This window comes from Fistularia commersonii, chromosome 6 (genome assembly GCF_037954325.1).
Source record: "Fistularia commersonii isolate RoL2024-O1a breed Wild chromosome 6, RoL_Fcom_v1.0, whole genome shotgun sequence".
Taxonomy (NCBI): Eukaryota; Metazoa; Chordata; class Actinopteri; order Syngnathiformes; family Fistulariidae; genus Fistularia; species Fistularia commersonii.
Genome location: NC_141289.1, coordinates 17,266,898 through 17,502,993, shown reverse-complemented (window position 1 = coordinate 17,502,993; position 236,096 = coordinate 17,266,898). Strand labels below are relative to the sequence as shown.

At 39.5% G+C, this 236,096-nt stretch overlaps 5 protein-coding genes across 10 annotated transcripts; 3 read left to right on the top strand and 2 right to left on the bottom strand.

Annotated features, from left to right (window-relative positions):
* The first annotated feature begins 863 nt into the window (after window positions 1-863).
* On the top strand, window positions 864-11,364 carry LOC147233544 (sodium/hydrogen exchanger 2-like). Its single transcript, XM_086148463.1, has 13 exons — window positions 864-1,430; window positions 2,184-2,509; window positions 3,083-3,220; window positions 5,175-5,425; window positions 6,047-6,264; window positions 6,350-6,549; window positions 7,023-7,112; window positions 7,197-7,267; window positions 7,356-7,523; window positions 9,153-9,258; window positions 9,623-9,739; window positions 9,818-9,902; window positions 9,974-11,364. Exons 1-13 carry the CDS (start codon window positions 1,142-1,144, stop codon window positions 10,354-10,356), a joined length of 2,442 nt encoding a protein of 813 aa, XP_086004589.1. The 5' UTR covers window positions 864-1,141; the 3' UTR covers window positions 10,357-11,364.
* A 7,694-nt stretch (window positions 11,365-19,058) lies between these two features.
* On the top strand, window positions 19,059-163,582 carry LOC147233543 (inactive dipeptidyl peptidase 10-like). 2 transcript variants are annotated; one of them, XM_086148460.1, is made up of 27 exons: window positions 19,059-19,247; window positions 78,480-78,594; window positions 81,396-81,491; window positions 106,479-106,573; window positions 112,757-112,831; window positions 120,222-120,274; window positions 120,394-120,475; window positions 121,696-121,816; window positions 123,304-123,458; window positions 127,437-127,534; window positions 127,666-127,789; window positions 131,997-132,035; window positions 132,222-132,329; window positions 132,429-132,520; window positions 134,599-134,646; window positions 134,745-134,863; window positions 135,512-135,559; window positions 137,370-137,468; window positions 138,013-138,082; window positions 142,647-142,775; window positions 142,894-142,959; window positions 145,938-145,992; window positions 149,014-149,113; window positions 149,660-149,718; window positions 155,356-155,428; window positions 156,182-156,255; window positions 158,830-163,582. In XM_086148460.1, the coding sequence occupies exons 1-27, from the start codon at window positions 19,188-19,190 to the stop codon at window positions 158,959-158,961; spliced, it is 2,385 nt and encodes a 794-aa protein (XP_086004586.1). In that variant the 5' UTR covers window positions 19,059-19,187; the 3' UTR covers window positions 158,962-163,582. The 2 variants fall into 2 exon arrangements, with proteins under 2 accessions (XP_086004586.1, XP_086004587.1); XM_086148461.1 differs by lacking the exon at window positions 19,059-19,247 and adding an exon at window positions 68,752-68,856.
* A 3,949-nt stretch (window positions 163,583-167,531) lies between these two features.
* On the bottom strand, window positions 167,532-179,475 carry LOC147233542 (tubulin alpha chain-like). Its single transcript, XM_086148462.1, has 4 exons — window positions 179,364-179,475; window positions 173,487-173,712; window positions 171,285-171,433; window positions 167,532-169,010 (listed from the first exon to the last, which is right to left on the bottom strand). Exons 1-4 carry the CDS (start codon window positions 179,364-179,366, stop codon window positions 168,036-168,038), a joined length of 1,353 nt encoding a protein of 450 aa, XP_086004588.1. The 5' UTR covers window positions 179,367-179,475; the 3' UTR covers window positions 167,532-168,035.
* Window positions 179,476-189,622: 10,147 nt separating this feature from the next.
* Window positions 189,623-195,859, bottom strand: LOC147233541 (nuclear receptor subfamily 4 group A member 2-like). 2 transcript variants are annotated; one of them, XM_086148458.1, is made up of 7 exons: window positions 195,647-195,859; window positions 194,644-195,479; window positions 192,961-193,090; window positions 192,727-192,884; window positions 192,443-192,642; window positions 192,010-192,188; window positions 189,623-191,053 (listed from the first exon to the last, which is right to left on the bottom strand). In XM_086148458.1, the coding sequence occupies exons 2-7, from the start codon at window positions 195,472-195,474 to the stop codon at window positions 190,797-190,799; spliced, it is 1,755 nt and encodes a 584-aa protein (XP_086004584.1). In that variant the 5' UTR covers window positions 195,475-195,479; window positions 195,647-195,859; the 3' UTR covers window positions 189,623-190,796. The 2 variants fall into 2 exon arrangements, with proteins under 2 accessions (XP_086004584.1, XP_086004583.1); XM_086148457.1 differs by having other exon boundaries at window positions 194,644-195,859.
* A 1,279-nt stretch (window positions 195,860-197,138) lies between these two features.
* On the top strand, window positions 197,139-228,419 carry gpd2 (glycerol-3-phosphate dehydrogenase 2 (mitochondrial)). 4 transcript variants are annotated; one of them, XM_086148454.1, is made up of 18 exons: window positions 197,139-197,253; window positions 202,550-202,656; window positions 206,079-206,250; window positions 206,997-207,121; window positions 207,200-207,297; window positions 207,744-207,907; window positions 211,228-211,392; window positions 211,739-211,883; window positions 213,776-213,969; window positions 215,755-215,889; window positions 215,959-216,134; window positions 219,499-219,630; window positions 219,714-219,872; window positions 221,272-221,384; window positions 222,031-222,109; window positions 222,202-222,300; window positions 223,804-224,009; window positions 225,075-225,209. In XM_086148454.1, exons 2-17 carry the CDS (start codon window positions 202,555-202,557, stop codon window positions 224,002-224,004), a joined length of 2,259 nt encoding a protein of 752 aa, XP_086004580.1. In that variant the 5' UTR covers window positions 197,139-197,253; window positions 202,550-202,554; the 3' UTR covers window positions 224,005-224,009; window positions 225,075-225,209. The 4 variants fall into 4 exon arrangements, with proteins under 4 accessions (XP_086004580.1, XP_086004582.1, XP_086004579.1 ...); XM_086148456.1 differs by lacking the exon at window positions 223,804-224,009 and having other exon boundaries at window positions 225,075-228,419; XM_086148453.1 differs by lacking the exons at window positions 197,139-197,253; window positions 202,550-202,656 and adding an exon at window positions 204,413-205,002.
* The last annotated feature ends 7,677 nt before the right edge of the window (window positions 228,420-236,096 follow it).

Here is a 236,096-nt window from a genome sequence, read left to right as displayed (position 1 = left end):
ATAAAAAGACAAGGAAAAGTAGACAGGAAAACAAGTATGGCTGGAGGGGATGTTGGAATTAAGAGGAAACTGAGTTTTAAAGCAGCATTTTGCTGTATTTCACTGTACAGTGATGCACTTTGTTGAACTGTCCCTCTATAAATCTGTTAGTAACACATGTCACCTGTATAGTTTAGAACGCAGTAAACCTGAAATGCATCCTTACGAGAGAGTTCTGACCAAAAACAGACAGCTTTATTGTCAATTTCTCCGCTTTTATTGGACGTACAGAGGAATCAAGAAGAGGTTTCTCACACTCCCACGATGACATGAAACTAACAATATAATAATAATAATCGAGTGCAAATAAGCAGTAAAGTGCACTGTTACATTAAGCAGAAAACATGAAACTATGAGGTATGTCGTATAAAGTTACAAACTGATATTTGATGGTATGAGAGAGTAGCAGTGTATGTAGTTTAAACCTCAACCAAAACGGTACAAGTTAAACTGAAAAGGGATCTATTCTCCACTTCGGCTGTCAATCTAAATGTATTGGGCGTGAATTCAATGTTCAAATTGCTATCTGTCTCCACCATCTTGTGGAGACATCTTAAACTGCATCTCCTGCTGTCAGCGGTTCCACCTGCAGAGACAGTGACGGCCAATCTCTGGAGTCAGTGTTGTATGTTCAGTGTAGTTTATTCAAAGGTTTGTTCTGGACCGAATATGGATGCGGGTGCAGATTAGATCCAGATTATGAAAACAGTGAAACCAGGTTTGTAATCCTTGGCAAAAATGTAAAGGCCTTCAGTTTTAAGTTGGCTCCACCCAACTGCTCGGGTGCAAGTGTCTAGCAGGTTCCACCAGCACCCAAACCAGTATTTCATTGCACCTCCGAGTGCTGAGGAAGGAATTACTGCCTTTTAGTGAGTGGGCTAAAACGTCAACAGACATATTTTAACATTTAACTTAAGTCCTCAATGTTTTGGATGTAGTTCAAGATGTGGATCTTATTATTTTTGTTTTTTTACCGGGTACAATAAGCTGGAATTCTTTCACTTTTTAATTTTTTTTTTATTTTTTTATTTTCTAGAATAAAATGCTTTGTGTTTTTTCACTCTTGCTGGAAGAAATCTGATATTTGAGTCAATCAGTGGAAATGGGCGCCCTGGAATTGCCCGGTTTCTGGACTAAGAGAGCAGCTTTCTGGCTCCTTCAGCTCCTCGTGCTCTGCTGCATCGGAGGGAAATGTGAGATCCAAGAAAGCAAACCCTCACCTTCGAGCAGCTTCTCCGGAGTTAAACCTTTTGAGAATGAATTCGATGACGCCCAAGCCTTCCCCGAGGAGGAGCAGGAGAGCCTCCCCGTGTTCACGATGGATTACGCCAGGATTCAGGTCCCTTTTGAATTTACTCTGTGGGTGCTGCTGGCCTCCTTTGCCAAAATTGGTACGTTCCAATACAAAGAAATGAAATGCAGATCAGCTTTTTACAAAAAAAAAAGGCTCTTAACCACAGAAACACTTTGACTTTATAGGCCCATAAAGTCTTAAGAGCAAAATTAATGAACCAAACAAAATTCTCAGGAATTCTTTTAGAAAAAGGAGGAACATCTTATTTTCTTTGGTGTTAAATAGATGCTTAGGACCTCTTGTGCAACAACACTTTTTTTTTTTTTTTTTTTTAATTGTTTGCTCCGAGTCAGTGCAAATCAGCAGGTATCACATGGAGCTGCATGGACAGCAGTTTTGAGCCCATATTCCCCGGTAGATTTTTCTCCGGTCATGAGTTTTGCTGCTTTTTACACAAATCCTTTTGCAGTGATGACTGGTGTCATCCATCCATCCATCCATCCATCCATCCATCCATCCATCCATCCATCCATCCATCCATCCATCCATCCATCCATCCATCCATCCAGTGGGAGGAAACTGGAGAACCTGGAGAAAATCCACGCAGACTCGGGGAGAAAACACAAACTTGACTTGTGTTATTTTAGGCCCAAAACAATTCTTTACGTGTTATCATGTTGCATTTTACTGACGAACAAATATTCAGTTAGCTTATCCTTTGTGGACCCTCAAGATGGTGGTCATGAAACTGTTTTATTGAAATACTAAATATCATGGGACCATGTTGAGGTATATGTCATTTTTGGCACTTGCACCAGGATGAATTCATGATTTCTTTTCTTCTCGCCAGGTTTTAACATTTATCACAAAATCACTATCTGGATCCCGGAATCCTGCCTCATGATCTCCATCGGTCTGATCGTCGGTGCCATCATGCACTCGGTGAAGGAAGAGCCCCCGGCTATTCTTTCCTCCTATGTCTTCTTCCTCTACATGCTTCCGCCCATTGTCTTGGAAAACGGCTACTTCATGCCCACCAGGCCGTTCTTTGAGAACGTAGGCACGGTGCTGTGGTACGCCGTGGTGGGGACTCTGTGGAACAGCATCGGCATCGGGCTTTCCCTCTTCGCCATCTGCCAGCTGGAGGTGTTTGGCATCCAGGACATCAACCTGCAGGTCAGGTCAAGATGGCCGTAACCTTTTTATGACTGGAAAAGGTCAAAGGTTACACTTGCACGTGTTAATGCCATGTGATCTTTGAATATATATTTTTTTTTTTCGTATTGTAATTTTCCACATTGCCAAAAACTCTCGATATATTAACTCTCCTATCATGCGGTTTTAAAAATTTTTGTATGAAATGACTTTTTGTTAATTATATCAGTAGGTTGAAAGATGTGGATTTTTAATCATTTATCAAATTCAAACATCACGGGCTTAAATATTTCAGGATATTCGAAAGGGAAACTGAACTTTTGGCACTCTAGAAAATACTGTTAAAGGTAATCATTTGGATTTGAATTAAAGTTTCAGAATTTCACAGCACTTATTTCTAATTAAAATTGAAAAGAATAACAAAGTCACTTTATTTACCGTTTATTCAATTGCGATATGTTATTTGCACTATTGCTTTTAGGAGCGGATTATGTTTGTGTTGTGTACTGCTCCCGAGGCTGACTTGCCTGCAGTTATTTCACAGACAGACCATTTTTTTCCCCTTTCCGTCTCATTTATCCCGCTTCGCCGCAGGAGAACTTGCTGTTTGCATCCATCATCTCAGCGGTGGACCCTGTGGCTGTGCTGAACGTGTTTGACAGCATCGGAGTCAATGAGCAGACACATATAGTCATATTCGGAGAGGGACTCTTTAACGACGCTGTCACTGTCGTGAGTATTTTGTCTGCTCGTTGCAAGTTTGGAAAAAAAAAGGGTATGATAGTGTATGAATAGAAAGGCCTTTATATTTGACCCATCATGGATGTGCCGTTAACAGAAGGCAGACTCTTGGCAGGGGTTCAATGTTTTGCTCAGGAAATCTCAGGAATCGAACGAGGTGTGTAACTCCCAGAGTTACTCCCCTCAGTATCTTAACCTTTGAAAAAAATGTGCGCGGCGAAACTGCTCCAAAAATGAAGATAATTTATTTTACATATAGTACAAAAACGTATTCTCCCGTGACGTTTCAAGCAAACATACCAGTAGCCCCTTCCTGAGATGCTTACCAGAGATAGACATTAACAAATATGGTATTGTGGCGCCATTTTTAAAGAGAATGATCATGTGATTGATTCCCTCCTTTTTTTTTGTCACATTAACATTTTAACGATATAAAATTATAAATAATTTAATAATGTTAAAATGTTGTTTTTTTAAACTTATATAATGATAATTATATCATATTAATAAAAATATAATTATAGCGATGCTATATTGTTAAAATGTTAATATGACATGATATATATATAATAAGAGGTGCAAAAAAATCCCTCCTTTTTTGTCATATATCTTGTCATATTCATATTTATACACCATGAAAAGATAAATAATTCTATAATGTTAAAATGTTATTTATTTTTATCATATTAATTATTATATTATATTAACTATAAATAATTATAATTATATAATATTATAAATGTTAAAATAACATGATATATATAACAAGAGGTGCACAAAAAAGGGACGGAATCAATCACATGATCAGTCCCTTACAAAATGGCACCACAATAACATTTTGTTAACACATCTTTGGTAAGCATCTGAGGAAACGTCATGTGAGAATACAATTTTTTGTATTATATGTAAAAAAAATTTGTGTGCACATTTTTTCGAAAAATTGAAAAAATAAAACATTTGCTTTTTTTATTGTTTTACAAGCAGCAGACAGCATAGACAAGAAAAAAAAAAAAAAAAAAAACCTGATCAAAATGTTCCGTAAATGTTTTCCTCAAACGTTGACATGGTTCGGCATACCTTTAGGCAGTCTCACAGAAAACAATCTGTTTAATTTAGAAGTTCTGAGTTAAATGTGAATGTGAAGTGTTAGAAGGAGGTAAATGTGGAGTCGGTAATGCTAAAAAAGTCATGACTTCAGAATGGAGAATGTATGGATCGACAAAGAATCGCTTTGCAATGCATCCTGATATTGTAGTGGACTAATGTATTTCTTAATATTTATTATCACTTGTAGTTTCACATGAATGAAAACCTGAAACGATTATTTTAAACTATTATAAGGACGGATCCATTTGAGGACACCTGGGCAGATTCACGATCCCAAACGTGAAATAATTGATTTGAATATCATCGTAACGGTCAGATGATCGGAGCTCAATTAGAGGAGAGAAAGAAGAGAGAAAAGATTCGATCAATTATGTAGAGAATAGAAAAATGTTCGATATGTTTGTTAATCAAACGTGACTCAAGGCTGTTTAGAAAAGGAAGCAGTAAAAGATTCAAGCCTGCTGTCTTCCATCTCGTTCGGCCGGTTCCTCGAGGTTTAAGGGAAACGTCATTCGTCGTCAGCCCTCCCTATTTCTCTCTCTAAGTTTCGCTTCAGAAGACGGTTTCGCTCGACGCAAGCCGACACTGATTGTCCTCACCAGTATTCTGTCTCGCCTTGGCCAAACATAACATCGCTGCCGAGCCTGACTTTAAAACAAGAAAACTGTTTCAACAAAGGTGCCGCACAAGCAGACTCCTGGAAGGATTCATGTTGCTGAACCTGCTCCGCCACAGATTTATTTGATCAGGAGTTGTGCCGGTCTCCCCTCGCCTAAGTTTGATGTCGAGAAAATACACCGATTTCACTGCTTGTTTGTCCAACGCTTTGTCTCTGCAGGTACTCTACAGCATGTTTTCCTTCGTGACGGACATGTCGGCCGTCGAATCCACGGACGTGTTCCTGGGCGTGGCGCGTTTCTTTGTGGTGGGGCTCGGGGGCGTCATCTTTGGCCTCCTGTTTGGCTTCGTGGCGGCGTTCACGACACGGTTCACCCACAACGCCCGTCATATTGAGCCCCTCTTCGTCTTCATGTTTAGCTACCTGGCGTATCTGGTGGCTGAGCTGTTTGCCATATCTAGCGTCTTGGCGTAAGTGGACACTTGGACCCGACGAACCTCACTCAACCGTTTACGAACCTCCCGAAAACTGTTATCAACCCACAATCGTCGGCGTTACGCTTCCAACAGTCTTGCGCTCTTGCTTGGGTGTTTGGGAGGCATCGTAGAGCGATAAAAAGATTGGACACTTTCACAAATGAAATAGCACAAAGCGGACTCACGCTAATTCACGCTTGCGCGAATGTGGACCAAGACTTGTATGCTGGGCACAACCTACAAGCAGATCAGATGCTTCTTTCCATGAACCAATCAACATGAGGAACGGAACAACATGCTCAATCAGCCAATAGCGTGCCATGTACGGATCTACTTAGCCAATGTTATTCCGTGTGAGATCTCGCGTTGGTAGTGAGAGTTCGCAATTATCTTTGTTTAGCAATTTTGTAATTTGAGTTTAATTTTAAAATAATTTTAACTGTTTTTTTTTATCTTTTTAGGCTAGAATATCACTATTTCATGACGAAAAAATTATTCAAATAACGCAAAAAAAATAAATAAATAAATTAAAAAAAATCCAAGAAGTAGCGAGGATCCACTGTATATCTATACAGTAAATGACACATAATTAAATTCTCCCTGTTCTCCCTGCAGCATTATAACCTGTGCCATAACCATGAAGTACTACGTGGAGGAGAATGTCTCACAGAGATCCTGCACTACCATCCGCCATGTCGTCAAGCTTCTGGCGACCATCTCCGAAACCCTCATCTTCTTCTTCCTGGGTGTGGTGACGATAACCAGTGAGCACGAGTGGAACTGGGCCTACATCGCGTTCACGCTCATCTTCGCCCTCGTGTGGAGAGGAATAGGTGACACCCCGCAACTCTTTGGTCCTATAAGCCGAATCCCCAGTCTATGCAGCGCTGCTGTATCATTGCACCTTCTCTCCTGCAGGCATCCTGGTTCTGTCCCAGATCATCAACCCTTTTCGCACCATCCATTTCACGTACAAGGACCAGTTTGGCCTGGCCTACGGAGGCGTGAGGGGGGCCATCTGCTTCGCCCTGGTCTTCACCCTCCCAGACAACATCAACAGAAGGAACCTGTTTGTCACTGCATCAATTGCCATTATTATATTCACTGTATTTATCCAGGTCAGTCACACACACACACACAAACACACACATACATACACACACATATATAGAAAAGTAATAATTCCTACAATAATCCAAAATTGTCTGCATAACTAATTTAATCTAGTGATGGATTTCTTATCCCCAGTAATTTCTTATTAATTTTCTTCTATTATTAATTATTTATTTATTTTTTTTTTTTCAACAGTTTCAGTGATGTCTCTGATTATTCTTAAATTTTGGATGAGTTTGGGGAGGATTTGGGCATCATTTTTCTTTGCACTTTTGTTGATTATTTTATTTAATTATTTCTGAGAATGTTTTATTTCTGATTCCTTGGAAATTTCTGATTTCAGTTTAATTTTTTTCAGATTTCAAGTGTGTTTTTTTTAAACTTTTTTTTATTGAATGTTTAGAAGATTTATTTTGAAAAAAAAAAAAAAGTCATCTAGACTGATTTGAATTCATTCTTATTTTGTACTCTCTTCTAGGGTATCAGCATCCGTCCAATAGTGGAATATATAAACATCAGGAGGACCAACAAAGACCTGGACACCATCAATGTGGAGATACACAGTCGGGTGGGAATCATTGGTTTCCACCATTGAAGCTCTTTCAGCAGCTCTCGGGTTCAAATTCGATGTCCTCTCTTTAAATTCTGTCAGGTGATGGAGCACATAGTTTGTGGTATTGAGGATCTTTGTGGACAGTGGAGCCACTACTACTGGAAGGACAAGTAGGTTTTCAAAAAAATCGTCATGACAAAATGGGATATTTTTTGTGGATTAGAATGAACTTGTTTTTTTTTTTTTTTCTTCTGTCAGATTTAAAAAGTTCAATGATCGTGTTTTGAGGCGTATCCTTCTCCGAGACAACCGGGCCGAGTCCAGCATCGTGTCTCTTTATAAAAAACTGGAGCTGCAGACGGCCATCGACCTTCTGGACACACCACTGGGAGATCTCAGTGCGGCCCCGTCCATTGTTTCTCTGAGGTAAGTTCCAACGATGAGAGACAGAAAGCCTTAGACAACCAAAAATAACACTTAGGATAATTATTCCAATCATTCAGCTGAAGGTTGACCCTAATGCTATCTTTCTATGGTGCAAAGATTAACTTATTTGAAATGTGAGTGTAAATTAACACAGTGCTACTTCTTCTTTCTTTGCCCTTACCAGATGTATTTCTGAAAGATTATGAAACAGAGTCTAATTAAAAGAGATAACATGGGTAGAAACAGTAAAGCTGAACTGGATTTCAATTGCAATTTTAGCTTTTTTTTCTAGATTTATTGCCATTTATCTCAAATAAGATAAGATAAGATAAGATACGATACGATACGATACGATAAGATAAGATAAACTTTATTGATCCCCATTGGGGAAATTCTTTTGTCAGAGCAGCGTAACAGTGATAGTGTCAAAAATATGAATATAAATATAAATAGAGAGACACTTATAGGATAGCAAAAGACATCCACAAATAAATAGACAGCAAAGAGAGAACAACAACGACAACATCAAGGATAAGAATGGTCAACAGAATGGAAAAGAAAAAAAAAGACCGTAAAGGTGAAAATGGACAACCAAAACGATAGGGAAAGGAATATAAACAGTGATAATAGTAATGACAAAAATGATCAAAAATAAGCAGGATGCGAATGGGCTGAGACCGACACGGATAAAATAGACAACAGAGTGTTGACTGGCAGAGAGTAGCAAGCTGGAGGGCGTGAGGACCTGAATAGAGCAGTTAAAATGGCCAGGGGATGTTTAAACTTTCTTTGTTTTTAAAGATCTGTTGAAAACAAGGATCCTCCGTCGGCAGTTGTTGTATGAGTTTCCGCTGAAGGCAGCTTTCTTCAATATGTGTTCGAATCTAACCGAGTCTAAAGAAAGTGTGAGATGAACTTGTGTGAATGATTAGAAAAAAAATAATCCAAGTCAGGGAATAATTGCAAAAAGTAAGGAAACGTATATAGACGAGGGGACCGAATCTGTGGTTTCGACCCCCCACAGCCTGTCCAAGTGAGCACAGTGGAGGGATCTTGTCATAGCTAAACTGTTTTTTATCAGACAAAAATCTCTTTAAATAAAATAAACAAAAAGAAATGGGTACAAGAATCAAGAGATTTTTGATTTTCATTGTGCAGACACACTGAAATTTTACAGCGAGAGCACCCAGCTTGGAGTATGTACAGGATAATAAATAGACAGACAAGTCTTTTTTTTTTTTTTTTAAATCAAGATTAGGGAATCACACTTGCAAAATTTCGAGCTTCATAAAACAATTAAATAATAACTGTACATATTAATCTCTGCATTTTTACTCGCCTCAGTCTATTTAACAAACCTTATTTATTTTTCTGCTACATATGACTGCGTCTCAGAAGTTTATCTGTGACTTAAAGGCGTGACACCGAAATAAAATATAATTTCATTTAATGATATATATGTTTTTGGCAAGTCAGCGAAACAATCAAAGAAACATCCATGCAAAAATCAAATTTAGAGCCAGTTGATTGTGCTATTTCCTATTTTATACGAATTTCTGCTCCCTAATTGCGATCCACGGTGATGCTACTGGTAATGAGCAAAACATTCTTTGATATTTCCTTCACCAGCGACGAGAGGAAGGAAGCGTCTCGACCAAAGAAGAAGTTCCTGGCTGCAGACGTGCGGAAAATGCACGACATCCTGTCAAAGAACATGTACAGGATCAGAGAGAAGGTGAGTTCAATGTTAATAAGGAAGAAATGGCATAAATATCGATGGCAGTCGCTGTTTATCACACATTATTTATCATTTTGGTCGGCGGCAATATGGCTGTGAAATGTATGAAACTGAATGGTTTAAAAAATATAATTCTTAATGATTAATGATTCTATTGTAAGTCGCTTTGGATAAAAGCATCTGCCAAATGCAATGTAATGATTAAATATAATATCATATGGATAAAGATCATCCTCCAGCTTTTATTCCCATTACACATGTTTAGAGCCGTATTACAACTCATTTTAAATGTTTTCCACAGTGGTTTTATTAGAGCTTAAAATGCTTCCTTGTTATTTTTTCTTTTCTCCCGGTTGCGCAGACGTTGGCGTACACCAACAGACACAACATGCAGGAAGCCAACCGAGCCAGGGAGATTCTGATCCGCCGTCACGCCAGCGTCCGGCGCAGCATCCGAGCCGAAAGCTTCCGCGAGGCCGTGAGTTTCTGTTTCCCGACGACTTCCGGAAAAATCTTTCCGTTTCACACTCGCGTGACTCTTTATCTCCTCCTCCAGCCCGTGCGCAACATGCCCAAGTCCCAGAAATACTACTCCTTGCAGCCGGGGGACCTGGAGTCGGGGCTCAGAAAGCGTAGCCATGGTATGTTTGCGATCATTTGTTCTGATTTAATGCTTGTTTTCTGAATCTGATTTAACGCGTTGGGTCGGCAGGAAGACGCGAGCTGGAGCGTCCCCTCGCCTCCGGAGCGTCGCCGCGTTCCTCTTCTCGCTCTGCGATACCTTTGAGGAGGCTAAACACCATCAGGGAGCCTCCAGACGCAGGCGGGACGGCTGACCCCGTGCTCCCTCCCGGCGTTCTGGACGGGAGGCGTCCCGGAAGCACACGAAGCGGGAAGGCGCCGGTTCCTACGCCGAGGAGGCGCAGCTCCGAGCGAACGGAGAAAGATAAAGGTGATTCCGAAGAGGAGGGAAGATTGAGCCCCCCCGCGGTCTCGTCGCCTCGGGGCTGGAGGCCCGAGAGCCACGTTTTCGGGGGAAACGAGTCCGAAAACCCTCTGCTGGGACACTCATCCCAGGGGCCCGCAGGGTCCTGACAATAATCGTCTCGGGTGAGATGCAAAAATGCAAAAAAAAATGCAAAAGCACGAGCGAAAATGTGAAAATAGGACTAACACAGATGCTTAAGTTCACAATTAGGTTTGGCAGCAGATGTCGATGGATTTATCTCCATTTTTAATGAACCGAAGACAGCTTATATCATGTATATACACAAATCTGTGTGTATTTGCCTGCGCTCCCACAACGCCCACTCCTGTACTATCTCAAGTCCCAGAACATCTTGATCTTTCCAGAAGTCCAGAAAAAGGGTACGGTAAAAGGGAAAGAAAGTGAAGTGTGTTTGAGATGCACGGTGGCACACGCTCACGCCGAGATGGACCGTTTTTTCGTGTTTCTCTCACAATCCGAAAACACGCAGAAGGCGAATTGGAAAAAATCGGAAAACGAGCGAGCGGTTGTTCGTCTCTATATGAGGCCTTGCGATCAAATGGCGAGGGGAAGGATCCGGCATCCCCGTTACCCTGAGTGCAGCTTGAGATGTAGATAATGGACGGCTGGATGGGGAGTGTATTTACGCTGTGCTGCGTGTTTCTTACGGAAACTCTGAACAAATGAAAGGGATTCTGCACTCCGCCGCCTCCACGCAGTTCCTGTGAGTCAACAGGAAGTTCATTTGTTCCTATGGGAACCTGAGTGACATGAGATTTTATACCAAACTCTGCTTTACCTTTTTGTTACCTTCTGTTTCTTACTTGAATTTTATTGAACATATGAGATGTTTGAACCAGGTTGTAAATTTTAATATGACAATGTTGGACTCTACAAAGATGCATAAAATATTTTTATGTTTTAATGTTAATTTCACCTTTTTTTTTTTTTTTTTTTAATGTTTGGTTTCACAGCCAAATCTGCTTGTACACCAAAATAAATCTATGAATGGCAATATTATCATATTGTTTTCTCTAAACTCATATATTTGCGAGGTGATTTAAATAAAAATGGAAACATAAACTGCCAATTAATGACAAATAAAAATGAGAAAATACTTGTATACTGTATTTTTTTTCCACTGTTACCTTTCTATCGTAATAAAAGCTTCGACACACTTTCAGCTTTCGGATTTGTTTCTTTGAAGGTTGAATTTTTTTTAAAAAGGCTGTAAACACCAGATGGCACGCGCTGGCCGATAAGACAGTCAACGTGAATAAATATATTTTGGGTCATTTAAAATGTGCTAAAATTTTATTCTTTGAACGCAAATATCATTTTCAGCAACAGATTTTTTTTGGACTACTTGAATAGATGGAATAAAGCCCTTTTGCCACCCCGGCCGCGGCGACATTGACTGTATGAAAGGAAGTAAAAATAACAGTTGCGAGCCATCGACTCAAAGGGGATCAATGTGTGATTAGCGAAGCTGCCAGAGCCCACACAACTACTGTGTGACATTTGTGTAACACACTTAATTATGTGGAATCTTCACACATCATTTTCATCATCAGGCGTTGGTGTGACACCCTTGAATGATTATCCAATTGAACAGATGGTGACACTGAGCTCTGACAAAAAGCGGTTGTTGGCTAAAATCAGCTAATAAGAAAGTGAAGTGACAAAGTAAAGTTTTCTTTTCAGAGATGGAAGATGTTTCCGTGCAACACGATTTTCCCCTGGAAGAGAAATGAGGCCTGAACTGCGCTGATGGAGAACGCCGGTTCTGTTGCTCTAATAAATAATAAAAAACCTCTTTATATGCGTCAGAGTTGGAGAGGGAGAACGGCGGCGTAGAGATCATGTTCTCTATTTTATCTGCAAGTCAAATGAGGTCTCACATCACTTTGGAAATAAATGTTTTTTTTTTTCATTTAACCGTATGACACATATTCACGTTTTCATACGAGATACGGGTTTTGAGGAAAATAATAAATATTTACTAAATCACGCCGCATTGCCCGAAAGGCCCCCCCCCCCCCAAAAAAAGAAGGGACGATGTTATTATATAAAATTTGTTTTGTAGAAAGCTAAAACATTTTTTTTTTTTTTTAAATTAATCTTGTCTAAAAACACACGTTACTTATCTTTGAATTTTCTGACAGAAAAACATTTTAAACATTACATTCCGCAGGAACGCCAGAGGACACATTAAACTCAGGAGATAGGAGATGCTGCACTCACGCCTCGCCCTTGTCTGTTTTAATGTTCCCTTTTATTGGTCCATCTGACTCCACGCCGGCCTCCACGGCAGCTGAGATCGCGTCCTCGTATCTGCCAGCGTTGCACGGCTGAGGACATAAAACGTCTTTATCTTCCACCGGTGTGTTGTGATCATCTTGATTTTAAAAGACCAGTTTAGATCCACAATGAATCAAGGAAAGTCTGGAAAAGAACGGTCACAGCAACTTTTCCCCGTAAGGAGAGGAGATGAAGAAACGTGGCGGTCAGCAGTTTTTGTCTGTGTTTTCTGTCCTTCCTGGTTATTAAATGCTCGGTTTTCTTTAGTACCACTAATAATATTTGCTGGAGCTCATCATCTGAGGTCGAGCCGCGAGGCACGATGAAGGACAAAAAAGTGACAGAGGCATGAATAAATGCATAGATTAAACATTCTGTGAAAAAAGCAAATATTGCAAAATAAAATGAGAGCATTTTTTTTGGTTTATTTTGTTGAATGTATCTATTTTTTTAAAGCTCGCGTTTCGCCGTCCTTCCGATGTTATGGATCATGTTGTCGGAAGGTTCAGACTTGGTTTCCCTCGTTTTCTGTCACAAACACGACGGAGCAGCCGAACCTTCTCAAATCCGTCGTTTCTAAGAAAATCCAAGCCTTCCATCGGTCACAGCTGTGCTGATAAACATTTAATAAAATGCATTTTCAGTTCAACACTGAAAACATGTTTGGGAGAATCACTTGGGCTGCAAGACCAAGTACGAGGTGTGAATAAGTTATGACGTAACGATGACGATGTGACATTCCGGGATGGAGAATCAGTGCGATAATGAAAATAAATCTTCGAATTTCGCCGCTTTTCGAAACTTGAAAACCTAAACCGTGTTACTCATTTCTATATTAGCTCCAAATTCAACGGCAACATTGTAAATGAGACCTCATTCATTCTGCAGTAATCCTGTACCGTTCCCTCAAGTGATATTGCACGCCTGCACAGAAAACATCTTGCTCTGAGCCAGGGGGTTGGTTTTAGCTCTGAGCAGTATTTGTATTATTTTATTGAGTCTAATTGCCCAGCAATTAATTTTCATAGCATGAGATGTTATAAGCCAGGAGTCAACAACCTGCGGCAAAGAAAACGTGCAACTCTTTGCTCTCCGTCATTAGAATAATCGGAATGAAATAAAAAATAAATGAGGAAACAAAAAATTGATATACGTTGACTTCAACATCTCAAGTGTATGCAGCAGCTCGTGACGCGAACCCTTTTTCTTTTCTTATTTACATGTTGTGACTTGCCTAATTAAGTGCTTTTTATTGATAATATTACTTTTTATGGCTTAAGGGTTAATTGATTCAGTGTCAGATTAAAAAGGTAATCCACAGAAATCTGCTCTAAACAAAGCTTCTTTTCATTTTTATTATGTTAATAGTGGCTCTATTATTGAGATGGAGTACTTTTTCCTCACATTTTCTTTTTTAATTTGTATAAAATGCAATTATAGGTTCATTGGATAGACCTTGAATTTGACTCCGCTTACGCACAAAGTTATTATTGGTGGTCTTTTCTTAAAGACAAAGAAAACAGCAGTGTTTGTTTTCCATATTCAGTGATAATTAAGTATTTGAAAGAACAGTTTAGACATGGATTATGGGTCAAGTGATGGTGATTTTTGAAAATATACAAATATCATCTGGAAAATGAAGAAAAACACCTTCTTGTAGCTGAAACACAAATTATAAACCTTGAAGCGAACATGCAGTGCACCAAATAATAATTGAAATAAAGCTGAAATAAAGTAACTGTGCACAAATGCATTCAAATTTAAGTTATTTCAGAATCTGAAATGTTCAATCTCCTTGATTCGACACATTTTTTAAACATACTATATCATTAATATCAATATTTAAGGTGAGTTGCACCAAAAAGACTCAAATATAATTTGCAACATCCTGACAGATTATGGTTTTCAATCTATGTGTAAATTTGGAAAATAATACAAGCAATTGTAACAGGCGCTATTGATAATAAACACTTTTTTATTGGAGGAGACGAAATACCTTCTCAGCAGACCACTTCTGAAACTACGGCGTTCTGCCTGTTAGAGAAGGGATTAAATTAATAAAGGGTCAGGATGAGTCAAACTGAATTTATTAAGATGGAAAATTCTGCTCCAGATTCTCTAAAAACAGTCAAAGTCTAATGAAGGAGCATTAAATATAAGGGAGATGCAAAGTGTGTTAGATTGATAAAAAAAAAAACAAAAAAAAAAACAAAGCTAGAAAAGACACACACACACACACACACACACACACACACACACAAACACACACACACACACTTCTCGCACTCATCAGCAGACACTAGGGCGTCATCTACTTGTGCATATGCTGCCAGGAATGGATGGGATTATTTTGGGCTGGGGATTTGCTGGTGCAGTAAATGCACGTTATTCTTCATTAAACAACTCATTAAAGGAATTAAACCGGTGTATCTTTGCAAATTTGACTTTGACCGTCGGAAGTATATACTTACAGGGTGTGTAATTGAAATTAAATCAAGGCAAAAAAAAAAAAAAAAAAAAAAAAAAAAAGAAAAGTGAGCAAATAGCAAGCATTAAAAACAAAATAATTGCTGAAGAAACTGCAAAGACAAAAAAAAACAAAAAACATAGTTTTCATGAACCTGAGGGTTAAATGAAAAATGAAAATTGCAATATTACAGAGATCTTGGCATTTCTTTTCAAGTGGCTGGTAATAGTAAACACGGCGCAAAACACATTTTTCATGTCGATGTAGCTCCTCCCTGCCGGCCATCAGCCTCGGGAAAGTTATTTGTCTTGATTCTGCGCGTCTTCCCCTGTTTCTTTAATTAAAGATGTGCCACTGTGATTAGTAGCATTTCATTATTTACTGGAAATCACCACAGTATGAAATTAATGATTTTTTTTAAACGGGTTAACTAAAGAAAATAACTAACTCATCATGAATGCACAATTTGGGAATATAACAATTAGAGCGACTTATAAATGAAAATGTGATGATAAATATGTTAATTAAAACTACAGGAGTGGGGTGTAACTGATAATGCAGATCTATTAGTTCAGCATGTGGTGCATTTAGATACAATGCTGAAAAGTAAATAACCGACCAAATAAATCATTATTTTTTTGCATGATTCTTATTTGAACCACTAACTACTACCACTGCTCCTTCTAACACTAATAATACTCATTTTGTCACCATCTTTTCATAATTGTTATTCATCGCATGTATCTGATGGCCTTTTTTACGTTACATCTCATGAAATAATCATTAGACGGAAAAATATTACTTTATATGTTAGAATGTAAAAAAGTGAAGAAGACATAGAGGATATTCTTTCCAGTCCACAAACAGCGCCCACAAAGACCGGGAGCGGGAAGCGAACCTCTGTAACCTCTGACATTTGGAAATAAATGGAAATCCAATGGGCGCTGCAATAAATATGATTAGTGGTATTTGACAAATAGCCAGCTCATCAAATATACATCATGTTGTTTCTTATTAATGGAAACCAAAACATTTACTGTAAGGACAAATCTGGAAAGAGCGACGTTCATAAATGTTGTACGCGCTGTCGGGAGCTGATGTACGAGCCGCAAGCCGGGTGTCTTTATTATCAGGCTAAAACGCCCGCGACCCAGCATTTATCTCTCTAATGTTTCACCGAATGACTGATCGCTGGGTTTTTTTTTTAAACAAGTGGGCTCATTTCTACAGGATCAGAATCAAAGTGGCTGCTCTCCTTTTTGTTTTTTGTTTTTTTTTTTCATCAAAAAAAAAAAAAAAAGAGAGGTGCCTCGCTTAATGACGGCTGAAGTCATTAGGAGGCTTCGCTCTGAAGCGAGACAAGGCGAGGCGATGCTGCCTCTGCTGGCTGCCGCCTCACAAACAACCCCCCGGGGGGCTTTAAAACCCCTCCAGCCGTGGCTTCACATCTTCCAAGACTGACAAGAAGCTGAACTTAAGGAGACTGAAAACAATCATGCCGACCTTTAATATGGGTCTTTAATAGAAATACACCTGCAGGAGTCATCCTGTTCATCACTGCATTGTCCGTTTAAGGCTTACTATTTTCTGTTTGCTTGTTTGTTAACGGATTAACAGACGGTTATTTTATTGCGAGACAAAGGCTTAAAAAATAATGATTGGTGTAAAAAAAAAAAAAAAATGAAGAAGGAAGGTACGTGTTGAAAATATGGTTTATATAAATTGCTGCTATTGTGATTTCCGGACTACTGAGCGCACCTCAATATAAGCCGCAACGGCTAGCCCAAGGGTCGGCAACCCGCGGCTCTGGAGCCGCATGAGTATTTAATTAAAATGTATTTTATTTTAGTTTGTTCATTTTTTAAATGGAATTTAAAATGGCAATCTTATAACGTATAAATAAAATTTATTAAAATATTTTTGTCGCTCTTAATGGGCAACTGCACGCCAGCACACAGAAAGGACAGCATTTTCGGTTTGCTGCCGGTGGATAATTTTTTTCATTAATAAAAAAAAAAAAATGGACAATGAGTATTCTGCTTGAAAGTAACTTTTAACCCAACGTCTTTTTTTCTAAGTTCAAAATTTTTTGTTGCATGCAAAAATATAGTTTAGTTTTCTCTGCAGTTGTTCATTGATTTCAAAAAACATGCAACACATTTTTTGTTTATACATAGCATGAAGGCAAAAAAAAAAACCCAAAACATTATATGCTGTGTTTATTTATTTTAAATTTCAAAGGGGTTCTGCGCCTCTCTGTGTTTTCTTTACTGCGGGGAAATGGATCCAAACGGCTCTTTGAGCGGTAAAGGTTGCCGACCCTTAGGCCAGCCGATCGCTATCTTGGGCTTCTTCCTGCGCACTTAAACCGTCAAAGTCGTCTTCTTTGGTGTCGGAGTTGAACGGACTCAGAATTTCCCGGTCATTTCATCGATCCGGTGTGATGAGGATAAATGTTTTAGCAGCGTGAAGCTCACCCTCCCCCCCCCCCCAAAAAAAAAAAAAAATCCATATATTAGCCGCGTTGTTGTTTAAGTGAAAAAAGTCGCAGCTTATCGTCCGGATATTACAGTATTTCTGTTTCTAAAAGTGATCTCGTAACCGTTAATTAATTTCAACTTACAGCTAATTTTCTTACCGATTCTAAGAATATTTTTAAACTTCTCTCCGTGTCAATTATCTTGTCAAAGTTTTTTGCCGAGTGTCGCATGAATTACCCTCTCGTCGGCGTCGGCGATGGGCGACCGTGACCTGAAATCTGAGAGGTTAATATACGTGGCCTTCGGTTTTGCCTTCTACTTATATTTCCTCCTTATTCTCTTTCCTCGAATGCCGTCATTTATCCACGCTTAATTATCCGCGAAGGTGAATTTCTCTTGAACCGACGAAAGAAGACCTTCAACGCGAGTGAAGCACCTGACAGCGCATCAAAAAAAGGTTATTATTTACAGGCAAGGAATGATGATGATGAGTTACCAAGTTTTGATTAGCTTGGTTGTTTTATTGATTTTTTTTGATGAATTGATTAATTTTTGATTTTATATACATGCACTCAGTGCATCAAAAAAGGTTATTATTTAAAGGCAAGGAATGATGATGATGAGTTACCAAGTTTTGATTAGCTTGGTTGTTTTATTGATTTATTTTTTGATGAATTGATTAATTTTGTTTTTATATACACGCACTCAGTGTATGTCTCTCCGCTTGAACTAAAAAAAAAATCAATAAAAGAAAGAGACGTTGGCAGAAATTCAGACAGCTTGAAATACTGCGAGCTCTTCAGGTGAAAACTCAAGACAGCGATTGATTTTAATTTCAAAAATGTTCTTATTTCTTATCATTTATTTACAAGTTGTGCCGTCGGGAAACAGGCATAATATCGAAAACAAATTCCCGCATAAACGGCTTGAGAAACATTTATGATTGTTTTTTTTTTTTTTTTTTTTTGTTAATCTATTTATTTCTTCGGCTCAGAGAGCTCTCGCGCTTCCCCCCGGAAAACAAACTGTCCGATTCCTGAACGTTTCGAGACGCAGATGAATCGATCGGTGTGAGAGTCCTGATAACGCAAACATATCCTGCCGTGATATCGTCGGTCCGTCCAGGCTGTATGAAGCGAAAATAATGGCGTCGAACCAAACGCCCGCGATATATATTCGCCCCGAGCGATTATGCATCCCGATCAAGCAACGTCTTTGCATGTGGGAGGCTTTGGCGAACCTCCTGGTTTATAAACTCGCCGTCAGCTGCTTTCTCTGTCTGCTTTTTTGCTCCATAGGCTGCGCATTCAGGCTATAGTGGTGAGGGAGTGAGAGAGAGAGAGGGAGAGCGATAGCGAAGGAGGGAGGGAGGGAGCACGGCGAGCTCTGCGACCATTTAGAGGGGGAGCAGAAACCAAACAACAACATGTGCTTCGGTTTCTTTGCGTTCGAAGCTTGAAGTGGAGCTGCCGCGACACAAACGGCGCCCTCGGAGGAGCTTTCGCAGCCCCCCCTGCATCGCGGCGGCACTCGGAGTTTGCGCTTCGGTCAGCCGGTAGTTGGAGGAACCGCAGGAAAACTTCCCAGCCGAGTGCCGGGAGCCTGCAGGATCAGTGAGAGCGGATCGTATCCGATCGGCCCGGAAAAACTGTTGGTTTTAGACGCAGGCCGTTCGTGTCGAACCGGAGCGATGAACCAAACCGCCACCGTGTCTCATCAGATTGAGTGTCAACCCACCAAGGATGTCAAGGTAGGAAAACACTTTTTCACTTTTCGTCCTGGAAAGTTTTTTGTCGTCTAAATCGTGTTCCGCCAACTTCCCCAGCCTGCCAGGCGGTGCTGTTTGAGCAGGTATTTACAGAAGAGCGTTACATTTCCAACCTCCTCCTCCAGAGTGCAGGAACCCCCCTGCGGGTCAATTGCTCTCGACCCCACGAGCCTTGATAATAGAGAGGAAAATTTATGGCTCTTGTGAAAATAATGGAAACCATTTTTCAATCCAAGCCGTGTTCAATGCGTGCATATGCAGTGTCATATATACATGCGTGTTTGAAACATGTATACCGTTTACCCGGATTGAACCGAAACTCAATTTTCAGAACACGAACGTTAAAATAAGTAACACCATCACTAACGATGGGTATCTTTTACCCGATACAATATACTGGATAAAATACAGTTTTCATCAATTTATAGACGGGCCGATGGGAGGAAGGAAAAAAAAAAAACGTACAATTAATAACATCAGTGAGCAGCCTGAAGCTACGCAAGGACCCATAAAACTCAGACAATGGCAACACAATGAAAATCACATGACAAGAATTGTGAGGGTGAAAATCACCCGACGTTACTGTTCTGAGGTTAATAAGATGAAGATGAAGTCACGGTTGATGAAGGCAACGCTGCAAATTTAGTGATGCGCTTCCGAGGAAGGGAGCTCGCTGGGAGGGAAGGGAGTTGCAGCTCGAGACGATGGGAAGAAAAAAACAAAACGAAAACGTATTTAAAAACGTCACATATTTTAAGAAAGACAGCAGAGATCTGATGCTTAATATACAGCTGGTATTTGGATAATGTTATCTTTTAGGCATTGAAGAATTCCTAGTCTACACAGACTCACCAGCCTGGATTCATTACCAATATCCTATCAATATTTTAAGGGAAAATAAACTATGAATATATATGTAGTCACAGCACAGATGATCCTGGTTCTTTTCCTTTCTGAGGGGAGTTTTCATGATCTACCCGAGTCTGCGTGGGGTTTCCTCCCACAGTCCAAAAAACATCCAGGGGGGTGAATTGGAAAAAATGTCCAGATGTATAAATGAGATTTTCAGCCCTCGATTGGCGACCCGTCCAGGTTTGGAACCCACCTCTCACCCAAAGACAGCGGGGATCCACCGCCTCCACAACCCTGACTACAGGATATATCTATATATAAATATATGTGCGTGTATGTGTATATGCATGAAGTATAAACCTGTCGTTTGACATTAATAAAATAGGAGAAAAAAAATCTATCGGGAAGCAATGGTAGCTCAATACATGAGAAAAGTACAAAGCAAGGAGCCTTGGAAACAGAAAAAAAAAATAAGTACAAATTGATCAATAAGTCTGAACATGCATTGAATAAATGATTGTGGTAAAGTCAGTCGGATGTAGAACTTATACATCTGATACATCATTAGCAATCTTTTAATAGAAATGTGTGAACGTAGATGTATGGCGATGACCAGACCATCAAGACCGATTTTTAGTTAGCGATAGAAATCGATTTTTAAAGCAGGTTTCAATTCGGTTTAGTTTAAAGCGACAAAGTGCTTCTCCGGCTCATTAACCGCGCTTCAACCCTCAGCATCTCCATGAAACGCATGGATAATTTATCAAAGCTAAATCCCTTTTAAACATTAATCCATATCAGACGTACACTCAAATCCGACTCGGAGGAAGTACCGCCCGGTTACTTTCTGACGCAGCAAGCCCTCTGTTCGGTTAGCATTAGCCTTTTAGCCTGAACCCCTGTCAGCATGAAGAAAACCAGGAGGTTTTTTTTATTTATTTTTTTTAATTTTTGCATCCGGCCCGCCTGCGATCTCTGCAGTGTCACAAACTCCACAGCAAAGTCACACTCAGCCCCATTGTGCGCCTGACAGGGCTTTCCCATTCTGTTCGACGTAAGATTGCACAGGATATTAAGATTCGGGGTGCCTTCATCGCTCCTGACACGATATCCGAGGGTTGCTCGGAGAAGAAACCTGACTTTTTTTTTTTTTTACACCGGGTGGTTTCAACCGAGAGCGGTTCTGGCATCTGACGATGCCTCGCGAGGGCCTCCCGTAGAAGGTGTAATATGCGAGTACATCCAACTGGCAAGGGGTCAGCCCTCTGGGAGGATTACATATCTGATCTGGCCTTTGAGAACGTCCCACACAGACAGCAGAACAAGGATAGAAAAAATAAAAAAAAAGGTTTTCATCCTGCGGCATTCAAACATTTTGAGAGCCTTGTTATTCTTCCAGCAGCTCATTCCCACCTGTCACATTCGCTCCATTCCGCAAGCCGTAGCTCAGCGATTTATAATTTCTGCTAATTCTAAATGGTTGAAACTTTTAACAAGAGTAATGTATTCATTTATTTGCTAATCTTGTCCATCGCGCTCCGCCGGTCAGTCAAGCTGTGAAAGCGAAAGCCGGCAAAATCACCAACGATTGATAAGAAGGATGAAGGGAATCGGCGGATTGGACGAGACAGGACGAAGAGATGGGAAAATAGAGCAAAGCTAAGCGTGAATAACGCAAATCGATGGGAAAACAGAAAGTCACGGGAAGACAATCTGACAAAAAACACAGGGAATAAGTCCAAACAGAAAATCAAGGATAAAAAGAGACGCGGCACCAAATAACACTCTGAATGTCTGCGATGAACATTTCCAGCGCAGCATCAAGAAGCTCTGTTTATCTTTTTTTCGTCAACATATTATGACTTCCTGTCGTACGAAATATCTTAATCTGTCACATCTTATCTATTGTGAGGAAACATCATTCTTGTTTTTTTTTTTTTTTTTTTTTCTCATGAAAGCTCGTTAAACTCACAGTATGCAAGTAATGGAGGTGATTTCCACACGAAATTGATAATTCGAGAATTGTTTGGACAAATACGTCATTTTTATGGGTTTTCCTCATCTTTGCCAAAACAGTAATTCCGAGCAAATGTTTTGAGATTGATAATGTTAATTATCTCTTCATATGACTTTCTTTTTTCGTTTGTTATACAATTGTATCCGCATTATAACAGCTGAAGACACTGACATCCTCTGCCTCAGACGTCAGGATCAACACGGGTTTTTATCACATTAGTGCAGGGGTGTCAAACTTAAATAAAACAAAATTCAAAACTGGGACAAAGTCGTGGGCCAACATTGATATTTATTGAAAAAAATCTTCCTTCAGATATAACAGTGACCCTTTTCAACCAGACAAGTTGTGCTTAAAAACTGTATACGGACCAAGCAGAGCTAAATACTAGGCAATATATAACTTAATATTAAAATTGAAATTCAAATGAAAAAACACATCAATGGCATTTATTATTCAAACAAAAATTACATAAAAATTGTGTGCTACTTTTTATTTGCAACCTTCTGAGTTAAATTTTTAACCTTTTACCACAGGCTGATAATAAATGTAAAAAAATTAAATAATAATAATAATAATAATACGAATAATGATAACAATAATAATAATAATAATAATAATAATAATAGTGCATCAGGAAAACATCAATTATAGCTCAGTTTGTTAAACACTAATCTACTCTGATCATCTGCCTTTCTTTTTGCTATTTTTTGGAGGCTAGTACGTTACCAGTATTAGCATAAGGTTGCTATGATAACTGTCAACAGAGAAGACGTTTATGGGTCCTGTCATGATTTTCGTGCCAAACCACCAGCAGAGCATTCTGGGATTTGTGATATTAGTGGTACGTGCGCAGTAGGCTGTAATACCAGCGGACCGGCACATAGTATTTAGTATGGCTTTGCGGGCCAAAAATAATTACACTGCGGGCCAAAAGTGGCCCGCGGGCCAGAGTTTGACACCTATGCATCAGTGTTATTTGTATGAAAAAGCAAAACGGTCCGAGTTGATTTTCAGTTCTGTTTGTTAGTCTGAGTGACGCCGGTTCGGATCACAGCTTACGCTTGGCACCCGATCGACTTCCCATCATTCGTTCATGAATTTTCATTCATTCATCCATTCTTCATCGTGCAACGGGATGTTTTGAGGTACGCCGATACGTTATTCCGTAAAAACATTTCCAAGCCCAGCAGCAACAGCAGGCCGGCAGTGATACGCAACTAAAATAAAATGTATTCAGAAAACCGCACCGTGGATTTACATGACTCAACACACGCGGGTGAAAAAAGCCTGGAATAATGGAGTCCGTTTTTTAAAGCTTCTGGTCAGCAAGACTTTTCTCAAATACCCCTCCTCTCCAGAACAATTAAGGCAAGTTATAAAATAGTCACTTTAACAAAGCTTATGTAACATTTGACTTTTCTTGTCGCTGCTCACACTTCAGCTCGGCACAGCAAAGATAACGATAATCGCACCTGCTTGATATTATTCGTACGGCGGCACAATGCTGTTTACCATTCCACTACATATGTTCATGTCTACCGGGGGTTCATTTTCGGGGGGACGGTGTTGCCTGAGACCTCGGTGAAAGTGGGTGCACAGCAAATTTACGCTGCATTGATAATGTTTCTGCAGCAATTCTGGGAGTTAATTGGAGAGATGTTGTCTTCTTATAGAGACAAGCTGCAAACTATCACAAAATATTGAATTAACTGCTAAGCAGAATAAAAGTGCAGACATTCAGAGTGCAGTTATTTAAGCCTAAAATGATTCTTTCTGCTTGTTTTAAAGGCTTTGACATTTTCCCTGGATATAATTAGGTGTGCTTTTCAGAGCGTCCTTATAAATTAGCGCAGATGTTTGTTGGCTTCAGATTTGTTCCTAGATTTGAGGGGACATGTTCAGGAAATGAAAAAGAAAATCACAAGGTGTTTCAGCTTGAGGTCGGCGCCATTAAGCAACGCGCTCCCAGAACTCAGTATCCTTTCAGGCCAGGTAGTTCGTTCATAAACTTATGCATTGTATTAAGCGGGCAGGTGTATTTTTTTTTAAAAACTGGAAGTATCACGCTAGTTGGGAAATGAAACATGGAAAAAAAAAAAAAAGCGTTTTGCAGCGGATAATAACGCCCACAAAAAAAAGCAATTGAAACCAATCACGCTGATCTCACACCAAAGATACAGAGCTTCCTTAATAATTGTACACATAAATAGATATGCACATACTTATTTATATGTACATTGTGTTAACACTTCTACCTTGTGGCCATTCAGTCTTTCACAGCCAAGCCGTTGTTTCGAATTCAGTTATAAATTAATAAAGAAATGCCGGGGCTCTCGGCTTGTATATTCTCCTAAATGTGATCAATGCCTTGCCTATTGTCCTCTTCATTATTTTGCAACTGTAACGCGTTCCTGTATCCATGGGTCATCATTTAGAATAACCGCTGAAATTAGCCAATTAAACCGAAACATTACGCAACTCATCTTGTCCCGAAAATATTTTTCACCTTGTAGTGATGTATCACTCCCACCAGAGGGAGGCAGTAATGCACCTTAAACCTGTCTGATACAGCCATAAAAGAAAGGAAATTAAAATTGTTATTATTCTTAATCTAATTCATACCAATGATTCAGGTCTAACAACTCCATACGGGTTCAATACGTCCGATAAACTTCTCCTTTCTATGCAAAAAAGCGGACTGACTTAGCGGAGGAGTAAAGACCGGCTGAGGGTGACGTGTGAAACCCAAGTTAACACTGCCTACATCCGAACTATTTCCGTTCTCGCGGCTCTCCTGTTCATCCCGACAGGAACTATATTTCTAGCATGGCTGATGATGACAAATGAACGTATCAGGACAAAAATGATACTAGTATTTGTTCGGCACGACGGAACGGACCGACGTTCCCAAATGCTAAAACGTCTCGGGACCACTTGCGCTTTTAAAAATACATCATTTTTCATGTACAAAATTGACATTATGCGTCTGAAGTCTGATACACTGATTTTATTCCCTTCAGTTGCATCAACAAAAATAACATCTGTTGCTGTAAACATAAAAAAAAATTGTAATCCAAAAAATATATATATTTATATATATATATATATATAAAATATCTCTCTCTCTCGCTCTCTCTCTCTCTCTCTCTCTCTCTCTATATATATATATATAAAAATTCAAAATACAAAAATGATTTGTTTCCTTACTTAAATTTAGATGGTAATAATAGCAAGTTCATAGAAATTACAGATGCATGAAAAGAAAACTCTGGTCCCTGAAGGGAACCATGTAGAAATATAATCTTCAATGGAGCTTTTTTTTTTTTTTTTCAAAGTCAAGCTGCCTTTCAATGTCTTATTTTGATGTATTTCTATATCTGTGCTATTAAAATAAATGAAATCTGTATTATAATCGTCATAATAGGTTTTACAGTTGTTGAGTCCTTTGGCGTATTAGCTTTTCCCTGGAATTTCAGTGAACATTTCCAATTCTGGTTAATAGAAGCCAAATAGCTCGGAGAGAAAACAGCAATGTATCACAAACAAATGCTGAGGTCTCAAGAGGTTAAACAGTTTTTCAGCCGGGCGAAAACAGCAAATGCAAACGCTGCACTCTCCTTTCGGCAAATACGAGGCGTCTTTTTTTCGCTCAAGCTATGTTTTGCTCTGACTGACAAACACACTGAATTTCCAAACGCAAACATCTTAATAAAATGTTAATTTCTCGGGCATCATCGGCAACACACGTGCATTTTTAACCGGATCTCCAAAACACCAGGGGACCAGAAAAAGTGTTTTTTTTTTGTTTTTTTTTTTTATCACGACTTCTCCGTGCACCCCGTCTCCGAGGAAGACTCTTCGCCGGTGAGGAGCGTCGCTCCCGGCTTCGCTTTATGCAAAGAGGTTCTTCGTAGCGAGCAGGTCCTCGCTGACACGCACACAAGCAGGCAGACCTCGGCATGAGGCTGAGCCGCTGCGGCACCATGTGGATAATCCAGAAAAGGGAGTGAACCTTCCCTGGAATGCATTATTGCCAATGGTTTCGCTTTTGTCATTTCATCACCAAGGCTACCTCGGCCGGTCCGGCGGCTGAGATGTTCAAAGAGTTTCCCCCAAACACATGCCTTAATACAAGTGCAGCATAATGAGCAGGATGCTTTTCATCCTCATTATTTGCTGTGAGTGGTCTTAATGGTGCCATAAATCCCCGCAGCTCAGTAATCCAGCTCATGTGCCACCTGGTTTTAGCTGCTTCATTAATAAGCTCTTGACACGCGGAGCGGTATGAGAGTTCACCCGCTGCAAAGCTCATGCAAATGAGGGAGTTCTTTTTTTTTTTTTTGTTAGAGTCAACGTGAGCCCCTGGGTGATTTTACACGATATTGGATTTGAATGCTTTATTTGAATAAATAAAGCAACCGTGTTTTCAAGTTTGAAGAGGGTCGTTTCGGTACAGGTACTGCATGACTGGAAAACAAAAAAACCCGGCTGACGAACGTGCGATCCGGGGTTTTGAAAACAAACGCGCTCTTTGAGAACAAATGAATAAATACCTCATGGCAGAATATTCTGTTAGCGCAAGGTTGCAGTAATTAACAATCCTAGGAGTCGACAGCGCAGTCAGCAGGGTTAAGAAAAACTCTCTAGAGGTAATATTATGGGTAATCAAATCATCATTTTGCTTACCGAAATGAGGAGTGCTTAAATTTCCCTTACGGAATATTTAGCACTTGTGAAAGTCCTCATTTGATACACAAAAATATATATGTTTCCCCTAACTTTTGCTTATTTTCATCTCCTTTTTGTACTATTTTTGCAAGCATGTTTTTTTTGTATTTTCTTCAACCAAAACTTAAAGTACAGGGAAAAAAACCTCCAAAAATATGAATGGCGGGTAGAAAAGTAAACATTATTGATCTTTGAGAATAAATGAATAAATACTGAATATTAGAATATTCTGTTAACACAACGTCGCAAAATTAACAATCCTAGGAGTCGACAGCGCAGTCAGCAGGGTTAAGAAAAACTCTAGAGGTAATATTATGGGTAATCAAATCATCATTTTGCTAACTAAAATGAGGAGTGCTTAAATTTCCCTTACGGAATATTAAGTACCCGTTTGATACACAAAAAAAATATATGTTTCCCCTAACTTTTGCTTATTTTCATCTCCTTTTTGTACTATTTTTGCTAGCATGTTTTTTTTTTTTCTGTTTTTTTCATATTTTCTTCTACCAAAGCTGAAAGTACAGGGAAAAAAAAAAACTAAAAAAATATGAATGGTGGGTAGAAAAGTAAACATTATTGATCTTTGAGAACAAATGAATAAATACGGAATATTAGAATATTCTGTAAACACGAGGTTGCAGTAATTAAGAATCCTAGGAGTTGACAGTGCAATCAGCAGGGTTAAAAAAAACTCTCTTGAGGTAATATTATGGGTAATCAACTCATAATTTTACTCGCTAAAATGAAGAATACTTGAATTTCTCTTACAATAAATGAAGTACTTATGAAAGTCCTCATTTTACATATTATTAATTATATTATTTCCATTTTATATATTTAAAATATACATTTCTATGCTTATTTTCAACCCCGTTTTTTTACTACTGTTGATAATTTCCTTGAAAAACGAAAAAGCATTTTATGTATTATCCAAGTTGTTTTTGTTTTCATGAAACGCATTTCTAAAGAACTCAATACGGTTTTCAGCATTTTCTTCTGTTAAATTTTTTGTTAAAATACCAAAACTTACAGATCATAGAAAAAAAACAAAACTCCCAAATGCAATAACTCTCCAAGATATAAACGGTGGACAGAATCGAAAACATAAGTGGTTGAATCGTGACACGAAAAGTGCAGGCTGAAGCAAAATGACATGACACTGTCTCTTGTTACACACACTTTCTTACAGCTACCAAGGTTGACTGCAGGTTAATACAAGCAAACACACAGATTTCAAGACAAGCCCTGCTTCCGTATTGTGATGGATGCAAATGTTAACCTTTCCTTTAACTGCAGAATTTTTCAGTTCCCATGAGAGAACCTCAGAAGAAATAATAATATACTGTTAGGGTCCAAGGTCAGAAGAGGTCACTGACTGCAGCTACAGAATAAATGACAGAAATCGGATAAATGAAGAGGTGGTTGAAAGTGAGAGTAAAGTGCTTGTGCGAGATATAAAAGCTGCCGTGGTGGACGTGGCTTATTTATACCCCAACCGGTTTGCAGCGTGCTCTTTTCCGCTATTTGCAAATGAGTATTAATTTGAATATATGCTGTTTTCCACACTTATCACATCCTCCCAGGAGGCCGCGTAATAGCCCACCACTCATATCCCATGACTCTCATTAAGTACACTCCATCTTAATTTCCAGTTTTCTCTTTCCTTTCTGGTTGATGTTTCCAATCCACTCAAAGAAGAAGCTCTTAAAAGTTGCAGTTGCAATCTAATGGTCAGTAATATAATATCGGGCTCTCAAATCCCTAAAAGGCCTCTTCTAATCATCCATCACGACCATAACAAGACCGCTTTTACTCGCATCGCCGCTCCGTGTCCTTGGATTTTGCCCTGTTTTCTTCAAATTCAAAATGTGTCAATCAGTGTTTCTTTTCAGCGTCGGTTTTTCCAACAGGACAGGCTGCCGCAGATGGACGGGCACAGACTGCCCTTCTCCGAGATTAATAACACTTCATGTGAGAAAAAAAAAAAAAAAAAAAAAAAGCCCGTTGACCGGGTCAAGTAGATCTGTGTGAGCCTCGCTTTCAGCCACTCATTTGGATACCCAAAGTACTCGTCGAGTGTAAAATACTGCGGGGAAGGTGAGGAACCCCCCCTCCCGAGGGTTTGGCTTCCAGCTCCCTGCCGTGAAAGATGATAACAGAGTCCGCTGATTGATTCTGTTTCCAGAAGGCCTCCTGCTGCCTCCGTTTCCCTGGTGATCTGATCTGATCATCTGCTGTGGCAGTTACTTGTTTCATTATAAATAAATGTGTATCATTACATCAATCCGCCAGGCCATCTACAGCCGAATTCCCCGCTCTGATAATTTATGTCGGCAACATTGAGAGCGAGCTCCGGATGAAGCTGTGGAATGATATCATCTCAAACTCGATTCTGTGCCTCCATCCACCCCGACACCCACTGCGTTGACCTCTTACGCTTACATCTAAAGGGAAAGGCGTGAAAGACAACAACTCGCGAAATAACCCATTAATTCAAAACCGTCAAACTGTTGTTTGCGTTTTCGACGGAGAGACCGAGGTTTTTTTAAATGACGCGTCTTTAAAACGAAACCGCAAGAAGAAGGAATGACATCGGCGCTCTTACAGAAAAGGGCGAAGGATGATGTTTTCATCCCGCCGGGTCAGAGTTATAAACAATTACCAACAGCATCAGCTGGATTTGCTCCTTTAGGCTCGGTTTCTAATTTATCGGGTCCCTTTCAAGTCGGCGAGCCGTCGTCGCAGCTGTCTTTTGGACTTTTTTTTAAAGGACGAGAGGAAGGGCTGCCCTGGCTTTTGCTGAGTCAGAGCGTTGCTTCAGTATTGGGCATGCTGACTCATTGATGTGGCTCGGAGGGACAAAAACGATGAATAAAATAAGAGAAGTGACAGCAGACACTTCTCATCTTGGAGCTTTTCATCAGCTGCTCCGCCTGCTTGTTACATCGCCTTATCAGTCCACAATAGGGTTTTTTTTTTTTTTTTTTCTGTGCGGCAGCAGTCTGAATGACTTAAGAGCTTTACTGTGTTTAAATTTGTTTGCCAATAGATGCCTTTTTCATCAAAAGGCTTTTCTAAGTGGCATCTACAATAGTGAACATGCACATTCCCTCTGTAATTTTCATATTTCGGGAGCTTTTGACAATGTCATCTTGAAGGAATGGTAAAAAGAGACATGCAGAGGCGGCCCTACATTTTCTCACCCGCAGTTTATTGTATGAAATCAATCCAAGACTTGTGTGTTAAGGTGTTACGCTGCAAATCTAGTTAAGACTAATTTTTGTGGTTTCGGTTTTTATGCCACGTTGTCTAAGGTAGGTACAACATATAATTAATTATTAAATCACCGTTAACTATGTTATAGTTAAACATTGTGTAATTTACAGTTAATCCTAGTTTATGTGCTCCATTTTCAAGCTCCTGTTAGGGTCGTAATTGCAAAATTATTATCTCCCTCTGACACCTAATTTTCTGTTTCCGCAATTATCGGGCCGGTTGTTGCTAAGTAACTCGCTTTTCTGAGAAAATTTGCAGAAATATATTTATTAACCGAATAATGTACTCATTTATTGATTGGACATATCTAATGCAGTGTCATGCAACAGCCCAGTGATAAATCCAGCCTTCAGGAGGATTATAATGTCAAGATTTTTATGGAACGTGTTTTTGGGGATGCGTTAATTTCATTTAATGGCTGTGATTTGTAGGTCTAATGATCTTGACGGGCCTATAATGAGATCTTTTCATTTTTATATGGATCAGGGATGACAAGACATACAAGGTCAGAGGACTAGAGACACTGGAGTGCAGGATGAAGAGTGTTTTACAGTATGTGTGGACAGGAAGGCTTTACAACTTGATAATTTGTTGACATCATAAAATTGATTTCTTTTTCATGCACTCTATCTATCTAGCTGCAGTATCTATCTATTGCTGTTCATACTTGTAACAATTTCAAGCCACCACCAAGAACACCATAATCTAACTATATTCAGTTCCATAATTTAGTTAAATATCATGCATTAGCTCCTCATCTTTGGCCAGTGTAGTTAAACAGTACAAAATACTCTTAATTGTAAATTCATTTCAAATACATCCATCTCAATATATTGTATATGTATATATTCTACTTGTCCAGAGTAAAAAAATCTTGTGAAATAAGCCGATTATTTCATAAACATGCATGTTTTAATCTTAATCAGGAATAAAAAAAAATCATTACCGTGACTGCAATGTACAAAGGGGTATTTTTTTATATGGTTATAAATAATGAATGCCATGCATTAGATATTACCCTGATGATCATTTTAATCACCATGATAATTAACAGATTTTATGACTTAAAGTTTCATTGCAAGGCGCTTTGCATGATGCAACAACATACTAGTCTGGTGATAATAACCAAACTACGTTCACTTGTACCCTTCCAATATTTATATTCCTCTCTAAGCCTTTTCAAATCCCAAATGTGAATGGGTGAACCTGAATGTTTGATGAAAACACCTCTGGGTTCAATTCCCAAACCTAAAAACCTGTGAAATTGCAGAGAAGAGCATCATCCCAGGATTTAGCAGCCTACGCAGGTCTTAACCGCAGAGAAATATTAACACTCTCCTGTTACCGTGGCGATGGACATGCAGCAAAGAAACTCATTAGCATGTGAGCAGCGGAGGAAGACAGTTAATCCTGTCTCACCAGTCATCGCCGTCACCGACTCGGCTGCACAGGGACGCTCATAAACCTCTGATTAGCATGTTAGCCTTTGGGTGCTGATATGCTTCACTAGCTATTTTTAATTCCTCCCACTCACTCGGTAAACTGTGGCTAAACTTCAATTACACTGTACTTATTTAGAGTATTAATGAGGGAAGAATAAAAGCGGCAGCACTTTGGGTTATTGATGTTGAGCTGCTTGCATGTAGCCTGTACCTATTATGCAAGACTACCTAAGATGCATAAACACGTCTGAACACGTTTTCCCGTGCACTCCGAAACCAATTGATGAAGAGGTTGAACCGACTGCTTTGGCAACAAGTGTTGTATCCAACGCAAGTGGGGGAAACTTAAGCGTGGCAGCAAAAAGTGGAGGTCATGCCTTTTTTCTCCCATAATCACATTAATGAGATGTCCTGAAGTCACATTTCAGAGCTTTAAACCGAACCTAACCTCCGTGCCACGGTGCTTGAGTTTTAAGAGGGCTGAGGCAACAGGTGCACATGCCTCTTTCTGCAGATCAAAGGTGCATTTTAAGTGTCATGCTGATTTGCTTACAAAATGAGGATTTCTATTTTTGAAAATAACCTTTATGATTTAATTTCCAAAATGTGAATTTATATTTTGAATGGATAACCTTAAGGATTTCACTTCTTCCTCATGATGTGTTCGATGATACTGACTTTTCTTAACTCTGACACCACTCTGCAAAATCCCTCATCACCATTGGGTATCTCCATTCGTACCTGTGCATTTTCTTGAAAAAAAAAAAAAAAAAAAAAAAAAAATACAATATCAAGCATATCGGATTATGAGATCATATTTTAGAACAGTGTTTCCCAACCACTGTGTAGCAGCACATTAGATCATCAGGTGATCCTCCTGAAAAATGCCAACTTTCACCTGATTGGTCAACACAAATAATGTGTCTTCGTATGTCTATATATGTGGGTAGAATGCAGTGATAGGCACAACAGTTACTGGTTAATTTATGGTTAATTATTGATTTTTATAGGGTAATTACAGTAGGTACCTTTGGTATTGTATGAGGAAGTCTTGAGTGTCTGAGAAGTATGTTAGACTGGTGCAGGACATGTATGCTAGTTGTGAGACAGTGGTGAGGTGTGCTGTAGGGAGGGGCTAACAGAGAAGTTCATCAGGGATCAGCTCTGAGCCCTTTCTTGTTTGCAGTGGTGATGGACAGGCTGACATATGAGGTTAGACAGGAATCCCCATGGACTATGATGTTTGCAGATGACATAATGAACAGTAGTCAGAGCAGAGAGGTGTAGGTATGCTCTGAAAAGGAAAGAAATGAAGATTAGACGCAGAAAGACAGAGTATATGTGTGTGAATGAGAAGATCCCAGGTGGAACGGTGAGGCTACAGGGAGTGGAGATCAAGAAGTCGTAGGATTTCAAATACTCGGGGTCAAGAGTCCAATGGAGCAATGGAGAATGTGGAAGAGAAGCAAAGAAAAACGAGTTCACCAGGTTGGAATGAGTGGAGAAAAAGTGTCAGGGGTTCTATGAGATGGAAGACTATCAACCAGAATGAAAGGAAAGGTGTACAAGACAGTGGTGAGACCAGCGATGCTGTATGGACTGGAAACAGTTACAATGATGAAAAGACAGGAGGCAGAACTTGAGTTTGCGGAGATGAAGAAGCTAAGGTTCTCTTTGGGAGTGACCAGAACGGATAGGATCAGGAATGAGTCTATCAGAGGAACAGCACATGTTAGATGTTTTGGGGAGAAGGTCAGAGAAGCCACACTGAGATGGTTGGGTCATGTACAGAGGAGGGATAGTGATTATATTGGTTGCTGGAATTAGAGCTGCCAGGCAAGAGGTCTAGAGGGAGACCAAAAAGAAGATTTCTGGATGTAGTTAGAAAGGATATGAAGGTTATGCTCGCCGGTGACAGTGGCAGTGATACGCCGTGGATAAATCTTCTAAAAGAAAAACTACTCAGGACCTTCTGGTCCTGAAGAACATTCTGACCCAGATGAAGACCCAAGTATGAGTAATGGTCAGAATAAAGTAAAAAAGGTGAGCCTACGACAATACAAGGAAAGTTGTATCGCATTAGGGTTCACTTTTACTAGGGAACCGACTGAGCCGACTCAGGGAAATGCTGTCCAATGGTACCATAGTTCCAAGCAAACTTAAACCCCATCTCTGAACTAAACACCCTTCACTTCAAGATAAGAACACGGATTATTTTGTTCGTCTGCGTGAACATACTAAGAAACAGGCAGCGTTGTTGAAGAAAACCACCAAATGAGTGAGAAAGCTCTGGAAGCTAGCTACAAAGTTGCTGAAGTCATCTCTAAATCCAAACAGCCACAAAGCATGGCAGATACATTAATAGCCAGCAAAATCATTGTAGAAGAAATGCTCAGCCCTGTCGCTGTTCAAGAAATAGCCCAAATTTTGCTCTCACATATCACCATTTCCAGACGCATTAATGACATGTCTGGAGACATTGAAAAAGGGTTCTAGAAAAAAATTGCACATCAGTGGGAAATCAGCATTGCAATTCAACATATCTATGCATATTAGATATACGGGTATTATATTTTGCACAGAGTAAGTAAATTAAGACTACAGTTACATTCAGACGTATTTATTTGGTGGTGTGCCGTGGGATTTTTCTAATGTGAAATAAGTGCCATGGCTAAAAGAAGGTTGGGAAACACAGCTTTAGAAAACACACCAATGCATATATTATTTGACGACTATTAATGAAGCTTGGCATATGGACTCCACGGACCCCCACTTAATATGCTATGCTAAGTAGCCCTCTTACTCCACACAGCGAAACCTATCAATCTTCTTCTCCTACTTGTTGGGGATCTGTGCAAAGAGGCATGTTTGCCAGTAAGTTTGTAAATGCCCTCTGGGAAATAACTAAAAAGTATATTAAATAATTCAAAATTTCAACTAGAATCATTAAAGTTAATTAATTTACTTCATTAAGTCCTTTCCCATTAGCTCATCAAGCAGCAGTGTTTATAAAAACTAACAGTCCTTTAATATCAGCAGAATATTAATTGTGACGGATATCTGAAAACGCCATAAAGGGCACAAATTCTGACGGTTAACTTTTGGAATTCATTTTAGGGAGTCCAAACCCGTTTAATCAAGGTGATGCTTGACCAGAAGAAAGGTGGGAATTTAAATTTTGTTAGCTTGAGAGCTACTATTTCAATAAAAGTCTAATAGACTGGCCGATGCTGTATCACGAAAATCATTAAAATATAAAATATTCCTCTCAGTAGTTTTAAATAAAAAATATCCATCTATATGGCCATTATAGAGCTAGAATTAAAATATATTTGCACTGGAGATTGTGTCTGATGTCTCTAAAGCTCTCTAGTGCTTTATTGAATTTGAGCAGTTCAGTGTTCGCCTGTATTTTTGAAGTATACATTTACTTCACTTTTCTATTTAATTTTCTTAATCAGACAGCTTGAATCACACGCTGTTTAAATAGTTTATAGGTATTTTAAAAACGAGGCAAAAAAAAAAAATCACATCTACAATTAGTTACATATAAGTCTGAAAAGTAATTGAGTTTAGCTTGCTTATTTATTCATTTTTGTTCGATAAGATCCAAGAACAGTAGATCAAATTGACACCAGGTGTGTCGATTTGTAATTGCGCGGCTAAACCCTACATGTTCGCAGGTTTAAGAGTATTTGCGTCTTCATCGACAAGATAGGACTTGTAAGTGTCTCCGCGGATGCACAAAAAGCCAGCAGTGATTAAAGGATTGGAATAATGTGCTCCACTTTCTTGGGACTTGGACAGCAGGATTCCTGATGCAGGTTATTGATTTTTTACTAAGACCTGCGAAAACTCTATTACAAGGGCCTGAAGTGCGAAGAAAAAAAAAAAAAAAAAAACACAGGCAAGTTTTTTTCTATCTTTTGGACAGTCTTCATGTGACTGATGGATTTTTGATGGTCTCTACCTCGTGTCTGTGAAAGAAATGATTTGCTAGCTTGCAACAGATGGTATATGAAGCATTCTCGCATAGAAACAGCCTCCTACTCCCGAAGAACACAACGCAGGAGCATAAAGAATCTGTAAAATTGTGCAGGTGTGGGTTTGATAAACATCATTGATCTACTACTGATATCCACATTATATATGCATCATTTAAGATGAAAAAAATCTAGCTATTAAAAAAATTCAATGACTAATAACTTATGTACGCATAAAAATAAGACAGATATCTCTTTTCTCATTTTGTTGAGATTTTAGTCTGTTGAAATACACCATCTTTGTGTTTTACCGCTTGCATCAGAAGAGGGCGTCACTGCTCTGCAAGAATACATTAAGTGTCTGATAAATGGTGATTACTGATCATCTGTTAAAATAAACTCTTCTCACAGAAAAAGCAGTATTTAAGACTGCAGGGTGTACTCTGATGGTTCTGGGGACACTCGTTCATGTATAATAACTGCTTTTTGTCAACAAAATTGAGACAGTAACTTTAAAGGGACGGTCAACTTAACCCACCAGATCATAACAAACAACATCTGTAAACGCCGAATTTGTTATTCACTTTGTTTTTGGAAGGCCAGGAAAAGTGGGTTTCCTGCCACCAGAGAGCAGCATTGAACAAGCGTGTTCTGCAAAAGATCCAAGCCTTGCAGGTGGATTTCCTCTGACATCATGATGGAATGTAACATCAGACGCGCTGCCGTCCTCGAGCCATTCTGAAATTGGAAAAGCACGAGTCCGAGGAAAAAAAAATCATAGAGAAGGATCAATATAGGTATTTTAAACTCCTAAACTCTAAATAACTGAAGCTTATTCAGCATAAGCATTGATTTCAGGGCCACTGCCTGACAGACATGCATTTTTTTTATTAATAAGATTGTTTTTTGTTGACATTTCCTTGCCCTTGTTGCACAGGATGCATTTAGACTGATTCATTGTGGGGCCGTTGAGTCAGACTCGCTCTCACCGTGAGGAATCATCTCAGATTAGGCTGCTCCCAAATATAATTGCTCACGCCAAGGTTACTGCTATTAAAGCGGCAGCCTGAAGCCACTGACTGCTTCCATCCTTTCACAAGGAGAAACTACATTCCCTCTCACTCAGCTGCAGCGACTGAGCTCTGGCACGTAGTCAAGTCCAGACATGGAAGGAGAAAAAAAAATCATACACACACACACACACACACACACACACACACACACACACACATACATACATCTATTACTATGTATAAAACACAGGAGCCAGAAGCAGTTTGCATTATGCTGAGGACAGGCAACCTACGGCTCCACAGATGTAAAGGATTAATATAGACATACGGCAAGATTTGAGGTTTGCCGGGGGATTTTAGCACATTTCATAATTATTGAAATGTTTGTTAAATCAAAACCTAGCACTAATTTGGCAAATACTGTAACCTGTACAGCAATATATCTTTAATAATTAAATTCAAAATTGTATTTCCTTGTACATATTTCCTATATTCCCTTATATACCGGTATTGGTATTTTTATCAAGGGATATTCCAAGCAGGCACTGAGAGTAGATACATTATATTGAAATAAAATATACGAAGAAGCAAAAACAAATAAGCATGGTTATCTAAGTGGGTAAACATTATAAAAGGATAAGAACAGTAGCAAAAAAAGACATTGATTTAAACTGTGTCTGTAAGGTTTCTCCAGTCATCCATGTCATAGTCAATCGTCATCACATGTTATTGTGCAAAGCGTCTCTTGTTTTTCCTCCTGAAGATGTTTCATCTGAGAGGCTTCTTTAGTTCTAACAGACTTTGGGGAGTTTCTGGGTATTGGCCTAAATTGAGAACATTTGCTGCGTTAATGATTGAGCTGTTGTGCAGCAAATGGGTTGAATGGGGCTGCGATCTTAACGCGCGTGTTTGTTACGTGTGTCTTTTGGGTAGCAAAGGGAAGAAGTCACCTGAGATGGATTCTGATCGGGCCATTATAAGGCTAAAGTGATCGTGTAGAAGTCGGTTCGTTCACTTGGGAGATCAACAACCACTCCTGCACAAACGAAAGCAAACAAAAAAATCTTTTTTTTTCTTTACAGAATCAACACAAAAACTTCATCTAGTTGCTATGATAAGACTTGAAAACATTTAATTCAGACCTTAACATTGGATTATAGATAATATTACTTGAAAAATAGTTTTTTGAAAGGTATCTGAATACCAACTAAAATGGCTTTAGGTATCGGAGTCAGACTGAGATCTGATCTGGGGGTGCAGAACACGAAGAAGGCCAAGTGCTGCTCTTGTAGAATGTAGCTCAATGGCTAAGTGACATCGTGTTTTGAAATATGATAATACCATTACTTTATGACAGCATTTTGCCTTGTCTAATTAATCTACAGTCAATATTTGAAGATAAACTTATGCCTGTTGATTTCACTTCATTTTTTGATGTCAAATCAAGCAAAGCACCTATCATATATATATGTATATATATATAGAGATATATATACATAAGTATATCCAAAAAACACTCCAAGTCCATCACCCTTCTGTGAAATCAAACTGTCCACTTAGGAAGCAACACTGATTCATTTGGACTTTTTTTGAAGGACATTATATCAGCCTGCAGTGTGCTTTTCCACATTCATTTTGAGCGTGACTCCAAATCCAAACCTCCATGAGTTCATACATTTGCTTTCCATTGATCATATTTGTATGATATTGTTATCAGCACATTCAACTATGTAAAGACCAAAGTATTTAATAAGAATATTTCATTCAATCTAGGATGTGATATTTTAGTGTTCCCTTTATTTTTTGAGCAGTGTATATATCATTCTTATTGAAACTAATTAAAGAGTTATATTACAGGGAGTGTATCGTCATAACTCCTTGAATCTTGTGGGCTGTAAGAGTTTTTGTGCGAAACACAATTTCAAATGATGAAAATAGCTTAATTATGATGTTCAAGTTAACGGGTTTCAACATGATTATCTGAAATTATGAACAAAGTGCCAAAATCGTCAAATTTTTTAAGATGCGTGATTTTTTATTTATTTCTATATTTTCCATCGGAGTGCAAGATGCCAAATCTTAGTTTTTCTTTCAAACATGAAAAGAAAGAAGTTGCATCTTCATTGTTTGAACATTCCCTATTTTCAAGTAAAGTTCAGTATTTGAAAACCTAGAACGTATAGTCTCCTCAAAACTGTGCTTTTCGAGTGTTCTTTCTAGCTCTTGGACACGACAAGCCAGAGTTGCAATTATAGTACTTGACCTCCAGACCCAAACTGAGTCACTGTTGAACACAAAGCCGCGGAAAAATGCAAATATCACCAGAAGGAAACTGAAGGGGGAGCAGGTCTAACGCTGCCCGATGAGCTTTTCGGGCCCCATTGTTAAGATTTTAGGGACAAAAAGGGTCATTAGTGATTTACTAAGCGGCACACTGGTGGTAAATTGGCCACCACAGAAGCCAATTCCACTTTCATTTAATCCTTTTATTAGCCTGCTCAAAATTCTGCTGAATGCACCATCCATTTCTTTGCATTATTTCATTATTTCCTAAAATTATTGTATTAAAAAATAAAACCACAGCTGACATTGAAGGAAACATCTTTTTTGTAGGATACCTCCGATGAAAATTTTTAAAACAACACCATTTTAAGAAAAAGTTAAAAAAAAAAAAAAAGAAGCCTGATTGATATGAGGGTTGAATGCCTAAGGAAAAATGCAATGATGGAATTTCATCCATTGCTAAAGTTATATTAAATATAAATATACATGAAACAGACTATTAACAAGGTACATATGGAATTGAGAACAACTCTACAAAAAAATAACTGACCAATGATTACACAGCATCCATCCATGACAGAACTAGTAAGCAGTGCACTGTTGGAAGACAAGAAGACAAATTTCCACAAATTGACACAGCACAAAGTACCCTGGTTCGATTCACATAGGGAGCCTTTCTGTACGGAGTTAGCATGTCATCCCCGTGTCCGCTGCATTTTCCTCTGGGTTCTCTGGGTCCAAAAACATGCAGGAGGTTAACTGGAATAAAATTGGAAAAACCGCCCAGGTGTGTTGTTACGGCCAGCACCTGCCCCCCCCCCCCCCCCCCCCCCCTCCCTCTGTGTGTGTTTCAAATTGTCATCCAGGTGTTTTGTTGTCAAGAACACCTGAAGTTGAACCACTGTGCCCAATCACCATCTGCAAGCTGGACACAACTACTCGAGGTGGCGGTCGATGTGCAGCACGCCAAGGGGGTGAACCGCCATGTCCCGCTGTCTCGGTTGTTAAGGCTGATACTGTGTGGTTCATGTGCCCAGATACAGTGAGGGTGTTGGAGTTGCTGACTCCGATGTGTTTTTTGCACCAGTTTCAGGTATTGCGGCTTTTGGTTCTGTTTGTGGTTCTACCTGCGGAGACGTCTCTTGTGAAACATTCTCCTGGATTGGACTCTCCTCGTGTTTTATGTCTTTCTTTGATTTGAGCAGCAGCCAACCCGCCTCTTTTTCCTTACAATTGTAACTCTGCACTTTCTTTTAAAGGCTTTCATAATAAATAGTTTTATTTAATACCATTTACCGCTGGTTTTATGTTGCTTCTCCCAGCAGGGACGTAATGTGGGTGTATGGTTGTCTGTCTCTGTAGAGCAGGGGTGTCAAACTCAAAATTCAAAACACACTTAAGGTCGTGGGCCGAACAGGATAAACATTTGTTAAAATATTCCAAAAACTAGATGTTTTTGGAATATAAATATGAATAAAAACAGACAGAAATATTATTCTGAAATAAAGTTAAACTTAAATAACTTGCATTTAATATTTTACTCTCCATAAAAGACATATATATATCTTGTTAAATTATACAAGTTAGAAATATGAACAACAAAACATCAAAGTAACATTCAAATTCCTTTGCATCTATGTCAATGTGTATAGAAAATAAACCTAAATATTCCAAAAGATTTAGCTCTTGATAAAATATCTCATGTCAAAATTATACAAGTTAGAAAGATGAACATGCTATAAAATGTGGAAATATACATAAAATGTGTGCTTTTCAGCAATAACAAATCAAAACATCGGCTTTTCTCTGCTTTTATGTCATCTGATCGCAGCTGGACGCCTGGCATTTTTTTTTTGGAAACAAGTTAGAAAGTAGTTTTTTGTAAACAAGTTATGTTTGGTGTGCGGGCCCCGCAGTGGCGTTCTTTGCCTTCAGTGTCCCATTACACTGCCGCTCAATCAGTTCCATCTGAATCTGCACAGGTGCAGTTTCCACATCGACAGCAAATGGGTTGCAAAGCAACTCAAAATACTTTTTTTTGTGCTTAAAAGTCACTAAAGCGCCGCGCAAACTCAGCGCATAGTGCGCTCAGTTCATCTGCAAAGTGCGTCTTTGGGAACGCCGTTGTGCCGACTTGGTTCAACATTACTTGGCAACGGGGAAAGTGAGGCAAGTTGCACTGTTGCATTTGTGTCTCCCACAAAAGCAGCTTCACTTGAAATGCGCTCACTGCGTCACACAAGTCAGCGATCATGCGGCCACGTCCCTGGAGCTGCAGATTTAGACGTGATGATGAGCCGTTATGTCAGCCAGAAACGCCAACTCGCGCTTCCAATTTTCATCCTAATGGTTGAGTCGTTTCCTTTACTGTCCATGAACTCACAGATTTTGTTACTGAGCTCAAAAACTTTTCCCCGACTTAGCCAATGCACCTCTGTATGATAAGGAATGCCAGCAAACTCTGAGTCTATATCCTGCATAAAACTGCCGTGATTTAACCCTCAGGCTCGGATAGAGTTTATGGTTTGCGTTACAGTGCTCATTACATGATCCGTCTTCAGGGCTTTACCACATAGTGTTTAACTCACCAATACAGTTCTCCTTCATCTTCACTTGCATCCTTCCCACTCGTCTACTTTTTCCACTGCACGTAGCCGATGCTCCATCAGTTGTAAGTCCAATAAGCTTGTTCCAGGGTAGCGTCATGTCGGTTACACTTTGACATACGTTTTTAAAAATGTCTTTTCCAGTCGTTGTCCCGTGCATCAATTTAATGTCCATTATTTCCTCTGTTTTCAGAATCAACTTTTCTCTTCGGCATCGTGAGGGGTTATCTTCGTAATAACTTACAGCAACAAAAGCTAGACTTGACTGACGCGGGAAAAGCGCGGCAAAGTAGCTGAATCGTTGCATTACGGGATCTGTAATATTGTGTTATCAGCACTTCATATCGACGGACCATTAATAACGATAATGTAAAATAATCTTGCGGTCCGGATAAGATTACACGGCGGGCCGGATGTGGCCTGCGGGCCTTGAGTTTGACACATATGCTATAAAAGTATAGAATGTGTCTTTTAATCATCCCACGATGGGGAAAATTTCAATGAATTAAATGTGGACCTGCAGGGCCAGGCCTCTCAACCAATGACAGCTGGGAGAAGCTCCAGCATCCCTGGGCCCCTGAGTGCAGGAAAAGTGGTAGATAATGTATGGAGGGATTGACTTGAGAAACCCGAATTCCACAAAATGTAGTTGAAACTCAATATATACTGTATAAATATTAGTTATATTTTTTTTTTATTAGAAATATGTTATCCTGGGTCCATCGTCATTCACACTGACCCTGCAAGAATTCACATGGCACAGATGGGAACTGTGACTTGGGCTGTTAAAAGGTTGCCATGACAACTGGCTTTTTTTAAACGGTGCATCATTAACTTTCGCTTTCTTTTTCACCTTCCGCTCACTATAGCTTCTTAACAGCAATTGAGTCCAACACCTCTGTGCAGGCACAAATACACAGCATATAATTTGGAGTGAATCATGTAAAATGTCTGTTTTGTTGAAATATTCAACGTACTTTTAACACAAAAAGTATTTGAGAGAATTGGTACTATTTGCCTAACAACCTATAAAGTTATTCTTTCTTTGGAATTAACAAATATTTTAATGCCAAAGCCGTCTTTATCATTACTTGGATTCATTAATGAAAACAGCAATAACTTCATCACAGCACATAATGCAATGCCTTCACTTCCCAGTGGTTCTCCCAGCAGCCACACACTGTTCTCTAATGATAACATCCCCATTATAATTGGGGATGATAATAGATAATTTTGGAAATATACTGGCATAAAACGCAGCAGGAAACTGTTTTTAGATTAGTTTATTAAGTATATGCAGGTTCCCAACTGCTTCTGGGTTTGTGTTCAAAGTTCTACCGGGCTAATGTTTTTGTCGAGGGCAAAGACAAAAAAAAAACAGCAAGAAGATGTTCAATTAGTTTCATCTGGCAGCCAGTTTCAGCTGGTCCTGAACGGAGATAAGAAACAGCTCTGTAACGTCTCTGACTAATAAAAGCTTTTCGCTTAATCAGTAATGAACTCTGTGATCCATGGCTTCTCTCTAGGTGGTAACAAGGGAGATTGGAGAGAGCAGAAAGGGAGAAAAAAAAGAAAAGGACTGAACATGGGGTTGTGGAGGCTGTAAAAATCTCTCACTGTGAAAAAGTCATTTTTAAAGGTTTGTTTTAAATCCTCTACAGTCTCATATAGAAATAAGACTTGTGAATATGATGTCACACCGACCAAGTGAAGCTATGGTTGGACAGTTCTGGCAATAGGGCCTTTCTGCTTTTTAGGCAAAAATTACAATAAAGAGATTTTGTTTCAATCACTATCATCTCAATCCATGTAGTACAATGTGCAGGGTCAACAGACAGATAAATATGCAATCCAATTTGTAGCATGAAAAATCCTTGAAAATGCATTTGAAAGGGGTCCTATTACATGTAAAAAAGGGTTTGAAATAAAAAGGTCACTACCAGGACAACATCCACTTTCCAAAATGATACTAAATGACTAACTGGAATCGGACCATATTCTGAGAAGTAATAAAATGGAAAACAGTGGAAAGAGCCTTAGCAGACATTTGTTTTAGCCCCTCAACTTGAGACATAATCAGATTTATAGAAACCCTAAATAAAACAGACCTGGGTGGATGGCCTTCAGCCTGGACCAGCGTGGATGACAGAACAGGATCAAACATAATGTATTATTGGAGCAGAACGTCTTTCTCCTGGTCTCCTCGTGCTGAGTTTCATGATCAGTGAGTGAGCCACATGCCGCTGATATGAGGATTTGCAGGGTTTATTATTTTTCCTTCACAAAAGAGAAGAAAAAAATAACGGTCACACACACACAAGGTTACAGGCATCTAATTATCACACCTTTGACTGCCTGCACTGAAACTGAGCTGGGGATAGAAACCTTAACACATATGATAAATATGAGTGCAATACTAAGCCCTGAAAATTAAACAAAATAAAAAATAGTTAAGTTTATTAGCTTATTATTTCCCACAAATTCTCATCATCATTAATGTATAATGGAAGACAGCAGCATGCGACTAAAAAAGCTAACCAAGCTAATTTTGTGAAGAAAGCTTCTTTCATCACAAAAGAAACATAATGCGGCTGTCACAACGACAACAACCTCCATCACTGAAAAGATAAAGAAATAACAAAATTGCAAAGTTTATTAGCTTATTATCACCAACGATTTCTCATTATCATTATTGTATAATGAAAGATATCAATATGCTACTAAGAAAGCTAAGAATGCTACCAAGAAAGCTAACCAAGCTACTTTTGCGAAAAATAAACTTCTTCCATCGCAAAAGAAACATAACGCAGGTGTCGCACAGAGAACAACCTCCATTACTAAAAAGATTAAAAAAATAAAAAAATGGTAACGTTTATTAGCTTATTATCGCCCACAAATTCTCATCATCATTAATGCATAATGAAAGACATAAACATGTTACTAAGAAAGCTTATCATGTTACAAAGAAAGCTGACTAAGCTAATTTTGTGCAGAAAGGTTCTATCGTCACAAAAGAAACACAACGCAGGTGGGACAGACAGCAACCCCCCTCACTAAAAAGATACACAAATAAAAAAAAAAAAAAAACTTTATAAAAATCCCCAAAAGTATAAATACAGAAGTGACGGTATTATAACTGTAACGTTGTGCTCAAACTCAGCATGCAATTTTCTAGCACTTAGCAAAAAGTACTAGCAACATGACAGTCAGTGAGGCGATTTAAAATCTATTAGAAGGGCAGTTAACAAACTGTGCTATGGCGTATACATGATTTCGTAAGCAAACAAACAAAAACATAAAATAGCAGAGAGAGAATACATATCTTCTCATCATCTCTAGGTGGTCGTACTTGTTGAGACCGAGGTTTGAGGAGAAACATTGAATTGAATGACCCCTGGGGGACAAACAGCTGAGCTTAAATCGGTGCAGGTGGACCTCCTCAGACCAAACTAATCAAACCATGAGAAGAAATCTGCTCATTTCCAAATAATGTAGGAAACATTTTACCATTTTTTCTATTTTGGTGCTGGCGTGGTGCAGGGGGTTGAGCTGGTCGTCCTTGGAACCGATGTTACTGGTTCACTTCTGCCTGTGGAAGTGTTGCTTAGCAAGACATGCTTGCTAAATATGGTCAAGTTTACCTGATCTTTCTTCTTCTTCTTATTGCAACCAAGATTTTGATTTTGTGAGTAAATAAATAAGCAAAAGAGGCTTCTCATGCCCAATGACCGGTGTCACACGTTTTTTATTTAATGTAAATCAATCACATGATCATTCCAATTAAAAATGCCAGCATAATAACATGTTTGTGAACATCTCGTATCTCAGGCAAGCATCTGAGGAAGAGCCCGTGTTTGCTCGAAACTTCATGTGGGAATATGGTTTTTGTGATATATGCACAATAAATTATCTTTATTATTAGAGCACTTTTGGTGTGTTGATTTTTTTTTCAAATCTCTATTCTTTCTATCACAATAACATCTTTGTCTTCATCTCCTGATTCAAGGCTTCTTAATAGAAAACATCATTGGGCTTTATGTTATGCCTGGAAAGTTGCGAGCATCTGCATGATGGAAAAAAAAAACATGGTTTCAGTCACAGTTGATTCACTTGCAAACATAATGGCATCAATATAGCTTTCTCTTCTGTCAACATTTAGTATTGCAAATACTTCCTATCCAAATGTTTTGGGGTATCAAACTATTTTTCACCAAGGGCCACATCAGCATAATAGTTGCCTTCAAAGGGCCACATGTAATGGTATTAAATGTAACCAAATGTAATGTAAAAAGAAATGTAACTTCTCTGTAATGTAAAATAACTGAATTGATCACTCATTCAAATCCAAAATATTGCATATGCATTCCCATTTTTCTTGAAACAGTCTCCCATTGCATCAACTTTTCTCTTCCTGGACATTTAGAGGTCATTTGTATTTGTCAAATCCACTTGTTGAAAATGGCAGTGATGTGGATACGCTGCGATCTAAAAGCGGGATGTCGTCATTTGGCGGGTAACCTGAATTGTGAGAAATTGTAGTTTATGGTCAATGCACACGTTTGACTTATTTTATATATGACGTAGCGGACCACATATGGCCCGCGGACCTTGAGTTTGATACAGGTTTTAGTATTTGTTAGAGCACAATGGTTGCAAACAGGTTTTAAAAAATAATTTCTCTCTTAAAATACACAATTTTTTGTTTCGTTATTTTATTGTTTCATTCACCGGTAACCCCCCACTTTTATTCCGACGGTGTTTCTCTCTGTGCCGTTGCGGGGAAGTTGTCCTCCAAGCCTCAGCGCTCAAGTTCAGCTTCTCCTCCAGCATTTTCATTTTTATAATCTGTCTGAGCAGGTCGATCCGACTTTGAACTCCAGCTGCGTGGCAGCGATGACGTCGTGTTTTGAATCCCTCCCTATGGAGCGAAGCTGCCTCTAGGCTTCTCCTGCCTGTCAACCTTCCCGCCGCTCGCTGATGCTTTGATTTATTGATGTCAGGAAGTTGCAGCTTCTAATCTTCTTAGACTCACACACTTGCAACTTTAAGGTCTTTGAACAGCATTTAGACTCACTTTGTAGTCTCTCTGAAAGGCGAACGTCACCATGAAATATATTTATAGTTATATGGTAAGTATCCAAACACATCTATCTATCTATCTATCTATCTATCTATCTATCTATCTATCTATCTATCTATCTATCTATCTATCTATCTATCTATCTATCTATCTATCTATAGAACTAACTTGTCTGATTTAGTTTTGTGACTTTAATAGTGAAAATAATTATTCATTTGCAATTCACTTTCACTTTCTTCTCATTTGAGATGACTATACTTTAATTCCTCAGTAGGTTCATTTTGATTCTTTGGTTTTTTTTTTTTTTCTTAGGTTTCTTATGCATTTCATGAACTCCAGGTATTTTTTTTTTTATTGATTTCAATTTTTTTATTATGTAAGTTATTTATTTCTGTTTTAATTAGTGGTACTTTTTTGCTGATAATTATGTAATTCGTCGCTATAGATATTTTGGAGATAATTTATTTCCAATGCATGCATATTTTTCATGACAGAAATCATTACTGAACTCTTTTACTGCACAAAAAATCTTCTTGATCAAATGTGCTTTTTAATACCATCATGCACTCTTTAATATAATAAGTTTTAAATTTACTTTCATCCCCAATTTTTTTTTTTATTCAAATGCTTTTGTGTCAGATTACCTCCCAAACTCACACACTGAGTATATCAGCACAACAGGCCAAAGTCACAACCAGATGAATCCCCTCTGACACAATTAGATTATCAGACTGATGAAGCCCAGTGAAACTGGGTTGACTGATTTTACTTCTGAATGACACCATTTTTTAAGTGGTTGAACAGAACAAGAACTGAGGAGGGTGTTTGTGCGCGTGTGTGCATGCTTATGTGTGTGTGAGTGTGTGTGTGTGTATGTGCCAGACATCTGTTTACTCTGAGGAGAAAAGCCCGACAGACACACTTGTGGCAGCAGCAGGAGAGCACAGTATCATTGACTTGCTGTTTACTTGCGGAACAAATTCATTTTTGCAATTTTCCCAGACCTTGTGAAACAGTGCGACTAACAGGAGGGAGCAGCTGCATGACTTTACCGCTTCAATACTGAGTGTTTTGACGACAGAGCTACGTCAACATGATGGACCCTGAGCTCAGGTTCCTGGAGGTGAGGTATCCCATAGTTATAGATACTTGTGCGTGTTATGGAAGTTTAGTTCTAGATATGAAATTCTTGAAATCTTTTGCCTGTCTGAAGTACCAAGTCTGTCATTTAATGCATAACTGACATTTATAATCAGATTGGATGAAAACAGCGCAGGTGACAGACCTCCGTCCGGAAGAGTGATGAGTGTTTTTGATTGTGAAATCCCAGGAGTGTGATGCCGGCACCTTAGATTAAAAAAAAAAAAAAAAAAGATCCTCTGGGATGAAAAGTGTGTCAGGCCGTTGTGTGAATGTGTGTGTGTGTGTGTGTATTGAAGTCAGGTAAATGGGCTGGGCTGTGTTCCTGAGAGATTTGAAAGCAGGTTAATATGTATGTTGCACACTCCTCTGTGCCAGCTGTTGTCTTCAGTTGAAAGAATGATCGCAGCCAGGGGGACACACTACCACGATATAATGTCTGAAAGAAAATATGTCTATCTGACATTCAAAAGCACTTCAAGGATATTTATACGTGTATTTCCCAAGGAAAAATGTAACAAGAGCAATCCTGAGGAATACCTGAACACTATATCCAATGCAAAATAAGTTGGATACAATTTCACAGCAAAGAACATCACAAAGAGCAAACACAGAGCTGACTGAAAAATAAGGACTGTGTTAAGAAAAATGATAAAGCAGTACGGTAAGATTTTATGGATAAATTAACTTTATAATAAGATTAGAATTTAACTCTTACCTGATGAAAATGCTGCTCAGACGTCTCGGACAATCTGTTAGCGAAGTTAGCAAGGCAGAAAACTGATTATTTCCTTGTCACATTGATTGGAATTAGAGGCGGTGCAGAGGGCTCGCTATTAGTGGACATTCGTGGAGTTTTCCGAGCGGTAATAACGTGCGGCTAAAAAGCCAGCAGAGGAGAATATCTGAAAAATTCATGATTTGATTACTGGAAGAATAAAAGACACCGTATAGAAATGGTGTAGCTTTCACTATTAGAGGTACAGTATGTACGGTGGTAGATTGTTAGATATCTGTGACTTCCTTGAACTAACCCATGAAGTACCCAGACATGCTCTTCCTGGAGCAGAAAAAGCATCCACTCCATTTGTTTGTGATTTTAGAGCCTTTTTGAGTTACGCATTCAGCCTCAAGTGGCTAGTTGTGCAGTTTTTTGAACTTCTACACAACATAACGAAAATACCCTGAATCACTTTTACAGCTGTGTTTTTAAGATGCAACTAAAAGACAACAATACGTAGTAATGTCAACTGAACATTTACTGAATGCAGGCATTTTCCGCTTAATGTCTCCCTGATGAAGGCCCAATGTAAAGTTATAAAGGTTTACTATATACCTTTTACATTATTGAAGACATTTATTTAGACTATTTTTTTGCTTGAAAGGTGTTCATGTTGGTCATACGTGCCCCAATCTAACAACAAGAAGGGTGCAAACATTCCTGTGATCGCCCCAGATGAAAAAACACAAGGGCAACACAGGAGGAAAGCAGATGAAGGCATATTTATTTCAGGAGTGAAGCTATTTGTACGCCGTGATTTAGGTTATCAGGTGTCAAAAAGAGGGCTTATCTTCCTTACAGATTCTGGTTCTGTTGTTTACATAGAGTGATTCAACCAGAATGGCTGATTAATAATGTAAAGAAGGACTGTTGTTTATCACTCACACGTATATTAGTTTGGTCTCAATGTCATCAGTGATCAGTATGTCTGGTGTTTATGATTGTAAAGTTGCCAGAAAAGTTTTCATTCAAGGTAATGGTGAAAGCTGAATTCTTCTTTCACCCAATTTGTCCTCAAAACTAAACTTAACCTTGGATTCTTGAGTGGCTGTCATGCAATGATTTTATTATGTTTATTTTATGGAATGCTATTGGGTTATATGTTGTTGTATTACGGCGGGATTGTGCACCAGCTTCCTAGTCTGCAGTTTTTCCTGTTGTTTTAGACTTCATTCTATCACGGTTTTCGTTTCATTCCCCTGGAAAAGTTTGATAATTCAAAAATTCTTCCTTCTCTTTCATCCATCCATCAAATAATGTGTAAGTCTTAAAAAGGATAAATCAAAAATGGATTCTTGATACCATCCTAATGCAGGCTTAGGGGGGCACAAGCCAGAGTCTCTCTGGGCTGATCCCAAGCCCGGGAAAATGCAGATGGTTTCAACCGGGAAAGACTCATGCCAAAAAAAACTTATACCAAAGCCAAATATGCGAATAAAACCTATGAATCTCATACCTGATCAGTCGAGGCCAGGGTTTACCATGTTCACCATTGGTGCCGTTAACCTACAGGGTACCGGTGGAAATTGGGCTACTTTGGATCAAAGAAGGAGAGTAGGGAGCCGTGTTTGGAAGCAGAGAGAGAGAGAAGGAAAGGCAAGAGTCTGGGACTGAGAGTAGGGACAATGGATATACTGTGTCTCCAGGAGACCAGGTGGAAAGGTAGTAAGCCTAGAAGCTTAGAAGCAGGTATTTACAATCATGGTATTGACAGGAAGGAGGAGTTTGTTTGGAATGTTCTGGAGGTTAAAAAAATGTTATACTGTATAGACTTACAGTATCACTCTGTGTTGTCAGTGGCCATGACCCACAGGTGGGATGTGAGTTTGAGGAGTGGAAAGGCAGTTGGTCCTGATGATGTACCTGTGCAGGTTTGGAAGTTCAGATTTGCAGCAACTATAGAGGAATGACGTTGATGAGCCATACAATGAAGATATGGGAATGAGCAGTGGAAACTACACTTAGATCAGAAGTCAGCATTTGTGAGCAGCAGTATGGCTTCGTGCCTAGAAGAGTACTACAGATGCAGTATTTGCTTTGAGAAAGATGGTAGAGAATTACAGAGAAGGTCAGAACGAACCGCATTGTGCTTTTGTAGACCCAGAAAAAGCATATGACAGGGTGCAAAAGATAAACTATGGTATTGTAAGGGGTAGCAGTCTGGAGTGGCAGAGACGTATGTTAGAAGGGTGCAGGACATGTATGCAAGATTTGAGATAGTGGTGAAATGTGCTGTAGGTGTGACAGAGAAGTTCAAGGTGGAGGTGGAACAACATCGGGGATCAGTTCTGAGCACCCTCTTATTTGCAATGGTGATGGACAGGCTGACAAATAAGGTTAGACAGGAATCTCCACAGACCATGATGTTTGCAGATGACATCTGTAGTGAGAGCATGGAAGTGACAGGAGAAATGTCTGATAAAAGAGTACCTGCCAGAATGAAAGGAGTGGTGTATAAGACAGTTGTGAGACCAGCGATGCTGTATGGTTTGAAGACTGTGACATTGAAGAGAAGATAGAAAGCAGATGGAGGTAGCAAAGATGTGGAAGTTCTATTTGGGAGTAATGAGCATGGCTTGGATCAGGAATGAGTCCATCAGAAGGACGGCACATGTTAGATATCCTGGAGAGAAGGTCAGAGGAGCCGGACTGAGATGGTTTGGTCATGTGCAGACGAGGGATAGTAATTATATTGGTGGAATGATTGTGGGGTTGGAACTGCCTGGCAGGAGGTCTAGAGGAAGACCAAAGAGAAGATTAATGGATGTAGTGAGAGAGGATATGAAGTTAGTTGGTGTGTGAGAGGAGGATACAGAGAATAGGGTTAGATGGAAAAGGTTGAACCGCTCCGGCGACGCCTGAAGGGAAAAGCCCAAAGGCAAAGAAGACGAATTCTTGATACCATACTCTCAAATCTAGATGGAGGTGGAGCGGCGAAAGGACATCACGAGGAAGCAATCGGGTCAATTTTTCTTATTTCATTTGAATATCAAAAGGTTCACTCCCGCCCACACATAACCCAGAGCATCACCATTACCACTCAGGGAAAATAAATATTCCTTCTGATCAGCCCTGAACGCACCGGGCTATTTTAGTTCAGACGATTCCATGAAACATTTCTATTTAGATCGTGAAAGAAATCTGATTAGAACATCAACAAAAAAAAAAAAATTCAAAAAAAAACTCAGGTTAAGTGGGCTTTTACATGACTGGCTGAAAGTGAACAGCCACAAGGCATTGCAGACCTAAATATCAAACAATGTGAACTTACTTCCTCATTAACTGATGTTATATTTAGTATAAAAGGCAGTCCACCTCTACCGTCAGCTGTTAACAAATGCCGGAGGCTGATATACATCCTCCTTACAAACCCCATCCCTCACAATCAATTGTCAGTATTGGGTGTTTGGAGTGGAGGAGGGGCAAAGTGCCGCCCTCTTGGGTCTGCAGCTCCCCTCAATTGCAACAGGCTCGGCCGCAGGACCAAATTTATCGAGATCCTTTCCACCTGCCAGTCATTCAAGCGATCAGTCAGCGACTGCGGCGCTTCTCAGGGAGACCAACTAATGTGGCTGCAGTCATTACAGCATCTCATCAGCTTCCCTGTTCAACCTCACACTAATTTGCTTTCCTGTTTTAATAAGAAGTTGTGTGCCGATCCTTTCGTTCTTCTTCTATTTTCCTAAACGGCTACGAAACAAAACAAAACGAGAGACAACGAAACAAAGCAAAACCAAACGAAACGAAACAAAACAAAACAAAACAAAAAACCTCTCTCCCTCAATCTCTCTTTTTTCCATCTTACAAATATTTTAAATTCTAGCTGACTGTAAGCTGAAGTAGTGGTGGTCTTAAAGGAATGTACGCATTTTTGAATAGCATCACACTATATTTAGACTGCTTTTTAAATTAATGATCGATGAACCGATGGAGTGATTTATTTTTAATTAACGCACGACATTTGCTCCTATTTTTGAAATCAAGCTAATTAACCGATAAAGATATCCAAATAACCAGGTAAGCGAACATTTCCAAATCATTTAATTTATAATACATTTAATGCAACTTGTTTTTTTTTTTATAAAGGTGGTAATTTTCTCTGACTTTCTGTGACGCTTAAAGGCTATTTGACCTATGACCCTTGAGGGATGGGGGGACGGTGAGTCGGATCTATCTTCTAATCACCTCAACATGTTCAGGGACTCCTGAGATTTGTGCTAATTGGAAACATATCGAGCTGACATTTAAAACAACCTCGTCTTTGGACTCATATCTTCCCCTCTTCCATACATATAACCATAAAGCTGTATAAAACAATGAAGAGAGCTACTTCCCTTGATTATACAATACTTTTCGTGTTTCAGAATCCATTGAGCCGTTTCTGATGACTTGTAACTCACGTCCACTCAAAGATCAAGTGGTAAATACTAGCTGTTAAAAGCTGTTTGTTTATTAGCATCCCTTCCTGATAGGCTATCCTCCCTGGGAGTTTGGCGGACCGATGCCGAGTCGGACACAGAGACAGGCATGCAGACGTCTGCCGCTGTGGGCTTTGCACCTCCAGCCTGTTAATGTGAGCTGGTAGGTCAGTAAACCTCAGCGTACTTTTTCTAGGTCACAAGAATGAATCCGTTTTTCTTCCCTCAGCTGCTGGTTCCCCTGCAGATAGAAGCAGATTTTCTGTCATTTTATTTCCCATTGTTAACGTAAGAAATATTTTTTCCGGGTGAGAATGCTGACCGTATCATTTCAAAATATGATTAGAACAGCAGAGTAAAACAGAATCCAATTTAATATCTTAAAATGAAACAATATAAAATGAAAAAAAAAAAAAAAAAGGATAAAGTGGAAAAGGAATTCCGAAAAGCGATGGGTCGGGACACGCGCGATGAGCGGGGAGTTTGTGTGTGCGTGCGTGGAAGGCTGCAGGATATCAAATAAAAATGGTGAATGAATGAAAATATCTATACTGGTCTGAGCTGCTGCAGCTACTTCTGCCATTGTTTAGTCATTTTTTATATAGTCATTGTTTTCATTGACTTAAACCAAATCTATAAAACAAAAAACAAGAAAAAAAAGCAATATTAAAGATGCCTCGATGACAAAAATGCACTGAACCAGCACCTAAATGCTACACAAGGAGTAAATAAACTACCGTCGGTTTGGAAAGGAGGAAAGGCGAAAAAATTGCAAATACAATTCTTATCCTTGGAATTAAATGTAATTCTTTGTCGCAGCCTTGGATTTATGGATTTTATTCGTCCTTGATGAAAGCTTTGCCATGGGAAAACAGTCCCTCCTTATTTATTTTTGATGGAAAACATTGTAATTTGGGCGCTATTAGATTGAAATCCCTGCGTGCAGATTAAAAGATCCACCGGTGTCATTATGAGGTGACTAATATGTTTTGCAGTTTGATGCTTTCATCTGGCTGCAGCATCTCACTCCCTGCTCATTGTAGTCGTTTCTGTCTCCGATTTTTCCATTTGTACAAATGGATCTAAAAGATTTCCATCAACGATCGGGGGGGATCTGAGTTTCTGTTCCTGTTGTGACACAGAAACACAGTATTACTTTAAATGTGGTTACTCCCAGGTGCATTCACAGAGTCCCTGCTTGGACATGTTGGAGTAGAAAAAAAAGACTCGACTGATTCTAAATCAAACACAAAACATCCTGTTTTTTTTCTACGGGAAGTGAAGGGTAATTGGTTTGATCATGAGGTGACTTAATTATTTGAATTAAAAAAAAAATCCCGATATTTTAAGTACTAAATTGCTCCAGCGGCATGAACCTAAAATGAACCTGCGTTTTCTTTCCTTGATCTCGATTTCTCGATATTTGCATTGCCATCAAATCCTTAGAAGTCGAAAATGATGGTTCCCATTAAAAATGACCCCAGTGCTTCATATGTAAATAAACACACACACAGACGCACACACACACACACACACACACACATACAACTGTGGTCACCATTTACAGTGTAGATTTGAAGCAAAAGACAGCATCTTGACTGATGACTTATCATTGGAAATGGTAGACTTGTGGAATAAAGGTCAAATGTACAATGTGTTTATATGTAACTGAGTAGTTTAAATGTTCAAGCCTTGAACCAGTTGATCATGTAAAGGTCCAAGTGCTCAGAAAAAGGGGAAAAACACTGGAAAAATATTAATGATAAGGAAATTTCCCCGCTGTGGAGGGTTTAAACACACATTTTTATTCTATTCTATTATGGGAAATTAGCGTGTGTCAGCTCCTCATATTTAAAAATGGCGCCAGGAAGTCAAGTGACAAACTATTAACAAAAGAAAAAAAAACAAACAAACAGTGTATAATAACTCTTTACACACAGAACTCTCTTTTTTCAGAGAATCAGTACTTTAATCACGTTTTTTTTTTTTTTTAAAGCTTATTTTTGTAGTTTTGCTACTCATGACTCGATCGTCATTCTCAATCACGAGTTGCCGTTTGCCGTGTTTTATCATAATCCTACTTCGGCTAAAGGAACAAAACTTTTTAAGAAAACGCCTACAGCTTTTCTACATGATTTTTCAGTCCAGGACAGTGATGTAATTTGTTTCTTAAGGATGAAGTTCTGGATTCAAGAAACCACAGACCTGCTCTTATCAAACCATTGCGGGTCAATTAGGAGCCTTCCTTATCAAAACAGCTCATTTTGACCAAACCTCAGCGGTTCCCGGCTCGTAGCCCTGCGGGTTTCCATCTCGGCAGCAGGTTAATTACATTCACCTGACATCCCAGGTGGAAATTAGTCCCTGATTAGACAGCGGGTGTGAAACCCTCCGGGGTCGGAGAATCAGAGAGGTGGGCAGGAAGAATCTCAACTGTTTTGGCTTGTGACCCAATAAAACTGCGCTGGCTTTCAGCCACCGGCACAAACTACCAAGTGCGGTACGATGGCGTTTAAAAACTCCTCGTATGTTGACAGCTTTTGTTTTGTTGTTAAATACCGACGATGAAATGCTTTATTTCCACCGGAGGCTGATGCGTTTTTTTTTTTTTTTTTGTGTCGCAAACCCGGTTTCCCGAATAAAATGACATCTTTCGTTATTGCAAATGACGGCTGATACGGGGGTGGGGGGGGGACAGAAAGCTTATGAAGTGATCGTTTTATACTTAGTTATGAGACAGTGGCACGTAATCCGCTATGTCAAATAAACCCGAGATTAATCAGTTTGAATATTTTTTTCTTTGCGCTTCCTGTTTAAATAATATGTTTGGCAGCTGTTTACAAATCTTAAGATGGTCCTCATCAGGAGGCTGGTTGGGATGTTTGTTGATACCTACAGACAATAACAGACTGTGCAGCAGGGAATGGGTGTTTGAATCTCTCTTAGAGCTTAGTGCACCCTGGAGGATTTCAGAAATGCAGGAAACAACAGACAATGTAACTGGTCTGAATAATAAAATCGTCGGAGCACTCGCATTAGGTGAAATGAGGATGCGGGATGATGCGTAATGTTTGGAGCAAATTTCAAAATGGTGATTCTAAAGATCTCACGGAAACACGTGATCGCATGGGGTTTGGGGAGAGAAAATAAATACTCGGGAGCCGAAGGAAAAGTGATTGTTTGCAATTAATCGGGTCTTCACAGGTTTGACTGACCCACGTTGTCTCGTGCTGATGCGAATCGCGATTGCTGCTCCTTTTCGGCGCTTTTTCGGCGAGCTTATTAGTATTATATAGCTGTGGAGCTCTATAGGACGCCATCCAATTACAGAAAATGAATGGAATTGAATTAATGATTTCAAGCGAAACCATCATTAGTTGGAGCACCTGCAGGAAAAAGGGCTCGGGGTTTGGGCCACCTTGAGCTACGGGCATGCTGAGCGCTGGCCTGGCAACCTAAAATTGGATCACGGTGTGGGAGTGCGATCTGTTTATGTCCTTTCAAAGAAGTGTATTATTGGATGTTTCCAGGTATTTTGAAGTTATCCATGGGGAGGATGTCTAGACGCAGTCCGGAACGAGAAAACACCTGCGTCCGATTTTGCCAGATTGGTCGGCGTTGTCACCCGACGACCTTCGCGATTTGTAATTTATGGTGAAAGGACGGCGGCGAGGACCAGAACCTCCATGTCAGAGGTGAAAGTTATCTGCCGGAAAGCCCGTTTGAATAAGAGGGGAAAAATCGGGTCTTGTTCGCGAGGGTCAGATGGAGATGAGCAGGGGCGGATCGGAGCAGGGTCGTCCGTCATGCAGGCGCTGCCCGGATCCGATGCGGTGAAGGAGCAGAGCAAAGTCAACCATTTATAACGCCCGCTCAAGGTCCAATCTTTATCAAATTCATGTGGTGAATACTGAGCATAAGAATGAGGGCGCCGACACCGACAACTCAGATGTGAGCGGCTGAGCTTCCCCTCAGAGAGGGCGAGGAGCGCAGACATCAGCAAGGTGTTGGGAGCAGAGCCATGTCTTCTTCTTCTTTTTTGGATAAGAGTCAGCCGGGCCGGGTCGGATGCATTGTAAGTAACCTCCTGGAAGCCTCCTGCTGCAGGTGACCGTGGCGTGTCCAGATGGCGGGAGCCCCCCCCCCTCCCCCCGTCATGAGCTCCAAACACTGGAAGGATTCTGCGGTTTGTTTGGTCCGGGGCCCCCCTGCGGTCCCCAGGAGGAGCCGGAGTGGTCGGCTGAAGAAATGGGCACCTGGGTTTATTTATCCAGTCTGCCGTCACACAGACTCGGTTCTGAATGACCGGATGAAAGTGAATGGAATGGATAGATTAAAACCTCTCCTCTTCACTTCACCTCACTTTACTTCAGCTAAGCCACTCAAAACCAAACCGCAACTTCACTGCATTCACTCTCCGTGAGCATTCTTGGGTCAAAGTAGTGCGGCCGGTGCATTTTCAAGAATGTCATATGTTTAAAATATGAACGGAGGATTACAGCAGTACATGCACGGATGTACAAAAAGATGTTGATAAAGTGCCCGAGGTCCGGCCGTGACTTACAATAAATGTAATCAGTCAGGTTTGTCGTCGCTTATCCTGCTTGCAAATCGTCATCCTATTTATTTTATGAAGATATTACTTGGTGTGTATCAAGAGTGTCATCATGACATGTCAAAAAATAATTTTCCATCATGTGACAAAGTGTTTTGGAGTACAAAAAAACTCAAAGCCGTTTTGTTTTGAATCCGTCTAACCAGCCCGACCTCGTGGAAACGCTCTTGGGAGACTTACCAATATTCTTATTTTTAATTCGCAAGCGTTTGGATGTAACGTCTTAATGGTTTGTATAAAAATAAATTGCCAGCGCTTCATTATGCAAACCGAAGCCTTAGAAGAGAGCATCTTCTATGGCAGGAAATTGGCATTGCAGAGTCTCAACAAGGCCAGGAAATGAACCTTTTTGTTGTGCGTGATTATTTGAAAGGAAACAGAGAAACGCAAACATAGTATTTGACAGGATAAGACACAAAAAAAAAAAAAAACATGAAAGGGAACCTGGACCGGATGGAATTAAAGCTGTTTTCTTCACAGTTGTAGTTTCGGTTCAATCAGCGGTCGCCGTCTCATTATTAACGTTCAGGCGGACGAGCGTGAATATAAACGAGTGCAAACTTTCAAAATAGCGACACGGTGGACCACTCGTGCAGACGTGAATTCACGTTGGAGGTCAGAGTGAGAGATCACCATGCGGTCTCTGATTTTGCCTATTAAATATTTAATGGCGATGGGAGCGACTCCAACCACAGCTTTGAAGATCTTTTCCCTCTCTGTTCCCGCCTCTTCCCTCTTTTCTTTCTTCCTCTCCCCTCCTTCGTCATCTTTGCCCTCGCCGTGCGTTTGCTCATTAATGCTCGCCCGCCGCTTTCTTCAGAATTTTTGATCCATGTCCATTTTCTTCCCCTTTCGCCCACTCCGGTTGGCCTCTCACCTCTGCCGCCGCGTTCCGCTCGAGCGCCGCTCTTCGTATTTCCATCAAGCTTGCATTACGCTCCGACTCCGGAGTCATCAAAACATCTGCTTTTTATTCACCGCGGCATTTCTTAACCCTTTAAGATGAAATAAGAGAAGATCGCGGAAAGGGAATACATCTTTCGGAGCATCTTTCCATCTCAATTTGTCATATCGCATAAAAAAAAAAAAAAAAACGGTATAAAGAAGAGATGCCGCTCAACGTGCTTGTCTGCTCCAGACATCTCGGAGGGAAATTCAGCAGCATGAGGCCATCAATGAAGACCGCGGATAGCCATTTCCAATTCGAAGATCAGAGCTGGGGAAGATAAAACGGCAAAATATGATCTTACTCATCTTGGAAACAACGGTGTCCACATTTGGTCCCGTGATGAAAGACAGTCATTTAAAAGCTCAAAATTTGTCCTTCTAATACAAATCACACATCAAAGTCTGCGGGTGACAAGTAGTGGCCATGAAAAACTCTCGGCAGACGTTGGAAACTAAAAAAAAAAACAAAAAAAAGGATTCTCATCATTATAAGGAACTGACAAATAAGGGAAACTGAGATCGAGGGAAGCTCTCTGTGAGTGGTTCTTGATTTTTCGAAATAAAATAACACCCCACGCGCCTGTAGGATGCGGGGGGTTTGTAAGCTTTACTCCTTCAGATGATGGAATTGTTTCTGAAGATAATAAATAAAAAAAAAATTAAAAAAAAAAGTCAGATGGATTAATTGGTCGGTATTATTGTTGGCACTATTTTGACATTTTCTGACATTTTTAGCGGCTGCACTGGATGTCGCTTTGCCCTCAGGACGGTGATGAGTCTGAACTTGGACGTCACCTTGAAATAAATGAAATAGAAACATCTCCCGTCCTCGGTATCTAAATCGAAAAATCAATCGGTCGCGTTAGACGACACCGTTGACACAACAGACGTTAACCGAGTTTCACCGTCCAAAGACATCGAAGTTCAGACGGAGGACGTAGGAACAGCGAGCGTACCTGAAAATACAAATCATGGATTGCGCGTGCGTAAAAAGTCAGTTCGGTTAACATTACTCGTGTACCGTGTTGCTTTAATCTCTCTTCTTTTTTGTTGTCATTTAAAACCGCCTCTAATGATAACTCACAGCTGTTCTGTTATTGTGGGAAATTGCTGCATTTTAAAAAAAAAATTGGATTATTTATGGATGATTCTTTTTGAGATACGAGAAGAAAAATAGTTTCTTTGTTGGACAAGTCCACAGGAGCAGAGCCGCCGCTGAGTGGTTCCCGTAATGTGGCTCAGGCTGATCTCCACCTGACTGAACATCCACTGAATCAAAACTCTCCATCGCCATCAGAGAAAAAACACTGAGAGGATGGATTTGTGGTGGAATGGCTTGCGATGTAAGTCGAACCCCAGAGTTTTGGGAGAAGTCCAGATATCAGTAATCGCTAGCTAAAAAAAAATATCATTCGAGCCGGCGCTTCCAGCGAATATCCACCGACACACCGGACCCTCTGTTTATTTTTGATCAAACGGTGAGAATCAGAGGCTGTGACAGTAACCGGTCAGTTTTGAGGCGTTATTAACACCCAGCCCGCATCGTCGCCGACGGGAGCCTCTCGGGTTCTGCTTTGTCCAACCGCTGAAACGTTCGCACAACCGGTGAACCGGCTGACCGCTTTGATCCGGTTTGCTCTCTCTCTTTGCACTCGATGTCTCATTTTAAGATGAGGCCTGGCTCGGCTAAAGGGACGGCCGCATGAAAGGACCAAAAAAACAAAAAAAAAAATCAGGTCTCCAAATACGTTATGACATAATGAAGGAAAGATCGCAATCTAAGGATGTGAGAGCTGTTTTTTTTTTTTTTTTTTCTTCAACTCGCCCGTTAGCATAATCTAATCATTTTATCTAAAACTGTTGATTAGTCGGTAACTCCCGCCCGTGCCCGTGTCTCGGTTGAGAGTGACGCAGATTGCGGAATGATTTTTATCTCGCTTTGCAAATAATGTTGAGTCAATTAAAGATTCTATCACCTTGAGTGCCACTTCCGCTCGTATCCCTCGCCTGTAGCCAGATCTTTCTAACAGACTTTATCTCATTACCTTGCCTGAACTTTTAGAATCAGAATCCCAGGTGAAGGTGTCCTTTTGGCTGAAAAATTGAATTTTCATTTTCAAGAGTAACATTTCATTTTTAATTTAATTTTTTTTCTTAATCCTTGTTGGTGTCACTCCGCTCGCATTATGTTTATTTTTGTTCTCTATTCTCACCCTTGCTGTCTTATTTTTTTTTCATTCTGTTGTCTATTCTCATCCTTGTTGTTTACTGTACTGTCTATTTGTCTTTTGCTATCGCTTAATCGTCTCTTAAAAATAAAGGGAACACTTCAACAACACAATGTAACTCCAATTAGGAAGCAAAACCGATTCATTTTGACATTTTTTTAAGGACATTCTATCAGCCTGTAGTGAGTTTTTCCACTTTCATTTTGAGTGCAAATTTCATTGACTCCAAATCCAGACCTCCATGGGTTCAAACATTTGATTTCATTGAGCACATTCAACTATGTAAAGAACAAAGTATTTAATGTGAATATTTCCTTGATTCGGATCTAGGATGTGTTCTTTTGTACTCATATTTGTTGAATTTCTCATTGTTGCATTGCCGTGACAAAATAATTTCCCTCATGGGGATCAATAAAGTATATCTTATGTTAAAATATCGTGGTCATTGTGGCCGAACCCTGGATCCATCCGTCTATCGAAACTAAACCAAATTAATTATATTGAGAAATTGGAGAAAAGTGACCTTGCTGAGTGTTTACAGTCTGGCCGCCGTGCTACGAGCCAGGGTAGTTGATCGCTTCAAGGTTGTTGTTGAGCCGCAAATGGCTTCTGATGAGTGCACGTCTCCATCCGTCCTTCTGGTCCCGGACATTAGTGCACGTAGAACGCCGTCGGAGACACCGAGACACCGGATAGGGATTTGTGGTGCGGCTTCTTAATGGGTTACTTTCCATTTGAACCTCTCCAAGACATGCTCAAAACCCTATTTGTGAATAATTTCAGTTCATGTTTTCCTGTTGTTTCATCTTTTTACAATTTCTGCATTTTTCTAAAGAAGGATTTGCTTATTACACACCCTTAACCTTTTATGATATTAAGCTTGTTTTTTTTTTTTTCCGAGGGTGGAGTGGGGTGGGGTGGGGGTGTATTTCTGCTGCCTTGTGAAACACTTTTGCTAACTAACTAATTTTTTCTCTTTCTTGGAATTATTATGCCGCAAAAATCTCACCGTGCGTTCGTTTGAGATATTTATCATCGCCGACTACAGGCTGCTTTTCATTTCAAACTTGGTGTGTATCCTGCGAGACTGACTCGAAGGTGTAATACCACACTGGAAGCTGTTTGGATGAGCGGTTCTTGAACTGTATATCAAATAAAAGCAATTTTTTTCTGCCATGCTAACACTGCAGACTGTTACCCTGAGGGGAGGTACTGCACTGGAAATTTCAAGGGCTGCTAGTTTGACTGTTAGTGGCTCAATATCAGCATGAAGGAGCAACCAGAATCGGAGTGTTTTGGAATGCTACAGCACTAGTTAGGAAACAAACCCGCATCGGCCTGATCTAATAAAAGCGGTTTGGAGCGGAGGCGGCATGATGGCGCCGTTATTGGTACTACCACCCCTACGGCGGGAAGGTGTCGGATCCAGCTCGGCGGTCATGTATGCATTCTGTGTGTCGTCTCCTCCCCGGGTTCTATGTCTCCCCGTCAAAGACGTCCCCAAAAACTTCAGCAGGTTATCTTTAAATTTTTCTACTGGCGTGAGTGAGAGTGAGATGCTGAATCTCCGTCTGTGCTTTGTTTACAGAGTAAACGCTCCAGGAACAAAAAACAAAAAACAAAAAAACAAAACATGTCTGCTTCCTGTCTGCCTTCCGTCTGAATACATGTTGGGGGACAGATAATGATATCGCCCCACACCTCGGTGAAACTTTCTGCTGTTGTTTCTTTTTTTCTTTCCTCTCATTCGTCACACTAGATTGTCACACATTTCCAATAAAAGGGGGCGAGTGTGTGAATCAGAGCGGAGATCCAGCAGAAATTGCAAGTGACACACTAATCAATCATGTTGTTGTTGGCTGGAGGAGCAGCATTTTGGCTTAAAACCCAAGCTCTTTAAACCCTTCCAGTATTTACATTACCGTGAAATAAACGTCCTCCTGAGCAAGGCTTTACACTTAATCCATAAAAACTCAAATCCCCATTCTGTGCCTTGTCTGTTCTGGCAAGCTCACGGTCCTCACTAGTGCGGAAAGACGAGAGCGCACACAGCAGATAAATAACCGCAGGCTGTGTGTCTTTTTCCGTCCACTCCTCTGTCTTAATTTGTGTGCTTTCTGTCGTTTCCCCCATTATCTTTTTTTTTTTCGAGGGGTTGGTGTGAAAAGCGCTCGCGTGCACGCGTGCACGTGTGCGCGCGGTGTCTTAAGGGCTTTCTCAGTGACACCTATCGGTTTGCATCCAGTAACACGGCAGCGGGAAAGGCCAGCCGGCTACTGATCTGCTCGATTGTCTCGCCTCATCCTGCTCTGGAGGGATTTCATACGGAGCCTCAGACGACACACGCCGCTATAATCCCATCATTCATTTCTCTGGGATATTCTAATACTATCGCAGAATGGCTTTCCAGTCCCAGAAGTGACACTGCTGTAATCTTAGAGTGGCTCCATCTGAGGTAAAAATACCACAAAGTGCAGACAGAATTGTAAGATACAGTGGTCCCCCGTGGGGATCTCGGAATGTGATTAAATTCTCTGCAAAAAATAAAGATAGTTTTATGATTTGTGGAATAAAAGAAGCATAAACTGAGAAACCTTACATTGGAATTTGATATCGAAGGCATTCAATCACGACGGTGTGATTTAGGGGATCATAATTGAGGCAAAGCGCGCTATTATTAATCCTGGATGCTAACGGAAAGTCGAACACAAAATATTAAATCACACCCTGCCCCCAGTTTTCATGTATTTTTTAATTTAGATCCAAACTTTTCTTTTAGTGACTGAAGCCACTGGCAAAGGTTTGAATCGTCTTAGAGGGCTCACTAAATCCCCTTGTGGCCATGGATAGAGAGAACCGCACACTAACAAACGGTGGGAAAAAGAGGCAGAAATAAATTAATGAATCAAGACACAAGGGATTAAATTAACCACAGACATTAATTAAAATAAAATAAAAAATAATTTAAAATAACCAAGAATATTTTCTAAAAATCATCAAAAGCTGAAGGTGAGTAGAGTAATCACAAAATCATCTAAATAAGAAAGACAATTATCACACAGGAATAATTTGTTTGAGTATCGAAAGGAAACTAATTTTCCTGACAAAAACAATATTTGTCATTTTACTTCCTTTATAGATTTTTTTTTTTTTTTTTTTTTTTTTGTCAGCCTCATGACATTTAAATATCAAACCGAATGGACACGTAGACCAGAAAGGTTGGCGCATCTCCAGCAGCCATGAAGAGGCAGCACCAAGTCTCACGTCCAGCTGGAGGAATTCTTGAATTGCATGCAAATTCAGTAATAACCGCAGAAGCTATGACGGAGTTAAAAAGATCACCAGTCGATTCCCCACATGCAACGCCACAATTACAGCATCGCCAAGGCCAGAAGCTGTAAATGGGAAAGTTGTTAGCTTTCCCATTGTCATCAAATGAACCATCTGCCACACACACACACACACACACACACACACACACACACTTCTGTGTGGAAAAAGAAAGAAATCTAAGCTTAAAATGTGATGTTTGATCTGGTGGTGGTATTAGTAGTTTCCTGGAAAAATCACAAACAAACAAGAAAAGAATGCATTAAATGCTGCAGCTCTTGGTCCATCTGTGAAGTTATGAGTCAGACAATGGCATCAACTGTTTGGCACAAATAAATAAATGAATAGATAAATAATAGAATAAACAAAGAGCCGCGGGTGTCGAATACATGTTGTAAACATGTGAATATATAAACAGAAACATACATATTGACATACTTGCAGGTTTTTTTTTTGCCTCATATGTACGAACACACGGGAACATGCCTGTTTTATTTTTGCGCTGATGACTGCATTCAAATCCTTTAAAAATGCTCTAAAATACAACATTTTTGAGTTCTATATCTGCTCATCATCGCGTTGTCTCAGGCCCAATATAAGTACCTGTACATGTAACTAAGTACGAGCGGAAAAAAACGTCTACACGGTAAAAATTCTCATGCTGGCGGCAGGATTACTCCAAGGCTGCGTGCTGCATAATCAGTTACAGGGTTATATTTTATTTAGTCATTTTTAAAATGACTCAAACTAAAAGTAACAGTTCACCACTGGTTTCAAATTGTTCCAAAAAAATATTGAATTTAAATGATTCAAAATAAATGGCTGCATGTGCATTGTCTGAAATGAGTTATTTACAATGAGCCACACTTAGCAAACACAACAGCAAATATGGTGTGGTTATTTCAACTCACCACGCTGTAATGTTTTACATTTTATAAAGGTTAAATTCACAGAACGACAATTTCTTTCTCAAATAAAAGCATTTCCAAAAATCATTAATCACTGTGAAGCCATCTGAAAAGAACTTATTATATATAAAAAAGCAACTTCAAACCGATACGTATTTGCAGCGTTATCCTGTTTAGTTCTGCTTTTTTACTTTTTTGGTTTTTAATTTTTTTTTAACACAGACTTCTCCCCCGTGCAAAAACAGAAATAACAAAGAAGGCACATTTTCCTTTTAATTTTCCGAAGACTTCGGCGGGCGGCTTCACAAACAACGATAATTAGGCTTCCAAGCGATCGTCAAAAAAAAAAAAAAAAAAAAGGGCTTTCTTTAATAGATTCTGCTTTGGCTTAAAATCTAAGCATTCTTTTTATTGTTGTTTTTTTGGTTTGAAAGTTTAAAAGCTGAATTTTCTCTCTGCCCGGTAAAGATTCGGAGAATCGATTCTATGTCAGCGTGAAGCCTGATGGTTCCCCGGACGGAAACACGTTTCAGCACCATGGACAGCGACGCCCATAAACATGCAGTGATGAGCGGTGCTCCAGTCATCCTGCACACACACACACACACACACACACACACACACAAAACAAAAGACCTTCACTATCAGCAAGTCACACACTGGACTGGAAGTATTCAGTCCTTCAAAATAAAAGCATACTTGATCAAAAGGGATCCACGCTTTGCCTGACTTTCAAGCGAAACATGTCATTAAAGATAAAGATTGTATTTTTTTTTTTTTTACAAAAGTAATTCCCGTGTAAAAGCTGTTGTTTAAACATAATATAGATATATTTCCAGGGACAGATAACATATTTTTATACATATTTATTTTATTTTTTTTATATTTTCACATACATATTTTAGGGTCACATACTCATCTTTTTCTTTTCCTTTCAGCTTTTCCCTTCAAGGGTCGTCACTGCGACTCAACCTTCTCCATCTGTTCTCTGTATCCTCCTCTCTCACACCAACTACCTTCATATCCACTCTCGCTACATCCAGAAATCTTCTCTTTGCTCCTCCAATTACAGCATCCATCTAGCAATATATTCACCATCCCGTCTCTGCATACGACTAAACCATCTCCGCCTGGCTTCTCTGACCTTCTCTCCAAAACATTGAACATGTCCCGTCCCTCTGATGGACTCATTCCTGATCCTATCCATCCCGCTCACTCCCAAAGTGAACCTCGACATCTTCATCTCTGCGACCTCCATCTCTGCCTTCTGCCTTTTCATCGATGTCACTGTTTCCAAACCTAACAGCATCGCTGTCTCGTCCACCTTTCCTTTCGTTCCGGATGATATTCTTCTATCTCATCGCTCCCCCGACACTTTTCTCCACTCGTTCCAACCTGCTTGAACTTGTTTCTTTACCTCCGCCCCCAAACTCATCGATATATCTTATTTCTTTAATACTATGGAGAAGCAGGCGATATAAACTTGCAATCAGAACAAACTTTTTTTTTTTGTATTTTTATAATTTAGTTGTTTTTTTTGGCTAATTTACAAATCTTTGTCTTTTTCTGCGAACGGCTCCACGAAGCAGGTCTTACAAGCATAGTCAAGTCGAAAGTCAGCTTCCTTGTCGATTTCTCCACGTGAACTGAAGTTACGGAGGAATGGAGAAGACGTTTCCCATTTTCCAACAGTGACATGAAATTAACAAAATAATAATAAAGTGCGCCTTAGCAGAAAGATGCACGATAAACAAAAAAATAAACATTAAACTACAAAGTAAACCCGCGCACAGATACAATCTACCGGTACTGAGGTGAAAGGATGTCAGCAATTGAACAGAATGAAAACCTGAAATGTATTAATATATCAATTGAATTTGAATATAGAGAGTAGCAGCAGAAGTTTCTGTACAGTTTAGTGCAAAAACCAGTCAGTATTCAGAAGTGGTCTCCTCTTTCTTAATGAGACCATTAAAGCAAAGGAAATGTACCACCCACTTCACCAAACCTGCTTCAAATGGATTTTAAAACTTCAACTTGCACCGGGATTACTTTGGCAAAGTTTTTTCCGGGATCAAAGAAATTAGCGCTGAGTAAAAATCTGAACAAAACTTTTAAGCATGATTTATTAATTGTTCTCATTTGGGATAACATTTATCTAGAGTTTTTTTTTTTTTGGAGGCTTCTTTAAGAAAGTAGGTGAATAATAATAATAGTCAGAATGGTCGGAACCGTCTTTGGATGTTTTTTTTTTTTTTTAAGGCCCCAAAAGGTGCGAGTCTCACGGAAAACACAGTAATCACAGTATTCAGACAGGGAAGCATAATTTCACACAAAAAAAATATTTTTCCCATCACAACTTCACTTTGTATTTTATTCACTATTATTATTATTATCATTTATATTAGCATTTTTATTTTGAGCGTTGTGTATAATGTATGTGTGAACATACTCGGGCGTTAAAGCTGATTCTGATTTTGATGTATTTCAAACTTTAGCATCAGACGTCTGTTTTTTGTGTGTTCAAGGCATTTCCAGTGTGCAAGATAATTTTTTTTGTGTACCTTAAAAAAAATCGGAATATAGTATAAATTTTACATAATATATCATATAATAATATAAGAAGTAACTCGAGAAAAGTGAATACACAAAAACCCATGTAAAAAATGATTTAGACCAGGGGTGTCAAGCTCATTTTCACCAAACATCACCATAATGGTTGCCGCCAATGGGCCGCATGTAACGGTAACAATATAAATGTATTCAAATGTAATGTTAAATAAATGTAACCACTCCTTAATGTTAAATAACTCAGAATTCATTACTCATTGAAATCCAAAGTGTTGCATATTGATTTGCATAGACGTAAAGACTTTTTTTTTTATAGTTGCTCTGTTCCAAAGCTAGCTTTCTGGGTGTTGCTTATTTTTTTTAGGATCCGGCTAAAAGTCTGACTTTGGCATACTTAGCTCCGTGTTTGGCATCAAGATTTTATTTTTTGACGGCCTCATAACACAATAGACATACTGGCTTTTTCTCCTTGAAGCACAAACATATATTTGCCTTCCCATCTTTCTTGAAACAACCTTCCATCTGCATCTGCATCAGGGATCATTTATATTTCTCAATTCCACTTGTTGAAAATTGCGTTGATGTGGGTTTGCATCAAATGGCGGGTAACTTGATCCCACATGGATTGTAGGAAATGTAGTTTATTGTCAACCTACGTGCTTGACTTATTTATTTTAAGACAATCACACCTTTTATCATGTTCTCACCGGACACATAAAAAGACATTTGGCCACGTGTTGTTTAGACAGTTTATTGATGATTAACAAAACCGATTGTTTTACTTGCGCTGCCAACACGTCCATATTTAAAGTAGTGTTTAAAAAAATCTATTTATTGTCAATCCAACAGCAAAGTAAGTATGTCATTGTACATGGAAATATGTTTCCAAACTGTACATGTGACACTAAACATTTTGAATCTTGATTATCTTTATTAATTTATCAAGCAACAAAAAAAGTCATGAACCAATAAAACAGTCTGACAATTGACCCGGAGGTGCAGGATAAACTATCACGTTGAACAATGAATAAATTGAAGGAATTAATGACAATACTTTTTATCAGGTAAAAAAATGACACATACCAAAGCTTGTTTTCGAATATTAATATGCTTTAACTTGATAAAATAGACTTCCCGCTCCCCATGAAAGGAAAAAAAAAAAAAAAAAAAAAAAAAAAAAGCTTTTATTATGAAAGCAGCAAAAACCGGAAGTGGATTGTGCAGATATTCCCTGCAAATGTTGCAGCTGCAGCTTGTATAGCGACTGGCAGGCAGATTTGGATGTCAGTGCCGGGAGAGGCAGAGAGGAGACAACATGACCGCCTCCAAGGAACCCAACAAGAAGAAACCTAAGGATGCACAGCAGGACGAGGTACACGCAGACACGGAACACGCACACGCCTTCTTCTCCCGTGGATTCTGACCTGTTTGCAGGCGCTTGCATGTGACGTGGAGGGAAACAGTTGTCTTTCAATGGGACGGTTATAAATGAGATTTGAAGTATTGAAAGGATGCTTTGATAGTTTCCTGATTTCCTCCACGTTTCCTCATGTTGTGTGTGTTTTTTTTTTGTTTTTTTTGTACCCCCACGCCACGCTTAAGTTAATCGCATACACGCGCAAAAGTGTGTGCAAGTGTGCACGGAGTTAACAGGCTTTCTGCAAACTTATGATCGTTTTCTGCTGCAAGTCGAAGTTTTTTTTTTTCTTTTTTTTTTTTGTTGGTTTCCGGGGGGAAATGCGTGTTGCGTGTGCGTGTGTGATCAGGTGCGTGGCTCGATGCTCCCACGCTGCGTGATGCGTTGCATCATAGTAAAGTCGTTATCAGAGAGGAGGAGCTGCTCTGAAGCCAGACATCTGAGCGGCTCCTCCGCTTTTGCTCCGCAGGACGCGCCGCGTTAAACTGATCCCAGAGCGGCTTCACGGTGCGATGATGCAGGACTACAGTGTACGACACACACATCCGCGTGCACTGATGTAAGGCTGGAGAAATCGCACACACACATACATACACACACACATGCTGTTTGATTGGCTGCATCTGCAATGTACAGTGTCTCTTGCGTTTGGCTCTGGAGATGAGAGGATAACTCAAGTCACAAAGTATTTACATCGAGGATGTAGCAGAAAAACAGCTCATGGCATTAAATTTAATTCTTGGAAATCAGCTATATTACTTTTTATTGGATATGTAATTCTAGAACTTGGTTGTTATCATTATTAATATTATTGTCAGTTGGTTCACTGGTGTGTCAATGCTAGAAAGAGAGGGAGATTTTCTAAATATCATTTAACTCATTGGCATAAAAGAAGTAAAGAAACTCAAAAATTCCAATTTGATGAGCCATTTGAATTTTAACAAAATACAACTTGGCTCAAAATTTGAATATTTCGCAGTGTTTGCTAATAGCGAACTTATAATGTCTTTTTCTCCATTGCAAGAAAAAAGCAGTTATTAATTTTTCGGCTTTAACTTTTGAGTGGTTTGGATATTCAAAAGTTAGTTTTGTGTGAATTTTTTTTCATTTGTTTACCTTTCCATCGCGGGAAGTTGAATATCTTTGTGTTTTGGGTATTTATGAATTTCCTCTTGCTCGTTGTCAAACCCCCAAAAAATCAGCATTTTTATCATTAGCTGACATTTAAAGATCTATTATCTAATTAATTCCTTCAGAAAACAGTCAAACGATTCGTCAGACATGAAAGAAATATTTTTAAATATTACGAATTTAAATATTATACTATTTAAAAAAAAACCAAACATATATATATATATATATATATATATATTAAAAATATTAGAATAAATATTTTTTTGTGTAACCTCAAATCCAAATGTCCTTTGACGTTCTATCCTATTTTCACATAAACAAACAGGTCTTTCAAATCAAAATGAAATCCTAAGCAAATCAATAAATAAAAATCCCATCTGTGAAGCAAATATTTTACTCCCCCCAGGTAGGAACACATATCTTGCTACTGGAATCTACCAACTTTGGTCTTCCTTTCCGCCGAATGGCAAAAGAACGACAATGATCTGTGTTTGTTCTTTATTATTGTGCTCCGTGCAGGAAATTGTCTTCAGACTGAGGTAAACAATAACAGTGTTCCAGGCTCTTTCAGCCACTGATATCCCAGGTTCACAAAGTGCGTCCGTTCTTGCGAGCTAGCCGGCGTCGGGATGAGGCGTGCGTCGAGGGGTCGCACACGGCGGTCAGCGCTCGGCGAGGGGGTCAACAGCGGCCGGCGGGTTGCATGTCGGGAGGCCGATTATCGCGGAAGTTGTGCGCTTTATTTTCTAGAGCTTGTTTCTATCAGGGAGCGGAGGTTAATACTATATCCCAAAGTATTTTCAGTCAAAATTGAGCGACTTAGCTTTGACTTAGCTAGGAAATTAGCAGGTTCATAACAAAAAAAAAAAAAAAAAAAAGTCGGAAAGAGGGCGAGCATTCGACGGGAATATGATATGTATCATGTTATTTTACTTTTGCATTCGTTTTGTTTATTCATGGATTGGTTGGGAAAAAATTCTGCTCCCTTTCGAGGATCCGTGGCTGCAAACGCACGCTGGCAAAAAGCTCATCGCACCGATCTTGTGAGTGTGATTTCGGTCCACGCCGCGGTCGTCCTGCTGGCTGCGGCAGGAAGAAGGTGTGTCCGTGTCTGGCCGTCGCCGGGTTTGACTCACTCTCTCAGGTCCGGGCTGCCAAATTTGTCTTGTCACCTGTCCACCAGGTTCAGCGACCTGCCATAATGTCTATAATTAGTTCCTGTCGTCCTCCGTCTGTGGCCAGATAATCTGCCTCCATTATCTCTTGTCTGGAGGAGATTCTGGCAGCGGCATTTTGTGCAGGATGGAATTAATCTGTAGCAACTTTAAGACTGATAGTTAGGAAATTCATCCAGAGCATCAATCCTACTGACTTTGGAGACGTCCTTGCAACAAGATGACATTGTCAACTCAATTTCTGAGATGGGGTGACGAAAACTGTCCAAGTAAGACGGGCTGGCAAAATAAGCTCGAGCTTCGGATTCCATCTTTTCGGGCACAGTCAATTTTTTTTTTTTTTTCCCAATACAAATAACTGTTTCTTGTTTATTTCTGTTTAAATCCTCTCAAATATATCGTCATTGTATTTACGTATGGACCGTAATACTGGAATTTCAACAACTACGTGCGTTGAAATGAAGCTTGGATCTAGACAGTGCAGTATGATAGCTGAAAACAGGAAGTTCCTTTGCTGATGTTAAATATAATTACATTGAAATCATAGTAAACGGCAATAGTAGTGTCCAATTCACATGTTCTTGTATTTTCCCATCACGAAAACGGTGCAGGATGCCCATTAGCTCTTGGCATCATGTGACCCTGAGCTGCTGTTATACGTTCACGAGTTCAGTCAGGGAAAAATGTTCAAGATTTCAGAGAAACTCTTTGAATTTTACTTTCCCCAAAGCTACTTGAAAGAATTTCTCTGGCGCTTTTTGAATCTCTTGTGTTTTCATGCTGCAAAAAAAATCTGATACGACAGTTCGCTGCCGGGAAATCACACTTACTTTTTTTTTATATTTAAAATAATAACCAAATCTGTTCTGCCGATCTTTGTTTATAAGACATCAAGCTCTTTTTTTTTTTTTTGTCTGTATTTATAGAACCAAAATATCTACAAACTGCTGGAGCTTAGCCGCCGTTTGCCTATTTTTTTTTTTTTTTTTTTGCCTGTTTGCCTCATTATTATCACCATAAATGGGAGCAAATAACAGCTCACTGCATTGCCACATTAGAAACCCTCCAAAATACTCTCCCCAAAATTGTCATTCATGGTCTTCAGAAACTCTCTCTGCCGTCACGGCTGCACGTGGAGCCGACGTGCGCTCGCGTTCACCCTCAAGTGGAGTTTGACCCGGAATGATTGACAGTTGGTCAGCGAACCGCATTTTCTCTTTTAATCTAAAAATATTGGGTCCCTGACTTTTTATTGCCAATCCAGGATCGGGGGAAGAAATGAATAAAGGGTGTTTGGTCGTTCAGATGTCATAAGGGGGACACTCGGATTTTTTTTTTTCCTCATTTATTTATTTAATCATTCTTTATTCTTTATTGTCTAATGATAGATATTATTTGCCGATGATGGTGTTTGTTGGTCTAACATCGCAAGCTCTGTTTTCTGCTCGAAAGTGGCCAGTAACTTGTTCATATATGTATATTGTCCATTCTTTTCTGGGTGTTGAAGGGTTATTTTAATCAAAAGGGAACCGTAATAGGAGTGATTGGTAAAGGTGAAAGAACTGAGAATGGAGGCTGTTTGTTTATTGAGGCAAATCTCTCTGTAGAAGATTTTCTTTTTGCTTAAATGTTGTGACATTCGGGCGATAATATGGCCGTATATGGGGATGAATTTCATTATATATTCTTGTCCTTTGAGCTTTTCCCTTTGGGGGTCGCCACAGCGAATCAACCTTCTCCATCCAACCCTGTTCTCTGTATCCTCCTCTCTCACGACATCCATAAATCTTCCCTTTGGTCCTCCAATTCCAGCATCCGTCTAGCAATATATTCACTATCCCTTCCTCCGTCCATGACCCAACCATCTCGCTCTGGCTTCTCTGACCTTCTCTCCAAAACATCTAACATGTGCCGTCCCTCTGATGGGCTCATTCCTGATCCCATCCATTTTCGTCACTGCCAAAGAGAACCACAACGTCTTCATCTCTTTTTCTCAAACCAAATATGCGAATCGAACCTGAGATGAATGTTCATTAATAAAGTATATTCATACTTTTGCCTAAAATGCACGTTTACCCAACTACCTCACGGAGCTCGCGGTCAGCGGGCTAATGCAGTTTTCTTGCTTTGCCGCGTTTTGTTGGATTCACTGGTTGATTTTTATTTATTTATTTATCTATTTATTTATTTTCATGAGCGCTTGAAGTTTCATAATTGATGGGAGTTTTTCGGTTCCTCTTTGAATCCCCATTAACAGCGGAAATTGCTTCCGCCGCTCGCTGCGTTAAATTTCAACCTGCACTGTTTCAGATGAGTGTTTGTGCAATTTCTCACAGTTGTGCTTCATCATAGTGATTCTCATGCTATTTGCCCAACTTAATTTAATAATTGATTTCGCTATTTCTGGCTCAGTTTGGGCCAAAAAACTTCTTTTATTTGTCTTAGAGATCATAAAGTCCCTCAGGAAATCTCCAGACTCAAATAATCTGTTTCTCCTGCACAAACACACCCATAAACACTCCTCGAATCTTTGCTTGCTTTGCTCTCAGCTGACATGAGTCTGATCGACAGCCTGTTGCAGTGAAGTGTGTCTGCTTCAGCTTGCTTTCACACACACACTCACACACACACTCACACACACACACAGATTGAGCACTGAGCACACTGAACGTGCAGAGAATTAGCCCAGAGATGTTGAACTAATACTCAGAGAACAGTCGATGGCCCAGTGGTGTGCAAAGAATCCTCTACCCGCTGCTGAGTGTGTGTATGTAAGCATGTGTGTGTGTGTGTGTGTGTGTGTGTATGAATGCCAGTGTGGGTTGTTTGTGTGTGTTTTTTTTCTGCTTCATTAATTAAATAGTTTCCACATCAGCAGCTGATTCAGATGCTTGTGCATATATTTGTGCCTCTCATCTAGTTTTTTTTTTTTAATTACAGTCTAATTTCACTGCAGCCAAAGCCACAGTCAAATAGATTTATTGTAAACATGTAAAGTGCGATAATGACATCATCCAAATATGTAGCTCAAGTGATGTATGAGCTATTAATTGCATTCGTGTCTTTCAAACGGTTCCGTTGCGGGAATCGGTTTCCCGGATAAACTGACGAAGGAAAACAATTATTTTTGATTTTTATGTTTGATGATTCTTATAGACTTGCAGATCCAGATCTATCATTCATAGCGTTAAACCGACACGCAAGGGAGTTCGTCTCCGGCTTCGCGCTGCAGCGCTGAATCAGGGCGTCTATCTTCTGGTCTTATCTTAGGAATCATGTAAATTGGTGAATTACCCTCTTGTCATTTCCCCTTGATGCAAATCTACACGACTGACTCCGATCATGTCAGAATTTGAATAATTCATTGATGCTCAATGACTTTCTGATGTGAGTGTCAAGCATCCTGCATTATACATATGAAATATACACTACACTTTATTTTAGTTTGAAAGCATTAAATGTTAACATCAATGTTAAAGCATTTGAACCTGCAAGATTTTTATTTTTTTTTATTTCTCAAAGTGGAAAAGTGAATATAATATGATGAAATTATGCACATTTTTCCCCCAAATTGTTTCAGAGGAAAGCAGACCTCGACATCCCAATGCAGGGATTAGTGTCTGTTTTCTGGTCGCGCCTGATATAAGGAAGTGCTGGAAGTTTGCAACTTTTGTTTAAAGTCACTCAAGAGCAAAAACTAAATAAGATACATGTTGGAGGGAAAGAATGTGATTTCCTTTGGCTCTGAGAGCACTGTCACTGCTTTTAAAGCTAAAAATGGCAAGGTGGGAACATTATTTCAAAAAACCTTGCTGATCCATTTGTGCCCAAGGACCTGCCATGGCCAATTTTTTTTTTTTTTTTTGAGAAAAGTCAGCATCTCTGATAAAGTGTCGAACTTTTACGTCAAATATCGTATGTAATGGTTACGCGATCTCATGATAGCTGATATTTTAATATTCAAGTATATATATGCATGTATTTAACACAATAAAACAGACTTTAGTATTGTTTAATTTTTGAAGAAACCTGATTATTAGTATACAGGACTGTCTCAGAAAATTAGAATATTGTGATAAAGTTCTTTTATCTTCTGTAATGCAATTACAAAAACAAAAATGTCATACATCCTGGATTCATTACAAATCAAATGAAATATTGCAAGCCTTTTATTATTCTAACATTGCTGATTATGGATTACATCTTTAAAAAGATGCATTACATCTTAAAAAGAGGACTTTTTAATTCCTCTTCCCTCAGCCGCAGGGAATCTTCAAATCTTTGTACTTAAGACCTTAAAACACTTGATAGCCTTAACATTGACAATTTATATTTTATTGTATTTCTTATTCTCCCTCCTTCCTACAATTATCTATTACTGTTATGTTTTTGCTTGAAACTCTGGCACAACAATTTCCTTCGGGATAAATAAAGTTGTTCTCATCTTAAGAAAACTCAAAAATTCCTATCTCAAAATATTAGAATATCACAAAATAGTAATTTTAGTGTTTTTGATTGCACTACAATTTTCTAATTTTCCGAGACAGTCCTGTAAATCTCAACCTTAGAGCAAAGAGAAGAGATGACAACTTTGGCTCCGAATGTAGTTTTATTCGGGAACTTTGATCCAAAAATACAAAAAAAAAAAAAAAAAAAAAAAAAAAAGATGATATTTAGCCTCTTCTCAGTCATTTTCACAATAAAAAAACTGGTCAATCACCAGAAAGCAACATGTGATTTTCCTCCAGGGGCCCAAAGCCAGAGAGGCTTCTGTGTCCCTGACAGCAGCTGAGGGGTTTGGACAGAACGAACTTGGATTTCAGTCAATCTGACACCTCAGAAGTGAGAAAGAGGCTTCACACTATCCTCCTGGCTGCTTCTGTCTCAGCTCTTCCCTCCAGCTCAACAAAGGTGAATTAGATGCCATTTGACAGCCTCCTCGCTGCTTCTCACCCCGCCGTCGCTGCTGGAAACACTTCGGTCAAATCTGAGGATGAAGCGTTGCATCATTTTCTTCTCTTTCCTCTCACTTTTTGAAAGTCTTGTCTACAGGTGACTTTCATCAGAACGGCCTGAAGTCAGGCAGAAAAGTGATGTAACATGATCATGTTCCAGCAGACATGTTTGGGGATGTGGTCACGTAAAAAGAAAAGGGGAAAAAAAAAAAAAAAAAAAAAAGGGTAATAGTCCTCGAGCGAAGCGTTTTCCGTCTTTTTTTTTTTTTCTGCAGCCGAAAGCTCAGATTTCATTTCTTTTGTCTGGTTTTATCTGGATGGTAATTGCCTCTTTGTCTCAGCAGGACGAGTCTAAGCCGCACTTTCGCTGCACTGCTCAGACAAAAACAGCGAACCACAAAACCTCATCATTGTTATTTAAGTCTTTGCTAAATTGTGTCTCGCGTATCGTCCTTTTTTTATATCTTCACCTATATTGAAACAGCCAGAGATCAGCGTGTGGGAAACACATCCGGGATGCTAATGGTAGATTCGGCTTCAGGTGCTCTTCAGTGTATTGTATAATATGTAAATTTAAAAACAAAGTATTTATATAAATGGTGACATGAAATGCAGTGAAAATAGAATTTTTGTATCCAATACTGCTGTTTTGAAACGACGGCAGGGTCGGGAACAAGTGGGATTATAGCTATCTGCACTGTTCTTTTTGTCTCGTAATCCCCATTTCCAGGGCATGAAAGAAAAAAAAAGAAAAAAAAAGATAGTTCTGTCTTGCATAAGCCAATTTTGAGATGCAAATCGCCAGATCGGTCCACGTACTCCCTTCCACATCCTGACCAAGTCGCTGTGAAGGCACAGCGCAAGGTCAGGATTTCTTCGGTATTATCCGGAGTATATTTGTTGTGCAGGGGGAAGAGATTTCATCAATCTGACATTAAAGTGAGACATCGCTGCAGTCAGACTGATAAATAAAGCTCGGTCGCCTCAATGCAGCCTTGATGCAATGTCAAAAACAACACTTGAATACTAAAAGTCTTAATAAAGTCGTGGCAAAAAAGTAAGTTAGAGCAAATCGGGTCCTCCTAGGACTCCGAAGTGCGACGCGTGGATGAAGTTCTGCTCGGTAGCTGCGTCGAAAAAAGTGTCGTTATAGTTTTTGGATTCCACTTAGCCCTGAAGAGAAGCCTCGTCTGAAGTGCAGAGCAGACAGGTTGTGTTGAGACTCGCCTGCAGGGGTTTTTGTTTTGCGGGGACAGGTTACTTCACCGGCGGAGCGACGACAAAAGAAGGTAGTCTTACAGCCGCGTAGAAAAATGAATGTTTTAATATGCGTAAGGACGTTTTTTTTTTTTGCAACCTTGCATTGTTGTACGGTACGTGTTTCAAAATTACTAAAAAATTTTTAGACATTTCCTCATTATTTCGAGAACACGAGAACTAATTCTGTGTACAATACCTTTGACTGATATTAGCGAGGCAGTTTCATCATAGGATGAATAATTTACTGAAGAATATCGATGTCTGAGTCGTGTGGGTTTTTTACCGCGATGATTTTCTAAAGTGGCAAAGCTTGCAAATGTTGCATTTATTTATTTGTTCGTTTATTTATTTATCAAGCAGGATCATCACTGTGTTTTTTATCTTTTTTATTTTATTTTTCTTTTAATAGTTATGAAGAGCTCCTCAAATGTCAAGCCGGAAAAAGCAACGGCGCTGTTCAAGTGTGACATGTCATGTCGCCGAGCTGTAATGTTCTTGTTTTAAAAATATACCTCTGTATAAATAGCATCGCATGGACCTTGAATATTTTTGCACTTTAGTTTCTAGAAATCTTAAAGTTTTGCATACTGACTTTAGATTTTTATTTATTTATAAAACTTGTAAGATTGAAGGAATTATTTCTTTTTCCATTTAATTCCATGGAATTGATTTAATTTATTTATATTTTTGCTCTCTCACTGTACATTCATTTTTACCATGCCCATTTTGTCCTGTCAGAAAACAAGCCGATTCGATTTGTCTGTTTTGTTTTTTAGTAAAGCATTAGCCTCTTTTTTTCCTATATATCTTTTTTATATATAAATAAAATGGCCGAGTGAAACAAAATGAGGATCCATTTATTCAGAAGTTCAAGGTTTCAATGCTGGGAAAGGGCTTACTGAAAAAAATTGAATCACAGTAGAAGGGAAACAAATTCTGGGCCGCACGGACCTCGAAGCCATCCGATGGTCAACCGAAGCGTGATGTTGTTACCGGTCTGGAGCATCGACATATTCGTTTATTTACAAATGTGTGTGTGTTTGTGTGTTTTTAGGAGTTTGTGGATGTTAGCCCCCCGCAGAGGAACTGGAAGGGAATCGCGATCTCCCTGCTGGTGATCGTGGTGGTCTGCTCCCTCATCAGCATGTCTGTGGTCGTTCTCACGCCTGGTACGTGTCCACATCAAGGCACAGAGATGGTCAAATAGGAACATATTAGCATATACTGTATATATTTGTGTGTATATTTATATTTGTATGTAAAAATATTATATTTTCTGTGTTTAAAAAATATATATTTCATTTTAAAATCAAAAGATTGTTGCTTTCAATGTGCACTTTTCGAAGGACGAACAATATGAACCCATAAATAATGTAATTAAATGATGATTATGGATATACGTGTAAATGTATGTGTGTATACATATATATATTTCACTGTGAGAGACAGAATTGAAAAAAAAAAAAATCAGAAATCACATTGTATGATTTTTTTAAAAATGTATTTGTAAATTACAGAGTCAAAATACGTTTTTGGTCCCTTGCTTATCGGCCAGATTTCTGACCCTCAAAGATCTTTTCCTCTGTTTTTAAAGTCCAAATTCACTTTGCTCATCATTTTAACTGAGCAGCACTTATTTGTTTGAGGTTGTTAGCTTTTTTAAAAACACCTGTGCACCCTAGAATCTGTCAACAGTGTAGCAGCCAACATGAGTAAAACTAAAAAGTTGTTAAAAGACACAAGAGACAAAATTGTTGACCTTCACAAAGCTGGAAAGGGCTACAGAGCAACTGACAAGCAGCTTGGAGAAAAAAAAAGAACAACTGTTGGAGCCATTGTCAGAAAACGGATGATTATCAATGTTCCTCGGGAGATCTCGCCTCGTGGGGCATCAATGATGCTAAGAAAGGTGAAGAATCAGCCCAGGAGGTGAAGAATCAGCGACCCGGATCCAGCCGGGACCAGCCTTTCCAAGGCGACTATCAATAACACAACGAGACATAATGGTTTCAAATCATGCATCGCATGTAAGGTTCAGCCCGTGTCGAGGTCTGAAGTTTGCCAGGGACTTTTTGGTTGATCCAGAGGAGTCATGGGAGAAAGTTTTGTGGTCAGATGAGACAGAAATAGAAACTTTTTGGTCTTAATCGCCGTGTTTGAAGGAAGACGAAGGATGAGTGTCATCCCAATAACACCAAACCTACAGTGAAGTGTGGGGGTGGAAGCATCGTGCTCTGGAGGTGTTTTGCAGCACGACTGCACTGTATTGAGGAGAGAACAAACGGGGACGTGGATTGTGAGACATTGGGCAAAAAGCTCCTTCCATCAGTTAGAGAATTGAAGATGGGTCTTCCAACATGACAATGACCCGAAGCACAAGGCCAGGAAAACCAAGGAGTGGCTCTATATTAGCATATCAAGGTTCTGGAGCGGCCCGGCTAGTCTCCAGACCTAAATCAAATAGAAGACCTTTGGAGGGAGCTGAAACTCCATGTTGCTCGGTGACACTCCGAAACCTGAGATCCAGAGAAGATCTCAGGTGGAGTTGGACAAAATCCGGTGTGTACAGTGTGTAAACCTGGTGAAGAACTACAGGAGCTGTTTGACCTCGGTAATTGTTAGCAAAGGCTTCTGTGCCGACTATCATAATTGTTTGACTCAAGGGATCGAATACTCATTTGACCCTGTAATTTACAAAAAAATTGTTAAAAAATATCAAATAATGTGATTTCTCATTTTATTATTATTTTCTTTTTATTCTGCCTCTCACAGTGGAAATGTACCAATGACGAAAATTTTAGACCCGCCATGGTTTTTAAGTGGGAAAACTTAAATCACGGGGGGATCAAATTGTTATTGACCTGACTGTGTGTGTGTGTGTGTGTGTGTGTGTACATATATATGCGCATGTGTATATATATATGTATATATATATATATATATACATATATATATACGTATATATATATAAATATGTATAAGTATATATGTCTGTGTGTGTGTGTGTGTGTGTATGTATATACACACGCACGTGTACACATATATGTATGTATGTATATATATATACTGTGTCTGTGTGTACATATGTACATGTGTTTGTGTACATATATATGTGCACGTGCATATACACGTACAGATATGTGTGTATGTATGTGTGTGTGTATATATATGTGTGTGTGTGTGTCTATATATATATGTATATGTGTATTTATATGTATATATGTCTGTGTGTGTTTATATATATATATATGTATATATGTATATATGCATACATAATACATTTTTGTCCTCTTTTAATATCAGCAATTAGCAACTATCAGCAATATCTTTTAATATCAGGAATTGAATATCAGTGCCAAAGCCGTAAGGGTTTGCAGACTGCCTTATTTTGTGTTTTCAGGGCTCAAGGAGTGCACTTGATTTCCACAATTATACGCCACGTATTCAACAACAGCTGCACCGCAGCAATCCCTGTTCCTTAATGCCTGGATTAAAATGATTCTTGTGTCCTATTTATTTTCTTTCTTCCGGTGTAGAAACGAACATTATTGATCGTTTTAACTTTCACAGTGTTAATAGGAACAGCTGGTGAAATTTAATAACTAATAAAGCCAATAATTCTTTTCAGTAAGTAAAGGAATTATACCAAATCCTTTTCACTTTGCCTATATTGCATGTTATCATGAATTCTTCAGGACTTTTTCAATTCAACTTATTAAAAAGCCCTTCAGCTTTTTAGTAATAACATTAAAATAATGTTGCCTGTGAAATGTATTTAAAAACAAAATATACTGGGATTTGTTCTAGGTTTGTTCGCTTCTGACTGAGCTGCGTATAATCTAGTTAATTCACCTCGCGTTCATTCAGGAAACATTAAATACCTCTTTATTTCGTCACACTTCCACTCGTCATCAGCATTGTGTTATTCGCCGTGGGAATAAACTGGCTTTGGCTTTTCCCGTGTCCACAGCCGAGCTCCCCGGCAACAGCAAATCCGAGCTGACCGTGGCGGATCTGTTCAAGCCGGAGTTCAGCGTTCACGACCCTGAGGCCACGTGGGTCGGCGGTGAGTCCCTTCCTTCTTTGACGCTTCCAACAACTTATGTGCTGAACGTCTTTCCTTAGACGTAAGAAAAACACGGGTTGCCGATTCTGGTGATCGATGTAAGGTCACAGTTTCGGTAGCACTGCCAGTGATGAGCGAGGAAACCTTCGTGACAGAAATTTCCCTCAGAGTTGCTAATAAATGTTCGCTCCGAAATGGAGGTTCTCAGTCATCCAGGTCAATTCTTCTCAAAATCGTATCGTAGCAACCCGACTTGAATTTCTTCACTTGCTCCTTCTGCGATTGGGAAAAGTTGATCGGCAGAAACTAGGTGGAAAAGGGCCGTTATGCTAACGGGGGTGTCGTTCGTTGGGGACATCGGCGGCTTTCAGGGACAAACCGCCAAGGCACTGTTTCGTAGACGAAACAAGGGTCGAGATCAAGAAGGATGAAGTGGAAGCCGCTCGCCTCAACATGACGGACGTCCACAACTCTGAGCAACTCCCCTTCTTGAGACTGTCGCGTTTGCGTCCAACAGAGAAGAAGCGTGGAAGTCAATATTTACAGGAAACCAAAACACCCCAACCAGTAGTTACTTTTCGACTCACGCCACCCCTTTGAGAACAAACCCGGGGGGAATCGGAAGTCGACAGGAACATCCCATCAACCTCTGAAGGCAGCAAGGCCGAGGTACAACCCATTAGGAAAGCCCTGAGATCCTGTGGCTATCGTAATTGGGCTTCCAGTTGCCATGACAAAAGATTTCGACAAGTGTTCACTTGAAGGTTAAAATGAAAAAGCTTAAATCCAAGCAGTATAATTTGTGATAGTTTTCATTAGTTAGCGCTTTTGACTCACAGCGGGAAGGTTCCCGGTTCAATTCTTTCATCGGTTTCCACCCGACGTCCAAAAACAGGCAGTCAGTTCCTTATTTTAAATACTTCTGTCGATGAGAGTGAGTGGTTGCTCGTCTCCGAATGTGGCTCTGTGATCGACTGGCGTCCAGTCCAGGTTGAACCCCTCCGCTCGCCCACCGACCGCCTGGATTGGCCGCCGTCCGACCGGCGGGAGAACGCGATAGATCAGGGGTCGGCGATCTTTGCCACTCAATAGAGCCATTTGGACCCGTTTCCAGTAAAGAAAACACCGGGAGCCACAAAACCCTTTTGAAATTCATCACAGCATATAACGTTTTTGCCTTTATGCTTTGTATAAACATAATATGTGTTGCATTTTTTGAAATCAATGAACGACTGCAGAGAAAACAAAATTACATTCCTGCATTCAACATACCATCTTGAACTCAGTAAAAAAAAATGTTAGGTTGAAGGTTACTTTTAAGCAAAATACTCAATGCCTCTTTGAGTCCTTCCTGTATTTTATGATAAAAAGCCGAACTTAAAGCGATCCAAAAATGCAGTTCTCGCTGTGTGTGGTTTTATCCTTTTGGTACGTGAAGCGACAAAAATATTTTAATACATTTTGTTTAGATGTTACAAGATCGCCATAATCCTCAAATTTAAAATTACATTTTAAGAATGAATGAATTAAATAAATTATAATTAAATACTTAATTATTTTGAAAAGCTACAGGGAGCCGCATCAGAGGGGTGAAGGAGCCCCTGGGATAGATGATGAATAAACGATCTTCGAAAAACACGTTTTTTGCAGAATCCCTTTTTTTGGGACTTCAGTAATTTCTTTATTAAAAGGGATGAACGAGTTGAGTCAATGTCAATCTGACTAGTCATTTGTTTTGGCCAGGTGATTGATGAAGACAACGTCAGGGACACACAAAGATATTGAACCACGCTTGTCAGAAACGGTCAGTTTTTGAACGTTCAGTTGGATAATCTAACGAAAACCCACTGGTTTTTCATAAAACGTCGTAAAATTTCCTCAAATGCCGGTATTCACGTTCAGAGCGGATGAGATGTGTCAGGGTTTGATGCTGGTATGTGAAGGTCAAAGGTCACAGTCAACGTTACATAGCAAACTTTGAGATCATAATTGTCGTTGAAAGGTTTTTAGGGATTTTCTCTTCGTGTTTTTGCCTCAAAAGCGGATTGGGATCCTAACGGAATTTCCTTTTAGTGCTTATTTAAGTATGTCTCCACGATCAGGGCCACTAAGTCCCCGTTCCTCCACTTCTGAGTTAAATTTAGAGATGCTCGTCAGACCTGCGGATTTATGCTCCAGTGTTTTACTTTGAAAATGCTACTATTCTTGTGTTTGCATCTGGCTTCCACCCCTGCTTGATGTGCTTCATCTTATTTCCATCCCAAAAAAAAAAAAAAAAAAGAAAACTCGACAAAAATCCGAGGTTGTCTTTTTGTCAGGACAGGGAGACGTGTCTTGAATGCTTTAAAAATCTGCTCGAAGGACAAAAACGGTCCGGAGGGGACGAAGCGAGCTCCGTCAGCCAGAACTGCAGGCGGAGAAATTTGGCCATGTAGCAAAAATTGACAACATGCTGAAAATCGTGAGAGGCCAAAGGTTAAAATTAATTTTCACATTTTAGTTTTTCAGGACTTCTCTCATAAATCCACATCATCTCCCAGACGCAGGGAAGAAAATCTTGTTAAGTCGGTATTAGTTAAGGAGACACTCCGGATAAACCTTTTCAACAGGTAACATCTCTTGAAAAGTGCTACCCTGTCAAGAGGGTCGCGAATATTTTCATATGGAATAAAGACTGAAATATATCCCGATTTATAATTAAATCCACATCAATCATCAGACTAAAGACACAAAACACTACAAAGAACCTAAACCTTGTTTTCAGCCTCAAAGAAACACCGTCACTCTTTACAAGATGGGAACAAAACTGTCAAACACAAAATAAATATCTTTTGAGATGAAATCAAACATTTGAAAAGGTGTTTTTCAAAAGAAATAAACAAAATGCATATTTACACTCACACCCTTTAATCCAAGGATTCTGAGCAAAAAAGTTTTTTTTTTTTTTTTTTCCCCATAGTTGCTAAAAGAAATTTTCGTTCTACTTTCAAATCATTAATGAGGTTCTGTTGGGAAATAATCAAGTCACCTTAAAAATCACCAACTTACAAAAAAAAGGAAAATAATTTAAAATGTAAAATAATTTTTTTCAGTGCAATTAAATTGACATTTTTCTCTAAAAAACTTAAAAAATGTTTCTGTGAATGACCTGAGATTTCACCCATTTTGCATGAGATCAATCCGATATTCGGGGAGTGACATTGGACGATTTAGTTTTTTTTTATTTTGATTAACCAATACAACATGGAAAAAGGCGTCACATCTTATGATATTCCTGATTTTCATCCCAGCGGGATTGTTACCACAATCCTTTCTATTAAATAAACTTTAGAAAGAGAAGGTGCTTCAACAATAATACCTTCGTTTTCGCCAGTTTGTCCTCACTTTGAGTGAACTTTCTCCGTTTGACTCGCTGTTACACGGGGTGAAGAATCATTTTCTCGCTGAAGAAAAATAAAAAATTCCCGTCCCGTTCTCACAACCCGACCCGTCTTGGGCGCTTTACATTTTGAGTGATTTTTCTCTTTTACTCCGGCTTGAGAAATTTGCCGGCTCCCTGATGGATTTCTTCCTCCACATGATTGCAGAACTTCGATGCAAATTGAAAAAAAAAAGAGAAACACATTAACCCTCCCCCTCCCTCCATTATTCCCATCACCTACAGTAAAATATAAAGCTAGGCTTAATTAGTTTTTTCAAAGAACAAAAACACCGTCAAATTACACGGAAGCAGAGACCCTGACAGGGTTTGAAGTAAAAAGAAGCGACAGTTCCAGAGGACAATAGCGTCTTTCTCTCCGGCTCAGACATCCAGTGCACGAGTCAGGCAGACTTTCACCAAAACCAAGATCGCGCTCTGAGTGAAATCGGAAGGTGGCGACGGGGGGGAGGAGGAAAAAATGTGAGGGCGGCGAATTCAAAAGTAGCGAGACGGCGATGTCGGCGCGCTCTAAGTAGCAGATTGGACGAAATGTATTTTTAAAGTATTTGCTTTACATCCTCCATTTTTCATGTCGCTTTCTCATATGGATTGAACGGTCGGTCATATCGGGTTGCTCAAAAAAAGTCCCTCAAAAAAAAATCAAAATAATAAAAATAGAAATAAACAGCACCCATATTTCATCTCATAACAGCTACACTGTGCAATATTTCATCTCATCTCATAAGAGCTACACTACAATTTTCACTACAATTTTCCCTTCTATCATACTATTGCGCACTCCTTACCTCACTTGTTACTAAGACACTTATAGTTTTATCACTGCTTACTAAGACACTTTATAGTTTCACTGAGACACTTTATAGTTTATAGTTTATTTTTATTTCTAATTCTGCCTTTTCTTTTATTATTTATTACTGTTATATTTTCTGTAACTCTGGCACAGCAATTTCCTTCAGGATTAATAAAGTTGTTCTTATTCTTATTCTTATTCTTATGTGACAGCTGCTTTGAAAATGATGGACGTTCAACATCGTTGCACTTGTTACTCACTGATCAAACACGGTCTTGACACTTTCAGTCTGTTTATGATGATTCTGGCATTTTCCAACCACGGGCTGTACTTCTCTTATACGTGCAGCTGTTAAGGATTCAGTGGGAAATGAGTGAATCGGTACAGTATCTATTGCTTACAGCTGAGAAATGGCTGCAGAGGGTTGGAATAACTCTGCGATTGTAATCTGGACTGAATCTCTTCTTACCCAAAAACTCCCTGTCATATCATTTCAGCTGCGCGCATCTTTGCACATAAGATAAGATTTATTGATCGCCATAGGGGAAATTCCTTTGTCACGGCAGCGTGACAGTTATAATGTCAAAAATAAATATGAATATGAAAATAAGTAGAGAGACGGTTAGAAGATAAGATAGCAAAGACATGCATAAATAAATAGGAGAACAATAACATCGGGGATAAGAATGGACATCTCATTGCACTGGACGCCAATGCATGATTGGAAAAGTTGAACGCAACATATTTGAGGTTTGGGCTTTGAGAAGGTTCCCAGCTAGATTCTCCGCTTGGCGTGGCCTTCCTGCATCTGTTCTGCTTCTCTACGGGTTCTTTGGTTTCCCCCAAAAACTCCAAAACATCCAAAATCATGCACTGGATCAGGAGTGTCAAACTCATTATGGTCCGGGGGCCATATATGGCTTAATTTGATGTCAAGGGCGCTGGACCAGTAAAACCATCACCTAGAAGTAGCACTAAGTCCAAATTTTACCTGTGTTTTAGTGTAAAGGAGGTAAACAGGTAAATTCAAAAAATCTTTATATGTAATGAACTGTTCTTCTAAAAAAATACATGACGAATTAGTATTAAAAATGAAAATTAAAAAAGAATTGATGAAATTACACCCTAAAAATATTGTTGCGTTAAAAGACAAATTCTTGTCACTGTGGGAAAATTTGCATCAAGAATTTATTAGAAAATGGATCGGTAGCATGTATAAGAGGAAGTATAATGTTTATTTATAAGGCTATTCTGGTTATTAAACATGTAGCATGTATAAGAGGAAGTATAATGTTTATTTATAAGGCTACTTATTAAATCAATCTTTTCAATTTGGGCCGTTTTTTTGCCATTGTTTTTGTGTTTTTTATATAAATAAGAAAAGATCATTTTAACAACATCACCAGATGTTTTGTCATCAAAAAAAAAATGTTTTCAAATTTTTTCCTTACCCGTTTTTTTTTTTTTTTTTAAAACCCACTGTATAAAACCCCCAGATGCATGTGAGGAAAAAAACACGCCGGCCACAGTAAAACAAAAATTTGATTTCAGGCAGGTGGCCACAAAATATTGTTCCGAGGGCCGCAATTGGCCCGCGGGCCGCGAGTTTGGGACCCCTGCACTAGACCCTTGTAGGGCCCTAATTCCTATTTCCTAATTATGTGACGGTCCGGCCGCCCCACCTCTTGCCCAGCGACAGCCGGGATGGACTCCAGCCCCCCCCGTGACCGTGAGAATACGATATTCGGTATAGACAATGAAGGAGTGAATAAAACTACAACGTTTGCTCCACTGCCGGAAGACAGCGTTGGCCTTAAACTGAAGGGTGAACCAGAGATAAATGCATCATAGCAATATTCCTCCCCAGTTTGCTAAGTAAGAGGGAATAAATAACTGACTTGGAACTTTATCTTATTAGATCAACCGATATCGACAAGGGTTTCTTCGGGGATTTACTTTGTAATTGAAAAAGAGTGACATTTAAAATGACAACAGCGCCGTACGGTTCCTTCGGTGTTGTAATAACGCTGCACCGCTGGGGGTTCCGGTGATTCCCAGCCCTGGTTAGTTAACACAATTCAACAAAACAAAAGAAAAAAACATCAGTGATTGTCCGTATTTTCTTATCAGGACGCTGCTGCGAGCAGATGTTTTCAGGTTTAGCAACATGTTGTCGACCCATAATCGTGTTGTTTTGTGAAATGACAGTTACGCTGGTCAGGCCGGGTGACTGAAGACGAATTAAGACTTGCTGTCCTTTAAGTTCAACTTGGAAAGCGAGATTTTTTCCCAACGGTTGAGTTTATTAGTGTATTTTTTTCGTCCTGGATGTTGCTTCACTCCTCATTGTATGGAGATATTCTGAGTGACTGCAATTATAATTTCATTGGGCTAATACTTGTGCTCACGGGAATAAAAATAATAATAATTTGCAAAATAATTGTGACTTCTGCCAAGAACCTGACTATCATCTGCCATATTTCTGTTTTTTTTTTTCATAAAAAAGGGATTTCTGCTTTTTTTCTTGCCTCTTCTTTGTGCAAGCGGTGGTTGTATCAGTCACCAAGCACAGCATGAGGACACATTTTCATCCAACTAGCCTCAACACCGCCGTTTCTGTCCCCTCAAGCACTCTGAGCCTTCACATCATGAGCCAGGATACTGGAGAACAAAAGCCAACAGATGAGGAAAGCAATCAAATTCAAGCAAAAAGAAAGTAAAGGAAGGCTCAAAATAAAACACAAGTGAGGAGAATATGAAAAAAAAAAAAAATGGATAAAACCTGAAAAAAAAAATACCCGAAACACGTCTGGGAAAAGGTTTTAAGGAGCATTTCCGTTATTTTCTAGGATAATTAAACCAATCTATAGATAAATAAAAAAAAAGTAAACTTCAAATCAAACACTTGAATTCCCTTTAAAAGGGTCTCTGTGTTCATTTTATTACCAGCCGCAGTGTTTATCTTCAATCCCGCAGAGATTACGCTGTATCACACATTAATCATTCCTATCCAAGAATATGGAAATAAATTTGTTCAGACGCAAAAGAACTCTAACAGTCGTTTGTTTTTCCCAGAATGTGGTTTAATATAGAAGGACACAAAAAAAAAAGTGGAACAATAAAAGAAAACTAATATCTGTCACTCCTGACCGGTGCCTGTATGAGTTTAATAAAACGCCTATATTGTTCGTGATCTTCCTACCAGGGGAGAAATATCAGGCAGTAAGGATTATGGGTAAAAGAGTAAAATAAAAAGAAGTTTGAAGAACTGTTTTAGTTGAAAATAAGCAAGCCTCAGCCTGATGGTTCATTACAGACTCCAGATGTTTGTCAGAGAGGAGAAGTGGCCATGGATAAAAAAAAAAAACAAAAAAACAAACATTTGTTCACTTAGTCTGTGGTGTTTCGTTCCGTCTGCCGCCACGCTGAATTCATCAAGATCCCTCCTGGTCAAGTCTTTTTCCTGCAGATAATATGCGCTCATAAAAACGACTCAAGGACACTTAACTGTAAAGTTCTAACCACTCATATTTCAGACATTGAGGCATATTTTGATTTAAATGAATGTATAAAATTGAAAATAATATTTTTTTTACATGAAAATAAAACCGATTATTTGTTTTCATCAAATGATGAAAACAAGAAAAGAAACCTCTTGGTTCTTAGATTGGATAAAATTCCACCAGTCGAAACCCGCTAAGTGACTCCGGCGTCTGTCAGAATGGTGTGAATGATTTTCTCTTTTATTGCCGCCATCCTTTTGGAAAATAGCGTCAGGGGTTACGTGTGATGGAAGAGTATCAGCCAAATTTAAAGGACGAGTGTACAAGACAGTGGTGAGATCAGCGATGCTGTATGGTTTAGAAACAGTGACTTGAGGAAAAGGCAGGAAGCAAAGCTGGAGGTAGAAGAGATGAAGATGTCGAGGTTCTCTTTGGGAGTGACCAGGATTGATCGGATCATGAAAGAGTCCTTTGGAGGGGCAGTACATGTCTGATTTTTTGGAAATCCCATCAGAGAAGCCAGAGCTAGATGGTTTGGACAGAAGGATGGGAAGTTTGGAACTGTTAGGTCCTAGAGCACATGTGTCAAACTCAAGGCCATTTTAAAAGGTCTGATTGTCTTAAGGTACATACCGTATTTTTCGCACTATAAGGCGCATTGGATTATAAGGCGCCTTCAATAAATTCATAAATAGGGTGCACCGCATTATAAGGCACATAGAATAAAAACTAGATAGCATCCACTAGATAGAGCTGCACTAATGGGAATGTCAACAAAACAGTCAGATAAGTTAATCAGTCAAACTTTATTAATAGAATACAAACCAACGTTCTGACAACTCCGCTCACTCCCAAAACAAGTTAGTGCATTCACAATACGGCACCGTACGTCGCAGTAGTTCTTAGTGGTATTTGTGCCGCCTTCGACGAAAACAATGTATTTCCAACTCCATTTGTCATAGTTCAAAGCTTGTCATAAAACAAAAGCACCGAGAAGGGCCGCTTCTAAATTCATTGACGTTCATGTCGCTAGCTTGCGCTGTTTCTTCATTTGAATAGTGACCGTAGAGACGCTCCCACTTGCAGCTCTCTGCTCAACAACCGACTGTTCGAGTTTGTCCTCCAACTGTAGCCACCTCGCTTTGTTTTCTCGGAAACTGTTCAGTCTTCTTCACTCAACGCAGGTCATCTTGTCACTTCCTCCACTTCCGTACGATTGATTCATTAATGTTAGATTCTCTCGCTGCTCCTCTATTGCTATGTTCTACTGCGTGAATTGTCGCCTTGAGTTTGAACTCATCGTAAGCGTGTCCTTTTGAAAGGTGTCATTTTGAGTTCTGGACTGGAATTCCCTTTACCGTTTTTACCGCTGCTACTTCGGCGACGCCCCCTGACTACGGTAGCCAAAATAAAAAAATATCGATCCATAAATAAGGCACATTGGACTATAAGATGCACTGTCAGTTTTTGAGAGAATTAAAGGCTTTTAGGTGCACCTTATAATCGGCAAGTCAATACTGTAAGTCAAACGCGTGCATTGACCATAAACTACAAGTCATACCGATCATCTCACCCGCAAAGCGACGGCATCCCAGCATTTGATTGCAGCGTATCCACATCAACAAGTGGAATTGAGAAATACAAATGATTCCTAAATGTCTCGGAAGAGAAAAGTTGATGCAGATAGAAGGCTGTTTCAAGAAAGATGTAACATTTAGGATTTGAATGAGTAATAAATTCAGAGTTACTTAACGTGAAGGAGTAGTTACATATATTTTACATAACATGTAGTTCCATTTATACTGTTACCGTTACATGTTGCCTTTTGATGGCAACCATTATGCTGATGCGGCCTTCTGTGAAAATGATTTCGACACCCCCGTCCTAGAGAGGCCGAAGAAAAGATTTGTGGATGTAATGACAGGATAAATAGGATTAAATGGAGGAGAATAGAATAGTATATACCTTTAAATTTAAACCACTCACAGCAGAAAGTGGACAGTGCAAGAAAAAGTGAAACATATGTGATATTTTGATATTTTTATATCAAATATCTTATATTTGATATTTTAGATATTTTGTAGTTACTGCTAACAGCTAAGACAATTTATATTTCATATATTTCTTATTCTTCCTCCTTTCCACTATTATCTATTACTGTTATGTTTTTACTTGAAACTCTGGCACAACAATTTCCTTCGGGATTAATAAAGTTGTTCTCATCTCATCTCATCTCTCATATAAACAGGTAGGACTTGTTTAACAAATTGCAACGTTGACAAACAGCATAAAAATGTACAAAAGTGGCGACCAGCGGCGAAAAACAGGTTGACCCTCCCGTGAACGGTGCGAAAGAAAGGATTATTTCTGTCTCACTGTTTCACCCTTTTTTTTTTCCCCCTCAGTTCACATTTCCATTTTCCTTATATTTGAAACTCTCCACATTCCTGGTTGCAATTTAAAACATTTTTAATTATTAAAAATTTTCTTATGTAACTTCCGCTGTACTTTGACTTTTCAAATGCTTATCTGCCCTCCTCTGCCGTTCCCTCTCTCAGCTTCCCTCCCGCCCGCCCTCATGTCTCCACCTGTTCCTGCCTGATTACCGCTGTTGTCTTAAGTCCTGTAGCTTATTTGCTGAATTCTGCACGGTTTACTTGATGTTTTCGTTTTTTTTCTTTTTTTTCTGCTCCAACCCGCGTGACCCTACCTGCTGTTTACGTCTCCTTTTCTTTTTTTTTTTTTTTTTTTTTCCTCCCTCTAACAAACCTCAGCTCAGACTCATGCCGCTCTGCTGCTGAATTCCTGCATGTACATTTCACGGCCCAGCTCTGATGCTCATTTGCAAGATAAAACTCAATTTTCCCACACAAACCCCAGGCAGAAACACAGCGGTTCAGTGACTCTCACGGTCGTGCACAGATGGCGTGCCGGTGCGGGGACGGATTTCGGGAACCGTCGTCGTGACGCCCTCCGGGGTCCCGGGGTCAGACATCCTTTCGGTCTGTCATCAGCCATATTTTAATGAGCAAACAATCCCCGTTTGTTTATTTGTCACACTGACATTGCAATTTGAGCCCACTGTCCCTACCCCGTGATGGTTGTCGTGGCAACGCAGTGAGTTTTGGTTACATTTCCCAGGTAGAAAGCGCTTCATTCAGACGCGATTGTTGTAATTACGGGTTCTTCGCCGCAGCTGCCGGCACTCGACGAGATCGTGCAGCGATTACATCTTTGCGGCTGTGGCGCCGCGCAGGAAGGTCTCTGATATCTCCAACTGTAATTAAATCACATCATCTATTTTCTCCGCACGCCCAAAATTCTCACATGTACTGTAAGACGCCCAGCGGGTAAGAAATCACTTCGACTGATTTCACTTTTTTTTTTTTTAAAACAACAAAACCAGGCGTGGAGTCGTAATCTATTCTCACGGGAATCAATTTTATGAACCAAAATTTTGGATTTAATTAATCGAAAAGGGAAATGATCATATTAACAGATTTTGTTCCCCCCCCCCCTTTTTTTTTTTTTTGATTCAGGCGAAATGGTCTTTTGAAAAACTATGATGCATTTTTATTTTAGCGGCTTGATAAAAATCCGCACACAAAGAGTGAGCGGTTACCTAAAATACCTAAAATAAAGGTAATTTATTTTACATATAGTGCAGAAAATATATTCTCGCATGATGCTTCGTGCAAACACGGGTTCTTCCTCCTCAGATGCTTAGCAGAAATGTACACATATTTCGTGATGCAACTTTTTTGTAAAATAAATTATCTTTATTTTTGGAGCTCTCTTTGTGTGCGGATTTTTTTCAAAAAAAAATTCCAATAAACAAGTTTTTTTGATCCAGCACCTGTCCCTAACTGGCCAGCGGATGTGCATGTTTTTTCTTTTTTTTCCAGATCTTTATTTTACCCTGACTGAAAATTCAGTGGCATCAAACTGTAACCAGGATGGGGTAGAAAGAAGAGGCACTTGAAATAAAAATCACAAATGCACCCGTTTCCACATACGATCACAAGAGTTAGGTTTAAAGTGAAATGTCTTGAAAAGTTGTTTTGCAGATGGTTTCAAGTGCGGGATATTTGTTTTTCATTATATCCCTGCACGACTCACGCTGCTTTTCTGTGTTCAGGGTGAAGTGATTTTCTTCTTTTTTGAATTGAATGTTACCGATATGAAGTTGATACTCCACCTGAAAAGTCTTTGTCAAAGATTGGAGTGTGATGACGAAGCTTTACCGCTCTCATCGTCCCGACAAATCTCGAGAGCGGATGAAGGACATGTTTCCTCTTTTCCTTTTTAGTAAAAATGCAGTTGTTTGAAGTTTTGAGTTTTGAGTACGTCAAGAGATGTTTATGGCTTTTCAAATAGGCTAGAGTAAAGCTAATAGTCAGGTCCTGGTTTGGGACAAGGTTTTCAAACCTTTCAATGCTGGACTTGTAACGCGAGACTTTTTAAAATAACACGTTTGTATATTTACTGTTATTTGTTGACAAATATATGGTATTATTATCCTCATGATGTGTATTTTTTTGAACATTCTTTTTAGCTGCATAGTGGCGCAGTGGTTAGCACATTTGCTTTTGTCCTCCGGGTTGTCTGTTTCCTCCTACAGTATAAAAAAAAAAACAAAAAAACAAAAACATGCAGTGGTTTCAGTAGGGAACCCTAAATTGTCCAGATGTGTGAATGACAGTAAATGATTATATGTCTCTATATGCCAGTCAAACGTCCGGCCCGCGGGCCAATACTGGCCCACCAGGGGGTCCATTCCAGGCCTGTGGAATAAATCTACAATTTGAAAAAATACATAAAAATCAGGAACTATATTTTTAAAATAAAAATGCAGTTCCTATTTTGTCTGCTGCAGTTGCACTGTTTTAGTGTTAGCAACATTGCACAACACTATGTGACTCACAACTTTTACCAGATGGCAGCAGTGCGGCTTCCGGGTCTAGAAATAGCATCTAGAAATTTACCTGCTCTTCCGTTTACACCCTCATCAGCAAGATGTCGTCAAAAAAAGAGAAATGTGGACATCGGGTGCAAGGTTTCCCCCCCAAAAAAATTTATCACTTCTTATTTTGAGACTCTCGTGGTGAAAAATTCAACAAAATGCACGGAGAAGTGAGAAGAAAGAAACAGGGCAAAGTGTTGTTGAAATTGCACTTAAAGAAGCCCAGGTTGTTCATCTTGTATTTTTTAAAGGAACAGTTCATTACATATAAAGATTTTTATCGATTTTTAAAGATATTTATTCATATAGCGTCGAACCAGAAATCCAAAAAAGTAGCAGTTGCTGATAGAAAAACTAAATATAATAAATGAACAACATGACATGTCAGTGATTTGACATGTGATTTGAATGCATATGTTCCTATTGCTTTTGTGGAATAATTTTATATATATATATATATTTTATTTTGAGTTTTTTTTTTATTTTTATAATCATCATGGACACTAAGAGAGCAAGTCGTGAACCCAGGAATAAGACTCTTTCTATTGAAATTATGCATAAAATAATGGCAAAGCACAAACGTGGTGTACTTGTGACTAATATTGCACCTGAATCGCAATGCATCCATAATATGTAGTTATTATGTAATTAATTTGTTTTCTGATATTTTAAATGGGAAAAATGAATCCAAGATAAGCAAAAAATCAACACACGAACCCACTTCTGGAACGAATTAAATTTGTGTTTGTATGATGTGTTAAATGCATTAAAGATGCATGAAATGTGATTAAAAAAAAAAAAAAAGGCGGGAATTATGCACATAATATGAAAGAGAAAATGTACAGATGATAAATTATGAGATACAAAATATACAGTTGAAATGGAAATTAAATAGTTTATCCCTTCTTATCAAAATCTTCTCGTCGTCACAACTGGACTTTGAAGAATGAAGAAATTCAAGTCCAATTGCGACGACAAGAAGATTTCAACAAGAAGGGATGAATTAATGTTCTTTTAACATGAATTCAAACCTACTAACTCCAAAATCAAGTTGGTTAGATGACCGTCAAGAGCGGGTCATAAACTACACTGCATAAGTAGAAAACAAACAAAAAAAAAACAAAACAAAAGATACAACTTCTAGGTTTTAACTTTACAAATAACAATGGCCTAAATTCTTAGCATTAAATTGCTATATTTGGAGTCGATTTAGAGTCAATACTCTGATTTTCCAGGCAGAACAGATTTTATCTAAAAGTGGGACGGCGATGGCTCAGTCGGGTGGGACTCGTCTCGGGGACCGGGTTGGTTTTCGGAACAGGACCTGCTTGGATGTGTGGACTTCTGGTTACCCCCTCAAGTCCGTGCACGTGCGTTTGTATCTGTCGTTGTGCCATAATTACAAGTAAGTGTTGAACCATAATTTCCCTGCCAGGGATCGATAAAGTATTCAACATAAATTAGCTGCGAGAGCAGATAAACGGTTCGAGGCTCCCAATCGTTTCAGGAGGCAGAGGTTTGGTCAACTAGCTAACAATGTTGGTTTTTTCGCGCGCGCTATTTCAGAACGGTAGAAAGTTTCCAAAAATCAGAGTAACTTGGCGTGGACTTTGGGGTCAGAGACGCCCTCAAGAGCAGCCCTTCGGCTAATGAAGGCAGCGGTTGTTGTTTTCTCTTCCAGCACACTAAGAACAACATTCATGCAATATGTAGGAGATACGATGTAACTTGCTGAAGGCAAACAAACGCGGTTCATGTTGACAGAAAATTGCAGCTCTTCAAACCCTTCACATCCTTCCACTTTAGTTCACTGACCTTCCTCTCCCCCAATCTTTCTTCAGGTAACTTGGCTGACACCTTCCTATTACACATCCCTTCTACGGCACATGAGATTGTGGGTCTGATTGGGCCGCCACTTGTCCGCGTTGCACTGCACATTCTGTCTGGTGTTCCAGTCCAAATGTGGAGAATCTCAAACGTCTGTGTTGTTTAACCATCTCCTTGACACAGTGACAGATTGTGTTTGTGTCTGAGCTCGGAGGAGGAAAAAAAGGGGAAAACATCGAGGATGACGGAGAGAGAAAGAGAAAGAGAAAGAGAGAGAGCAAATAGCAGCCGGGGCCGGATGAGCGACGACCCTCTCCGTGACCGACACGACGATAAATCGCGGTGTGTTCTGGACAATGTGACATATAAGTCATTGCTTTAATGGTAAATTCAGAAAAAAAGTAGATGACTTAATATAAACCTCCTGAAGATTTGACTGCAGCAGGGACACAAGGACAGAGGCAGCCCACTGCTCGGGATATGGAATAAATTCACCGCTCGCTGCGTTGCCCCACTTCCTCGGGGAGATAATACTAATGACTGTCGTGTGGCCTGCGGTTTCGCATTATGGGCTCCGGCCAGGATCCAACACACCACACATGTTTTCGGAAGAGTGCTCATCACTCTGACCGCCGCTATTGTGCAGCGGGATTGAGACGGAGACCGCGTTGATATCAGTAGAGTAATATCCAGAGTCAAAACGTGCACGTGATGGTTGGAATCCAACCTACAGCAGACCGACTGTCACGTATTGGGATAAAGAACAAATGAAATGAAATAAATGAATTGTTTTTACTTCGTTTCAGTGTATGTATTCTAGCTATTAAAAGATTTTTACTCATAAACAATATTGACATATTAACCGACTGAAAGGACATTCATTCATTTCCGATCCCGGTCACTGAAAAAGAAATGACTTTCTTATATTTCTGAAAAAGTGTGAGGTATTCTCACTCTGAAATTATTTCTTTGTCCTCCGGTTCATTCCTGTTTTTTTTTTTTTTTTTTTCTGTTTCTTTCTTGTGTCTGGAGGTAAATAGAATTCCAAAGTTGCTAAAAAGGCTTAAATATTTCAAGTTTCAGTGAAAGCGCCCCTCGCCAGCCTCGCTAAATGACACGATTTTCCGTCACCCATCGACCGGAATCTATTTATTACCGCGGCGGAAGACGAGCGCGGAATTTTTTGATACATGTGATCGATGGGTTTCAACCGAGGTTGCTCGCCGCTCGCTGTGCTAAGCTAAGCTAACTAGCTACCGCCTGCAGCACGGAGCTCATTTTACTATAGGGATCTTGTCAAACAAGCAAATAGGTTTCCTTTAATGGGTTTAGCTTCCCCCCTCATCTATGTCACGCTCCATCAGGTTGGTGCGTGACGGTGCATTTGTGAAGAGATACAGGTGAGAATTGATTTTTAAACCACCCGGACCCGGAGGGCGCCGGGGGGGAAGCTCCCTTACACCCAGACCCCGAATAAATCATTAATGCATCTGAGAAGATCTTTTTCTGTGGTTCTCCAACTCTTAACTTACTTTCAGTTGTGATCAACTAATGTCGAGTTGCAAGGTTTTACTTTTGCAGAACTGTTATTCTTAATTAGGCTGCAGAGAAAGCTTGACATCAATTATGGGCGCTCAGAAGGACGAGTTTCTTCACATGGGCAAACATTGTTTTTAATACATTTTAAAAAGGCTTATAAATATAGAAATAAACACATAAATACATTAAAAAAGCCATGTTGTGATAACGGCTTATAGAGTCCTTTCGACTTGACTGCACAATGCAATATTAACACTGCGCTGCTTTCATCCATGACATTTCACCCAGGTCTCATCACATTCAAGCATTTGGCATGCGTTAAAATCAATAAAAATGGGCTGAAGCAACCGCTCGTGTTCAGCTATCCATTCACAGTAATAGCCCCAAAACAGATAAGAAAAAAATATTTATCAAGGAGCATTGGGATAAAGAGTTATGGGTAAGAAAAGACAAATATAACCTCACACACAATGTGAAAATATATGGTTTAAAATGAGATCTGGTGACACGATTCCAGTTTAAATCATGGAATGTGATATTAGCACGAAACAGACTTTAGTTATGATGTCTATAAAACCGATGACAATAAATATGTAATTTCTGCTAATCATCCGCCGCAAATTATGAGGAGAGCTCACCGTTAATGATGGAGGGGGTTCTCGGTTTTTAACGAGACCAAAAATCCTCCAGCAAGAGCGGGCAGGCAATTTTTTTTAATAATCCAAATGCCTCGGGGCTCTCAGTTGTCATCCCAAATATTAACATTAATCCCAAACAAATATTCATTTGGAAGATAATGCGCAATAAAACACACAAGAGAGAAGTAAATAGGCAGAAACAAATGAGCTTCGGTTAAAAAATCTGGGTCAAAGAGACAACTTGAGCGGACCGGCCCGCTGAGCGACGGATTTCTGGTTAGCTGGATTGTTTTCGGAATCACCGGCAGCGGATTTGAGGAGAGACTCAGACGGATCGTCTTAATCGTTTCAAGACAAGACTGCGATAACTGACCGACGATTCTACGATATTGTTGTCGTAGCCGGCAGAGGGATCGAATACAGGGGTTTGCCGTTACCCTCCTTACGATTTATACATTAATACTCTTCTCACGTCTTTCTTTTGACTTTTGCAATTTGAGCCGAGACTTCCCTTTTCACGAAACGATGTTCAGGAATGACAGCAATAAATGTGGTCATTTGAGCAACGCAGGCTGGTGTCTACAAGCCGAGATCAGCGGTTTCTGGCTTGAAATAACCTTTTTTTTTTTTTTTTACATAGAGCCGTGCAAGGAATTCATCAGAGCCAAATTATGTGAAATTTCACATGAAATATTGGTAAAATGTGATGGGTTTTTTTGGAGCTCTTTTGCTGGTTTATGGGACAATATCGCTCATATCGATGAGTTTCGGGGCCATATGTTTGTTTCTTTAGAACCGCTAAGTGTTAAGCGACAAGTGGCACGGGTTAATATGCTAATGAAAGTGAGGCTCATTTTCATAGTTTAAGACATTAGCAGGCGGCGCAACATTTCGGACTGATCACCCAACACAGCTAATAGACCCTAGGCTGAGTCCAAATAGCATCTCATTAGGACTTAAACCTGTGTTTCCTGTGAAATGTGTATGTGTGTGTGTGAGAGTGCCTTTGTGTGTGCAAAACAACAATCAGTGCAAGCATGAGAGCGTTTCGTTCGATGTCTGAGCAAAGCTTTTCAGCACGAGCGGCAAGTCGCTGCAGTTTTGCAGTTTTTTGCAACCTTCCCATCCCGCAAAATGGAGAGGTTTCGAGGAACTGACTGAATGACTTCTTGTGATAAATGCTAACAACTAGCAAAGTTGCTTAAGTTATCGGACAACCAACCTGTTGCGAGAGTTCCTGAAAGCCACGTCCCCGAATCTGCAGCGAGTTCCTATAATCCAGTCTCCCCTTGAGGTTCCTTTATGTATAACTCTAAAACCATTCAACCGCCAGGTAAAACGTTTCTTCCTTGGTCAGGTTTTAACACTTTTGCCGAAAGTAGCAATAAATGAAGTCGGTAGTTTCAGTCCTACTGGGGTTTAATGGAGCGCAGAGAGGAAGCAGCAGGAGAACTCTACTTTTGCTTTCACGCATTACTTTCAGCATTTATTCCGGGAAGGGGATTCACACAGTCGGGTTAAGTTCAATGATTCACTTAAACGTTATAGCAAAAAAAAAAAAAAAAATTAATAAGGATGAATTACTTTTACCAACCATGTTTTAATTCTTCAAAACTACCCAGACAATTGAAATCCAGTTGGCAATCCATTTCCAAACAACATATTAACCTGGGTAATCAATATTGTGGATAAAAACATCCTTTGCTCAAAAGGCATGGATGACATGACTAATTCCTACTTATACCCATGGGAAGCATAGCCAGATGCATCAGTAATCAAATATTCTAACAGAATAATTACATGTTAAAACTGGCTTTAACATTTAATCTTTATCAATAATATAATATAATTATCATTATAAAAATATCAAATTAAAAAAAAATAAGCAGTACCACAAAACACCACATTAAAATTAAAACAATTGAGCTATAATTTATTTTATTTTCCTTTTTAATTCATCGGGAATTCTTAATTCCCCGTTCGTTTCTAAGTGGGGCATTTTTTTTAATCTCTATCTTGGAATGAGGGAGGTCTGAAGAAGAGCCGCTCCACCTGGGAGGACGGGACGTAACCCGCTCGCCGCACTCAGCAATTAATTCTTCATCCCGACAGGGTCGGCAGTCCCATTAGTTGTTATCCCGAGATTGATGGCGAAGTTGGGAAATTACTGTCGGACATGTTGTGCGGCGTAAATCTAATGTCGGTGGCGTAATGACAGCCTCACGTGGACGGTTTGAATTTACAACAGGGTTTCGAGGTGTGTAAGGAATTTATTTTTTTCTTCTTCACTGATGTCATTCAAACACATATATGTGATGTGAATTGCTGCCATGACGACCCAAATTCATTTCTATTCAAATCTCAGGCTCGCAATGGTTTAGAAGCACGGGGGACACTTCCGTGAGATCTGAGTTAATAGCGCTTCAAGAGGCGCCAGGTTGCTGATGAATCGAGTGACACAAAACAGGAAGATTCAAGATGAGCCTCCCGGGACGTCCACGTGATGACCAGACACTTGGTAAAAATACGAAAAAATGAAGATGTGAGATTGCCTGCTCCGTGAAGGCCGCGCCTGTGAAACAAGAGTTCAATATCATCAAGTTAATATTTTATCTCCAGGTAACCGCGGCAAAACAATCAAGCAAATCTTTTCTTGCGGGACGTGAGGAGCCTGTTTCAAACACAGACAGATGGATGAGAAATGTAAATAAATTGTGCCATCAAGTTCCCATCCTGCCTCGGTGGATGCATCGGGTCCTCTGGGTGTAAGGCGCAATATCACCTCAGTTTACCATCAGACGTGGGATGAGGTCTGATTTCGTTGATGGAAACTTTGTGATAAAAAAAAGTGAACCCGATGTGATGAGGCACGGATAGAAAATGAATAATCCTAAAACAAGGACAATCTAAAATCGGTCGCTGCCGGTATTATTTCTTTACCGTTAATCTTTATCGCACAGCGTCTGACCTTACTTGGCATCTGAGTCACTGAATTTTACAAACAAATATATGGTTTAAAATCAAGTAAAGTTTCACCCGGAACAGGGGCGGGCAAATTCGCGGGCCGAAATGGGATCAAAAATTTGACAGAGGGGGCCGAGCCAAAAACAGATGAATGTGACCTAATATAAATGATATAGATAGAATAAAAGTAGACATTTTTTTCCAATGCATTAAAGTCTGGGGTTTTGTCGTAGCTATTCTCAGGATGGATTCGAGGATTTTGATCAGTTAAATTGGATCTGTGACGGGCTTTGTTGGGGTTTGTAGGTCGAACCAAACACCGATATCTGCCGTCCTCCGGAGGTTTACAAACATGGCTAATCGCTAATGGCTAACCGGCATAAAACTTGCTTCGGTATTCGACTCTTTCATCGCGGTTCGTCAGTGAAAAAATTCAGCAGAGTCTGTAAATGAGCCGTCAATCTCTGAGCCTTGGTCACTAGCTCTTGTGTTGACTTCTCACTAGCACAGTTAGCATGTGCTAACTATGCTAATGCATGTGCTAACCAGGCTTGTGAGCTTAGTTAGCATTGTGAACATAGTGAGCATAGTTGAGCTAGTCACTACATGCTAGTGTATGTATCCTCCAGCATGTATTCTTTGAAAATCTCTGCAATTTCTTGCCGTATCGGGAATACGGCTGTCAATCGGATTTCAGTGGAAAATATTTTGTTGTCCAGTCCTTTTTAAACACATGGCTGCTGTCCACTTTCCGCTTATGTGATCTGCTTATTTTCAAAGGAAAAAGTGAAAAAGTGACATAAGACACTACACTCTAACAAATGTCATTGTGTCTGAGGAACGCAGGCATTTTGGAGAAAATGTAAAATAAATTAGATTTAATTCTATAAAATTCCAACTTCGGTGGGCGGGTTTAAAAAGTCCAATGAGCTGTAGTTTGGCTCTGCCTAACTTAGACTAAGATACAGATTTATGATGAAACAATAAGCTACGCATCCTTTTTAATATAAGATGTAGTGCAGTAAATGTAGTCAATTAATGATTGTAAAAAATTGAATTTTGCTGTTGATGTGTTTTTGTAATTAAAAACACCACAGCATAATGTTCTGAATAATAGGAGGCCTTGATCGACTCATGTAACGAAAAATGATTTGTTGCCGGATTGGAGAAACCAGTGAATAGTTGTGGACATGCAATATCAATAGAGCTTTAATAATTGGAAAATAAATGAAGGGGAAGATCCAAATATTTTAATTTCTACAAGCCACAATTGTCTTCTGTCTATAGAAAAACAGCAAAAGAGGAACAGTGAATTCTCAATTGAAAGTTTTTTTTTTTTCAATAATTTTGGAATTGCTTTTTAAAAAGCCTCAATCTTTTTAAACCCTCAGAAATGTATTATCTTTTCTAGGCAAAGCTAGAATTCTGAATGGAGTTGCCGAGCGTTATTCTTCATGAAAACATCAAACGCATTCCACCAGTCCAACACAAAGAGGAATCTTTCAACAGAAACATTTACGCTTGGAGTCCACACACATCCACGATGTGGAAAAAGATCTCCATTATATTTAACAAAAATCTGCTTTTGAACTCAAGGATGATCCGATTTTAACCTGAAACAGACCCTCACCTGAAACACAACGAAGCTACCAATGCATATTTTGAGGAAAGTGTTTGCCTCCCACTCGTGTCAATATAGTCAAAAGCACCAGTTTTTGTTGGACCGGAGGGTCCGTGTCTGTCGGACGCCTCGCTGTTTCTCCCTCCTTTGGATCTAAAACAAGCAGGCTTAATCTCGGGCTCTCAAAGAGAAGCATCTCTTGTATTTGCGCACGCATTCAAAAGGAAAATCCACAAGCTGCGGGAAGCAACTTTATCAGTATTCAAATCTACACTTTGCTCTTATTAGTCAAGTTCCTGTAATATTGCCCTCATTATCATGGGTGCTACAGTGAATTTCGTGTCTCCATGAGAACCGTCGCACGACATTTCTCGAGGCATGTTTTCAATCCTTATTTTTGACATTGATTTTCCTGCGTTCCATGCATTTACGGGGTCACGGCTGTATTTTTGAATTATTCATGGAGTTGTTTACATTGTGACTTCTTACCGTAAAGAAAAGCCTGTTTACATCCGATTAGAGGGAAGGAGAACATGCAGGTGCTTATATAAGACGGCAGGATGGCGAGCGAGTGTGTGTATTTGTGTGTGTGTGTGTGTGACTGGCCAATCACAGCGCAGAGACATGCTTCACTCCGCTGTGTTTGTTTTTACATGATTGCTAATGAGCTTTGTACAAACAATAGGGCCTGTCTCTTGCAGTGACCCGTATAAATAAAGAATAAAGAATGACGCAATGTACATGAGGATATTATGTAATGTTATGTAAACAAAATAATTCAAGGCAATAAAAAAACAAGTGCATATCCTGTTTAATATAATATCCCCAATAAATCCCCGCAACACCATAATCTCCCGCTTCTGTTGCGGGATGATTTGCATCCTTTGTGCAAAGCAGCTCCCTCCATCCTGTCTGGCGGGTCACTGAAGGTCACTGAAGGTCATTGAAGGTCACTGAAGGTCGGGGCGGGAAGGTCACGCTTCTTCTGCTCAAGATTCTTCACAAGCTTTTCAGCACACGGAATCCAACCTTTTAAATATGTCATTTTACACAGTTTGAGATTGAGTACGGGCTGCTTGACATTTTGAATTTTCACAATAATTGCTCTCATTTGATAAAGAAAATAAGTAGAATAAATTACATGATAATTTCATCTTATTCGGATCAGGCGTTAAAACACATTTGCCGATTCGAGTACATTTAGACAGATTTTATGCCATTAAAATTATTTTAATAACAACTTGAAGTACTTTTAATTTCACTTTAGATGTGTTTTTGTAAAAGAAATACACGGGAAAAAGGTTCTTGTACATTTTCACGTGGCTGAGTCACAGTCATAGAAGTTCTATAACAGAATAGAATAACTCGAAAATAATATGCAACCAAAAAACTAAAGAAAAATACCATTTGATGAAGAGTGATATATGGTAAGCCCGTCGCAGTCGGGTCTACCTGGGGGTCCGGCAGCCGGTTGAAGAGTTCACTTCTGACGCTCCAGTTTAAAACTGTCAACAAATGACTTGCGAGATCTTTAGACACGCCTGCTGGAGGATTGTGGAGACGCAGAAGTAGTGAATTAATGTGACAGCAGATCTGAACTCCGCAGCTTCTACAAAGCTGAGTTAAGAGAAATCCAGGTGCGTGCACGCACGTGTGTGTGTGTGTGTGTGTCCCTAACATTTACATTCATGTGTGCTCTGCTGTGAATTACAAATGATCCCGGTGGACAGACAGCTGGGCTCAGAGCGACGAGCTAATGAACTGACAGACTCGGAATCTCCGGAGAAATGGAAATCACAGAAGTGGGCTGTGCCGCTCTTTTCTTCTTCTTCCTCTTCTTCTTCTGGTGCTGCCGTTTCCTGTTTTTTTATTTTCCCGCATAAGAAAAATAAAACCCGGAGGAATCCGACCCATATTCTCACGACCGACCTCTACCGCTGATTGATGTCGTTATTAATTTTCATACAAAATGTGGGGCAGTGCTAAACCGCTTTATTGCATTCATAAACTACAAGCGCGCGCCTCGTCCTCAGCTGAGATCCGTAATATTTCCCGGGAAATTTATGAAAACGTCCCGATCTAAAATCTAATGGCTTCCTCCCCGGACCGTTTGTCACCATAAGTTTCAGGAACAGTCGACAGGCGGTATTTTCCACCGTCCTGCTGACGGACAGGTGAACTCCTCGATAGAGGTAATTATGATTAGGCCTCGGCTCGAATCCGTGCCCGAAACCCAGAGTAAACGCTTCATTTTTTTGGCATTTGTGGACATCTAACCTCAGAACATGACAATTATAAGGATGCATTTATGGTCAATACGGCTGTTTATCGCGTGTTGATGGGAAACGTCTAACGTTACTTGCGTTTATTCTTTGAATTCTCCCGTGAACCCATGTGTTCAGATTTCTTCTCAGCTGTTTATTGGTTGCTTATTTATTGGTCGCTTTATTGCTGACAAAGGCACAACCTGTTGCTTTCGGACTCGCGCTAAGCCGTCGGTTTCAGGTGATTATGGGTTCGACGGCGGGATTTTCTAATGAAGGCCGGCTTTATCGTGGTTATTTCACGGGGTGCGAGCGGAGGAGGTTACTGTGACCACAAGGCCCCCAATACTCATTATTACAATAACAATGTCCAGACCGCGTTATTCCTGTACTTTCCACCAGTGTGTAGCTCAGGATTTGTGTGTCTTTGGCCTTGAGTGTGTATTAAAGCGAACCTCTGTCTCTGAATGTTTGTCATCAATTGAGTTTTTGAACCAATCCACCGGTGCAGAAAATGTTCAAATGTTGGAGTGACATAACGAGTTACTCATCCTTGGGCCACGGGCCGTGACAGCCTTCTTAATGTTTCCCACTTTTTTTTTATTTTTCTATTGCGAATAAAATCAAATCTTCTGCCTGGTTTTAGTTCGGCAAACACAGAGGTCTGAAAGAAGTCATGATCGAATTTCAGCACTGCCCTGAGGTTTCCTTCCTCATGTACATGTAAATATATATATGCGTTTTTATATATATATATATATATATATATTATATATATATATGTATGTATGTTACATCAAATGAATTTCAGCACTTCCCTGAGGTTTCCTTCCTCATACTTATGTATATATATATATATATATATATACACACATACATATGTATATATATATATATGTGTGTGTGTGTGTATATATATATATACATATATATATATATATAAATATATATATATATATACAGGACTGTCTCAGAAAATTAGAATATCGTGACAAAGTTCATTATCTTCTGTAATGCAATTACAAAAACAAAATTTTTTCTACATTCTGTATTCATTACAACTAAAATATTGCAAGCCTTTTATTATTTTAGTGTCGCTGATTATGGCTTACATTTAAGAAAACTCAAAAATCCTAGATTAAAATATTAGAATATCATGAAAAAGTAAGTTTTGTTTTTTTTAATTGCATTACAGAAAATAAAGGTCACAATTTTCTAATTTTCTGAGACAGTTCTGTATATATATATATATATATATATATATATATATATATATATAAACAAAATATACTCACAAACTTAACCTTTGCTCTAATAGGATGTGGTGACTTTTTAATTCCCTACATGTCGGTTCACTTGTTCTTTGCGAAGGCCGTGACCTTTTCCAAGAGCAGCTGCCGGCGGCGCCATTAATGTTTTTCTGTTTTCCCCGGCAGATTCGGAGGTGGTTTACAGGAACCGGGACGGCCACGTCATCAAGTTTAACTTTGCCCTGAATGAGACGGAGGTCATTCTGAGCAACAGCACATTTGTAAGTCTATCCCCTAAAGCATGTTTATTTTATTTCATGTACCGGTATTCATTTTTATGTCATGTATTCATGATTCATTTTAAGAAAACCTGCCATTTGCTATGAAATACTGCAGTGTTTTATCCATTGTACTGAATTAGGAGTTGGCAACTTTTTGAAGGTGAGGAATTAAGTAAATGATTCTGAGGGTGAAGGAAGAGAAAAAAAGGCTAATGGGATTAAGCAGAATACATCCAATAAAGACGCGCCTTCAGGAAAGGCGGTGTTGAAAAGTTCCTCGGGCTAATATTATAATAACCAAACCTATCCGGACTTTTCCTACTTTAAATTCATCTTACTTGTTACTTCAATTTGCTTTATATTAATATTTTTCAAAGCACTTCCCTGCACTGTAAACCCATAAAACATTAAAATGTTCTCATCCACATTTTCAATTATGGCTACACAAGACTGGAAATGGCCTACAATGCATTTTTTTTTCTCTGCAGTATGTAATTCATCCATGTGTTCACCATATGCTGATAAATATAAATATAAATATAAATATAAATATAAATATAAATATAAATATAAATATTTTTTTATCATTTAGGTCTGATAAATAAAAAAAAATCAAAAAAAATAAAAATCTCTGAACCTCTGTTTCAGATCTCCACCCCCTCTGTTGAAAACAGCTGTATCTATGTTTCATAAACACCAGTCAGACTTTCACCAATTTTTTTTTTTTTATTTTCAAACACGTCCCGTGTCAAAGATGTGCTTGGAAACCGGCAGGTCACGGCAGAGCGGCTCTGCGTCTTCTGCTGTTCTGACAGTGAGAAATATCGCTCAGATCAGTCGTCCTTTTCTTCTCCTACAAAATGACAACCTTTTCCAAGCTGCACAAACTTGATGCGGCTTTATGTGTTTTTTTTTTTTTTAAATTTAGTTTTTCTCAACATCAGTTGACAGGTACATACACATTTTCCCTTTTTCAGCTGTACATATTCTTTATATGTGTGTGAGATAACTGTAAAAGTGCATCAATTCCTAATAAAGTAGGTAAATTTTGGAGGATAAAAGAAAGGGGGGACAAAAATTTGTAAAAATCCACTCCACATAGGTACTCTAAAAGGATCTGATGCATATGTCTGGTGGCGATCCAAAACTCCATATACAGGACTGTCTCAGAAAATTAGAATATTGTGATAAAATTCATTATCTTCTGTAATGCAATTACAAAAACAAAAAAAGTCATACATCCTGGATTCATCACAAATCAACTGAAATATTGCAAGCCTTTTATTATTTTGATATTGCTGATTATGGCTTACATCTTAAGAAAACTCAAAACTCCTATCTCAAAATATTATGAAAAAATAATTTTTGTTTGTTTAATTGGCTTACAGAAGATAAAGAACTTTATCACAATATTCTAATGTTCTGAGACAGTCCTGTTTATTATATGGAGTGGAGATCCGGTTTTAACCACTCAATAGTTTTGCTTTTTAATGCTGCTGTGAGCAATTAGGAGGTATTTTTCATCCTTTCTGTCCATGCCCGAAGGGGTTGCTCGTAATAATGCAGTTGTAGGGCTTTGTGGAACGTCCTGTTTGAAAACTGATTCGAGGGCGTCAAAAACATCCTTCCAAAATAGACGTAGCAAGATGTGTTCGATGCCTTTCTGCTTCCTTTTATTTCCCTTTTTTTTTTTTTTTTTTTTTACCATTGATTGGCAAACTATTTAAACCACTTTAACTAACAGAATTCTGCATCTTTAACAGCGACAACAGTGGTTATTCTCACCATTCGATTTCCTTGGACCCTATTATCAACAAAGGAAAATACAACACACATCCATGTTTTAATGAATATGAAACTTTTGTCACCAACTGCAGAGCCTGCTGCTGTCATTTGATACAAATCAGTTCTCAGCGGATCCGGAGATAGAAATTCTGAATACACCTAGGCCGGCATGTATTTCCTTACAGATCTATGACATCTGCAGGACTTCTAATGCAGATACAGATCCGCATACGACGCACCCATGTTACGTTTCACATTCTCACATTTTCAATGGTTTATTCCAGAAAAAGACAATTTCAATGAAGAGGATGGCAATAATAAACAAAGCCTCTGTACGACAGGAGATGAAGGAAAGTACCTGGGAGTTATTGGTATTGTCTAGAAAACATTGGCAGATAAACACTGTATATTAAGGTGTAGTTGCAAGAGAGTGATGGTGTTTGTGTGAATAACCTTCATGGCTGAATGTTCTTTGTCCCCGTCCACCCAAGCTTCCACTTACTCTTAGCATTGAGGTTTTTTGTCTCCTAACATCATTGTGAAGCTCTTTCAGATGTCAGAAGGGCCAGGGAATGCTTGCTGAGATCCCCTCCCACATGTCCTTCAGCAGACACAGGAAAGAGATGTCCTCCCGTCTCCATAAATTACATTTTTTTTTTCACCTTTCCATCACAACAACCACAAGCTAAGCAGAAAAAAAAAGAAGATCCTATCTTCTTCCTGGTAACTGTGTAGTAAGAACCGCTGAGCTGAGACCACTGGGCCGCAGCTCGCTGCCCTCCTCGAGGGCACGAGAGCCAACCCTCTGATCGATTTATCAGTGTTTTCCTCAAAACCGCCTCAAAACACACCTCAGGATTACAACCCGGAGCGGCGGCCGTGTGGCGCGCCCCTTAAAATAGCAGGAGTTTGGCCTTGACATGGGGAAATCGCTCTCTTCTCCGTCCAGGTCATCAAAAGAAAAGGACGACAAATCCTTATTTTCATTCTTTCCAAAAACAAAAGACCGGGCTCATCAGCGTTTCATCCGCGGAATGGAAAAATCATTTCTTCTCGACCGGCGAGCCTCACGCCCCCACCAGCTGTCTGCACTGTAGGTCATTTAATCTCCTCACCTCCGAATCATTGTAGATTAGTTTACCTGCTGAATGCAATCTGTCACGGGACGCTCCCCTCTCACGTGATCTCCGCTGACGTGCAGCTGTTGCCGTTCAACTCCCGAGGAATATGAAGTGATCTGTCGGCTCTGTCTGATATATTCAGTATGACTCCTCCAAAAGAATGGCCTTTTTTTTTTAACCTTTTTTGTATTTGTCTGATATAAGAGGACTCGGAGATGGAGAACCTTTGCTAAGCCTGCTAAAAACCAGACGGCCTCAGAAGACAGTAACGGGAGCAAAACTCATTTATTTTGTCTGTTATTTATTGTTTTTGTACTCTTGCGCTCAAATGAAGGCCGAACTCCTTCGATGTGAAAAACAAAAATGGGTCAAGGTGGCTGCCACTCCGCTGCTAACTTGAAACCGGCGCTTGCAGCGGGCACTCGTTGAAATGAATGAGGTTTATTTCCACTGCTTTTAATGCGACCCCTGCGATGAACGCACAAAACCGTGACTGCGCTCATGCGCTTTTAAAGCGCCCGCCGAAAAACTACTCGGTCTTTTTTAAGGTCTAATAAATCCTTCATTTTCAGCACAACACAACAGGGGTTAGATGTTTTTCAATACTTGTCCACCCCATCTTCCCTCAAATGTCAAACACCTGACATGGTCCCCTTGTGGTTTAATGGCCTTTAGTTGCTAAATTAGTTTTTGCTCGCTGCATTTTCTTAGAATTGTCATGGGAGGAGAGATGGATGTGGATGTTGATGAATTGGCAAATATGAAACCATGTATGGTGCAGAGCATCACTCCTCTTTCTAATTTCTTGGGAGGTTTATAATTCTGACAACTTGTTATTGTTATTATGATTTCCATGAAATGGTAGTTTGTAGAATCAATTCAAGTAAAGCTGAAGCTTGACAGTTACATGTTTTTTTTTTTTTTGTTTTGTTTATTTCCAGGGCAAGTATAAGATGCTTAAACACATTGCAGTCAAATGTTCAGTGGTCCTCAAGGGCAAAATATAAATATATCATTACTTCACCAAACATTTCACAAAAACATGACAAATGTGTCAGTGTTGTCTGAAATGTTACTGTTTTCCTAAAAACAATAATGCTGCTGTGAAAAATGTAATGTTCCCTTAAAAAAAAAAATTGTTATTTTCCATATAACCGGCCGTCCTTTTTAAATTTTAAATTAATCCGGGGAAGGAGCCTGAGGTTGAGCGGGAGGCTGAGAGGTCGGACTCGCCTCGACGCACGGCTGAACCAAGCCTTTCCAGAGGGGTTGAGCGCGCTCCGCTCTGGAGTTGCCCCCGGTGAAGGTGTGCAGTTGTGGGCGTATTTACTCCCCCCTAGCTCTTTGCCGGCATGTTGGGGTTCAACTCGGTGGACGAAAGGATAGCCTCCCTCCGCCTTCAGGTTGGGGTACGGGTTCTGACTGCAGCAGGTCAGACTACCTACCCATTTTAGGGTCCCCTCATGGGGCAACCAGAGAGCGATCCCTGTCGGCGATCCCCGTCGTCTTCCTGGGGGACTTCAATGTTCACGTGTTCCCGGCGAGACCTGGAAAGGCGCGATCCGGAGGAACAGAACCACAGCTGTGTTGTGTGACCGGACTTCTGTGTTCGTCACTGATTGTCCATAAAGGTGTGCACATGTGCATCTGGCACCAACACATCTTAGGACACGTCAGCGGTCGTGTCATCCGACTCGAGGCTGCATGTTCTGGAAGCCGGGGTGAAGAAGGGAAGGACACCGGTTAGACGTGGTCGAACGCATTGTTGGGGTCTGTTGGGAACGTCTGGCAGAGTCCCCTGTCAGGAAGAGTCCCACCTCCGGCAGAGATTCTACCACGTCGCGGGGGACATTGAGTCCGAGAAGGCTATCATCCGAGGCGGCGGCAGACCGTAGGGTCCGATGGGTCGTTAAACCTCGGATCCAGGAGGAGCGATGTGGTTTTTGTCTTGCTCATGGAACAGTGGACAACCTTGATACCCTGGCAGGGTCCCCGATGCTGCATGCGAGTTTGCCCAACCGGTCTACTTGTGTTTTGTGGACTCTTGTGAGGACTGTCCGGGAGTATGGGGTACAGAACCCGGTAATACGGGCTGTTAGGTCCTTGGCAGATCGTGCCGGCATGGTCCGCCGATTCTGTTCATAACTTTTATAGACAGAATTTCTAGGCGCAGCCAGGGTGTTGAGGGGATCTGGTTTGGTGACTTAATGATTGGGTGCTTTTTGCAGATGATGTGGTTCTATTGGCACTGGAAGGTGGAAGCCTGTCGCAGCAGCTCGACTGCTACCGTAACAAATTTCCCCTTGGGTATCAATGAAGTATTCATTCATTCATCGGACCGTGAGCTGTTCGCAGCCTGAGGATTAACACCTCCAAATCTGAGACCATGGTTCTCAGCCAGAAACTGGTGGAGTGCCCAGGAAGGAGGTCCTGCCTTGAGTGGAGAAGTTCAAGTATCTTGGGCTGTTGTTCACGAGTGAGGGAAGGATGGAACAGGAGATCGACAGGCGGATCGGTGCGCCGTCAGCAGTGATGCCGACTCTGCACTGGTCTATCCTGGTAAAGAAGGAGCCAAAAGACGAAGCTCTAGATTCATCGGTCAATCTACATTCCCACCCTCACCTATGGTCACGAGCTGTGGGTCACGGATCCAAGCGGCTGAAATGAGCTTTCTCCGCAGGGTGTCCGGGCTCTTAGAGCAGAGTGATCAGTCGACATGTTTATTTGTTTTCCTTTTCTTTCTTCTTCTTGTTACTGTAGTCGTTTGCTCCGTCCCATCATGCCCCGTAATTGTATGTCACATATTATTGGGATGCTATTCGAATAACCGCTTGCTATTTTTTCAACCACTGGAATCCATTTATCCGTTCAAAGCTACCCCAGACGATCGGCAGGAATATGGCACATTTCGCTCATACTTCAGCCAAATTTGGTCTAAATTTGTTTGGTTTCTAGTCATCCTGCATTAGATCCTAGTTTGTATTTCTTGAAGTGAAAGTAGCATCTTTATGAACACGTGTTTATCATACTCATACCATATTCATTGATTTGAATTGATTTTCTACACATGAGCCATTTTTTTCTGTTTCGAAAACATTCCTTCACTCCCTCTTGGCTGGATGTAGCGAGGAAGCGGTTGTTGTAATTCTTATTCCTAGTTGGAAGAAGAAGCCCTCTGTGTAAAGCAAAAAAAAAATCTTTTTTGATGTCTGAAATGTGCCATTTAATTCAAGTGTGACTGAAACTTTGATTATCATTTCCCTTTTTTTGTCTTCAGGTGGCTTTTAAGGTGGCAAAATACTCTCTATCCGCCGATCTGAAATACGCTCTCTTCGCTTACGATGTAAAGCAGGTAAGTTTCGTCTTAAAACGGACATTTATGCAGATTCCGCGTTGCGCCTGATTGTGGATCATCGTCAATGCTGTCAGACATTCTCTGTCTGTTTTGTTTATTTCTTGGCAAAGCTGTCATTTACATTGCTCTGCTGCAGAATGCCCAGAAGCACTGTCACTCAGCAGACTAACCCTTCTTCGCATAAAGAGTGAGAGAAAGAGTGAGAGTGAGAGAGAGAGCACTCACGGTGGTGCATCGTATCTGTTGATGATTTCTACTTCTGTTTCAGTAAAAGCCGCATTATCAGTGCTATGTAGATTCAAGATCTTGGCGTCGCAGTAGAAAGAGAGACACGTGATCCGACAGACTGCTGCCTTATTTAATTACTTTTTTTTTTGTTCGGAGAACCCCCCCCCCTTCACGGAGTCTACCGAATGCGTCGGAAACGTGCTCTATCAGGTTTGGTCGCCACCGTCTGTGCGAAAATCTTCAGAAGAGATGCTTCCTGGTTATTCAAAGCCTGGCAGTATTGCAAATAGCTCGCTAGTGATGTTGAAGGTGGATTAAATGGATTCTCTCTACATTTCCATCATAGCGGGAATGCCGAAAAGATACCACGCGCTGCGTTACAGTCCTTGGGCTAAAGCTACATTGAGTCTTAGCCGACAGTTTGTTTTGATTTGCTCTGTATGTCTGTTCAAATCCAGATATGAGCGATATGCTCCTATCGCAGGAGCCGCAGGCGCACTTTTCACCTGTTTTGTTTTTTACTGTTTCTTGCACCTTCATGCTCTGCGGCTCAAGAGTTGAGCAGCGATGCTAAATCGGCGCCTGGCAGGCCGGACCTCATTCCAGACATTTCATGCTGCCGCTTTTCAAATGTAGAACAGCGCTCTACGACGTGCGGGATTTCGAGTCCAGCTTTTTTCCGACCGATACCGGAGTCTCCTCTGAAGATTGTCATCATTCCTGATTTTTTTTTTTTTCCCGTCTTTTTTTGCAGCTAGAATCGAATGGTCGGTACAACAGTTATCAAGGCCAGATTTTGTGAGAGGGGGTTTCTTTCCATATTTTTTTTTTTTTTTCAGTCATACAAACGTCTGCTCATAGCAGCTTCCTTTAAAAATCCAGCTGCGAGCAACCATGACCGTAAAATACAGGTGTCTGGATCGAAGGACCAGGGAGGCGCCGACAATTGACTCGACGATACGAAAATGATTTATGGCGGCGATTCGATGAGCAGTTTCACTTCTGGAATTAAAGTTCCAATAGGAGGATGATCATCTAAAGATGAACCAACACAAAAGATGATCAAGATGAGCCTCAGTCTATCCATAAACCCCCCGAGAGTCGCAAAGACTGCTATTAGATCAGAATGGAGACAGACTCCATCGTGTTTCTTATTTCTTGCTTGAAAAAATAAAAAAAAATAAACTGCTCGTGAACGACCGTGGCTAACACTAGAGAGAGTTTACTCACATGGCAACACATAAAATTTGTATGAACTTCCGATAATCTAATGTGCCATGAGAAACCAGCTGAGGTACGATCAGTTTTCTGTTCAAACCCGGTTAAATCATCTGTGTTTTTCTTTGGAATTGAGAGCGATCAATCTGATAATTTGCTGTCTGTGGAATTTTGAATTCTTGTTCAAATCTTCTTGTCCAATCTGCAACTGGACTTGACGTGAAAATGTCTTCAAGTGAAGAAATTCAAGTCCATTTGCCAAGACAAGAAGATTTCGACAAGAATTCCCCTTTTTTTTTCTTCCTTCACATTTAAACGGATCCTGTTTCAGGGCTTGCTTTCCCCACGCTACACTTTATTGACAACTACACACACACACACAGACACGCAAACCAAACAGAAACTTTATTTCTTTATTTTATCGTTTTCTTTTTACCCATGCTGTTTCTATTCATATTCATGCGCTTTTGTTCTCTGTGGAGCATTTTCTTGTTTTCTTGTGTGTCACGAATGCATCAAAATTGGAGTTGGCTCGAATTGAAAAGATTAGCGTCGGATAATTCGTGTAATTCAGAGTGGGTGGCAGGTCTGACGTGCGCCTGTCAGAGCGTCCGTCAACTGTCTACGAAGTGCAGACGTACAAATATGGGCTTCTTCTCTGGAAATCAACTGCACCACCTGCGCTCAACAGACAGAGGTGGATGGATTTGCGTCTTCTTTCTATTCTTTTGTGGCGCTGTTTTAAGTACCTTGCGGTGTATCTTTGGATTTATACCTTCAGTAATCCACCATGGCGTTCTCACACTCAAGGTTTTTGCATTGATTTTAAGCTCTGTTTGCGAGCAGATACAGGTACAAACCGTCTTTCCACCCGAAGGCACCTCAAATCCACATTGTGACCAGGAGGAGGTTTATCCTTGCCTCAACAATCATTTATGAACACATTGATTTCCGACATTATTTTTCACACATCGTATCACTTCTTCTTTGCAAATGAATTGATTGCTTCGCTCTGTTTGTATTCGTTGCCACGGCGACGGGGGGTTGGTGGGGCGGCGGAGGCTCCCTCGAGGTGTGAGCAATCGTCACCGCAGTCAGAGACTTTTTAGTTGCTCTCGATTGAATTTTTTTTTTTTTTTTTTTTTTACTGCACCACCTTGCATGAAGGGAATCAGCTGTGCACATTTATACGCAGTTGTAGGTCTTGGTAAGGGGGGAAAAAAAGGGAGACTGAAAAATTCCAACTTTAGCAGAGGTAGGGAAGTTAAATATCGACAGATGACAGGATATAATTTTTCAACAAGTTTTAAAATCTACTGTAGATGGTTGTCATAGTGATGTAATAATAAACTCTAAGACGGATGTGAACACACAGACTTGGGAAAAATTAACGTCGTCTGAGCATGATGATTTGTCTTAATACAAATAATGATGACAAGCTAGGGTTTTAACATTCTAATCTGTACTATGTCAGGTGTTCGGTGTAAATATGCTCAGATTTACAAAATCTATATATACTGGACAAATCTTCTGGTTATAGACTCTACTTCCCTGTAGTATTTCATAACCCTCGGTCACTTTCAGGGAAAAAAAAAGATAAATAAAATTGAGACGGGTAAGCTGAAATCCTATAGAGTGCAAATTGTCTTGAAAAGCACATTTGAGTGACTGTTTGGACTAAAATTCTGAAATTTATGATTTAGCTCCGATCAGAGCAGTGAAGAGCAGTCAGTAGAGGCAGGGGAGGCCGAGCCTCACCTGTCATCATGGGAAGAAAAAAATAAATTAAATGGTAATATTTATTCAGTGTTTTGTATTATAAAGTTATTTTCCACTTAACTTCACCATTTTAAGTTTTGTTTTTCCAAAATCACTGAAAAAAAATCACATTTATTGTTCAAATATGAAGAAGAGACGTGTGATGACTATGGATTGCACAATGATTACGCTAACTTAGCTGCATGCTATGCACTGAGACCGTATTGCTGTCTCTGTGTATGTCACTATTGAAATTTTCAAACACTTTTAATACATGAACCTCATTCCCATAGTTTAGCTGATGTGTATAATATTTTTCATCAACAACTGTGACGTGTTTCTTGTGCTGAGCGATCATAAAATAACTGAAGAAATATCAAGTGAGGCACGCAGTAACGGTGCCTCATGGTAGGGGGCACTGTTGAACCCAGGGATCCTTTTTATTACAAGCTACAGTGAACATCAGTTCCTCACCAGCCGTGAACCTCACCGCACGTCACTGAGTCAGAGTCAGACCAGAAATTGATCTCAGCCGGATATTTCCACGGCCACTCGCCGATCATGGCAGTCTTTGGTCCTACACGCTCGCTCTTTGTGAGAAGCAAGTGGATTAAATAAAATGCAACAACCTTTTAATTGTACTTGGAGATTTTTCAGGTCAAACCTTTTCATGAAAGGTTACCATATGCTCAATTATCTCTCATATTTCAAGTATTTCATTTCCCAAGTTTCGCCCCCACTTACAGAGATGATCGTACATAATGGCAGTCATAAACCGCAATAAAAAAACAAATGAAAGATTAAACGCCATAAATGAAATAACAAAGCCGGCAATAACAGTCAGATTTGTAGTAAGAGACAAAGAGCGAACCGCTCTGCGAGGACCGATAAGATCCGGCAAATAAAAGAACAGAATGAAAACTAATCCCAAATGAAGTGCCAGCACAATAACACACACAGTATGTTAATGTGTATCAACACACAGTGCAAAGAATGGATGAATGTTGACACCCTCATCACATACAATGAGGCTTTGTGTCCAATGACCTCTGGGTTTCCTCTGGGCGCCGCAGCAGCTGTTTGTTTATTCATCCTTCATCTTTCGGCGTCCGACGGCGACATTTCAGGCTTTGGAAGGACATGTTTTGGGATTGTATTTCCCTTTCAGCAATAAATCATGTTTATATAGTGATCTGCTACCGAAGCCCCACTCCATCATCGGGACTCTCGGAAATCGGTCCGGCGTTAATGAGGAAACAGCTGCACGATGTCCGGCGAGGCTCCGCCGCCGCGTCACATCTGGTTTATCTTATCACCTCCCGGGATCGGAGATCAGGACTTCCGAAATCGGGGGCATTAGAAAGGCGCCGGAAGATTAACGTTTGCTGATGTTCGACTCATGCAAACTCCGACAAGTACCTCAAGGTCCACATGAGCAATAAACTGAACACTTACTGTTTTTTTTTTTTTTATCATCTCCATTATGTTGTCCATTCTTATCCTTGTTGTCGTGGTTGTTTGTGGATGTCTTTTGCTTTCATCTATTTATATTTACGTTCATGTTTATTGGTACAAAACGCTGCTGTGACGAAAGAATTTCTTCTATGGGGATCAATAAAGTTTATCTGATCTTATCTTAAAATGACAAAGGTTGGCTGGTTTTGTTTGCCGACTACAGATGCGAGAATAAATTGCAGGGGTTCCTTCGGCTTACAAAAATATCACGCGGTGTTTGTTGAGCGAGGACGCGTAAAGCCCATTCAAGCAAATCTAGTGGATTTATGTCATTTATGTCAGTTACATGTGACTGCCTGTCACCGACTAGTCTAGAATACTTGCTATTTTTCAAACAGTTACTTTACTTGGATAATGTCAATGCGAAGTAATTACTTAGATTCTGCTGAGACGCCTCCGATTTTTTCTGAAAGTCTCTTGACATTTGGAACGTGTCCAAAGTAGCAGAATCCCTTAAATTTAAAAAAGTAGGACAAACGCAAGATGTTTCTTTTATGTATTCTCATAAAGTGACAACAAACTGACAGCAAAGTTGGTGAGAAAGAGAGTGGAAAGAATGCTTTCAAGAAAAAGGAAAAAAAAAAAGGGAAAATAAAGCCCTACTTTGGAAACCAGATAGGTTGATGTCATGAACAAAAAAAAAAAAAAAAAAAGTAAATCTAAGGAACAGATTGCCTCGAAGAACAAAAGTAAATAGGCCAAAGAAGTCTAAAATTATGTTTTTATCTGTATAGGAAGTCTGTTATGGATCTGCTTGGGTTCTGGACAATCGCACACCAGACACAAACATCAAATACATTCACTGAAAGTCTCTCCAGCATGATGAGAAATCATTTTATCTTATTTCTCTCTCGCTTCTTTCACTTTTAGCTTTTCTTTTTTCACACTTTTAAAATATTTTCGGTTGAGGTAATTTTGTGTCGATTTTTTTGAAGCACTGTTTCGCCTAACTGTTTCTTTCACATCGTTGGAAACAAAATAAAGGAAGGTCCTCAACATATGACAGTGACCTGTTTCTGGATGGAGTAAAGTTGTGTGTCACGGCATTTAGATTAAAAAAAAAAATAATAAAAAAATCCCCATTAAAATATTTTATACTGTATCGAATAAATTAATACATTTTTTAAGTCTACTTGTTTCTTTCAGAATATACAGTAAAGATACATAAATATGTTAAGTTATTTTGATTAGTCGATTACAGAAAAAAATAACACATTAAGCAAATTAACGCATTTTAATCACACTTTAACTTGCACCACATAACATTTCTCATTAGCGTTTATTAGCATTGATTGTGGGACATTGCTGGTCGATATAGAAATTTTAAACATTGCAAACTTCAAGTAAATAATCCTGTAAATCCGTATGGGAAAGTTGGGTTTTGAATCAAGAATCAAGATTTTCTTTTTTCATTGTCATTGTGCAGACACAGTGAAATTTTGGGATGAGAGCTCCCGGCTCGGAACATGTACAGGCTTTTGTAAAAATAAAAATAAATAGACAAGTTATTTACACCGTGCACAGCTATATACATGATGCGGACGGAAGGGTGACATGCAGGAAGGAGCACCTCCTCTGTTACAACCTCGATGCAAAACGTGTGAGCTACCATGCGTGTTGATATTGAAAATTCTGTGCGAGCATGTAGGTCGGTAATGTTAGCTTTGCTGCAGGCGGATTTGACGGTCAGCTCTCGACCACGTAATTCAGAAACGCGATGACCAAAATGAACAATTCCCTGACGAGGTCGACCCCGGACCACCCTCCTCTCTGCGGAGGAAAGCAAAGGGGTCACAGGAGGCCCGGCAGATTGATTCGGACGATGTTAATTACGGACAATGTCAAAACAAATCCAAGGGAAGCACAACGGGTCCTGTTGAAGAGTTATACGAATATGTTTTCTGCACCCATTATTGGTCTGTGTCGTCGACTGAAAATAAAAAAAAAGAGTCTGAAGTTTATTCTGCAGCAATGCGCATCAATCGACTGATTCATCAAACAAACCAAAAATCAATTTTTTCAAGTGTCAAGTTTTGAAATGCAATGAAATATTATTATTTTTGATAATTCATCACAAAGCCGCCACCCGTCCCTTTCCTTATTTTTATTCCCTTATGCTTTATATGTATATATATATATATATATATATATATATATAATGTATGCATATATTTATGCATATAAGCTAAGCTAACATTTCAAGGCTCTACAGGGAGCTGCAGAGAGGGAGAAAAACACATTGGAAAAATGAAATGACAAAAATAATTGGAAAAAAAAAAAAAAGCAATCCAGTGTTCCGAGTTTTGATATGCAGTTCTTAGAAATAAAAATCAGTTTTTATCAAAAAAAAATTAAAAAAAAAAAATCCTTATTTCAGTGAAAAAAGGCAACTTTTGGGGGAGAAACTCTGAAAAGAAAAGTGGAGAAGAAACATTTTGTTTGATAAATAATTCCAAGCTGACTGAAGGTGCCAGAATTTTTTTTTACATCTAGTGTTGCTTCTGGCTTTGCATGTTTAAATGAAGCCGCTTTCTAGTCTGGATTATCTTCCCGTGTTGTTTTCCTGACCGTCGCGTGTAAATGTTAAGCATCACTTTGCTTCCCGGACAAAGGCTGGCGTTTCCATCAGGTCGATCACCGTTAGTGATTAACTCCGCTCTCTTTGCAGATGTACAGGCACTCCTACACCGCATCCTACATTGTTTACAACATATACACACGGTAAGTGATGTGTTTTAACACTTTTTGCATCCTGGCTGGATTATTTCAGCACCTGATGCACGTACGTGGTGGCTTTCGACAGCAGATGGTGGTGGTTAATATTTATGTGTGTGCATCAGGGAAGTTTGGGAACTAAACCCTCCGGAGGTGCAGAATGCGGTGCTCCAGCACGCAGCCTGGGGAAAACAAGGACAACAGCTGGTGAGGCTGAAATCTGTGTGTGTGTGTGTGTGTGTGTGTGTGTGTGTGCGTGTATTTAATCTATTCTCTCTATCGCCTCCCCATCTTCTACTCTCTTGGCTTTCTTTTTATGAATTCATGCAGCATTGTATTTGCCAGTGGGATTTGATCCAACAACAATCTGCTGCGGTGTGGGTTTTTTTAAATTTTACTCTGGAGTTTCTCCCTCCGTTCATTGGTCGGGTCTGACTTTGCACCTGCCGTCACCTTTAATTTCACTCTGCCTATTTTCATAAGGCAGAAATTCTGCACCCCCCCCCCTCCGAATGGAACAAGACAGTTTTTCATGAATTGGCGGCATAAAATTTCCATTACTGAAGTAATTTCAGGCAGAGAGCAGTAGACCCTGCAGGGTAAGTAAGGATATAACAGAAAAATGTTCTGTTACCATTAGCAAGACCATAATACAGCAATTCAGTGAACGGCGGTTAAACTAAATAAAATTGAAATCTTACTTTACATGTATAATATTTTGCGAAGACCAATTCCGTTTGAGCGAGAACCCGAGCGGCAGGAAAATCTCCCTTTTTAAAACAGAACTTTAGAAAAAAAAAAGCTCAATCTCAGACGGACATCCGCCTCGACCAAGGGACTAGAAATCGATAAAGCATCGGCATCGACTCATCCTCAGCTTTCATCGAGCGCTCACAGACTTTTCACACGCCGGGTCCGGCGTCTGAGTGCAATTCAATTTTGAAAAGTCAAGTTTGACAGAATTTGACAATTTAAATGCAGTTTATTAATACTTCCCCGTCTGCAGCCTGGGAGGCTGAGCTGCATTTACTTCCAGAATCGCTGCCTGATTTGCAAAGAAATGGCGACGGAAAAGTTTCCTAATAAATAGATTAACAGTTCAGTGGGTGGAAAATTCATTTGAAATGACTACCGGTGAATACAAAAAGATGCATTTTTCCGTCTGTTGATCATTTTAAATAGCAAATATCGAAAAACTAACTGGTGACTAATGAAATGAATGAATTTGCAACTTTGAAGCATGGGTAGATGAAACAGTAGCTTCTAAGTACAAAAAAAAAATCATCAGAGGGGAATCAGAAGAAATTTAATGGATGAATAAAAGCAGCGGCAAGAATAAATTAGATGAATTAAGTCTAAATGAAGAGTGTTTTTTTTTTTTTTAAATCTCTTCTTTCTGCCCTTCTCCTCCTCCTCCTCCTCCTCAGATCTACATCTTTGAAAATAACATTTACTACCAGTCAGATGTGAGGAGTAACTCCCTGAGGATCACCTCTTCTGGGATGGAGGGCGTCGTCTTCAACGGCCTCGCAGACTGGCTGTACGAAGGTGTGTGTGTGTGTGTGTGTGCGTGTGTGTGCGTGTGTGACCGAGTCGCTATCATTTCTGAGCGAAGCCGCCCGATGGCTTATTGAGGCAAATCACTAATGAGCCATTCATGTGTCAGGAAGTTGTAATGAGTTTTATTTGTCAGTCTAGGAAACAGCATCTGAGAATATGATGAATAAATAACAACGACATTCAAACAAAAATGATTATTGCATTTATGGCTTGTCAAATCCTTATTGGATCCCCAATTTGCTCCTCAATTACAACTTTGTTCTTGTGATTATTCGACTTAATACCCATCACAGTGCCAGTTTTAAGCCAGGGACAGAAGTATTGTGTGCAGACTGTGTGTCACATCTTTGAGACGCTTTATACTAACACGCATTTCAAACACAGGAGGGTTTTTTGTATTTTCATTTTGCTTATTGCAGTTCTACGCTGCCATTACCGGTTTTTGGATGAGAACACCGAGCATCCCAAAGTCACCGGTTTAAAATGTAGCATAGCTTTATTTCGGCATTATAAGTACCGCAGAGCCATTCCAAACGGGGGAAAAGTCAACAATAAGCCTTGGTCCGTGAAATAGCCGTGTAAACACAGGCTGTGGCTTTAGTTCGTCGGGTGACGTTGGGACGGGATCTGCGTTTCGTGCGTCATCCGATTGAAACGGACGGTCGGTGCTTTGAATGAAATGACCGTTTGACTTCCTGTTTCAGCCGACGGCGGCGGAGAGTCCAAACACACACATTAAAATGCACAACAAAATCCAAAACTAGTATCCAAGTGTATTTATGAATATTCCGGTTTTGTTCCTCAAATAATGTTCAATCCTTTTATTCTTTTTATTCTTTTCCCCATATGTCTATATCTGTACGTATGTAAAAATGTTAAAAAGCCTCGGGTCGGTTCTTGAAAAGTAGTGAAGATAATGTTATAATGTTAAAATGTAATATACATCATATATCCAACAAGAGGCGCCAAAAAAAACAACAAAAAAAAAAAAAACATGATCATTTGCTTCTCTTTTAAAAATGGCGCCACAATAATATATTGTTAAACCCATATTTACAGTGAGCATCTGAGGAAGAGCTTATTTTTGGCTTGAAACGTCATGCGATCGAGATAAAATGTTTTGCTTTGTATGTCAGATAAATCGTCTCTTCTTTTTGGAGCATTTTTAGGTGTTTTTTAGGTGTATTTTCGAAGTCTAACTTTTTTTTTTGATCCGGCACCCATCCCTAACTGCACACAAAAAACAATTCTTATACTTATATATACGAATATCGTACTACAGAGTTGAAAAGTTTGAAGGAAGTCCTCCACAACTTGGAGCGCAAGTAACAGCAAGATATGGGAAGGTCAGCTTTAAAAAAAAAAAAAACTGTTTGCAACGTTAAAAAAAAGGAGACGACAATGAGCTCGTAGGCTCACCGCGTCGTCGCCGGCCAGTGAGAAATAGATTTTATTTTGTTTTTTTTTTTAAACAGAGGAGATCTTGGGTTCGCACTTGGCTCACTGGTGGTCTCCGGATGGAGAGAAACTGGCGTTCCTCACCATCAACGACTCCCTGGTGCCCAACATGGCACTGGCCCAGTTCACCGGCAGCACCTACCCGAGGGGCCTGCAGTACCCCTATCCCATGGTAAGACGCCCTTGTATCACAGCTCTTGGTTTAAATAGAAAATGCAATAAATATTCATTTTTATTTGTCCAGTTGCAGCAAACCACAAGTGTTTTTTTTTTGTTTTTTTTTTTCTCCCTGCTGAAACTGTATTTCACTATGTTTTAATAGAGATAAGGAAGCATTCTTATCTTTTAAGAAAATAAAAGGTGGAGTTTCAAGCTGAAAAATAATCATATTTCACAGCTTGCTAACAGGCTAGGTGACATCAAATGCCGCAGAAGTATTAGCCATCCTAAATATATACTCAGGGTTCTACACACATCTGATGACAAATAAACGGCAGGCGTCTTATCCACAAGAACCAGTTCTTGTCCTCTCACCTCACCGCTATAAAAAGAGAGAAAAAATAAATTTTAATCCTAGATTGTGCCCTAAAGGAATATGGATTACGATAATGAGGAACAGATAATTAATCTTTTAATCTGGTTAATGTGTCAGCATCAAACGGGAACAATTCTAGAGCGAGCCCACCCAATCCAAATTTGATTTTATTGAAGAAATCTGATCCAGAACGCAGCGGTTGAAGATGTGCACGTTCACATCCTAACAGCAGAGACCAGACCGGACCCGAACTATCACCGAGTGTTTGCCACCCTGCTAGTGTTTTCACTGCAGGGTATTTTGCGCATGTTATCAGCTGCTCCGCGTGTAAACGGCTAGATTGCAGGCTCCGGGTTATGAATTCAGGTATTGGTATTCAATTAAAAACACCTCCTTCCTCATATTATTATTATTTTTTATTTATGTATTTCAGTTCTGTGTGCAGTTTGACCATTCTGTTTGCACGTCTAAACAAAATGAAAAGCACCACATTTCTTAAACAGACATTTTTTCATTTTATCATTTCTAACACACCTCTACTTGTTATGAAACAGCATTATTGTTATTGTACATTTTATATTGGATTTAGTAAAAAAAAAACAAAAAACAAAACTCACTAACCCAAGCTTACTGTTCTTTATATTTCCTGTGCATCGTGTATATGCAAGTGTATTTGCAGTCCCTATGTCCTCTATTATAAGTCGCTTTGGATAAAAGCGTCTGCCAAATGCAATGTAATGTAATGTAATGTAAATAAAAAAAAAAAAATCCACAACATAACAGTATTGCTAACACAATGAGGCCTTCATTCACTCGCTACAAAAACACGTCTTCATTCACTTGTGTACGGTTTACGTTCTGTAACGCTCAGATGACGCGTAGCACCAGGATTAGCTCCGCTCCTACAGGACTGTCTCAGAAAATTAAAATATTGTGATAAAGTTCTTTATCTTCTGTAATGCAATTACAAAAAAAAAACAAAAATGTCATACATTCTGGATTCATTACAAATCAACTGAAATATTGCAAGCCTTTTATTATTTTAATATTGCTGATTATGGCTTACATCTTAAGAAAACTCAAAAATCCTATCTCAAAATATTAGAATATCATGACATTTTTTTTTTTTTTTAATTGCATTACAGAAGATAAAGAACTTTATCACAATTTCTGAGACAGTCCTGTATATTCAGGGATTACAATCGAAGCGGCGCTTGGTGAAATATATTCTATTCCGGTGTTGTGAGCCAATCACGCCGCGACGTCGGAGCCTCCTGTCAGCAAACTGTATCCGAGCTCGCGACCTACTTCGGTGCAGTCATTTATGGCCCGCGGTCTAGTTGGGGAAAGTCCAAATGACCAGGCGTACGGCGAGTTTTCATTTTGCTTTCGAAGCCGATCAATAGAAGTCGATTCAGTTTGCGTCCGTTGCCGAACCCGGCGCCTGTCCGGAAAACTAAACCGTGATATGATGCAGCCGGCCGATCCATTTCCTGAAATAACCCTGGAGATCATTTCAAGAACTCTGAGCAGAACTTAGTGGAAACTCTATCTCACATGGCACCTTGTGGATTATCAGGTTTACCAAAGAATGGCAGGTCAGGTTCTGCCCTGCGGTTTTAGAGAATCTAAACCAGGGGTGTCCAAACTTTTTGCAAAGATGGCCATATTTGGTGAGGTGAAAATGTGTGACGGCCGACATTCTTTGAACCGTTAACATTAAATGCAAATGAAATATTTCAAGACATTTTTTTTTCATCCAAAATTACATACTTTTCATGTCTTAACACAAAACATAATTGTAAAGTTTGTCGATTTGTCTTTCCTATTTGAATGCCGTTTGAAATGAGCGAAAAGGTCTGTCTGGAAAATTAAAAAAAAAAAAAACGTAAGCATATCTAGGTTTATTTATTATTTATTATAATAAATTATATAAAATTAATAATACATTATCATTTATTATTTATTATACATTTATTATACATATTGTTCACTGTTAAATGCTAACTAAAAAAATCTGAATTTTGAATATGTGAAAATAACACAAACAGTGATATTATTCAGAAGCACAAAACATATGAATCATTATTTCAATCTTAGACTCAAAAATACAAAGTAGAAAAACAGGCTGTCGGACTGAATTCGATTTTATTACTGATTTTATGAATAAGGCTGCGGGCCGCTGTAAATTTGAACACGGGCCACATTTGGCCCGCGGGCCGGACTTTGGACGTTTGGAGTTTACTGTGCCCATTGCCTTTGGAAACCAAAAAACAAAAACAAAATGGTTGGTGAGGCTGACGGGAAACTCACTTCAAATAATTTTAGTTTTTTGTCATTTACCCTGATTATAATAGATAAGATTATCATCCCTTTAGGTCAGAACAATTCAAACAAAGGCTAAATAACCGCCAGTATTGTAGTTGCAGTTAATTGTATTTAAAAAGAAATGCACACAGTTGCTATGTTTTAGTTTTTTTGATTCGGGGCAAATCACCCTTCAGCCGACGACGAAGAATAAGATTTCGATCATAAATCAGCATGATTTCAACATTAGTATTCATCACGAATATATCCGGATTCTCTCAAAACTGCTTTTTATCGGCCGAGACAGTCACCGAGCAGAAAAAAGAAATAGATGTGAAATTTCTCCTGACCTCGAGCAAGCAGGATGGGAAAAAAAAAGAAGAAAAATAGAGTTTATAGATATGAATAGTTCAGTACGCGCTAGCGTGTACAGTCTTCTTCAACACAGCCCACACATACTGGCCATTTTTTATGTAGTCTGTTTAATTTCTTTTGATTCATTCGATTCATATCTGCACAAAGAAGGCGTTTGACTTTTTCCTTCCCCTAACTGCGGTCGGAGCTGTTTCTTTAGATCCACAGGACTGAGTATGACTCTAAAAAATGTTCCGGCAGAATGTAAAAAAATATTGGAGGAGCAAAAATCAACGAGACGCAGCTCAAGGTTCAGAGGTTGAAGCTGTTTTTTTTTTTTTTTTTTTTTTTTCACATATTTTTCAAGAAATACACGGAGGAGAAACAGACTTAGGGAGTGAATGAAAAAGGTCTGTTTTTTTCTGGGAAAAATGATGCACACAAATACTGGGAATGACTTCTACCTCCTACCTTTATTCCTATGTTTGAAATACAGCTCTTTTTCATAAAATCCCATTTATTGCCAACCTCGGTGATGCGAAGATTCAGCAGAGACCCTTTTTTTTTTTTTAAGTAATTTCTTTGCTTTCGGATGCAAAGAGGACATGATCATTTTGCCCTTTATTAAAAAAAATAATAAAAAAATACGGAAACTAAACGAATCCAAAAAGAAAAACCACTGAGGAGATTTTTCACAATGGGGTCTTTTAATTTTTTCTTTTTTCAAGTAAGTTTAGAAATGTCTACATTTTTGAATCCAATTAACATGACATGGATTACACTGATTTTTGTAATTTCTAACATGTGAAAAATGAGAAATTGGTGATTCCCTCGCAGTGTTTCACAGTCGCAGATGCACTCAAATATTTATCATGATTCGGTGGAAAAATCTAATTCCATCACGCAGGGATGTGTGTGTGCCTCATCCCGCGTCTTTGTGTGTTTCACCATAAGGCCGGCCAGATCAACCCCGCGGTCAAGTTGTCGGTGGTCAATCTGTTTGGAGTGACACACACCCAGGAACTGCAGCCTCCCGATCTGTTCAGCCACAGGTGACGCACGAGCACGCAACCACACACACACACACACATACGCGCACGCAGATACACATTAAACCCCCAACACGGCGAAGACGCAAAATCCCCGGCCAATCTAATTCCGCTCCCCTGCTTCTCGTCTGCAGGGATTTCTATGTGACCATGGTGAAGTGGATCAGCAACACACACCTCGCTGTGAGGTGGCTCAATCGACCCCAGAATTCCTCGCTGCTGACCGTCTGCGACGCCACCATAGGAGTCTGCCTTCTGGTGCGTGAGCTTGATTTAAGCGCGTGTCCGACTCTCTCCGGCCGGCGCTCTAATCAGCATCCGTATATAACTTCGGTCTCATTCCTCCGCTGCTCTGCTCCGTCGTTTAAAATGGATTAATTTCGCATAATATCGCCCCACCCCCCCCTTACCCACACACACACGGTAACTAATTTGCTTTGTAATTACGGCAGGTCGGTGTGTGTTGCTGCGTTGCGAGGCCGAATTTTATTGTTATCAGAATTACTCATTTACTTAATTGTGACTAATCCTTTATTTTCAAATTTGTAATCAGTTGTACTTTTAATTGCATATGAACAGAGATGTCTATGGCAATTTATAATTCGCCTTTACCAATGTAGGGTATCTTGATTGGGGACCAAATGAATATTAAATGAGGAACAACTGCTGTCCTCAAAGATGTGGACAGCCTGTAGTTTTTGTCGATTATTTCTTGGATGTGGTTCGATCTCCGGGTCAAAGGTGATTCCGACCGCGTTTTTCTTTCCCTGCCCGGCTGCGCCGCCATCATGTCTTACTTGCAACTGCTAGCTCACATCGCTCAGACAGCATTTACCTGCGGTCCCCAAACTACGGCCCGCGGGCCGGATATGGCCCGTCCCCACATTTTGCCCGGCCCCTGAACAATTTTTATTTTCATTCTGGCCACGTAATCGTGACTTGTACATGCACAGAATCAAAAATGTCATTTACTCCCCCTGAGACTAAACGCTTCGTTTTTCGGTTCCTTGTTAAACTCCACTTACTGGTCGCCGAGACAAACGCCTTTCTCAGTCCGGTAAACATTTTAAAAACACAACAATCAAATAGACGCGCTTTTCATACTGGGTTACACTGTTTTTGTATGCATTTAAGATAAATGAATGGAAAATAAAATACGAGGGAACATTTGAGTCTCACAAAGGGATCAAATCAGGATACATATCAACAAAAATATTGAACATTAAATCCTGCATCGGCTCATCTTGTAGACACAGGAGAGACGGTTATTCTTGATTACTTAAAAGCAACAAATGAACACAACTAAAGCAAATAACAGGAAGTAAAAAAGTGAGACTTCACCAAGACTACAGTTTTGTTTCGACAAATTAAAGTTGCAGAACAGCAGTGTGTCGTGTAACTTCAATGGCCACGACCCAACTACTTTTCTGCAATAATTATCTGAGAATATATAACACAGTGTAACACAATACCAGAGATGCATTCTTCATTCTGGCCATGTAATCGTGACTTTTACATGCATAGAACGTAACATTCTATCCCACCCTTCTGCAGACAGTGCCTTAAAAAAAAATCCTGGACACACCCCTGTCAAATAACACGGAATAATGGCGAAAAGATTAGGTAAGAGAAAAATAGATTCAGAATGCAGGGTATTTAACCTGCAGTGGACAAACGATTATTTTTCTGTTCAATTCAAAGAAAAGGCTGTTTGTCTCATCTGTCAAGAAATGAGACAAATACATTATTCATTAATAATGTTATTTATTTTCCGATTTTTTATTTCCCTGTCAAGATTCCAGAAAGGGTTAATTTTTGCTTATGTGTGGCTTTCTGGAAAACAACAAATGTTTACACTTAGACAACTCTGCGATCGTCACATTTTTTGTTATTTGGCAATACTTATTATACGTTATTTGGTATACTGTTGTCGTTTCAGTGTTTAGGAGTCATTTAAACCAATTTTTAATTGCCTTTATTATATTTTTATTAAGACTTATTGGTGCGGTAGTTTTCGCTTTCGCCTGGCAGCACGAAGGCCCCTGCTTTGATGACACGTGAGAGAGAAAGCGAACAATTTTACAACTATTTGTGTATGAATCTATAGATTTTATTCCATTCTCGATGAGATTCTCACATTAACCACTCGCAGTAACAAGGGAAATTAAAGTTGTTGCACAAAATCACATTCCATTCAAAATTTTTATTTCCTATGCTGTAAATTGAACGGCGTCACAATCAGTGTGTTTGTTTTGACGAATAATGAATAATTATAAAAACGAGCACAACGTGTCACGCGATTGCCGTCCCGTAACGGCAAAACCGACGACTCCACAAAAACGAGGCGAGGGTTCGTAGCCTTTACTTTAAGTTCTAGCAACCGGAGAACAACGGGTAGGAATAGAATGCTGATGCGGAAGGAGCTGAAAAATCGGGAAAAGACGGGTTTGGTGTGGAAGAGCCGGAACGGGAGGCCGCTGGAAGGCCTTGCAAAAACAATTTGTCCACCAGGGCGGAAAAAAAACAACCCGTTTCTGGGCGAGTTATACTGATTGCCAGTGATGAGCTGCAGCCGCGAGTCCAATAATGAGCCACAGCCGTGACTTAACTCTGACACGTCCCACTGCTATTCAACTAAATTAAAACCAAAGCTTGACCGGCTTTACATTTAAAGGCACGGCCTTCGTCCTGCACCTCCTCCCTCGGCACTTGTTGGACTGTCAGGGAGAAACTCGATTTCGGTTTCACCTCTACTGATTCAGTTTACGTCGCCTGCAGTTTTAACAATCGTTTTACACAAAGCGTTCGTTTTCCTGCGGTGAGGATTTCCTGGAGACCTTGGGTGATTTTTTTTATTTATTTATTTTTTAATTATTCCTCTCTGTGAGACCTTGCTGTCGGTATTCTGTCAGGTAAATATTTGATGTTTGTACATGAGCCATGAGCAATTTAACATCTCTGTATTATGAAGTGGATGTTTTTTTTTTTTTTGTTTTGTTTTTTTCACAAGGTCATGTCCTTGCTATTGGCCATTTTTTATCCCTGTCTTTCAACCTCCGTCCTGGATCTATATGGGGGCTCCATTGAATATAGTGGATAAAATTTTCAACAGTACTTTTTGGTTGAGTCCAGGGGGGCACCAGAGCAAGACATTTATTACTTCTTTCCCATGATGCTATGAACATTGTGATCCAAAACCACCATTCATCCTTAACTTGAAATTTAAACATTCCATTTGCGTGACCCGCACCCAGTTTTCCTTCCTGCAGCAACCATTTCTCTTTTTTTGGATAGGATGTTACAAAATGCCTTGACATCACAACGATATTTCTGGGCACAGAAGGGATCAAATATCATTTGGGAATATGTAACATAAAACCGTAGGTTTTTTTTTTACATACAAATATGTCTGTGTCCCTTACAAGTCATGTTTGAATTAAACAATATTGCTATTGAGACGTCTTGGCTCAAACAATAGCAGCCATGCTTTTCCTTTTTTTTTTTTGTGAAGAAACAAGTTTTTCAAATCTGAAGCGGATGCTGGATAGCTCGCTGCTGTGCGGAAGCGTCCGTATCCATATCTGTTTGGATGTCAGGCCTGGCTTGTGTCTTTTTTTTTTTCCTGACCGATTATTGTAGAAGATGCTTATTGTTTGATGTGAATCTGACTGGAATTATATTTCAACCCACGTCTTGCATTCAATTGTTGCCGCATCCATCAGAAACAAGGGAGCGAATAAGCACTGGCATTATACAACTGTTCAAATAAGAGAGGGTCCAAACTTAGCAGTAATGGAGGGATGGATGCTTTTAGTTTCTTTATTATTCTATTTTTTTCCTCAGAATTTTCATTCAGACTTGTGCTCATCGCTAAATCCCAGCCGCGCAAAGAACATGAAAATGGGTTCAGATGTTTTGTTGAACTGTGTGTTGTCCTGATGAGTCACGCCGCATATCAAATAAAACAAAATACTAGACACCAATATTACCAGATATGCTACTAATGCATACATCCCATATACAAGCAGAACTGTAGAAGCCTGTGTAAAACGCAAATGAAAGTACTGATTGGAATTCTTTTGCTCAACTAAAATGGAAAAACAGAAACGCTTCAGAAATGTACTTAGTGTATGAAAGTAAAAAGTACTGTTGAGTCTCTGGCTTAGGACAAATCTTCGACGCCCTCTTCATTCGGCAAACACACACCATTGTGCAAAATAAAATAAAGAAATCTGAAATGCACTCATTCTCAAGTCGTGCCTTTTTAGAGTTTTTATTCATTTTTCTATTTTTAAACAAAAGTACGTGGATTGGAAAAACGTATATCTTCGCAGGACAAGTCAGACGTTATCAGAAGTACCTTGCAAAAGTACAGAATCATGAATATTCTAAGCAAGTACCTCTGGTCAAAGTCAACACGTAATGTAAACGTAGTATTGATTTATGTCTCTTCTACTGCCTACAGAGACATGAGGAGTCCTCAGAGACGTGGCTCTCCAGACAGGTGAGCCAGAGTCCGACATTTTAGCGAGACAGTCCTGCAAACACACTCTTAATATGCCTTGAAACGACCTTCGCAACGTTTCCGTCCACCTCCGACCGGAGTGTGATATCTTAGCGACAGTGCTCCGTGGCTCCGCCGAGACCTTTTATTCACGCTTAAAGACGTGTGTGTGTGTGTTTTCTGCAGCGCCAGGAGCCGCTCTTTTCCAAGGACATTAGTAGGTTCTTCCTCACCCTGCCGGTGAGACAAGGAGGCCAAGGGGATTTTCACCACATCACCATGTTCACCAAGAAGGTGATCCTCTCTTTGTTTTAATCGTGCGGAATCGCTTTTGTTCGATTCCCTGTCTTTTTTTTTTTTTTTTTTAATCGCTTCCCCGTAATTGTCTTTTAGCTACGCAGCGACCAAGACGAAATCCGTCACCTCACCTCAGGTAACTGGGAGGTGACTGAAATCCTGAGTTATGACGAAAGCAACCAAATCATGTAAGTTTACTGGCTATTTTTATGTTTTTTTTCTTAAATTCCAAATGTTAAGGGTGCGTTGAAATATTACCCCGTTAAAGGATTGGCAAATATTGAATAGAATGAAATGATAAATGATCTCTGTTTGCGCCAGGAAGCTAGATGCCAACGCGGAGAGTTAGCTTAGCATTTGATGTTTTGTGTGTGTGTATATTGAATAGCAGCAAAGGGAAGTGAATTCTCTACATAATTAAACTAATATTCTTTCTGGCATCTCCAAAATAGTTTCATGCAAATGCGTCAGATATTAAAATGTGAAATAACAATTTAAAACAAACGAAAAAAAATTTAAAACCATTGGTGCAGAACAAGCATTACATAATAGATGCAGGGATTTTCACATTTTTCTGATTTGAATTTTTTTCAATTTTTTTTTTTCAAAAATTGAACATTTTTCTGAAATTTTTCACCTCACCAAACTAAACTTCATTCAAAAAATAAGCATTAAAAGTCCCTTGCTGTTAGACATGACAAACCAGGAATCCATTAAGCGTAACAATCATTAGATCTGATTTTTTTGTTTTATTTAACCTGTGTGTTACAAGGTTTGTTCCACTCATTTGGAAAACAAAATATAACATTTATTATTCTGGATAAAACCTGGTGAAACAGGCTACGTGGACGCAAAAATTTTTCACTGGAGCTTTTACTCAAACGCCACTGTGATTTGAAGTTGAAGATCAGTCTGTTAATCATTCACTACACAGCTTTTTGCCAGTCGATGACATTTGCTGTATTTATTCTTTTAAAAGGTTTAAACTTTTCATCTGCTATTCTTTTTTGTAAAGCATATTTTAATCCTGTTTTAAAAGCTGCTAAACATATCTTAATAAATCTTTTTAAATGTGTCAGGCAGTAAAACAAGCCTTTTCCTAGCTAGAGGACACAATTAGTTAGGAGAAAAAAAAAAAAAAATGCAATTCAGTGATGTTTCATTCCTCTAGGTTATCTTAGATAATTAAAATGGAAAAAAAAAATAGAAAAAAATTTGTGTTCAAAATTCCCAAAATATTCTGTTTTCACATATTAAAAATCAACCTGTTGCTGTGGAGGTTTTACATCTGCTAATTTCCGTGGTCAGAGGATTAGATTATCTCCTGCGTAGTAAAGAGGATTTCCGAGGCTTTGACAATTTTACAAACTCGACTTTTACCAGATGTTCTTGCTTCAAACTTTGCAAGTGGCTTTCCGAATGTGGTTTGACGTAGTCCTTCTGCGGACGTACATTGTGTGTAAGAGTGTGAAAGACAGACTGGTGATGCTACAACAGAGCAACTAGCATGATCTCGTGTAGCCAAACATCCTGGCAGACACGGAGGCCGACACAATAAAAAAAAAAAAAAACAGCCGACGACGGACCGAACATCTTGAATCGACCAGACAAACGCTTTTTACTGCCATATTGAAAAGCAGGGCACTGTTGCTAAATTGTCAGCGTACGTGGATTCAGGGTTATTACCATGGAAACAGATGCAGATATCTTGTGGAATTCTGCAAAACAATATCGGAAACATAAAAAAAAAAATGTCACCCCTGCCTGCATTCGCTATTCTTAACTTGTTCTGACTCTTAAATGTATGTTTAACTGCTTTGCGTCGCACTTGCTGCTGTTATATTTTGATCCTCCGATTTGCGTGACCCGTAGCGCCTTCAAATAAATCACCAATCGGATGGATAAAGATTAGCAGCAACCGACTCGCAAGTAACTTCGAGCTCTTTTCTGCGTAGTTTATTTTCATTCTTCGCGTTTCCATCTCCCCCCGAAGCGTCATCGTCAGCATATTTCTACCTGTAATGCAGTTTTTTTTTTTTTTTCTGTTTCTTTAACCGCTACCACTTATGTTTACATTACACATTCTGGGAAATGGCAGATTTTATTAGAATAGCGAGGAAGGAAAAAAAAAAAGGAAATAATAACACGTCCCGGCTTTTCAATCCTGACCGCTTCAGTCTGCGATGGTCGTCCGGAGACATCGTGCAGCGACGAGTGAAAGCAGACACACAACGGATCAATGACCTTGTCTGGCTTTTCTCCGCAGATATTTTCTGAGCACAGAGCACTCGGCCCAGCAGAGGCATTTGTACAGGTAATAAGACGCCACTTCGCAATTAAGTGTAATCACACAACTTGCTTTGTTCACGGATTCCTCCGACATGTCGTCCCCCGCTTGGCGTTTTCTGTCAGCGTGTCCGCGCTGGGTGAGTTTCGTCGGCGGTGCCTCACCTGCAGCCTGAAGGACGAGTGTTTGTTCTTCGCCGCCGCCGTCAGTCCCGACGCGCAGCAGGCCGTCCTGCACTGCAGAGGTAAACCGCCGAACAAAAAAAAAAAAAAAAACGTGGTCAAACGCACCTGTTGCCGCTTTTTCAAGACGAATCCACAGAGGCGGCGACGTGCTTTTTTCACCCGCTTTCGGTAAAATGTATCTCTAATGAGCAGAGAATTTTCAAAAACAAAGTCGTGAGACCGTTTGCGGTAATAAGGCTAGATCGAGTGGCCTCCCCTAGTTTTCTCAGAACTGCGAAAAAGTAATTGATCGAGCAACGGGCCACCTGATATTTCCAGAATCGGCATCGTGTTGTGAATCCTTTAAAAACAGAGAGACTTCCATTTACCCTTTTTGTCTTTTTAGTATCAGAAATGTGATGTTTTTGTTTTGCCACTCGGGCCTCTTCAGTCAGACTAGATGTAGGCAATGAACCCTTTGTGCAGAAAATGTTATTTTCATGCAAATTGGCAGTTACATAAAACAGCCCAAAAACAATCACACTGTTGCGCGGTACATCTGATTTAAATTATGTACTTAGTCGAAATAAGACTGGACGGTCACTTTTCATCAGTTATGGTTTCTATAAATGCCAGCTTTCAATGTATCTGCCTTCCTGAATATCGGACACGACGTCTTGGTGTTTCTGGCGTCTTACGATTCAGGTAAATATCGAATCCCATTGCAGGTCCTGGTGTTCCGGCTGTGCTGCTTTTAGGTTTCGAAGACTTGGACTGTGAGTATTTTCTTTTTTTTTTTTTTTCTCCTATTTAAACCTATTTCTCCGATTCGATGAGGCAGGCAGATGTGTCTTTTCTCCTCGCTGCTCTGAAATGGAAAATAGCGCAGCAATTAGGCTTCATCATCTTGTCTGTATGGAAACATCTGCAGCTGTTGTATTTGTTCCCGGGCTCATTTTTACAGCTCGCTTTTTTTTTTTTTTTTTTTGTTTTATTGTCACACTTTAATTTGGTTGATCATCTGTTTTTTTTTTATTTTCATATAAAAGAATTTTCAACTTAGGACTGCAATTGTCAAACAAAGGGTGACTTAATTAGGAAAAGAAATAAATTTCACAAAGGAGTGAAAATAACATTTGGATTTTAAAATAACGATATGGAGGTGCTGCTGGTAGAACTTCAAGTTAGTGACAAGGAAAAACATCTTACCTTTGATAAGTTTCTCTGTTAGCTTTGACTTATCAGTTTAAGCCCTAACATTTACTTACATTTTTTACCCATTAAATGATATAAAGAACGATAGAAAATAATGGGAAAACAAATGGATTAAATCTACAATGGATACAGCGCTGAAGAAATAACTAAATATATAGCAAAAAAATAAAATAATCTAATGTTGATATTGTATGTAAATGAATTACTATATCCTGGCATGCAGGTCTTGTACTCAACACAAGAAGTTTGAAAGTATGTTGTTTTTTAATAGAACATGAAAACCTTATGAAATAAATATGCTTCCTTTCCTGGATGAATTTTTCATAAAATAGGAACATGCTCTTTTGTCTATTAAGTTTCATGTTGACCTCACCTGTGGTGCTTCACTAAAAGAGAAATTAAATATTCATAGAATATTTACCCCTCAGTCTTTAGGTCTCGGGGAATCGGAATAGTATTGATTCACATTTTCATCTAAATTTTTCATAACGTCATGCCTCAGGTCTCTTAAATAGAAAGAAAAGTAAATCACTCTGCTGCAGATCCTCATATCAAGATAGAAAAGGAACAAAAAAACATCCACCGTTACAATTCAAAATCCTTTATTGATGCCTGTATTTCTTTTATAGTTTAAAAAAAACTAAAGTGTCACATTGTTTGGATTAAAAGATAAATATTTCAGGGTTATCTGATCTGTTTAAAGAAAAAAAAAAACTGCATTGTAGTTTTAATTACCATTCTGATCCCTCCGTCTGTAAATATTAAAGAAGCATTAATCACACTTAACAAAGCTCCAGGTGTCGGTCGGCTCAAAAACCCCGTAAAAAATGAGCTGACGCGTTATCTCTTTGACTTTCCGATCTTGACAGTTTTGTGGGAACGATCTCCGGCATCTGGGCATTTTCAGCTTTTTTGACAGGAGGTTGTTAAGCAGACCGGATCGCCCGCTTAATCTCCGCAACCTCGCAGAATGACTCTCCATCAGAGCACGGGGGGGTAAAAATAGCCGGTTCTCCGAGTGTAGCGTTACGAACGCCGCGACGTATTGTTTTCCCACATCAGCCACAAGGGGAACCGTTGAGCTCACGTTACATTGAGTGTCAAAATGTCAAAGTAGCATTTTGTGCTCTCGGCCTTGAGGTCGCGGTCGGAACGCTGTGTAACATCTCATAGTTTCCAACCGCCTACTAACAAAAGCACAGATTAAAAGCCAGATTAAAAATGATGATAATAGATAAATACAATGACTATATGTTTAAAAAAATAAAAAATAAAAAATAGTGTTTTTATGCAAGTTTCTTTCCCGTCCCTTTTTGCTTCTAAATGTTTTTTTTTTTTTGTTTATTTGTTTTTTTTTTTTCCTCTCTGCAGCTTACCTCATCTTAGAGAACAACCTCCCCCTGAGGTCTGCGCTGGAGACCAAGAAGACTGTTCAGAGTCAAATCCAGATGTTCACTAATGACAACTTTGGTACAAATTATTTTGCATTTAACAGCCATATCGTAAAAAAGCAATTTCCTCCCAAGTACATTTGTCTAGTTTTATAGTTAAAATATTCTTTTTAAAGTGTTTACAACACTCAGCGAATCCCTGCTGACTTGTTCTATGATGACTATAACATTTATCTCAAATGAGTTGGGATGCGACTGTCTAAATTTCATTTTTGAAAGTATTGTTGCAGACCAGTGAAAAAAATATAACAAAATGAAAATACAGAGAGAAGAATTACCATATTGTATATGTCAATTTTACCACGCAGATGGGAAAACTGGTTGCTTTTGTGGATTTTTTTCATTTTTCTCCCACCTAGAAATTACACTAAAAAGCAGCATGTATTTGGTGTTTGTATTGATTTGGTCTCCTGACATTTAAGATAAGAGATACTGAGATGCAGAGGACGAATTGTAGGTGCACGCGTGTGCGTAAGCGTGTGCGTGTGTGTGTTCTTTTGGCTGTCCTCCCGTCCTCTTTCCCCGGGTCACCTCTCCATCAGTTAATGCTCCCTCTCTTGCAGAGCTGCCGCTGAAGCTCATCTATCCTCCCGACTTCTCCGAGTCCTACATCTATGGCCTTCTCCTTATTGTGTAAGCCTCTATATATTATTACATTTACATTTTTTCCATCTACATTCAGCGCGGCGGATGAACTTTGGTGTGCTCTGCCAATTCCTCTCCACCTGCCGGCTGGGACGCCAAGATTTTGACAGCGTTTTACAAATTCAAATATATATAAGAAAAAAAAAAAAAAAAGAAGTGCTGATTTGATCCTTGGTTTTACTAATCCTTTTTGTATGCTGATTCATTCAAGTAATGACATTTAATGATTTCATGGTTTGAAGGAAATTCTTTTTCTCGGCCTTGTGAATGTCTTACGGGAATAGTCTCCCAAAATATGCTTTAATATGTTAACTAGGGAAAATTCTGTTTTGATGGTCAAGGCTGACAGTACCCTTAAAAATGTAGCTTTTGGCCTTGTGGATATGATAAATACGATTTCCTTAAAAAAATTTCCGAAAACCTGATGCGCTACCAAGTATTTTTATATACTTGTTGCCTTGAGAGGCTTTTTTTAATTATTTTGCACAACTTATCATGAGAGGTCAAGGAAGGAAGGAAAGGATTATAATGAGGGAGTCTTGAGTTCACGGTGACCTTTTTATAAATCATTTTGTCCAGAATTTGAAATGTCATTTTCATAAATCCTCAATGAATCACCTCAAAGCTCACACAATAGTTCTCTCAAATTCAAGTACACTTTTCACGGTCAAAAGCAAATAGCTTGCCTCTCCTACAGTACAGCATTTATTTTATTTTTGTCAAGTCAATCTTTTCAGGAGCGAAAAAAAAATCAGAGCCAAAAATGTCATTTTCTCCCCCCTGAGACTAAACGCTTTGTTTTTCGGTTCCTTGTTAAACTCCACTTACTGGTCGCCGGGACAAATGCCTTTCTCAGTCCGGTAAACATTTTAAAAACACAACAATCAAATAGACGCGCTTTTCATACAGGGTCACATTGTTTTTGTATGTATTTAAGATAAATGAATGGAAAATGAAATACGAGGAAACATTTGAGTCTCTCAAAGAGATCAAATCAGGATACATATCAACAAAAATATTGAACATTAAATCCTGCATCGGCTCATCTTGTAGACACAGGAGAGACGGTTATACTGGATGACTTAAAAGCAACACATGAACACAAAGCAAACAGCGGGAAGTAAAAAAAGTCAGACTTCGCCAAGACCACAGTTTTGTTTTGACAAATTAAAGTTGCAGAACAGCAGTGTGTCGTGTAACTTCAATTGCCACGACCCAACTACTTTTTTGCAATCATGATCTGGGAATATGTAACACAGTGGTTTCCAAACTACGGCCTGGGGGCCGGATACGGTCCGCTCCCACATTTTGCCCGGCCGCTGAACAACACCAGAGATGCATTATGATTTTTTTTCTTCATTCTGGCCATGTAATCGTGACTTTTACTTTCATAGAACGTAACATTCTATCTCACCCTTGTGCAGTCAGTGCCTTAAAAAAAAAAAAAAAAAAACCTGGGCACGCCCCTTCAAATAACACGGAATAATGGCGAAAAGATTAGGTAAGAGAAAAATAGATTCAGAATGCAGTATATTTAACCTGCAGTGGACGATTTTTTTTTTTCTTCAATTCAAAGAAAAGGCTCACCTGTCAAGAAATGAGACAAATACATTATTCATTAACAATGTTGTTTATTTCCTTTTTTTTTTTTTCCCCCTGTCAAGATCCCAGAAAGGGTTAATATTTGGTTATGCGCGGCTTTCTGGAAAACAATAAATGTTTGCATTTAGACAACTCTGCGATTGTCACACTTTTTGTTATTTGGCAATACTTATTATATGTTATTTGGTATACTGTTGTTGTTTGAGTGTTTAGGAGTCGTTTGAACCAATTTTTAATTGCATTTATCATATTTTTATTAAGGCTCAGTGGTGCGGTAGTTATTGCTTTTGCCTCGCAGCACGAAGGCCCCTGCTTTGATGACACGTGAGAGAGAAAGCAAATTATTTTACAACTACTTGTTATGTATCTATAGATTTTATTCTCAATGAGATTCTCACAGTAACCACTCGGAGTAACAATGGAAATTAAAACAAACTGGCCCGGCCCCGCGTCAGAGAAGGGAAAAGTTATTTGGACCTCACAGGAAAAAGTTTGGGGACCCCCGATGTAACACAAACCTCCTTTTCTACGTCACCGCGAGAAATCAAATTTGTATTTGTATTCTGATATTAATCTTGTGGTTGGGGATGCAGCCGTTACGGTCGTCGACGGAATCCTTCGACCACGATTTCTCCCCATGACGCAAAGACGGGGATTCCATAAATCAACAAATCGATCCACAGTTTCAATTTTTGCAGCGGGAGATCCCGATATAAACGCTGGAGTCTCGAAAGTTCCTCCAACCCTAGAAGTTTTGATGTTACCGAGTCTTTAAATTGAAGCTGGGCGACGGTCCAGTGTGTTAGCCGCTATCTAACCAACCAAACCATGTATTCTACCTCATTTTGAATTCTTCTTCTGCTTTCCTCTTTTTTCCCCCCATTGATTCTAGTCAGAATCCAGATGTCAATACAGCCCTAAATAATTTTAACGGCCCCCGTCTCTGGATCCTGTACCGTAGTGCGCCTTTAAGCAGAAAGCCACTAACAGTGCAGTCGATGGGGAATTTTAATTCTTGCATTGCACAAGTTACGAGTCTGAGAAGTGTAATGCCTTACTTGAATCTCGTGTGGCATTTATAACCTTTTTTAAGTTCGTAATGTTGGAAGCAGATAAAGAAAAACTCACCGTGCAAACATACACAAAATGCTCTTGGAAGGTTTTGCTTTAATATTCATACTTTGTCATCGGATGTCTGATGCACAAAGTCCTTGTCTCTTGATAAAGATATTCTGCTCTTGATATTCCTTGAAGAAGTTAGTCAATCTGTCATCCACTTAATTATTGACCCTTCACCCTTGGCCTGTCTTGTCCCAGCTTATTTAAAAAAAATTCAATTATTCAACCACCTTAGAAAAGAAAAGCTCCTTCTTTGGATTCTTTGATCAGTTTTAGACCAATATCCAAACTTTGGAAATAGCTGTGACTCCATAATCTACATGTTTTGGAAGAAATTAACAATTTCCGCGTATCAATGTTGATTTAGTGACAGCACGCAGAGCTGAAACAGCACTGATAAATGAATGTATGAATTTCAATTGCCTAAGCATTTCATTTTATATGGATGTCATGAAACTATTGGTAACTTTGGGACAGTTTTGAAATAGTTTTACTTGGTCCTACAATACAAACTTAAAAATGTAGCCTCCGGCACATTTATATCATAAAGATAACTTCTGGAGTGCAACAGAGATCTGTCCTTTGCCCACTGCTTTTCACCTTGTAACCCTGGAGACTTTACTCAGCAAAGTCCTTTCCTGTTCTAAAACTTCTTCTAACCAGATGTGGGTTCAAACTCAACCCCCTTGTCTTTTAACTCACAACTTTTAAAAAAGAGCTTCCCTTTACTTACATTCCTGTTTCGTTTTTATCATCACTTCTCAAATTGTTCCTTTTTTTTTTTAACAAATGTTAAAATAAATGTCATGTTAAAATATACTGTACAGTATATAGTGATCCCTTAAGATGCACATCCAGAAGTATCCGGTGCGTTGTTTTTTTTTTTCCTCTCCAGATCTTTAATGAATTTTCCCTTTTAAAATAGAAAACAAATTAAAATAATTTCAACCCCCTCACTCCCCAAAACTCATAAAATAAGAATATTGAAATAGAAAAGCCCTGAAAAAGAAGGATATTTATAATGTAAGGGACATCAAAAAAGAAAATTCATGTTTATTGTAACTTAGGATGTTGTAATATGAATCCTTACGTCAGAAATAGACTGCGTATGGTGGTGAGCTGTTACGAGGGTGCAAGAGAGCACTGAACGAAAAACACTTACAATGAACTTAACATTACAATAAACTTTTAAATTTTCAATAAAAATCAACTTAAACATAATAAACGTATGATGATTATTACATTCTAATTAACATTTTACACTCAAATTATAGTTTTCTATGGTTTCAATTTTTTTGATTCATTTTCCTCTGAATAACTGTCACTAGATCATTTTTTTTTTTTTTTTTTATTGATCCAGTGAACTTTGCATTTTCTTTTTTTTAATGCGCCGGCCTCATTATTCGAGTTGTTTGAGCTCTCTTGGCATGTACTGCGTGAATTTTAAATTTTCCGTCCCTTGTATTCATATGATGATTTTTTTTTTTTTTTTTTTTTAACTCAAGGACCGCGCTTTGTATCTTCTATATTATATATAATTATATATATATCGCTTTTATATAAAGCGATTTGTATCTTCAAGGTTGTTTTTATTACAATTGAGTCTCTGTCAAGATCAGAAATGTTCATAATTAAGTACATTTTATTGACCTTTCAGCACATTTTCATTGCTCCGGTCAATAAAAAAAATAATAATTAGCATTGATTTAAGCATCCAAACGTCTTAAACCTACACCTCGAACAAATCCGTTTCCTGAAACGTTAAAAGTAAATGGTGTAATGCATTCCGCTGCTCCATCAATAATTGAAGACCCGTCCTTTGTCGGCTCAGCGGCAGCTCTCCGGGTGCCCAGGCGGTTACAGAGGAGTTCAAGCTGGACTGGGACTCGGTTCTGGCAGGATCCGAGCAGGTCATCGTGGCGCGGCTCGACGGCAGGGGTTCGGGGTTCAAAGGTCAAAGGTATATTTCCCTGTATTTTTTCATTGTGACATTTAAATCTCGATAAGAACTTTGATAACCTTCGACACTTTCAGATTCTTTATTATTCCGGTCCTGATGAAAACCTGTCACTTTTCAGAATTTTACAGCAGGTTCACCAGAGGCTCGGCACAGTGGACGTTGAGGACCAGATAAAAGTTCTGGAGTAAGTATTTTCAGTTTGATGAAGGCTGACTGACACGCATTAACGTCATCACAATTCAATACAGTTAAAATGAGATTTTTACTTATTTCTCCTTGAGGAAAGACTTCCTCAAAATGGAATAGACACTTGTTAAATAGTTCTGGGGGTAAAAAAGGGCATAGAAAAAGCCACAAAAGGAGAATTTTACTCTCATTTTATAAGAACCGCATTTTGCTATGGACTGATAACAGCCTGTTATGATTTTTTAACTGATTCAAGGTCCTCCAGTTTAGTCCTGTTCAACGCATGCTATTATTGTCAACAGTCAACTTGTTGCAAAGCCAAACAAAAGATAATGCTGCCTTTTGTAATCATTTGCTAACCTCCCTGTGAGGGAGTGTTTTTATAACAATCAAAATAATCATTCTGAAATGATGTCAAAGTGAATCACTACATGCAGAAGATATATACAGGGCTATTTCACTTTTGTTAATGTCATCACTTTCTCTGCAGGGACTCTGGTAAGAATGGCACTTATTATCCAGACTGATATTATATATTGTATTAATGCTGCTACAGATGAAACCGTTTATCACGTATTGCATAGAAACACATCGCTCTGCCACAGAACTGCACTATATATTCTCTGCAATTTTATGAGAAGCATTTACATATTTCTCAGCAGCTGAAAACAAAGATTCATTCATTGTTGAACATTGTCCCTAACTTGACATTCGGTGACAGCAAAGGAACCGATCGGTCGATGCATTTTATAATCACAGATTCTACAGGAGATGGTTTTAAAGATTCAAATTGCATTCTGTGTTGGTTCTGGTCCCTTACAGAATGTGTAGGCAATAAGATAATTCTTTAACATCAGCAGTTTTATCCTACCCTGTATGGATTCACGCAGGGAGTTGCGCTTTAACCTAGGCAGGCATCAAATGAGATCATAGATATGTAAAAAAGGGAAAATGCTGTTTTCTATAGCTTTGCTATCCACATGTACATTTCCTTCCAAATCCATTTCAAATGTACATGGATATATTGTAGAAAAAAAAAGAGTATCAGATCTGAGCTAACATGATGTAGGATCAGCTGGTGATCTACAAAAAGGCCCTCCATTGTCACATTAAACGTACAGCACGACGACTGCAAAAACACAGTTAGGTATTCAGCGTCTTGCTCAACGGCACTTCGGCAGGCTAGGAAGGAGCACCGAAATCGAACCCGGATTGTTCGGTTCCAAGGACGACGACTTCTACCGCCGAGACGTACGCCGACGGGAAAGACAGGAGCTAAAATAAAACACTGACAAATTGCTGCCACTTGAGAAAACAATCATTTGGGGGGGAAAAAAAAAAAGCTGATATGCACTTGTCAGGGAAAGCTGGCAGACAGAGCAAGGGGACGAGGTTCGGTATGTTATTTCGCAAGTGACCCATTTTTTTGTCCAGACATCATCAATGCGTGATGATGGGGCATTTAAAAGAGTTTTCACTTTGCAATGTGAAAATGTGAAAAAATGGGGATCCATCATTTGTTGCTCTAAATCAAGGGTGTCCAAACTTCCTTTTAAAGAGGGCCAGATGTGATTATGTGAATATTCCTGAGGACAAATTGTCCCATTGATTTATTCATTTTTTTTAATTCTTTTTTTCTTTTTTTTTTAATAATTCAAAGTTTTTTTTTTTTATTATTTTCATCGTCGCAATAACAGGTCGAATCTTTCAAATGGCAATGTAACAATATCTCAAACAATCAACAAATTGATAAAACAATGCTACCTTTCTGTCACATCTATCATGGAAAAATAAGGAATAAAGTAATTTTCAGACTTTAAGCCGCTACTTTTTTCACACGCTTTGAAAACCGCAGCTTAAATATTGATGTGTCTAATTTATGGCCAAAACATTTACCCTCGCCACATCGGACCCGTGAAATTACAGTGCAATTCTGCAGCGGTTTGATTCCAACACTGATGAAGACGACTTTAACAATTTAGTGCGCAAGACGAAAGATGGAAGGATGGGTGGATGGATTTTTTTTTTCTTTTGTACTTTTTCATCAGCCTTGTTACAGGCAGTGTTTGGGGAAAAAATATTCCAGTACATATTTGTGCATGTATGGATTTAATTAAAAGTGAAAAAAATGGATGAAAAATTGAATTGTGTAAATGTCTCACTTTACAGCTTGACAGGTTGTAGACAAGTGCAGCATATATATATATATATTTACACACACACACGTTTTTTTTTTTTTTTTAATTTAACTGGTTCAGTTAATATTCAAATGCGCTCAGTAGTCTGGAAAATGCGGTAGCTTAAATATCCGTGAAGTTAATAGAGTTTAGTTGAAGTATTTTCTAAGTTTAAAAGACATTACAACAAGAAGTTGTTTATATTACAGCTAAAGGTAGATTAAGACCAGCAGATATACCTTGCCGCAAACCTTATTCAAAAGGCTAATACAACAAATCTGATCGTAAATATTTTGTCTTTTTGGCTTTTCGCTGTTAATGGTGATGGATGTTGCCATTCAAAACTCTCTGAATTTTGGAAAGAAACGGGTAAATACTAATGAGAAGGCCGATACTGAGTTCTGGATTGCATCACCCAGGCCAGGTCTGGTTCATTTATTCTCTGTGACATTCCTAACTGGCTGCCTAAAATCTGACTGCGGGCCATGATTGGTCCCCCAGACCAGTTTTTTTTGGACACGCCTGTTCCAAACCACTTCATGGTCCAGCTACGCTGTAGATTCCCTGCGGCAACTTCCATGCTTGTCTAAACAAGGCTCTTATGACTAGCCTGCATTGCTTGGCTTAGCCACATGAAATCACATTAGTCACTCTCAAGCTCCTCTTCTTGACTTTGTCAGCGTGTGACATTCTGGGCGTGAGTCATTTCTGGTGTGAACTGAAATGAAAGGGACGGGTTTTTCTGATACGAAAGATAAAAAACGGTTTGAATTCTCCCTGTCTTAACTGTGTCTTGCAGGTACCTGTTGAAGCTGCCCTTCATCGATCAAGCCCGCGTCGGACTGTTTGGAGAGGTTTGTCTGCCGGATAGGGAATGACCTTTAAATTTTACCTGAATAAACATGTACTATGGGACCGCATAACTCTGAATTACTCAAGACTGGACAGCCGGGCATTGAAAAGTCATTACCGGGCGCGCGATCGTTTGTGAGACCATGAGCATGAATTTTTAATACTCCGACAACAATATCAATTCAAAGGGAGTTTTGTTTTTCTCATGTTGCGGTTGGTTGAAGAAACTGGAAAAGCATTTAGTCATCTCCTGTAAAACAGACATAGGGATTATTTAAGTATCTCGTTCCGTGCTCTCTTATGCGTCACAACTGGCCTGGATTCCATTTATTCAAGTTTTCAAAACTGTCTTTTTTTTTTTTTTTTTTTTTTCTAAGCACTTCAAGTTGAAAGGTTGATGACTCAAGGCCCGATAACGTCGCGTTTCCCCTTCGTTTGTGTATTTCTGTCGATGCCTGTAATTATTCCAGCCTGTTCTTGGGGCTTCCGATGAGAGAAATCACTCCGATTAGCCGGTCAGCTTCTAACAATCAGTCGATAAAAAGAAGTGAATAAAGCAGCAAAATCATCGGTTTCTTCATTAGAAGCGCATCCATCAGAGGGTGCTATTGTTGTGGTCCTCAAATGCTGATTTTATACACACACACTCACACACACACACACACACATCAAATCACATATTATTCTCAGTCCTTCTAACCCACTGCTCGCACAATGACATTCATTCTGCCTCACTTGGACATTGTCCTCATACACGGAGATATTTTTGGAGGCATCGAGAGGCACCGAAAATATGACAGCCATTAAAAACAATATGGAACTTCTCCGCAGCAGATCCTGACACTGGATAATATTCAAGCACGTTTCAAGTTTTAGATGTAGCTTGAAATGTATTCAAAATGCAACAGAGCAACAGTAACATGCTACATCACTGATAATTAGGAAATACCATCTGTGGACTCTAGGACTGCATCATAAACCCTTCTGTTTTCCGCTGAGAACCACTTGTGATGACAAGGAAGTACTCTTGGGGATGTATTCTGGGAAATAAAACTAAACTCTTTAAAAACAAGCCTAGATGAACAGGATGTAAATTATGCGGCATTCGTAGCTTTTTTTAAATTCCAACTAATTGCTTGCAATCATCTTGTGACCTCCCTCGTGCCAGTTGACAATCAGCTGAAGTGATTGCGGGTCGTTCAAGGTCGGCGTTTGGGTCGAGACACGGGTGAAACAAGCCAACCAGTGACGTCAGGGGAGGCAGGAGAGGCCGTGCCTCACTTGCCAATTTTGGAAAGAAAAAAAATTGTCATGAAAGAAAGATTTAAACGGTTATTTTTAACAGTGATTTGCACGATAACTGTATTTTTCATTTAACTTCACCGGTATTAGAATGTTTTTTTTTTATTCCAAATGGCTGGATTTTTCTCATTTATTGTTCAAAAACTGAGAAGGGACTTGCGGTGACGCAGCGGACTGTTGAGCCTCAACATAGACTGCGCAATGATGGCTGACTGCTGGCATATTCAGCAGAAGTGTTTAAATATTGAAACACTTTTATGCCGTATGAACTACGTTTCCAATGTACAGTGTTTTATTCGGTCAACAACTGTAGTTCCCTGTGCTGAGCGATCATGAAACGGCTGCAAAGAGCCACTAAGTGAGGCACGCGGTTCGCCTGCCTCATGGTAGTCATGAATCTCAATGCGCCAAACGTCACTGAATCCAACGGCTGAAACGATGTCACGAACCCGTCCCCTTTGCCTCTTTGTGCTTACATTGACGTGTTCAATGCCAGTCAGTATTTCAATCGTATGTCGCGAAATGCAATGCAATATTCCATCGAAGGGAAAACCCGATAAACACTTATATCCCATCTGCTATAGAGGCGAGTAAATATATACGCATCCATAACTGGCTTGGAAGATATTCTGAGCATAAGTGGTGCTTCTCTGGAACAATCATTTCAACAAGCGGTGAAGCTGCTCTGTGGCCAGAGCACAAAGAAGGAGAAAATGCTCGACTTGATGCAGATCAATCGTATTTAAAGCTTTATAAACAAGTGAATGAAGTTGAAGATCAATTCTAAATGACACCTGTAGCCGGTGCAGTGTGTTTAGCTGCGGGTTGATCGATCACTTTTGATTTAGCTAAGACTCCGGCTGTAAAGTTTAAGGGAATCCAATAAAGAGGATTTTTCTCTGGTGTTAACAGCTCGCGATAAAAGTGTTCATTGCAGGTGAGAACGATGTTAAATTTTGACTTGACTAGCAGTTTTTATCAAGTGGGTCTCTGACTGATGCTCCTCTCCGCCAATCAGATCTATAATCAGATCAATATCCACCTCGGAGGGGAAAAGAAGTGTAGTTAGAAGCCTTCTGCAAAGTTGCAAGCGGACAAAAATAGCCACACATTTAATGAACGTATACAGTCACTTACGAAAATGTTTTTGTCCTCCCGTTTAACAATTTTTTGATCCGTATTTGCCATATTGTTTCTCAGGTCATTTGTTTTACTTCTTGGTATTTTCAGATTTTTTTTTTGGTTTGTTTTTATCGCTGTTGTTAGTGGAACTCATATCATTCTTTAGCTATTATTCGGGTAGTTTAGTGCTTTTAGCCAATTTCTCAATGATTGCTCTTTTTGGAATTTTTAGGTTTTTCTGAAAGTCTATCGCAAGATATTTCAAAATACCTTTTTTTTTAATATTAATTTTGTTTGACTTTTTTGGTTTCGGCTCACCGATCGGGAGCTAATTTATTTCTATCTCTTTATCTGTAATAGGTCGTATCCATTAAGCTCGGAAAATGTATTCACAGATTCTGCGAGTTATACCGTTTTCCTCCGTGAAAACCACGTCTTCCGTGCATTTGAATTTTTATATATTTTTCCATTCCTTAATACATGTATGGAGGGCATCTCTGAGATCTAGGAGGTATCTGTGGGCATATTTATAGATAATCCTTTGGGAATCTCCGCGAAAGGAAACCATTTTCATGCAGCTCAATCTTCCCCCCCTCCAGGACTACGGCGGCTACCTCGCCTTGATGGTGTTGAAATCGACAGAGAAGCTGATCAGATGCGCCGCCGCTCAGGCGCCCATCATCGACTGGAGCATGTATGGTGAGCCAGATTAAAATTCCCCCTCCTTTTGTCCGCCACGCAAGGCCATAGAATTATTCATCGCTCCTGCCGCCGGAGTGCTGACTTTCGCGAGCCACCATTTCCTAGTTTTTATAACTTTTTCTTAATCCTACATGGGTTTTTTTTTTTTTTTCTATATGTATTGTCGGGGTAATGCGACTTTAATTACCCTCAAGCTAGGCGGTGGGGAATTTGAGCGTATTGAGTTGTAGGATGAAGAGCTTTCTTTATATGACGTCCACAGTAGAGCCGAGGAGCTGCTGCAGGATGTGTCATCCCGGTTCAATACATTGGAGTGTTTCCATTAAGCCTCGGCCCCTGTGTTTCAGGCGGTGGCAAAGAATTATAGGTTTTACCGTTTTTGATTCACTAAATGCCCCTTTAAAACGCAGGGTTCGTGTGTTTGTAGATTTGTCTCTCTACCGCCGCCAACTTTATTTGCGAATGGCACACTAAAGAATAATGTCTGCCATCTGTCAAGCAAAGTACCGAAAAACCTCACTTGTGCTCCCCTCTCCCCTCCAGCCTCAGCCTTTTCAGAGAGATACTTCGGCTCACCGTCGACTGAGGAGAGCAAATATCAAGTGAGCGGCTTCAACACACTCATCTGTCTCGGGCCTCGCTTTTAAAAAAAAAAAAAAAAAACGGTCTCAAATCATATTTTTGCAGCGGGCCAGGTGTCCGTGTCTCTCTCATGTGTCCAGAGACAGTCTGTGCAGTCTCTCTTTTCCTTACGCAGGAAAAAGAAAAGCCACATCTCATGTTGCATGCTAGTGAGCTGCGATAGAATTCAGTCAAAATGTTTAAAAAACAAAGCAAAACAACTACTGAACCAACAAATGCTAACATCACAACCACTACAAATGAATAAAAATGTAAAAAAATATAGCAGGATAGACAATTATCAAATAAAAAGCCAATAAAATAACATCAAAAAACTGATAATATATCCAATAATTACTACTATTGCGACTACTAGTGGTCACAGTGACATACTAACCCAAGATAAACAAACAATAATAATATCAATGATAATAATACTGATTTGTAATCGAGTATAACTCTTCTGGGGGCTTAACATATAAGGCTACAACGAATTAAGAAAAATAAATAATCAAATTAAAAGAGGCATGTGAGAGAGAGATTAAAAAAAAACTTCATGTCTATCCGAGCTCATTTGTGCAACTGTGAATATCAAGGCCACGTATAAATACACCTGCATGTGTAATTACATTCACAAACATAACCGCGCCCGCGTAGCTCCATTCATTTATATCCAAGTAATTGCGTATCGACACACACATTTGCACACACACACACACACACACACGCACGCAACAACCCTCTTGACAGCACTGCAGCGCTCGCTCACATCAAAGACTTTCAATAAACACTCTGCTCGCTCCATATCAAATTATGGTGCAGCCGTGACTCCCCCAGGAAGCAGGACGGCTTTTATTCTTTACAGTCGACAAGTAAAGATCTCTTGGAAGGAAACCTGATTCCCAAATGTGGGATAATTATGAGATGAATTGCATTGTCAGGCTTCTTGTTTTTTTTTTTTCTTCAAAACAGAAATACAGCAAAACTAAATAAGAGAATCACGCTTGCAAAACACAAATCGGAGGTGTCTTATTATCGTCACAAACAACTCAGACACTGAAATAATGCTCTTTTTCTTGACTTATTTTTTTTGATAATTATAGTGATACTTTTCAGGCAATTTCACCAATCATTTTCTGATCCTCATGAAACAAAGATGTTTCTTATATTTGTTTTTTATTGTTTTTTGTTTTTTTTTCTCCATGACATTGTCATTTTGTGCATCAGGAAAGCACAATGTTGAGAAGGAAATATACAAATTAAGCATCTTCTTTATTGAGAAGTTTATCTATTTATTGACATCAACCGAGACAGCGTTTAGTATTTAAAGGTTGGTGATACGATTCCAGGCTCCCCCCTGTCTGCGTGCTAAGTGTCCTTGGGCAAAAAAACGAACCCTAAACGGTGCCAATGGCCCAGTTAACGCCTTGCATGGCAGCTCTGGCATCAATCGTGTGTGTGTGTGTGCGTGTGTGTGCGTGTATGGGTGTGTGTGTGTGTGTGTGTGAATGGGTAAATGCAATCTTGTGTAAAGCGCCTCGACAGCAGTGGAGACTAAAATCACTTGCAGAAAAAAAAAAAAAAAAAAAACATCTCCTTTCCAACTAATGTCATGAGATAAAACCAAATGAAAAATCTATATTATTTGAACTGATTTTATCCCACATTTTTCACCCAAAGGTCGAATTTGCATCCGGGCAGGGACAACTCAAGCAACAACGATCCGGTATTTTTTTTTTAACTGGCCGGCACCGCGGATCCGGCCCTGCATGCACAAAACAGTTTGATTAATGTTTCACGTGTAAAATATTCAATCAATGTGTTACGTGTGAATGATCGTCGGACAGCCGGTCGGACGCCGGCTTCCTGGTGGGAGCAGGCTGTGAGGTGGGCTGACTGGAATTCCAAGTCAGTGTCTATTAGAGTGAAAAGGTTACCATGTGGCTGAGTTGTGTTATTAACTACATTTTCTTACCGCCGTTCCCTTCAGGGGTCGCCACAGCCAATCATCTCCCCCCCCCATCAAACCCTATTCTCTGCATCCTCTTCTCTCACAGCGACTAACTCCACTTTCTCTTGCCTTCCACTCTTTAAATTTGCTCTTTGGAGGCCTTTTTTGAGCCACGGCACATATTTTACATTCGAAAAAAATCACACGGCACACCACCAAATAAAAATGTCAAAAACATTTTTGAACGAGTTAGAATGAAACCGTAGTCTCAATTTACTTGGTGTGAAATCTAATATATCTAATATCAATAGATTTGTCAAGTTGCGATGCAAATTTCCCACTGCTGTGCAACTTTTCCGGAACACTTTTTTTGCAATGTCCGAAGACATGTCATCAATATGTCTGAAAATTGTATTATTTGAGAGAACTCTGGCTACTTCTTTATCAACGCCAGAGCCGAGCATTTCTTCTACAATGATTTTGCCGGCAGGTAGTATTAATGTTTTGCTACGGTGTGTGGCTGTTTGGATTTAGAGATGAGTCCACCAACTTTGCAGCAAGCTTTCACTGCTTTCTCACTCGTCTTGGTAGTTTTCAACAATGCTGCCTGTTTGTTTACGCAGATACAAGTACTTTTTATTTTAAAAATGTATCCCGCAAAGCGTCACTAATCACTCCGATACACAGATGCACAGATTAATTCACTACCCGTTGCCATCAAATGGGCGCGCTGCTCACATAGACATAGGAAGACACATTATCTGCGTTGGATAAATCATTTTCGGACCGATCAAGTGAAAGCGGGCATTTTTCCACGGCACACCCGATGATCTCTCACGGCACACTAATGTCCCGCGGCACAGCGGTTGGGAAACACTGGTCTAGACCTCCTGCCCGGCTATCCCTTCCCTGAAAATCTCCAAAACATCTCAGTCTCGCTTGATCTCCAGAATATCCAGCACGTGCTCCTTCCCGATCCTATCCATCCCCCTCGCTCACGAAGAGAACCTCAACATCTTCGTCTCTACTACCTTCACCTCCCGTCTTTTCCTCGGCGCCTCTTTCTCAAAACCGAACAATATGGCCTGTCTCGCTGCCTACACGTTTCATTTCATCCTGGCTGATCGTCTTTACTCGCACATTAACCCCGACGCTTTTCTCCACCTGTTCCAGCCTGCTTACCACCTTCCACACGACATGACGCCGTAGCATTTTTAGAAGCGGATTATTTGGTTCGGGCTCAATTTAGGCTGTTATTTTAGCTCGATTCTAGGAGGAACTTGCTAGCACGTGTGTACTGTTTTTTTTTTCCGTAAAATTACAAAAAAGACCGCCATGACTCGATCCACGAGGCGGGATCCACTCGATATTGACATATTTGAGAAGCTTAAATTACTTCTATCAATCCAACGATGACAAATGAAAACACTTTGGCATTACTGTGGGGCTAATTGAGCCATTTCCTGACTGAGTATTTTCATTTTTATCTTATTTATATTTTGATGACAGAAATTGAGTGCTTGTCTCAGTTACTTTGGCCTGACATTGATCCACTTACTGAATTTATCATCCATCACAGCAAACCCCCGCGTTGCGAAAAAGTGGTTAATCCAACATTTGTGGAATTACCGTCTCTGACCGTCTCTTCTTTCACCTTCTCCGCAGCGCACCGCGTATCATTGTAACGTCAGCTCCTGTCGTTTTCATGAGTTTGACAAACCATCCCAGACGTGGAGGCATTTCGAAGCCTCCAGGCAACCTGTTTGTTTTGGTTGATGACAAAGAGAAATGCAAAAAAATAAACAGAGGATTTGATATGCATTAAACCCGATGCTCTTTATGTAATATATCCAGTTAAAATGTCATAGAGATCAACAGTTGCTTAGACAAGTTGCTGGAAATTTAAATCCATTTTACTTCCCATATTCATCAATTGAATATGCAATGTTTTGACTATTTTCTTCTCGTGAAATCTACGCTTCCCTGCAAGATAGAGGTCGCATGGCTCTCAAAATCAGGCCAATGCACACATCTTAAAAAACAAACCAAAAAAAAAAAAAAATCTCGTTTCGGATCACTTCACAAACAAAACCGCTTTGCTCCAGTGAGAAAAAGAAACAATTGTGTCCACGAGCAGGTTTGGCGACACTCCAGACTGTGTCCTGTGCAACCATTGGCTGAAAAAGCAAAAAAACATACAAACATGAAAAATAGTCATCTGCCAGAGGTGGAGGCAAAAAATACACTGTTGTCCTCAAAGTGAAGGTCACGGTTAAAGTGCTTTTTCCTCCTAAGTGGGTTGCCCATATCTGGGCCGTAGTTATTTCGGTGACTCTCCCGGCAGGAGGGGGGTCCGCTCTCAAATCCGGAGAAGGGAGATGCGCCTGGATCTGATCAGACAATAATCGGCGGGACATCAATCGCCTCTTCTGAGGACCGAGACAGACAGACGCAAAGAAATGGGTTATGAAATAGCTGCGATGACACAGTGTCGGCTTATTGATGCGTGGTGACGGACAGAAGCCGCGGAAATTTTGCCGGATCGAAACCCCAGCGGGGGAGAGTCTGAGCGAGGACGGAGGATAAGAACCCCTGTAATGGAGAGGCTTCCATCCACAATCCCCTGGAAGAGAAATTCAAATGCAATCTGGATATTGTTTTAAAGGAAAATGCATTTAAAAGAAACAAAAACAAGATAAGAATCCGTGTTATGAGCTTCATGGTGTTTTTCTCCCTCACAAATGTGTATTTTCATCTCCACTCCGTCTGCTCCACACCCTGAAGGGCTAAGCCACTTTCAAAATGTCCCTCAATGACCTTTTCAAGACCTATTTTCTGCTCACCCAGCCGTATTAGAGTTTCTAAAATCACTCTAGGAAATAGTATTCACAGTCTGGTGTAGTAGTAATGAAAAGTACATTTACCTCATGCATACATTAGTTTAAAGGAGTATTTTGCCGTGCTTTGTTTCATCCAAAACTGAAAAAATTGACATTAAAGCTGATATTCGAGGTACAATTGTAAATAATTAACTCATAAATTGCCAAATATGCCATCGCTAATAAAAGAAAACGACATTGTTTCGGATGATATTGGACTGTTATAAGTTGTTTTTCCCCTCCGAAAAAGATCAGTGATACTTTAAAAACGTCGATAAAAAGCGGGCGTAACTACTGATAGCAAGTTTTCTGTCTATTGATTTTCCTGTCGCGAGCAGAAGGAATGATTTTGATTGTAATCTGCGGAAAAATAATGACAAATAGCGATGCATTCGAGAGGCGTGGTCCGAAACCGCCGATAAAAAGTTTGTTGACTATAGGACAGATTACGTGGCCTCTAAAATCCCTTCGTAGAATCCAAAATGACCCCGAAAATGTCTAAGTCACTGGAAGAAAATGGGTAAATGATACATTTTTGAGAAATTGAAACAAGGTTAAACAGCACTTATTCAATCGGTACGCCAAACGTTCGTTTTCTTGTTATTAATCGCCTTATTCATTTAGATTGTTTGGTAATATAGAACACAAGAGTTACTCTGGACACAAATGATATTTTGCAAAAAAAAAAAAAAAAAAGGATCATGTTCAATTATTCAATCTATTTCTGTAATTCTCTATCCTGGTACCTTAGCTTCGGACTTTCCTAATGTGTCTTTCTGTGGGTCTAGACATCCAAGGTCCTTCCAAACCTGAAGGGTCTGCAAGGAGGAACCCTGTTTCTGGCCCATGGGACTGCTGACGGTAAGCCGGTGTCTTTTTGTAAACCCTTGTTTTTCGCGGGGGGTTACGTTCCAAAAAGAACCCATGATAGGCAAAACCCGTGAAAACCTTTATTTTTTTTAACAATTATTATACAATCAAATACTCTATTATACATTGCTGCTGTCGTCCTTATGTTTTTTTCTTCCTTCTTTACGGAACGAATGGAAGATTCATTAATTCCGTAATGCCGACCTACAGCCGCATAGCTTTTACCTTCCCTTAGCATGTCCAGAAGTTTAACTTTATCTGCGATAGATAGCATCTTCCGCTGCCTTTTGGGCCCTGCCGCAGGTGCTTTTGTCGGTCCAGAGCGTTTTGTCAACAATATGGGTTTTAGAGAAACTCGAAATTGCAAGAGAATTTGCACGTACGTCATGTGAATTTGGCAAGCCGTTTTACGTACGTGTACATATTAAACCGCAATGTTATCGACGCACAGGTAGAGAAGAAGCGGAGTGACTTTTTAGCCAATCAGAACGCAGAACACAATGCACGATGCAAATCCGTGAAGTAGCGAAACCGTGAAAAGTAAACCGCGTTATGGCGAGGGATCACTGTAAAGCATCGCAGCTGGCGGTATCGTGTCAAATTCAGAGGTTTTGTCCTTGAAATGTGTCTTCCATGCAAACTCTTAAGACTTGACCCCGATGAGTTGCTGAGCTTTTTATTCTTGGGTGAATTTTTAATTAACTTCACACTTTGTAATTGCACGGCTCGCCTTTTTCTCCTCAGCAAATGTTCACTTTCAGCACTCGGCAGAACTCATCAAGCACCTAATAAAGATCGGCGCCAATTATACCATGCAGGTAAATATTCTCTCAGTTTTTAATCGTATTGGTCATAAATAAAAGCTTATTTTACAGAAATCGAGATTACGATATCCCAAGGACCCATTGATTCGCTGTCTATCAATACAGTTGACGTTCTCTGGAAAGAGAAAAAATTAAATGTATTATTTTCCATCATATCTTGTCTTACCATCGTGCATTTCACCACCTAATATGAATATTTGTCCAAAAATTGCAGAGAAATTCATCCGATTGTATTTTGAAATAAATGCTTTTTGAATTCTTAATGAATGAATTCTACACCTGACAGTCAATCAATGCATTACAGCTTGTTTGTCACAAGTTTAACACCTAAAACCTTGCAACACAATGGATAGATGAATAATTAAACACAGTAAAACCCAAAAATGTCAAACACAATGTATAATGTATTGCAGAAGTTGCTGTTGCTAAATCTTATCACGTTGCTAGCATTTACAGCGAAAAGATGGTTGCTGGCGGGGCATTTCCAGCGCGGCATTTTTGCAATTTTGCGATTCAGGTCAGCGTCGTAGACACTGTCATTTTTTTTTCTGTATATATACGGACACATGAACTGTCATGTGGCTTTTGGGTTTTAACAAAAAAAAAAAAATGCAACCCGTGAGCATGCTAACGCAGAGGACTCCAACTAGCTAACAATCACATAGCAGGAACGACTTCAGGCTAACATTAGCATACAAGTATTGCAGAAATAACATTAGTTCCCTGGGACCGTTTCTATTAAGTCTTTATTTTGTTGAGCTGAAACAGGCACTAATCTTTTAACTATATTTGTATTTGACAATACGGAAAAAAGTACACTGTACTTGTCTTCACTCAAAGATACTTTGCATGTAAAATTCCTTTTTTACATTTTTCATAACACTATATCGGCCTTCAATTCTCTCCAGATTCACAATCTTGATAGAAAAAAAAATTGGGACTGTATGAATATTAACCACCCCTTTGATCACCTAATTTCCATTTCGTAGACACAGAATTCAAGCCACCGGCTGGCGATATTATACGCTCTTACGTTCCGCACCGGTTGTTGTCGGAAATGTAACTTCATGCATATTTTGCCTTCATTTCACCAAACCTCTGTTTAGTCCCATTTAAAATCTAGTGGTCTGTAGACATCGGTGGGCGTAGAGACGCTTGATGGTATTATGGCGTCTTCCTGACAGATTCACTACGTGTCCTTGCGCGCCACCGGAACGTGTAGGTAGATATCGGTCCCTTATACCAGACTGTCTTGTAATCAGCGAGGCGGCGGTATCAGACACGACAGGGAAAAGGCAGCGTGATTCTTGGGGGGGGAAGGAACACGCGGGGAAAAACGCTGCAACGTTTGACATGTGAGGCAAAGACTAAGTGGCAACAGAGGAGGTGTGTGGGGATGATTGGACACAGGTGGAAACTGTCTGAGAAAATCAGGTAATCACACAGAGGCTCCGGGGAGACGGAGAGGTCAGCGGCGAGGATCAGGGGTTAGAAAACAAGAGGATGCACATGGAGACTCGGCTACGCCGCCGCTCTTCATTCCCACTTCCTGTTTGTCGTTCGCTTTCAACTGCATTTAAAAGATGTTCCATTATCTCCTCTCTCTTTTTCCATCTTGTTGTCTGCATGAGAAAAGATTTTCACCGTCTTTAAAAGGGGAGTAAATGAGCAGAGAGCATCTTTTTTTTTTTTTTTTCCGAATATGAATGAGGCTTGAAATGGAAATGTTTTTATTTTATTTATTTTTTTCATGCTAGCTGTTCATGCTACATATCCAGTCTGCAGACCGGAATCGATTAACCAAATTAACCAAATGGCTTATTGAATCCAGAATCAAAAATTGTTGTCTGGAAATATGATTTCATTGATAAAAGTTTCCTTTCACTGGAGTTTCTATGCTTATCAACAAACTCAACAATCGTGGCTCAATAATGAGGCGTCTCATTCAAGGACACTTCAAAAATATGAAGGATCTGTTTGGCCGTAGTCATCCGCTTTTTGGATTCTCTGTCGCAACATGACTTTTCTAACAATGTTAAAGGATTTATGAAAATGTCGCTTTTCAAGGATTCAGTAAAGGAATAAAACAGACAGTGGATATTTGATATCTCACTCTTCGATAATTGCGTGACGTGTCGGTAAAGTTTTCGACAGACACGTGCCGTGTAGCCATTTTAACCAATTTATCTGTTTCTTTTTTTTTTTTTTTTTTTTTTTTTATGTATAACTTTAGCTGAAGGCTGATTTTCCTCTTTGATCTCGAATCAGTTTCTCTTTCCTGCAGCTCATGGCACGATTCAGCCGGCGCAGAGTCACAGCGTAATTGAGGGTTATTTTCCTTTGCTTGCAGAAGAGTTGATGTCTTGGAGATAATGGCACGTGGCTGACAAAACAGATATCCTGGCAGAATTTTAAAAATGAAACAGATCTTCGAATTAGCCAAAAAAAAAAAAAAAACATTTCCCATCTTGTGAGACAAAGCTGTCATTTTGTGCCGCTGCATTGAGATTCATTAATTGTGTTTTGTGTTGTGGATTTTTCTTTTGTTTGTTTGCTCTTTTGCGTCAGATCTACCCGGATGAAGGACACTTCCTGTCTGCGCGCAGCCGGATTCAACTGACTCATTCTTTAATGGGTTATTTTAGAGGATGTCTGTTTGATGCGTCGTCATTACTCGACCAACAAGCGGATGACGACTGAAGGCGATATTTCTGTCCTCTTTTGTGTGTGTGTGTCTTTGTATGTGTGTGTGTGTGTGAGTGCGATTGAGTGTGTGTGTGTGTGCGCCACTGGTAATGTGAGTGTGAGCCAGGGTGTGGTTTTATACCTGTAGCACAATATTTGATGAACAAAAAAGCTTCTTCATAACATATTGGACTAGTTTTTATTGTTGTTTGTTTTGTATTTTGTTTTTTTTTTGCTTTTTGTGTGTGTTTGGATCAAGCAGCCAGTTTTTTTTTTTTTTTTTTTCAGTTATCACGGTGAACACTTTGGTTATGGAAACTCCAAGCAGCAAAGCGAGGCAAAGAATGTAACCGAGGCCTGTCAAAATATGACATGTGCTGGAGAAGAAGAGAAATCCATCTTTTTGTGACTCAACATCAACAAAACATACATGTATAAACACGATATTCACACATCATGAGCTCATTCCTACTATTAGGGTTAATACTACATTACAAGTGATAAAACAATACCAAAATGTGGACTAATGCAAAGATCCTGCAGCAGAAAACCGTATTATAATATAATGTAAAATAATATATGATAATTCAGCTATTTTTGTTTCAGGCACATCATTGAAAAATATAATTTTTGAAGAAATACAAATGGAAGATAAACCGTTTTAAAGATCCCATTAAATGCGGAAACATTCTCCCAATTTCATTTGTTTGTGTGGCAAATAAGCACTAGTCTAATGGAGAATCCCCTCCAAATTTTTGTCTTTTTAATACCTGCTGTTTCAAACTGTCTAAAAAGAGAGGTGACTTGTCATCCACTCGGTGGCATTTGCCAATTAAATTGGTTTATGGGGGTTTAATGTTCCTCCCCCAAGACTATAAATACTGGCAGTGACCTGGATGTGCTGGACTGAGACTAGACGGCAGAATTGTGTTGTCGCTGCGCTCTCTCTCTCTCTGACCAACTGCATATTCAGCGGGGAAAAGGCCGGGCAGGGAATAACTCACAATCATCATTATTGGCTGCTGTAAATGTTGATCAATATCCACAACAAGTCTCTCTCTAACTTTGTGTTTCTACCGCAGACTTCGGATATTATGGAGACGCACGGAGACAAATATATAGATTTAATCCCGCTCAGCCTTCGGGCCTAAAAGATGCGTTCCGTCCGAGCGCATCGCTATTTCGAATATCGTTTTCCTAATCGTTTATCGTTTTATCTTAACTACAGGCGGAAAGGACCCATGACTTGATTTTCCCTTTTCTGACAAAACAAAACTCACCGGAACCGGAATAACGTGTCTTTTCCAAAACATTCACTGACACGATATGTACCTGTAACTTTCGGTTCAGTGTCGAATCTAAAATTCTCACATCTCTCTTTGCACGGCGGCGCTGGTGGTGATCTTTTATTGCTCAGTTAAAGGAAATATGAAAGTTGATAGGGCGAAGAGAGTCAGTAAAGCATTATGAGCCTGTCAAAATAACGCCAGCAACACGTTGGAAGATCTTTTTGCATGTGCAACATGTCGGCAGGTCCAGCAGATTTATATAAAGTGAAAAAAACTAAATTTCAAAGTGGATAAGGGAATCAGTGCAGAAAATGATGAGTCAATGAGTTCTACCTATTTTCATTTTCTCCTCTAAAATGTATCAACCCCCTAAGACCACAGCTTGTGTTTTGAATGTATTTTTAGCATGTCTTAGCTATTTAGCATCAGGTGGACAGCGAAATCAAATCATGACTGTACTTCATTGTTATCCGGGATGTTGTGAGAAAGACTGATTTCTGGTGATGTAAGTGCAAATATCCTCTAGTGTGAGTTGGTTATTTGACAGGGATGTAACATGTATGTCATATTTCATATGTAAACCATAGAATAAGATGTGATTTTTTTTTTTTTTTTGTATTTCACCCATGTTTATATCAGTGGTCACCTTGTTTTGGCACTGACTGCTGGTAAAAAACAGACGGTACGATGGTCTGTACATATGACGGCAAGTCGAAGTTAATTATTTTTACTGTGTAGAGAAGTCAAGTTGCTAAAGTCAAGTGTGTAAATCCTGAACAAAAATGAGTTTGTCTGAGGTAAATGCTTTCAATGTTTTATAATGGGATGAAACAGTTGATGGGCAGCAATTGTTATTCGCAGCCCCTGATCGGATTAATCCCGCGAGGACCGTGTTGATTATATCTTGTGTATGTCGAAATACTGCACAAAATGTATTCGCAAAAAGAAACGCTAATGATTATAAAACTTATCCTCATTGACATTGACAAAAGTTTGTTGAGTCTGTCTGCAGACGTGTCCCGAGGCCACAGAAACCTCTCCACTTTCAAATTGATATAGATGAATTTTCACGCAACTGCCTCAGAAGGTCCCGCAGTGCCCTCACTTTGGAAACTATCTAGTCCCACCACTTTTAACAATCATCTCCTTTTTTTTTTTTTTTTAATCCAAAAAAGTGAATATCCTGCTGACGTACCTTGATAAAGATAAAAAACATTCATCCCCCAAGAAGTGCAGTAACAACCTTAAAGTTTCCACCGCCAGACAAAACGTTTTTTTAATTTGCATCAAACAGACAGGGAGGATTTTCAAATCACCAAACTCTTTAATTTGTTTTTGTTTGTGTTTTAATCTCTATATTTAAATTTGGAAAAGTGCCAGCTCGGATCTGCTCACAAATCTGACGAATTACAAAATGCAAAGTATGAACAGTGTATGAAATGTGAAGCCGCCTACATTGGCGCCTTTAGATGCCACACAAGCTGTTGTTTATGAAGTTTACGAGGTTTCTGATTTACAGGCCGACGATTTCCTTGTCAGTATTTTCTCTGACTTTAAAATAGGTTTGTCCGGATAGGCGATGCGGTTACCATCCATTAGCTGAACTCAGAATCACAGCCCAGAGATGGCTGACCGGACACTGAGACGCCTCTACCGCTCTTTTGTTGACAATTGGAAATTTAAGCTACTTTTTACAAGAATTCTCCAAACATTTGTTGTTTTTTTTTTGTTTTTTGATTCAAATCTTTTTCACCCAATCTGAGGACACGGATCTTTGAGGTTCAAATGTATCTCTGAGGGTCTCGTGAGACACATCAAGGACATTTTTATTATTTTATGCTGCATCCTCAAACACTTTTTATTCTTACATTTGTTATATCATCCTGATAAAAAATTATATCGTTAAATATTCTAAGGAAAGAAATTTGCTCCTGTGTCATTCCGTTAGAACAATCTTAAACCTCAGTGATAAAAAAGAAAAAGTCAGCGATTCAACAAGGTGTCTTTTATATCATCTGAAAAAGTTAGTTTAGTTTAAACCTGACTTTTTATTTTCATTTATTTTTTATTCATATATAAATGACTGTGACTCAAGGTGTTTATGTGTTTGTTCGGCATACAGTATCAGATTTATTTATTTGTTTGTTTATGTATTTATTTATTTATTTATTTATTTATTCAATTAGTCATTTCACAACTTATTTGATTTTTTTTTTTCTTTTTGTCTGAATTACTCTTATTGGCAGAGAACAAAACAGTGAAACTACAGAACCGAAACAATTTAATGAGATTTTTCATGAATAACAAATGACGACGCATTACATTACTCTGACCTTTTTAGAATAACGCTCTTTTACATTTTCTTTACGCAAAGTATAATGGAATAACAAATCTACTGCTCTGACATGGCGATAAATAAGCCCATTGTGAGGGAGTTGATGTTAAATTGTGTGTGTGAGTGTACGTGTGCGTGTTATTTGATGTTTTAATAATATTATTTTCAAAGAAGCTAACGAAAATATTTATCTCTACTGGTTGCCTGAATGGTCATGGAGTTTATTGTTTTGTAAATACTTCAGAACAACAAATCAAAAATGTAATTTCACGGAAAATACTTTTTATAAATTTGGTACTACTCATTTCATGCCTCTGTTTCCAGGTCAATAAAATCAAGTGCAATTGCTTTTTACTTTGTTTTAACAGCTGCTTAATACTAATTTCTGCGGATCGAAGACGAGGAAAAAAATCTCTCAAGGCGACTGTTTTTCATAATGCATTTAACGAAAAAAGAAGAAACCCGAAGTGTGACGGCAGCGCTGAGGCTGAGAGTGCGAGAGTGACTCAGATGGTCATCGCCGGCTGCTCACAAGTGCCATTAATCACATGATGGATTGTTTTAGCCTTTAGACGAGAGGAGCCGATTCAGTGTCGCAACATCCGAACCGATACGAGGTCAAAAACACAAGAAAAAGCAGCCCAAAAAAATGGATTGCACCTCTGAAGTTACAAGTGTGTGACTTATGGTGAGGACGGCAATTGGTTGCCATGCCGACAGTTTTGGTATCCATAGATACGGCTACTCTCATAATCAATTTAAAGTTGAAACATGGAGCTCCCCGCATCTCGGCGGAGCAGCAGCTGCCGTCGTCCGCCTCAATCTCTGCTTTCAGATTCCAGTGCCACAGTGTATCCGATTTTTTTCACAAGCATCGTGTGAAGTCGTCGTTCGTCTCTCTTCGGGTTTGTACTGTGAGGTCTGTTCTTCAGGGGAACCGTTGTGGGTGAATTCAGCTTGCTGTAAGGTTTTCCCCATTTTAATATTAAAGAGCAAAAGAACAAAAAAGAAATGTTCCGACCCCTTTCTTTTTTGTCAACTTCTCGCCGCCGACACTTTGAATCCATGCCTTTCTTGTGAGTTTTTCTATCGTGTTTCAGAAACGCAACAGAATCCACGGGTTTGTCACGCCGATGTGGACCGACATAGAGGAACGGATGTTGAATTCGCTTATCGATGGCCTCAAAAGGCGAACGAATGACCGAACGGACGAGCGGCCGTCACGAGAGAAAACAAAACCTGAACTGACAAGAAGTCTTATCGTGTCACGCAGTGATTCAAACAAACAGGAGAGAGAGCGTGAGGGCACGCCAGCAACAGCTGAGACCTGGAGACGGAGGGGAGGCAGGGTGACGGAAGTCCCCCCGATCTCTCTATTTCAATCTTTTTCTCCGCCTGGATCAGCGAAGATATGTGCTACATTGTTTGACGCTCTCCATCGATGCGTCAGGTCGGTAAACATATATATTCCTTCACCGGCTGTCGTGCAAGCGAGGTCAGGGGGGAGATGGGGGGGGGGGGGGGGGGGGGGGGGGGTTGCCAATTCCCCAGCTGACACGAGGTTGAGAGGTGAGGTTTAACCCGGGCCCGTCGTCAGTCGATAGCAAGGCAACATCCAGGGAAAAACATTTAGTCACTCTTTCTCTCACAGCAGTGGAGGTCCTGGTCCAGGAAGTCAAAATCAATTAGCATTTAATATATATATATATATATGTATATATATACATATGTATATTCATATTTTTCATTAAAGTAATTTATATATCTATTTTTTGACTATATGTATTATGAATATACAGTATATAGATCTACTTTTTTTCATTATTTTTATAAAATTAATTTATACATATATATATATATATATACACGCACACACACACACACATATATATATATAAAAAATTTTTTGACTATATATAAATACATATATACATTTTCCTATTTTTCATTAAAATAATTTATATATTTATTGGCCATTTATATTTTGAATATTTATAAATATACACATTTTTCATTTTTTTAAATTAAATTAATTTATATATATATATACACACAAAAACTCACACACACACAAAAATTATATACATATATATATCTGCCCGCGACCCTGAGTGCAGGATAAGCAGCATAAGATGTCCGGATGGCTGTACATACATGTATGTACACACATATCATGTTTATCACGTGGTCTTGCGAGTGACGTTCACTATGTGTTTAGAAAAAAAGCACCTATAAAAAGATAAAACCCATTTCAGTTTGATGTCACCCTGGGAAAAGGTCAGGATTCAAGATGAGGACCTCATCTACTCAAACATCAAATTCAAGGCCTTTTCAAGCACTCCTCTGGTCCAATTTCCCAATATCCACTCCCCTAACGTGATATAGTTATAGCCATGGCTTTATTACTATCATTATGACAAATTGAAGTCTTTTTATTTTTGGATCAGAGAATTGTGACCCTTCAGAGTTACAGTTCAACCACTGTTGAATATTCAATATCTGAAAAACAGCAGCAAAACTGAATTATTTACATTCAAGCAGCATCGAACACTCCGTGCGATCCATCATCCTGTCATTTTTCTTCTTCAATCGACGGCGGGGTTTTCCTTTTCGTCGGGGCAGCAACCTCGCCTACACTTCGGTTCGTTTCCCAAAATCCACATGTTGTCGTTGCCATGTTTCCCATTTTCTTCTAGGTCGCTGTCTCCATTTGAGAAGCGTGATTAATAACGAATCTAAACATCAATAAGAATAAGAATAAGAATAAGAATAAGAATAAGAATAAGAATAAGAATAAGAATAAGAACAACTTCATTTATCCCGAAGGAAATTGTTGTGCCAGAGTTACAAGAAAAACATAACAATAATATATAATAGTAGAAAATTGTATAAACAGAAAAAAATAAAATAAAAAAAAAAATTAAAAAAAAGGGAGAAAAAGAAATTCAAATAAACTATAAAGTGTCTTAAGTAACAGGTGAAGACTATTAAGTGTCTTAAGGTGTCTTAAGGTGTCTTAAGTACCAAGTGAAAGATAAGGAGTGCACAAGAGTATGGAAAAATATTGAACATGAAGCTTTAATAAAATGTGAAGCTGTTATGAAATGTGAACGTATCTAAATAGAATTGAAAGTGAAAGTGAAAGTGAAAGTGAAAATGAAAGAGAAAGCGACTGCCAAGGTGTGTTGACAAGCATGTTCTGATTGGCAGCAGAACCAAAACATTGTTAAACTCAAGGTGATGACTCCATTCCTGATTCTCTCATGCCCCAAGCTCTTAGTAAAACAGAGTCTTAATTTGATGCGCTCAGGTAGATTCCAACCGTGGTGTGTTTGCAGACGCCCTCATGCCGGGCCCGCGGGCCTCCAGTCCACCGCACTCATCTTGATGGCAATCTGTCCCGATCAGATTAATATTAGAGCCTCAATGTTTCATCCTAACGCTCCCATTAGGTGAGATTTAGTGGGTCTGCATGCAGAGAGTCGGCAATGGGAGACCTCTTACTGTCCTCACTAGGATCTAAAACTTAGCGTGCCAACATGATGCCACGGCATAATGAAACAGGGAAGGAAAACATTTATCTTTTTTCCCCGTCCTCCCTGACCTTTATAAATCCCCTGTCCGCAGCGCCTAGACTCTGCTCAAATGGAGCCCTAATTACATCAAACCAATTACAGAGCCAATATTAGGGTCTCATGGAGTGATGGAGGGAGGAAGAGCTCCGGCAGCACCTTCCGAGGCTTTTCACCCGCCTCACATTTTCATTCTGTACCGAATGAACATATGAAACGGTAAACACGTCTGCAAAATCTATAAAAGGAGGCGAAGGAGCGGCTCCTTTTTATTCGGGAAATGAATCACATCATGGCAGTTTTAGAGCATTTCTGTTCATTTTTCATAACAGACAGATATTGTATATCCGTATTCAATTATTGATCGGCTGATTCCCCATTCGAGGGGATCAAAAAAAAGGCAGCATCCGATATTTCAAAATAAACTGTCAAATTTCAGTGAAGCCCCCGGTGGTTGGACTCAGAACCGCATGTAGGGAGTCTCCTAACCATCAAATATGTATTTTCTATCAACAGTTTATCCTTTGCACATTTATTGTAAAACCTTTGAGTCTAAGAAAATATGAAATGGTAAACTGTCTGATATTGATCATAGATAAATATGGTCTATTACTTCAGGAGTGTGTGGAGTAGGACAAGGAGAAAGGAAGAGGTGAAGGTGATATTTTGCAACGCTTACTTCCTCGGTTTTTCTCTGTCAGTTCAAAACAATTCACTCGATCTCCTCAGGTGCAAGTCTGTATGCCACATTATGTTTCTATGTCTAAAAAGTTGAATGCATTTTCTATTTAAATTCAGTTCTATTTAAAAATGTAAAAACACTACCTCTTTCTTAGTATTTCCTGCAAAGGTTTTTTTTTTTTTTTGGTGAAGCCCTGAACCAAAAGTTCAAACTGCACCGCTGTGCATGTTGAGAAATTCAATATGTCAGTGTGTGTGTGTGTGTGTGTGTGTGTGTGTGTGTGTGTGTGTGTGTGTGTGTGTGTGTTGTCTCTTTTTTCTCTCTGGGTGAAGTCACAGTGCCATCTGCTGGGAAAGGTCCCACAGGTCAAGCCGCCCACATGTGAGTGTTTTTGTTTATTTTATTGTATTGTGTATTTTTTTCCCACTCCGTGTTCATATAAGCATCAGCCTAAATGCAGCCGCATATCAATAAGTAGGAATATTTGCACGTTTGATATCCATAAATATCTTTAGGAAAGGAAAAGAAAAAAAAATCCAAAAGATATTTATTATTCTGATATATTTATTTATGTTGAGAATTTTATTCATGTATCTTGACATACGCTCACACACCCAAACAAACATAAACACACCGGAATCCATTCATGTTTATTTTATATCCGCTCAAATATAACTATTTTCTATACGACTTGTACCAGCGTTCCTACTACAACAAGAGGTAGTGGTTTATTACATATCATCCAACATACTCAATGTCAAATATTCGCCTGGATCTCAGTTGGATGGTAAAAACAAACAAAAAAAACAAACAAAAAAGCTTGTACTAATACAGAGCCACTGCAAAAAAAAAAGATGATAATAATAATAATAATAATATCTTTGTATTTCAATGTTTGCATTTGTCTGTTATATCAGCTTACTGATTCCGTTATAACGTTTTACCGATAAATAACGGCCCGCTTGCAGAATCGATAATTAAACTTGACAGACGACCTTGTCAGTAACAAAATACCAAAAAGACACGAGAGTAAACAGATTTATTTAGAAAAGAAGGTAAAGGCACTCTCTCTCTCTGGAAGGAGAGTCATTTCAGCTGCCCAGCAGGAACATTTGTGATTATTAGTGACGTGGACGCTCTATATTTGCAGAAATGTGTAGCATCAATCATTTCACAAGGAGAGAACAAGCCTTTCCCCCCTCCATCTGGAATTACTCCTCCCCGTCATCGTCGTCTCCTTCCAACGAGTCGATGCCCACCTCCTCGTAATCCTTCTCCAGGGCGGCCATGTCCTCTCTGGCCTCGGAGAACTCCCCCTCCTCCATTCCCTCGCCGACGTACCAGTGCACGAAGGCCCTCTTGGCGTACATCAGGTCGAACTTGTGGTCGAGCCGCGCCCAGGCCTCGGCGATGGCGGTGGTGTTGCTCAGCATGCACAGCGCCCTCTGCACCTTGGCCAGGTCGCCGCCGGGAACCGAAGTGGGCGGCTGGTAATTGATCCCCACCTTGAACCCGGTGGGACACCAGTCCACGAACTGGATGGAGCGCTTGGTTTTGATGTTGCTGATGGCCACGTTGACGTCTTTGGGCACCACGTCGCCGCGGTACAGCAGGCAGCACGCCATGTATTTGCCGTGACGGGGGTCGCATTTCACCATCTGGTTGGACGGCTCGAAACAGGCGTTGGTGATCTCGGCCACGGTGAGCTGCTCGTGGTAGGCCTTCTCCGCGGAGATGACGGGGGCGTAGGTGGCCAGGGGGAAGTGGATCCGCGGGTAAGGGGTCAGGTTGGTCTGGAACTCCGTCAGGTCCACGTTCAGAGCGCCGTCGAAACGCAGAGAGGCGGTGATGGAAGAGACGATTTGGCTGATGAGGCGATTCAGGTTGGTGTAGGACGGGCGTTCGATGTCCAGGTTCCGGCGGCAGATGTCGTAGATGGCTTCGTTGTCCACCATGAAGGCGCAATCGGAGTGTTCCAGCGTGGTGTGGGTCGTCAGGATGGAGTTGTACGGCTCCACCACGGCCGTCGACACCTGAGGCGCCGGGTAGATGGCGAACTCCAGCTTGGATTTCTTTCCGAAGTCGACAGAGAGACGCTCCATCAACAAGGAGGTGAAGCCCGATCCGGTTCCTCCTCCGAAGGAGTGGAAGACCAGAAATCCTTGCAGACCGGTGCACTGGTCGGCCTGGAGGAGAGAAATAACACGAGGAGTCAGAAGAAACAGCTTCTCACAAAAAGGGCTGCCAACATTTTACACACCGAACTCGATGTTTCGCGGGGTCACATTTTATGTTCGATTTTTAATGAATATGACAATTTTTCATGCCAAACAGATGTGCCAAACTGGTTGCCAATGGCCCAGTTTTTGTTGTTTTTTTTTGCATTTTTTTGTACTTTTATACCATCTGCAGGTATTTTGGCAATTCATTTAAATTTTGGGGGCGTTATTTCTGGCCCGGTTTGTCTTGAGGGAATAAAATATTTAAGAACAGACAATATTTCATGGTACCACAAGCCCAGAAATGTGTTAAGACCTGAGATCATCGTGGAGGTGTAAAGATCAGTGAGTCCTGAAGCATCTAAGTGCATAACACAAAGCTGGATGCTGTTTTTTTTTTCTTTTAGAAAATAAAAATATTAAAAAATAGATTAACTGTTGGAAGACATTAATTTTTTTTTTCCTAGCTTTTTTTTCCTTGGTTTGTAAATTGTTTGATAGCACAATGTTGCATTCATACAACTATTTTTTATTTTATTAACTGAATTTTTGGTGGTTTTTTTTGTCTTCTAAATCTAAATGCATCCCAGGGTATCAGCGCAGGAAACCTCAGGACATCTGCTGATCGTTTAAACGTCGTATGAAGTAGAAATTCAGGGAGGGAGTAGTTTTTGTGCCGTCTGCCATATTTGCAATTTGCTTGAAAGTTTTAATGCGGGCAAAACCTGGAATTTGAGTCTCCACTTCAATCACTCTTCCACAAGCCAAGGCTTATTTCCAACTTCTGACTTATTTTTTTCTCTGAATTTCTTTTAATATGCAGATGTACAAGGATCCAGTCACTTAACCAGCGTTGGGACGTGCACTGTTTAGCAGTCTGTGTGAAACTGCGGGGGTGTCGGAGCAGTGGATGTCAGGGTTAACAAAATTTATACGCATATTAATATGCTCCCCGAACGCGGCTCAGTCCACAGTGACGACCCCCGGTTTGACACAACCTACTGCCGTTTCAACGGCACCCCGTTTCAAAACACGATAATTTCTGCACATCTGGTCATTTTAGGAAAAAAATAGCAGAGATGGAGTGGGAGTTCTAAAAACTCCCACAGTGCAACTCTTTGATTTCAGGGGTAAAACATTTTGCATGGAAAAATACTGACTAATATTAAAGTTGTCTATTCTATTAGAAAAAAAACAAAACAAAAAACAAACAAGCATTGAAGCCCATTTATTCTATGCCAATTTAAAAGTAAACCGCATCTGATATATCACATTAAATCCAATTCCATTAGATTAAGCTGACAGAATAAAAACACCAAATCAAATCAACTTCAGAAGTTTGGGATTTTTTTTTTTTTAAATTAACCTTATACAGTTTAAGAGGTTTATATGACAGAATTCAATGCTTTGCATCCAGTATTTGTCAATGTTAAAAATTCCCCCAAAATCCTTTTGTCCTGGTTTTCCTCGGCAACCTTTATTTATGGCAAGAGAAATGCCAACCAAAAGAAAATAGAAGCAACAACAACAACAAAAAGGTGATGGCCAAATCGCAATTGTACTCTGGGTCAAAAATGTCTCTCCAGATCTATGAGGAGCATTTCTGACGTCTATTTCCACCTTATTCCTTCAGTGTCACGGTTGCACCGTCAATGCAGCTAATCGCGGTTTATTCCCTTTTTTTGACACCTGATCAGACTCATGAATCCAAACTCAAACGCCTTGTGTTTTCCCGCCTCTGCCCTCAGCCTCCAGAAGACTCCGCATGGAAAGGAACTCGCCTTCGGCGTCAGACAGGAGGTGAGTTTCGGTCACAAGTGACCACTTGGAAAGAGCGTGGGGGCGCATCCTAATGCGGGCGCAAACAAATCCACTCCAGCCGAGACGTCGGCTGAAGTGGGGCCTGAACCGGATCACCCCGCCGCTGCTCTCTTCTGTTCAGAGCGACGCGAGCGTCAGATACGTTCTTCCTTTTTCGAAAAAGTCGGGGAAAGAATTTGGTTTACTCATGAAAATGAGGTTTCTGGAGGATTTTGCTCCCTTTCATTTCAACTTTTGCTTTTCAGGGGAGCAACAAATCAGCCTGCGCTTTCACGGCTCTCTGACTTCAGACAGCAAGACTAATGGCGTCTCCAGAATGTTGTGAAAGTGCTTTAAAGCGCGGCCTCATCAATAATGACCAAAGAAAACAATGTCTGGATTTAGCCTTCAGGTAGTAGAACTTAGTCCGCCTCCTCTTACCAGTTTGCGAAGCCTGTCAAGAACAGAATCGATGTGCTCCTTCCCCACGGTGTAATGGCCGCGGGCGTAGTTGTTGGCAGCATCCTCCTTCCCAGAGATGAGCTGCTCGGGGTGGAAGAGCTGGCGGTACGTACCGGTCCGCACCTCGTCTGGAACGGGAGGGCAGATGAGTTTTGTGCAAAGGGGGAAGAGGTTCACCTTCCGAATCATCTCCTTTACTGTGTCGAAACCCCGTCGGCCTGCTGATCTGTGTCCCCGTGTCCCCAATAAGGTTGTTTTTAACTGCCAGTTATACAAATGTCACTGCGTTTTTAATATTTGATCGCATATTCAGATCAAACTTTTATTAACCCTTGGTTGCGTGAATTTGCGGCCTAAAGTGTTTTGGATTTGGACCATTTTTGATGGCTATTTAAAGCACGTCGAAACAAAAAAATATATGCTTGAGACATTGACATTACCATTACTTATTGGTGCTAATGTGCCACACACTGAAATTCACGTAGATGCAAAATCATTGGAAAATCATTGGAATTAAATGTATAAATATTTTTTCAATATTTTCTTTGTAATTAGTTACAAAATATGAATTTATATAAAATAAAATATGCTTGAGGCATTGACATTTCCATTACGTATTGGTGCTAATGTGCCACTCACTGAAACTCACATAGTTGTAAAATCATTGGAAAATCATTGGAATTAAATGTATGAATATTTTTTCAAAATTTTCTTTGTAATCAGTTAAAAAACATGAATTTATATGAAATAAAATATGCTTGAGACATTGACATTTCCATTACTTATTGGTGCTAATGTGCCACACACTGAAATTCACGAAGATGTAAAATCATTGGCAAATCATTGGAATTAAATGTATCAAAAAACATTAATTTATATCCCGAGGAATTCGGCAGATTATTGATTAAGAATGACAAAAGAGACCAAAATGAAGCAAATGCGTACCAAGTACATGAGCAAAAAAAGCATAATTCTTTAAAAATGAATAAAACATATTGAAAACAATCATTGGAAAAGGCAGTTTCTGTTCTAATTGTTGTAAAAGGTGAGAATAGTTGCGGTATTGATTGAAATAGTCCTTATATTCCCCCTCTTTTTTTTGTTTGAGCGGTTGATTTTTGGAGGTAAATGCCAAAGAAATAGTAACCTCCTTGTAAATAAATTGAGATAAACTCCAATTTCCCATTTGGTTAACCAAACAATTTGACTCCTGGGCAGATCTCTCGCTAGTTCTCTCCCCAGAAATGATGATGGTGCTCATCGAGATCATTCAAATCCTTTGTCAGGAGCGTTTTTGAGATGAAAACGCTCCTTAACACAGAAAATAGTTCCTTGTGAAACTGATGACGAGGTTTCTGACACTGAACATCTCCACTAGGGGGCAAAAGTGCACCGCCGTGCTCAGAACTTGAAGCCGAGGCCGAAATTTGGGTTTATTTGACTAAAAATGACATTTCTTGATGTTTCGAAGAAGGGTGGGAGGGCCATATAAACCACGTTTCTTGTTGCATCAGATTTTTTCTGTCGGACCTGAGACGCTCTGATTGGTTGGTTCAAATCGGAGATCATGTGACCCGCTGGCCGACGTGAGTGTTGTCATGTGGGGCGAAGCTTGTGGTTCATTTGTGACACAGCAGGCATTGAATCAGACTCCATTGTTTGTTTGCTGGAGTCAAAGAAATGATCGGGATACATGGAAATTTAAGAAAAAAAATGACTGTCCGTTTGAGTCTAATAGTATGGACAAGAATAACCGTAAGCTACTTTGATGATCATCTACTAAAGAGACTTATTACAGATTTCATGGTTGTCTCTTACCCGATATTTCCACTAAATTATTTCCCCCTTAAACCCACCACCAAAGCAAGGCAAGAAGCCGCCAATGCATGAATAAGAAATGAACCAAGAGCTTGTGAGATTTTCTATTTGGACGTCAATGACATTTGTGGCTTCCAGGGTGAGCGGAGAGTTGCCGGGAAATTTATTTCTGCGGTCGGACCCTGAAAAATTTAGAAATCCTCCGGGTTGAATGATGTCTGCCTTCAGCTTTTCACGTTTCCCTTTCAGAGGATTTCAAACACACTAGGTCCAGAGTCACCGCAGATACTTCAGCTGCAAAATATTTCCGAGGCACGATAAGAGCTCCCGCTTACGAGCGCCTGAAGAGCGTCGGCCACTCACCGATAACGGTGGGCTCCAGGTCGACAAAGATGGTCCGGGGAACGTACTTCCCGGTGCCGGTCTCGCTGAAGAAGGTGGTGAAGGAGTCGTCGTAGCCGCCCTCGGACCCCTTGTTGTTGGGCATCTGTCCGTCAGGCTGGATGCCGTGTTCCAGGCAGTACAGCTCCCAGCAGGTGTTTCCCATCTGGACTCCAGCCTGACCCACGTGGACGGAGATACACTCGCGCTGAGGGCGAGAACGCAGCGGTTATTGTCACACGGTATTTCTGATGATCTTCCCGTTCGATATCGTCGGCTAACAGAAAACTCAAACACGGGATGCACCATCTCTGGTTGGACCCCGATTCGACTCAATTTAATACGCAGGCCTTTTTATTGTCACATTGCCTCCTTTGGCCCAAATGTCCTCAGCTGTTGCCATAGTTGAAAAAAGTTTAAGGTAAGAATATATTTGGGGTATATTTTGGTCCTTGCAACTGAACATTTCCAGTTTGATTCCCGGCTCCTCCATGATTGGTTAAATGCAGGAATTTCATGCACAAATAAAATATAATAACAATAATAACATTTGAACACAATGAAGCATCAATGTTTATGGCTAGTGTTGACTATAACATTTTGCTTAAAAAAAATACATGGCTTCTTTTTAAGTCTATTGTTATTCTTGCAGGTGTAATAATCAACCACTTGAATATGAGGAAAAAAAAAAAAATCAAAGGATAAGAGCGTTATATCTCCAATCTTTAAGCAACATGGGCTGAAAAAAAAGTCGCTGCGTCTAAAGCTGCGAGTTTTGTGACGGTTAACCCAACGTTTATCCACAGGATTCGGGCGTTTCTTAGTAAATATGTCAGAAATATCAAATATTCAGGCGTCACGGCACGAGGGAAGTAACACCCCTCGCCTGAAAAGGCGTGGTGATTTGCAGGATCTTGTCAAAGATCTAAGGGGCCAAGGTGCTGCCACGCCCTGGTGAAATATTTACGCTTCATCGTTAAAAGAAGGGTGTGTGAGACGTCTCACACCAGTTTGGCGGTTGGGACATCCGTGCTGAGCCTGTCAACAATGATCGCCTCCCATGTCATAAAAACCTGTGGGAAAATTCTCCTTTTCCACAGGAATATATACATATATTCACTATTTGAACCTGTGTGTGTTGTGGCTGAATTTGCATTTTTCTTTTGGTTTTTCTTTAAGCCTCACCCATCGCCAACTTCTGTATATTTCACCGCTATAGTTTAATTTTACCAGACAGTCATTTGCCATGTTAACTGCAAACAACTTCATTAAAAGCATTTGGATGTGCAATTCTGCACTTATATACACACACTAACAAAGACGCGCCGCTTCCTGCCAGTCAAACCCCGGGGTCAGATGGTGGGGCCCCGAGAGCTGACCGACTGCGAACGGCCACAACGGTGGACTGTTTACGATGAATTGTCACCGATAGGCCCCACAAAAGGGGGGGCCGCCGCTTCCGCCTTTGGTACCTGTGCATCTTAGATAAACAAACTAGAACGCTGTTGCGTCAAAATGAAGAGGAGTTCTGTCGAATTCATCTTTACTTTGTTAATTTATGCGCTTTTCAAGTGAACATGTTTACTGTTCACATGTTTTTCAGATTGTTTATTATTAAATGTTGATGAGCGCTCCTCGGAGGGGCCCCTCCGGTAAAATTTTGCCCACGACCCCAAAAAAAACCTAGAGTCACCCTTGCATATACATGCATATTCAGGTACAGTTTCTTTACAAAAAAACAAGAGTAAAAAAAAAAAAATCTAGTAATCTGGTGGTTGAAATTCTGCTTTTACCAAATGATGAAGCTCTCCGTCCACTTTGTGCGGATTGGGCGGTCAACACAAGCATCCGCACGATACAACCAGCACACCCGATTTAGGATTCTGATACTATTATGGATGATATAATTCACATCAAGGTGAATATTTTTGAGAGCAATAATAGTCAACCTGCCGACCCCAGGATGCTGGAAGACATGACTCGCTGTAATATTCACTTTGTGGTGAAATTCCTGCCCTTTGTATTTGTCAGGCACGGAACTGTGCAGTGGCTTCATCAGGGATGTAAGTAAATACAAGTTTAGCTTTGGCTTTTATTAAATAAATGTTGTGAAATGTTTTGCAGTCAGTTCTTATTCTGGTTCAAGGATGTGACGACTGACAGACTCGAACGATTTGAATTCAAATTCTTGCTCGGACAAAACTACAACCCTGATTGTCTGTAATTGCATTATGTGGAATTAACTTCAGAAAAAGAATTAAAAACACATGACAAAAACACATATAGCAATAAATTCTTTAGGTTGAGGTTCTTTCTTTTGCTTAGTAATTGCTATAAAATTCATTTTATTTTTCTCCTTATAATATCTCAATTTTTATTGAATTTATTTTTTTAAATATATGTTCAGTATGGGCTCCGGATGCATGTTTATAAAATCCTAATAAAAATCCTAATGAAGTGAACTGACGGCTGTGGGCCACAAGCTGATCGGGACGTCTGTCACTTGACATTATCATGAAAATGAGCAGACAAAAACTGTTCTTTTGAGAAAATGAAAAAGAAAATACAAGCGATGACACGAGAAAACATTCATAATCCTTGAAATGACCCGTGTGGACTCTGTTTTAACTTTCTACCCAAATGACACCGACGGGAAAATGAAGAGGATTTTGTGAATTATTTCTATTGCTTTGCAAAGACGACCTGTTTTTACTTTCAACTTGACAAAATATTGTCAAAATGATATACCGCCGCTTTGACGTGTTGCTCCAGGAAACAGGATGCATCTGTTTTCTTCCCCCCAGATGATGCCCAGAAGGTTGGCGGCATCTTTTTTTCTTTTCTTTTTTTTTTTTTTAAAGTCACACTACCGCCGAGCTCCAGGTTGTATAAGGAAAGCTCCTGGAGCATTTTCCAAAACCTTCTCTCCATGTGATGCAGATCACACTCAGGGCCGCATGATTCCTGTGTTATTTGAACTGAGATGTCTCTGGAATTATAAATCTGATTGCAAAATATTTTAGCATAATAATCACTTGTGCGTGTGCATTTACCCAACGAAATGTTTTCTCTGTGAAACCATTTGAATGCCACTAACTCCTTTTCTCACATTGAAAACAGCTTTGGAAAATGGAAATTGGAAAATGTGTTTTATTTAACAGGGGGGTAATATATATATATATATATATATATATATACATATATATACTGCTCAAAAAAATAAAGGGAACACTTGAACAACACAATGTAACTCCAAGTCAATCACACTTCTGTGAAATCATAGTGTCCACTCAGGAAGCAACACAGATTCATTTTGACTTGTTTTAAGGACATTACATCAAAGTTGGATCAGCCTGGAGTGTGTTTTTACACTTTAATTTTGAGTGTGATTCCTAATCCAGACCTCCATGGGTTGATACAATTGATTTCCATTGATCATTTTTGTGTGATTTTGTTGTCAGCACATTCAACTGTGTAAAGAGCAAAGTATTTCATAAGAATATTTCATTCATTTAGATCTAGGATGTGTTTTTTAAGTGTTCCCTTTATTTTTTTGAGCAGTGTATATACATATATAACATGATATTTGGACTATTCTGGGATAGGATGGGCGTTAAAGTGGATCAAAATCAAACTTAGCTTTTGCTAATGAGCTCTTAAGGCATCACACTCTGTTCAAGAAAAGAAGAAAAACCCTTATTTTTAACTGGAAGGAGACTTAAATGGTATTTAATAATTGACATTTAAGTTCCGTATTATAATCCAAGACCGGCTTTACCGCCGACTAACGTCATGAGCGTAAATATCAGCCATCTGTGGGACGATTGAAGTAAAATTCAACTCAGTTCAAAGATAAAAGTGGTCATTTCTCAGCTGGAATGGAGTGCGGGTGTGTTTGGATGGCGCTGAAAAAGACATCTTGACAAAGCAGCTTATTGTGTTTTTCCAGTGTGCCATAAATACAGGTCATGGGACGAGGGAATATGGGGCACAACCAGACCACCGTGGTTGCTTTCAGTCAGTTATACCCCTGAAAGCCCCCCTTACATAATAACTTGTGATGCCGCAGAGCGGGGCGATGACAAGCAGCTCAGCACACACTATTTTCAGTCTTTGTACTGAAGTATATTAGAACACACACACACCCACACACACACACATGTGCAGCTGCAGCATTTCACCACCTTGCCATTCAGTAGTATGTCTGCAGATTCAGAATGCAAATAAGTCAATGTTTTGGTTTTCTTTTCACTTCCTGTTTTCATCTTATTACTTAAAAAGGAACTGAAATGTAAAATTAAATAGTTTAATAGTATTTGAATGTCCATTTGTAGCGACCCCCCCCCCCCCCCCCCCCCCCCCCCCCCCCCAGACCGTGACTTGGTTGAATGACAACGGCGGTCAGCAGGAAAGACACACACTTGAAGTGGGACAAGTTTGCCGTTGAAGTTGTGAAAACACCCCCAGCTTCGGGACACGCGGCCAGTGAATTCTACGCTCGCGGACAAAGAGGGGCGCTGAGTTATCTGTTTACTGGATCTGTTTCTGCCCCAAACTACGTCATGTTTGATGCAGGGCTTCCAGTGCGGAAGAGCAAACACACCGGGGCATTGTGTGTTCTAACCGGTTCTAAGAGTCAGCCTCAGTCTGGAAACAGCATGTGATCCTTTCTGAGGTGCACAGATCACAATCGCAACACAAAGAATGCGATGTTCACCAAATGAGGCGCAACCACAAGATGAAGCCAAAAGTAGCCTTTTTACATGTAATGAGCCATTAATACACATTATGTTTCGATAGTCATTATTTGGTTACTGTCCCAAAATGATCCGCACTTTTGGACAGTTTTCATGAGATATGTTTCAAAAGTTTATTTCATATTATCTAAATACATTTGTATTACTTTTTATTATTCAATATTCTAGTGTATTTTTTTGTGGATCACCACCCATGACCAAACAGGAGATATGTTTTCTTTGGTTCTTAATATCAAGCACATCATCCTACACTTTTGCTGTTTTTAAATGGAGACTTCTACATTTTAGAAAACACTCACCAACCTCAAGGTATTATTCTATTTGAATAGATTTGATTGGTTTTGATTTGATTATTTGTTATATCCTCATTTTAAAGTGTTTGTTTTTTTTATAACTGGCAAATTTGCTAATGCTAATTTTGGAATTGATTTATTTGTTTTTGTATTTTGGATTTTAAATGAATGCATTAAATGGTGGTTTTGTTACACCGAGAGCAATTCTGAATCTCCTCAGTCGATAAAACACGCAAATAAAAGCCTCAACTTTACTCCTCGTCCCCAAAAAAGCTGTGTTACATCACACTCTGTCAGAAGACGGAGGTCAATGAACGCTTCTCTTCCTTTTTCCCTTGTAAGAAAATGTCGATCCAAGGCCGCCACGCGACCGACCTCGTATGAAACACCAAAAAAAGGCTTGTAAGTTGAGCTCATATTTTCTGTTGTTTTTTTTTTTTCTTCCAAGACAATGGGCGCCCGCAGGTCTGAAATGACAGATATCCAGTAGCTTATCGGTAGCAGCACGAAAGTCAAAACACACGGCGCGCCTGAAGGAAGCCACATCAGCATTCCCTCACCGGCCGGTCCTGCCAGTGTGCCCTCCTGACAGCCCTCCATCTGGAAACACTTAACCCTCAGTAGATCTGCAGCCACATAACATCCCGCAGTTGCACAGATGTGACTCTATTTAATGTCAAAAAAAAGAGAACATTAACTTCGAATGTTATCGTAATTCTAAATCTGCGAAAAGTTTCATACTCGTCGGTGCACTTTTTATTTTCCTCGAAACTCTGTGTCCGTAGTTGAAAATGGTAACGATCACTCACCATTCTGCAGTTTGGACTTTGTTTTTTTTTGTTGTTTGGAGAAGAAGAAGTTGAAGAAGTGGGATGGTTCTCACAGTGAACCTATGATGAGATCTCTGTGAGCGAAGTACCATGAGTGTGTGACACACAGCTTTTTATAGGCACAGCCAGAGGCGGGGACGCAGGAGGAGGAGCAGCTGCAGCTGGAGGCTTGTTTCTTTTCAAACCACTTTGGATTTGAAGACATGGGATTTCCTGTTTATCCTTTACAGTGCTAAACATCCCCTCGCACATTGCACTTTAACACACAGTCAATCCATACACTTTTTTTTTTTTGGTTTAATGTGCTTTAAAGGGTTTTTCTTTGCAAGAAACAATACGAAACAACGAGGTGTTTTCACCGTTTTTGTACCACTTTTTTTTTTCCATGTGTTTTTTTTACCTTTTATTCTGTGTGAATTGATATAGAACTTGATTTTATTCTTTTATTTGTGCAACAAGTTTATTGGGTTTGCTTTCCATTGCGTTAGCAGGGTTGGCCCCTAGATGGCAATCTCCCCATTCGGATTTACGGGTTCACCTGGTCCCTCTGTGCAAACTGAGGAAGAGGAGAAGAAACTTCATCGTCAAGCTTCTTGAGGCTCTGGGGTTCAAAAAAATGGGTCGACAACAATTAGTTAAAGAATGAATACCTCGTTGCTTTCTTTTTTTAACTCCAGCAAACAGGTCCAGGAGGGAGAACGGAGTCTTTATTAGACACAATGGCTCAATAAATTCTTCAAATTTGTGAGTATTGACTCAATTTACAGATTGAAGCTATGAAATATTTAATCGAAGCACATTCTCCTCCATTAACCATCAATTCCAATCCTATTTGTGTGTTTGCATATTTATATTTGACACATATCTTTCCTTTTTCATCTGTTTACCTCTTCTGCTTATTAGCATTTTATCCGGGCTTAAATCTCTCCCTACTGTTATTCTTTTTCCTTTAGTGAGATAATATAGAGCGGTGAGTTTCCTGCAAAAAAGGACTTTGTCATTGAGTCTCTGCCTGGTTTATGTGTTTGTGTGTTGATTTGTGCATGTGTGTATGTGTGTGTGTGTGTGACCTGTCCATCAGCCTCGACAGTAAAGCGGAGCTGATCTTCAAACAAATACCGCAGCCTGGAGCTTCATCCCCTCTGCTGTTCGTTCCTCTTCAAACAGCATCTATTCCGGGAGAAGATAGTTTTGATAGAGGGATAATGGAAGCCTGTTTCAAGTTGTCCGGCTCCCCCAGACATCCAGAGGACTTTTACCGTGGCGGTCAGACTTTTAACTGTTTTTCTTTCTTGCTTTCTTTTGGCCACCTGTCTATCGGGTCGATGCTCTTTGTCGATGTTATTTCTTCCCGTGTGAAATGATTTCAGTCTCCAGTCAAATTCAGAATGAGTTTTTCCTTTAAAGACCATCACATTTTGAATTTTCACACTATTTCGATGCAAAACCAAACATTTCGGAAACTTTGTTCAAGCGCTCTGTCCTACTTTTTATTATGTTTCAAGATCCTGAAAGATTTGTTTCATTTGTTTACCTGGAAGGTAAAGTAGAATGACGAACAAGCACCATATTTCTCAACAAAATTGCACAATCGTGGGATTTTTACAGTTGAAAGTCATATTAATTTCAGATGTTTCTCAGCATGAGTGCAACAAAAGCTCTGGAATATTTTCAAGCTGGGAAACTACAGTAAAAAAAAAAAAAGAAGAAATTACAAGCCGCGTGAGTCGATCGATTTGTAAGCCGATATCACGTGAAAGCTTTTCAATATATGATCGATACTGTCTGCGATCATGAGGGAAGACGGTTGTGCTGCATGTTCCTGTGACAGGCAATCATTCCGAGAGGAATATTTTAAAGGTATTTAAGGATGTAAAATCATGCATTGTTTAAATTCAACTAATCAACATAGCAAGTGCATAACAAATGAAATTAGTGTTGCTGGACATGAATATTCATATGGAGAGGGAAAGGACTCCCACCTATAGAAAAGGTCAAGATGGCAGACGTAAAGTCTGAGGGCAAACTTGGAAATTCAGTTTTCTTCTATTTTCCACAGCGCGTGTCCTGCACCCGAGGTCACGGGGATGCTGGAGCCTCTCCCAGCTGTCGTTGGGAGTGAGGCGGGGTTCATCCGAGGCCTGTCATAGAGAGACATGCAACCATTTAGTCCAGGGGTCAGGAACCTTTTTGACTGGGTTTTTTTAACGTATAATAAATCAAATATGTCTTACTTTTAATGCGACCTCTGGTGCTGCATGGATTTGTTTGAAGTGCCGCTTTATATTTGACCGTTTCATCCGTTATGCAATTTTATCATCGCATATTAGACATACCGTAGATCCAAATGCAAATTCTTTTGTCCGCGCCGCCTGGAATGCACGGTAATCATTGTCTTTTTATTCTTTTTGCCATCTTTTCCATTACAAGGATAAACTAGTTGGCTATCTGATAAAATTGATTTCTTCGCCTTTCCAAAGACCGGAACGAGCTCGGAAGCCATTGATTCCCGACCCGACCGACGGGTAACCCGTGAAATTTATCTTTAAATCTAATTTCTGTTTACTTTAAAATGACACGGTACTATGAAGAAATATCACAAGTATTTCAAAATCAGTTCCAAACTGATTTTTTTTTCAACTCAGAATTATCCGGGAGTCGTATGCCGTCACCGGAAGAGCCATATGTGGCTCGCGAGCCATAGGTTCCCGACCGCTGATTTACTCCCTCTTTCACAAATCTGGGCATTTTTTTAAATTTATTCCAATGGACCTACTCGTTCAATTTTTTTTTTTTTTTGATTATTATTTTTTTATTATTTTCTATTTTTTTTAGATATTTTTCTTGTTCAATTTAAGGTGATTCCTCACCCGGCTCTGGACTAATTTTTCCTAACGTAGATTTCTGGTGCATTTGACTGAGATAAAGAACCAAAGCAAGAAATGATTCAAACCATGACTAAATTCTGACAAAATAATGTGATGGAATAGCGTTACCTCTGATTAATTACATTTTTACGTTGAATACTGAAAAAAAAGTCCATTCGGGGTCACGAAACCTCTTGAAATAATCAACATCCGTCAAATTCTTATTTTCCCTCTATCTTTTACAAAAAGACTGAAAGGTAAAAGATGAATTGATATGGTTTTCCTTTCGCTGCCGTGCATATTTATTCAACATTTCAAACACATGACTCAACATTTAGAGTAAAAATAGAACAATAGAAGCAGCCCCCTTCTATTTGCGAATGATAGTCGAAAAATCCCACCAGCAGAGCGAGTCTGCCAAACCGATGTGACAATCGTCATTCAACTTCATGTTTTAGATCTTAAAAAACAAATGTTGAGAGGAAGTAAATCTGCATGTGGGATAAGCAAACAGCTGTGGGTGAATTAGCATCCATCAATTTGGGCCGTTTGAGTAAATCACCCGGGATACGTGATGAATGTTCTGCGTCTCTGGTTTAGAAGATAATCCAGTCCGCAGATTCAAGTGATGGAGGGCTGCTCGTCCTGCTAGCAGGTGATGGTAATCTCACCTGTACTCCAGAGACTGCCTGGAGGATTTACCCACCCAAACAGATGACTCTAATCCCTCTTGTGATTGTTGGAAAGGAAAATTCATTGCGCGACTTTCTAAGTGACTCTTCATCTTGATAAACCTTATTAATCCAAAAGTAACTGAATCCTAAACTAAGAGAGAGCACGATTACTTTAGGCTACAGATGCTTTTTGTTTGTTTTTTTTTGACTGAAATTTTAGGCAATATTTGGTCCTATATCATTGCCCCATGCTGCCAGTCCACTTAGCAGATGATAATCCAAAATAATAAGGGAAATGCAAAACTAATAGAAATGTGTGGATTATTTTGTCTATGTGTCATTTCTTTTTGTATACAAATGTGACAAATTAATCCAATCTTACCTCTATTATAAGGATAGTAGAGTAAGGTACTGAAACTAGATTATTAGAAGATTATAGATTATTTAGCAATAGTATATAAATGTTCAGGTGAACATGCAGTATCTATGGATGGTACATAATTTATTAACCTTTCTTCATGACATTATTATCCTGAACCGTAAATATTGCGAATATAACAGAGATTTCTCTCGTTGATTAATCACATTATTCTCCGTTTTCAAATCCGAATCAAAATCAGAAATGGTTTATCGATCCGGGGGGAAACCGAATAGCAGCACAGCCATGGTAACGGAGTTGCACATGAGCTAAGTGCTAATTGTTGATTTTGGAACAACCTAAAGCTGTCGTATGCCGCACACCTAAATGAACTTTGTAGGAAATAAATGAAGGTTGAAATTACAAGTATTTGATGCAACTTGCAATTTCATGACATTATTATCCTGAACTGTCAACATTGCGAATATAACACAGATTTCTCTCGTTGATTAATCACATTATTCTCCGTTTTCAAATCCGAATCAAAATCGGAAATGGTTTATCGATCCGGGGGGGGGAACCGCATAGCAGCACAGCCATGGTATCGGGGCTGCACATGAGCTAAATGCTAACTGTTGATTTTGGAACAACCTAAAGCTGTCGTATGCCGCACACCTAAATGAACTCTGTAGGAAACAAATGAAGGTTGAAATTACAAGTATTTGATGCAACTTGCAACTGAATTTTCTGCCTTATCTCGTGTTGGAATCCCGTCGGTGGAAACCGCGAGAGCGCGATGGTTTATCATAAACGCGATAACTGGTTTGAAGAGCGTTTGGATGTCGAAATGCGGGCGATTTATCTGCTGATAGACTCTCCAGGACGGACCCATCACATGTCTGTTTGGCTGCCAACAAACTCATTTATAATTACACCGGCCATCTATGCAGCTGATCAGTAATCTGTAATAATCTGTAATGGATTACATGTTGAAAGCAAGCGGGAGGTCCCTGCCTATAAACCCCGTCAGCAGTGGTCTTAATGCTGGGGGTCTCTGGGCTGCCAGTGATAAGGGTTTAGCCGTATTGAAGCCGGATGGATGCAGAGATCAAAGTCGGTGGTCTTAGCCTCAGAAAATCCCACAAGTCGTGCTCTTAAGATAAAATATTTGATGCTCCGGCGTGGTCACTTCCAGCCTGAGGGCCTCCGAGGCTCAGGAGGCCCAAACAACAACCCGCTTCTGGGGTGAGTTGAGCTGATTTTGACAGTCGGGTCTTTCGGGAGGATGATGATGTTCCTCAGAGCGTCTCGAACCGCTTTCTCTGATTGGTCCACGCCGATCGTGCAGAGATACGAAGATGTCATCGCAAACGGAGGATACTTCACGTTCTAGATCACGTGACGCAAAGAAGCCAGGCGTTTGTGGAATTAAGGCGGTTTTGAACGTGTAACTGTCGAATCCTGCCCGTTAACAAATGATGCTAATATTAGTCTCTTTCATTCACAAACAGCTCGTGAATTCCACAACAAATTTAGAAATTACTTTCTTTATGGCGCTTTATCAGGCCAACAGGATGCATTTAGATACCCTATTATATACTTTGTTTGAAGACAATATAACTTTAACTTTTTAATAGAATTCGTATAAGGTAATTCAACATTAGGCTCCACTGCTGACTTTGTTGTGGTACAATGGGATCACATCCTATTATCTACAGTAAAGTATAATACAATAGGATACTGTTTGATAGAAAATAATACAAAAGAAAAACAATGGTGCTTGAAACGGAAGAATATTATAAAAGTCAATATAAACCAGCGCAATGGATTATAATATGGTGTGATGCAAGTGTAGTTTCTCATCATCGGGTGAGTTTTGTCTCTGCTCTGCAATGAGGTTTTTGTGTTGCTGCCTTGTAATGACGATGTTCTGAGAAAAATAAAGACAGCGTTCTGTGCTGGCACCAACAACAGCGGTCGGGAGAGAAAAGACGGGATTCATCCTGAAACATCTGGAGTCAAAACCTTTGAAATTGATTTGGTAGCGCAATACTTTTGTTTTCATAGTAAAATGTCCTTACAACATTTTATAACTGTTGCTGATCAGTACAACACTTGTAGGACTTAAAATGCTGCAATCAAATCTGTCATAAAAGAGAGAAAAAAAAAAGAACATTAACTTTTCAGACATGAATTCATTATCTACTACTTATCCTGCACTCTGGGTCACGTTGATGCTAGAGCCATTACCACCTGCCATTGGGCAAGAGGTGGGGTCGTCGTCATAGAGACAAACTACCATTCTCTGACTCGCACATCTAACCAATTTATGGTCTCCAGTGAACCTACTGCACGTTTTTGGACCTTGGTAAATTCCTGCAGTGAAAAACAAGACACTCAACTTTTGCGATGATGAACTGACTTTAAAATGACATTTTAACTCTTTTTAAACTCACAACATACAAGATCTACCTGATGCAATCAATTAAAACGTTTGTTTACATTACAGTAAGAGACTCAGGGGGTCACAAGTCGGTGTCTCTCTGAGCCAGTCCCAAGCCTGGATAAATGTAGAGGGTTGCATAGGAAAGGGCATCCTGCATAAAGCTTGTACCTACGAATCTCATACCAGATCGGTCCAGGCCCAGGTTAATAACAACCACCGATGGGGCCGAAAATTTACAGGGGAGCAGTGGAAATTGGGCTACTGCAGGTCAAAAAAGGAGGCGTATTCAGAAGTAGAGAGAGAAGAGGAAAGGCAAGAGTCTGGGACTAAGAGAAGAAACTTTGGCTGTTGGGACGATGACAGGAGAAGCGAGAGAGTTGCTTGGCATGATGCAGAGAGGGAAGGTGGATATGCTCTATATCCAGGAGACCAGGTGGAAAGGTAACAAGGCAAGAAGCTTGGGAGCAGGTTTTAAGTTGTATCATGGCATTGACAGGAAGAGAAATGGATTGGGAGTTATCCTCAATGAGGAGTTTAGGAATGTTCTGGATGTGAAAGGAGTGTCAGTTAGACTTATGAGTCTAAAATTGGAAAATGAAGGTGTGATGTTGTTGTTAGTGGCTATGCCCCACAGGTGGGATGTAAGTTAGAGGAGAAGAACAAATTCTGGAGTGAGTTAGATGAAGGGATGCAGAATATCCCCAGAGGTGGGAGAGTAGTAATTGGTGCAGACTTCAATGGACATGTTGAGGTGATGAAGAAATGATGGGCAGGTTTGGTATCCAGGATAGGAACACAGAGGGACAGGTGGTGGTAGTCTTTGCAAAAAGGATGGAATTGGCAGTAGTGACTGCGAATTTCCTGAAAAGGCAGGGACACATGGTAACTTTTAAGAGTGGAGGTAGGAGCACGGAGGTAGACTCTTGTATAGGCAATGTAATCTGAAGGAGATCATTACACAGAGATGCAGCGCAAGGTTAAGATAGAGGTGGAAAAGGCCAAACAAAAGGGTTATGATGACTTGTATGCTCTATCGGGCAGAAAGGAGGGAGGGGATGATTTATACAGGCTGGCAAAACAGGGAGATAGATAGAAAGGATGTACAGCAAGTTTGGGTGATTAGGGAAAGTGAGGGAAATGTACTGACAGATGCTAAGAGAGCGATTTGAAGATGGAAAGAGCACTTTTAACCCTCTTATTATGTTAAGGGTCAATTTGACCCATTTCACCCATGACCCAATGGGTCAAATGGACCCTTAACATAATATGATGGTTAAGAGCTGATGAATGAGGAAAATGAAAGAGAGGTAAGGGTAGAGGAGGTGACCATCATGGACTGCAAAGTAACAGAGAATGGTAGAGATTAGGTGAGGAGTGCACTGAAGAGGATGAAGGGTGGAAAGGCAGTTGGATTATATACCTTTGGAGGTATGGAAGTGTCTAGCAGAGGCAGCGGTTTCTTATCAGATTATTCAACAGAATCTTAGAGCGTGGAAAGGTGTGATGGTCCTAATTCTTAAAAACAAGGAAGATGTGCAGTATTGTGATAATGATAGAGTGATAAAGTTGATCAGTCATGGAATGAAGTTATGAGAAAGAGAAATTTAAACTAGATTGAGATCAGAAGTTGGCATTTGTGAGGGGAAGTATGGCTTCATGCCTAGAATGAGTACTACGGATGCAGTATTTGCTTTAAGAATGCTGGTAGAGAAGTACAGAGAAGGCCAGGGGGAGCTGCATTGCGTTTTTGTAGACCTAGAAAAAGCATACGATGGGGTGCCAAGAGATGAACTGCGGTGTTGTATGCGGAGGTCTGGAGTGGCAGAGAACTATGTTAGACTAGTGCAGGACATGTATGCAAGATGCAAGATGCAAGACAGTGTTGACCTGTGCTGTAGGTGTGACAGAGAAGTTCAAGGTGGAGGTGGGACTCCATCGGGGGTCAGCTGAGCCACTTTGTGTTTGCAGTGGTCATAAACCTGCTGACAGATGAGATTAGACAGCAGACTCCAGGGACCATGATGTTTTCAGATGACAATTGTGATCTGTAGTGAGAGCAGGGAAAAGGTGGAGGAAAATCTAGAGAGGTGGATGTATGCTCTGGAAAGGAGAGGAATGAAGGTTAGTCACAGCAAGACAGAATGTATGTTTGTGAATGAGAGGGACCAAAGTGGAACAGTGAGGTTACAGAGGGTGGAGATAATGAATGATGGAGGACTTAAAGTAGGATCGACAGTCCAGAGCAATGTAGACTGTGGAAAAGAGGTGAAGAAACGGGTTCAGGCAGGTTGGAATGGGCAGAGAAAAGTACAATGGGTACATTGCTATAGAAGAAAAGGATAGGTGCACAAGACAGTGGTGAGACCAGCGATGTTGTATAGTTTAGAGACAATGGTGTTGAAGAGAAGACGGGAAGCAGAGCTGGAGGTCACAGAGACGATGATGTCGAGGTTCCCTTTGGAAGTGACAAAGATGGAGTGAATCAGGACTGAGTCCATCAGAGGGAAGGCTCATGTTAGATGTTTTGGAGAGAAGGTCAGAGAAACCAGACTATGATGGTTGGGTCATGCACAGAGGAGAGATAGTGATTACATTGGCAGACGGATGCCGGTGTTGGAACTGCCAGGCAGGAAGTCTAAAAGAATACCGGAGTGGAAATTTATGGACGTAGTGAAAGACGACATGAAGTTAGTCGGTGTGAAAAAAGAAGATACAGTAAATAGGATTAGATGGAGGAGGCTGATTCGCTGTGGCGACCCCTGAAGGGAAAAGCCGAAAGAAAAGGAAGAAGTTTACATTACAGTGAGATGGTTCGAAGAAGCAAATATGCTCAATAATTTACCAAGAGTCAGTTGTTGTTTTTTTTTTGTGATGCATAGTTGTGTACGGCAATGATCTGACCATTGACACTAAAATAACTAGCAACCTATTTTTGTCGGTAAATATCTGATCGCGTTCTTTCCTTTGTCAATCACCATCACAATCTGAACAAATTGGATGTTTCTCCAATACTGCCATTGATTCATTTCTATCTCCGCTGGCCATGCCAGATGATCGACCCAGCAGAGATATTGATCCTTAGCCCCATTAAAACTTCCCATGGAGCGTCATTTGATCTTTTTATGAGACCATCTTTAAAATCATCAAATCAATTGTTCTCCGCATGAAAGAGAAAACATGTCACCCCACTGGAGATGGACTAAAGGTTGGGGAAAAATATGCCGGAAATACGCGGGATGATGCGATATATGAACCGGAATAATGCATTTAAGCTACTGTTGATGATCAGTTTTGAATTGCAAAATGAACAAAAATGGAGGTTTTATTCCGGCCAAGCTGGCTGATATTTTGGTTGAAATTTGATTCACAGGGATGACAATCAGCTGTACGTTCATCCATTTCCCTGTGTTTGACTTTTTCTGATGCAGCCGCCGAATTCACGACCTTTATCTTTGCTAACGGCAGCAGAAACCGGCCTCTTTAATGCCAGCTCTAACCGAAGGGCTGCGGAAATGTCAGGCAGCCAGTGGCCATAAACATGTTCATGCATCTATCTTTGTGGGAACAATCATCAGAACCTGAACCGTCACGGCTGGATGCCCCAGTTCTGCCAACAGAAAACCTACATCTCATCTTAAAACCGGTCCCCCAATTATCGAAAAATTAAAAACGACCCATTGGTTCCAAAGAGGTGCTTCAGTCGGAGTTTGAGCTCCTGAAAGAAAGTGATTTTCAGAAATACAGTTTTTTGATTCTTCCTTTTTATTTTCTTTCTGACAAAAAGGAATTTAGAATTTTACTCGAAATTGTTTGAAGAAACAAAGACACTTTTTTTGAATTCATTCGGAAAAGAAAGCCTGTTTTCTTTGAAACAACAGATTTTCTGTCTTATTTTCAAAACAATTGCCAATTCAACAGATATAGAGGAAAGAAATCATCTAAAGCCATCAAGAAATCATTTTTGAATTACACATTACGAGCAAGATATTGCTGACAGATTATACAGACAAGAGATAGGAAGAGAAAAACTACAAGAAAAGACTAAAGGGGAAAATAACCAGTCTAAAGATAATCTTAAAAGTTCAGGAAAAGTCTGCTTTTGTAGAAATGTGGCATAAGATCTGATTGTCATGAATAAATATCATATGAATATGATTTTTTTCTTTCCTTTCTTTTCTTCCCTTGATTTTGTCAGAACAAGAAATATCCTAATAATAATAACAATACAAATACTACTACTAATAATAATAATAACTTTAAAAAAAATGAGTGAAAATAGGTCCGTTTGCGTTGGTTGGGTAATCACTGCACCTCCCAGTGGTGAAGACAGAAGCACACAAAAGGAGCCATAATTGTTTGAAACACAATTTATACTTAAATAAACTAATCATGTGAATTTTCTAAACATCTACTTAAAATTGGAAATTAATTTGGAGAAAAATGACCTAATAATCAGCATATATAAAACAATAACCCCTCTTTTTTCTATAATATTCATTTGTACTCATCTGTATATCTTTTTGTTCTTATTCAGACACTTAAAGCAAGTATGTAACCATCTCATGTCATGGTCAGGGTTAAAAAAAAGGAATCAAAGCCCAGTAGCTGTAAATGTAATTTGTTTAATAAAACATGAACAATGACAACACGAGAACGTCTACTGCATATTATATTAATCATTATTTGACTAATATAAAGTTGTTTTTTTTTTTTAAGATCTCACACGATGTTGCACATTTAGTCTTGTATCAAAACAAGAGGAAAATGTAAAAATCCGGCTTTTTAGTTTACAGTCAGTCATTTGGGCCGGACAGGCAACTCAGATCTTACCGCAACAATGAAATTGAAGTCGTAGAATATTATTTATTTATTATTATCAACTCGTGTTTTTTTCTGGGAAGGTTGGCTTGAAAATCGTTCAAGCCAACATTTCAGTTGTGGAGTAAATCGTGCTTGTGCTGTGGGTAAAAGCCTTCATTTTCTTTGAAACAGACTGGGTGGGGGGGCTTTCACTTCTCACCTCCCTTTTTTCTCAGATTTTTTAAAAGTTTCCCATGTGTGACCTCTTTAAAACGGCAACGTGTCCAGGAATAACTTATCTATTATTGCAGGCGGTGGCACCAAATCCTCCAGCTTCAAATAAAAGATCCTCTGCAGGCCTTGGATACACAGAGTGCGGAACTCTGGCAGCCGGTCCACCAGTCTGGACAGGTGGTTTGACCAGCAGCCCGGGTCGCCGCCGCACCCAGCGCCGTCCTTCAAGCACTTGACGATGTTGCTCTGAAGCTCTTCCACTTTCCTTGGCTCCTTCAGTCCGTGTCGCTCTGCAGGTTGGCAACATGTAATTGTTGGTCATTTCAGGAAATTTTCAACAACTTGCTTTTGTATGACGTGTTCTTTAATTTTTTTTTTTTTTTTTTTTTTCATTACAAAAATCTGCAGTTTGTGATTCAGATATTTCTTGCAATGTTGGTGATTTTTTTTCTTTTTTTTTTTTTTTTTTTTTTTCAATTCACGTCCTTAAGAGCGAGCTATTTGGGGTAATTTCTTCCAATACTTGATTATTTTGTACAAATTTTGGGTAGTTTTGGGCAATTTTTCGAAACTACAATTTTCAGAGAAATTGTGAATACATATTTTTACATTTTGCCTGAAGATATCCAAATGACTTTAATCAACAAAAATATTAATGTCTAAAAAGAATTAACAAATGTTAAATATTAGTGAATTCCTGCGAGTTAGCAAAAATAACAACAAAAAAAAAGAATAATAATTCCTACTGTCTTGTGAACATGTCTGTTCCATATTAATTGTGACTATATTGATAATTAGTATTATATTGATAATTTTATCGGTTTATGAATAGTATCCCACATCATTTCTCTGTGCATCTCCTGACCCCTACAGTCGGAGAAAATACATACCGTATATTTTGATGCTACACACACTAAGGAAGGCCTACATTTGATTTCTCTCAAGATGTCATCTGCAGGAGCTAAAAGCCAAAATATCAGTTCTTGTGTCAGAAGAGGCTGTAAGCCATGAAATATACTTTTTCTTCCAGCGAGATGTGCTAAAATTAGAAGATGTTTGCCAAAGTGAACAAAGCTGCTTTAATCCTGCTGAGTCAAAAAAACAGAAAACACCCCGAGGAAAGGAATACGATATCACAAACAGAGAGGGAACACGGTCAGTTATAGAAATATTGATCAAGGGATTAGTGGGGTGTTTTTTTTTTGTTTTTTTTTTTTCTCCTCATTGATGAGGTGAGGCAGCTCACCGGTGAGCAGGGCGAGGGTACAAATGCAGGAGAAGGTGGAGACGTCCAAGTTCATTCTCTGCAGGTTGGTGGAGAATTCCACGATGCTGTCGATCCATTCACCGAAACCCCGCAGGCACTGGAGCCGGTGCCACACCGAGCCGTCGCAGAAGATCAGCTTCCCCTCGGCAGGGTTGGACCTGAAACATCAGAACTTCAGTTTTTACTCCAAAGTCAAATACTGCAAAGTTCACTCCAGCTGAAAGTTAGATCCCTGGATAGGCGTTTATTTAAAATCTGAAAATTAATGTGAAATGAACAAGCATTTGCCGGGAGCTGATTGTAGACTAAAGGTACGGTTGAAAAAAAAAAAAAAATGTCAATGAAAGCGGCCACAGCTCTGGAAGTTTATAGGACCCCCGAAAAATCTCAGGTCCGTAAGCCATATACGTACCTGTAGGACAGTCGTAAAACGAAGAGCTCCAGGAAAGCGGAGTAGAAGAGGAGGTCCTGGTCGTGCCGGGGCAGGGATGTGAAGCCGGGTATCTTCTGCGCCCACCCTCGAATCACCTCCATCGATCGGGTCAGTAGTTCGTAGAACTGCTGCACGTGCTGGGCGTCGTCGGCCGGCGGGCTCTCTGGACTTTCTTTGAACTGAGAAGATAAGCACTTTCACCGAAAGTAGAAAAGAGGTGACGTCGAAGATGTTCGCCGCACGCCGATGATGTCGTAGCTTACTTTGGAGAAGTCAAGCCGGGAGGCCGGAGGGTTGGACTCCACGTGGGCCCTGATGAGTGCGCTCAGCAGGCTGCTGACAGGGGACGGCGAATCCGACAGAGCTTTGGGTTTGGAAGGCAGGCGACCCCTCCGACCTTTCAATCCGTCCGTCCTCACCACTGTTTGCGAGAGGAAAAACTGATAAACGTCTGTGCGGAATCACGGGGAAAAATCCCGAGCCGGCCCGCGCCTCACCTTCTTTGACCATCCCCACCGCAAGGCATTTCTGGAAGCGACAGTACTGGCATCGGTTCCTCCTGCGTTTGTCCACCGGGCAGCTTTTGGCAGCCAAACACACATACTTTGCGTTTTTCTGCACCGTGCGCTGCATGGAAGTACACAGAGATTTATTTATCAGCTCACAAAGTCACAGCAACTTCCCTCACAGGGGAGGCCTGTTGATTCAATAATAAAGGGAGATTTTGATTTTTTTTTTTGCCAGATTTGTGTAGAGATATTCAACTATTTATTCCCCTCAGTGCTGTCTGAGACACAGACTGTACTTCCGCTGTCCCGTCTCATCAGATGGACAGATAGTGGACGCCTGTCCGTCATGTTGTCAAGCAAACCCAAGAGTAGGACATCTGATGGTGCTTGGTGACCATGAAGATGGTTATTACGTATGATTATTTTCATCATCACAACTACTATTACTTATAATAATAATAATAATAACGATTATTATAATTATAATGTTATTATCAGTATTTTTGCATTGATATTGTTATCAATAATATTAATATTATCATCAGTACTACATCAGTACTATTTTCATAATTTGGGCGGCATCTCTTCTTTCCTTCTTTAACACTGGTGTTATTCCTGTGTCTAGAAGTATTTGTGCATTTTAGAACAAATCAAAGTCTTTCTAGATGTAGTGCGTTTCAAAAACATGTGGTTGAATTGTATTTGCATCCTTTTCTTCATTTCGGTCACAGGCTAGAAACATTATAGTCTAAGTTTGCTTTTCATTTCTCCATAGCACGTTGGATTTATTTCTTTTCATATTCTTTTGTTTGTCTTGACCATTTGTTTTCTATTCATTAGTCTGTTTATTGTTCCTGGCCTGAATGCTGCTTTTGGATTCATAAAATCTAGGATAATTTGAATCTACCGTTTTCAGGAACACTGCGTTTGCATGGTGATGCCAATATTATTTATTTTTATTTTTTTTAATATGCTGTAAAATTTTAAAATGTCATAAAACCTCTAAAAGGGACCGCACGGTGGAACATGACCAAAAGTGAAAGAATAATAATGCGAGGTTAAACAGATTTATTCCAGTTGGGATGATCTATCAAGTGATAAACATCTTTTGCAGAAGCACGTTGAGGGAACACAAGAATAAATTTGGAAGTCAATTTCATCACAAAGAGCATTTTCTTGAAGGATCCATGTGACGGTTAAACACCTAAAAAAAACTGCTTTTGGTGAAGCAGATTACAAGAGTGGAAAAGTTGGAAGGGGGGGTTGGAGGGAGGGAGGGGGGGTAGCAGAGCTCTTTGGTTCCTGTGGGCCATCTGAGGCGGTGTGAGGCATTCAGCAGGCGCCCAGAGCAGCCTGGGTAAATATAGGGTCGTGGTCATTCATAATCTGGAGAATCGCCCCCGGGAATCTCCTTCTGAGAGAAGATTTTTTTTTTTTAATTCACAGCACGTTGGTGGTCATTTTTATACAAGCCCTAAATCGTGTGGAGACACAAAAAAAAAAAAAAAAATCGACACTTTACACCGTATTTGAATGCCCCGCTGCGGCTGGAAAGGTTTTCCAGTAGTAGAAGTTCCTGTTAATTCTCAGTTTATTCACCTCGATATCAGAAATGGTGTCACTTTTTCCATTTTTTTTATTAAAAAAAAAAAAAAAAAAAAAAGTACAAACCTTGAAGAATCCCTTGCAGCCCTCGCAGGTGCGCACCCCATAGTGCTGACAGGCGGCGTTGTCCCCGCAAACCGCGCACAGCCCCTCCGCGCTCAACGCTCCGCGGCCGGTCGCCGGCGGGGTCTGGTAGTCCACGATGTGGTGACCGTGGGCGAGCTGGAGAGGGTGTGGGAAGCCCACGCCGGCGTTATCCAGCGGCTGATGCGCCCCCGGAGCGTGCATGGACACGCTGAAAGACGCGTCAAACTTCATCGGGCAGGCGGACAAGTTCTGCGCACCGTGTTGTGCGTGTTTGAGGGAAAAAAGCGAGAATCTGGAGATGGCGGTCTTTCTGTGCGCGGCGGCTAAATATTCAGGCCGGAAGCTGTACAGGGAACCGGAATCCTCCCATAGGTGTCCCGGTGGGGGCTGGAAGCCGGACGTGATGGGGGACGGAGAGCGGTAGTAATACACCGATCCCGGGCTGGAGATCAGCTCATCCTGCTGGTGCGGGTGGTGCTGGTTGGACTGGAACCGCGGGCAGCCGTGCGCGTCTTCCACCTTGACGCACGGCAGATCCCCCTGCACCGGCATCTGGAAGAGACACGGGGGCTTCACGTCGTAGCCGGAGCCGGTGTACGGCTCCGACAAGGGGCCGAACCCGGGACCCGAAGAGGAAGATGAGGAAGAGGAAGAGGAGGAGGAGGAGGAGATCTCGCTGTTGGCCAGATCCATGCTGAACTTGACAAACTCCGGCGTGAGGAAGTCGCAGCCGCGCTCCGCTCCGGCGCTCTGGGACGCCGGGCTGGCTCCCGGCGGGGAGGAACCGCACTGGCTCTGCACGCACGGCATGGTCACTGCAAGCATGGCGGAGCAAAGTGCACGCAAAATATCACCCGCAGCAACGTTGGATCAATATGCAACGAGACAAGTTGGTCTAAAACCAAAACAAGTTTGGTGTGGGATTCCCATGCTTGTTATTTGAAGGGGGGGCGAATTGAAACTCCTGAAATTCAGCAGTTACCTCACGAAGCGCTCTTTTCTTCCACGCACAGCGTCTTTTCGCGTTAGGAAGGAGGGAATAAAACCATCAAGCTTTGGAACCGTGCGTCCATTTGACTTCTGGACCGGGAGCTACACTTCGTCCATCCAGCGCTGGAGGACGGAGGCACATAATCCCATCCCGAGTGAGGTACCGCCGGGTTAGTCCACCGGAGAGGAGACGATTCTTCCACTCGTGGCTCCCGGACTGGCTGACAGGCACACCGACAATGTGCTTTTGTTTACGCTCTCTCTCTCTCTCTCTCGCTCTCTCTCTCTCTCTCTCTCTCTCTCTCTCTCTCTCTCTCTGTCAAGGTGTGTAACATTATCATTATCACTTTCACTATTTTCTGCCCAATTCCTCTTCTACTTAACCCTCAAAAATACTTTTTTTTGTGTAATCTCTTCCAGTAAATAAAGAAAACAACCCGACAACGTAAATATAATATGACAACAATGTGCTTTTGTTTACGCTCTCTCTCTCTCTCTCTTATCATCATCACTTTCACTATTTTCTGCCCAATTCCTCTTCCACATAACCCTCAAAAATACTTTTTTTTGTGTAATCTCTTCCAGTAAATAAAGAAAACAACCCGACAACGTAAATATGATATGACAACATGGTATTAGGGAGGAGAACTTTGCTTTCTTGAGTGCATATTATTCCTAGTTCTTAGTAGCTCTTAACTGTTGCCCATTAATGAGGATGATAAATGCATTTATTTATTTTGTAAATGTGTAATGACGCTGATGGGAAAACTGCTCTTGAAGCTCGCCAACCCCGCCCCCAAATACTAAACAGAAGAATTTATAAGGTTATAATGTAGACCTTTGCACCTGCTTCGAGTTTGGAAGTTTGTCTGATGTCTATTATAGCACTTTCAATTTCCCCCTCCCACATTTATCTTTTTTCCCATGTACTTCTGTGCAAAAACAAAACCCCACTTTGGAGTCAAATTGATCTCCCTGATGGATAAATGCAGATCTTAATCCACTCTTTTCTTCCCAGGACTCATTGACTGGTGCAGAAACCCCGGACACATCGTGACCCACTTTCTCCGGGTCTGACTCAGCGTGCAACCTGCTCTCATTGTGACACCATAAAGTAAACATGCGGCCGTAAAACAATGCAGATGTTCTTTCATATTGTCGGGAAATAAAATCCCAGGCGGGGTCGTTTTTAATGATCGTCCAGCGCAGCTGCCCGGATTGAAGGCGCGTTTACGTGTCTCCGAAGACAAACGCGGTTAAAATGTCAGCGTTATCGAATGATGTCGGTTTTATTTCTGACAGACGAGGGAGACGACAGCTGGTGCCACTTCTATCTTTATTATTCCCCTCAAGGAGCGGGTGGAGATGGGTGGGCGGGGCTTGGAGTGACGTCAGAGCATCTACATTTCGATTGGATGAGAGCGAGGAGGGGATTCCGACGCTGCGATTGGCCGCTCCGCACGTCACTCCGACGCTCGTAGTTTCCTGGTTGTAGCTGTCAAACACAGACTCCCGGTTCGGATAACAACCGATGTTCCCAGTCGCCGCCCTGCATCCCCCCCTCCGCGACTTTTATTCAACCACAAACCAAGAAATCCTGTAAGTGGGGATGTCCGCCGTGGGTTTTTACGGACACGTCGAAACGGACAGTTCACGTATTTAGAGGCCCAAAAGGCTGGTTTTCCGTTGGGTTGACAATGAAAGCTATAACCTCCTTTTCTATCTCGTTACCGCAGTGAAGGACACGCCACTGCTGTGTTACTGTTTCGGTGTTAAAAAGCAGGAAGTGGAGGATAATTTTCTTGTTTCTCTTCTGGTTGTAAGCAACCCCTCTTTAGTGTGTTTTTAAAGAGCTTAATCGCGAGGGAAACGCGTCGGTTTTTTTTTGCTCGAAGATCAAAGTGAGCTTGCATTTTAATCCACAGCAAGATGTCAGGTTAGAAGAAACGCCCTACCCCCGTTTGTTGGGCAGTTACGTTACAAAACCTCGTTACACACACATGCGACGTTACATGTCGAGGAACATGTATGTGAATTTCGTGATTTCTTGTAAAAAGTGAGCGGGAGGAGCCCACATTGCAGACAGGAAGACCCCTCTTCGCTGACTCACAGTGAGTCTGCAGGATGGTTTCAGAAGTGTGTGTGTGTGTGTGTGTGTGTGTGTGTGTGTGTGTGTGTGTGTGTGTGTGTGTGTGTGTGTGTGTGTGTGTGTGTGTGTCTTTCATAACGCACTCAGTAACTTGGCAATTGTTGAGCCTCCTAATTCAATTTGTCCCTCCCAAATATCTTTGCCAATGCCCCCCCTCAAGTCAATTCAATTTGTAAAATATGCAATTAAAAAAAGAGAAATCACCTTATCTCAACCAAAAAACACGCAATTAAAATAATCTGAAAGAAATGACTTAAATGTGGGTTATCACAAAAAACAAAAATAAAAAAAAACTATCTTACAGTGAGCTCTCAAGCAACTCTTTCTCGTGTACCAGTAAGAAAGAATTCCCTAAACATTTGCATCAAAGGTGGTGTCATACTCTTAGAAAATTGAATGAATATGAATTTAATCTAAACAGCACAAACTATCAAAAGATGAGCATGAAATTAAAAGTAAATAATGATAATCTGCATGTAATTCGCCCAAGCCACCTGAATTGAACCAACAAAAAATGACTAACATTCATAAGAACCAACTAGAAATGTATTATTAAATCAATAGCAATCTAAATGTGAAAGATCTTAGTAGAAACCAACCTAAAATTGCAGGAAAAAAACAGCAAGATCTTGATTAAAACATCATCTGTAATGAAAAAAAAATACATGGGAATTACAAAAACAAATTAGCAGTATCTGCAACAAGAAGAAAGTACATCAAATTCTCAAGTAAAGAAATGCTGTTGATTGAGAACAAAGATTAGGTTTATTTAGAACGGGGGGAAAATAAATGTAGGTATAAAATAAATAACAAGTCCACACTTGTCCTGTCCATCGTTGTACTTACTTGAATTTAATTGAATTTTGTTTTCTGAGCGTCTCCATAAGCTGGGGCGGCACTGTTTCCTGGCCATCTGACATACCTGTTAGATTTTCAATTTACATAGATAAGGCAGTGGTTGAGCTGGCTGAACTACATCATCAGCAGGCTGCTGTCAGCTGATCCTCAGGGTTAATTGTTGTCATTTTTGCCCTTTATATCTGCTGGTAATGAGCAGCCTCTGAAAGGCTGTGAAAGCTGCTCTGCCACTGACCAGCCTTGATAATGTGGGTATGTGAAAACAATGACACATAGGAAGGCTGCGGATTGTTGTCCAAATAAGCCGATGCTTGTTTGTCTGTCAGGTACTGGAATATTTTTAAATGGAAAAAATATTTAAATAGAAAAAAAAACGGATTATGATATTATTGACTAGATAAACGCATTCAGTATTTATTATTTGGATAGTGGAAGTTAAATGTTTTAACATGAAAAATGGCCTTTTCAAGCTTGAACTCATGTAAACAGAAATTAAACAAAAAAAAAAAACAAACAAACAAACAAACATATGGATGCATATTTGGTTTACAACTTGTATTTATTTATTTATTTATTTATTTATTTATTTATTTATTTTTGTAAACAAGTGACAGGTTTTTCCAGCCTGTACTTATTCCTTTTTCAGTTTATATCATACAACGCGTGCACACAGCTGAAATTGGGCCCAGCTTCGCAGCTGTGCTGTGCTGAAGCGTGTAAATACCACATTTTTTACTGGCTGTATTCAGGATAAACAATTTACATTTGCTGTAATTTGCGACTGGTGATTTTGATTAAATAACATTTCAAATTTGAGTGTCAGTTTTTTGCAGGTGTTCAATGCATATTGTGTGTGTTCAGCTTTTCTGGAAGTAAAATATCTGAGTGTTCATAGTGTCACTACCATGGGTGTAGTTCTGAAAACAACGTAAAGGATGCTGTATCTCTCAAGGGCCAGTTTTATGTTTTATATGTTTTCCTACAATCTCTAAAATGTAAAAATTCACGGGTTTATAATGCATTGCTATTGCGATTCGAAGCTTTGTTTCCATCGTTCGCTTCAGAAAAGGAGCATCCCCAAATACGATACACTTGCAATAACACAATTTTCCTTGGATGAGGATCTTGTGAGCACGATCCAAAAAATCTGTATCACAATATCCAAACGATACATATGTGTGACATTCCCTCTGACACCAGTCGATGAAGTCTCTTAATTTTAGAAAAGTTGGCAGTAAAAATAAAACACTTTTTTCTCTTTGTGTACAAATATGAAGTGTGTGAGAGGTCATTATTGGTAGAACAGGTTAGTGACATTTGTGCCATCTGTGTGTTTTTTATTAAAATGCATTGCAATCTGCTTCTGCGTCGCTCCTCCCTGGAAGCTTTTATTCCAAGTGGGATGCAGTGGGAATACAAATCCTGTTTTGGTCTGCCCCTGGTGGGGTCTGAGGCCCCTCACCCTGCCAGAAAGCTCTGGTGTCATGCTGTGCTCATTAGGCAGCCATTATTAAATATGGAAACTGTTTTTCATTAATACACATATTAGAGTCATTTCATCTTGTTTATGGTTGCTTTGTGGTGTTGATTAAAAAAAGAATTATATAAAATTATGAAACACTTATAAAAATCTGATTAATCTTTATGGGGGCTTACATCATTTCCTTATTTACTTATGTCAAACATTTTAGAGGACCCAGGTTCCCTTGATTCATGGGGGTGAATTTTAGGAAGGAAAAATAGATAAAGTCCAATGAGTAATTTTATTTGAACTGCATGTGTCCATTTAAGTACCAAAACTCAAATACACACACGTAAAGGCATTCCAAATTGTAAAACGCCTATTCTTTTCTTCCAATTAGAAAGTTTCATGTTTTGATTTTTAATTTGCTTCTTTGACCAAAAAGAAAAGTAAAAACTTTCTGAAGTTAGTTGGTAAATATTGAGAATCACAACAATCATTATTAGTTGGCCACCTCCATATTGTCCAAAACAATGACAATACCATTAAAATCCCATATCATTGCGTCTATTGTGTTAATCCATAATTGATTTATCAATTCATCAGACTTTTTGTCTTTAATCAGCTTGAATATAGCACAGTAAAAAAATAAATCACATATCTTCATACCACCTTAAAATAATGTATACATTAGCAAGTGACTAGCAGTGTTAACTGCAGAGATAAACTTATAGATAGAAAAACTAGAAATATAATGTATAAAATAAAAAAAAAAATGTGGTGGAGGATCAGTTACCTCCTGGGACCTGAGCTTTTATTTCTTATGCATTTTCAATACCTCTCATATCAATATCAGTCTGACCTATATAAGCTTTATGAGCAGTTTCCGCACAAGATGTCCTAATGTTGGGGCAAGGTATTTATTTTGCCGTATAATTATAACCCTCAACTGGAGAAGTGTTTCTTTTCCCCTTGAGCACTGTAACAGGAACTCTTTTGTTTCACATGTGGTCTGCAGGGGAGCTGGGGATTAAGGGACTAAGTCCCATTGTCCTCAAACAGGTATTTCCTAATTGCCGCCATTGTAGCTACCAATTAGCTAATTTAGTTGCTGCTTTGCCTTCCGTAACATCATGTTATTTTCCACTTTAAAACAAATGGGTTTTTTTGTCCCGTGTCCGGTTACATGTCAGGAACACCTGCAGAATGATTGATTCATCACTTTTTTTATTAAGTATTACCATTTTTTTTTTTTTTTGCACTACTGCTATTTTGCACTGTCACAGAAAAAAAAAAACATAAATCAGCTATTGTACTGTATAAAAGTTTGAGTATTACACAGCCACAATCCACTCTTCTTCAGATTTTTTTTTTGCACCACTACTATTTTGCACTGTCACAGACAAAAAAAAACAACATAAATCAGCTATTGTACCCTATAAAAGTTTGAGTATTACACAGCCACAATCCACTCTTCTTCAGATGCTTAACAAATATGTTAAACACATTTGTTTGTTTGCTCAAAACGTCATGGTATGATAAATTTTCTTACCTTCAGAGCCCTCTTGTGTGGATTTTTTTCAAACTTACGTTTAGTCCATATTTTTGATCCAGCATCCATCCCTAACTGGGTAATGGATGGGAGCGTTTTTCCATTTTTCTCAAAGGTGTATGGTACCATAGACCATTATGGTAGGACTTACTGAACTTTTGCACTGAACTGTCCAAAAAACCTCCTCTGCAAAAATCTATATTCAAATTAAACACAATTATACATTTCAGTCTTCATGCTGTCAAATGTCTGTCATCCTTTCACCTTACGGGCAATCTATATCTATGTGCACTTTATATTTTATACCTTATAGTTTAATGTTTACGCTTTTGTTTACATTTGTAATCCTGAAAACTGTCTAACTTGCGCTCTATTATTATTATTATTTTGTTAATGTAATTTCACCGTGGGATTGTGAGAAACATCTTCCTCCGCATTTCCAGTACATGTGGAGAAATAGCCAATAAAGCTGACTTTGACTTACGTGCAATGAACAATATCTGATGGAACCAGACTTTGACGTGGTTCGTATCGGACTTTAAAATCAGACACTTTGTATAAATGAGTGAAACTGTCGTAAATATACCTACAAGTGTTCGTCTTTCTCACACAAGGTGACTCGGTCACGCTCACCTCCCACACCGGTGGTCCTTGTGTCCATGCTTTCCCCGTGTGAACCTTTATCTTGTATTGGTTAGCCTGACAGGCAGTCCCCCCCCCACTTCACCCACACACACCACACACACACACACACACACACACTCACTGCCACCCTCTGTGTGGCTCACATGCCTCCTTCACATGATCACCTGTCATTTCACAGCCTTATAACACGCTGCCTCTGCTCTGTCTCCCGCGCTGCTGTCCTCCACAGGACCGATGGCCTTCAGGAAGGCTCTGAAACGCACAGCCATCGTCGGCGGCACGGCGGTCGCGACGGCGTTTGGCTTCACGCAGCTGATCGAATATAGGAAGACGCAGGTAAGTCGACTTGGGCGTCGACTCTGCACTGGTATGCGTCTGTAATTTTTTTCTTCCTTGCAAAGTCACGTTGCAGAAAGACTGAAGCTACTACATCAGTAATTTTGTCACGATGCAGAGTAAGAGGATATTTCAATAATATTTCCACCAGTAAAGCAGAAACAATGTCAAAATTTAAAAATAAGTAATTTCTTATTTATTTTTTTCACATTTCTGCTCTTAATTCATTGTGTTCTATGGAAATTCAGACTACATCAAGTCAAAAGATGATGTTTTGACACTAATAATGTGTCTCGATAAGCCTAAATAACAAAGATAAATTGAACATGTGTACAAAAGAACTGCTTGGGTCTTTTGAGGTTCATGAGAGTTTGGTGTAAAGCAATTTTCCCCTCAGTTTTTCTGTAGCACATGAGCTCCTGAAGCTGAGCAGAACCTGTATTCTTTTCAGGGCATGTCTGATCTGGATTTAGGAATGCATGGCTCTTGACTCAGACGTGAACTTTCTTTTTTTTTATTGGTTGCATTCCAGCTTCGCTTTCTGTTATGATATAGGCTTGTGGATTTTGTTGTTCCTCCAGTTTTAGGTTCTGTTGTCATGTGACTGCAAATGTTTTTCTGCTGCTAAGCCCTGAAATATAGTATATGCTTCCTCAATACAATGGAGATCCAGTAAACGGATGATGCAGGGCAGCCTGTTGTTTGAGTGCCAAGAGTTGTTTCCGTCTAAAATTAATCCAAGGTTTAACATGATACAGGGGGACCAGTGACCCTCCTCCTCTGACTTCCACGAGGCCTTGGGAGGGGGGTCGGACCGCATCTCTAAGTGACAGCTTTAAGTTACACAACTTAAGTCTGAGCTAAATTAGGGTTGTTGCAAGAAGCCTTGAATTTTCAAAAAAATGTGTTTTAAAAACACAGCTTAGAATTCCTTTAGCTCACCTTCCAGACAAAAATGTGTCATTCGGTGTGTCTTAAGTGACAGTTTGCAGGTCGGGTTGGGGGTTTTGACATCACAAATATATTTAGGTGTTTTTCTAATTCAAGCTGTGTGTGATGCTTGTGATGTGATTTATGACAGCCCTGGAAAACAAGATACGATAATCCTGTCACAGTTCCCAGATTATTATTCAGAGGTGAAATGTTTGGGAGATTTCCGACAGCTTCACGAACGTCTCAACGGGCACATTATATATCTGACTGATATCAGGGAATAATTGACAAATATAACAATATTTTCAAATAATGTTGCAGCTTTGGCTTGAATTAGGAAACATAAACGGTACTCATCGGTATAAGTGTATATAAATGAGAAAGTCACCGGAGTTTAATTGTGATGCTTGACCCAGCGATTCACCTCAGATTGCTTATAAGTCAATAATCTGAGTTATAATGGTCATGTCATTGCTGTCTGACTGTCGAGCCACCAAAGTCTGTCGGTGATCATCCGCTTCAACACGCAAACACCCACGTGACTGCCTCATTTTAGACAGACGAGCAGCTGTGTTTCCCCTGACCTCTGACCTCAAGAAGTCACCCTATTTGTGGAACACCACAAAGCTACATACCAGTCTTCTTTTTTTTTTTTTTTTTGTTTTACTGTACAGCCTAACGTGAACTTTGTTTTGTCTTGTGTGATAATGTCCTCTCTCACTCACCGTCGCCCTCTCAACCAAGCACGGATTGGTAAGCAAGAAGTCAACCCTGATGAAGTATAATTCTTTTCACAATGTTGTAATCATGCATGCCTCTAATCCCAATAATTGCGATGCTGATGAGATGAATGTCCGTCTTGTCTCCAGTAGCACGTGGCTTGAAGGAGTTTTCCAGCCAGGGGCCAACTAGCCATTAGCATGGGCCTCGCTGTGCCTTTCACTGACTTAACATGATTACTGGGGGCACGTTGGCACTTAATTCTGCGGCGGTGTTTGTCTGTCTGCATCATCAAAAACAGACAATGATTATATCATCGTCTTGTTTGTGGCTGCAGACCTAAATTGCAAACGCCTGCTATTATTTTGCAAGTCAAATGCGGCACAGGCTTCAAAGCAGTTTGATGCAATCATTCAGCTTGAACCGAAAAAAAACGAAGGAAAAATTAATAAATATTTCATTAGAGGTGGAAATCACTTGTCCTCATATCAGAGGCGACCTGCGTATGTGTGTTTTTTTTTTTTTTTAGCACTTCCACTTATGATTATTTCTTACATTCTTCTGCTAATCAAACGATAAATGATGTTCAAAAATTTGTTTTATGTTGTGATTTTTTTTTTTCGTTCTTCTTTTAATTTTCTCAGTTTTTTTTTTGTTTTTTTTTTGGTGAAGATCAGAAGCATGTATCAGCAGGTAGTAAACCCCCCAGTACTTTGCCGATTTTCTTTGATACTAATCCATCAAAAGTACATTCTAGCTTTTTCATCACCATTTTCACAAACTTCAAGCAATAAGAGACATTATAAGCACATCAACAGGAATAGCTTTGTCAAACTGAAAGAACGTTTGGGACTGAAGCTCATTCTTGTTCTAATAAATAACAATTTTATTCTCCTATTTAATCTACTGTTATTTATTGACATATCTCACGTTATATCGAGCATGATTTTAAATATTTCTTATAAACAATAAATGAAATGAATTTCCTTTTTTTTTACAAAACAAAGAAAACACTTAACATAATTTCTAGATGTTTAAGATAAGAGGAACAAATAAACAACTACCTCTTATTATTATTTGTGTTCATTTTATTATCATTTTTTTTTTTTTTCAGAGGTATTCTCTGTATTCGGTAGGTGTCAAACCGGCTAAAAAGTCGCTGGCATCAATATCGAGCAAAAACCTTTCAATCGTATTGTTTTATTTCATGGATGGAGATGAAAACCAGATTTTTTTTGGCTGAAAGCCTACAGGTGCCGCATCCATGATCAATGAGTGAATCTATTAATCTAATTGGGATATAAAGCAGGATTGATAATAGGCTTGGTTTTTGGTGGCCAATCCCTGCATCTAACTAGTTATTAGAATGGTACGTCAGAAACATCATGCTCTGAAATTACTTTGAAAAACATCTACTGCCATTCAGAAAAGTTACATAAGAGTTTTGATCATTTACTGCTGCAGTATGATATACCGAAATCCACAAATTAATGCGAAATGCAAGTTATTCTGCAGTGATAGGACACAACATATAAAAATAATAATGACTCAACGCATAACAGAGGGATTGTGTCTGCACTGTGCTTATAATGTTTCTAAATTGCTTCAGTATTTAACAAGTCGTGTTGCTGTTATTTTAATCGATGACAACCGAACATAGAATTACACCTAGATGTTAACATAGTAATTCACAAAATGTAATCAGGTTTCTGTAACTTAAGAAAAACATACAAAATTTGTTTGTGTGTGTGTGTCTGTATCATGTTCAGGCAAGGCTAGCAAATGTAGCTGCTGAAGGAGAGCTGAAAGCTCCCTTTGCAGATGAGCTTCCCACTCGACAAGCGCAGCTCACGGCGCTGAAAACCACCGAGGAGTTTGACGTCCTGGTCATTGGGGGCGGAGCCACGGGTGTCGGTTGTGCCTTAGACGCTGTCACACGCAGTAAGAATGTCAATCGTTTTCCACCTTCAATTGGGGCATTTTGGAAAGTCACATTGATTATACTTAATGCAATATTACCACTTTTTGTTTGCACGAATGTTACTTTGCGCTGTCGCAGAGAAGGCAGTCATCCCGCTATTGTACCATATACTGTTATAGTATTTCTTACTGACCTTTTGCACTAAACTCTACTGCTATATTCAAATAACACATATTCATACACTTCAGATGTTTGTCATCTTTCACCTAACTAGCAGTTTGTATCTGCGTGCACTTAATGAAATCTAATAGTGCACTTTACTATTTCATTTGCACGCCATTATTATTATTTTTTGGGATTGTGTGAAACGTCTTCTCGATTCCTCTGAATGTCCAGTACATGCGGAGAAATTGACAATGAAGTTGACTTTGACTTAAGAAGTGCCTCCATTTTTAATAAACTCTGTGTCATAATTGGTTTTCTCAAATCCAACACAGCGTCACTAATTCCACCATTCATTAAGATAAAACTCTCAGGAAACAAAATATCTATCAGAATATGACTGAACTTGGTGAATAATTAAAAGCATAATTCTTTTCCACTGACATAGCTATAAACATGTCACCCGCACCACTGAAACTGGCTTAACGAAACTTATATCCGTATCTTCAGCCGCTCAAACCACTTACTTTGGTCTACCAAGACGTCTTCAGTTTACCGGATGCGTGAGTTTGTTGACTTTGTTTCCGCTTTGCGTGTTTATCAGACCTAAAGACTGCCCTCGTAGAGCGCGATGATTACTCATCGGGAACAAGCAGCCGAAGCACCAAACTCATCCACGGTGGAGTCCGGTATCTCCAGAAGGCCATCATGAAATTGGACTATGAGCAGGTTCTTCCTCATTGTGCTCCTCTCCATCCGCATCTCCACGTTGAGTCGCTCGGCCTTATCTCGGTTTTCCCTCCTCAGTACATGATGGTGAAGGAGGCCCTTCATGAGCGTGCCAACCTCCTAGAAATTGCGCCCCATCTATCAGCACCACTACCCATCATGCTTCCTGTTTACAAGTGAGGAAATAATATAATCATTTTGGTAAATTCACATCAAGAAATACATTTGATTCTATGAAACAGAGCGTATAAATTTCTCTCATGGTAATCAAGAAATTACTCGAGAAGGTAGCAGGGTTGCATGTCTGACATTAGATTTACCAAGCAGTTATTTTGACATATATATTGACTAACTGGCTGCAGTACATCACGATAATCCTCTTTTTATTAGCCAGACCTGTCTTCTAATATCCCGGCAGTTATTAGGTGGTTCTCATTCTTTAGTGAAGAAGCGTCACGCTAGATGTGCTGGAATGATGCTCCTTAACTTTTTCCTGCTGACTGATTGTCAGCCGCTCTTTGCGACTCGTGACACCCTGGAGAGTCACTCTCTCTTTCTCGAGCATTTGGATGTTTTCTGTTTTCTCCTCTAACTTGCATTAATCACTCTCCTCACCTCCTAGATGGTGGCAGTTGCCATATTACTGGGCCGGGATCAAGATGTACGACTTGGTAGCCGGGATCCAGTGCCTGAAAAGCAGCTACGTCCTCAGTAAGACAAAAGCCTTGGAGTATTTCCCCATGCTGAAGAAGGACAAGTTGGTGGGCGCCATTGTCTACTATGATGGTTAGTGACTCTGCTATTTCGCACCCGCAGAGTCATTTTCTGTATATTATCATAATCAACGCGGTCAGGTGTGGACAGTAATCTAAAAAAGAGGCTTTGTTCGCTGTTTGAATGCTCCTCTTTATTTTCTGTAAACATTGTCAAAGTAGCTGAGTCAAACCTGCTGTTTTTTTTACTTTTTGACTCACCAGTAGCTTTGGTTTTAATCGTGAATGTTCAGTCACTTTGAATACAAGAAGATTGACGCAAAGTCAAAACTACTACATAAGATAAGACAAGATAAGACAAGACAAGACAAGACAAGATAAGAGAAGATAAAACTTTATTGATCCCCATAGAGAAAATTCTTTTGCCCCAGCAGTGTAACAGTTATAGTATCAATAAATATACCGGTAATATAAATAAAGAGACAATTAGAAGACAAAGCAAAAGACATCCACAAATAAATAGACATCGGAGAGAACAACAACAACGTCAAAGATATGAATTGACACAAATAAAAATAAGCAGTTTATATATATATATGTATATATATATCTTAATTTTATTTATTTATTTATCTATTTACTTATTAATTTATATATTTATTTATTTATTTCATTTATTTATTTTTTATTTATTTGTTTGTATATTTATAGTATCAGCCAAAAGTCAAATCCCTAAACTCTATATGGATCTCAAGTGTAACTTCTACTCTACTCTTTCTACTGAAAGTAAAAATCCCTCTCATGTCTTCTAGAAGGGTAAGGTCAGGGGGTCAGAGTGGTGAAGCTCACTTTTGTCAGTATATCTCCTGCTAATGAGCTGGGACTATAAAACCGAATCGAAACATTAAATTTAAGGTTGATGTGCTGAGTGTGAGCGGTGTTTCCTCGCCTACTCATGTATGAGTTAGTTCTCAGGATAAAACAAGCCTGGGAATAAGAAAAAGAAAATAACAACAAATAGCACCCGTTGCCACACATTCATTGATTCTGTCGCTGCCGTTTGCAGTGCTTTATGGGATTGTTTACCTCTCAAATGTTTTCCTTAATATATATTTCACATTCATTCAAACGTTTTATGCAACAAAGCTGTTTGTCTTGGACTGAATGAGTATTTTCCAAAAAGTCTGGAGAAAGTAAATGGGCCGGATCTAAGGCTAGACGAGAAAAATGTGTGATCACGGGTGAATCGCGGGATTTTTTTTCTGTAAGTGAGGCTAAAATGACTCATTATCCCCTTCTGAAGTGCAGCGGTGTCACAGCTTACATCCGGTGTGTTTAATGCAATAAGGAAAAGAAAGGGGAGAATTTGTATGATTACATGAAACAGAGGAGCAAAGGTCACACACAGTTGTCGCAGGCCCCAGATGCAAGTCTGGCCCGAGGCGTCACGTCTCCGCCGGTCCCGCACAAGCTGTGTTGACAGACCGGTCGGGTGCGCTCGTCCCCACGGCGCTCAGAGGCGACGTGTTCCCTGAGTGGATACGGAGCAGAATCAGCCATATGTCTGGTGTCCAGCTGAGTGTGAGCAGCTCCTAGCTGCTGGCTAGTCTTCCTTTCCACCAATAACAAAAATGACAACTGAAGTTCCAGATGTGTGTGTTACTCTAGGGATCGTTGATAATCAGTATTGCATTTGAGATATTACATCAATTCAAGATGGGCAGCTTGAGATGCACGCATGCAGTAGTGTTAAAAATAATTTTCTTAAATCACGCTTTTTTTTTTTTCTTTGGATTTCCTAAACACATACTTTTCAAAAGAATTGACTTGTTGGTTAATTTGCGAGATATGTAGAAAACTCCCTGGCAGTTTGTGCAAAAGAAGTGACAAAAACAAGAAGCAATCTTTTACTAGACAATAATAAAAAAAGATAAATGCTATTACAATGTCCAATCATTTTATAACTATTGCAAATCCCGCATGTGATCCAATTCTCTTTCTCAGAGCAGTTTGGAAACCTAACTTTTTTGACAGTTTTTTTTTTAAAAAGTTGAAAAAAAAAAGTTTCAATTTCACAGCAGCGACGTTTTAGTTTTTATCATCGATATTATGATAAACCAGCACTTAAACTGGGAACATGTTGGTGTGTATGAATGGCCTAATGTGTGTATATTACACTGGAATCACTGCAGGGTGAAGACGGAGAGGAGCATTTTTTTTTTGGTGCAAAGCAGCATATGTTTGATTTCCTCCTCCCCCTGCAGTCATCTGCTCTGAATGTGTGTGTGTGTGTATGTGAGTGTGTGTGGAAGAAGGGGACTGAACCGGGATGGTGGAGGGGAGGGGTCTCTTCTTCTCCAATTATGCCGTCTGGAACAATCACGCCCGTGACATTTCCGAGTCTGACCTTCTCTCCCGGCGGTGTAGAGACGCAGAGGAACGTCGTCGTCAGTCGCAGCGGCTGAGCAGCAGCTATTTCTCCCGCTGTCTTGGTTACTTCTCCTCCTGCCAGCGACAACAACAACAGCGGCTTTTATTCTCTATAGCAGCAGACACAAAGACACACGGCAAATGTTTAGACCTAATGCTCTCTGTTTACACCTGAACGCCCTGCACGTTACATCGTGGATACTGCAGACATGTAAACAATTTCAGAAGCAGAAAGTCCAGCCGCAAACATAAAATGCATTTTTAAAAGCGAAGAATTCAAGACGTCTGTGTGTGATATTAGGGGGCAAAAATTAAAGATCCACTCAGCAAATTTTGTGTTTCCTAATAACTTAAAAAAAAAAACCTCTAGTCCCATCTTTTATGACTAAAGACCTAAAATGATTTTGTCTCAAAGAGTAAATTATGTAACATCACCTGCCAGAAGTTTAAAATTTGGATATCACACTTTTTTTTTCTTAATATTTTACAACTGAATATTACCAGGATGAAGTCAAAAATAATGTAAAACAAGTTGAAATATAATGTTCATAAAATGTGATATTATATTGAGAATGAATTGAATCCCGATTATTATGTTATTTGAAGATAAGATTATATTATTTGAAGATAAGATTATTTGAAGTTGTTCTTATAAAATGACTTTAGTATTTTCATGAGAATAAACTATGGTTACTTCATTTAAATTGTATTTGAAGTTTTTAATGTTAAAGTGCAGATAATATTTGACAGGTATTTGTTTCAAATTATTCCAGATTAAATGTTTTTCTTAAATTCTGCTCTTAAATCAGTCTTCCATGAAATCCATGAAAATGCAATTTCGGAGTGTACAATGCAAAACAAAGATAAAGAAAACTGTTAAAAATCTTGTTTTTGTTAATGTTTGTACCGACCAGTTTTCTGTTTGGCCGTTGGATGTTGAAGCCATCACTGTTTCACATGCAGGGCAGCACAACGATGCACGCATGAACCTGGCCATCGCCCTCACCGCTGCCCGCTACGGCGCCGTCATGTCCAACTACACCGAGGTGGTTCGCCTTTTGAAGACGAACGACCCTCAGACGGGGAAGGGGAAGGTTTGCGGTGCTCGATGCAGGGACGTCATCACGGGTGAGACGGTCGATCCCTGAACCCAAAACCAAGCCTTATCTGCAGGGGAGGAAACAGCTGAATAGATAATATAACAGCTGATTTAAGGAAGCCGTATATCCGTCTACAAGTTTCTCTTAAATTTCCTCAGAAAGAAATGTTTTCATATTTTTGACTTTTTTTTTTTTACATTATCCCATGGTTAATTTTTGCACATTTATTAGCTGATATAGATCAACAACATGCAATTGTCATTTATCAATTTGTAAAGGTTAATGAAATGTTTAGTTATTCTGCCATTTTCATGTCATATCCGCGTCTTACTCATCCATCTTGTATCTCTAACAAGATCATTTACCCTTTACAGGACAGGAATTTGATGTTAAGGCCAAGTGTGTGATCAACGCCACCGGCCCCTTCACAGACTCGCTGAGGAAGATGGACAACCAGGAAACCAGCAACATCTGCCAGCCCAGCGCCGGGGTCCACATCGTCATCCCCGGATACTACAGGTGGAGAAATGTCACATCACATTCAGTCCCGACCTTTAATTCTGCTGGTCCTGGTCGCGTCTCTTGCCCTCAAATCAGTGACAGCGTCACATGGGCAGAGCGCTGAGGAACAGGAAGTTCACACCAGCACTTTGCCTGCAGGGGACTGTAGTTTGGATAAGGAAGTCGGTTAAGCGCTTAACCTGTCATGAAAAACGCATGGGGAAATAAGAGGAAAATGGGAAAATGTCACGGGTAATATGTTGCCGCGGAAACTAATTTCAAATATTGACCCTTTTTCCACATTGAAACTATGTGTTCGGTTTAACACTCATGAAGAGCAGATTGGTAAAATATTGAAAGCACTTCATTTCTGCTTTTGATAATTTTCTGATTTATCTTTGGTCTTTGATAAGTCAAAAGTCATTTTGCATATTTTCAGTGGCGTATTTAATTAAAAGAGTTGATAGCGGTCTGCGCTCCTCTCTGAACTCCCATGAAATTGTCCTGGAAAATACTATCCTGAAAAGATTGAGGGCCTTGAATGACCCTTGTAAAATATTGACAAAATGTTGATCAATTGTCTCTCCCGATGAAACATAATCAGTCTATATTTACCAGAATAGTCTTTATTCCTATTTTACATTAACCTGAGCATGTTTAGGTCTTCAGGAACTAACGAGCATTTTTAAACATCAAAACAATTAGGGTAACGTTACTCTTTGAAGTGAGAGGAATTTAAATTATTCGCATTAAACCAACATCATTTCGAACTGTACAGAAAAGGTTATTATTTTCCATTTATTTCATCACCAAATATCCTGTCAACCGGTTGCATGTTTTTAATCACCCACCAAAAAATCACTTCTTTTTTTTTTGAAAAATATTTTTAAAAAACCTGAACCTGTATTTGAAGCACATTAAGTTGATATTTATATCTCTGTCTTTTCCGGTTCTCCTGTTTAGATACTAGATTGCCTAAATATTACGTGACCTATTCATACAAGCGTTGGACAATCTTCTCTGGTTAAGATATAGCTCAGCAATACACTGAGTTTTTAAAGTTCAGCCAAGCTTATTGAGCAAAACCCGGGGGAGCAGGAGCCCTTTCAGCGCCGCCAGAAATGCCAACCATCTAATTCTCTTCCTCTTGCTTCTATCTGCCACCTCCCATCTCTTCCTCCCACCCTCTTTTCTCCTGGTCTCCTCCTCCTCAATCTGTCCCCTTCCTCCTCATGCTTTTCTTCTGCCTGGGTGCCTTCCTTGTACATCTTCTCAACCTGGGGAGCAGGATATATATAAAAAAAAAAAAAACATAAAAAAAAAAAAAATATATATATATATATATATATATATATAAAGATAGAAATTATATCAGAGTAAGAATCTTATTTTTCAGTGACAGTCAAGATATGTGATATGGATGCACAGCACTTTTTTTTTTTTTTTTTTTTTTTTGCAATATAATGACTAATTTGGTTCCACTTTTTGAAAATTGCATTTCCAATTTTTGCAAGTTAATCCTAGGTTTTGTAAATGTCTGCTTTTGATTTGGAGATCATTGTCTATGATGGTCTGGATAATGAATGGTCTCAGTGAAAACTCTCTTTTTGAACTCTCATTCATTTTCTTTAAAAATGCTCACTCGTTCCACATTAGTCTTTGGATTTTTTGAAACTTATTGTATGATATTGATCAACAGTTTTCAGTACATGTTCTTTTTTCCAGATTCTTATGGTAACTACAAATGACTCTACTTATTTTACCAACAAATTGTCTTATTTATTTATTTATTTTCTTAGAACTGAAAAAAATGTTTGTCTTGCTGCATTCAAATGGACTTCAGTAAAAAAAAGTATTGAAAGTACTTAGATAAAAAGCCAATGAATAACCTTGTGTTTTCCGTCCCCCAGCCCAGACAACATGGGTCTGCTGGATCCGGCAACAAGCGACGGCCGCGTCATCTTCTTCCTCCCCTGGGAGAAAATGACCATCGCCGGGACAACAGACACGCCCACCCAGGTGACGGCTCACCCCATTCCAGGCGAGGAGGACATCAACTTCATCCTGAGGGAGGTCCGCAACTATCTCAGCCCCGATGTGGAAGGTACAGGAGTCTCTGTCAGACGTAACGTCTGTTATGACTGCTTTTCTCTCATCTGTCAATCAAATATGGTGGAAGGTCTTTGTATTCTTATGAGGCTTTTTTTTTTTTTTTTTTAAGAACGTCCTAAATATCAGTCTCGGACCTTTTATTTGCACAATTCTCGCCCAAGAGAAAGGACTATTTCCAGAAGCATTTCAAAGATATAAATCTGCTTGTTTTAAGACAGCATTACGTCGCTTTATCTTATAAAATCTTACATTTGTGTTTGCGGATACATCACATTCTCAACTTGATTGTAATAGAAACATGCATTGCAGTAGAGAGGGTTTAATTGTTTTAAGGCTTGGCATTTTGTTTCATTAACATATATTCCAGACGTGATTCTATGATATATTCTTATGCAATGAGACATTTTATGTAGAAATTAAATTTTTCTTCATTTAACTATAGCATAATCGAGTTTCTATTTAAAGTATCACCACCTGTGCCATTTCCAGTTTTCAAATAAAAGTGATCGACTTTTATTTTCTAAGACATTAGTTGTTGACATACCGCTGTAAAACTGAATCTCTTCTTTCAGAACAAGATACGCATTTTCTCAGGTATTCGTGTGTTCATTTACGATATGTTGCTGATTAGATTGTATCTCTTGCCCTGCACTCATCTTGTACTTAAACAGTACATTACAGGGTTTTGTACAGGGTATGTGTCAAATTATTCTCATTAGATGTGTTTCTAACACAATTTTTTTTTAATGAAAATAGAAAAATATTTGAATATTTATTAATATTTATGAATCCTGGTTTTATCGGTTGTCTTTCCCCAATCTTTGCTGCTGATAAGATGGAGTCAGAACATTATCTGGATTACCATAGTTTCCACACGATTGAGTGCACCTTAATAGAAGCTGCAAGGGCTGAAAATAACAAAATAAAAATGTGTACAGGCTGCACTTGTCCACGTTGTAACTTGAGATATTTACACGGAGAGCTGTTACATAGAAACATTTCTTTAAACTTTTAATTAAATACATACCGGTAACATCCTCAAATATGCACTGGAAATTTGTTTTTCCAAGCAGTGCCTGTGACACGGCTGATCTAAAAGATTAATAACACAAGTAAAAGTCCATCCATCCATTCATTTTCTATCCCCGCTTTGTCCTACTCCAGCTGATCGCTATCTTCATCATCCTCCTAAAACAATTAAAGTCGTCTTTTTCAGCGTCAGAATTGAACAGCTTCAGAATTTCATGGTTAATTTCATTGGTCCAATGTGACGAGGCTCAATAATTTGGTGGCACGAAGGTCAAATGCCCCAAAAAATCCATCCATTAAACATGTTTAAGTTGGTGGCGCAGTGGTTAGCGCTTCGGCCTCACAGCACAGATCTCCCCTGTTTCCTTCCAAAGCCCAAAAACATGCAGCAGGTTAATTGGAAAAAAAATGGGAAATATTTCCCCCGAATGAGAGTGAATAGTTGTCCGTCTGTATATCTGGCCCTGCGATTGAGATATGTACGAACACAAAGGCATATATTATCTTAATTTCCAACAATGAACAATTGAAGCTTTTTTAAATTTTTTTCTTTGTTTTGTTTTAATCCTAAACCCTATGAAAACACGGATAGGATAAAGACTTAGCTAGATGGAATAAAGTCGGGTCCATGGAACATGATTGATTAAAATTTTAACTAAAAACTGTGGCGGATCAGCATTACCCCGTCATCGGCTCAGGAAAATATAATGCTCTATGAGATATGATATGACTCCTTGTTACTCTGCAGTGCGGAGAGGAGATGTTCTGGCGGCATGGAGTGGAATTCGACCCCTGGTGACGGACCCTGACTCCAAAGACACTCAGTCCATCTGCAGGAACCACATCGTCTCCATTAGCGACAGCGGATTGGTGACCATTGCCGGTCAGTCGACGTTTGTCCACGTCGGCCTACCCGGATGATATTTCCTTCAGCAATGTGCTGTGTTTCCAGGTGGGAAGTGGACCACCTACAGGTCCATGGCTGAAGAGACGCTGGACGCAGCAGTCAAAAGACACGCTCTTTCAGCAGGGTCCTGCAAAACAGTTGGTTTGATGCTGGAGGGGGGCAAAGGCTGGACCCCGACTCTGTACATCCGCCTGGTGCAGGACTATGGCTTGGAAAAAGAGGTTAGACACTTAAGCAGTCAATAAAAATCAAAAGTTGCACTTCTCGATAATCTAAAAGATAAACAAGCCCATATCTAATCATTTATTCTTTAAAAAAAAAATCCTCAACATGTTACATTCAGGGACAGTAAGTGATATGTCTAATTTACATTTCTTGTCAGCCAAACAAGTAAAATAAAATAAAAAAAAAAAAAGATAAACCATTTCCATAACAATAATCCCAGCAAGGAAAAAAATGTATATTTTCTAATTAAGATGAAAATGCCAGTTCAATAATATAAAATCTGAGTAACATTGTGAGATAAATAAGACAATTACACTCAAGACTCGATCATTATTCATTATTCATGGAACAAAAAGAAACTGGGTAAAAAAGGCAGTTTGGAATGAAATCACTGCTGTAACCAAAGGCTGAACTCCCACTGTGGTTTGAATATTTATTTCATCGACGGTTTACTGTCATATAGCAGCCTATAATATCAATATAATGGATTTCATCCCCCCATAAACTGGTCTGATTTGAAGCCAAGTACCTCAAAGTGTGTCGCGGCTCTAGATTACAGATCTTCTCTTTCAAATTAAGGAGAGGTGATTGCAAACAATCTCCCTATACATATTTATTTGAAGGATATTTGACACATGGTTGATGTTGCCCTTTAAAAAGTAAAAAACACCTCTAGGGTTTTTTTTTATTTTTTGAGATTTATATGTGGCATTTCTGACCACATTTCGGACCTGCCGTAGCAGGTGAGAGCTGACACAAGATTTAAATTAAATTCTGATAAATGACTCCCCAGAAACCGTTCTGGAAAACAAAACTGCATTAAACTATGAATAGAGTTTGCAAATGCAAAACAAACCGATTCAAAATATGCAATAATGTGTAGTTTTTACCATACAAGCCATCCTTTTTCTTCTTTTTCAACAGATTTATGTTGCACTGCAGTCATTATGTCTGTGACAAATTCACAAAAACAAGTAATGCTTGTGGATAAAAAGGCATTTCACCCTAAGTTTTATAAAAAAATGTAATCTGCCCCCCCTATTCTTTTATTCACCTTCAAGTGAAATCACTAAGAATCAGACACTTTAAAAGTCTGGAGATAAAGTGAAAACTGATGAGTCTGTTTTGTAGGTAAATCACTGTCTCAAAAACATACATCATCTCATAAATAGATGGCCACTATGTAGACTTCAATTTTATCCAACTGAATTCACAAATATATGAAATATAGATCAATATATCAAATTCTCCCAAGTCGATTCCCAGTTGAATCTTATTTCTGTTTTCAAAGTGAGTTTAACACCTTCATAACACCACTTTACTATTCCATATATCTTAGCTCCAGCTAGATAGTTAAGGAGATCTATAACTAACAACCACACACACAAGCGTGCTCATGCACAAACACACACACACACACACACACACGCAGAGGCGACGGATATTTCTCCAAACAAACCCTAAAAGCACACGCTGGCAGACACATTCCCTTCCTTCAGCAGAAGCAGCTGACACGAAAGCTTCTGCTGTAACAACACTGACATTTCCCGTGACACAAAAGACTGGACGCACGTCCGAACCACCTGTATGCTTTACAATTTATCGAGCAAGTAAGGGCACTTTGATTTACATCGACTACATGCCATCTTCGCAATAATTAGCCTGCGTTTTCATTCATGTCAATAGTTTCCTGGAGAAAAAGTACCCTGACAGCAAGTAGCTATAGTCTACTTACTCCTCATTAGAGGTACTCTGAGCCAGCACCACTGTTCTCTGGAATATTCCTGAAAGGTCACAGTTGATATTTGGACAGTGTTTGCCCTTTCACATGATCGGCGAGTCGACCATCTGAATGGCAAATCGCCCCATTGTGTTGTGTAAACATGTGACAACTCATTGACAAAGCGGTTGCAATCGTATATCGTTTAACGCCGGAGACGGTGGAATCGATTGACTGAGTAACGGAAGCTCAAGCGACAAACCTCCTTGATGTCTTGTTTAAGAAACAAGAAAGAGCTTCTTTTTTAATTTTGTTTGATTGATACTAATGCCATTAGTATTTGTTTGACCAGGCGAAGCATTTTAAAGTGCAGAAATGTAAATGCAGGCTCGTGATAAAGAACAGTACACTATATATTTACCTATATTTAAATCATATAGCTTAACCTTTTTCTCAAAGTTACTTAGGGTTAGCTTGTTTCTTTATCATTTTTTCTCCTGTTATTTGTTTTGTGCTGAATTAAGTCATTAAGCCGTTTTTTAGCCCATGTTAGCTTTATTTCAGCACTTATTTCAAGTTAGAAAACTTACAATATTGTATCATAATATGTAATATGAATATAATATGATGTAATAATATGATATAATATTATAACTGAATATCATCTCACTTTCGGCGCCATCACGGCGTCACTCCCGTACATTATTTCACTTTTCTTCTTGGACCCTTCCGGCAAAATCATTTTCATTGGGATTCATTATGTTCTATCCTATTATTTTATCTTTCTTTGATATTTTGGGATAATATTGCATCATTTTGTTACATGTACAGTCCAGTTGGTCACCAAGGCTGCTTAAACACTGATATTCAGTTGAATTTAGGTCATGACGTCAATGTCAGGATGTTTAATATCATGTTGATATTTTTTTTTTTGCTTTAAAGCTGTTTATTAAACAAAAGCCAACATCTTCCAAATGTTTTCACAACCCTTTTCCCCTTTTTATAGAATGGGTCCAGAAGTCATATTTCTCTTTAGCGTCAACCTCCTTCCTGGGGCTAAAATACTGATTGAGCTGAAACTCACTACTTTGCTTGAACTGTAAAGGCTGAAAGTTGAAACCTATTCAGTCGAATTACATCACTAATGTTTATCATTGGATATTTTTTGCCGGTTTTGCGTTGGATTTAAGTGAAAGAATTGAATGTTGTCCTGTCGTTGATCTCTAGCTGAAGTCTTCCTCGCATTAACTTGATGCCTTTTTGATGTGACATGGACCTTTAACGCGACCAATTATTACGGATATACAATAGTAGAGTGGGTTGTAATTAGCGCCACACTGGGGAGTTTATTGGTACTCAAATGTCAGTGAAGGAAAAATATTACCAGTAATGGGCACATTTTGTACGTGCACTTGCTTTAAGTCAAGTTTAGTAGAACTGTCTGACAGTAATGAAGTCCTCATCTGAAATCTGATTTATCAGTGTTGGAGACTGATTGATATCACACTTGAGGTTCCAAAAGAAAGTCAAGAAATGTGTAAAGGTTATGTTTTCATTTACCGAAAACAATTTACTTTAGCTTGTTCTTGCCGAAAAAATAAATTTGCTTTCCGGGTTCAAGTGATTGTGTTATTGTGCAGGTGGCCCAGCATCTAGCCTCAACGTACGGCGGAAAAGCGTACGACGTGGCCAAGATGGCCAAGGTAACAGGTCAACGATGGCCGATTGTGGGGAAGCGACTGGTGTCGGAGTTTCCTTACATCGAGGCAGAGGTAAAGGAAGATCAACATCCAACTGAACGTCTTAAAGTCTCACTGCCGTGTTTTGGTTCTGAAATAGATGCGTCTCTTTTAAGGTGCTGTACGCAATCAAGGAATACGCCTGCACAGTCATCGACGTCATCGCCCGACGAACACGCCTGGGCTTCCTCAATGTTCAGGCCGCAGACGAAGCCCTGCCCCGCATCGTCCAGATCATGGGGAAGGAGCTGGGCTGGAGTGACGAGCGCACCTCGGTACCATTTCCCAACCTTTGATTCTCCAATACTCAACAAATAGACCATAAATTCAGTCACACCCTAAGGTGGTCATTTTCTCTGCTGTTTTTGTTGAAACCCCTTCTTGGTTTTCATAACACTTTAATCCCTGGTGGGGTTTGAAATTCTGTCTTTTCAATCAGAAGACAATGGAGGGCTCCACGCCCGTCATCCCTTTACAGTGTGTGTGTGCATGGATGTGTGTGTGTGTGTGTGTGTGTGTCCATCTGTGGATGAAAGAGATGGGTCCCTATTTGTGTAGGTAAGTGTGTGTGAAAACTGATACGCTATTGTTACCCAATACATAGTATTCAGCAGCTTATACATCCATTTCCAATTTTTTAGAATAATAGTAAAATGTCAGTGCCACAAATAATAATACTATTTTTAGCAATGACAGTAATAATAATATTATTAAAATGTAATAATATAATATATAATTATGCAATGTAAAATTCAAAAAAGAAACTAATAACATTTGGACCCTTGGGGTCCACATCAACAATAAACTGGACTGGATGCACTCTACAGGAAGGGTCAGAGGAGACTCTTCCTCTTCCTTCCTAAGACTCTTCCTTAGAAGACTGAGGTTGTCGTAGCGTCAGTAGTGGCCTCCTTGGACTGCATAACAGCAGTCTGGACGGCACACAACTCTGACGGTCCGGAGGTGCATCTGTGCTACCACAACCTCACTACCTCACCCATTCATTCATGTGGCCTACTTGCTTCCTGCCTATTTTTGTTTATTTACTTTATTTTAATAATGCTCTTATTAATTCATTATTTTATCTTATCTTATCTTATCTTATCTTATCTTATCTTATCTTATCTTAACATTTCAAAATCTTGAATTCAAATTGATCTATCAATTAATAAGGCTAAATTCATGTTTTGCATACACCTTAACGTGTTTTCAAGCAGTGAACAACTCAGTTGTTCTATAGTTTTTCTAATTTTTTCCTAAATTAAAAGAATGGCGTTACTCTGTAAACCAGGTTGTTATGATTGTTTATGTTATATTATTGGTTTGTTCAAATGTGCTTGCATAGAGTTGTTCAGTTTTCTGTACCGTAATTTCCGGACGATAAGCCGCGACTTTTTTCACTTAAACAACGATGCGGCTAATATATGCATTTGGGGGGCTAATGATTTGCACGCCACTAAAACATTTTTCCTCGTCACATCAGACCGATGAAATGACCGGGAAATTCTGAGAATTTCCAAAGAAGACGACTTTGACGGTTATAGTGCGCAGGAGGAACCCCAAGATCGCGATGGGCTTGTCGATGTGGCTTTTATTGAGGTGCACTCAATAGTCCGGAAATTACAATATATGCATTATGACTCCTCTCCTTCCTCCCTGGGCTGCTGATTCCAGGCCGAACTTGAAGCAGCCAAGAAGTTTCTGTACCAGGAGATGGGCTACAGGTCTCGCTCTGAACAGCTGACCAAGACCTCGGAGATCAACCTGGACAACCAGGAAGTAGCCAGGTTAATGAAGATTGTTTTTTTTTTTTTTCTTTACATATTTCCACTCAAGCAGCTTTCCAAAATTCTTAAGCATGACTTTGGTCACATCTCACTCATTTAAATCCACTAATCCATCAACAGTTACTAGTAATCTTTACCTTAACGCAGTGATTTTCAGTGGTGTGCTACAAGAGATTGCCAAGTTTGTCATGGGAATTATTCAAATAATTTATCATTAAGTGTCTAAACATGCGATTTGGTGACGGGCAGGGCCCGGCAGCTGTATTAAGCTACGGGGTGTATTTTAGTTTGGTGTGGTGTCATGGAATTTTTTGCATTCAAAAGTAATGCGTCTTGGATCAAAAAAGTTTGAAAAATTCAGTCTCAAAGGATAAAAAAGATGAAAAAAAAAAAAGTTTTATGGTACAAACCAAGAATATTTTATTGAGCGTTTAAGTAAAATAAATAAATACAGATCTTCAAAAAGCAGGATATTTATTTTAAGAAACAATCTCTGAAAGCTGTCCAGGGGAGCATTTCAAATAGTGAAAATGGGTCGATGACACTGTGACCTTTGGCCTTGTTACTGAGGTTCCTCCGTCTTAGCTCTTAAAACTCCTTTTCTGAACACAAACACACCTGAAAGGACTGCTTGTCTCTCGGGCAGGTATAAGAAACGCTTCCACAAGTTCGACAAAGAGAGCAAAGGATTCATCACCACCGTTGACGTCCAGCAAGTCTTGGAAGTGAGTTCTTCCTTGTCTGATATTATTTACTTCATCTTTATTCACCTGCCATTGTTGTCTGAACCCTGATTGGTGCTTTTTCTCCTCTGCAGAGCATCAATGTGACTATTGATGAGAATTCCCTCCATGAGATCCTCAATGAGGTGGACGTCAACAAGAATGGACAAATAGAGCTTGATGAATTTCTGCAGGTACGTAACTTACTCACCCACAGAATACAGATGTGCTTATAAGCACCAGTAAACATATAGTAATATCCCAGTTGTGTATAAATTCATTTCTTCAAACAAATCATTTAAATTTTTTTTCAAATCCATAATATTTTCATTTATATGTAATGCTTTCATGTGTGGTCAAGAAAAATTAGTTTTGGCACAAAAAAAAAATATTGATATTTTCTATATCATTACATATATGAAAAATAAAGCCACACCTCTGATATAAAGTTAGCAGAAACAATTTAACAAATTAAATCATAAACTAGCTGATAAATTAATTTGGTTTGATTTTTTTTTTTTTTTTTGTGAAAAATCAGTTGTTCATTGTAATTCAAAAGTGTGCTGTTAAAAACAATAAAATGAACAAATGTATATTTTAATTGACATACATCTTTCACGGAAACATGCATTTCTACGTAATGACTTTGTGTGTGTGTGTGTGTTTGTGTGTGTGTGTGTTGTGTGTCTCAGACACCTCTGTTAGACACAGTACTCAAACCAGCTGTACAAACTCACCTGGCTCTGGATAATTGAAACTCAGGGGAATAGAATCCATGACATACATTATTTGTGTATTCTTCAATAACTATTTAATTTCTGAATTCATTCTGAATGGTGCTTTTTCCAAATGTAGTCATTTTTTACCCATTTAATCTGATTTTATGTGCCATCCACTCTCGGCTTGCATTGTCAGATACGTTCAAATACAAACAGTTTCCCAATCAGTCTGTGACAAAAGGTTGCTTACATGACCATGACGTAATGAATGCGACATAAAACACACTGAAATGTGCCTGTTGTCAGGGTTTTACCTGGTTTTATCCAAAGTGCTTCAATAAAACTTCATGTCTGAGTAGTCATCATTCCTAAAAATCCATTTTAGCAGTGATTCAGACCCCATACAAAGATTAATACCCTATCATCCTCCTGGTACCTGTCATACACTCTTCGCTGCACACTAAAAAAAGCGAAAAAGTTCATTTGTCCAGCTGAGATCCAAGAGCGGTGTGTGTCTGGTCCTGCAGACTGAAGGTGTGAACTCCAAACAACGTCCCCGAAGCTAATTAGAAATCAGAGTCTCTGTCACGACTTCTGTAATGAGGGATGAAGTGCAGCCGGTGGCTTCCGTGTCCGTCCGCCGCTAAATTACTTTCCACCTTAACAATGAGTCTAGAAAAGAGTCATTATGGAAGAGCTTGATGACAGCGTGTGATTTACTCTTCATTAGCAAGCTCGTAGGCCAGGAGCCGAGACTTCGCGGCCCCGAGACACAATCTGAAGCGTCAAAAAAAAAAGGAGCGCCTATGTGTGTGTGTGTGTGTGTGAGACACATTTGGAAGCAGTGCTTTTCTTTGCTCACTGTAAGAAATAATGTCATTACATAAGAAGCAGATTTTGAATCTCGATATTATAATGCTAAATGTTCATGTTGTGTTTCTGCTTGTGTGTACACCGTCCTGCATGCGGATGACTTAGGCACAACAAACAGGTATTGTATGTGCAACGCGGATGGGAACCATGATGGGCCCTATAAGCATTATATTAACAAACATGCTATCAGACAAAGTCCTCTGGTGGGGAAAGATGTTTTATCCTGGAGGGGGACGGCGCTCTCAAAATTCTCTTAAAAAACTGTTAAAACTGTTCCTGGCGACTTCAAGAGCACTTGAAAGATAAGGCTGGTGAGATTGTGTACTTTGGATTGTCGTACTGTCATTAGAAGTTAACAACCTAACTCCACTAACAAGTGTACATGTGTACAGAAGCACAGTGCATGTGTTTCCGTTGTGCCCGAGGTTAGCTCAAGGTTAAGACCGTTCCGTCATCACAGCGAGGCCATGACCAGAAATTTAGTCTAAATTACCAAATGTGTACTAGTACTTGTAGAAAATAGTCACCTCCATACTTTGTTATTTCAATTTGTTCTTAGCTAGTGTTTATGTTTACAACACTGAGGCGACGGGGAGTTTCGCCATTGAGTAGCAGATATTACCTGGTATTAGCTAGACTTACAGATTGTATTCCTTCCCTTCACAGTATATTGATTGGTTATTGATTCCCAGTCTGTTAGGAAATGCAGATGTGCCTTGAACTTGCATTTTAAAAAATAACCTGTCTTTTAGGGGATGCAAAAATTGAGTCGGATTGATAGGGGTCGATGTCAATGATGGTCCTGTTAAGTTAAATGTAAATAAGTAAAATGCATACATTGCGAAATTTATATACTTTAGACAAAGTTAAATAAAGGTGTCTTGATATTTTTTCCGAACTGGTTTTCGGTCTGAGTGTTTTTTGAATTATTTGAATTGGTTTGCTAAAAGCTGCTGAAGCGGCGTGAACAGTTTTGCTCCATAAGACAAAAACCAAACTGTATTTTCTGGGCTTCTAAAAGTAAAATGCACAATAGCACCTGCCTTATATTCATGAAAACAAAAACAAATAACAAAAAAAACAATGAAATTAGACTTCGAGACAATCAGGACTTGGCTCTCGATTTCACACCACGTATATTTTTAGACTCTCGCCTTTGCCGGGATGGAAGGGCCATTGTTCTCTTGCACTTCTCGCCCGGTTCCAGATTTAACACCCAGAAAGTCTTTCGGTGTTGGTTTCATCTTCTTTCTCTCCACTTGGAGCATATAACAGGGATCGGATGGCTCTGTAACTGTTCACCGCCTGGAAGTGGGGTTTTTCCTTGAAATGTTAACCTTTCGGATTATAACGGACCGTGTTTCCATTCCACCCAGCTGATGAGCGCCGTGAAGAAGGGACAGGTCTCTGACAGCCGTCTGGCCATCCTGATGAAGTCGGCGGAGGAAACTCTGGATAAGAGGGGCCCGGTGACGGTCGACCGCAGCGGAGGTGGAGTCTGAAGCCGAGGACAACCGTCAGCGACAGAGCCGGTGATAGAAAAAAAAAAAAAAGAAAAAAAAAAAAGAGCAATGGGCGGCATTTGAATGACAATAACGCAATCACGAGGGCAGCAGCACAAATTTGGCCGAATCAAGCGCAAACCAGCGCCGCCGGTGAAAGTGTTTGGGGTGAAACATTATCTAATGATTGACACTGAGATTTGTTTTTCATGAGCACGTTTGTCCGCGTGTGTGTTTGCTATTTATGCTTCTGGTGCCACACAGTGTGTCTTTTTAAACATACACTTCGTATTTCTATTTCAGAATGTAACTTTGCCGGCGTTGTGATGGTTATCTTTTATACCGTCCTCAATGTGGCAAAAACCTGTGAATGGAAGCTTGCTGTTTTATTTATCTGACCTTGGATTTCCGAATTACATCCCAGATATTTTGATACTGATTGCGGGTAACATACAGTGGTCAGGTTAATGTAACTAGTTTTATTCATATTTACAGTTTTGTTTTTGAGTCTTGATAGAAACTAATCACGGATCGCCTTCTGTCATTCCACCGTCCTGTCAGTGGTGGGATGTTTGAATCTTTATAGTTCATTTAAGCACAACTGCATTGAAGAAAAAAAAAAAGAATATTAGCAATACTAAAAGTTAAAAAAAAAGTTTTCTCGAAATTTGCAAAAAAAAAAAAAAAAAAGGAAACAAATATAAGCAAAAAAAAAAAAAAAGATGTGCAGGATTTTGCATCGATATATTTTTGTCAGTAAATTATTTAACTTTTTGTAACAACTGCGCCAATAGTTTTGCTCTCAAATGTGTTTTCGATGGCACGTTATTGAGTTTTTTTGTAATAACCCCGCAGTAAGGGTTGGTGGGGGGTTGCAATCTGCTGCCATGACAAACAAAAAATTGGTGACAGTTTCGAGTCAAAAGCCCATTATTTTGATTGAGTCTACTTAACAGATGAAATCTTCCTCCTGAGATGTTCAGGCCTCAGTGAGTGCCTTCATCCTCATCTTCTGCGAATGCTAGTTCCCGTTTTTAAGGATGCAACCTCATGGAGGCCTTAAGGCGCTTTTTGCAAACCATCTCCTTCCAGGAAACTGTGGTGGGGGAAAATCACACTGGGGAAAGTAGAATTTCACAAGCATGACATACCGAAGGACACTGAAAGCGCTAGTTCGGATTCATTTACTGATAAGACATTTAAGTGAAAGCTGCCCGGGGGAGGGAATCTTCCAGCTGAACATGAACACTCCTGTTTACTGTCTTTTTTTCTATTCTGCTCAGCTAAATACTGATACTGAAGTTTACATCGCAAGGTGTTAAGCTTTGGCTTTGCTCGTATTATAGCTGTCCTCTCATGTGCATATATGACTATTCAGTTTTCTTTTTGTCATTATAAGCGAATGAAACTATATTTTAAGAGGTATACACACATATATTACAAATATATGGCTTTTTAAAGGATGATGAAATGTAATTTTCTACCAAGTGAAATCGCACGCTGCATGTGTTCCATATACTCCAGATGATTTTAAATAATCTTTATTTTTTATTGTGTGTGTTTTAGAGGGAATTTTACTTTAGAAAGAATTACGCTGCATTGACGCACAACAAAGTCGGTCTGCTGAGTTGAAATGTATTTATTCACACATGCTCTTCGCTGATGTTTATTTTCCTGATTGACGTGAGATGATAGCATGATAAGTTTTGTATTATTTTGCGATGAAAAGGAGAAAGGAGTGTCACTGTGAGTGATTGAAACGTGCCTTCATGAGCCGACCGTAACACACTCTGTCACACACCTTTCCTCCGTCCACGGCTGACAGAAAACACCGGTGAGAATGTGCAAATGTTTTTAACTTTTAGATTTTAAACACTACCATCTGTCCACTCTGAAAATAGATGCGCCATGTTGGAGGAATAATAACCAGCCCTTTTTCATTTTAGGCCTAGTAGTATTTTTAGATATATTTTTTTTTTGCTTTATTTTATAATTTTTAAAAAAAAATTTATAACAAAATTTCAAAGTACATTTATATATTTTAATTTAATTCTGCTGTTTCAGCGCTAACCTATAAGTCCACACTGTTACTACATGTCACTATATTACTACAGAATTTGAACAATTTGACCTGTTGCTTGTCACTGGTCTCATTTTCCCTGGCATAAATTTACCAGATTACTTTATAATTACTCAAGTAATTGATGGGTTTGAATGTCCTATTTTCCTTAAATATTGTATTAACCATCATTATGTACAATGCTAGGACACCAGCGAAGGTAGAGCAAAATCCTTCTGAGAAAATTAACCAACACATTTATATGGTCTTACTCTAATTTTGAGTGATACTGTTTTAAGTAAATGTAAAAGTTTTATTTGAAAAAACAAAAATGTAATATTATGTCCTTAGTATAGTCCTTTTTGATTAAATCATGTCAGCCGTGCTGCAGCTAATACTCATTTTCTCGATTATTTAAGTCAGTCAGCGTATAAAATACCAGATGACGATGAACTCTACGAATGCGTGTTTCTTTTAAAGTACAAAACGGGGTCCACAGATTTCAAATGTCATCTCATTCGAGGAGATGGAAATTTGAAACCTAAACTGATTACTCAAACCGCAAGCGATCAATTTCATCGTTGATCACTCATTGATTAATCGCTGCAGCCTCACGGGAAGCGAAGTGTTGTTATTGCTCCTGTGGCTCATCATTGCCCACGTGGAAGGATCTTAGTCTATGTATGTATGTGTGTGTGTGTGTGTGTGTGTGTGTGTGTGTGTGTGTGTGTGTGTGTGTGTGCGTGTGTGTGTGTGTGCAGGTGGTTCTTCTGTATTGCCTTGGTATTTCCATCTGTATTCAGTGCAGGTATTGATGGACTTTCTTCTGCAGGGAACAGAGTCATTCCATGTTACTGTAACTGTTACTCGGTCACTTGGGGCTTTGCCTACAATACCTTGAAACCCAGGACCCTTCAAACTGCCAACGCTGCCCATCAAGAATAGCTCATGGGCAGCACGTCTTAAATCCACATCCTGATGTTTGATTGTCTCCTTTGGATGAAATTACAGCTTTATCTAGGCTCAAAGAGAATCATGTTCCTTGTCCTTTTTCTTCCATAAACACTGTAAGAATACTGTGCGTCAGTATTCAGCAGGAAGAGAGAGAAAAAAAAAAAAAAATGCAATTATCTAATTAAATGTATCTGGTTGCTTGCAAAGCTTTGTGGGGTTTTTTGTGTGTTTTGTGACGTCCTGGGCGTCGAAGGGTTGGAGAAACGCTGTGACAGCCTGTGAACGCTCTCTCTTTAAAGAGCCCTTTCAAACACTTGATCTCTGTTTTAATTTTCAGAAGAAGAATTGATTTCAATCTGCTGATGTTTATTAGCTGGATTCCACTAATTCTTGCAAAACTGAAAGTAATGTTTTTTTTTTCTTACTGAAACCTGATCGCGGGTTAAGTAAAGAAGTAAAAAGGGGCAAAAAAAAAAATGCAAAGTGTTATTCATACAGGGGCAATTGAAAATTCCAGTGTCCTTAATCAATTATTTATACAATATATATATATGTATATATGTATATGTGTGTACAGGCACATACACACACATATATGTGTGCATATATATTCACACACACACACACGTATATATAGGTACATATATTTATATACAAACCGTATGCATGTATCATTATTTTCCCCGCTTCACACATAATTTTAAGTTGTATATTTTATATTCTCCAGAAGTGTGTTGTGCAACAGACAGAGTCTGTCTGAAGTCACTCAGCTGTTGGATATTTTTAGTAGACAGTTTATCTTTGCTTCCTGATCCAGATTGAACTGGGAAGGATTCTGTTTCTTTTCAAGCCTTGCCTTTCTGTAATTGTAAAACATCAGGTCATGTTGCACCAGCCAACATGTGGGCTTCTGTATTGGAAGGCCGACACACACAGACAGACACACACACACACACACACGTACACCAGGCTTCCCGCGAAGCGAGTGAAAAACAGCCTTTTCTTCCGAAAGGTCACAGTGAGATTTGAGTGACAGCTTTAAGTCGTCATATTTCAGCGAGCAGCGCAGCATCTGCCTCCTCGGGAGAACAGGGAGGCAATTAATCCTAATGAATCATGGGACAAATCTGCTTGCTATATGGTCGCTAATGCGCCTTTTCCTCCAGAGGATCAGGACAGCGGTGCAGCCACGGCGAGCTGTCTGCAGGCGGCCTAATTGAAAAGTGTGAGAATGTGGGAGGCGGGGGAAGTGGAGAGGCATTAGGGTGTTAGTGGTCAAATTTACTGCATGTCATCCTCCTCCTTTACCCCTCTTCATCCCCCTCTTAATTTACATGGAATCACACACCGTGCGAGTGTATGAAGTGATACTGGAGCCTCAGTCTATTGATGACAGTGTCCGGTGGACACTGGAACAATTAACTGTTTTTCAAAATTACACAGTAAATATTGTCTAATTGCATGATTTCATTTTTGTGCATAGTTTCATATTACAAAACATTGTTTTATATTTTTTTATATTTTATAGACCTTTTTATTATTATCATTATTATTAGTAGTAGTAGTAGTAGTATTAGTTACACAGCAAAATTTTGTCTAATTGCATGATTTCATTTTTGTGCATAGTTTCATTTTACAAAACGTTGTTTTATAATTTTTTATATTTTAATAACCTTTTTATTATTATTATTATTATTATTATTATCATTATTATTATTAGTATTAGTAGTAGTAGTAGTAGTGTAGTAGTAGAAGTAGTGGTATTATTATGATTGTATTTTATTACTTTTTTTTTTATTGTGACGTATTTGTGAGGTAATTCTTGAATGTTTCAGATTGTGGATTTCCATAATATTTTCCTAACTTCAGAAAATTCGAACTGTTTGAATTAGAATTTTCATTGCTAAATATAAGGTAATTTCTCATGTATGATTCACTTTTAATTCTGTGGTTTTTGATTGAAAATAGTGTGGATAAAGAGATAGCATTTATGTGTTACTTTCATGATTTGTGTAATTTTTACAGATAGTAACACAATTTATTCTTTACTTTCATGTCAGTTCATTTTTTTTCAATGGATATATCTGAGTATAGAGTCACCAATGTGGGTTTATGTTTTTAAATCCTCATTCAGAGCATCAGTGTTTATAATTAGAAATGTATGAGTGAAAATTAGCAACCACTTTCCCTGTTTCCATGGATAAACAGTGGCAAAGTAATGTTGATCTGATGAATTTTAATCAGACCAGTGAGTGAGACCAGTGGGACCAGACAGATCCATGGCAGCGATGGGAAAACTCTCGTGTCAAGCTCAAAGCTGTGCTAGATTAAAAAAAAAAAACACAAAAAAAAAGCAAAAAAAATAATAATTAACCAAAGGCTTGACAAAATTAATCACTTCTTCCCGTCAAGTACAAATTCAAATATTGATACTCTCAGACAAGGCTGAAGGACATGGATAAGTCCGGGTTAATAACATGACTATAAGCTTTTGTCTGTGCCCTGCAAGCAGAAGTGAAACTTTAATAACAAAGTGAATTAATGAACAAACAAAAAAAACACTTTTTGAAAATCCATGCCTTTTTAGACGAAATGTAGCAAATGATAGACAAACTCTTATGTCTTTAACATTTTTCCAATTACTTTAATGCAATAACTGGAAGAAAAAATATACAGTTTTTCCTCTGAGTTTTTTTCCATTGATATGTTGTTGACTTGTGCTCAGGACAGGCAGTCAAAAGACATAATTCAGCTGATTTGAAAAATGGTTTTGTTTTACTTTTTCCTGTTTTTCTTTTGTTTATCCTTATTTGAGTTCATTTTGTTTTATTGTAACTTACTGAGTTTTTTTATAGCTAATTTCTACATATGTCATTTTTGATTGATATTCCAGACAGGCAAGTAGAAGTGAAACTTTAAATTTTAACAAAGTGAATTAATTAACCAAAAACACTTTTTGAAAATCGATGACTTTTTTCAGAGGAAATATAGCAACGATACACAAACTCTTATTTCTTTATTATTTTTCAAATTGCGTCACTGGAACAAATAACTATGCGGTTTGTCCTCTGAGACGAGATTTGTTTTTTTCCATTGATATATTGACTTGTGTTCGGGACTATTTAACAGGCAGTCAAAAGACAATTCAATTAATTTGAAAAATAGTTGTCTCGTGTTTCGTTTGACTTCTTTCTGTTTTTGTTTTGTCTGTTTATTTTATTTAAGGGTGATTTGTTGAGTTTGTTTTTTTATTGCTAATTTCTTACATATGTAATTGCCCAAAAATGTCATTTTTTTTTTGGACTGACATTCCAGAATCATATAAGAGCTGTCAATGTTTCTTGCTGCAGTGTTCTGATTTTGGAGTGCCTGTTCTGAGGGAGTCGCAGGGCTGCAGGAAAAGGGTAAACAAATGGCCACTATCTCTGCGGTGTGGACAGAATAATGGTTTAAACCTTTCAGGAAGACTCTTGAACCTCCTCCAGTGGAACAAAAACATTCTGTAAGGTGTCGTGACATTTACATTGGTCATTCATGGGCTTTGTGCCTCTCTGTCTGCAAGGGAAGCTCTTTCAGCTGCATTTCAATGGACACCTGCCAATCACCCCAAACAAGGTGAAAGTCTGGCGCAATCTCTCCGGCCGCACAGATGCTCAAACCATGAACTTCGAACCTGAGGAGATAAGAAGCAGAGCATCAATTAGGCGAAATTTCCTCTTTTTCATCGTAAAACAGAGGCTTTTTGTCTCAAGACGTGTCCTGCTGGCGCCATCCGAGACCAAACAAGTCAATGAGAGGAATGCCGACGGTGGTTACGGCCGTCAATCGCGGCCCATTCCCATTTCTCCTACGCGCGGATAATAAAGCCGACTTTTCATGAAGACTTTTCCTCATACCCGTCACCATGTTGTGTTGCCGCCTGGCGACAATGATCCCTTTCACGCTGGAATCTGGACAGTGAGTCATCCCCTCGGACATTGGTGGCCCTGGCGGATTTTGAGTGGGCTGACCAAACTTGCTGCGAGAGGTTAAACAGGGTGGAAGTATTTGAACTGCAGTCATTTCAGCCATTTTTCATTCTGCAATATCCTCTTGTCTTCGAGAGACTTAGAGCGTCTGTATTAAATCAATCCTGCTTTGTCCATCATCCGGAGGGAGTAGTTTATCCAAAAATGAAAATTCGGTAATTGACGATTCTAGCCAGTTCGACCTTCTGTCATCGCGGGCCTTAAAAGATGTCCAGTCCAGAAAAGTCCGCTTGAGATCTGTTATGATGATTTGAAGCCCGGTGGGTTTGTACTGAGCTTGTGATGAACACCTTGTGCTCTTTTAAAAAGATTACATGTGACCGCCGGTCCGCTCACATGGTTCGGCCCGTAGGTTTGCTTGGCGTAACGCACCGCTAGCCAATCAGAGGGTCAGCTGTCATGACCTCAGGAGGAAGTTTGGCTGGATCTCACCGGCAAACCGAAAAGCGGGAGGAGAGAGAAATCTGACTGGAAGAAACGCGAAGGGAACTAAAAAGGCCACAATGTAGTTCCTTGGATTCCAACCGCTAGAAAACTTCACCGAAGGCGACGGGGAAGACGGAGGTGTCGGGTTGCCATGGCAACACAACGGTACCTTCAACCGGGAGGAGGACACGAGTGTCAATCAATGCGCTCAAATGCATTTCATGCAATTATCCTCAGGGAATAATGTTCAGAAGTTCCTCCTCGTTGGGATTTATCACCTCCATAACGATGTGCTGAAGACGTGACCAGAAACTCCCAACCCTGCGAACATAGACACGACTTTCCAGAAGGTGCAGGAGACCGACCTGTTCACCGGCAGCCTCGGAGGAACAGCTGAGACTGAAACCTTTAAAACCGGCTTTTCATGTTTCATCCTGACAGAACCTTACCTGGGCTCCACCCACTCGGAAGAAGGTTGATGAAGAATCATGCTTACCAGTTTTTGATTTGAGATAAATGCTGATATAAATTAATATAAACAAGTATTTGAATGTAAGCTGTATAGGGGAAAAAAAAATATATATATATACATGTATAATAATTTCACGTTTTAACCATTTCAAATATATTCTATTCAGTGAATGGATTGTGACAATACAAAAAAGAATTAAATTTCAAATATGGATTTTTTTTTTTACACAATGTGATTTTATCGTATTTATATACACAATGGAATGTGCACAGTAAATTAAGTTGCATTTTCTTAAAATGGAAATTTAAATTGACTGCCATTTTTGCATTTTTGTTTTTAATGAATGGGCTTTTGCCAGTGGATATTTGCCCATATATGTATATATATATATAATATTTTCATGTTTTAACCATTTCAAAATACATTCTATTCGAATGGATTGAGACAATACGAAAAAGAATTTAATTTCAAATATGGATTTCTTTTTACACAATGGGATTTTATCGTAATTACGTACGCAATGGAATGTGTATATGAAATTAAGTTGCATTTTCTTAAAATGGAAATGTAAATTGACCGCCATTTTTGTATTTTTATTTTTAATGAATGCATATTTGCCAGTGGATATTTGGCCATTTATATATATATATATATATATATATATATTTTATATATATAATACATATATTAATTACACATTTTAACCATTTCAAAAATCGTTCTATTCAATGAATGGATTGAGACAATACGAAAAAGAATTTAATTCGAATATGGATTTTTTTTTTTACACAATGTGATTTCATCATAATTATATACACAATGGAGTATGTATATGAAATTAAGTTGCATTTTCTTGAAATGGAAATATAAATTGACCGCCATTTTTGTATTTTCGTTTTTAGCGAATGTGCTTTTTCCAGTAGATATTTGCTCCCAGAGCCCAGCAGGTAGCAGAGCACCCTCTCTGTATTTTACAGCACCAAAGATATTTCCACATCACATCCAGACTCGCCGGTGGTGTCTCTGCCACGCTCACACCTTTCATCGTCACCCCTCACTATTTAATGACTTCTTTAAATGTCAGCGTGGAGGGTGCTGTTCTGTACGTGGGATTAGATTCTCATTAAATCAAAAAGATCCTCCTCCACCTGCAGCAGAAGACGGCCTGCGACGCAGCTCTCTTACCTTCCTATCAAAGGAAATTTGATGCACAAATTAAAGCTTTTTCGTCCGCAGTCAATTATTCAGTCTGAGGCACTTGATCGATCATCCGCCGTGGGATCTCGTCCTTTCTCCTTCATTTCCCTCAAACCCCCCCCCCGACTCCCCTCCTCCTCGCCCCCAACCCTCCCCAGCATCGATGACAGGCCCGGGGCGAGCCGTGATATTTCAGACCTGGCCTTTACCTCACCCCTCGCCGAAGCGTCGTCGCTCCTTTCCTGTCTTTTGTTTTCCCTCTGAAGGAGCCAGGAGAGGAAGGGATGGAGGGCCGGCGACGCTTCTCGTTTCGCTTTTAACTCTGAAGGTCGAGGAGCACCTGCAGTGTGTGATCTGGAAGTCCTTCCTGTGACCTCTGACCTCGCTCTTGCTGTGGGGTGAGCGCTGACATTTGCCTTTATTCAAATGAACCAGCAATATATGCATCTCTTTCAGAACTAGCCTGAAGGTTTTGTTCCTTTCTCTGCTAGTTTCTAATTGTAAACCACGTGTCTACACCAGTGCACATCAATGTGTGTGTGTGTGTGTGTACACATATGTAAATAGACACGCACACATATACATGAATGCAAATTCATCACTTTCAAATCACGATGAATACATGAACACTGTAACTATTAATATTTCTTTTATATGTATACAGGTACACAAATTCAGCTATTTTCATTTCATCACAATAAATACAATGAATACTGTCACCATGACTATATTTTTAATTTTGATTTAATTTTTGGGGGGATGGGACTCCACTGACTACATTTCATTTTTATGTTATATATATAATACAGTACATGTTAAATGTTGATGTAGTATAAACATCTTATACTGAATTTTAGATTTTTTTTACATTAGTTCATTATTCATGATATGATGGATATAAAACTTTCGACAAATGGAGGGGGATTTTGTTTTTTAGTCATTTGTTTATTTCTCATGTTCTCATGCAACCCTCCTTTGTACTGATTCACATTGATTAATGTACTTCATGTATGATTTTAATAACAAAATTTTTGAATTCAAGCACAGGAAGTATCTTGATACTTGATACAGATACTGAACATTAAGCAGCTGTACTTGTTGCAGATAATGGAGGTTTAGCGCCACTTGCTGTTCAAAGTAGGTCTGTCCATCCTGACTGAAGCGCCCACACACTGCACGGTTTATGACACTGCACACACTTGAACACACTCAAAATTAAATTGAAGAAACACACAACAGACTGATCCAACGTTGATATAATGTGCTTAAAAAAGTCAAAATGAATCTGCGTCACTTCCCAATATGGACAGTTTGATCTCACAGAAAAATGATTGACTTGGTAGTTCCATTGTCTTGTTTAAGGACATTGTATATTGTATTATATCATATCACATACACACACATATATATATATATATATATATATATATATATTGCTCAAAAAATAAGCTTAAATATATATGTGTGTGTGTGTGTGTGCGTGCATGTGTCTGTGTGTGCATATGTCTGTGTGTGTGTGTGCATATATGTGTGTGTGTGCGTGTGTGTTTGTGTGTGTGTGTGTGTGTGTGTGTGTGTGTGAAGACATAATTGTCCCTTATTGATTGACTTGGACTTACATTGTCTTGTTTGAGGACAATTGTATATATAATAAGTTTATATAGTTGTTTATACTGGTCAAAAATAAGCTTAAATATATATAAACATATATATGCGTATGTATACTGCTCATGAAATAAGCTTAAACATATATATATATT

Excerpts from the sequence above, each read along its gene's own strand:
- LOC147233544 (XM_086148463.1), top strand. The coding sequence starts at position 1,142 with ATGGGCGCCCTGGAATTGCCCGGTTTCTGGACTAAGAGAGCAGCTTTC. Across the intron at positions 3,221-5,174 it reads TTAACGACGCTGTCACTGTC|GTACTCTACAGCATGTTTTC; the intron begins GTGAGTATTTTG and ends TTGTCTCTGCAG. Across the intron at positions 9,259-9,622 it reads TGTACAGGATCAGAGAGAAG|ACGTTGGCGTACACCAACAG; the intron begins GTGAGTTCAATG and ends CCGGTTGCGCAG.
- LOC147233543 (XM_086148460.1), top strand. The coding sequence starts at position 19,188 with ATGAACCAAACCGCCACCGTGTCTCATCAGATTGAGTGTCAACCCACC. Across the intron at positions 120,476-121,695 it reads GAAAACAAGGACAACAGCTG|ATCTACATCTTTGAAAATAA; the intron begins GTGAGGCTGAAA and ends CCTCCTCCTCAG. Across the intron at positions 132,036-132,221 it reads AGACGTGGCTCTCCAGACAG|CGCCAGGAGCCGCTCTTTTC; the intron begins GTGAGCCAGAGT and ends TGTTTTCTGCAG.
- LOC147233542 (XM_086148462.1), bottom strand. Across the intron at positions 171,434-173,486 it reads CCTGGAGCCCACCGTTATCG|ACGAGGTGCGGACCGGTACG; the intron begins GTGAGTGGCCGA and ends CTCCCGTTCCAG. Across the intron at positions 169,011-171,284 it reads TTGACAGGCTTCGCAAACTG|GCCGACCAGTGCACCGGTCT; the intron begins GTAAGAGGAGGC and ends TCTCTCCTCCAG.
- gpd2 (XM_086148453.1), top strand. The coding sequence starts at position 204,889 with ATGATGTTCAAAAATTTGTTTTATGTTGTGATTTTTTTTTTTCGTTCT. Across the intron at positions 205,003-206,078 it reads TCAGAAGCATGTATCAGCAG|GCAAGGCTAGCAAATGTAGC; the intron begins GTAGTAAACCCC and ends TATCATGTTCAG. Across the intron at positions 216,135-219,498 it reads ACTATGGCTTGGAAAAAGAG|GTGGCCCAGCATCTAGCCTC; the intron begins GTTAGACACTTA and ends GTTATTGTGCAG.
- LOC147233541 (XM_086148457.1), bottom strand. The coding sequence starts at position 195,489 with ATGCTTGCAGTGACCATGCCGTGCGTGCAGAGCCAGTGCGGTTCCTCC. Across the intron at positions 192,885-192,960 it reads GGTGGGGATGGTCAAAGAAG|TGGTGAGGACGGACGGATTG; the intron begins GTGAGGCGCGGG and ends TCTCGCAAACAG. Across the intron at positions 191,054-192,009 it reads TACCCTCGCCCTGCTCACCG|AGCGACACGGACTGAAGGAG; the intron begins GTGAGCTGCCTC and ends GCCAACCTGCAG.